The sequence below is a fragment of the Triplophysa dalaica genome, chromosome 20, assembly GCF_015846415.1.
Source record: "Triplophysa dalaica isolate WHDGS20190420 chromosome 20, ASM1584641v1, whole genome shotgun sequence".
NCBI lineage: Eukaryota > Metazoa > Chordata > Actinopteri > Cypriniformes > Nemacheilidae > Triplophysa > Triplophysa dalaica.
The window spans coordinates 1,334,091-1,600,000 of NC_079561.1; the positions used below are offsets into that span (position 1 = coordinate 1,334,091).

At 38.5% G+C, this 265,910-nt stretch overlaps 19 protein-coding genes and 1 long non-coding RNA gene across 29 annotated transcripts in view; 9 read left to right on the forward strand and 11 right to left on the reverse strand.

Moving 5' to 3' along the window:
* LOC130409116 (uncharacterized) overlaps positions 1 to 41,111 on the forward strand; it is a 45,605-nt gene extending 4,494 nt beyond the window's left edge. For both annotated transcript variants that reach the window (XR_008904820.1, XR_008904819.1), the window contains 2 exons: positions 8,021 to 8,169; positions 39,416 to 41,111. This is a non-coding gene — a long non-coding RNA (uncharacterized LOC130409116). The remainder of the gene's footprint in view (positions 1 to 8,020; positions 8,170 to 39,415) is intronic.
* A 2,728-nt stretch (positions 41,112 to 43,839) lies between these two features.
* Positions 43,840 to 90,086, reverse strand: chchd6a (coiled-coil-helix-coiled-coil-helix domain containing 6a). 3 transcript variants are annotated; one of them, XM_056733541.1, is made up of 10 exons: positions 90,032 to 90,086; positions 89,831 to 89,926; positions 89,219 to 89,303; positions 88,551 to 88,644; positions 87,578 to 87,722; positions 78,958 to 78,981; positions 76,487 to 76,570; positions 69,910 to 69,980; positions 60,171 to 60,306; positions 43,840 to 44,176 (listed from the first exon to the last, which is right to left on the reverse strand). In XM_056733541.1, exons 2-10 carry the CDS (start codon positions 89,912 to 89,914, stop codon positions 44,153 to 44,155), a joined length of 747 nt encoding a protein of 248 aa, XP_056589519.1. In that variant the 5' UTR covers positions 89,915 to 89,926; positions 90,032 to 90,086; the 3' UTR covers positions 43,840 to 44,152. The 3 variants fall into 3 exon arrangements, with proteins under 3 accessions (XP_056589519.1, XP_056589520.1, XP_056589521.1); XM_056733542.1 differs by having other exon boundaries at positions 89,831 to 89,943; positions 90,032 to 90,082; XM_056733543.1 differs by lacking the exons at positions 78,958 to 78,981; positions 90,032 to 90,086 and having other exon boundaries at positions 89,831 to 90,025.
* A 781-nt stretch (positions 90,087 to 90,867) lies between these two features.
* sars1 (seryl-tRNA synthetase 1) lies at positions 90,868 to 96,039 on the reverse strand. Its single transcript, XM_056732187.1, has 11 exons — positions 95,843 to 96,039; positions 94,928 to 94,998; positions 94,628 to 94,708; positions 94,320 to 94,478; positions 94,008 to 94,151; positions 93,624 to 93,779; positions 93,290 to 93,511; positions 92,550 to 92,679; positions 92,252 to 92,409; positions 92,043 to 92,172; positions 90,868 to 91,760 (listed from the first exon to the last, which is right to left on the reverse strand). The coding sequence occupies exons 1-11, from the start codon at positions 95,976 to 95,978 to the stop codon at positions 91,606 to 91,608; spliced, it is 1,542 nt and encodes a 513-aa protein (XP_056588165.1). The 5' UTR covers positions 95,979 to 96,039; the 3' UTR covers positions 90,868 to 91,605.
* Positions 96,040 to 97,637: 1,598 nt separating this feature from the next.
* On the reverse strand, positions 97,638 to 104,028 carry si:ch211-207e14.4 (interleukin-17 receptor D). The gene is made up of 12 exons (XM_056733826.1): positions 103,849 to 104,028; positions 103,222 to 103,306; positions 102,003 to 102,161; positions 101,341 to 101,459; positions 101,120 to 101,243; positions 100,976 to 101,014; positions 100,692 to 100,837; positions 100,522 to 100,596; positions 100,129 to 100,195; positions 99,841 to 99,987; positions 98,926 to 99,083; positions 97,638 to 98,786 (listed from the first exon to the last, which is right to left on the reverse strand). Exons 1-12 carry the CDS (start codon positions 103,966 to 103,968, stop codon positions 98,295 to 98,297), a joined length of 1,731 nt encoding a protein of 576 aa, XP_056589804.1. The 5' UTR covers positions 103,969 to 104,028; the 3' UTR covers positions 97,638 to 98,294.
* Positions 104,029 to 104,553: 525 nt separating this feature from the next.
* On the reverse strand, positions 104,554 to 111,859 carry fam50a (family with sequence similarity 50 member A). Its single transcript, XM_056733827.1, has 13 exons — positions 111,621 to 111,859; positions 110,576 to 110,660; positions 110,327 to 110,426; positions 110,034 to 110,185; positions 109,777 to 109,853; positions 109,424 to 109,490; positions 109,175 to 109,236; positions 109,013 to 109,089; positions 105,951 to 106,005; positions 105,803 to 105,851; positions 105,562 to 105,632; positions 105,320 to 105,430; positions 104,554 to 104,844 (listed from the first exon to the last, which is right to left on the reverse strand). Exons 1-13 carry the CDS (start codon positions 111,729 to 111,731, stop codon positions 104,836 to 104,838), a joined length of 1,026 nt encoding a protein of 341 aa, XP_056589805.1. The 5' UTR covers positions 111,732 to 111,859; the 3' UTR covers positions 104,554 to 104,835.
* Positions 111,860 to 112,128: 269 nt separating this feature from the next.
* tmed4 (transmembrane p24 trafficking protein 4) lies at positions 112,129 to 114,525 on the forward strand. Its single transcript, XM_056733640.1, has 5 exons — positions 112,129 to 112,308; positions 112,902 to 113,002; positions 113,220 to 113,345; positions 113,496 to 113,642; positions 113,718 to 114,525. The coding sequence occupies exons 1-5, from the start codon at positions 112,164 to 112,166 to the stop codon at positions 113,865 to 113,867; spliced, it is 669 nt and encodes a 222-aa protein (XP_056589618.1). The 5' UTR covers positions 112,129 to 112,163; the 3' UTR covers positions 113,868 to 114,525.
* Positions 114,526 to 114,914: 389 nt separating this feature from the next.
* Positions 114,915 to 119,715, reverse strand: plpbp (pyridoxal phosphate binding protein). The gene is made up of 8 exons (XM_056733639.1): positions 119,579 to 119,715; positions 118,976 to 119,083; positions 118,859 to 118,894; positions 118,700 to 118,775; positions 118,468 to 118,608; positions 117,752 to 117,894; positions 116,612 to 116,710; positions 114,915 to 116,377 (listed from the first exon to the last, which is right to left on the reverse strand). The coding sequence occupies exons 1-8, from the start codon at positions 119,666 to 119,668 to the stop codon at positions 116,222 to 116,224; spliced, it is 849 nt and encodes a 282-aa protein (XP_056589617.1). The 5' UTR covers positions 119,669 to 119,715; the 3' UTR covers positions 114,915 to 116,221.
* Positions 119,716 to 120,502: 787 nt separating this feature from the next.
* On the reverse strand, positions 120,503 to 121,952 carry snrpg (small nuclear ribonucleoprotein polypeptide G). Its single transcript, XM_056733524.1, has 4 exons — positions 121,820 to 121,952; positions 121,577 to 121,599; positions 121,199 to 121,323; positions 120,503 to 120,773 (listed from the first exon to the last, which is right to left on the reverse strand). The coding sequence occupies exons 1-4, from the start codon at positions 121,849 to 121,851 to the stop codon at positions 120,723 to 120,725; spliced, it is 231 nt and encodes a 76-aa protein (XP_056589502.1). The 5' UTR covers positions 121,852 to 121,952; the 3' UTR covers positions 120,503 to 120,722.
* A 331-nt stretch (positions 121,953 to 122,283) lies between these two features.
* si:ch211-148l7.4 (uncharacterized protein LOC563603 homolog) lies at positions 122,284 to 125,959 on the reverse strand. The gene is made up of 2 exons (XM_056732979.1): positions 125,805 to 125,959; positions 122,284 to 124,950 (listed from the first exon to the last, which is right to left on the reverse strand). The coding sequence occupies exons 1-2, from the start codon at positions 125,855 to 125,857 to the stop codon at positions 123,636 to 123,638; spliced, it is 1,368 nt and encodes a 455-aa protein (XP_056588957.1). The 5' UTR covers positions 125,858 to 125,959; the 3' UTR covers positions 122,284 to 123,635.
* A 533-nt stretch (positions 125,960 to 126,492) lies between these two features.
* Positions 126,493 to 129,842, forward strand: coq10a (coenzyme Q10A). Its single transcript, XM_056732980.1, has 5 exons — positions 126,493 to 127,125; positions 127,584 to 127,730; positions 128,650 to 128,842; positions 128,923 to 129,024; positions 129,139 to 129,842. The coding sequence occupies exons 1-5, from the start codon at positions 126,983 to 126,985 to the stop codon at positions 129,304 to 129,306; spliced, it is 753 nt and encodes a 250-aa protein (XP_056588958.1). The 5' UTR covers positions 126,493 to 126,982; the 3' UTR covers positions 129,307 to 129,842.
* Positions 129,843 to 130,930: 1,088 nt separating this feature from the next.
* cs (citrate synthase) lies at positions 130,931 to 140,952 on the reverse strand. The gene is made up of 11 exons (XM_056732978.1): positions 140,803 to 140,952; positions 136,510 to 136,557; positions 136,094 to 136,201; positions 135,408 to 135,473; positions 134,752 to 134,883; positions 134,439 to 134,627; positions 134,154 to 134,353; positions 133,625 to 133,754; positions 133,179 to 133,280; positions 132,872 to 133,081; positions 130,931 to 132,794 (listed from the first exon to the last, which is right to left on the reverse strand). Exons 1-11 carry the CDS (start codon positions 140,851 to 140,853, stop codon positions 132,624 to 132,626), a joined length of 1,407 nt encoding a protein of 468 aa, XP_056588956.1. The 5' UTR covers positions 140,854 to 140,952; the 3' UTR covers positions 130,931 to 132,623.
* A 773-nt stretch (positions 140,953 to 141,725) lies between these two features.
* Positions 141,726 to 180,387, reverse strand: LOC130409546 (inactive dipeptidyl peptidase 10). Of its 2 annotated transcripts, none has more exons than XM_056733581.1 (25): positions 180,254 to 180,387; positions 169,881 to 169,995; positions 169,341 to 169,436; positions 168,826 to 168,920; positions 166,853 to 166,924; positions 160,711 to 160,763; positions 160,112 to 160,193; positions 157,999 to 158,119; positions 157,595 to 157,749; positions 156,906 to 157,003; positions 154,104 to 154,227; positions 152,669 to 152,713; positions 152,390 to 152,494; positions 152,062 to 152,153; positions 150,512 to 150,559; positions 149,139 to 149,257; positions 148,999 to 149,046; positions 148,442 to 148,540; positions 147,992 to 148,058; positions 146,358 to 146,552; positions 146,046 to 146,100; positions 145,647 to 145,746; positions 144,608 to 144,666; positions 144,430 to 144,502; positions 141,726 to 143,580 (listed from the first exon to the last, which is right to left on the reverse strand). In XM_056733581.1, the coding sequence occupies exons 1-25, from the start codon at positions 180,290 to 180,292 to the stop codon at positions 143,363 to 143,365; spliced, it is 2,373 nt and encodes a 790-aa protein (XP_056589559.1). In that variant the 5' UTR covers positions 180,293 to 180,387; the 3' UTR covers positions 141,726 to 143,362. The 2 variants fall into 2 exon arrangements, with proteins under 2 accessions (XP_056589559.1, XP_056589557.1); XM_056733579.1 differs by having other exon boundaries at positions 169,881 to 169,998; positions 180,254 to 180,381.
* A 1,892-nt stretch (positions 180,388 to 182,279) lies between these two features.
* Positions 182,280 to 188,553, forward strand: racgap1 (Rac GTPase activating protein 1). Its single transcript, XM_056732591.1, has 17 exons — positions 182,280 to 182,438; positions 182,993 to 183,080; positions 183,181 to 183,383; positions 183,478 to 183,620; positions 183,867 to 183,936; positions 184,092 to 184,145; positions 184,226 to 184,303; positions 184,498 to 184,615; positions 184,988 to 185,130; positions 185,476 to 185,640; positions 185,773 to 185,868; positions 185,950 to 186,148; positions 186,226 to 186,331; positions 186,499 to 186,631; positions 187,233 to 187,362; positions 187,445 to 187,556; positions 187,642 to 188,553. Exons 2-17 carry the CDS (start codon positions 182,996 to 182,998, stop codon positions 187,715 to 187,717), a joined length of 1,911 nt encoding a protein of 636 aa, XP_056588569.1. The 5' UTR covers positions 182,280 to 182,438; positions 182,993 to 182,995; the 3' UTR covers positions 187,718 to 188,553.
* Positions 188,554 to 188,884: 331 nt separating this feature from the next.
* On the reverse strand, positions 188,885 to 191,505 carry si:ch211-210c8.6 (uncharacterized). Its single transcript, XM_056732593.1, has 5 exons — positions 191,274 to 191,505; positions 190,138 to 190,243; positions 189,927 to 190,033; positions 189,564 to 189,736; positions 188,885 to 189,265 (listed from the first exon to the last, which is right to left on the reverse strand). The coding sequence occupies exons 1-5, from the start codon at positions 191,428 to 191,430 to the stop codon at positions 188,978 to 188,980; spliced, it is 831 nt and encodes a 276-aa protein (XP_056588571.1). The 5' UTR covers positions 191,431 to 191,505; the 3' UTR covers positions 188,885 to 188,977.
* On the forward strand, positions 190,281 to 201,302 carry bin2a (bridging integrator 2a). The gene is made up of 17 exons (XM_056732592.1): positions 190,281 to 190,518; positions 192,441 to 192,590; positions 192,939 to 193,019; positions 193,124 to 193,178; positions 193,319 to 193,413; positions 193,695 to 193,790; positions 193,888 to 193,995; positions 194,209 to 194,294; positions 195,157 to 195,232; positions 195,318 to 195,400; positions 195,498 to 195,602; positions 195,949 to 196,441; positions 197,432 to 197,489; positions 197,595 to 198,247; positions 199,761 to 199,810; positions 200,195 to 200,254; positions 200,347 to 201,302. Exons 2-13 carry the CDS (start codon positions 192,498 to 192,500, stop codon positions 197,465 to 197,467), a joined length of 1,407 nt encoding a protein of 468 aa, XP_056588570.1. The 5' UTR covers positions 190,281 to 190,518; positions 192,441 to 192,497; the 3' UTR covers positions 197,468 to 197,489; positions 197,595 to 198,247; positions 199,761 to 199,810; positions 200,195 to 200,254; positions 200,347 to 201,302.
* A 436-nt stretch (positions 201,303 to 201,738) lies between these two features.
* On the reverse strand, positions 201,739 to 206,436 carry dazap2 (DAZ associated protein 2). Its single transcript, XM_056732594.1, has 4 exons — positions 206,261 to 206,436; positions 205,560 to 205,678; positions 204,614 to 204,862; positions 201,739 to 204,509 (listed from the first exon to the last, which is right to left on the reverse strand). Exons 1-4 carry the CDS (start codon positions 206,271 to 206,273, stop codon positions 204,384 to 204,386), a joined length of 507 nt encoding a protein of 168 aa, XP_056588572.1. The 5' UTR covers positions 206,274 to 206,436; the 3' UTR covers positions 201,739 to 204,383.
* Positions 206,437 to 207,504: 1,068 nt separating this feature from the next.
* pou6f1 (POU class 6 homeobox 1) lies at positions 207,505 to 216,917 on the forward strand. Of its 4 annotated transcripts, XM_056733745.1 has the most exons (12): positions 207,505 to 208,067; positions 209,644 to 209,760; positions 210,093 to 210,137; positions 211,496 to 211,670; positions 211,863 to 211,972; positions 212,091 to 212,316; positions 212,394 to 212,584; positions 212,680 to 212,808; positions 213,540 to 213,758; positions 213,836 to 213,971; positions 214,209 to 214,377; positions 215,207 to 216,917. In XM_056733745.1, the coding sequence occupies exons 2-12, from the start codon at positions 209,707 to 209,709 to the stop codon at positions 215,550 to 215,552; spliced, it is 1,800 nt and encodes a 599-aa protein (XP_056589723.1). In that variant the 5' UTR covers positions 207,505 to 208,067; positions 209,644 to 209,706; the 3' UTR covers positions 215,553 to 216,917. The 4 variants fall into 4 exon arrangements, with proteins under 4 accessions (XP_056589723.1, XP_056589721.1, XP_056589722.1 ...); XM_056733743.1 differs by having other exon boundaries at positions 209,644 to 210,137; XM_056733744.1 differs by having other exon boundaries at positions 209,644 to 210,137; positions 213,884 to 213,971.
* Positions 216,918 to 217,369: 452 nt separating this feature from the next.
* tfcp2 (transcription factor CP2) lies at positions 217,370 to 227,617 on the forward strand. Of its 3 annotated transcripts, XM_056733341.1 has the most exons (18): positions 217,370 to 217,459; positions 217,557 to 217,680; positions 218,041 to 218,247; positions 219,078 to 219,229; positions 219,575 to 219,651; positions 220,959 to 221,064; positions 221,147 to 221,253; positions 221,609 to 221,761; positions 221,909 to 222,019; positions 222,192 to 222,280; positions 222,401 to 222,449; positions 224,387 to 224,428; positions 224,684 to 224,777; positions 225,041 to 225,131; positions 225,216 to 225,316; positions 225,778 to 225,920; positions 226,292 to 226,343; positions 226,444 to 227,617. In XM_056733341.1, exons 3-18 carry the CDS (start codon positions 218,126 to 218,128, stop codon positions 226,479 to 226,481), a joined length of 1,527 nt encoding a protein of 508 aa, XP_056589319.1. In that variant the 5' UTR covers positions 217,370 to 217,459; positions 217,557 to 217,680; positions 218,041 to 218,125; the 3' UTR covers positions 226,482 to 227,617. The 3 variants fall into 3 exon arrangements, with proteins under 3 accessions (XP_056589319.1, XP_056589318.1, XP_056589320.1); XM_056733340.1 differs by having other exon boundaries at positions 217,405 to 217,680; XM_056733342.1 differs by lacking the exon at positions 224,387 to 224,428 and having other exon boundaries at positions 217,405 to 217,680.
* A 726-nt stretch (positions 227,618 to 228,343) lies between these two features.
* Positions 228,344 to 238,055, forward strand: csrnp2 (cysteine-serine-rich nuclear protein 2). Its single transcript, XM_056733582.1, has 5 exons — positions 228,344 to 229,016; positions 232,390 to 232,559; positions 233,551 to 233,813; positions 233,907 to 234,203; positions 234,278 to 238,055. Exons 2-5 carry the CDS (start codon positions 232,403 to 232,405, stop codon positions 235,130 to 235,132), a joined length of 1,572 nt encoding a protein of 523 aa, XP_056589560.1. The 5' UTR covers positions 228,344 to 229,016; positions 232,390 to 232,402; the 3' UTR covers positions 235,133 to 238,055.
* Positions 238,056 to 255,824: 17,769 nt separating this feature from the next.
* Positions 255,825 to 265,910, forward strand: part of itga5 (integrin, alpha 5 (fibronectin receptor, alpha polypeptide)) — a 55,505-nt gene continuing 45,419 nt past the window's right edge. The window contains exon 1 of the mRNA XM_056732997.1: positions 255,825 to 255,972. The gene's annotated coding sequence lies outside the window, so the exon portion shown is untranslated. The remainder of the gene's footprint in view (positions 255,973 to 265,910) is intronic.

Here is a 265,910-nt window from a genome sequence, read left to right on the forward strand (position 1 = left end):
AGTGAACACGGTGCACTTTAAAATTGGGTTTCAAATCTTTCATTTGTTATAGAATACATATACGTGTCTCCCTTTATAGTTCCAGGTGTGGCCAAATATTATAAAATAAGATTATAGCTGTATCTTTCTTTTTATTTGGACTTGAAATAGTAACGTGCATGGAATTATCAGTCTTGCTTTAAGACAACTGACAACAAAGTCTTCATACATTTTCTTCTTACTTCTCATATCCACGGTCATCTGTAAAGCCTTCCATACATCATTTGAATAATTCACCACATTTTTGCACATCAGTCGAGTGTGTAACTTTCAACTAGCCTACGTCACAAAAGTATAATTTTACATGCAAGTCAGACAGTGTCTGAATAGGTAGTTTATGGCCAGAATAAACTATAGCACGCACCAGACTTTTTACCGATAATAAAATGTCTGGTTTGAGAGAGTAATACGACGCAAAATAGATATCAAGCCGTGCCACTCAAAACTCTCTAGAAATCATCAACTCGTTCACGAGCACACTGAGAAAATGATTGAAAATGAAGGACTCCGACCGACAGCAGCTATCAACGCGTTCAACAAGCGATATGTAGTTTTATTTGCAATATCAGTGCGGAGAGTTCCAACAGGTGCTGGTCAGGTGTCAGGTGCTTCCATGGACAGGTGTTCTGGGATGACTCCGGTCGTTCAGAGTCTTGCATCGTAACAACAAAGTGCTCTGAATAAAAGTGTGCCACTCCTGCCTAGGGATGGTTGCAAGGTCATTGGTTGTCTGACTGAGATTGATTAGAATACGTTTCCCTGCACCTAATTTGGTGAAGCAGGTGGTAACTGCAGAGATATTAGTAATTTTTTCCTCCATGTCCCTCATAGGCTTCGACCACCGTCGGTACCTAAATCCATTCTTTTACTAATGAATGCAAAAACACTCCCACTTCCCAGAGAACATATTCATATATCTGTGCATGTCCAGAATGTGGTCTCTAACATTACTTCCCCGGACAAATATTCAAAACCTTTTAGAGGAACATGAACAGGAAAACATGGGTGCCCGCTGTGATGACTGTTGCTTTTACAAACCCCCAGCTGTATGTTGCCGCCCGCCTCCGGTATCACGTCCAACAGTTAAGGCCGCACATTTTCTCACAGGACACCGTTCCGCCAAGAAGCGAGGATTCCTCTCTGCTCACGGGGCTCACGGCGTATCTCTCCCGGCCAGCAGCGCCTTGATGTCAGCCGTGCATCTCTTCTGCATCCACCGCAACACCCAATCATAATTAAAATCTTGTGTGGAAGCGGGAGCAAGGGAAGCTAATTAGGGACAAACACTTTCTTTTTCTCTGGCACGAATCAAAAAGAGAAAAGAGCACTGACTGCTTCTGCACCCCTGTGATGTGTGGCTGGGGCATGGGGGGGTGCGGAGCAAGTAGGAGGAAGCGTCAGAAACAGAGTGCAGTTTTTCTCTTATATTCTGGAACGCTTTTTTTGATCATGTGCAGGATCACAGACACGGTTTGCTTCTGTGCACACGCTGCAGTTCTATGTGAATTATGTCTGTCTAACTCGCTAAATGATCGGAGTGTGGACGGTAAAGAGTAGCGAGCGAAGAACTGTGGGTGTGGGACGCTGTCTGCATCCAGAAATAAACTTCATTTTGTTCTTCCCTGACTGGGTAATTAGGCGTTGGACTACGTGTGTGTGTGTTGTGTATACTGTATATGTGGCTTTGATTTGTCTAGTGCACATCAGATTATGATAGACAGATTTTAAAAATGTTTCCTGATGAGTTTTATGTATTAGTAAAAAAAAAATGTAGTCATCGTTTACATTTATTTACATTTATGCATTTAGCAGATGCTTTTATCCAAAGGGACTTATAAGTTGGAGAGCATATAAACATTTTGTCAACACGCATAATTAAAAAAAATGATGTTGTCCATCTATACATATGCCAAACACAAACACAACACATAAACATCATTTAATATACAGGCACAGAAAAATAATGAAGAAATCACTCCATTTTTCCCTTTAATTTGAATTTATGTATATATTGTGGCAATTTCAGTCTAGTGTCTGTTGAATTTCAACAAAAACAAACCCAACAGCGATGTAAGAATACAAGTTAAACATTCTTAAATACACGTTAAACATTAGTAACTTGAATAAGAACTTGTTTTCTTGCGATATTCAGGCTCTTCAAACATTGCATCTCATTTGTTATTTTGACCAGTTTGTCCCCTTTGACATGTTCTGCAAATGATTGTAGTTAACAATATTTTCATTTAGAGATTTTGTCACCAGTCCAAAAAAAAAGTAACAAATATGATTATTTTACTCAAACACTTCACTATAAATAGGCATATTAATACGGGCCTTTTGGTCCAGGCTATATGTATAGGATCTTATTATCTAGTATCTTAGTATATGTTTGTATTTACGTACACACTAATATGTGTAAAAACACTAACATACTCGATCTTGATATCTATAAAGACAATTCTAATTCTATGTACTTCAAACTAATTTTTCAACATTTCTTGCTGTTCACGTAAAAGTCAATAATATTGATACTGACTCTGGGAATACAGCATGAAATGGAACTAGAAGACATATCGATGATGTTACAATAATATGTGATGATGTAAAGTATCAAATTTGGACGGTCAGCAAATACACCAAATTACCTCTCTTTGCAATAAGATCATGCAGGAACTCTTCACACGATTCAGCCCTTGTAACCTCAGCACTCATGCGCTAACACAGCCGACAGTCTCAGATAATACTTTGTAGCTTCTCATCTTTTTGTATAAACACCAGCAATTTCATAATTGTATTTAAACACAGAATAAGACTAGATACGCTTCTGCCTATCGTAATTGCTTGCCCATTCCTGCCCTTGGAATTGGACAGTGCATTATCCCAATGTCACATCCTTAGTTTTAATTGCCTTTCACGGTATGCGTTACGTGCATGGTCTTCTCAACTAAACATCGCACCCTACATCGGCTCGCCTGGCTGCCGATTATGTTACGTATTGTAGTCGAACATCCCTAGACACCAATTACTTTCTCATATCAGACCGATCATTAGTCTCGACCAAAGTCAAAGACCAAAGTCTGACACGGTTAGCTTAAAAGGGGTCTTTCTCTCTTTGTTTCATCGCTCCCTCCTCATTTCTCCCCCGTGCTCTTTCATGTGCCAGACCCTGATCATTTATTTGCGATTCATCACCGGAGCGTTCCTACTGTCTCCAGAAGCCGGCAAGCAAGAATGGCCAACGCTTCCTGTTTCCTTCAGCCATCTATCGCAGAAACGCATGCCATCTCACTGTCGCCACGGCAGCACTTCCCGACACCGGTCCCCTCGGCAACAGCCTTGTACTGGTTTCTGACGAACAGAAATGAATTATTGAGTTGTGACAGATACATTGTTATGCTATAATACAGAGAGAAAGAGCGCTGGATGCATGAAGAATAATAACGGTTTAAGACGCACATACATACCAACACATCATCTATCAAATTCGGCGTGCCGGCGGCTGTCAAACATTATAAGAACATCCTGAAAATGTATTTGCCGATATAAAATGGTAGAAAGTGACATTAGATCAAGATTATTGATTGACTAAGCGGGAAAAAATGCTGCGTTTCATATATTTTAGGGTAGATGTTTCTTTAAAAAAGGAGAACTGAACCTCATATATATTACGAAATCTTTTCCTAGCAAGCTGCCAGAACTTTCAACTTCCTGGCAGTGCATCCCATACCTGTGACATCCCTTTGCTCTCTGCCAGTCGGTGACAAAGGACTCCTTCTGAAAAGACTACTGTAAAACAAGATAAGAGGAGGTGTCCATGTTATCAATTCCAGCATGCATCAGTGCTGGTGTAAATGAGTGAGGAGAAAAGAGGGCTAGCAGAGCCCTCAGGGAGCACACATCCCTGAAAGCTAGAGAGAGAGAGGAGGAGACAGGAAGAGTAAGAAAGGCTAAGAGGAAGAGAGAGTGTGTGTGTCCCATTGCCTGTCACATCCCATGACTTTCTTTGTCCTTGCAGTGGTATGTTGTTATTTCTGGAACCATATCTAACGAGAATTATTGCCATGTGTTAGGAGGGGTGAAAGAGAAATTTGACATGGAGCCTGTGATAGGTGGCGGGAACCAATGAGAGAGCTGCTCATTCTCCAGTTGAGCTGCACATTGAAATATTGTTGATAAATGTAAACTGCTTAATTTCGAAGGTGTGTTATGTTTAGACAACAGTATAGGAATTTGATTTCCCATAGCTTACATTGTGAAGTACTCAAGTGCTTTCATCAAGGACAAGGTTGTGATAGTTACTCGATGACTCTTAGAGCCACAATATGGAATATTTGGACCGCTAGATGGTGCCCTTCCGAAACAACAACAAAAGGCGAAGCTAAATGACGTTATGTAGGAGAGTGGGACTATGTGACATGTCGTTTTCACCAGCCAGAGGCGTGTGGATATCGGCCATCTTGTTCACGGACGAGGTAATGAATGAATTTTAGTTTATGTCATCGTAATTAATTAGATGCAAAAAACGTGTAGTGTAATGCTACGATATCCTGCGATTGATATTGAGCTTTGTCAATTGATTTGGTAGCATAATGCTACAGAGATTTACCTGTTTAAAACAGTCATACAGTCGTCGTTTATAAAGTAAATTTGAACGAAACCAAAGTATTTACAAGTAACGTTTCCGGCTATATATTTTTGTGCGACATATACTGTATTTCATAGGGTAACTGCATTCATAACTATTCATAAATATTAATGCTTGTTTTATTTCTTCATTTGTCCATAAACCTGCCTGCCATATTTGGCCTATGTTACTTTTTTAGGTATAATAACAGAACAACAGATGCTGCGTCCCAGATGCTGTTTAACCACTTGCGCATTTGCGTGTTGCGATAGTTTCTACAACCGGAAACTGAGGGTCGTGCGGAGCAGCGGATATTAAGTTAATGATATGCGACAAATACAAGGCAGACAAGGGACGGCCATTATTTAAAATATAAATTTCTCTGGATTAGCACATTCTTGGGAACATTTGGGATAATGTATGTACACAACTGCATGAAATATAACACACTGTGCGCGTGATTTTTGGATATTTCATAACAAAGTTATTCCTTATTGTGGCTTTAATATCACAAACGGTTGTCATCTACAAAGACAACAAAGTGGAAAATCAGAAATTCAAACATTTCCTTCCAAGATTTTTAGAAAGAACATCTCAAAGTTAATACTCAAATGAAACAACTAAAATGTGTCTGAAATAGTGTAGTGAAAAAGAATCCATTTCTGTCAAGAAGTGTCAAGAAGACATTTGTTTACTCATCTTAAAGTGATAGTTCACTCAAAAATGATAACTCTGTCATCATTTGCTCACCCTCTTGTCGTTTCAAACCTGTATGACGTCTGAAGAACACAAAACAATATATTGTGAAGAATGTTGGTAGCGGAACAACAGCAGTACCCATTGACTTGCTTTGGTTTTGTGTCCACACAAAAGAAATCAATGGGTTCAGCCATTGTTCGGTCACCAACATTCTTCAAAATGTCTTCTTTTGTGTTCTGCAGAAAAAAGAAAGCCATACAGGTTTAAAATGATAAGATCGGGAATAAATGATGACATAATTTTCATTTTTGGGTGAATGATCCCTTTAAAGGCTACTTTACATGTACATGCAAAGCATCAAAGATTTTTACGATGAAATGAATATTTTTTATTTTTACACACATGACGGCAATATACAGCTGACTGGTCCACACGTACTATTTGCCAGCTTCATATATGTGTGTGCGTCTTAGAGATAAACTGGGGAGTGGATCAAGATGCTGATTTGATGGAAGGCTTCAGTCATGTGGAGCAGCCCCCTCTCTTCCCTCAGCACCATACAGCTCTGAAAACTGACGTGGATGTGCACGGTCGCACGATTTACTTGGTGCGCTGACGGTTATCTAAATGCAAAGCGATGGCGTAATGGCACTCGTAGCTTCATGTGAACGGTCAGAGAGGGCGTGCTCCTCTTAACCCTCACAGGAGACCCCACAGCAAGGCATTAGATCAACCAAATGTAGCAGAAATGATATGCTGGGACGAAATATGGGGATTATGGCCTGTCAAAGTTGAGAGGGGGGTGATAGACAGAATGGGATGAGGGGAGAAGAAACTGACAGTTCATCATGTATTCGATGATGAGAATAGGACAGGAGGAAAAAATCTGGTTCACCATCAACATGAATGCATGAAGATATGATTAAATATATTGCAATCCTAATAAATAATTGAACAATGTAGTGTTTAATAATACAATATAATGAGAAAATAGAAGACTTTTATTTGTTCAGCTGTATTCTAGTGATTTATTTTTAAATATGTTCATCATAATCACACACTTGTGTCATTCAAAACCCCGTATGACTTTCTTTAATAACACACAAGGCATTCATTAAATGAAAACAAGGCGGCGTAAAAATATGTCTTCTTATGTGTACCACGTCAGAAGGAAAGTCGTATGGTTTTGGAATGCAAAGAGGGTGAATACAACAGAATTGTAATTTTCGGCTGATCTAACCCCTCGGGTCTATTTCGACAGAGAAAAACTGCGAGAATAAGAGCGTTTCAACTCTGTGCGTCCTTAACAAGGCTGGGCTTCTCTGTGCGCATCTGATTTAAGAAATTGCATCACGCAAATTGATTTTGCATTAAGAAGTCTTGGTTAATTCATTGCTAGGAGCCGCAGAGCGTCCACAAAGTGAGCGCAGTTCGATTCGCCGCATGTGTGTGAAGTCAGAGATCTGGACACAGTGCTGCATAGCTTGAGGGTGTTTTTGAGATGTGCAACACCAGCTCCAGATCCTAAAATCAAACGATCGGCGAGCATTTCTGAAGTGAGAGAGGAAATTAAATCCGTCATTGTACTGTATGTCACTGTTTCCTAAGATCCACATACAGATGAACAAACAAGATGAAGCAAACAAGAACGCAACAGGCCGACTAGTCACAGAACAAAGATTCGCGATTTACCACCATTGTGTGGCGTATTTCAGAGCGTAGCAAATAAGAAATTAAATTAACTCGATATTGAATAAAAATGAAGGCTGTCAAACGATTAATCGCGATTAATCGCATCCAAAATAAAGGTTTGTGTTTCACAATATACAGTATATCTGTGTACTGTGCATTTTAATTTTGTATTTATAAACACAAAACATATACAGACTTGTCTTTATATTAAGGAAATATTTAAATGCGTTAATTTATATTTACCAATAATTGAAATTATAAGTAAATGTTTATTAATTGTTATATTTAATATTTTTCTTATTTAAGAGTTTGATAAATACAAAATTAATAAGCACAGTACACCGACATATATAACGTAAACACAAACTTTTATTCTGGATGCGTTTAATCACGATTAATCATTTGACAGCCCTAATAAAAATAGTAATTTTTAAGTATGCATGACTAACACACATGGCTGAATGGAAAGAGCTTTAATTTACAACTAAGTGTGTATTTATTGGCTGATGTGTGTTGTGTCTGTTGAAGTGCCATCTGTATGACTCGGCAAAGATCAGGCAGCATCTCTCTCTCTCGTTCTCGTTCTCCATGGCCTGTGAAGCATTTCAGTTTGCAGAAAGCCACATAAGGCCCCTTATTAACACCCATCTTCCGCTTCCCAACACATCAGCTCCCAAACGAGGTGTGCCACACCGTAGACGTTCCCGTAATTCATCTTCCCAAGTTCCTCTCTCACATGTTGTCTCTTGCTCTCCTTTTTCCTTGACACTCCGCCACTCCCCCATAACCCCTTCCCCATCCCAACTGACGTGTGCTTTCATTTTGTCTGGTCATTAACTACTTCCTCTTATCTTGTATTTTATCGGGTCACGGCACGCATGCCTCACTCCCACTTTCATTTCGCTCTCTCTGACTTGCGCCCACTCAACACCTTCCATTTTCTTCCTTTTTCTTGTTGTTTTATAGGGACAGAGAAAAGACAAGGTTACAGCCACAAAGGCTGTGCGGTTTGTGCACCTCGCTCCCAATGACTAATGCACGAGCGGCCGCCCACAGAGAATCGGCGTAGATGAGAGCGCCGCTCCACTTTAACAGCATGTCACGTGTTTGAAGAGGTAAGGTTGTGTAACGGATGCTTCGCTGGGATGTGATGGTGTCTGTCTAGGGTTTTAGAGCCGTAGTGCTCGAGGGGTGAGCAGTGGCTTGTGTCTGTTAGCATTTCGCTTCACTCTGCACGTTAGCCTCACTCGACTTCATGTCCAGAACCAATCAAAGCAGACCTGAAGTTGTGGGGAAAAAAACATTCATTATAGATGGCAATCAATCTTGTATTATGCATAGTGCGTTAAAAGAAAGATTTATGTATTCATTGAATTTTGTGTATTTTGAGGAGGAAGGCAAGAGGAAAGTTTTAATTGTGACGTAATTGAGTTCTCAGAAATGTTTCTGTGAAGTATTACTTGAAGTAATTGAGTTCTCAGTTATGTTTCTGTGTCAAATGTTACTTTTAAAAACTTTACCGTTCAAACGTATCAAATGATCTTAAAAATGGTTGAATCTGAAGGCGTGTGTTTCAATGTTTGAAATGACTTTTGTAGACATACCTGTATCATTTTCTTTTATCAGAATACTTAAATTATTTTTACAATGTGTTTTTGGAATGGATTACTTGGAGAAAATAATGAATAAAAACTTCATTTATTTTGGATGCCTTTAAGCCCGATTCACATTTTGCGTCTTTTCCACACGCATATTCGTTATTTCAAATGTAGACACAGGGCAGGCGTGCGCAAATAGAGGCCGACACGGTCACGACGCTCATGCGGTGTTGCATTGGCGCCGTATCAAGATGGAAATAGTTTCACTTTTCGGAGTGCTGCGCGCACACCATGGGTCATTTGAAGAGAGAAAGAACCGCGGCTCGTGTTTTCCGCTCGGTTTTAGACACGAAAAGTGAATCGGGCCTAAGTCGCAACATAATTCTCACAGTTACAATTGTGTTTTTTCATGGTTTTGATAAGTTTACTATTATTCTAAAATGTGGGAAAAATATAAACATGATCATAAACTTCTGACCAGTGTATATACAGTATAACATTAAATTAAATTAATTACACTTACTGGAAGGATAAAAAGGATGGAATTCTTATACAAAAAATGGTGTTGGATTGCTTACTGAAGGCAGGTTTTAAAGTTGCATGCCATCACAAGAAACCCGAGGTTCCTTATGCCTCAACACTGACTTCTCTGAGCCACAGGACGCCATATCTGGGGACATAAATGAATCATGATTGAATGAATGACATGTGGCACAGATTTAAAGATCTCAAGAGCAAAAAGTCTAGTTCGGTCGAGACTGGAACATTGACGAACATTGGAGGCTTCCTGGCTGGTGACTGACAGGGCAATCATATTCATTTCACATCCGCAAGCAATGCCTCGCTGGGTGCTATTAATTGAAACGCAATTGCTGGAGAGAAAATGAGTCGGAAAGAGAGAACTGCTCCTATCAAGTCCACATCACAGCAATTAAACCAAATCCTGCCAGCGTCTGCGCATGACTGATACGAACGGCGGCTCGTCTCGACAAGAAAAAGACACAAAGTATACTATAGGAATCTGAATGAATGAGCAAAAAGAAGCTATTCATTTGAGCTTTGATTTCACGGCTGCGCTCGGAAATGGCTCGCAGTTCCAAACCGTGCAATCACGAACGGCGTATGCACAATTGCTGGCTGTCAACTCAGTGCAGGTTTATATGCCCGCGCAGTTCCCCGAGAGACCATGAGCTAGAACAATACAGAAAGAGTTCATTAGCAACGTGATTGAAAGCCACCGTAGCGACGGACAAAACTCACTGTCCACTCCCTACATCAAGAGGCTCTCCGGATGGGCTGAGCATGGAGGCGACCCCTGCTAGAGAGCAAGTCTGCGCCTATCTCCTCACGGTTCATCTGAGACCAGAAAAATTTGCCAACAATCCACACATGCATAATGCATAGTGACTGCAGCACACACCCTCAGAGAACCCTCTGCTGCCATTCATGCAGGAGGACAGGTAATTCATGCTTACTGCGTCTACGGAAATACAGTATATTGCTGTTGTCGAGGCTATGTGTTTGTGAGTCTCTGGAGACGACATTTCTCAAATCCTAGTAAGTGTAGCTCGTGTCGGCCTCATTCAAGGTTTCGATTGCGTTTGTTCTGCATAAGATGAATTGAGCTCTGCGTGTTGCGATTTATTTTTTTAAAGGCTTATTCACACAGATCCAACATTGGATATTGGAATGAATAAAATATTGTTGTGCATTAAAGCACTCCGTTACCTTTCAAAGAGCAAAAACGAAATAATAGTGACGTCAACCGTTTACATGACAACGTTGTGAAATATAGGCTTGCTTCACATGTCTTCTTCAAACAGCAAATGCATAAATGTCATCAACATCATTAAAACGCAGCGGGAATAAAACACTACATGTAGACTACTTAAAGGTGGGGTGGATGATTTGGAAAGGTGCTAATTTTGGCCAGCTAGCATTGAAATTATAATCCCACCCTTTATGCGATTTGCCGTCCAAAGCGATGCCTCCTACAAACACATGAATGTATTTCGTAAATCCACATACAGAACGCCACCTTTTTAAAAAATGGGCTTCTGTTTTGTAGATTTACTTACTGTCGGTTCCCCAGGAAAGTTTGATTGTACACATGACCAGTCACATAGTTCGGCCAGAATGTTTTGATTGGGAAAACGTTTTTTGGTCCTATGCCTTTCACAGGTGATATGAAATTATTAAAATATTATTTGACCACTATATTTCTTGATTGCTATCAGGATGTAAAGAGATTTCCAACCAACATGGCAAAAACTAATTCTGTACAGGATCACCCACCCTGCCTTTAAAGAGGCGGTAATTGCAGTTAAAATATTAAAGGAATAGTTCACCCCAAAATTAAAATTCTGTTCTTCATTTCAAACCTGTATGACTTTCTTTCTTCTGCAGAACACAAGAAGGTATTTTGTAGAATGTTGGTACCAAACAACAGCGCAACCCATTCAGATCTATGGACACAAAACCAATGCAAGTGAATGTTCAGTTTTTCAGTTACCAAAATTCTTCAAAATATCCTATTTTGGTTCTTCAAAGGAAAGAAAGTCATACACGTTTGAAATGACAAGAGGGTGAGGGTAAAATGTTCATTTTTGGGTGAACTCAATTTCAAAATGTATATGTTTGTTGTTTTTCACAGTGTGCAAGTTTGTTGGCGCAGTGTGAACACGACAGTTCCCAACATTCTAAATCCAATATATAATCTCGCTGGCATTTGTCGGATCAGTGTGAATTAGCCTTTACGCAACAATACACAGATGGCTGTCTGTCTGCTAGAGAATAATGCCTTCTTTAAGATGTTACGTGACATAAGACAGTAAACCAGTTTGGTTGCCTGTCAGTAGAACCTTTAAAAACATATTTTGGTAGAAAGGAGTCAAATCATAAAGCAAGTATATTTTACATATCGTCGTCCTACCAAAACCTCAGATGTCCAAATTCGCGTTTTTCCAGAAAACTGAAAAAAAAAATGATACTGTGTTGTCGTACTTTTTATTGCATTGAAATTTGTAAAACCCAGCAACAAACATAAAGGTTGACTAATAAAGAATGATTTATGGCAAAAAACACAAAATATGGAGATGCAAGGTTTCAGAAGGACACCAGCTATATAAAACATGTCTATGAAATAAGCCCGAGGGTGGAATCTGCTGGATCGATGAAAATCTTTGCATGCAGGACTTCAGGTCTGTTTCTCAAACCAGCTCGACGACTGAACGATTCAGAGAAAGCCAGACTTGAGTGGCAGTGGCTGGACTTTTCTGAATAAGTGCTAGTTCTTTATTAAGAAGAAACATATGTAGTGTCGGTGCACCCATGTGTGAAATTCAATTCTTATCCTGAAATGGCGTTTTTAATAGAGCAGCACTATCACAGAGGAATCAGCTCGGCTTTGCTCTGCAGTGTAGCACAGAGCGCTCAGAGAGCCATTGGACTGTTCCTCACGCTCCTTTAAACCCTTCTAAGTCAAATCCTACTAATAAGTCTGCGGTTTTACCAGAAATTGTTGAATTCGGATTTGCAAAGGCACCTGTGCTGGCAGAATGAAATGTTTGCCAATGTATCTCTGTGAATTCATGTACAGCAAAAATAATGTTGAGCATGTAGGCGGATTTTATTTATCTTTTAACTGCCGCCTTGTTATTTTCAGAGTAATTGGATATCCTAATTTATATTTAACATGGCCTTATATATAATATATACAGCAGCAGTGCTTTAAGGCTGATGGGTTTAAAGATGTACAGCTGAATTTAAATTTAAAGATGTCTTACGGCTAAAACTAAATAAAGCACCACTACATAAATATATAATATATATATATATATGCATATAACTCTTATATCTATATATACACGTATATACCTGCATAAATATATACATACAATTAAGAAACGCTCTAGTTAACCTCACTAGTCGTCCAACAACTAGTCTACTACTGTCCATCCCTACCAAATAGCAAAAATGCATGTTTGAATGTAACATACGTGGCAATCTTTCAAAATGAATGCCAAGAATTTATCCTTTCACATTCTCCAGACTGACAATCCCATAGTGTTCACGTGAGGATGTGCTGCATCTTGCTGGACGGAGAAAAAGGAAGAAAATTCTGTCCTAGACTCCTGACAACTCTGCCCTTTTTCCACTGGAGGAGGAAGAGGAGTACGGCAAACAGGAGATGACAGGAATCTGAAAAGCCTGTATTTATTATTTATTCTCTGTATCTGCTGATGTGGGTCATGGCCGGCAGAGAAAAAGTGAGAAACAGAAAAACAAGAAAGACTGAAAAACACACTATAGATCCAGAAACAGGTTTGTCCCGTAGGCTAAGCAGGCAAACCGTGTTAGCTTTATCAAGTTCACCCTAAAACAAGGCGAATGGTAAAGTGACCCGGACTTTAAGGACACCATCTGTGTGTAGCACGCTCGTCTTTAATACACTCAAAGTGCTGATGGCGCAGTGTGAGAGGAAGAGAGTCTGATCAATAGGACAGATAGAGCCGGACAGCTAATAAACAGTAAAGCCCAGGAGAATGAGGGCATGAAGAAAAGATCATTTGATTTGGTTGAGGGAAACGTTTATTTAAATGAGACTGAACTCTGACCGGCTATGAACGGCATGTTATGGCTAAAGGTGATAGACAGTGTTGGGATAATTGGATTACGTCGCACCGTCTCCTAACCGGCCACGACAAAGTGTCCAAAGCTTTCTCTTCAATGTTAATCTGAGTGTCCGTCTCACGACAGGGACAAATGGCAGGACTTTTAGTCTGTCACTTAGTTTCGATTTAAGCAGCGTTACAGCGGGTAGCCCCACCCAGAAAAAACTCATTGGTCCAAAGTTCCACTTCCTGTGTACATTTAACACGACATACAGTATATATATTCTACCGACAGCAAAAAGTGATGTCATCCAAGAAAGTGTCAAGTTCAGTGGGGACAGACAAACACATTAGTGTGATGCACCTGTGAAGACACAAATATGTGCTGTCGTGATCATTCACTTACAACATTTTTGATGTAGGTGCAGTATATAGATAAATTATTTATGAATGTGTAAATATATAAGAACAAAAGCTTATTGTTTGAATCAAACTGTTGTCTGAATGCTTCTGATTTGAGACCTGTAATACATGAGGCTATAAAGACATTTTGGGGGGCTTGCTCTGGAAGAACATTTATAATTCGTTTATTTATGGTCGCGTCCGGTCACGTCCGGTGTAGACTCAATGTAAGACGAGGAAGAGCATTCAAAGACCAATGGAAGTCTTATGAAAATGCTGCAGATTTCTTTTGTTTTCATTTTTGATGGTTTGCGTAACTGATTGATTTCCACCATGTTCTCAGTTGTTGTAGTCCAAGCCTTGTTTTTATGATTATTTGCAGTGTAATCATAAAATTTGTCCATTTAAGTTCATTTGGCATGATCAGCAAAGAAAAGCTGGGTTTTAGCGTTTAGTGGTTCAGTTTATTACGTTTTCTACAATTTAGACTGTCTCACTAAATTATTTTATGCAACGGTCTTTCTTCACCGACTTTAGTTAGTCAACTAATTCATAGACGCTGTCTAAAAACTATGTCTATGTTTATGCAACCGGCCCCTGATCTCAAGGGAGTTCTTGAATATTTTACAAGGTGGACTTCCTACGATGTAAAAAATCTAAATTTTTTAGAAACAAGCTATACTGAAGCCTCTTACCGAACCATCGCTGGCATGAAAGCGCTACAAATCGTACAAATAAGATATAAATTGGACACTGCGTAAAATAGTTATGAATTCCTGTGAGATTGTGTTGACTATTACTGAGTTTATGTTTGGTGCCACAATGTCCATAAACATGAGAGAGCATAAAAAAATCTCAGTCCAGAGATGAGAGCAGACAAGCGCCGCTAAAAACTCCTGCCTTCAGACCTTGTCAAAACCCTTCAGAATGACAAAGATGGAAATGAACTTCCCGATGGAGACAGGCCTCACACCAGACGGCTCGGCTCTGCTGTGTTCCCCGCACAACCTGGTGTGAACTTGTTACAGATGAGGTGAAGGATTAAAGCCAGCGAGTTCCCTTCTGGAGGATTGAGACCCGGTAGCCTCAGTCTGCCTGATTTTGTGATTGGATGAGCCGGGGGTAATCTCAGCTGATTGGTTAAAGCCAGGGATTGGTGTCAAAATGGAGGGATGATTTAGAGTCTGGGTACAGACTCAGTGTGTAACCGGAATATGTCAGAGTGACATAAGACCGATAATGATGGACAATATGACCAGCGTTATACTGAGGAAGAGAGAATTGGTTTTCTAATACGAGCCAGACGGTAGTGACAGAGTCTCTCTCGTAGGATAGCCACACCCACAAGAAAATCTCATTGGTCTAAAATACTGTTTTGCATATCTGTCTGCTGTGCCAGTGATTGTGTGGCATCACAATAATATAACACATTATCATTTTATTTGGTTGTGTTTATAATGTTAAGATTTAATATATAAAATTACGATAAATTCCATAAATAAATTCTAAAGACAAAAGTATTCTAGATTTGGGAGTGAGCCCCTGCCATGGACCACAAAAAGTCATTACTAAGCAACCCATCAGAACATCCTAACAACCACCTGGCTACAAGTAAGCAACTACCCAGAACACCATAGCAACAGAATAAGCAATTACATGGCAACCATAAACACCTCGGTAGAATCGTCAGGGCAAACCGAAAGAAAGAAATAATAATAGTTAAATATTAATATTTATTCAAAATAAATGCTTAATATTTTTTATATTAATTCACAATGAGATTGATAAAAAGCAAATGGATACTTTGATATTTCTGCAAAGAAAAAGAACCAGAAATATCACACATCTCCATTAGAGGTTTAAGAATTATTTAAAATTTCAATATGAACTGAAAATAAATTCATTCTATTACCTACAGTCTACATTCATTTTTTCACTTTACATATTCAAACAATTGTCCTGTGTGTTTCTATTTTAATTCAGGAGAAACATCTGAGAATAAGTTGACACGTAAAACCACAACTGGGAATTCCATCAAATCTCCGAGCAACAAAATATTCCTGGGAAAAGCGTCCCTCACATTTACATTCGAAAAGAAAAAATTCTGGCCTAGTCTGCAATTTGCAAAGCTACTGCTGAACGGCACTTATTGAGCTAATGAGCTGCACCTTATCTGTCCGTCGCTTCATCTGGTACTAATGTAAAAAAAGATGAACAGGTTAACGGTTAACAGCTTGACAACAGTTTGTGCTTAAATACCAGGCCGCACAAACACACAAACGAATCGAGAAACTCGGCGTGCGGAAAAGAAAAAAACGAAAAGGCACGGGACACCAAGCCAATGAAATCATTGCTGTCGGCTGTTATGTCCTGGCAGTCATGTCAACCTGTCAAACTGATGATTTAACTCATCCACTTCCTGCGTGTGCGAACATACCCACAATTCCCTACAGTGGTGTCTGAAAACTCGCCGCCTGCCTGTCAAACCAAATCCAATCTCCTCATTCCAGAACGGTACAGTTGGGGTAGAAAAAAGCACTTAATCCATTTACTGCAGTGTAACAGCATCTCATCCATCAGGTCCTGGCTGCCAATGGGAAGACTGCACCAATCCCAAGCCAGATTGAGGAAAAAGAGCAAGAGAGAAACCGAGAGATCCATCTTGAGAAGCATGAGAACAGCCTGTGGTTCTGAGGACACACCTGTACACACACATGCGCGTCGATGTGATCGATGGATGCTGTGGTCCTGGCGAATGTTGCCGTTCATCATACATGGGACACGCTAAAACTAAAGCATTCGGGTTAAACTTCCGAAGGACGATAATGGACACGCTTAATTACCCAATTTAGCCACATCAGAGGGAATGCATATGTACTCATTTATGCCTCCGTCCAACATGGCTGACGTCTCCAATTCATTAAGAGTCGTCTTTAAAATATGCAACGTGTCAGAGAGAAGTACTCTTCTGCTACTGTGCATGTCATTAAAAGAGAATAATTATATATAATAGTGAACAAGTCGTACTGACAACTTCTAAAATAGTGTTCTGCAGTTACAGTTTGGTGTAGTTTTGTAAGCCAAAGCCTGGAAATGAGTTAGAATTTCAACTTCGTGCTGAAGTCAATGTTTTTAATGGGTTTTTGGTTAAATATCCAGAGTAAGGGCTGTAGTAAGCTCAAGATATTTTCATCATATATTATTCTACGACATAAAACACATCTGTAATACAGATTTTTCAAATTCTACAAATTAAGGTTTTTGTTCACAAGAAGGTGGGATAAGGAGCAAGTTTTTAATAATTTGGAAGCTTTGTTGTGGTTGTTGAGCGACTGTAGTGTAGTTTGTTAACAGTCAAAGGTTGGCTTAGATTGTACTAGCGACTTTATTAAGGCTTCAAATTTCATAATTGTTCCAGAAGCCTTAGAAAAAAGAGAACCGGTGAAGGTCTATACTACTCTAACTTCAGGTTGGCCTACAAAAATACATCATCCCTGCAGCGCTCCATACTTTTATGCATTCCCATCAACGTGGTCAAACAGTGTAGACACAAAAATGTGCTGTAACATCATCCTTTGTGTTTCAAAAAAGGTAGAAAGCTAAATAGTTTTATGTGGAAAACCAAAGTCTACCTGTGATAATTCAGCTGGTGAGTTGCAGCCATGCCTCTCTGCCAGAGGGGAATGCTAACAATTAGCCCCGGAGCTTGGCATGGACGTCTGGGGAGGGAGCCAGCAATTAGACCCAGGGAGAGGCATCCAAGCCAGAGGAGAGATCCAGCGATGAAGCCCTGAGTTTGGCAAACTGAAGAGTGCTACATTACTGCTTGATGTCACACACCGGCTCCAGCCAGAGAGGCGGATACTGGCGCATACTTCCCTGTGCTTTCCCGCTCATACACACCCAAACAACGCAGATTCCAAACACAAAATTGATTCACAGGACCGATGACTTCAGGGATCTGTGTGTGTGTGTTAGCGTGAAGGGGAAGGTTAATACAGAGAATATGAATGTGAATTTCAGACACCTTTCAGTTCACCTTTCCTGGGAAAAACACACAACAGACCTTTCAGCGTTTGTGCGTCTGATGCCATCAGTGTGAAGTCTTCTCTCTATCTCTCGCTCTCTCTGCATGGCCAAGCATCTGTGTAAGCATAAAAAACCAAGGAAGAGTTACTGAAAGTGACGTGTCTGTCATTAATGTAAATTTTTCTCATCTGCGCAACTAACGCAGACCACCGCACAAGGTCAGAATAAAGAGACGGCCCCTCTATTTGGCTGAAATATTGAAACAACAACGAACAAGACAGCACGAGACATCCGTCCTCAATCCCAAACCATTTTTATATTTGAATCGATTGTCATTACGTGACATTCCTCCCAAAACGTCCGAAAGCTTTTGGAGCAGCTGCGCAATATTCGTGGTTCTTAAACATCCCAACTGGAATGAGAGACGTTTTGAGGGCCTGCCAATTGGTTGAACCGCAAGCGCTTCGCACACCCATCAACTCGTGCGTGAAAACTCGCACGGGGTACACACTGGTGGTGTATCTATTTTGCCCGAGGAGACATCCTAGTCGAGTATGACTCATTTGTCTCTGTCAAAAAGACCCCAAACTATGCAAAACATTCCTAACATATTGCTGAAACCAAGCGATTCTTAGCGAGCGGTTCCAAAACGTTGGTGTTTAAACCATGACTTAGTATATAAATCATCTCGCTGAATTCCGGTTTATAAGCTTATGACCCAAGCATGTCGCACGCTGACCAGCTCAAGCTACTTTCTAACTGTAAGCCTTTTAATGCCACTTCACCACAATGGCTTCCTTTAGCGCTCAGGATGAAAGCCAGCGCGCTGTGTGAATGCGTAAACAGCTGAATATATCAAGATACGGACAGGCCTGCTGTGGTATGCGTCTTTGTGCTGTTAGCAGCGGGGGAGAGGAGGGATAGATGTTTGGCTAACATGAGCTGAGACAAATGCATAACAAATGGGTGATGGGACGAGAGACAAAGAAAGAGAGACGGAGAGAAACTAAACTGCCTTCTTTGTTTTCTGTACTGCGCCCTTGGGTATAACGAAAGCTTCACGCTGCGATCCGACGAATGTAAATGCCCTTTCACACAACTTGGACACACTTGTACGACGCTACATCACAAGAGTCTTGCATCACTTTACCCTCCACTTGAAAAGCATTGCAGATAACGTCACGGAAGGCCGAGTTTACAAGGGTGCGAGGAAGCAGAAAGTGGAATGTGCATGCAATACTCAACAAGAGAGAAACGAAACGAAACGAAAGAAATAGCGTTCTGGAGCTTAGAATAGATTAGTTTGGATTTACATCGAGGCTGCACATGGTTTGGCAAAGGTCTGCGATTTTGTGCGCTGCTTGTCAGTGAAGTATGGTTAAATGCATCTAAAAGCTAGAGGGCGCTCTCATGCAGAAACTCCAAACATGTGCCGCAGAAGAAGTAGTATAACACCTGTAGTTCCAGAGAATGCCTGCGGGCAGCTTACTATCGCTGTTCTTCAAGATCAAGCAGCATTTCCTGCGATCACAGTGCCGTGCTTCATGTTTTGGGATGTCATAATCGCTCTAGACACATCGATTTACGCAATATTTAGTGTATTTTCAGTTATTTATTTATTGGGATAAACCCCTTGAGATGAAACGTCTTGTTTTCGAAGGGGGCCCACAATACATAATGCACAATTACAACAAAACAAACAAAATAACTAATGATAATAATAACCGATAATAACAAATAATGGATTCAAGTATAGTAAACAAGAAACAAAACAATATTTGAACGATGACAAATTCAATAATAATGTTTACAGTCCAATACAAAATGTTCTTATCAAATTTGTTTGATTTACTTAACCTCACATCCTTCCAGACCTGTTTGACTTTCTTTCCTGCGTGGAACACAAACAAAGACATTCTATGAAATGTCTCAAGTTTAGGCAAAGACAGATTCAAACATCAGTATGAGAGCGAATAACTCCCAGATGCCAGAATCCAAGTGCGGTTCTGCCCTCCTGGTAACCCCACGGCCCTGCCAAGAGCAGCCAGTCCAGAGCGTTCCAGGCAGAGACCTTGACTCAGGGGGAGAGAGACACTGCAGTCAGCCATCTAGTGCCCTGGTCACCCGTTTAACCACCTGCCAACTCCAACACAGCTGCTGCATGACCAACACAACAAGTTGCATTATTAGCCTTTATGAAAAAAAAAGCATCAGGGCTGGAAGGCAGTAACACATATGTATGCCCATTTTGGTTTGGATAAAGAGTTCTCAACTTTTCCCCCCTGTACTCTGCCTTTGAGGATCAAACCCAATGATGTGTGACTGCCGATGCTACGAGACTGCCTCTTCACAGTCTGACAGTTTTGTCTGCTGTACCTCGCAATTTGATTTGTAAAATGTTATTGTTTTATCAAGGTTGCATTTCGTATAGCTTAGAAGACTTATTGGATATCTCAGATGTTTTATTTACAGTTGAGTCGAGTTATTGTTAAAGGCTTTTATCCAAAGTGACTTAAAGTACAGTGCGTTTAGGGGTTTGCAGAGACGGGTATTACCTTGAATCCTTCGCCATGGCGCCCTAGATAAGCTACGGTGTTTAAGGATGAATGTTGGTTCAGATGTAAAAAAAATCATTTTAGATTCTTTATAGAAATAAAATGAAAGCAAATAAAGCAAATCTTGACGAGTTAAACGGGAATTCTGAGCATACCCAGAGGAGCAATGTGCTCACATGTTGCTCTTTGATGGAGATTTGAAGGTGTACTCAGTTGTATCTCATTCTTGTTTCTCCTCAAATGAAAGGAAACAAATGTGACAATTGTTCAAAAACATGATTAGCATGAAAATGAATCATCTGGGTTTGGGTGCATTTGATGAGAGATGTTTTGTATTGAGATAATGTTGACCTTTGACTGCATACTTGACAAATCCGAGCTCACTTTGAGACATTATTGAAATCTCTTTTGAAACTCTAATTGAGACATTTGTTAGATATCTAGATCTAAGATGCAGGAGACTTAAGAAAACATTTCAATTTGTTCTCCATTTATTCTCATTGATGAACAGAAGAATAAATTGAGAAAGTGATTTGTTCCTATCTGTAAAGTCTACAAACAAAAACCAATACATTATGATTCAGCAAATAAATATGTTTAGTTTGTCTTTCCTACGAGTGCATTTCTTCTGTTGGAGCAAAATGTGTAAAAAACATATCAGAGATGTTTGTTGTTTCATACAATACAACTTTTGGTTCAAGTTGGAAAGAAGAATGTTTGATATTCAAATCTCAAAGATTGTAGACTTTGGTATCTTGTCAAACCCGAGCTATTTGTAAAATGAATAAGATCTCGTTTAATACTCTGGAGAAGACACATGAGATCAGACATATTCTGTAATGGGACATTTTTATTATCATCGATGTCTAGAAGCAACTAAGATAAATCGTTGGAGATTTTACTTCCATTTGAGTAATTGTGATCCCAAATCTTTTCAGCCGGACGCACACAGACCTCACCATGTAACTCACAGATGGCTTACGCATGGTAATGTAGTCAAAACGCACGTACTGTACATCCCATTGTTCTTGAAGAACAGAGCTAACCTGTCCACCGTGTGAAGAATAATGAGGCGAACCTGAATCATGTGATCACCCCGGCGTGTTGAGCACCCCCAGAGCCTTTGATTACAGCACATGGAAAGACAGACAGGACTAATTGCTGCATTTTTAACCCCCTGCGCCGCTACCGTGCTGAGCGGTTCAATGCCACCCTGCACTAGTGCATTCTGGGATATCATTTCGGCTGACTCCCTCCCTAATCCCATGACCAGGGGTGATTTTAATAATACAACACAGCCTGGTCAAAAAGATCAAGAATCAGAATGAATGAGGACAGATGCCGTACCACACATCCTAGTATATGTTCCAGACCCTCCTCGTTGCCCCGCCCATTCTAGCGCAACACGATTGTCATGGAAATCATCCAGATGCGACCCGCACGGTCTCGGCCACAGCCATTAGCCGGCTGTGGGGCCTTGGAGAAGGAACCCTGGTGATTTGAGAGCCATTAAACTTGAACCAAAGCCATTGAACTTTGGCCACCCATCGTCGTGCTCCCTTCAGAGGTCATTTGTGTGTAATTAGCAGCCAAAGATGGTTGTGTATCTCCAGGCTGGTTTACACCGCTAATTGTTGGGTTCATGTTTAAAGGGACAGGTCACCCGAAAATTCTGACGTCCTTTGTTGGCCTTCACGTTGTTCCAGACTTATTTGTCTTTATTTGTTCTGCCAGACTGTTTTTATACGAATGTCATTTTAATAAGAAAATTATTTACATATCAGATTTTCACGCAATGACTTTTAATGATTTTTCATTCACACTGATTCTATACTTTTCTTTTGGTGTTACCCAGGTAAAAAAAGTCGTACAGGTTTAGAACAAAGAGACGCTGAATGAATGATTGATTTCTTTATTGTTTCAACCGCACCGTCTTTCTTACAGCGAGGGCTCTAAACGTGAGAGATCTGAAAAGCAGAACTTTTGTCTGGCTATAGATTTTTTCTTAGCTCTTTGGCTTGTTGGCCAATAACGACGCACCTGATTAGCCGAATGAGAGCTGGTGGCATTTGCGAAACCAAAGGCACTTCGCAGTGCGTCTCTGGGTGTAATACTGTGTTCTTTCTTTCTCAGATGATTAATGTACTGACTTGTTTAGCCCGGCCGCGGTCTCATGCCGAAAGGAACATCAATAAACATTTCCAGCGATCGATTGGCAGTATTTTCATGCAGATTACACAGTCAAATGTTAATCCATGTGAGTTGTGTATGATTGATCTCAAAGGCTGGCATGACATATTCATCTTTCAAAGCCTACGGTTGCCTTGGACGTTTGGTGATTTGATGGCTCTAAATACAGATCTGATGACTCACATGACAACATTTCCATGCGTTTTCAAGACTCGTCCTTCAAAAGAGGATATTTGGAGAAATGTGTCAGTGGTTTTGCATCCATACAACTAAATCAATGATTGCCGACGTTCTTCAAAATATCTTCATTTGTGTTCTGAAGAGACAATCAAACAGATTTGAAACGACATGAGGATGAACGAATTTTGTTTTTGGGTGGACTATCCCTTTAACAATCAGCCCCTGATGTACTGAATGAGGTTTACAGTCTTGAAATCAGAGTCCCTCAAGAGACACATTTGAGACACATGTTACTAGCAGGTGTAAACTGCTGTGTTTCTCGCTTAGTTACTTGTGATCAGACCACCCGGATATCCCTACGTGGAAACCAGCATCCAAAACCAACTGGTGACCAGAAATGCTGGTCTGTCCGCCAAGGTCTCTTCATGTATCTTTCATTTTCTCGCCTCAATCTTTCTTTCACACTCCCCTCTCGTCTCCCCCCCCCCTGCTATTCTCCTGTTGAGTGAGCCACTGTGAAGCAGTTGTGCTCGGTCACAGGCGAGCGCTTGCATTGTCTCTCCCTCCATTACCATTCATCTCACTGCAATCCTCTCCGCTCTGCCCCCAAAAAACACACTGAGCCGAGCGCTGTCCCCTCCGCCACGGTAGGGAGCCCACGCAAAGTGAGTTTCATCCCCTTGAGCCGCGCAAGGCTTGAATAAGCATGCAGACAGTGGACCACCTGGAGAAACGACCAAACTTGGCGTGTGGGTCACATGACAGCTTCCGACCGAACTCATTCTGTATGTACCTTGACTGTGGACGTTGCTCGGAGGACGACCGGCCTTTCACAAGGGCCAGATGGGCACTTTCATCAGTCAGGCCTGATTGGGTATCTTCAGCGCGAATTGAAATCGAATATTTCTGGTTCTGCTTTTTTAGAAGCAGTGTGGCGAAACGACGACAGCTTTGCTTGCTTTGATGTCAACATGAAGTATGAATTATCATCTGAAACAAAAATATGAATTAGGTTTATATTAGATTCAATTTTTGCTTTCATTTGTGAGAATGCCGAGTTACGGGGAAATGAATCGAAAGTACACAATCTTGTCTGTTATGCACATGTGCACTCCTAGCATGAGGTGCCGTTACAGATTAGACACTTACAGTAACAAGCTGAAAAAAAAGAAGCTACGTGGCAAAAGCATAAATATAAATCCAGCACGACATTTTTAAGTTTTGAATTTTAGACGTACTCCTCTTCGTGTGGACTTCAATTTCACCATCTTTGACAAAAAGACCACCAGATCCCACAATCCACCTCTCTCTACTCCTTCTGCAACATGCATTACAGGTTATGAACATCATGAAATGGTGTAGCACAAAGTACACCAGGTCGGCATGAAAATAGATAAACAGTGTATTCAGATCAGCGACCAGTAGCTTCAGTACCCCATAAATCCAGAGTGAGTCTTGCCGGGCAAATGCATTGGGAGTGATGAACAGGATGATTTAGTAGCGCCCGCTCGGCTCGCTCTGTCTGTCTGAGTCGCACGCACAGACGCAGAGCTCTTTCATAAGCCCGGACGGATGACATGATTCATGGCTCTGGTCACAGCTGTTCCAGGAGCATCACAGGCCGGTCACTGCTGGCTTTGCTGGTTTATTCATGCTGTCTGTCGTTGAAATGACAACCTGCGAACTGAGAAACAGTAGATCAACGTCTTTTATGGTCAAATGTCCAGAATTTACCAATTTCACATGAAATTGAATTATGTATCTGTTTGGGAAGGCCCTGCGTGACTACATCTATGGGGTTTCTAATATCCTTCTGTCAGAAAGTCTGACTGTTTGAAAAAAACTGACATCGCTCTTCAATAAATCGGATCTTTCTTTATGTGGATTACAATAACTGGTGCTTCAGTACTGATTCTGTGTTATTAGAACCATAACCGCTTTCATGACAAAAGATCTTTTCTAAGGATCTATACCACCGTATCAGATTAATAATTCCTCCTGAGTGATTCTGTTGATGTTAAGACTCTCAGTGAGTGGCGTCTTTCCTTCATAATTCACTGTTTAATCGGGTGCCGGCTGCAAGTACAAAACTCTGTCAACTGTGTCAAGACTCACGAAACAAGGCAAAGTTTTTTTCATGAGCCTATAAGAGTTCCTGACCTCATTTAAAGTTCCCATGAGACACACGAGTGCACCCCTTCAAATATCTCTGGAATTTGAGGACAATTTTTAAAAGATCATCTATATTACAAATAGGGCTGTCAATGAATTTAAAGTATTTGCTGGTAAATTGATCATATTAAATGCAAGTGGTTACGTGCGTCAATGTTTTCTTACAAAAATTACCAAACAAAAAGAATTGTTTACATTGTTGAATAAATAGACGTCCGTCATTGTCTTATTATCAGATCTCATGACCGTCACATATTTACTGTACCCGTTTTATTTAAAAAACAATACTAAGCATGACATCATTTGTTCACTATCATGAGGTTTAAAATCTGTATATGAAGATATTCTGAGAAATGTCTCGGAGGTTTTGTGTCCATACAATTGAAGTCAATGGCGCCCAATATTTTCTGTTACACACATTCTTCAAAATATCTTCTTTTGTGTCTAAATTGTACAGGTTTTAAATTAGATTATGGTGAATAAACAATGAAAGAATTTTAATTTTGGGGTGAACTATCCCTTTAATCCATTAAGTCAGAGCGTCATTCTTTATCGATTGATGTTCATAATTACAGAAGCACATTTCCTAGTCTGTATTTCAACAACTTCAGCCTTCCAAATACTGTATATTCTAATGTCACACACCTGTTGCATTTTGCTGAGTCACAGTCAGACGGTGTCTCAGGAAAACTTCAAGACACTCCGACGTGCATCATTAAAGACAAACATTGATTGGCTGCTTGACTCTCACCGCTCTGGCGTTTTAATAAAACCTTCACGTCCGGTTCCTGTGAAGTTGAAGTAACACAGAGGTCATAATCATGGCGAGATATCCGCAGTGATGCTTCTCATAAAAATATTCATATTCCAAGCTTTGTGTTACTCATTAGCTCCTGTCAGCAGTCAAGGGTAACCACTCAATGCTATATAAAAACCTGCCTTGGCCAATCTTGGCATGCTCTTAACAAACAAACAATGGAGAAAAGTCAATTAGATCGCAACCGTTGCTCACAGCCATTGGAAAAATGGAAGCGTCTCATAAATGTAAACCTCAGTTATTCTCAAGCCTGCTGGGATGTAAAGGAGCCGGTGACACACCCGTTGGCAATGTCGCATTAGTGATGTCTATTAAAACAGCACAAAATAGTTGCATGGTAACTATAATACTTTTTTTTTTTTTTTTAATCGAGAGATCGTTCTTGAACATCCCTGAAACTAAACGCTTCATAGTTGAGAAGGTATTCTGATTTCACAGCGTCACAGTGTTAGTGTTTAAAATCCGATATAGAGTAAACGAACACGCATGTAAAACTCAAATGGGTAGATCGTAATCCAGTTCTCTAAAATGGAAGTTTTAATGGATCCCGCGGATGAGCTACCTACGGTGAGGTAGACACCGGCCCCTTCCATTCAAACATGCCAAATGGACTCTATAGCATAAAAGAACAAAAATTTTCATTCAGAATGCTATAAAATAAGTGTCTCTTATGCTTGAATAGAATTCTGCGGTGTGAAAAAACCACAGGGGCTGCATTTACACAACCCGTTCTTTCCAATGCGGTGACCTCTCAGTTTTGTCTGTGAGAACAAACAAAAGCCCTCAGGTCCCCCGCACACACTACCCATAAATCACAGAGAGAAACACTGAACCCAGAACAGGCTGAGACCCAGCCAGAGCCAAAAAACTATGGATACAAGACTGCCATCTATTGTTAGAGAGGAGAACCCAAGCTGGAACAAGGTATGAAGGTTACTTTCCCTTGCTATGATTGAATACGTGAAAAAGTTGGCACTTCTACATTCATCCTTTATTCTCTGGATTTCTAAAAGCTAAAGAAGTATAAAAGACACAGCCAGACTAAAACCACAGCCAAAACTCACAGCAAATGATGTAACTCCAATAAAAAAAAGAGTAGAGGAATATGCACATTCATAAAAGCTGCTTTCAACACTTAGATTTAAACACACATTAGAATGACTGATGTGTTGTACTATTTGGTTGTCATATTTTACCTCTAAAGAAAGAAATTATAATTAAGCCTATTTTATGACCATTCTTTTGCAATGTGACATTTTAATGAGCACACGTCTCCTTAAAAATCTCAAAACTATGAAGTATTCTTATTGCGGATTAAATTCACATTTTTATAAATGTGACAATTTACTGCACTGAATGTTTTCTTGTCTATAATAAGCACGATTTTGTATATATACCTTTCTACAAATATATATTATATATATGTTTGATGCCAACTATACGTATTTGCATCTTGGGTTAAATATGAACCAGACCAGTTCCCATCATACTTTGTCAACGAAACTAGACTTAGTGCAGAATGCTGTAAAACATGTCAAACTAAACAAACTTTGCAAGATAGAAAAGAATGAAAAGAGAAAAAAGAAAGATAAACAGAAAAAACAGAGCAAGTAAATAAAAACGGTTAAAAACAGACCCCAACCACCTTTTAAAACCTCAAAAAATAAACAAACATGAAAGGGCTGAAAGTACATTGACAAGTCGAACCAAGATTATTGTTTTTATGTAAATATTTCCCATTTGTAAGAGAGCTCTAATTCAAGTTGTTTGGAGCATGACATAATAAAACAAAACAAACCATGAATTATTTGCGATTGTGCGCCTGTGTGGGCGAAAAGAAGAAATGATGTAACGAACAATAGAGCGTCTGAAAGCTTTGATTTGGAATGGGATGAATCCCTGTCAGCTGTGACAGCATGGAGGAGTGAATCTGTCATTCACCTCAATGACAGCGTCCCCCAGATGGTGGCTTTCATCCATGATGGCGCCAGAGTTCGAGTTTTTACCTTTAGTTGCGCCAAACAAGTAAACAAAGCGACTAGCGAGCGCACGGCGGCGGCCGCTGGGAAGGATCTGGAAGGATGGGTTGCACGATGAGCAAATAAAAACGGAATTATGGGTAGAGGCAAATACGGAATGAGAGTAGGCTTTGTGAAAGCTCATTGTGAGAAGCAGATCCAAGACGGTCTGGCCCCCCATTGGTCGTACAGGAAGTGGTATGATAAAAATAATGAGTCTGGAAGCTGCTAGCAGGGATAATTACGCAGCAAAGAAAAGGGAGATGACAATGCAGCTCGCCACATTAAAGCGGCGATAAGAGGACGCTCTAATCCACGGGACTATAGAGGGATTAAGGTTGTGAGCTGGTCTTGAGATGAGAAGGTTAACCGGCCGCTCCTCTCCACAGTCTTCTGTCTCTCACTGCTCTCCAGCTCTGTAATTCCATTAGAACGAGGGCAATCTCTTTATCCCGGGGCGCAGCGGAGAAGAGGAATGCCGAAGAGCCTCGCTGACGTATCCACGGACATCAGTTTTGCTGAGTAATCTGATGAAGAAGGTGATAAAACACATTTGGACGGGCGATTGATTTTTCCCAGTGCACTGTGGGCTAATGTGTGTCAGCACTGGCTGTTCGTATATTATAATTCGATATAAAAGTAGACAAATATGCTGTGGATGATTTTAGCAGTTGTACAATAGCCAATGAGAAGTATTTGGACGCTAATGATACATCGAGTGTTGTATGTACCTATTTGATTTCCAACCACGATGGCGTGCTATTCACCAGTGCTTCTAGGATTACAACAAAGGAAACAAAATATCAATGCCACCATTAAATTTGCAGTTGTTGAATAGTCAACGAAGAAGTGGCCTCACTAGTTTTGTATATTACGAAGCATCAATGGTACAGCACGCAACGCTACCATTTGTTTTGATGGTCTACGATTACCAACAGAACCAATTAACTGTGATATTTTTAATGTAAAAGTTTCCCAGCGTCCCTTGGTTTCCGCCATGTTTGCATGATGTCATACAGATGCATCAATTGTAAAAAAAAAATTGCTGTTGTTTATTTTTATTATGTTTATTACATTAACAGAGGTGTAAAGAGTACCTGAAAACCATTCTTGAGTAACAGTACAGATACCTTGCAGTGAGAATTGCTACATTACAAGTTACAAGTCACAAATTGAGTAAAAGTCCTCAAATATCTGATTTAACAGTGCTTGAGCATTTTACTCATACTGAATGTAGGCTCAAAGCAGCACTAGTCCTCAACACTTAAGAGACATGTCAATGAAAAACTAGAAACACTTCATTCAAACTGAACATGTCAAAATTGCAACAAATTAAGGTGGACATCATAGCCTACGCTATTACAGACACCCAAGTCTCAGTTAAACTCAAGCGCTCATAAGGAAACCAATATCCTTTGACCAGGTCTCTTCAGTAAAATGGATAAATAAAATAATGTGAAGTAGACAATTACAAAAGTCAAAGCCTTGTTGCACTGGACATGCTGGTTTTGGCCTTACAGCCGGCTGCAGTCATGTCCTCTTCCCACATAAAACACCAGCGATGTCAACTACCTGATAATGCACCCGCATTCACATGAAAAAGACATGTTGACAAGTTTCAGTAGTTTAGGGCACATGAACAAGATATAGTAGCTTCAATGCCCTGCAAATGGCAATATTGCTTCTTATGTATTAGAAATAAACTGCTGCAGATAAAGAAAGGTTATGTGTAATTGCATTAGTCATTACAAATGGAATAAAGAGTACATAACGTATTCAAAAATGTAGTCAAGTAGAGAGTAAACGTTGCTCATGTCTTCAATACTCAGTACAACTAGGTAGCCAAAAAGATACTTATGTAAAGTTACTATTTACATTTTCTCCAATACTTTATACCACTGCATTCATGCGTTTGTAAGTGTGGCCCAAGTGTCCAAATAGTATTTTGTGCCATTGATATGTCTTTCCCTTTTATACACAACACAGTTTCACAAGGGCTGTAAACAACCATGTTATGTTTACAATACATCAAGTAGCTCAACCCCTTGAGTTCTCAGATCATTTCTAAAATCTGAGTCATATTTCAGCACATCTTGCTTCAATGTTTAGACATGAGCAAGCAAACTCAGAGTTTCGTGTCGAATGTGTTTCAAGTGGAGAGGAGAGGTTGCTATCACACATGGACACAATCTCTTGCTTACCAAATCTGAAATGGCTCTTCGTACGAAATCCTCTTTGCAATGTTTTCCATTAGCTAATTTAATAAAGTCTCTTTTTAGAGCGCACTCGACAGAGCACTACAAGCTGTGGCCCTGCTTGAAACTGCTTGAATAATCAGAGCAATGTTTTTAGAAATATTAAGCACTCATAATCACACACAAAGTCCTGTTAATGTTTTTGAGTATATGTAAACAGGATTCCTTATAGGTGAATGACACACAGTTAGAGCTCGACCTGAACATCCCCACATCTATAAAGTTAAAATTCTCATTTAATTTACTCACTCTCATTTTGTTTTAAATCCATGTTTTCTTTATTCAGTGAAACAAGAAGTCCATATAGTACATACAGTAAAAGGGGACAGTGCTTTAAACATCAGCAACAAACAGCAATCAACAAACAGCAATTCCATAAACATGAGTGACATAAAAATGCTCAGAGAATGAAATTGTTACGATTATATTGAACCATCTGTTTATATTTCACAGAACCCTTGTTGATAGAGTCTAGACATCAAAAACATTCAGTCTATGAAAAAATATATATTAAAAAAATGGATATAAACATGCGTTATGGATGTGACAAATAAAGGATGCGGTTTTTGGGAGGATTTCTGTAAAATAAAACACACAATCCTGAAGCAATAACACCCAATGAATTGAGAAGTGATGCCTCTTTATAGAACATCAACTAGTTACTTTATATTTATTTTCATGTGTCCATTTATGAGGAATATGCAGCGTTATGGATGTGACAATCCTGAAAATGGCTCTTACCTGACTATGAAAAATCATGAGCTCAAAATAACACAAATGCTTTACAAATGTGAAGAGAGATCTCACATGAGTATTTGAGCCACCAGATGATCAAATCTGTACCCATAGTAAAAACCGCTGGAAAAAAATACTTTTTTCGTGGTAAGGTTGGCATTTTCATGGATTTGCCCAACTCTCTTTGTGTTAAACTAAAGAAAAATAATATGAAGGGGAGTAAATGACAACTGTCTCTTTAAGGAACGAGGTGTCCGAGATTGAAGTACTTGATCACTGGGCAGCTTCTTGGTTTGGATGACAGGCTTTTAATTTGAAGCGCATGAAATCATAACTGGCTTGAGTTTATCGTAAAAGTAATGACCTACACGATGGCCTTGATAGATAATGTGATTCATTCACTATCTGCCACTCTCCCCTAGAACAGCTTACAACCGAGTACAAGCTCAGAGGAGATGAGACCGTGATGAATAGATGAAATGAGAAAGACAGAATTTGATGCGGCCGTCAGTCCACAGAGAGTAGGTGCGACTGGGCATGTGCAGACAGAACTCATGCACACATGGGCACACACACACACACAGAAATGATGGAGGTACTTCACATGAGAGTCTACTGATGTTGAAGTGCCAGGTGAAGTATTTGTAACTGAGCTGTACGCCGGCACAGAGTTATAGACGAAAAAAGAAACGAGATATGGGAAGAGGATATGAAACTCTGTCTATGAGAATCCATGTAAACCACCTCTGGCTGAATAAGGTAAGACAAAATGAAGGAATTCAGGAATGACTCGCTTCATATTTCTGAGCTGAATTGAAAGGAATTCAACTGAAAGACATTCGATATGCACAAAACAGATTCATTACATCACTTTCTGATACACTGAAAAAGAAATGTTGGATTAGAAAAATATATATGTACAGTGGTTGTACATATTAATGTCGTTTACACACCATATATCTTTGTTCGAGCTGCCCAATTTCTATTTGATACACAAACATGATTTCGATGTGAAAGTTTTATGTTTTAAGTTCACAAATCAATACGTTAATATGACACAAAATGTCTATTTAACAAAAAGATAAAATTAACAGAATTTCAAAAGTTAATCTCAAAGATAAATGAACATTACACACCAATAAGTGTTTCTCTTTACTGAAAAACATGTGAAACGAATACTTGTAATGCAGAATTACGCGAGGCATGCTGGACACTAAATATCAATTTCAACAATTCTATTTCAAAACAAATCGTTAATTTAGTCCTTGAATACATGAAATTACACAATTTAATTAACGTTTAATTAACTTAGCAATGTTTTTTGTGGTACTTTTACTGTACTGATTATGTACCGATTATTATAGTCCTCATCATGAGATTAATTTAATTTAAAATACTCCCATGAATGATGTGTTTATATTCATATTCATCCTTAAACATACACTTTCAACTATAGTAAAGATTTCTTAAAATTTCATCACATTAGTCATTTTAATCGTATAGTCATTTTATTACGTAAAGCAGCGTGCAGTTTTATCATTCAAACATTTTGCATAGCATCCCTATGTAAATTAAAACTGCAATTAAAAAGGCATTCTTCATTCTGTATTGTGTTCGCCCCGCTACAGCTTGAATGGACACAGAGCAGGATGTTAGGTCACTCTCCATCTTCTTGGTGCTGTTGTCCTCTCTCTGTTGCATCTGTTTGTCTGCTGATGTCAGGAGAATGTTGGGGTGGTGGTGAACACAACCGAGCGAGACGCTAACGAGTGTGTGTTTAGTTGCAGCAGGCTGTGTTTGTGTGTGCATTTCTTTAAATGATGTCACAGTATGTTGTATATATCTAATCTGCATCGTGTCACCACGTGCTGTGTGTGCATATGAGCACGCGTGATTAGCACTCATGAAAGATTACGCACTTTGTTTCTTGGGAAACAAAGTGCAATGACGAATTGTGTGCGTTATAGTATTACGTTATAATTCATTTGTTATACTTTCGTGTCGACTTTAAGGCAGAAGTACAGACAAATGTGATAATAACAGATGTGGTTAACCAATCAAACATCAGCTGGCTGGAAACTGATCACCCGTAACGCATCCCCTCACAGCGGCGAGTGACCTGTCAGAACACGCTAATCATTCTGCTCCATTTAACAGGAATATTCTGCCCTGAACTAACAGTCCTCCGATTATGGAGACGAATGTCATTAAGGAATGCGAGGGAAATGGAATCGTTCAGCCGAACGCGTCGGATCAATAGGTCATATGTTGTCGCAAGAGAAGTGTTTCGGCCTCTTGCGAAATTGCAACATTATGCAGAGAATTCGTTAAGAAAGAAGTACGGCAGATAAAGCTACGCTTACATGTTTTCAGCGCTGGTTTAGTGCCTGATTCACTGAGACAATTTTCCAAATTAGGTCTTGGTAGAAACATGTGCAACTTTTTAATATGTTCATACCGTAGTCCACTTTAAACGCAAGAGAGGTCGCAGCTGTGGCCGGGTGTTTAATGTATGCGCTCAGACACGCTTCGAGTGTGGTGCTGATGCGACAGTCGTTAGCTCGAGTTGCATCTCGTTCGCCCATCTCTTTCTCTCATTTCCTACTTAAAAATAAAATAAAACACTTAGTAAGCTATTTGCGGTCAACTGCCAACGTAGACCGCAGTCTTTGAAGGCAGCATCCTAACTTAAATGCAGTGCCCTATATAGGTACTTCTTTCCATAGCATGCCAGCCTCATACAAGCCATTTCTCTATCGTTCAGCTTTGCGTCAAGTGCTTGAATTTTGGATGTAAGCTTATAAGTACTTTACAAGAGCTCTGTCCATCAACTCTCCTTTAGAATACTCGGTGAATAGAGTCTTCAAAGATATCAAACGAGAGTTGCTGTAAGATCTACGTTTATACGTATTCATTACTCCAGCAATCTTTTGAACGCCTTCTGAACAGGCTACATCTGTGGAACAGCATGTTAATGTTGGTTGTGTGAATCTCAAGCCTCAAGGCCAGTAGGAAAACCCTTTAGGCGATTTTCAGTCTCCACGCTGCAAAAAAAAAGCTGACAGATGTTTTCGATCATGTGTAGAGTTACCAGGGGGTGCTGGGTCATTTTCCAGCCAAAGCTGCCACTCAGAGTGTTTGAAATGAGCTTTAGCAGTGCATGGATACACAGCCTCAAGCTGTTCTAATACCAGTGTAAGGGACACTGGATTTCTAGTTTCCCTGAAGTGAGGTTTCACACAAACAAATGTCCTCTGAGAACCGAAGGTCTCGCTTTTGTTGTTGTTTGGTAGTAAATAGTGCTTTATTTAAAGTCCTACTAAAACACTAGTTTAAACCAGCGTGAACCTACATGAGGGGCCAAGCTAGTTTATGGTGCTTGCTGTTGGTTTGGTGACGGTCTGTATACAAGGTATCAGTCACACGGTTATTAAAGTTCACTAAAACTAAAACTATTGAAATGTTTCTGTGTTGAAGTCAAATAAAATATGGGCCTCAATATTATAAACAGAATTCAAAATGTTGCCATGGCAATAAAATTAAATAAGTGCAAGTCGAGCTACTAAAATAAAATAATAACAAAAGGAAAACAAAAAAAACTTGTAAAGCTACATAAAAAATAAAGAAATTGACAAAAGCACATCACAAATTTGCTAAAGATCAAACTAAAACATAAAAAATATAGGCTAATTCAAAATGTAATTAAAACTACAAAAAATACAATCAGTTCAAAATGCAGCGACAAATTATTCATAAAACAACAGGAACAAAAAAATCTAGCACCAAAGAACAATCTTCCAATAAATCTAATTGGATTCTATTTTTTCTCTGAGCTTTGACAGTTTTATAAAGTTTTTCCAGCTATAAAGACTGGAGCAGAGTCCTGTGATTTATGTTTTATTTATTTTTTATATATTATGTATTTTGTTTTTGTTACACGGCAACATAGACTCCGTGGCGTGTTTGTTTGTTATATATATATATATATATATTTTGTTCCAAATATAAAGAAATAAAATAGAAAAGACTCAAGCATATCCATCAGAAACAGGATGCATTTTTTGAGACTTTTATTTTGTACAGATTGTATGGTTGAAATCAACTGGACTTAATAATGATCTAATTTTAGTCTATTCTAATTTAAAAAATAATTAAATCAAATACGCCTATGAGACAAAGTTGATATAAACAAAATAGATCTCAAATCAAGTACGGTGGAATCTGACCACCAGTGCTTCCGGGCCCCTGAAGGACCTCCGTTTGACACATAAAGCACGAGCTGACCACCATTCTGTATCACAAAAAAACAAAATTCAAACGTGAAAAGGTCAAAAAGGTACAAGCTAACACAGCACAAAACAGCACACAGTGGACAAAAGCACAAAAGAAACGATCTGAGAGACTCACTGTCATCCCGAATCTTCCATTAAGTCTCGCCGGTTACACTTGAAATTAACTGAGATGAGGTGGGTGTGGATGCCACAGGAAGGGAGGCCCAGTTAAAACAGGACACGGCGGAGAAGAATGGGCTCTGTCAGCCCACAGCACGCTTTAATTAGGGCCTATTGTCGACCGTGTTCCCCCGGTGAGGCGACTTGGGAACGAAACAAGCATAAAATGGATTCAGGCAGTCGAAAGAGGCTGAGCAGAAGAGGATCTGACTGTGTGGTATACTCAAACACATCTCCACGTCGTACACGGGTAAGCGCGCATTTCAGGCCAAATCAAGCACCTGCCTGAGATTTCATGGGATGTTTCCGTCAGGATAAATTCTATACGAGTTTCTAATACATCGAGAAGGTGAGAATGTCATGGATGTTGTGTAGAGCGCCTCAGCGTCTGCTGCTCCAACACAAGCACAAGCTAGGATGAGATGCTCAATGTAGGAATGAAAGATCGCACAAGAACCTCAAGGGAACTTCTGATATATAGCTAACTCTCTGGAAGAAAAGAAAATATTGATTTGCCCCAACAGATTATGAATCAGGCATGCAAGATGAAACATAACCCTCACATGTGTTCATCCGGGATAAAGGATCGCGTGTGAGGATGTATTGATTATTTTTCTGTCAGGATGATAGATAAAGTGGATATTTAAAGATCGGTTAGAAAGTCTGCAGTATACCTCACTTGACAGCCATATTTGTTGCTTTTTCACTCATACCAGACCAAACCCTTCCTAGTTGAATGGGTGAAGACAGATATCTCTAACGTTTTGCTTGCTAATGTCACAACAACGTCATACTAACCTGACATGAATTGTACCACAAATGTTGTTTTGTGAGCTCAAATTGCGCTAGAAACGCTCTTCCAGGTTGCTCGAGCTACTACGTGTGCAAAATGTTGGCCAGTAGCCTCACACACTCGGTACAGAGCCCCTTCCCTCAAAGAACCGAACCTTCTTAGTATTTATAGTTTTTGGTATTCCACACCGTCAATCACAGCATCTCCACTTAATAATTCTGAATTTACCCGGAAGTATTGGTGTAGTTGCGGTAAACATGAGAAGTTTTTGTAAAAGCCACTTCCCGCGAGAGACGTTTGAGAGGCTGTAATTGGGTATGACACGGGATCAATGCAAACGCGTCAGCACGCGAACATGTCATTTTCTAACCTGATGCCTTCAAGCTCCTCTCCGCGGTTACTCAGGTGTCAGTTGCTGTGGAAACCCGCTTCTTTTAGGCTATTTATTAAGATGCGGTAGAGAGCACTGCAGCTTCAGCGTCGGGTTTCCTATTAAAAGATACAAGACGTGCAGTCACGCTAATTGAAACCTGCCTGTCAAACATCCTATTACACGGCACGCCAAAGGATGTAAATGTGGGACTGAATTCATTGCTTTTATAAAGTTCAGTCTCCATGTCGACAAGTTTATTTCTGCCAAGGGGGAAGTTTATAGATGTAGTAACAAGCCACAGAAAATTGCAAAGATTTTGATCGCCACGTGGTGTTCATAACCAGTTTATATCAGAGTGTGATTTGTCATTTACTAATAACTAGTTTAGCTGAGCTTCAGTTCAAAGCAACTTGAACTCCACTTATTACAAGATCAGTCTCTCATGTGTGATCCTGTTAACATTTACTACACACCCTGACATATGCCTGCTCATATACACAGTTCATCAGGACTCAATATTCTCTCCATCCATCCATCAATCCATCTATCTATCCATCTATCTATCTATCTACCTACCTATCCATCCATCCAGCCATATCCTTCCCTCCATCCATACATCCATACATCCAACTATCTATCTATCTATCTATCTATCTATCTATCTATCTATCTATCTATCAATCTATCTATCTATCTATCTATCTATCTATCTATCTATCTATCCATCTATCTACCCATCCATGCATCCATCTATCTACCTACCACAGTACAGGAGGAAAACATTTGAGTAAATGCACGTTGCAGGATTCAAACCAACACTTTCAAATCCCAGTGAAGACATATATATATATAAAGCCCAGAATGCTTAAAATCCTAACAAAGCCACCATGGTATATGACACAATTCAGCACTTATCATTGAAACCATAATCTACAGTTCAGAGCTGAAACTCTCACACCTGAGGATTGCATGTCGAATGTTCACAGCGGTTAATAATCAATTCAGTTATCATTAAAAGCACATGAGGAAGTTTCGCAGAGCAAATAAAGGCACTGTAGCATGATGATGACAGCAATAAGAGGAACATTAGGAGGAAAAAGGCTTTAAAGGCCCATCTCTGGACCACTCTGATATTATTGCAGCAGACAGACCCTGAAACTATCAACGTGTGACTTATTGCTCTGGGAGCTGAAATGAGGCTCTTAAAGGTGTAATCAAAACAGACCGGTATCTAAAATGCTAAGTTAATGTGCTACAATCCAACGTGTTGATGCCAGTTAAGAACAGTAACTGCTCTTGATATACAACCACAAAGTAACATTTAAACAACCAGCACTACATACCAAATGTGACACTCGTAGTGTCTTAAAGTTGCTTTAAGGAAAGCATGTGCCGCATGATTTTTTTGTATGTAAAGTGACCAGATTTAGGCACACTGCTGAGATTTAAATGCAGCACTGTTGCTTGCTATAGGCACTCTAACCAATTGCCTAAAGCCTCAAATGTATATGCAGTTAGCCATACCGGTCTGCAATTTTCAGAAACGTAGCATGTCAAGGGAAGGCTCATGCATATTCATGAAGTCAGCGTTACCTGACAAGTAAAACCAGCTTTGACGTTGCTTGTTGATATGTCCAAACCTAAGCGTAACCAATCACGTAGCACTTTCTATGAATATGAATGAAGCAAGCCTTCCCCTATGCAAGGCCTTCAACATAAATTTATCTGCGTCAATTGGCTCTGCATACTTGAAGAAGTTGGAAAGGATTTCAGTTATAGGTCAAAAAATATACTGAATTGTTAGAATAGTAAAGCACTGCTTTGTATACTTTAAATCAAATGTAGAATAAATACTATATCATGAGTCACTTAAATCATGCTACTTTAAATATTGTAGTATATTATAAAACACATTTGTGATTCACTGTTACAGGTTTCTTTTTACTCTTTTTAATGAACATTCACACAAAAATATATGAATCATAAAATCTGTCTGTTCATATATACAATTACTGTAAGTCAGGGATAATGTACAGGCAGCCGTTGTTATCACGAAGCCGAGGGTCTTGTATCACACTGAAGGTGATTATTTTGCGATAACAGCCGGCTGATTGTACATTATCCTACTTATTACACGGCAACTTGCCACATGAGAAAAAAACTGGACATAAATGTGAATTTAAAATATTTGATTAGCTCCTTTTTACTGAATGCAGACCATCCGCGAGGAAAGACGTTTAGTTTCGGTTTTAAAGTAAGTTAATTATAATGTCATATATGTTATTAAAAGACATATTTATAATGAAATTATGTGTAATATTAAACTGCCCCTCTCAAAATGATGTGCAGCATCCGGGTTACAGGGTGTTATTAGTTTTGAGCGTTAGACTGGCCAATCAGAATCAAGCATTCAAATGAGCCGTGTAATAATTGTAAATATATAAGAAATAATTGACGTGCATGGTGCTGCACCTGCATAACAGAAAACAAAATATACAGATAAGTCCAAAAGTCTGAGAGCACTAGAGAACTTTTTAGATTTATTGCCTATTTCTTTCATTATAAATTGCACTCAAATTGGTGCAAAATCTACATCTTCCAAAGCGTCAAAAGCAACATTATTTGAGTTTAAAACTCATGCAAAAATGGTCAATGCAACAAATTTGCTTATTTGATTAGAATCCTAGAAACAACATAGAAATCTTAACCATTTATGTTTCAGTTTGCATCTTTTTAAAGTCCCACAATCCATGTCAATATCCCAATAAAACACAAGATTTTCATTGCGGACAAGACTTCCAGATTCAAACGTCTACAAATCTCACACTATTATTAAAAAGGAGTCCATAAAACGGCAACTTTAAGAAACATAAAACTGAGCAACCGAGTAGCGGTCTCTGGCTTTTCACATCACGCCATCATATGCCACTAGATCTCTAACTCTCCAAGAAAAGAGACGAGTGAAAAGCAATAAAAAGGGACGGAAGAGAGCGGGGGCCATTCCACTCTAATTACTCTCATCTTTGCACAGCGAGAGGATCTAATAAAAGAAGAAGAGTGTCATGGTATTTGAAGATAAATGTCAGTGTGCGCGCGTGTGTGTGCGCAGGCGTCAGAGACAGACCGCATGTGTATGCTAATGTAATGTCATCTGTGTGTTTATATATATCTGTCAAGCAGTGTTGTGCTGTGGCTCAAATGCAGAAGAGTCCGTGTGTACCGGTGCCGGTCGGCCTCTGGAGGAGGGTGATGATGGTACACACAACATGATGGTAATAACAGCACGCTCCACAACCGCAGCCAGCCCGTGTTTGCCCAAAGGGACTGGACGTAAGCACTATCCAAATGTCAGGGTCACATGCTCGGGATGGACCGAGATTGAGCTGGCAGCAAGCCTGGGGAGAGAGAAAAAGAGAGAGAGTGGATCAACAGAGGTGGTTACTGGAGGGATCAGCTGGTAGAAATATGATCATTTTATTTGTTATGTTCAAAGCCTGCTTAATTCAACTGTCAAGGAAGTATGATGTTTACATTCAAGACACAGTTCACCCAAGTATGAAAATGTATTCGCCCACTATTCACAAAGACGCATTATACATGTGAATGCATGTTATGTAGTGGAAGTGTAAACTAAAGCTCAGCTTTGAGAATTATTAAAGGAGGACTTTCAGAAAATAACACATTCAACAAATCTTATTTAGTGAAGGGCTATAAAATATTTCGACAAGACTGGATCAATAGATATTAATAACAGATTGTAGTGTTCATTAACTTTATTTTAGTTTTAGATTTATTTTCTATGCGCTTCATTTTTATATATCGGCATGATATTGCTCTTTTTTATTTCCTCTAAATAATTTCTATAAGTTTAGTGATTTATTCATTTAATCTAATGTGATATTGTGATATTTTATACACTACCAGTCAAAGGGTAAAACATTTTTAAACTTTTGCTTAAATGACTGAAATGTAATATCATTTTCCTGATATTCATGTTTTTTTTTCACGACAAAAATTATATTTTATTTAATAAAAAATGTTTTAGATATGGATAACTTTGACCGAATGATGAAGACAGTGCAGCCAATAATAACACAAAAAAGAGGGGAACTCTTTATGTAAAAAAACATCTCAGGGCGAAACCTCAAGAAGGTGCTTGAGAAAATGACAAGAAAACATTTCTGCAAATTCTAGTCAAAAGGTGATCAAATATAATGTGTTTTAATATTTTTGTTACAACATAATTCCCATAGTTCCCTATGTTTTAATTCACAAATAAAACATTATTTTTCATCAAGTTCATTATTATTCTAGAATATGAACACATAAGTGAGTAAGTGTCCAAAAACGTTTGACCGGTGGTGTATATATTACACATGAATGTATTGTTACTCAAAAATTTCACTTGAAGGAACAGTTCCCCAAAAATTCTGTCTTCATTTACTCACCCTCAAGTTCCAAATCTGTATCCATTTCTTTTTTCTGTTAAACACAATGAAAGATATTTGGAAGAATGTTTATAACCAAACAGTTCTCAGCCACCACAGACTACCAGCAGAAAAAATGCTTTATCTATTTCTTTGTTTGGTTGAACAAAAATACATTTTGAAGAATGTAGGAAAGCAAACTTTTGACTACCATTGTCATTTTTCCTTCTATGACAGTCAATGGTGGCCAAGAACAATATAACGGGTTTCATATTGTTTTGGTAACAATATAAAATGCATTTGGAGTGGAGTAAAAAGATTCTTTAGACGTAACATTTTTCCAAAGTTAAAACATGCTTAGAAAGTACAGAGACTTCAAAAAAGTACTTTAAAAAGAATCTTCTGGGTTTGCTAAATAGTCCGTTTAGATTCTCTAGGAGTCTCTGCTTGCATATGATCCAGTGCTTGTATTTATAAGGATGTTGGGGTGTGTATCACACAGTAGAAGTGATTAGCAGGCCTGTGTCAGAGGTGTGCGGTGAAGTCCAGCTGCTCTCTCTCTCTCTCTCTCTCTATCTCTCATGTGTGCTGTGTATGGCAGAGCTGTCACCTCATTGCCGTATGATGGAGCACTTCTTGTGTTAACCTTTGGCCTCCTGCTATCGCCTGCCATCTTGTCCTCACGGCACAGAACAGGACACTTCTGCTGACTGTATTAAAGTTGTCCCACGGGTTCTCGCTCATAAGCACCCTGTATTATTGCCTTCTGATTATTTCACATCATGTCAAAGCTTTCGGGATATCTCAGTGGTGCGTGAAAAACATTCCCGTCCATCAAACAAACACAATTAGAATTTAACGTAATATGTACATTTCTTAAAATGAAAATGCTGTCATCATTCACTCATCCTCTCTGGTCATTTTAAACCAGCTAAGATATTTTGAAGAAGACGCAGGCACACTTTCACTTGTAGTGTATGGACACAAAACCAATGCAAGTTAATGCCGGTTAACAACATTCTTCAAAACATTTTCTTTTGTTTTCTGCAGAAGAAAGAACGTCATTCAGGTTTGAAATGACAAGAGAATGAGTCAATGATGACAGAATTACATTTTTTAGGTGAGTTATCACTTTAATACATTTTGAGTCTTTGGGTCTCTCTGCATTTACCTTATTTCATTAAAAGAAAAATGTTAAGTCAAAAAAACTCAACCTCATGCCATTCCAGATGTATAGGACTTCCTGTCTTCATTTGAACAAAAACAAATAATATATAAATAAAATAATTATACAATAGGTAATACGAATCACTCTAGTGGGATATGTAAGTGTTAATGTACAGGCAGGTGGTTGTTATCACAGAAATAAGCCGCGAGTAAAAGTCATTTATTTCGGTTCAAAGTTAAGAAACGACGTTTAAATTCACACACAAAAAAATTGGTTTAATCATTTATAAATATAATGTCATATATGTTATTAAAAGACATGTTCTTATTTAATTTGCCAAAAAAACTGTCAAAATGATTTGCTGCATCCGGGTTACCGTGAGATATTCGTTGTTATCTGGGTATACCGAAGGGATGTTATCTTTTGGTTAAATCAGGATCAGTTTCGTGCTACCGTGCTAGCTGGACAAGTAATATTATTAAATATAAATGTAACATAATTGTAAGAAACCTTTGGAAGAGTTGTGGAGATGCTCTCAAGGGTAACTGGACCTAAAGGACTCACGTTCTGGTAAATTCTTGCTGGATAAACTCAAACATTGCCCCTCGTTTTTCTGTAGAACTATATTGTATTTCTCTCTCATTGCATCAGTAAAACAGCTTGCCAACACCATTTCATGTTAACGCTGAAGGTTTACGTGTGAATTTAAACATAAATAGATGTGAATCAGTTACCCCAAAACAAAGCTCTCCACAGTGTATTATGAAAGACCGCCCACACGTACACACATTCGGCAAAGAAAACCTGCCTCAGCTCGGCTGTATCCTTAACAAGGTAATTCCCAAGTCAATCCTGCGAGCATGGATTGAGAACCTTATTAGGTCTGACAGAGAGGTGTGTGTATTCTGACACCGTCTGAACCGAGCGGTGTGTGTCAGCCGAATAATTGGGGGTTGTGTGTGTGATGCCATCTCACCATAATTGCCAGAGCTCACATGGGAGACCCGACCATGTCAAAAGCAACAAATTGAAGTCGCGTGTGTTTGTGTGTATGACACCAAAAGCGTGTCGTCGCTTGCAGATCAATCACGTCTGTAACTCTCTTCTCGCTGCAAACGATATCATCTATGTGAAAATGGGTTACAGGCAGTGCGATCGCTATGTTTTGTTCTTGTTCAAAAACATTAATGTGGCTTGATTTGAGAAATAATTCAGTGGAAAATGAACATCGATGTTCTTGAGAATCCATATGGCGCGAATAAGTGTTTTTCTGTGTATTTGGTGTGTTATAAGTTGCCCATGCAAACGCGAATGAAGTGTTAAGCACGAGTGATTTACATGTTGTGTCAATGCAAAGATGCGATAGGATATCCGACGGCGCGAATTGAGTGTTTTGGGCATTTGGCAAATGTTGAAAAATCTGAACTTTGGCGAAAATTCGGGCTGAGTTAATCAATCATCGGGCTTGCTCTAGTAGTGATGTGATTATGACGCAGCTAATAGAGAATCGCGATTGGTGGGAACGCACTATAAGACCAAACTGTATACGCAAGTAAGGTGGACGTACCTGTCAGTACAATTGAAGAGGAACCTGATGTTCCAAATATGGTAAGAGGTGTTACATTTCCGTCACACGCTTGCAGTATTCAACCAATCACTACACACTGGTTAACTGGCCAATCATAACACATCTCGCTTTTCAGAGCCATGAACTTTGTTAAAAATCAGTGCGTTTCAGATAGGAGATACAAACATGCACGGTATGTAGAAAATACAGGCCTGTTTGAACCTTAAACCGTGTTGACACATCGCTTTACATCTAAAAAAAATATTTGTTTTAGCCGTGTCATATGACCCCTTTAATTCTCCCATTACAATAGTAACGTCTGAAACAATGACACCTTATTTCATACACTGGACCTTTAAAAAATGCATACAAAATATAAAGCATGCAAGTTAGGAACAAGATGTGGTTGAGGAAAGGAAAAATAAAGACGCATCGCTTACAGTTCTCCATTTCTGAAGATATGCTTTAATGAAATACAATGCATAAATAATATCCTGACAAATAAAAGCATCAGGATTTCCTGAGTACACTCTTATAAAAAATCAAGCCTTGCATGTCTTCAGTCTCATTCTCAGTGCTGTTGAAGATAATGAATTACTCGTTGCATCCTGTAACATAAAGCCTGTTCAGTACACTGTAGTGCGACCGGGAGCCACAGGATCAGATGGTAATTGGGTAGAAAAGCTGAAGATGAAGCGATCCGTAAAACCAGACGCACAGATGAATGAGAGCGACAGGTAAGACGGCGCCGTTCCTTAACCGTGATTCACCAACACATTCTGTTCAGAAAGAGAGAGATTGAAAGAGAGAGATGTGATATACTGAAAAACATTCTGGAGGAATCAAATATGAAATATCAACATATGATGGTCGAGGCTCATACGTTTCCATAGGGGCTGTTGATGATTAATCACGATTAATCGCATCCAGAATAAAAGTTTTGTGTTACAAAAATATGTCTGTGTACATTAATCTTGTATTTATAAAAACACACATACATGCATACGTTTAAGAAAAATATAAAAATTAATAAATGTTTAATATATATATATATTTAAATAATTTAAGTCAATAATTAATGAATAATTTGTAAATAAAAACATCTAGATCTTTCCTAAATATACAGTATATACAGTATATGTTTTCTCATTTATAAATACAAAATTAATATGCACATTACAAAACATATATGACGTAAACAAAAACTTTTATTCTGGATGCGATGAATCGCAATAAATAGTTTGACAGCTCTAGTTTACATACTTGCAGAATTTGCAGAAAATGTAAAAAATGGAGCCGTCAAGCGATTCAAATCTTTTATCTAATTGATCACATGATGTGATGATTAATATAATTAATCGCAAATTAACCACACATCTAATTTGGCTGAGAAGTTGTTGAAAATATCACAGATGTTCACAAATAGTCAACCACACAGAATATTGAACAACATCACATCAGGTGCTGAAAGAAAACGCTGCTAAAAAAACATTCCAGTAAAGATGTGCAGTCATCAGGGGCGGTTACGTCGTATGGCTAATAATCACCCAGAAAAGGTCAGAACCCTTAATTCCAGTGATACGAGGTTCTCCACTCACTACAGAGGGTGTGTGCCAGAGAGGAGATGGAGGGAGGACAGGGAAAGACAAGAGAACACAGAAACAAAGAGAATCCGGTGAAAGGGAGGACATACGATGACATCACTCACATTCATAGCGATCCACAGAACTATTACTTCAGAACTCTATGTCTGACCTCTGAGGTTCCTTGGCATAAACGCAGGCGAAACGAAGACGGAGACTTAATTGATGGCAACCAGTCAGACGCACCAAGGGCCGGTTTAACCTCACCGTCTTTCACCCAGTAGTCACAAATGGCCCGGGTCACAACTCTCAGCATTGATACCAATTACCGCCCCCACGCCTCCCAGAACTCTCTAAACAAATATAAAATTGGTTTTCTTTACAGTTCAGAGGTTATTTCTTAGCTCACGGTGTAGTCCATGAATGCAGGCTATATAAAGAGAGATTTTTAATACCACTCATACCAACGTAGCAAGACCCACAAAGAACCTGCGCAGCGGTCGCCTCCTACGGTTTTTGTCGCGGCCCATTGTCGGCTCAGCGGGCTTGAATAAGTCTCAGTCCCTTATCGATCGGACTGTCTTTCCCTGTGGTCGAAAGCAGACTAAGCTAGTGTTTGAGCAGAGAATCCGATTCTGATAACCCCCCGAGGACCTCCGGATCACAGCGGGGAGCAAACCACCAGTGCCGGGGAGGCAGAACTAAGAGTGGGGATATAGAGATAATTACAATGGACCCGACAGTAGGATCCACTGTGCCAGTGCGGTGTATTGACCTGCGGTTGATGGCGGCGGGGCGGGGCGAGAGGTTTGGGTGTCGTCAGAAGGTACGGGGGAGAGAAACATAAGACATGAATAAGAAAGCAGAGGGATCGATGTCCCAGTCGTAACGGATTCCTCGAAACGCATGCAGGAAGAAAAAGGCAGTGTTAATGAAAGAGTTAATGAGCTAAGAGAGATTTTTCAGGTGAGAATATAACATTTGATGTGAAGTTAAAAAGTATGATGTCACCAAAAGAGGCATAAAGGGTACTTAATACTGTAAATAGGTATAAAATACCAATAAAATAAAATTGATATCACAATGTTTTTTGATAACTGAATGCGTTTAATACTTCAAAAAGTTATTAAGTCAGACTTTTAGGTTGATGCAAATAACACAAACAATGTATGCGGACGACTATCAGCGATAGGAAAGAATATGAAAAATGTATGAAATATTGCAGCATTTATTGTAAGATGCTGCAATCCGCCCTCTAGTGGTTATCCATCTCAAATGATGTTAGTGGTGTGGGCGGGGCATCCATTAACTCCTCCCCTCCACTTGTCAGGGCTGTTTTAAACATACAATCAATTTGCAAAAAAACACAAGCCACGGCAATTTTTTGCCCATTTGAAATTACATTTCACTCGGAAATATGTCAAAATACAGAAGAAAAAAGATCTTAACTTCCGGTTCGCAGGGCCTTTAATAACATAAAAAATGATCAAATTTGAAATGTTGACTCAACAATATACAAAAAAAGTAAAGGTTAATGGACTAAAATTGTTAACCAAAAACATATATAAAAAAATACTATAAATTTATAAAGCAAATTTTTTCTTTAAATTAACATTAACATTTAAATTAAAATTTTCATACAAATATATTTTTTTTTTAGAAAACTACAATTAAACTAGTTTATAAGGGCACATGCATTTTAAAAAGAGAATGACCCGCACTGATAAGCTATTTACAATAAATGCTGCAATATTTCATTTCAATTAACAGAATTGTTTTAGTTTTAGCACTTTAATAATCTTATGTACAATATATGATAATACTTAAGATTTGTAAAATCTATTTGAAGTATATTAAAATGCATTTTATATTTGTTGCCTCAACAAGTTGAGGGACTAAAAATATTGACCAAAAACACATAAAAAATTAACCTAAAATTGTAATAAAAATACTACATATTATACAGCAAATAAAAAATTAAAATTAAAATTAACATGAAAAATAATTACTAAAAAACATGGCTAATTTCAACTGAAAACTAAGATTGAATGTAACATACTGTAATTCAGCAAGTTATCACACTTTAAATGTTCTTCAAAATACAGTTTATCCATACTAATGTATCCGCAGTCTTTGGATTTGAAATGCCAATGTTTAGGATTCACAACCATATTTCCATATACGCCAGCTGAATAAAATATTACTCCTCCAAAGTCAATTCTCTTCTTTAACTCTGGATATCTGTAACATTAAAGCCAGATAACAACCACTGCTATTGTAAATACAATCCTTTCATTACTATTCATACAGCACATTACAACAAATCTTCTAGTAAAAATCAGTTGTGACTCTGTATAAATCTTGATCTAAAGATTTTGTATAAATCACGTTTGATATAGAACGGGTCTGTCATTATGTTTCATAAATGAACTGTGTACGAGCATAACCATATTCAGCTCTCCAAACTGAAATGACAAACGTGTTCAAATACAACCTCACAAACATAAACGAAGCCAAATTGGATGTCCACCAGAAAAGTGGCGAAACATTTGCGCTTTGTAAACTGCTCGCTTTCCTCTCCGCTGTGTCGTCTAAACTTTCTCATTGTTAAAAGCGAGGGAGAGACGCCACGCTGGCAAACAGGAGAGAAGCAGATGAAGAAGAACGATCAAACGAGACAAACAAACAAGGCCGAGAGGGAGCTCGTCTCTGAACTCCTCGCATGAAAAATAGCCAGCGGCGACAGCGAGCAGCTTCTATCTGAGAGCCAGATCTGCTGATTTTACTTCACCCACTTCTGATGCGCTGTCTGATCTGTTAAATCACACAGACGCCGGTGATCAAAAATGCGGGGGGGGGGGGGGAAGCGCTCGCAAACACATCTGGCGAGTGGCGCATCCTGAATAAAGCATTTAATGGGATTGATAGGAAGTGATTATGGGTTAGATCTAAATGTTTTTTCAAACACCTTTCATTTAGCAGGAAGTTTCATTGGGGTATGGAAATCGATCTCAAAGAGAGTCTACCTTGGTTAGACTTCATACTGGTTGCTAGGGGTAGGCGGTATGAGCAAATATATCACAGCGTGTGTCCATTTATACCGCGGTGACATTACAGTACATTCTTAAATAAAAACGCTATTCAAAGCGATGGCATAGAAGACATTTTTGGATGCTTAAAGAACCAAAGTGTCATTGAAATACATTCAAATTAATAACTCCCTTACTAGCCTCTTGATATATGTCATTTATATAGAAAAATCAGCTGATGATTTTGTAGCAGGTACGCTAACATACACTAGCAAAATGGATTTCTCTCCTGAGAACGTGACAACATGTGTGAGTCGAAACGTGTGCATTCTTTCCAGCCTTTTCAAACACAAGAAGAACTTTCTCAAAGGTCAGACGGGTTTCGCGACCCCAAGCTCTGCAGCCACTACATCATGTCCGGTGTGACAGGAGATTGCGGGGAGGCCTGAATATATGCACGACCTTTACCCTCTTCATCTCTGGACATCAAGCTTGAAATGCCCTTTGCTCTAGTGACATCATCACTATTATCTAAAAAAGTCATTTATGAATATTGTAATTAGATAAAAGTAAGTTTAAAAAAAGCATATTCATCTTGCTCAAGCATAAAATCCACATCATCTTATTCAATTAATGTATAAGAAATAGGAAAACACTTAAAGCTGTAAAGTGTTTATCTCAGAGGGAAATACATGTATAGGCTCAAGAAGACATAATAATACATATTATTTTGTAAACTACATTAAGTCTCGTTTTTATTCGTCAACAATATGGATTATACATTTAATTCTACTCATCGTCACATGACCAGCATAAACGTTGCGTCTCATCTCGTTTTCGTCACGTGATAAAGGTTAGTTGATGAGGATATTTAGTCACAATATTCGTTAAGGAAAGCAACACTACTGCAAAGAAAACCATACAAAAAGCCTATTTGCTTTGGGTAAAGAAACCCACAATTTGGTTGCTCTTCTTATGATGTCTGATGACAACCGTGAAAAAAAAATCACAGGCTTTGAAGCCGGTCCGCAGAGGTACTTCAAACCAGCCTTTGTGGATGGAGTGATGGGCAGCCTGAGCAATATTTGCCGCTCTTCCTAACAGCTTCAATAGAATAAAACAGAGGAGAGAGCTTTTTGGAGACCAGACAGACAAAGTGAACCGCCTTGTTTCAGCGCCAAATGGGAAACGGCACAAAGATCCATTCGGCGTAACAAAGCAAGAAAGCCATTCCTAATGCACTTTTATTACACCTGGAGAGCGGGACGTAGGGGGGGGAAATGGGGCAAATCTATCATAGTTAATCTACGGAAGCAAAAACTGAAAAATTCTTGAGTTTAAATCCAAAGCGCTTTTTGTCAGAACACTGTCTGTCCACATGGACACATGATTCTCGGGTTATCAGAGGGAAGGCGCAGGGGCACGACTGCTGCACGGCTACAGAAAGGTCATACCGGCCATTGTGTTTCAGGTTCCCGGCCTCTTGATTCCCTGCTGACTGCAGCTTCAGGGCTTTGTATGGATGGTCGTAGGCCATGTGGCACGTCTGAGCCAAAATGAAGCCTTCAGAATGGGCTTGATATACCGTTTGATAGCACAAAGTGCAGACAATAGCGGTGGAGCGATTGAAAGAGCCGAGAAGAGAAAGAGAAGTACAGATCGAAGAATGAATGGAGAATTACGGCTGTAAAGAGTCGTGTATCGAGCCTTTTCTGATTCTATCTTTTTGTGTTGCGCCAATTGTGTAGTCACTTTTGCTTCCAGTATCCTTTCAATGTAAAGGCAGATAGATAGACGCAAACTGAATCTATTTTCACAACAATGCCCCCTTTATAAAAAAAGCAAACTAGCGTGAAGATTTACCACCAAGATGAAATCCCTTCACACAAAAACAGCATTTTCAACAAATTAGATTATTTGATAAAAGTGACTTTCTGAGAGAAACAAAATTAATTGTTTAAAACTTAAGCAAACTTTGTGACATGATAATCAAAATAAAAACATTATTTGTAATACATTTAGATAAAAACTGCAAAGATTTTTTTTTCAAGCATAGAAACTACATTTGCGTTTTGTTTAATGAACTAATTTGTATGTTGAGTCATAAGCGATTGAAATGATATTTCCTTTGAAAAACTCAACAGCTGAAATCATTCTTAAAAAATATATATTTTAAGGTAAGGAACAATATTTTTTTTACGTACTTTTCATAAACCCGTTTCTGTTTATTTGTAACCAGGGCTGTAAGCGATTAATCACGACTAATATGATGCAAAATAAAAGTTTTCAGTAGCATAATATTTGTGTGTGAACGGTGTATAAAAATTATGTATCTTTAAATACACGCATGTATTTTTAAGAAATATTATGTATATTAATATATAAAATATTTGTAATATCAAATTAATTATATGAAGAGTTTGGTTTCAAAATGAGAGAACATCAAAAATCATGTTTTTTAATTGTCCATTCCAATTAACATCAATCAAACTGCAGTTTGTTTTGATTTAAGCCATAATAACAAAAAAATACAGCTAACCAACACAATAAAAAGTTGATAACATAATCAAAAAAACAAACTCTTCATATATAAATATAAAAATGTATGTACACATAATTATTATACACAATACAAACACGTTTATATAATGTAAACAAATCCTTTTATTTTGCATTCGATTAGTCATGATTAATCGTTTGACTGCCCTATTTTCAACCACAAAAATTTACCGGCTACATCTTCAAAGTACACCGGTTCGATTTCAACTTTACCATTTTGGAGATTATAGCAATTCAAAGGGTTAACACACAGAGAACTTTCACACCAGATTTTTTATGACAGAAAGAACATGTTGGACAAACAGACGTGAAAATGAACTTCTTTGCTTTCATGCATGGTTGATCAAAGTTGATCACGAGGGGCAGGAAGCGGGAATGTTGTGGTAATCCCTTCAGCCAACAGACAAGCAGTCAGCCAAGCACAACAGCTTCTAAAACTCATTTAATGTGTTTCTTCAGCCCGCTCCCACATGTTCAGATAATCAACAACACAGACACTTAAAGATATCTTACTTAGTTTTCCCACAAGACCAGAAAGATTACAATGAATGTTAATGCACTCTTTCTTGCGGCTTTGATAAAGTCAATGCGTGTTGTAAGCGTCATGCTCTCACGGTTAACGCATGTTGTTGTCTCCCTACATGTATCTTTCGATGTAAAGGTTGTAAGAGACTACGCCATACATTTCAATAAAGTGTTAATCAGTGTTTGCCTTCCACACGTTCTCACAGAAATTAAATCAAGAAAAAGCTCTTGGTCTTTCTCTGCGCAAAAATGCACGTCCACGTGAAGCTTTCTGAGCCATTATCACAAACAAGATAATTCCCGCCATCTATTATATTGTGTAAATGTGCCGCTGGAACAATACGTTTGCTATGAATTCAAACCACTTAAGCGCGGCACGTTCAAGAAACTTTTCAAATCCGCGCCGCCAACAAACTCGCCATTATACTTGATGTTGTTTGCCAATGCGAGCGCTATTATTTCAGGACACAAAAGAAAGAGAGAGAGGGGACGAGCAGCGCCTCGGAAAAAGAAAGATAATGGTGTGCGCTTTGATTGGTTTCTTCTAACACAGGCAGACCGAGGATCAATTCACTTTTTGAAAAGAGGGGACGGTTGTTTACAACAAGGGACCCGCAGCAATATGAAAATGAAATCAATAATCCCGCTGTGTGGAATGGATGGATCTGCACCTACAACAGAAAGAACGAGAGAGGTGGAAAGGAAAAGGCAGAGTTTGGGAGAGATTTAAAGGAATCAGCTAGAAATGATGGCAAATGATGAGCTTTGTGACAGCTGGTCCATTCAAGTCTGTTGTTGTGAGCAATAATGGGAATATCAAAGGTTCTTGTTATTAATTTAGAAATTTTCCAATCAGAATTGTAGTTTTGTGGCTTTGAATCTATGCTTTAAAGTTATATGTAGTGAAGTGTAATATTAAATTAACGCTTAAAAAAACTAAATATTATTTGAAAAACGTAAACTTTATCACATAAAACAAAAAATCAAGTCGCTAATATTATTAACTGAAAATAAACAACTACAGTAAAAACTAAAACTGAAATAAAAATAAATTCAAACTATATAGCCACACAAAAATTGTAAAAATTAAACTAGAAATGAACATAAACACTAAATATTCTATTACAAAAGCTAAGACTAAAATAAAACAGAAAACAAAACTAAAATAACTTGAAACGGAGACGTTTCAGCGGCAACAACATAAACCTTACGTGGACCAAACTTAACTTCCGGTACCTCCGCAAAGAATCAATTTATGTTGAATATTTTAAATTGTATTTATTACAATTAATATACAATTAAATATTTATAAAAATGAATATTAATATAAATGAAATGAAATGAAATGCAATACAAATTGTTGTATTATATCCAAACAGAGATCGGAAGTTAACTTTGAGCCGGGTGCATGTGTCCGAAATACAGCAAAAATACTGATGACTCATCTTGCACCACAGACACTTTTGTCCAATCAAATGCTTTTGAGAATGTGTAATGCCCAGTGCAACCAACTAGCTAGAAGCAAATCAAGATTCATTGGAAGTCTTTTGTCCAACAGTACATCCAAAAACTGAATTACACTGTTCTTTGTGCCAAAACATGAAAACAAATCATTAGCATAGTGGTTCTATTTACTTATTTTCTATGTTCTATTGACAATCTCTCACTTCATATTGCATCTTTAACATTGATTTGGCATTTAATACATTATCATAAAATAGAAGCACATCTGATGCATCTTTATACGCACATCATAAGACGATAAAATGATAAGGCTTTCATTTATTTATTGCAAAAAATGTTAAAAGCTCTCTCAATTTTGCTCTCTCAAAGGAGTCTGCTAAATGAATAAATGTAAATGTAATCTATTGTGCCAATGTCAACTCTGCACTTTAAGCTTTCCATCAATCTCCTTCTATGTTCTCTTTCCTCTCATTGAAAAGCCAGACAGATATTGTGCTAGCTCAGACCCAGCGATCGCACACAACAGAAACATTTTATTTGATGCCTAATGCAGGATAATTTATTCCAGAATGACCCATTTATTTTAACAGGCTGTCGATGCCCTCTTGGGCCACGCTGGTATTGACTATTTGTTAGTGGGTGCTGCAGTTGTTGCCAGTCATTGCATTTGTGTCCCGTTTTACGTCCAAATAAATAACAAGCTGTCACGCAATAATCCAGCAACACTGGATCGAACACACGCTCACACATGGCTCGGAGTCGCCACAGTGGGGGATCATGGGAAGGCCCTGGAGCACCAGTCTGTTCCTCAGACTCAATCTAATGAAGAAAGATAGCATCTCTCCATCTTACAGGAGTAAAGCAGCTCTGGTCAGAAATGAACTCTGTTTGATCAGAGTGACATGTATCATGATCGCAGTGCCGGATAGGATGTAGGAGTGAAGTAAGGGGCGTCGCTAAGGCACGTTCCCCAGTATAAAACTGAACTGCATTGCCCCAGTATACATTTTATAAGTTTGAAAAAAAATATTTGTCTGTGTAATCATTAATATTGATAATAGCGGCAAAAAACAGATCTATATCCAACGTAGTAACCTAATTCACGCTCCATCTTTTAACTCAATCATTAAAAGCCCTTGAAGATGAAAACCTTTGTAAAGTCTGTAAAATTGCATTATTGCTTAGAAAAACATTTGTGTTCTGCACTTTCAGAAATTAAATTAATATTTAATTTACTAGCTCTAGTTAAGGACATTACATAAGTTGGCAGAACCTATGGCTGAGATAACTATGTGCTAAAAATATGAACCAACTTTTTTTGGACTTTGCTGTGAAACCAGATTTTTTTTATAATATTAGTTGGAGCCATAAAACAACAGTTGTTTTATATTGTAACTGTGGATTCGTGAAAAGATGTACTGTGATTATTGATTGTTATCATTGTGTAATGAAATTTCTATCCGCTTTCATTATTTCCATACAGTGCATACAAACATGTTAAGTAAGTTTATATTTAGTAATGTTGAAGATATCCTTCGTCGATATTTTTAAATACATAAACATTTACCTTCCCATGTACTAATGCACTGTAGGAATAGTGGTTTAAGCAAAGGGATGTTTGTATAGTGCATTGTGTTGATCTTTTAAGCGTTTAATAAACTTTCCAATAGAACCAACCACCTGTTTGAAAGAGATATCTATAATATTTAGTTATATTGACATTTTAAATTAGTGTTTATTTAAATATATATGTAATAATTATTATTTCATTTTATAATAATGTATATTTATGTATTTAATAATACAAAATTATAATTTGTACTCGTAATTTTGCTTTTGTCATGTAATTATTTCTTTCTTCTTTTTTAAAATGCTGTATAGGTAAATTTATTTGTATTTCATTTACTAGGGATGTAACCATATCAACATCTCACTGTACGATAATACATCGGTATAACGTCCACGGTTTGATATTCGTTCAGTATATAAATTGACAAATGACTTGGAAAGTTTCTTCATCCTTTAATCATAACTGTTGATCAGAGGTATGAATTATAGTATGTTATTGGTCAAATGACCTAAAATCCCTTTTACAAAATAATTGCACCAGATGGACCTTCCAAAGCTATTATCTCTATTATTTTTTCTAACATTCTCCATGTTAGTCCCAGATGATCTATCGTTTCATACAGTCATGTGACCACCATAATATTAAGACAATTTTCCTATTGCGATAACACGGGATCGATAATATTGTTACATCCCTAAAATATTTAAGCCTTTATTTTGTATGATTGAAAGACATGTTGTAATGGTTTAAGTAAACTACAATAACCTTGATTCTTAACCAATAGACGGCCATAATAGAAGTCTACGACTAAGACATCTTACAGAACATTCAAAAGCTTTGCGACAAAAAACAGTTTCCGATGAAAATAATTTAAACGACATTATTGACTAAAGCACATTAAACCGTCTCATGCTGACCATGCGGCCTCATTATAACAGAATCTTACTGTTCATCTGAGCTCTGCTGCCTTTTCATTATGTGGACAGAAGCTTTGAAACATCTGGTTACAGGAGCCTGGTCTGAACCTGGTCTGAACTGACACGGAGAGAGACACACACACACACACAGATAGACACACTTGCCAACACACACACACACAAGCACACACACACACACGTGGGGCATTAAGCCCTCGAGCCAGCAGTGATGCTGATTACAGGGCTGGAGCTTTGGGGGCAAATTTAGTTCTGAAGAAACAGCATTAAAAGTTTGGGGCGGCCTCTCAAAAAGTTCAGTCTTGACACAACAGCCCCTGCCGCCCCGCAGCATCAATCCAGCACTAACTAGCCTATCCCCTTCTCTGCCTCTCTCTCTTTGTTTTCATCTTCTCTGTATCCCAAGATTCAACTGGAATTTGTTAAACAGATTTTACATTGCCAAAGCACAGAAATATGAAATATAAACATTCTACATAAACCTTCTTCTCTCTCTTTCTTTCTCTCTCTCTCTCTCTCTCTCTCTCATAAGTTGCCTACAAACACGACTGAATTTACTAGACAGTCAAATGCACTCAAGATTCAAGATTCAAGATTCAAAGGAGCTTTATTGGCATGATAAAAGAAAATGTACATTGCCAAAGCACAAGATTAAATATAAACATGCACAAATACAGATTAAGATAAAAAATTAAATAGAATAAAATGAAAAGTCTATAAGTAAAAAAAAAAAAATATATATATATATATATATATATATATATACACATCTCAATATAAACAGAAAAAGAGAAAAAGAGACAGAGAGAGACAGAGCACTCTCTCTCTCCATCTCTCTGTCTCTCCGTCTCTCTCTCTATCCGTCTCTCTCTCTATCCGTCTCTCTCTCAGTCTCTCTCTCTCAGTCTCTCTCTCTCCGTCTCTCTCTCTCCGTCTCTCTCCGTCTCTCTCTCTCTCTCTCTCTCTCTCTCTCTCTCTCTCTCTCTCTCTCTCTCTCTCTCTCTCTCTCCGTCTCTCTCTCTCTCCGTCTCTCTCTCTCTCTCCGTCTCTCTCTCTCTCTCCGTCTCTCTCCGTCTCTCTCTCTCCGTCTCTCTCCGTCTCTCTCTCTCTCCGTCTCTCAGTTTCTGTGCTTACTGCAAGGAAGCTCAAACCATCAATCCCCATCAAAGTCGCTGCATCTGGCCCTGGCCCTAAATGACTGGAGAATCCCGGTGCAGGGTGGAGGAATCAGCCAATTTCGGAGTCATTATCCCAGACAATGCCCAAAGAAGCATCCCCTCAAATGGAGAACGTAGGGTTTGCTCCAGGCCTTTCTCTCCACTTCTCTCCCTCAGTCTTCTTTCATTCCCGGGTATGCGGTTTTCCCAAAGTGAAGTATGTCAAGCGCAAGAGAGAGTTTCTCTAATAAGGGCTTCTGAATCCTCTAACTGCTGTCAAAGAGCTGCTATAATGAGAAGCGCTGTCTTTGATCTGTGTTTTAAAAAGGAACACGCAAGACTAAATATTTTCGATATTGAATAAATGGTGTAAGAAATTGTTGACTTAAAGGACTTTCAACACACACACATAACCATAAACACACCAAACAATCCAAACGTTAGGTTTTACAGATTTTTAATTTCAGTTGAAATATGCTAAAAAAAAACTATCGAAAAGACTGCAAAGTCAAAAGAAAAACATACGTAATGTTACTTTACAGTATTTAAAAATGTATGTTTTTTTACAGGATTTTTTTTTAAAGTGCAGATCAAAAGTTTAGGGTCACTTGACTGATATAATATAAAAATTATTTTACAAATGAATTAAGAAATTTTAAGTTATAGATGCTATATTTTAAATTAATTTAGTAATTATTTATATTTAATATATTCTATTTACTATAATACTATATTACGAAACTTTCAAACAGTAGTGTGTAAATGAAATAAATTCATGTCAATGCACCTAACTCATCAACAATTTGGGTTGCCAGTACCGTCATAATCCATCTTTAAACCAGAATCAATCAGACAGAGCATACGGTCCTGATTATTGTCAATATGCAAAGACCACAACCCCCCGATTTCACGTCATTCAACTGATATGTAAATATATAACATGCGTTTCCTCATATAAAACCAAAATGTGGCTAAATCATTGCAGCAAATGTCACTGCTTATCGTACGTTTTATGGCTGGATTCTAATTAGATGAAGTCAGATTATAACAAGGTTGACTGCATTTTATTTCACCCTTCCAAGCGGAGACGTCTGTTCTAAAATATTGGCAGGTAACACAAATGCTTGGCAAAAAATATATGATCCACAGCTGACCAACCTCCTTTTGAAAAGCTGATACATCTATATTTTAAACTGATAATTAACCCAAAGATCAAACGTATGTCATTATTTAATCGCCCTTGATTCAATTAAACCTCGTGTGGAACGCAAAAAGAGATGTTAGGCAAAACTTATGTGTCACGCTTTTCCCTACAAAAAACTCGAGAAAGGACAACAAAGCACCATAAAGGTGAAGACATCACCTCTGATTTCCACCCTGCAGCGGTGCATCTCAAATAAGACACGAGAGATAGTCTTTTCATCACACAGTAGTTTGGATTTTAATGAAACTGTAATGGTGCTTTTTTGTCATTTTTTGTGGAGCCTAGGAGTGGGTTCTTATTTACTTACATTGCGTGCAAAAAGAGCAGATATTCTGTTTACTTCTCAGTTAGTCTTGCTTTGAGGAAAGAAAGACATACAGGCTTTATTTTTCCGAAGAAATACGTCATATTAATATCGAGTCTTTCTATTCAGCAGGTATGAGCGCTGGGGAATTTCACTGAATGAGCAAAAAAAAAAAAAAATAGAGTCTGTGCATGCAGAATAAGGATCGATTGCAAACCAACACAATTGATCGGGATTTTGTGCTTTTGTTGCAATAGCTATTCTCTGCTTTTGTGAAAGTTGAGCGTACAAAGACGCAGCGTGCGACTCCACGTATGCATTCGGACGCGCTTGATCAAACAAAACCTCTTGATCAAACAACCTTTATTATTAATAAGCATCCTCTAGGCAAAAACCAGAGAAGAAAACAAAATTGGCCAAACAAAAATAATATTTACTGTTGAGTAGCTGGGCTAAATAATCACAATTAAAGCGAGTACAAATCAACTGACGACACCTGCGTTCAACAGTTATATAGCACAGAAAGAAGAGAGAGGATTTATAGACCAACACAGAGAAGAAATTGGGGAGGGGGGAGGATGCGAGAGGGATAAACCTCCACCAACACACCAGATCCACATCCTGGTACTGAGAGCCGTTGCCATAGCAGTGATTATCACACACTCCCTGAGTGCAATGTGCACAAGTGAGCCAGCAACCCCGTCCACACACACACACACACACACACACACGGTCCCTGCAACTGGGGGGTGTGATGGAGTGAAGCCATTTTTCTACGGTTGCCTGGCTACAACCGAACATCAAAACGAGAAACTTCAGAAGAATTAATACCTTCAAAAGTATCCATTTAGCAACAGTGTATCAGAGAGGACGCCACGCACCGACACGTGATTGTGGACTGAAAGAAAAAGCGTTTTGTTGACTGTCTGAAGTCAACTAGTCAACAAAAGCACTGTCGTGGGGTCAGGTTCAGTTCTGTAGGACGGTTGTACACTTTGTGTTAAAAATGCTTGGGATGGAACACTTGAAAATTATTCAAAACGTGATTTTTAAAAGCATCTATAGCGCCATCTCTGTTTGAAACAAAATCGCAGGGTCCATTATATACTCATCTATACAGAGGTTTAATTTAAATGATGTAAATTCCAGCAAAATCATACACGACAGGTCAAAGATACAATTCAGCCATAACTGAAACTCTTCACTTGCCCTCGCGTTGTTTCAAATCTGTATATGTGACCCTGCAGCACAAAACCAGTCTTAAAGGAAGATTCCACTTTTTGGGGGAAATATGCTCATTCTACAACTCCCCAAGAGTTATAAGATGAGTTTTACCGTTTGGAATGTATTCCAAAGTTATTTTGTACATTTCCTAGCGTCAATATATTCAAACTTTATTTTTGTGAGCAATATGCTAAGGGCTTTATTTGGACAACTTTAAAGGCAACTTTCTCCATATCTAGATTCTTTGCACCCTCAGATTCCAGATTTTCAAATAGTTGTATCTCGGCCAAATATCGTCCTATCCTAACAGAACACACATGAATGGAAACGTATTCATTCTACTTGCGGATGATGTAAAAATTTAATTTTTGAAAAATTGACCCTTAAGACTGGTTTTGTTGTCCAGGGACACATAAATGTCTTTGTTTTGATAGACACAAAATAAGATATTTTGAAGAATGTAGGAAAGCAAACAGTTCTGGGGCACTTTTGACTGCCATTGTCATTTTTCCTACTATGGTAGTCAATAGTGGACAAGAACTGTTTGGTTACAAGCATTCTTCCAAATATCTTTCTCTGTGTTCATCAGAACAAAGACATGTATACAGAAACCACTCAAGGGCGAGTGAAGATAACAAAAATATTTTTGGGTGAACTGTCCCTTTAAATGAGGAATCGTTATTATAAGCTTGGTGTTGTGAAACAGGGTATGTATGATAAGGAGACCTTTTTAAGTAAAACTATTTAAAAGAAGTGAACGCAGCATCTTCAAAATGCAATTCTCATACAACAAGATAAAGAAAAACACTGAGATGAAAACAAGTTGTCGATCATCTTGACTCAGTACTAATCTATAATGTTTTCTACCTTAAATTATTATTACATTTATATTTCTTATAATTACACAGTCAATGGCTTTGCAAGTCAAATTTTGATCGATTACGTTGCAAGTTAAAAAGTTGAAATTAGTTGACTTGACTTATTGAAACTTATTTGGATGAGTTTGAATAAAGTAAAAATGCAAAATGTAGAATAGTAAACTGACAGTAGAGTGTATTGTATTTTTAATGGTGTAATGCGTATAGTGCAAAGTCAACTCAATAAAATGTATCTGTATACAGTACCACAACAATTACCTAAATCCTTCTTATATGGACATTATAAACACTACAAATTCAGGAGTGGGGTTTTATTATTTCATACATTTATTATTTCATACCTTCTTGGCAGTATTGATGCACTGCATGTACTCTTTGGCCAGGTCTGAACACTGAAGTGTCTGCGCGCGGTTCTCTCTGTAACAGTTCAGGATCTGAGCCTGCAGGATCGTGCACACGGGCTCCATGTTACGTGGCCTGCAAAAGAGGTCAAAGGTCAGTGAGCGTGAAGCCAGGAGGATTTTTCTCCAATGCAAAAGAATTCTGCACACAGTGGCAGTGAACGCTTATATAAAAACACAAGCACAAGATTCAGTATAAAGTAAATCGCATGACTCACTCACACCCCCCAGCCTCAATTCAACTCGTCCTGTGGATGCTTTAGTAGAATGAATGAATGCAGGGAGACAGGTTAAACTGAATTACCGGCAGAGTGGATATTCATTAATAACAGCGGTGTCGAGAGTGGCACTGACTAGACGAACTATGATAAATAACTCTGCGAGCGGGAAGGAGGTGTGGGGGGGTGAACAGACCCGGCAAACCCCACGGTACATCTGTACAGTAGACCCTGAAGAAATAAAGGGTGCGGCAAATAACCTGTCCATCATCATTACATCAGACAAATGCATTCGCTCCAACTAATAATGCGCAACCGAGCGCCCTTTGTTCCTATGATTGTATAAATGACAGTTATTGATTCAGATCATTTATTCGGAGATCTTTGGATGAAACTGATCATCTAAAGCGATCAAACGAAACGAGAGTATAAAACAAATACACGGATTCAAAAGAACGATTTGTTAAATAGAGCAAATCACTTTGGCTGCAAGGTACAAAAGAAATCAGCTTTCGAGATTTCAAGTAAAACTCGCAATTTATTTATTACGTTATTGTTGAACTTTTGGCTAAATTTGTGGTAGGGTCTGATCATGACTTGCTTCAAAAGAAGAACAAAGGGAAACTAAACGTTTAAAAACACGAAAATGTAAGGCCATGAACACACTTGACGTCTTTTTTGATTAGAAAAAGTTGACAAAAGCGTTTTTTTAGTAAATTAAAAACGCTGGCCGGGTCTTGTTACAAATAGCAACCGAACGCCATGACTTCAGAGGCTGTGTCCATGCAAAAAGGGAGCCCAGAGAAACAGATAGGCAGTGTAACGGAAGTCTATTTGAATTATAAACAGAAACGTATTTGCAATAACTAATCACATATTTAAAAACTATAATACAAATTTCCCGATAGAAATGTATTCAAAACATATTGAAAGTGAAAGTTCAGCTTTTATTTATACAAAACTATGGTCCAACCAGCGTTTCGGCCGCCATTTTTTTTTCGAGCTTGTTTTTGCTCGACCAATCACCTCCCTCGCATGTTTTTAAGGAGACGACACACTATTCACTTGTCAATGGTTAGCTGTGAAAAGGAGCTTGATGTAGGGTGTTTTTTCCAGAAAAGTTGAACTTTTCTCAACATAAAAGACGCACAGGACATTTTTTCAAAACACTGTTTACTCAATAGGATTATAATGTAAAACAGACTCTAGCAGCTTCGTCAAGTCTGAACACGGCCTTACTGTGTAAAAAAATTATCTGATATTTAGAAAGAATATTTTAATTATTAATTTAATAAATAATTTATTTATTCATTAAAGTAAACAATAGACTAGGTTAAACAAATGATGTACAATGATATCCTATTATCGGAAAGGGTGGTTAAGCATCTGTAGTTGTAGAAAAGTTGATCATAAACTGCAAACAAATTAAATATAAAAATGTATAATTATAATAATAATTTGTTACATTTATAAAGCACTTTTATGGACACTGAAAGGTGCTTAACATGGAAGGGGGAATCTCTTCAACCACCAGATAACTCTGTTTTCATAGATTTTCAAATTAATATCAATCATACTGCAATTGGGTTGTTTTTATTAAGTAATAATAACTCCAAAAATTGAGCTAATTAACACAATAAAAACATTATAACATTATAAAAAACATGGGATTTATAGAGCAACCTGTTCAATCAAAATAACTACTCTTGCAGCATAATTGACAAAAGCTAGCAAGATGTCACACCAGATATCACTGAACTGATTAAGCAAAGTGAATCTAGGAAACCCGGCCCTCCTTCTGTTTAACCGCAACGCAACATCTCCTTTGAGAAGTTCGACTGACACCCCACCTAATTGAAAGGCAATTTAAAGCCTCGGCCTGGCTTAGGTTTCGGCGGATTCAATTAAAACCCATCAATGACCACGCCATCGCCAAAGATACGACATCCGCCGATCTCCTTTCAAGCAGAGTCACACGTCTTATCGCTGTTTGTGAAAGCAGATGTGGGAGAAGGATGTTGAAAACAAACTTTCGTCAATAGCACATCTATGGACGTTAGCAGGACGCTGTGTATCAGATTCTTTATTTTTATCAGCCTCAGAAAGCGCTTTTTATTTTAATTACCATGTGAGAGGAAGAATGACTACAGTAGTCACATTCTATGCTCTGGTAGATAAGAAACTCTAATTTAAAATAAACTCCCTTCATCAGGAAACGGAGAAGGTGTCTGATAGAGCAGAGGCTTTATTAAAGCAGTCTGAAGCAGAAAATTGGCTCGCTCAAACCCGGACTGAACTAAATTGAACCAAATTAAAGGTGAGGTCCTTAATAAAAATATTAGCCGACCGCTTTGAAGAGCGAAATTCCCGCGTGTTTAACGCTGGTCTCACATCTGTAAATAAATAACACCGCGCTTGAAGATTAAATGTTAATTACGACAATTTCAACTATTATTTGTAATCTCTTTAACGGAGCGCAGAGCTACAGAACAAAGCGCAAAGACTTCAGAAAAGCTTTGCGAGGCGGTTACCCACAAAGCGCAACTCAAAAATATGGAAATGAAATGCAAAGAAAAAGGCGACGACAAAAGATTAAATTAGTCTAAAACACATTCGGTGCGTGTAGGAGCACACGCTCGTAACTTGGAGAGACAAGCTCATTATTTTGATGCTAAGGAGCGGTACGCCGGCTGAAAACTGCTAGATACCAAAGGCCGCGCGGAGGTTTAGTTGCCGCCCGCTCATTAATAATTTTCAATCAGCTCTTGTTGATAAGAGGACAAACAAGAACGCGGAATTAGGGGTGACAAAAATCTCTCCGAACTGGGATTACGCTCCAGAAACGGAGATAAACAAATAACGGCGAGGTGGGGGAAACACAAAAACACCAAATCAAACTTGATACAAAGCGTAAGCCGCGAGCCTTTATCAGCTCGGAGTTCGGCTCGACATGTTTTTCGAATCGAGGGTCTGAAATTAACGAGATTAGAGACGCCGTTGCCTTGACCTCGCTCCAGCTCATCTGGCAGATGAGAACCTCGCCTTATCTCCACCACTCTCCTTCCAGGCCTCGCTCGCGCTCTGACAGCTTTTCAATTGACTGAGCACGAGCTCACTCCCCTCTCCACCTCTGCCGCGTCCCTCGCTCCAATCCTCCCGTCCAATCTCACCTGTAGGGGCCGGCGTCTTGGCGGCGATGGGCCCCACTTAAACCTGACAGGATGAAGAGAGGACGGGGGAGAAGCGACGGAGGAGGAGAGGGAGAGGAAGAACTCGGAGGGATCCGACAAAGCTGGTAATTACTGGGTCTGGGTTTGCTCGAGCGGCAGGTCAGGGTTGCACACCTCTCTACAGGGTAACTGTGTCTGAAGTGCTGAGAAGACACTTCACCTCTTCCCGGTCAATCATCAGGTGGAGCTCAATAGTCACGCACACTTCCGTGAACCTCGGCCCTCCGCGAAGGGACAGATGCGGAGAGGAGATGTTACTCTGCTGTGACCAAGTGCGGGAACATTTCCTCAGATCATGCCGTAAAGATCTTGCTTTCTTAAATGTTCAGTTCAGTTCGTCAGTAATCTCTCCATGTATCTTAAAGGTTAACCAAAAATCAGTTGTGATTTATTCTCGGTCACGTCACTTTAAAACCTGTTTATGGAGGGTTTTTTCTGTGAATCACACAAGACAATATTTTGAGAAATGTCTCCATACATTGGGAGTCAATGGGGGCAGGTGTTGTTTGGTTTCCGACATTCTTTAAAATATCTTCTTTCGTGTTCGGCAGAAGAAAGAAAGTCATGCAGGTTAGGAGTGACATGAGGATGAGTAAAGGATGTATTATTTTTTATTTTTGGGTGAACTATCCATTTAAAGCTCAACCTTTTTGATTCCAATTGTATTCAACAATATTAAAAGGCCCCCCCCCTCCCACTCACATAACCTCAAAATTTCCTCCTAATAAAACATTTAAGAGCTTAATATTAACTGGAAAAACATTTATGAACGAAAAAATGGCCAAATAATAAGACATATCTTTTTTTGTTTGTTTTTAATACATTACAGTGCTAATTTTGACTAATTTTAAAATAGTGTTCATCTTGAGGTCCCCTTGGAAGTCAGCTGGGCCCCCTTGTGGGCCCCCTGTTGAGAACCACTGATTTGAAGGGTGTCTGTAGGGTGTGAACAGGTGGGAAATGGTATACAGACAAAATAAGTATTGAAATGTGCTTACACAAATGTTGGGATTAAAAATAACCTTGTAAACATGTGCATACCCTTCGGACATTCTTGACTGTGCGTGTGAACATTTTAAAGGTCCAGTGTACGAAATTTAGCGCCATCTAGCGGTGATGTTGCAAACGACCACCCACCCCACCCCTCCCTTTGGAAGCACTACGGTGGCTAACACAGAACAAAGATGTAGTCACGTTTTCACTTCTTTGCCGAAGCAGATAACGTATTTACGGAACACATTCTGAAGCAGTTTGTCCGTTTAGGGCCACTGTAGAAACAACATTCCATGCAAGAGGAGGTAGATAGAAATAGCTCATTTTAAGGTTATAAAATCATAACGTTGAAAACATATTTATGTATATTATACTGCATTTCTGTCAATAGATCTTCAAAAAAGTGACACATTAGACCTTTAAGGATAAAACTATTTCAAAGTTTATACAGTACATCAGGCCCCAGATCTGTACACCACTTTCCAAAAAAAAAGTCCTTATAATAAGTGAGAGCGATGACTCACTGTCAGATAAAGCTTCACCGCTAGTTTGAATAATTAAAGTGCATGCAGAAATGTGAGAGGAGACTGCTAAACAATAATTATTGTCAAAATTCGACGCCCCAAATCCTCCCGCATGTGTGAAAAAGGCGGCATGCAAAAAGCCTTATTTCTCACGAAAAACACACAGATACTTTTATTTGGATTGCGCAAGATGTCAGAACATGTGCTGTAATGTGACTGGGTTAAATCAAAGACCGGTGACCCACGGTCTAGTCGCAGCGCTCTCCCACCCACCCTCACAGCCAACCGCTCCTCTAATGAGAATCTTTCCTCTGACAGACCACAAACAACATCCGTCGCAAAATAACAACAAATGCCTGGCTAAGGCAATTTAATTGGCTGCCACGGAACGGGGAATTTTGCAAGGAAGGGAAACCAAGCGTGACGATGACCAGACGCGTTACTCGATCTTTTTAGCTTTTTTCAAAAGTGCAAAACGCTTCTAAAGAGTTAGCATCACTATGAAGTGCAAAGATCGACAGGAAGTAAACACATCTGTTTTCTCAATGTTTCTTTATACTATTCATTCTCACAACATCCGGCATAAAAATGACCAGATCATTTTAACAATACGTCATACTTCATTACAAAACTAAAAAGGTAAAGGTCAAATGAATTGAAAAAACTAAATCAAGCCTGTTTGAGGACATTTTACGGTAAAGATCTTGGATCATTTGGACAGGATGGTTTTTGTTACTGTATTACTTCAATGAGCATCAGATTTTTGTACTTGTTGAGTTTTTGATTGTCATAAAAAATCATGTAAAAAATTCTTTATGCCGTCTAACATAACTTGCATTTTATCAACTTAAGTTATATATATAAATATAAATATATATATTTAAAACAATCTAGACAATTCTTCATAAGATTCTCCCACCCAAAAAGATTCAAAGCACTTGCGGGACACCCAATCCATGCCCGACAAACAGGTCCAGCTGAGTTCGGTTAAGTTATTGGCCTCGGCTAGACCGCAGTTCCTCAGCAGGCGGTTGTTAATTTAAGTTATCAGATCTACCACAGTTCTCGCCTCAGGATAGGGCAGGACGGCCCCGGGCCATCTCACGGCTCTACGTGTCGGGTGAAGCGGGCAAGAGAGGGATTCTGAGCGGCTCAAGGCTGGTGAGGATTAAACTGCGGCCCCGTCATGCTCCAGGAGTCAGAGGTCTGGAGCCTGCCGTACACTCGGGGATTAAAACCAGGATTAAAACATCGGCTCCACGCAGGTAGACGAGCAAAACCGCCAGCTAAAGCTGCCAGACATACCGCTGCCAACAAGTGGATTGAATCGATAGAACAAACTGTACCTAAGCCAGTGCAGAAATGACGGAAAAGAATGGCTTGGCGACTCGAATTTAAACTCGACATGAAATCAACATGTGATTTACAACACTGATCCGACTCTGATTGCGTACTTGGATTCCGCCAATTGATGGATAAAACAAAGCACCACCTCACAGAACCAAAACAACAGCAGGTTATCCTTTTTTTTAAAAAAAAAGCGGTTTCTCATGCAAGCGGTTTTAACCAAAGAAGGTCATTCGCCTCCATCAAAGACAAACATAGCACAAAAGCTACGAGGTAGGCTGGTACAGATGTTCATCTACGCTCTGATTGGCAGACGGGTCATCCCAAGAGAGAGCTCATTACCCAGACGCCAACATCGTTTGTGTAACCTCATCGAAGTCTCCTCATCTAAATGATCTTGCACCTATGACTGTCGCTCAACGACAGATGGCAGGAAACCTGCGAGATTCAAGAAAGACGAGGGGAAACAAGCCATCACGAACGCTTACACACGTAAAAATCACACGCGCTCCGCCATACCAGAACACCCTTGTGCGATTATCGTTCCAAATCCCTGTTTAAATCTAGCACAAAGCATGCTGGGAGAGATGAGTCACAAGCCATCTGCAGCTTTAGCGGTCAAAAGTGTTATTTTTGCATTGTCACAAGAATTAAGAAATGTCTGAATGATTGAGAACGTTTTCACAGATGCACAGAAAACTCAGAATGCTTTGTTCCGTGAGAGGTTAGGAGGACCCGGCACACTCAATAACAGGACTCCGGATATAAAACTGGCATTTCAAATATCCACAGAAGTAAATATTTTTCGCAATAACATACAAACCTTCTGAGACGGACTAGAGGCTTTGAGAAATAGCTTTTAGCATTTATTCAAATGAACAATTATTAGACTTTCCTATAAGGTTGTATTTGTGAACCTGAACAACAAAACCAGCCTTATGGGTAAATTTTTGATTTCGAAATTGAGATTTAGACATAATCTGAAAGCGGAATAAATAGGATTTATATTGATGTATGAGTTGTTAGAATGAGATACGACCGTTTAAACTCTGAGTCTGAGAGTGCCAAATAAATCCAAATATTGAGAAAATCTCCTTTATTTTTAGTTGATGGCCTGTCACAGGGCCTCAGATTAACAACTTCAAAGTTTTTATATATTTACGATAGGAAATTTACAAAATATCTTCATGGAACATGATCTTTACTTAATATCCTAATGATTTTGGCATAAAAGAAAAATTGATTATTTTGACCAATACAATATGTATTTTGGTCTTTTATTAAAAATGTCATCCAGGGTTACATTTGTCAACATTAGTTTATACATTAGCTAACATGACCAAACAATCAATTCCTTTTTTCTGATGAACGCAGAAAAGATATTTGGAAGACAACCAAACAGTTCTTGTTTGATTTGCTACATTCTTCAAAATATCTTCTTTTGTGGTTAACGAAACAAAGAAACTTGTAAAGCAATCTCTCCTACTATAGACGTCAATGAAGAACTGTTTAGTTACAGGCATACCAAAGATATTTCTCTGCGTTCATCAGAACAAAGAAAAATTACATTTTTGGGTGAACTGTTAATTTAACATCAAGTCCTGCTTACTGAAATGAAGACCGTCAGAAATTCCTGAAAAGAAAACCTTGTAATACACCAGAACCCAACAAATAAAAGAGTTTAGTTTTAGAGACAGAGGGACTGTCCGGAAAGTGCAGGAGACAGAGTACCAGGAGGAGAAGACGGATAAATGAGGGGAAGAGGAAAGATGTGATGAAGGAAAGATCCTCCAGCCGTAGTGAACAACGAGCGGCTCGGGGCGGCTGAAGGGTCGTGAGGAGCTACAAACAATCTGCATTAATTAAAGCAGTCAAGAGATTTCATTCCAACCCGGTGAAAACGTGTCTGATTATCCTACACAGAAGAAAAGGAATTGGCTATTATATCTCAACAATTCTACAACCCGCTTCAGAGAGGATTTTTGGACTACACTGCAAAAAATGACAATCAAGATGTATTTTCTTCATGAGAAAAATGACCTAAGAATAAAAATAAGACATTTCTGTGAATTAAAATGAGCCAAAAAATCTGCCAATGGGGTAAGAAAAATAATCTTGAATTCAGCGAGGTAAACCTTAATTCAAGATGATTTTTCTCATCACATTGGCAGATTTTTTTATGCTTGTTTAACGCACAAATTCATTGAAATTTCATATTTTTATTCTTATTTTCTTAAGTCATTTTGCTCATCCTGAAAATGCATCTTGGTTCTAGATTTTTTTTGTTCTGTTCTGGAAAACAAGACAAATATACGAAGTAAGAAAGTAATTTTTACAGTGTAGGCGTGTTTACGAATTAAACCGGTTTTCCATACAATATTTCAGCGTTCCAAAAACACAAGTTCTCTTTACCAATACTCCCACAATCTGATTTAATCAGGTGTAAAATGCGCTGAAACGCAGCAATGCTTGCATCTTAAATAAAGTCTTTCTTTTTTAACGCTATTAAGGATATTTTTTACATAAAATAGCATATTTTCAAAACTCGCTACAAATACATAGACTATGCATTCATTCAAATAATGGTGTTAAAGCGTTGAATATGAAAGAAAAGTTCAAGAACATGAAAGCAAAGAATAGTAATCGATGTTTGTGGCAGAGCCTTGGATGTTATATTAGAGTTAATGAGAATCTGGCTGTCCTTCCTAGCATGTTCTACTCTCCCTAGATGCACTTTCTTTCATTTCACCATTTGCCGAGAAAGGACAGAGATGACCCATCTCCATAGAAACCAGGCCATTTTTCTTTGAAAGCAACGGAGCAAGGCTACGGCAGTGCCACGCTTTTGACCTTATCATCAATTATGGAGTATTTCAGAGAGTAAACTAGCAGTGCAAGGAAGGGCTTACCTTGCAGCTCACATGATCATTAATTTAATGAAATACGAGGCACTAAAAAGTCTCAAAAAAGAGGTTATTATAGGGTTGTTTTCAGGCAGAACAAAATAACTGCTTTTATTATCTGTCTTGTTTGTTTAGTAATGTCTACATCAACTATTCAAAATTGGCACCTCCACCTCCGAAGCCCTTTGGTGAAATTGCTCAGACTTTTGCACCCACTTGACTAAAGTATTCGCTTTCATGTCTTCAGATTCTAATGACAAATCTTTTATAGCAAGGCAATTAAAAATACATCAATAAAAATGTTCAGTTTCCAGAAACTTTTGAGTTGAATCCCGCCTTGAACCCAAAACATCATGAGGACTTTTTTCTTTTTATAACTTTGTATTCTATTCTTTACGAATTACTTTTTTACTGGGTATCAAAGCATCACAGTGTTTTTGTTGAGGTGTATCATTTGTACTTACTTTATATTGGCTTCACTTCGGGCCGCAGCGGTGTGGAACTGTTCGGCAGACATCTTGAATCGTTCTTCATTCTGAAACACGGGCAAAGAAAATTAATTATCAGTTAAATAAAAATATAAGATACAGGATTCTCTACAAGATACAGCACTTTCAAAGCAGTCAAGCCTTAAGCTACAAACAGAAAGAAGGTAACTTCTTTAAAGCTATTCTAAAGACCAAAATTTTTGTAAATATGTGAGATCATGTCTTATTTACAGTCCACAGTTAAAAAACACTAGAAAACACTTAATAAAATTTGGAAATGCTAGAGAATGCTAATGAAAATATGTTTTTTATTAATTATTTTATGCATTTTGTTGTCTTACAAATTCCTATATTTAGTATAAAAGGGGCAAGAAGAGAGAAAGTCTTTTTTAAAAGATGCCAGTTTTTGTTTTTGGGACTCAATATTTAAACTCATTAAGAACACAACGACCATCATTAGACAACTGATTATACACAAGAAGATTCTGTTAATGTGATTTATGCTAAGACATCGGACACTTGCATCTATTTCTAAAATAAAACATGAAAAATATCTGATTGCTGAATTAGTGGTGCACCTTAAACAACGTTTTTGCGCACACCAAAATCTGCTCGCGCCAAATGAAATGAGTAAAATAAAGAGCAAAAACCACAAGGATGATAAAAGAGAGGAAGATGCTGTTTTGCAGGATTTATCCCACACACTGACCTAAAAATAATTCCTGTATCAGTATCCTTTTAATTCCTAACAGATCTTTAATTCACCCAAAAATGAAACTTCTGTCACCGTTTACTCAAATTCTTGTCATTTCAATTCCAATTTGACTTTCTTTCTTCCGCGGAAAACAAAAAAAGATATTTAAAATTCTCCATTAAAGCATCACTTTAATGCTATGGAAGAAAACCAGACCTCCATAATAAAATTGAGGCTCCACACCCAAGACTAAACCAAAACACTGTGCCGTGCAGATTAAATGCAACTATTAAGATATACATGGTGTCTCGGGATACCTAAAAAGCCTCCATGACATTTTTCCATGTCTTTTTTACCACATAATACTATTTGACCTTCATCACCGCGGCTATTCATCAATGCTCACTGGATAAATGGATATATGGTGGAAATGAACAAGTGATTCTAAATGAGAACAGTCGAAGAAAAGATACGAGTTATCCATATGAAAAAGGCCTTTTGGTTCTCTGCATACATTAGAAGTGGGCAGCACTTCCTATAGCAGAACAGCAGGAAGGCATTTGTTAGTTATAATCACGCAGCTGGCACCTGCTTTGTCATTCCCTTCGCCTGGCACTGACCACCAGCGGCACCCCTGCCTATTTAAACAGCCAATTCACTCAATGTTTTGCTTCATCACAAGAGTATTTTCAGTGATTCTTCTTCCTAAAGACGAGAACTTCCTGTGACGGAAAGCAATGCTGGAGAATCTATGCAGCCAAGTTTGCAATAAGCAAAACATTAACTATTATTTTTGACACTACAAACCAGTTAATCCCACTAGTAAAAAGCATGAAAAACCTGATTGGTTGACACAATTGGAGCAGGACAAATAATGATGCTATTTAAGGGATTTGCCAAATTACAGTCATGAAAACAAACAAGCTTGCACCTGCAATCCCAACTACCTCCTGTACATTTAGTGTACACTATGTGATTTCTGATTACATTTATCTTCTGTTAAAGAGAAAATAACAGTTTTAAAAGTCCAGTTGAGGAAATGTGGCGGCATCTAGTGGTGAGGTTGCAAATTGCAACAAACGGCTGACTCCACCCTTCCCTTTCAAAGCACTATAGCGGCTGACAGAGGTCTAAGATGTTGTCACATTGTTCCTTCTTTTCCGAAGTAGATAACATATCTTCAAAACGAACCATAGAGCAGTTTGTCCCTTAAGGGCTACTGTAGAAACATGGCAAATTCCACGTAAGGGAACCTGTGGTGTATGTATATAGAAAAGCTCATTCAAAGGTAATAAACACAAAACACTTCATTATGTACGGTCTTTATTGCATTTCTATGTCTTCAGAGGTGTATATAGTATACAAAACTGTCAATGGATCCTCCGTAAAATACACATTGGACCTTTTAAACCTGTAATGTTTCTTCAACGATCTTTTACACATTTAAAGAGACAAGTCACTCAGCCTCATGTCATTTTAAACTTGTACGATTTTGTTTTTTCTGGGGAACACAAAAGAAGATATTTGAAGAACGTTAGTGACCAAACAACATTAGACTTTCATTCAAAAAACAAACACCAAAACATTTCTCAAACTATCTTCTGTTGTGTTTCATGGAGATCAAAAGTGTCACATACATGTTTTGAACAACATTAGGGTAAACAAATGACAGGTTTAATATTTAAGGTTTGGGACAATTTAATTCAGTGCGATTAAACAACCGTATCAAACCAACCCAACATAATCATCCTCTTTTTGATGCATCCGCATTACCGCGCCGAGAAGCAAGACAGCAAAAACGCACGCAAAACCCCAAATCCTCTTCTCTGGCATTTTGATTGTAATGCTGCTCCCGCTCGCTGTCATTACAGAGTCAACGAGCTATTACACCCCTGGAGCCCCTGACACCGACATGTACCCAACACAGCGCGCCGGACTGAAAAATTAAACTGAAATTTTAAATGAATCATTCTGCCAGCTTTGAAGTAAGTTCATTTTAGATACCGCGCCCCGGGCCAGAGATCGTGAGCCTGTCCAGGTGAAGTGTACAGCAGATGGTTAGGGAGTTTTCAAGAGCGAGGTGTCCCGTTGACAACGTGTCAGCACGGCTGCGAGGATTTCAGGCGGATTATTATCTCGTACCCACGCCTCAAGTACTTCAAAGTGCTTCGCAACTAGCGACAGGGGAGAAAGCACGGTAGGCTAAAACGGCAGGGCGCGAGGCGGCTGAGAGCAGGACGCAGACATGACTGAGGACGCTTGAGCGGGATTAGGAAACGCTAGCGCTAATTCAAGACAGTGGCGGGATGCTGCTGTTTACAGCCTTTGCTTTCAGCGGCGCCAACACGCCGTCTTTGGCAGAATTCATGGATGTCAAGCGATTATGCGTGCCACCTTCAAAAAGACGAGAGAAACGCCACATCCGCCACGATAAAAGGCATTTACGGCGAGGAGAACCACCCTGCAGTAGCAAGATTAGCAGCGACTTCAAGCGCACCTGCCATCGACGGCCGGCGACTGAGTGAAGCAGGATGGATACGCCGTTCCCATCCCGGGGACTGCCGTGAATATACCCCCCACCCCATAACAACCTCCTCATCCCCTGCTGGGGTAACAGCAGTCTGAACAGACATGCCAACCGTCTGCATTATCCTTCTCCTGTCGCTCTAACTCTGTCAAACAGCAACTAAAGCCCGACTGTAAACACTCTGCGCGCCTTTCATTGCCAGGCTGTGATCCCTTTGGCAAACGATGCTTTCTTGTAATGAGGTAAATATAAATACTGGGGCATCTGACACACTAGGTTGATCCCATTTGCTATTAGACAGAAGAGAGTTCATCTGTAACCTCAGTGTGTGAGACTGCGAGCGTGTGTGTACGGGAGGAAGACGAGGACTTCCAATGAAGAATGTTTGTTTATGATGATCGCACAGTAATTAGCACCGGGTCGCCATCAATCCTCACAGTCTGTGTCTGCTCTGAGCCAGCGATGGAGATTGACACGATGCAGACCACCCCCTTATGCCCTGATGGAACACGTGGGGCGTAAATGTAGTTAACCGCTTCCATATCGGCAGTAAAATAACAGAATGTTTGAATGTGTCCCTCTGAAATCAAGTTAAGGTTTGACTTTTTTTCATAAGATTGTAAAGTTTTGGGGGTGTTATATAATTGGAAACATTAAGGATCTCTACATAAGGTTTCAGTGGCAACAACATATACAGATGTTATGTGGGACAACTCAACTTCCTGTGGAACTCCGTAAAGAATCAATAACTGTTGAGCAAAAATATACAATAAAATATAAATGAAAGATAAAATAAATTGTTATATTATAACCAAACACAAGACCAGAAGTTTCAATTTCGGACATTCAGACGACTCACCAGATTGTGCGCTATGAAGTAAACCAAAAAGGGGAGGGGCCACTTAATATGTCCCGCCCTAAAATCCTGTTTTAGAGTAATTTTAGAGTATTGCCTTGTTATAATGTATTTTTTATCATTTATATTTATTTTATAATATAAAATAGCATAAAAAAACTTTTTTTTTAATATATTTTTTTACATATTTATTTGTCAAGTACCGACAAACACATCAATCAAAGATACACATTTCACGGCACCTCAGTTGGTCATCAAAAAAAATGAAGATTTACCCCGTTTAGATTTTTGAGCATTCACTACTTATTTTTAAATCATAAAAATAAAAATCATCACTTTTTTTTCCTGTGAATGAAACAATAATGATCATTTACAGAAATGTATTTCTATATAACTTCTTGAACATATAACTAGAAAAGAGCTCGAGTGGTCTCTTAAATTTTCCTTTTCACCATCAATGTCTTTACAAAAGAAAAGGGGTTGCGATTGACTTTTCACATTGACTTTAGCCTATAGTGCAGTATAGATTGTTTATTCAAATACTGTAGATCCATGTTGCTTGCATCAGCATCACAGATATAATCCACAGCCTTCCATTCATTCAAAACAAACAGAACACATTGTATGATTTACCATTCGATAACTTTCTCCCAGTAAATGTCCGCTGAAATATTAGCAGCATAGATTCAATACAGGCAGGCAGACAAAGTGGCAATGACATTTGAAACTGCATTATAAACCTGTCTCAGACTTGAAACGAAACACGAATTAAGTCTCAAAGACGGCGGAGCGTAAATCTGCAGCGTGCAAACAACGTTAACTGTACACCACGGAACAAATCCCCTCTTTCGAGAGACACAAGCGTTAAATTATCAGCCCGGCAAAGCCACCATGGAAGCCATCCCAGTGTTAATATTTCCCTTTGCAATCCTTTGTTTTCTCATCACAATGAAGCATGTACCCAAAACATTCATCTCCATCTCCTTCCCCTGAATCACTGGGCCCAAAGTGAATAAACAAAAAGGCAATTCTTCAAGCCAGTGAGTGAGCAACTCTCTTAGTAAAGCTTATATGAACAAAGCAAGAGCGCCTGAACACAGCGCGAGAGTCAAATAAAGAAGAATTATCTCTCTAAAGCCGTCAAGGTGGCTGGGACCATTCTGAACAAGACGTTTAACGGGGGTACAAAAATTGCCTCTAATGAGTTTCTTTAGTCGGTGAATAAAAAATGGACGCCATAAATAAACATAAAAGGAGAAGCGGCCTTGCGGTGCATTCTGTTCCAACCGTATTCAACTAATTTGTCAGTGGTCCTTCAAATATTGCTTTGAATACAGTGGGTTTCTTCCTTTTCAACATCTCATGTAAAAGACAAACAACTATTATAACCTAGTTGCATAGTCACATCAAACGGAAATTTGGTTCAATACAGCGGCGGAGTTACCCAGAATGCAATGCACAAAAACCTGATTCATTCGTTACTATGCAACTAGGTTATAATATTTCTTTGTTGGTAGTTCTGCATTGTGGGAAATATGGTAACTCGACCAAGCAAAAAACTGCCTTTTTTTATGGACGCCCACTTCCTTACAGCACGGCCGCAGTTACACGCTGGACCACTTTCCTACGGCATGTTGGGAAAGGGGGGGCAGACGCAAATCTGCCTTTTCGCCTGCTGCATGCAGACGATAAGACCTCGGAGAGAGAGAGAGAGTGTAGGAAAAGGGCGAGAGAGGGCAAATAGAGAAAACGAATAAGATGGGGACTGAGGAAAATCACAAATCTTGGAGAGCGACTCTGACTTCATTTGCCAAACGCTGAATAGTTTGGAGTCTCCAGCTATAGCACTTTCTGCACCGTTGCCCCTCAACCCGTCGAGCAAGCCCTTTCCATTTAACGTAACTTTATTCATTTCTGCATCTTATACACCAATGGGGGTTGATCAAGGTGTGAACCCGGCGGATAAAGGCAGCTGCCATTGCCGCCCGGAGCGCGTGCACTTCAGATTCCCACTTTGGTGGCATACAGACCATTGTGATCTTTGTCAAGGGGCTGGTTGAAGGTCGGGCCGTGGAAAATGGTCCCGTTTGGGCTTTATCTCTTGACTAAACACAAAATCGTGGCAATGTAGTACAAAAAGGCATCTCACATCGGCCACAAACTGGAAAACACGACAGCGTGGAAGCAGGTTTTTAACACCCACTGATCCTGGGTGATGCTTTAATGCTCGCAAACATTTTCCCAAAGCTCCCCGTTTTTTCTCTCCAAAATGTCAGGAACCGGCTGTGAAAATCATATAGGACGGAGAACTTAAAGAGAAGATTTTTCTTGAGATCCTTAAAGTAATAAAGTAACTGCACGGCGGCACGATATTTGCGAATTTACACACCACATGCACCACCCGATGATAGTCAAAACATTTAAATCCTCTGAAATCCAAATATCTGAACTTCTTGTTTGACAGGATATCACCAACCTTCTTCTCTAGCTGTGCAATCTGCTCCCTGTAGAATGCATTCAGGGCCTTAAGCTCCGCCTCCTTCTTGTCCAGCTGTTTCCCCTGTTAAGAAAGACAAATGTTTTGTGTCATTCAGATGTACAAATGTTGTTTGTCTTGTCTAGTTTGTTACTAAACTTGGTTTAAATGAAGACAGCAGTAACAAAAGGTGAAATACTACTTTAAAGAGATAATTCACCTAAAAATGATATTGCGTTTTCTTGACTTTATGTCATTCCAAATCTGTATGACTTTATACTTTACACGGAAGAAGATATTTTGAAGAATGTTGGTAATGAACGACATTGACACCCATTAAATTCCACTTTACTGAGTATGGACACAAAACCACTGGGACATCTCTCAAAATATCTTCTTTTGAATTCCACAGAACAATGATTTGTGGGTTTTGATGGACATGGGGGTGAAAAAATACATTTCATTTTATATTTATTTTTGGTGAACTAAGAATGAAATTATAGTTTTTTTCTTGCACAAACAAAAATACGCTGATAAATATAAAATGTATCGTTTTGTGATGAGGCCAATAAAAATATTGCAATTTGACGCAGCACAAACCTAAACTAGTGACCAAAATGCAAAGACAAAAACATTGTTGCGACGTGCTTTTATCTAAAAAAAATATTTGCGTGAAAAATTGAAACGCACAGGCCAGTGATACACTTGGCAATATTTTTTAAAACATTTTCATATCATAAGGCTTATAAGCTTAGGACATTCGAAGTCCAACTGTCGTCTCTAAAATGTCTGTATTCGTTGGCATTTCTTTGGGATTCGTCAAGGTTTAAGTTTTTGGTTGTTGAATAAGCAAATTCCTTCAGAAGCATATGTCCAAACTGGCCCAAAACAGCTGACCATATTCAAGAGTAGCTGGACTGAGGAGGCTTCGCTCGCAATTAACGTCGCATTTTCACTTCGACAGCATGGTCGAAAGCTTTTAAAACCATTCATGACGACTCTGCCAGAAATTTTGGGAAAGGACAGCTGGTGTACGATTTTCAGCCATTGAAAAAACACAAATCACCAAAGAGGATTAATAAGATGGAGGGAATCCAACAAAGAAACAGAGAGACGTGAGAGAAGAAAGATAATGACGAACGCAAGTTTGAAGGTGATTTCTTATGACAGCCAAACAGGTGTGTGAAAATTGACGGCGACCACCACAGTTGGAACAAATTTTTGATTCCCAAAACCCAAGTCTAAGGTGATAAAACAGACTATCTATGAGCAGGCACATCTGCGCAACCGAGAAACAACAGTGCCATTTAACATTTAGGCACATGCAACACTAATAGAGCGTTCTTATTAGCGTGGAATTGGACGCTTGAACATTTTGAGTTTACTCGCTTCATTCGCGTGTGAAATTCACTTCACAACAGACACAAATTTGCGTTATGGGAGGGGCTTCTGCCACCAGTCTCGTGTAAACATATCTCTCAAATTGAGTAAAGACCGTTTTTTACAATTTACCAGATTGTCCGACCTCCTGACTCAATTTCTTCCAAGCAAGATCCTTTTTATTCCTGTTTCGATAAAAGTAAGATGTATCATACAGCTCAAGGTATCCACATACAGCGACTGTGATTTTGTCCTCCATTGTTGTTTCGGACATAATCACGTCACTACTAGAGCAAGCTCCTGATTGGTTAATGAGTCAAAAAAATTCGCCAAAGTTCAGAATTTTCAAATCCCTCGAACGCTCAATTTGCGCAGTATCATTCACACAAATCACACCGCAGGATGTCCTATCACATCTTTGTGTTGACTTAATATGTAAATCTCTCACGCTTAACGCTTAATTGCCATTTGGTGGAAACACAATATAAGGGACGCACATGCGCTCCAACTTTAAAAGCTACAAAACGATATTCAACAGGAAAAGGAGCAAGGGAACGCAGAAACCGGCATGCTAACATGCACGCCCATGCACACGCCTCCCTGTAATTAGCTTCCCTCATTCCGCAACTGTGTACGAGGCATGGATACATTAAGCCCAGCGGGATACGGCATTCACACAATCACGCTCACACACACACCTGCAAAGAACACAAACGCATGCTGTGGTGGAGAGACACCCCGTGGCGCTGACCGGGAGAGAGGCGCATGTACTGTAGCAGCCCGACAACAGTACACAACAAAGCACAACCCCAAATTACGGGCATACATAATCACCCCCTTCCTCTGCCTCCTGTCTAAAGCGAGCAGTAAATCACCTCCATCAGCACTCGCATCATATGCAATTTTCTAGCTGGGTAGCTCCGAAAGCGCCACGACGGCCGACACGCTTTGCATGCTCGCAATCGGGGCTTAATGCATGAAAAACGAAACACCATGTTTAAATGAGGAGGGAACAAGAAGCGAGAGAGATACGTATAACGAACAAATGAATGGAAGGACGTAACAATGGGTGTGGAATAGGCCATGCTTACCCAGGCGTCCAGTTCAGAGGCAGGCTTGAGAGAAAACAGAAAAACACAGATCACTCAACGCATGACTACGGAAAAATGAGACAGGATTGAGATTACGCAGCAGTGCGGGACACAGGATCAACAGACCCAGACGGAATTGGTGTACATCCATCTCATGTTTGTCATGATTTACATCCACAGGTCTATAAAAACAAGGTTTCAAAGAAATGCATAGTGTATTTAGCTGGGCAACACATTAGGCTATACATTTTTAAGTGAAGTTTACTATTACTAATGGTAATAAAATTCTGCTATGATAATATGCTATGTATTTCTATAATCATATTTCCCCAAACACAGAGGATGTCTAACCGACGAACCCATGGAAACCTCGGACATCTTTTGCTCTATTCATATTCTTAACTGCTCCCCTGTCATACATAAAGCGTGGGAAATGTCCTATTGGGCAATTCAACAGTGATGAAATAGTGAGATTATAACACCTAGTCCTATTAAGCGAATCTAATGGTAATAAAATTCGTAAGAAATCTCCCGGATTTTGGTACTCAAATGTTGACATGCGATTATTATGTGAAAACAAAACTTTTTCTGGATGCGATTAATTGTGATTATTTGTTGAACAGGCCTACTACACAGGACACCTTAGCAAGTACCAAACATACCATATCAAACTCGAAAGCAAAAAAAAACGATCTAGTTATTTACCAGCTGCATCACCACACACATAACCCAGCAAAAAATTAAAAAAAATTAACCACAATCAAACTAGATGCGATTCGATTCTTATAAAAAAATCTTGATTTCATGTTGTCGCTATGTAGCGTTTCACTCAAAACTTCAAAAACATTTGAATAAAAATGGCAGAAAACACTCTACCCGATACTGTCTACATTTAAATTCAACTTTCTGTGTTTGACCAGTTAAATACAAAATGAGAAATGGCAGCTGTAAAAGGCAGAGCATAAATCTCCAACGGCTTTTAAAATTCAACTGTAAATTGGGTGTTAACAAACGTATTATGTAGTATGGAATCGCTGCTCATTACGGGAGTCACAGCAGGGCATTTCACACGTATTTAATGAACAGGAAGGAGAGGGTAATCTGGTCTGCTTCTGAAGCCAAGCGCTCGCACTGCCAGAGCTCACATGGATCTACAGAGATAAGCGAAGAAAAGGTTGAGTTAAAACCAAAAAGCAGAGCACGAGAGGAAATATGGTTCATATTGCACATTTGAGTATAAAACATCAGCTCGAAATTAGAAAAATAATTAATTCGGTTTCAATTATTATTTTTGTTTATTAGAATTGATTTACTTTTTGATTTAATCAAAGGTCTAGCTCTAACTCTTTCATTTAAGGTCATTAAGCTATTTGGGGTTTATTACAACAGCAAGATTTTTAAAGGGATAGTTCGCCCAAAAATAAAAACCTGTCATTTAGAAGAAATAAAGTCATATAGGTTTGGAGTAAATAATTAGTGAACTCCATTAAATATATGCGTTTTAATCAGGAATGCATAAGTAAAACATGCAATTGTAATAAATGGTTTAATTTTTGCTGTCAGTGAATGGAAACCTGTCGCACTGCAGCATATGCATCATTTCTTTCCGATGACTTCACACGCAGGCCTCCAATCAGATTTCCGAGCTCAAACTATTGTCTTATAATTAAACTGATCTTTCAATGATTTAGAGGTGTTTATTTATCAAAGTGACATTTACAAAACTTAAGAGGATTGTTACCATGCCAGCAGAACTCTACCCAAAATATCCCTTGAGGAACTAAATGCGACTCGACGACAAACTCAAGAGTCTGCTCCCCGCCGGTCTGATGACGCCAGACTCATCACTCCGTCTGAAAGAACCCTCAAAGCCTGTCGAGCACCACATACACACTCGCTCGCGTCTGCTCAATCCGTCTGCTGACTACACACAAGCCTCGTCATTTCTTTATTTATCCTCTTTAAATTCTCAGCGGTGACAAAGCCGATCTGATGGGCGTGCTGCACTCGTGTAACGCTCTGTTTGGGATCTGGAGCAGCCTGATAATACCCAGGCAAGCATGAATTACACTGATAAGTCTAGAAATGAGCCCCGCTCGGAGTCTAGCTCGCCGTAAACACAGCGCATGAGTGCGCATGCTAGGTTGCAACTTAGAACATAGGGCTCGATGGATGCAAAGTGACAAGCCGTGTGCCACGGGAACAACCGGGCGACAAGTACGGCAACTTCACATTTCTCAACATCTTAAAAAAAAACTGTGATGCTGGGGTGGTTGCCAAGGCGTTGGCATGAGGTTGCTAGGGTCTCTGAAATTCTGGTGAATTTATTTTGTCATCATTTATTCACCCTCACGTTGTTCGAAACTTGTGTAGGACTCTTTGATCTGTGGAACACAAAAGAAGATATTTCGAGAAATGTCCCAGTGGTTTTGCGTCCATACAATGGAAGTCAACGAGGCGCGGTGAGTTCGGTTGCCAAAACACCTCCTTTTATCTTCTGCGGTAGGAAAAAAGTCACACAGGTTTTAAATTACACGAGACTAAATGAGAAAGATCTAGTTAAGTTACAGCAAAAAATTTCAGAGGATTTTAACTACAACGTTAAATAGACTTTGCTCAAACAAGAACAGTGTCGAGAAATAAAATTAGATTTAGACGTTACAATCACGAACCACGTCATAAAACATAATTAAAAAAGCTCATTTCTATTAATTTCATCCTCAGGTAATGATAATCCACAGTTAAATGCTCCTCCCCTACGAAACGTCCAGATAACGCTACCACTGGACGCCTCTTGATTAACCCGTGTCATCAGGAAAATTAATTCAAGTTAATTGAATTGAATTTTAACTTTGGAAGGCTACGACGGTCCTCGTTCATTCTCCGCTTTTTGTAAAAACGTGCACGATACATCTGTCGTGTCCTGCGGTGTGTGTTTATAATCCGTCGTCCCCTCTAGGTTGGATGCGCTGCGTTGCCATCTGATATCCCTCCCGCGTTCCTCGTCTATTTACTCGTCTGCGTTTATTTAACACGTTGCTCCCGGCTACGCAATAAATTAGCACTTAATATTCAAACTGACTACCCGGAGTGCACGCCGCTTAGGTCGTCTGGGGAGGAGAGGAAGGGCCACTTGCATCTCGTGCTGGTGCTATGAATAATTTCTCTGCGATCCGCGGTCCTTATCTGATCCCGATCCGGCCACCGTGCCAGTGAGTGCCGAGGGCTCGAACACGGATGGCATTTCTGAGCGGGGTCTTGAACGTGATATTAATGACATGAGGGAAAACAGATTAGAGTAACAAGACAAAACTAGAGGAACTATTTGACGGAGGGTCGGGATTGGTTTGGCACCAGAGGGAGAGACACGGGAAACAGCCCGGAACGGTCAAACGCTCACACAGTATAAAACTTTTATGTGCTCATCTTCTTTTATTGAAGGACGGGTAAAGCGTGTAGCTAGCGCTCATAATCCTGACCGCTTCGGAGGTCGCCTGGCCCCGAACGACACTCTTTGCTGTTATCTTGAGCATCAGACCGTCACCGTCAGAGCTGCAGCGGTGAACACATATTCCTTAAAGAAATAGCAAATCAACCTGTTTGTGTTCACATGTTTATTTAAAATTTGGCCTTTGACCTTCCCCTTAAAGGCCTAATTCAGCCAAAGAGAGTCAAATTCTTTCATCATTTACACACGACTCGTGTCATTTCAAAGCTCATTTCTTTCTTCCGCAGAACACAAAAGATGATATTTCGAAGAACATTCTTACGCCATTCCATTGTGCAAACACAAAACCACTGACATTTCTCCAAATATCTTTTGTGTTTCAACGGGTTATATCAATAAATAACAACTGATTTTTTTATTTGTGGGTGAACTATCGCCATCTCCACCGTCAAAAAGTGACCAAAACATCCATAAACAAAGAAACTCTGCACGATTTCATCACAACCATATCAAAACACCACACAAATCACTCTCAACTGACACGAAGACGCTTAACTGAGAAAGCCGTGACAATAAAACACACAAGTAAACACTTACAAACACAAGACCTAATCCCGCACCTAATTCCCTTTTATCCCAGACTCCCGCTCGAAAAGAAGAGCCGGGGAGCACGGGATAACATCTATCCACTCCACCTGCCGCCGCGGCTCCTCTGGCAATTACCTGAGCCGTGGTCTGCAGTGTGCTCGGGGAACGCGGGAGTCTTAATGGCTTTGCATGCAGGAAGATGTCAGGCCCGAGATTACAATTACTGATAGGACTCTGCTACCAGACCAGCTCTCTTCTCTAACGCTAGAGCGGATTACTCACGCTGAGCTCCTCTGATAAACTGCTCGCTGAGGAGGGATGAGAGAAGGCAAATAAGCAAACGAAGGAATTGGTAACGGGGTGCTTACTGCCATACTTCTGTGAGGGCAAATAATGGTGTCCGTGATGAGGTGAAGTTTCACGCTCTTGATGAGAAGATAAAGCTTGCGTTTGCGCGGGAGATCATGTGAATTTAGAGTACACACATTGGCGAGAGGGAAATTTGTTGAGCAGAAAATTTGAAGTTGAGCAGAAACGCAGATACAGAGTTTTTAAATTACAATGAAAAAGAGGGTTTTGAGAAAATGGTGGAAGAGTTTTTTCTTTTGGAAAAGGATGCTATAGCTGCAATGAGCCATTGACAAGCCCAGACAGAATCTCCAAACGATTTTCTCAGGTAATTTTGCACAAGCAAAAAACGTTACAGAGATGTGGAGACATTTGTTGTTTCCAGCAATATAAGACATTCTTAACTATTTCAGGTTTAACCAAACTGGTGTTGAATTTGTGTAAATTTGTATGATCTTGCACCCCATTGACGGACATATTAGAAGTGGACAGTAGGACTTTTGTACGATACTGTTCGTAGACTTTTAAAACAAAGCCATAAAACGCCTGTGCACAAGCAGACCAAATGACTTATCGCGTGACAGCTGGACGCCATTTACACTTACATTTGCGTGTCAGAACAGCATCATACTTTCCAGAAATTTTGTATTTATCACAAAAACAATGAATACTATTCTCGGTCATATCCATTTAAATATATTTATAATCATGCAGACTGACACATTATACGATATGAATTAGCACATGAAGTTGAATCACAGAGACCTCAGGCTGTTGCATTGAGACTCAAGGAGATGCAACAACACCAGACATTGTATTAAAGAGTTATTCTGCCATCTAGTGTTTAAAAGTGGTACATACACTGCGTCTCTTAATGGGTTGTTGACAAATAAACCGTAAATGGTAGCAAAAAAAAGAGAAAAACTGTGAATAATATATTTATAATAGAAAACCGCATAAAAAAAGATTTATTTTGATTTGTTATGCATAGGCCAACTACTCAAATGCACTATAAAATCATCTAAGAAAAGAAAGAAAATAAAAATAATATGCAAAAGTCAGAGGTTTTACGATTATTATGCATTCAGCTGCATAATAAAGACATATTTGTGATATATTTGTCATTTCTAGGCCCACTTTCACATTACAGAAGGGCAAAAACCTTACCACGAAAAAAAATGTTTTTCCTATGGTAACATCACAGATGTTAACATTTGGTGGTTTAAATACTCATGCGAGATCTCTCTTCAAATTTGTAAAGCATTTGATTTATTTTTATATTTTTCATAGTCATTTTTCAAGAGCCATTTTCAGGATTGTCACATTCATAACGCTATATATTCCTCAAAAATGCCCACATGAAAATGTATATAAAGTAACTATTTTATGATCCATAAAGAGGCATCACACCTCCATTCATTGGATGTTATACATTTATTTTACAGAAAGCCTTCAAAGTTAATCGCTTCCTCAAATTAAATTTAAATTGACAAAAAAGTCAATGCAAACCATATTATGCATCAACTACTGGCAAACTAAAATGCCAAAATGTCAGTGTAAAACCATCCTCATTACGACGAAACACGCCATCAGGAAGTATCCACGTGCAGATGCAAAGATTTGTGCTGCGACGTCACATCATCAGCAGGTACACATAAAAATCAGATGTGTGAATAACATCATTCATCTGACACACAATCTGATGCGAGAGGCTGGAAAAACATCAGTGCCCTTATCATACAGAGATAAGGCAGGCATGGGAGCACTCTGATTATTTTAGCATCTCTCATGCATAAGTAACGTGTTCTACAGGAGCGGGCGGCGGGCGTACGGCTCGACAGAAAGTGCGAAGCGATGTTAATGAGACGAGCATTTCAAATGGAACTGTGGCAGTAAAGTGCCAAATGCAAATGCAAATAAGCACCTCGGCCCGTCAACAGCCCAGAGAACGGCGTTAATGCGTTCAAGAGCAAAGAAATGACCCACAATCCCTCCCTGTCTGTTATTTTGTATTAATCTTGCGAGGGTTGGTCGTGTACGATGAGTGCTCGTGGAGGGCACCCGCACGGACCCCGACAGATGGATCGAGGCAGCAAGGGGGAAGACGATTGGTGCGTTTCACAAGAAGAGTATTACTGTAGTCTGAAAGAGCGGAGGCGGAGGTGACACATTACTGCATTTTAAAGGCTTTGTACAGTGTTCTTTCTCTCAGACAGTGACTGAAGATCACAGCAACTCTTTGTGTGAACCATCAAATAATACATGTGCATGTAGAAAAGTCAAGTTGCAAAGGTCATGGGTTTGACTCGATTTGTGATGACGACCATTTGCTCTCCATGTTAGTTTCGATTCAAAGAACAAATTCGTAGGCTACACGAGCTCAAAATAACCAGGACAGCCAAACATGGTTCTGCCAAGATCCACGTGATCGGAAAAAGCCTTGGCCAGGTCATCCATCATATGCATGCCCATCCAAAACACATCTGACACTCCATTCATTTACACTTTGAAACAAACTGAAATACAACAAAGAGTATAAAATACATTATTTATTCATCTGAACACTGTTTATATATACTATGGTAACAGATACGCAAGAACGCTGTTCATTTAGCAAGATATCCACGACCCCCTATGTCTCTAATCATCCATGTTAGGTGTCTGTTTGATTCCTATGGATGACATTTCCTTTTACATTAACATCACATCACCACTGCATCTGTACACTTGACAAATAAATGAAGAAAAATCGATCTTATGCTATTCTATATTATAAATATTAATAATCAAAACCAAAAAAACTTAAGCTCTTTTCTTTCTATATTTTCTATCGTTTTCTGGTGATCTCAAACACACATTGGTTGATATTGTTGAAGCGGGTTTCCAACACTCTGGTTGTATTCGCATTTTGAAGTTTCGTATCAGAAACGAGTGATGGAAACGGCAAATTTAAAATTAAAAACCCTTAATTTGCAAAAGTTTTTACGCTCGCTTCAGGTGGTTTTTCAATTTTTGCGTAAAAGGGTTCATGCGAATAATGGGAGATGGAAACGCATTTGCTGAATAAATTCCTCCAAATAGTCATGTAAGTACGCTATGAGACGGCGTAACCTGACTAACCAGAGTACTGATCTTATTACACAGCATCAGAATTGTTGTTACGATCATTCTTAAATGCCGGAGCAAAGTCGTCATGTAATTGCCTCTCAGAACTGTCACAACTGACAGCAGGCATCCACAAAAGCACCGCATTTATTGTGTTTCGTAATCGTATGCTTGCAGTGGCTTCTCTTACTTTTCTTACTGATATTTAGTTGCAGTTTACGAGGAAGTGACGGTTGACTAGTTGGATGGAAACGGTGCTTATTCTAAAATGTTTTATGCCATATTCCAATTTTGCGCATAAGCTAAATTCGCAACTTTGGTTGGAAACTAGGCTTATGACACTCATGGCGAGATGAATAAATAGAAATAATTTTACAATTTTAAACAAATTTTTGAATTGTATTAGATTTCCGTTTAATGCAAAACCTGCAGTGCATCAAAACAAAAGGTCACAGATGAAGATCTCCGGGCATGTTCGCACATCTACTAATAAGACTGAGGTTGGAGGAGAATCATGTTCGAAGACGAATAAACAGCTTGAACCTTCAAACGCACACGTTTCACACTTTTCAAATCTTCATCCCCAGGGAAACCTTTCTGTTAAATGTCCACATCATGTCAGAGCTCAGATAAGACGCAACTAAATTAGGCGACATGTCCCTTTCCAGGCCTCAGGCATCGACTGTCATACAACATCACACACTCACGCAAGCGTCCAGTCCCACGCCTCCAACTGAGCGACACGTAACTCTCATAGACTAGATAAGGTGCCCCCTCCAGGGACCCAATATTCAAGGACACAATCCCTAAAGGACTTCAGTTAGTGGATGAGGGGAAGTGGGATTCAAAGAGGCAATTTCACCCGTGTCAAAAGAGGCCTGACCAGACCAACATGTAATTTAACTAAACCATTCAACCTGGGAAATTCAGAGAGATAAGAATACAAGCTATTGGTTTTTTTTCCCTATGCTGTTTTATTTGTTGCCAAATTGTGGGCTAGCATTCCTATTATAATTCTGAGCTTTTTTTACACCGTTGAATTACGCATTCATGTCTGAAAGTGCAGTAGAGTCAAAGCGCATTTGCATGCATCGTTCTACTTCTGTACTGAAGTATGGTGAAGTGTCTCACCAGCTGTTTGGCTTTCTCTGACTCCTGCCGCGTCTGTGCTCTCTCTCTCTTCACCGCTCGAGTGATGTCCTGACGCGCTGCCTCTCTCTCGTTGTGAGCAACGCGAGCCAACTCCTCTTGTATAATGGCCTGCTGCCGTTCATACCTGCACAAACACACACACTTCTTTATTTTCTCGCCTGTTGCCAAGTCAAGATTCAGAAACTGCATTTCTTGATCTGAACACTGGGCGGAAGCGTTCTGTCCTTGTCCAAATCTTTCTTTTGTGACTCAACCTTGAACACCATCCAGGAAAATATGAGTGCTCCTTCTATTGATTCACTCTCTCTTGGGAGCTACAGTGTTTGCTGCTCATGTCATATTTACGAGTTTTGTAACCACAAATAACTAGTATTACGGGTTCATATTACTGGGATTACTTGGAAAATGCACAAGAAGTTGTATGAAATATTATTATTATTTGAATGGAATAAACGCAGCATCGAATGAAGTCATCGGGGAATGATTTAAAAAATACTATCAGGAATTAAGGGGTGAGTCATGTGGAATAATGACGGGGAAGTTTATGATCCGCCTGAAAGTTATGGAGGGCCAGAGCCATTGAAAGAGAGAGTGGCGTCAACTTTGTTGACTCCAATGGAACGTTTCATGGAGGCTCTCAATCGTTCCCGGTAGTTAATTGTAACGCATGAAGCTTTAACTAAACAGACCAACTGAGGTGAAATTTTAACCCATTTAAAGGCGAAAAAATTGAAAGAAATAAAGCATTTAAAGAGAAAACATAACTTCCTTGAACTATCTGAAGGCTCCATGAATCACATGACGCGCCAGCGTTTTGGACTTCCATTGGCAGAACTCTCTCTCTCTATGGCTCTGTGGAAGGCTTTGTGAGCTGAGATTTGGATATATCGGTGACATGCGTTTTTCAGCGTTTAACCGTCTGCTTAATGTTACGGTTGCTGATCAGACATACCTCTTTCTGAGCTCCTCTTTACTGTCAGCAAAAGTCCTCGGCTGAGATTCTGGTGGTGGAACGTCAGACGCACTGGAAGTCCGAGTCTCCTGGCCTGAAAGTTGATAGAAGCAAATTATTATCATCTTTAATAATTCATTACAAATCTAAACATCCGTTTCTTGGAAAACTTCATAAAGCGCAACTTTTTAAGTTACATTTCTCTTAAAGGTCTGAGTTACATGTGAAATTATGCATTTGGCAAGTTGCTTTCATCTAAATTATCGTATGCATTAGGAAAGTCTACGCATTAGAAACATTAACCATGGCTTTGTTTATATCGATATTAGGAGTATTTATTGTAGTAATGCAAGTAAGACAGTACACCAAGTAGTAAGCCAGGTCATGCTTTTGGCAGATAAATTACTCCTACCACAAATACCTGGTTTAACAATAGTTATTATAGTGAGACCATATTGAATTTGTGGAGGCTGTGGTTTATTGGCAAAGAAACCAACTCTAGTAAAACTACACTTATTTCTGAAAGGATTGGGAAATAATGTTTTGATCCAACAGAGAGCAACACTGGCACCCAATAAAAAAGAAAAACGATCTACCAACAACACATCAACAGGTAAAAGCAATGAAATCATTTTTGTGGATTCACATTTAAACACCATAAACACTACCCAAGTTTTCTTTAGTCTGGGCAGATGGTCTTGGATCAGGAGCTTGACTTTGATTCCTCATGCGCTGCAAAACATCTTCAGAAAGCTAAAAACAAAAGATGTAAAGTTACAAGGGTTTCTCAACATCTATATCTATCTTTGAATAAATATATAGTATTCTACAATGAAGCCATAGGTTCTGTTTCTGTTGAACTAACAAGCTGGTTTAAAGCAACATAGTGTCAAACTGAAAATTTCGTATAACACACATTTCAAATCAAGAAACCGTTTCAGGGCACGATTACCGTAAACTAATGTGCACCTGTCAATCATGTTGCTCCTCCTCAATGAAGTTAATAAAATTGAAGATTAGCCATAATAATTAACCAGTCATGGGGAAATTCAGTCTTATCAAATAGCAAACTGCGTCCTGTCAATTCCAAAGAGCTCTAATGTTTGGCCAAAACACCTCGCCCGGTTCATTCAAGGACAGTGGTTAACTGTCACATTCACGCAATAACATAAGATCTATATTATATATATATATCGCACATGACGAACACGATAAATCCTCCTCCAATTTCTCTACATCATGTTAGAAACACACACAGCGTGTCATAATGAAAGCTTTACTTTGACTCCACGCAGAATCCTGACTCTGTCATCCTCATCTAGGCCGAAAGAAACTCTCCTTGACGTGCTCTCTCCGGACCCCATCGCGTTCAATTCCTGCCAACGTAACGAGTCTGTTATAAAACGTGCACAGAGTTGCTGTTTAATTAAAATGATTACGAAGCGAAATGGGTAAATCCAAATGTGTGATTTATATCTTACAGTTTGGAAGTGACAGTCTGTGGTGGGGCTGTATCCTGTAGTGTCATTGGTCGATCTTCGATGACACTTGCGTGAGCCAATAGGATTTTAGGATACACAGCTAGGGCACGGGCTGATGGAAGTTGTAGTCCATAATGCGTAGTTTGCGTTTTTATGTATGCTGACGTTTCTGTATATTTTAAATATTTACGTGGTTATTTTGATAAATAATTAGTGAGCTTTATTTGTAATTTGCAATATGATTTAAAGGATATATGAACTGTTTTATTCGTTAGTTTTTACTCAAATTTGGATCAGAAATACAGACATCGCTTCTAACATTTATTTATGGGGGAAATAACTTTTGGAACTAGCTAGCATGTCAAAACCACCGCAATCTATGTTGGGTCAAATGTTTTTAGAGGTTCAGCAATAAAATGATGGAACAGTCTTTTATTTTTATAACACCCTTTTTATGTGATAATTTCATTATGTCAAGCAGTAATAATAACACAAAACAGAAAGTTTGTGTAATTGGTGTTGGCATGTAACTCCCCCCCCCCCAAAAAAAGAATGCTCTGCTGGAACTAAATAACTTTACAGAAACTCTATAAGGTCAAAATAACTAAGACACAATAGAAATCTTTACCATTGAGGACCCTTGTTGGCATTTGTTTAACACCCAATGCTGCTACACCTGATGCAAATGTGCAATAAACGCATAAATAAAAGCATATCATTTTGTAATCATTTGACCTTCACCACTTACGTTCATATTTCCTATTTAAAAAAATATTGTATGAACTGAATAACCTAGGTTGGCTGAATGAAAATTGAGGCAATGTGAATGCATTCAATTAATGTAAAGCAAATTTTATCTCAGTGACCAGACAATTTACTCTTTTCTTAGGTGTGTCTTTATTCGCAAATGCAGTCCTACTGACAACTCGCACCAGGCATGTCAAGCAAGTACTGTACATATGATCACAATCCCCGTTTTACAGACAAATCACATAGAGAAAACAGTAAGTTCAATCATAATTACTCGCTCCATCACTTTAAGGTTTGTAGCAATGTGGATAGTGAGTGCTTTTAGATCAATAAGTACCCTTCCTTCAAATATTATTTGAAAGACTAGATGTTGGAGAATTAAGTGTTTTTATTGTACAGAACCAAACACCCTCCTGATGCAGTGTATCTCAGTACGAACTGTTCATACTCATGCATGTTCTCTTTGAACTTTGGTTACATGTTTGAAATAAACTGCACTTAACAATGCCTCATAAAATTACAGTGTCAGCATTCTGATTGAAAGGCTAATTGTCTGTCAACACCATGCATTCTAATGAAAGAATTCAACAACCCCAACCACAGGAAGCAGATTTGGAAATGACTCCAGATGTAATCCTAAACGTGAAATTATAATCACTGATAGACTGCCATCACCGCAACAGAACCCTGAAGTGTCTGAGAGGATAAAATGGATAAAATGAAGCGACAGCTTTATTGGCCAATGACAGTGAATAGGAGGGTGGAACACAAAATGTAGGGTTTGTGAAGAGCCGTTACGATTGGCCGGGACCGCCAGGGATGGTCTAAGAGTCGTTGACTGACATGCTCTCCACTTTGTTCTGTAGATCAGCATCTCCGCCTTTTTTCTTCTTTCCTCCTTCCTGCTGTTTCTTAAGCTTCTTGGTTGCCTCCTGGTCGATAGGAGCTGGCTTTACAAACTTGATCATTTCTGTTAAACCTAATAGATTGAGCAAAATGATAAGACGCATCAGCTGAGCAAGGACATGAAAAGCCAGTTGCAAAATGCCCTTACATAGTTAAAAAGCCTTAATAATATTCAAAATATTGCATTATTATTCCATAACATATCATTATCATTATATTTCAAAAGCACAATAGAAATATTGGCTACAACTTGAAATCAATCTAGATCAAACAAACTCTGCTAAACAAAGACAAAATACAAAGTGGCAGTTGTGCTTGTTCTGACATTATAATCTTTATCCTCAAGTGTACTCACCAGGAGGCATGAACGCCTTGAGTGGTTCTGGAACAATAACACCTTCCTCCGTCTGGAAGTTCTCCAAGATGGCACACATGACACGCGTAGTCGCGCACATGGTTGCGTTTAGCATGTGCACAAACTCAGCCTGTATTAGAACAGACCCATCAGTTAACCGAGCAACCCTGAGACAATGAATGCGTATGGAACATAGATGGTCACTGTACCTTGTCCATCATCTTTTTGGTCTGACCGTAGCGAATACGCAGGCGGCGAGCCTGGTAATCCGTGCAGTTTGAGCAGGACACAAGCTCTCTAAAGGCCTGGGAGGCTGGGAACCAAGCTTCTAAATCCAGTTTTTTACTAGCTGCATGGTTCAAGGCACCTGTGGGATGAAAAGGAAACGGCTTCATTGTAAGAAAAGCTGTCGGTGTTTCGCAACAGAAAGCGACCGAACAACCTCAATGCAATGTAGACCAGATATACTTGCGCATTTAATGGAAAAACCTGGTCGAATAAACAAACCTGACACAATGTTCACGATGCGGTAGGGAATTCCCAACGACTGATAAAAACTTTCAGCTGTTCCAATCATCTCATCAAACATCTCCCAGGACTTATCATCATGAGGAGAGGAGTACACAAACTGCTCGATCTGTTAGGTCATGGAAACAGAGATTGTGTTCAGATCCGTTGAATTCAAAGATGATAAATTAATATATTTAGAAAAACATTCCCGGCTCTTCTAATTAAAGCCAGGAACCATTTGAAGCGCATGTTTTGGATTATGCAGTAAAATATCCAGTTCAGGTCTGGAATCAAACTTCTAGGAAATTTGCTATGGGTACTTTTATGAACCTGTTAGCAGATTTTTCGAGGAACATGATTTTGATCAACTTTTTTTTGTCACATATAAATGAAGACATTACTCCAAAGTTGATTTAAATGGAATTTCCAATAACTGTCACTCTCAAACAAAAAATGTAACACTTATATACAACACTGTTGGACATTATTAGACACATTATATAAATGAATGGGAATAAAAACATGTTTTAAGAGTTTATGTGACAAGTTCAGCACCCCGTATGATTTCCTGTCATCTCTCTTCACTATATACCAACTTCGCTATCACTATTCTAACTGAAAATGACCAAAGGGTGTCATGAATATAGAAGAGACCCTTTTTCTTCAAATGCTATTAGATTGACCTTAATATAATGAAAAACACCAAAACTGGATTTTCATTCTTTAACCCCACAGACCTTCTCAAACTGATGGACCCTGAAGATCCCCCTCGTGTCTCTACCGTGAGAGCCCACTTCCTGTCTGAAGCAGGTGGAGAGGCCGGCATAGCGCATAGGGAGGTCCTCTGGCTTCAGCCACTCATCTCTCAGGAAGGCTGCGATTGGCTGCTCGGATGTGGCAATCAAGTACTTCTCATCCACGGTGTTGTCATCGGACTTCTCGCTCCCCTTTCCAATCACCTGAGCAATTAAATTACAGTTAAAGGCTTTGTTTCTGTAGACTTGCTTGATGAACTTGATAGATCTATTTTTAAGATCTACGCACTTAATAAACAGGAGATATGGGACAAACCTTGTAGAGTTCATCGTCAAACTGGCTCAGTTGAGCAACCTCCTGCATAACTTCTTTCCTCATGAAGAAGGGTGTGTAGAGAAGGTTGTAGTTCTTGCTGTACAGGATTCGCAGTGCGTAGTTGATTAAAGCCTGCTCCAAGAAAACTAAAGGCCCCTGAAACAGGGAAAGTGAAGAGTGACATTTCGTGATGTAAGAACTAGCATTAGAGGGCTTGTGAATATGGCTACTGCACTTGGAAACCGTTCCTAAAATGGGACGGTCAATGCACCGGGTGTTTTTGTAGCTCAACAGGTTCAATGTGTTACCACCGTTTCCAGAAATACACAGGCTACTGATAAAATGTACGCCTAAAAGAATCAAAATATACAGAAGTCAACGAACCTTGAGGAAATATCCTCTGCTTCCCGCTACAATGGCTCCTTTTTCCCCGTCGTAACCGTCCACCATGACAACCAGGTCCACGTGGGAGTACTTCTTCTGCACCGTGCAGTCGCCCCAAGTGCGTTCCACCTTGTTATCAGCATCCTAAGAAAAGAAGACCACCATTAACACTACAGAATTAGTTGGAATTGTAAATGCACTAGAAGTATACTAAAGTACTCGAGTTTAACATTCAACATATTCTCAGAGATAAGATTCCTTGGTAGAACATTTCATCAATTATGACCATGATGTCTAATGGCAGGAGCTCACCTCATCGTTGCTGATGGGCACAGAGGGGTGAAGGACGTTACCGATCTCTCTCAGGTACTCAAAGCGCTCCGCCTCCAGCTTTAGCCGATCGTTGTCTGTCTTCTGTACAGCCTCATCTATCGATAACCGTACCTTCTTAATCTGAGTCACCGTGAGGGGCTGTGAGGGTCAAAAGGGACAGTCTGAATTTACAATTAGTTATTTTTATTTATTGCTTTAAAGAAAGGACATTTAAGGAAATAGAAAGTACATATGTAAGTGTAAATTTGATAATGGAGTAAAAATGTGTAAATAGCAGCCTCGCTTACTGATAGCGTGTCTGCAGTGAGGGCTTCCAGGTTCTGTGCTTCTTCTGGGAGAGTTTCGTCGTCACCAACTGGTTCTTTTTTCTAAAAACAAGAAAGGGATCGTAAGAACAAAGACTTATCAGTAACAACAAGAGCTGAACAGAGGATCTGAATCTTATCAATTAAACAACCCGTCCCGCTTGCACTCTAAAGAACATGGAGGATCCATGGAAGTTCCGCAGAACCAATTAAGACATTTTGTCGATCTTTGCTTTCACAGCACCAAACAAAACGTTTCTAAACTTGTGATGTCATACATACCTTCATTTTTTCACCAATGGCTTTGCTGCACAGATTCTTGGCTTTGTTTAGGTGATCTGCAGTAAAGCGACCTGGAAACATCAATGCATGACATTGTCATATGGTCAAGTTGTCTAAGAACCAACTTCAAAAATTAACTTATGTTACTGGATCATTTATTATAATGTCATGGATTATTTGCATTTCTCATAAGCGGAAAACATGAAAATTACATCGCCCACCAAAACCCAAATATTAAAGATTAAAACAAAAATGATGCTTTGTTGTGCATTCAAAGTGTACAGAACATGCCAAACATCCTAACAACATTACCAGCATAGGTCATTATGGTTTCCATTAAATCCAGGGTATATACGTAATTAGTTTCGAGTGTGAACACATTTCTTGCTATTTAAATATGCATGTATGCAAAGGTCTGGGTAATGACATAATTTTAAGATTTTCAATGTACTTTTAAAACCTTTATAAAGTGTTGCCAATGGCAGTGACAGAGTAAGAGCACTGACAGCTCCACCTCTGAGATTGCATCAGATCCAGCCCGGTGATGCTGCGACATCTGTTAAATCGATACACACAGTCCATCTATATCTGATCCCTGGATGACACCCGACCAGAATTAATTATAGGCTCAAAAAACACAAATTTGTGTTAACAGATGTTGTGAATAAGGTTGAGCGCACTGTCAAAGGCATTTGTTAACTGTTAGCTTCGATGCTAACTTCCATGCTACTCCAGTGCTCAAGCCGGCGATGTTGAGTTGCAACGTTATTGACACAGTTAATACGAATAGTAATATACAATGCACTACAATTAAAGTGCACTTTCTAATATCCAACATGTATGTTTACGAACAGATGTGGTCCAAATCTTCATTTACAAGTGCCATGTGTTACGTTAGCATTAGCGGCTACTCACATTTTCTCCACTCCGTGTCCGCCTGAACAAGTTTATCCACCAGAGACACATCTTTGAACCGTTTCCTCTGTATTTCCTTCACGATTTCGGGATCGCCGCCTTTATCGGTGCGAAACAGGTCTAAATCGAGCACCATGGTGGGTAAGGATGAGTTGAGCACTGCAGTCTAGCGTAACGAAAGAAGGAAATGAGAGAAATGAGGAGGAGCTTGAGACCGGCTCATTGCGCGTATTCATCACTGCGACTGCGAAACCACCAATCAAATGAGGAGAAAAGCACAGTTGATAAATATTCATGACTTTAAATCTACGTCGCTCGGTAACCTCCCTTGTGTCACACGTACTGTAAAGTGTTCTATTATATTTTACTGCTGAATGAAAGTATATTTTTAATCTACAACTATTTATCCTAATTCTCACATTTTGTTAAATTTAATCAATGTTTTGCCTGATTTAGCTGATAGAGTATTTTAAATATATTAAGAGAGAGCTTGAGTATTTACCTAAAATATTTTCCTGTAATAAAAGTAATTTCGCCAATGTCTGTGTTTTCCGTGTCTAAAATATTTTTCACATTTTATATGACTATTTAAAAGATAAATTGACGATGTCTTTAGGCCTACCTGTCTTGTAAAGCATTGAATAATGAGTTTAATAACTAATTCTACAATAAAAATAGGCATTAATCCATTTAATTCAATATTAATAGGCGAAATGATAGAGGCATTTATTATTAATTGTTTTAATGGGCAATAACTAGCCAATCAGAGAGCTTGTAGCATGTCTCTCTCCATAGCTAGTTTGCATTGTTTAACCTTGTTTGAGCAACGCAAGGCCCCAGAGTGTCAGGGAAATGCTAACTAGAGAGAATAAAATGAAAAGATAAATGATAAATGACTAAGTTAATCGAATAGCAAATCGGAAAGGAAAGGCAGCGGGAAATAAAATGCAAATGGTTAAAGAAATAGTCCTTTAAATGACGGATTAAAACTTGTATTTTTAGTTTAATTTGTAAATACAATTATTTATTCATCTTTTAAAATGAAATTCCACTGTTTATAAAGGAATTCATTAATGCGCATTAAAAATTATGTATTTATTTCGTGTTTTATATTGCAAAATTTTAAGTATTTATTGATGGATTAATATTTAATTTATCACTGCCCATTAAAACAATAAATAATAAATGACTTTATCATTTTGCCTATTTCTATTTGAATTAAAAAAAAGAAGTTAAAAACAAATGGATTAATGCCTATTTTTATTGTAGAATTAGTTATAAAACAATGAAATGATTTATTACTTTACACCAGACTCTTGTGCTCCTCCATAGTCTTGGAGCTTCTAGCAACCAATTTAAATACAGGAGACCCTGTAACTCCTAAAGAACATATGCATGCTGTTAATAATAGTTTGTAAAATATCTTTTCACTTTATTATATAACTTTCTAGTACTGATGTCCATCATCTTACCCACAACGGGTGACAGGTTGCTATACGAATTCTTGCTATAGATAAATATTTTATCCTGTGGGGATATTACGTCAGTACTCCTGTGACTGTTTTAATAAATAACATTTGCTACAGAAGAGATTTCGTCAAGTGTTTACCCACAAGACAATTTATGATTTAAATACATTGACATTTAGTCATTTAGCAGACTCATTCTTCCAAAGCGACTTACAAATGAAGTGAACATAGAAGCAACACAAGGACAAGATAGCATAAGTGCAATAAGGACAGAAAAAGAAGTGAAAAAGAAATAATAAATAAATAAATACTCATTTATCAATCAATAAAATTTATGTTTGATTTACTTTGTTTTGAACTCAAAATTTCATACAAATGAATACAAATATTCTGCTATAAAATTTTGTTTCTTTGTTTCTTTTTGAGGAACATCATTAGTTTACACATCTGGAGCTCAAATACTGGAAACAAGACACTGGCTTCCTTTGTTATACTTGTGTATCATAAAAATTATGAATTACTTTTAGAGATATTTTGTAATACTAAGTAAGTTCCCTTCAAAAAACACAAAGGCAAAGATAATTTCAGGCCAGGTCTAAGCAGATGTAAAATGTTAAACATTACTCTTAAAATTGCAAAATATAACCAGTCTTGTAAAATCGTTTTACATTAAGAAAACATTCCAATGCTGTACCTGTACATGCGCATGCAAATACTATAAAAATGCACATGATTTTGTTTACATTCATGCACATAAGAAACTACAGATATATGCATTAATGAATACACGTACAATTGTAACATACTGAAATACACAGCATTTAGATGCCTCAATACTTTCCAAATTACTTCAGTATCCTTCCCATTTGGTTTCCACAAGTGGCCAAAGATTTTGTTGCCACAGACTATAAAACCTTGTCCTTGGACATTGAAGCTTGAACATGGCTCAGGTTCCTCCTTTAACACAAGTCTATAAGGTTTGTCTACTCATTCAAGATTTGTTCTTTTGCCTCCTGGATGGCCTGCTGTAGCGCAGCTCCGCCCGGAAGTTTGAAATATCCACTTTCTGAAATGTTTTCCACCTGTAGGTAAACTCCGGGCTTTTGCAATGGCACCCCATGAAGATGAGAAAAAAGCAAAGGTAAGTCCTCAGTCAGGGTGTATCTCGAAGCAAGGCCCAGTACAGCTGGTATATCAGACTCCTCCGAGTACTCGAAAATGGCAGCCATGTATTTGGAGAGGTCTTGACCCAGAGCTTTGGCACGGCACATCTCCTGTCCGATTATGGCGATCATGGTTAAAGCGGTGTTCTCATCAGTGTTCTGGTCCTCATCCTCATTCTGGTTTTGGCGGTTCTGAAGGAGACCTCTGGAGCATATAACCATCACAAAGTCACACTCATTTAATCTTCTGCTGTGCCAACCTAGAATGCCATCCTCCATGATTCTTAAGGAGTCCCACATGTCCAAATGTACCTAAAAGAATAAATCATGAAATTAATATCTATTACTGTAAAAAAAATAAGAAATAACCAAAAACCAGCTGCGGCTTAAAAAAGCCTTCAGTCATCCGTTCTGTGATTAGAATGTGTATTTTGCTTATGATATAACTTACCTGTGTGGCCATGTGCTTTTGCAAAAAAGCAGCGAATTGTAGTACGACGTTCACGTGGGCGGAGCCATCATTTCTTGAGTAGCAAATCAGGAGGCGAGGGGGGCGGTTATTACGCTCCAGTAAAACACACTTCCCTTCATCCACTTCTTCAATAATATCTGACAAATAGAAAATAACAATTGCTCTTTTATACAAATCTTTAAGCCTACAGAGATAACTGAATTTATGAAAGAATAAAAAATCTTGAATGAAAAAAATTTGACATTACGAGGAGTGTGCCAATAGATTATGGTTACAAATAATTTTCAATTGCACGTAGAATCTCATAGTTGTTTTGTAACACAAGCGTACGTAAAATCGGCATGAAACGGAATTAACGATTGTTTTAATTTCCATATCGTGATGCATATGAGTGAATGGCTTCTGAAATGAGATAAAATATAGGGCGGGACTTGATTTCCCGCATTGGGAACCGATTGGATCGTCGAAAGATTTGGCGTCGCTAACAAGATTTAGGCAGATTTGAATGCAAGTTTTAGTCAGTCGTGAAGGCTTATTCCCCACAGGGTTTCAATGTTATTGATTAAAGATTATGAGAGCACATGAATTATAAGAACACATGAAAAACTTTGATTTTCTCTTTTGTGTCAGGCCATCTTTAACAGATGTCAGAGAAAGCAGACGCAAAAGACCCTTCTGAAAAAAGTAGAGAAATACCATTATGAATCATAAGCTGTTTACCATTAAACCATGTCAAAATCATTTTATGTTTCATACTAATAGAAGACACTAGTTTCCATTTTCAATTGGGCGTCACAAGGAACTCATTTTATAACAATAATAACTCAAACACTGAGTGTGAATTATAAAAACAATAAAATACAGACACATATAGATTGGTTTTAAAACTTCAACCTGGTCTCATTTTGGTCTTGACCGCTTTCTTTAATCTTTTCTTGTAGAGAACAGCGAAGATGACCGTTGCAGTCGCAGCGAGCAGAATTCCCAAAGACAAGAGGACTACGAGTAAAGATCTCTCTGTGAAGTGTGAGGTCAACGGGTCTGATCACAAGAGAAGAAAAAGCACATCAATAAAACAGCTTTAAAGGGATGCTTGCTGGCATGTCGACATGATAAATGCTAAAGCCAAGAGTCATTGAAGGTCAAATCATTTTGTTGTTTTGAATGGTCATTGATAAATACCTGCATTTTTCTGTTGAACTACAAAAACAAAAGATTTCCTTACAGCATCCACGACATTGGCCGCAATCTGAAAGAAACAAAATAACATTAAATATATATTTTAATAGACCATGGATCAGATGGAAATAACACAGAACCTTGAAATGCTGTATAGCATGATACTAAATGATACCCATTAATGATTCATTCATATGTATAAGAGTGTGAAACTAGGGAGAATTTTTGAGTACTGTATGCTTATAATGACTATAATAAAAAAATATGATTCCAACCAAAATAACGACTGCACATCTAACTTTGACTTGGTTGACAGCTTAACACAGTTGAACTGTGTTTTCCGGCTGTCAATTTCATTTTATGGTATGTTATCCAAAACGGAAGAAAGAGACTCACCTCACAGGTGTAGTTTGTACCGGCTCTGAGATTCTGTAAGCGATATGTGTGATGGGTTTTGTTTCGAGCGAAATCCTGGGACAGTAAACACATTTGAACCATATTTTGTGATGTTCATAAACTACAATTCATTTTGATCTCATTCTTTTTAAAAGGTGTATCAAACACACCGGTTCAATGTTTGTGTAGTTCCGTAGCCCGCCTCCAAAACAAGATGAGAAATAGTGACGGATTTTAAAGTTCTCAGGGGCGAGGTTAAAGGTCACAAAAATGTCTTGGTTCTCCTGGTGGACTTCAACATATCTAGGATACCAGTCTGCATGATTTTAAGAACAGAAATAAACATAGGTGGACTGGATTGTACTCTGGTTACAAAGCGTGACAACAAGCCCCGGACTACCCATGTCATAAATAATACATTTGCAGACAGATAAGCTAACAAATACAAGCTCACCTTTTTCACATTCTTCTAAGCTATTTTTTTCTGGACAAGCTGAAAAGAAACAGAAGCGTTTTCAGGTTTTCTCAGATGAAAGAGAGCATCGTGAATTGCATGTTTGTATATTACGGAGTTGAAAGAGGAATTGTGGCATCTTACTGCGAGTAAAAAACTCTTTCTTCTGATAAAACTGGTGCCATTGTTCAGGGACGGGCAGTGCCATGATCGTCACAACATATCTGGTATCCAACGACAGACGTGTAAAAGGATCTGAATAATAAACCTACAAAACCATCAAGAACATGTTTTACAGATTGTCATATCAATGATGAACTAAATCAGATTTATGCAACGCGTCAGTAGATTTTTTGGGAATGTACCCTTTGGGCGTGTGCATGGGTGAGCGATAAGTTATTACGTAGGAGAAACAGTTGACATGAAATTTTAGATCCACCAAGAGCCTGCAGGGTGACTTGGAACCCGCGCAAGAATGCGATACCTGCAGAAAATAATAATCAATCAATTTTTATGGCTTTATCTGAAATGGCTTAACGTGGCTCATGAGTCTGGACCTGTAAGGTTGAATCTACAATCACTCAGTTCAAAGGTTCTTTAAATCAATGCCGTAGGAGAATAATTTTTGGTTCCACAAAGAACCATTCAGTCAAAGTTTCTTTAAAGAAAATAAGCCTATCCTAGCTTTCCTGTAGCTCAGTGGTAAGAGCATTGCGTTAACAACTGGGTTCGATTCCAGGGGATTGCAAATACCTATGTAAAATGTATAGGATAAAGCAATATAAGTCGCTTTGGATAAAAGCTTCTGCCAAATGCCTAAATGTTAAATGTTAATGCTTTGTCGCCACAAAGAGCCTTTTGTGAAACATTTCGTGTAAAGGTTCTTCAGATCTTTAAGGTTCTTTAAGGAACCACAAATCTTCTATGGCTTTGAGAAGCCCCTTTGTTATAAAGAACTGTTTGAGCTTCCAGCCTCCATTTTTATAGCAATAAATACAGAACTGACTTGGTGTGAATCTTTCTTTACCGTATTGGCTTGGATTCCATGACACCGTAATGGCATCAAATGAAGGATCTTGATCGTTTTCAAACTCAATCTGAATATTGCGCGGGGCTTCAACATAATGCAGACAGACTTCAGGGGTGTCCTGGCCTAGAAAAGATTGACAGGGCCAAGGAACACAACCTGGCCAAGAAGAGAAATTACCAAACAATGTGCAAATAACTATTGGCTGATCTCATTAGGTGTGAATTGTGTATGAAGGAGAAAAGTAAACAGTGGTGAAAACAGTTTAAGCAATAAAAAAAGGACACCTGCAGTTTCTTCCCTCAAGGCCGTTTCTATTATTGGAGTTATCTATGGTGTGTAAAGCGTAAAAAGGTTCTTTTCTTGAACAGAAACAATAGTTTTTTGTTAAACGATCTAACGTAAATCATGTGCCACATCCTCTTCAACAGACAAACAGACAAACTTGAAGAAAACAACCAGTGACCGTTATCAAAAGACCCATCTGTAATTTGGCCCAAGATAAATAAAGCGTTTGCTGGAAAGGCTGCAATCAATTAAATAGTGGAACATCTTGTTTTGATCGAGCTACATTAGAGGAAGTTCAACTGAGGCGAGTATTCATCTTACATCATGTGTCAGACATTCTCCCCATAAATCTGTTATTATAACACATTTTTGAGTAAACTAGTAGTAACTCAACTTTATGACAGGTCCATGCCGATCACTCTAATGTGATTCTTTAAATGCTTTATCTTTTAGTAATACAGAGGACGGTTTACAAAATAAAAGTTCATAGGTTGGTTTTGCTCGTGCAAACAAAGTAATAAAGACTATGGGAAATAAATAAAGATGACAAAAAAAAATCCCGTAGGTTAAAACCTGTAAATTCAAGTTCGTCAATTGTATATAAAATTTTGATGAAAACAGTTTCATTAATTAAAAAAGCCGTTGAATCATCTAAACAGGGCTGGCAAGTAGTTTCGTGCAGCCCAGGCAATTTATGAAGGCGGGACTCACCCCTGCAATATTCTCATAACAATAAAACATCCATGATATCTGTAAACATACTAAGTTTTTAAAGAAAAAAAACACTAAACATAGTTCTTGAGATACAAAGAAACATGGTGTTCAGAAGTGGTTTTGTTGGGAAAGTAAATACACACCATGACACTGCTACACATGTAGACTGTAAAATATAATGTGATAGCTTAATTTCACCATCTGGACTTTTACTTACTTCCAAATATGCTGGTGAATGGAATGCTGGTAGATAACTGAACATCATTTGCTGTAATTCTGCAGTATTCACATTCTGGGTTTCCCTGAAAATACACAACCACACAAAGAAACTGTCACTTACTTATGTAACTTAATGGAATATTTAGAATTCTACTTTTTTACAGTTTCCTAAACTGTTTTGACACATTAGGGATTTGGGCGGTCGCAAAATACCATGTTATCGACATCATGGTAATAATACAAATAAGGTCCATTATTCAGCAGCTATTTAAATGTATGGTTAACTCTTTCTCTCTGCTTTGCTACAGATATTTTGAGTCAAAAAATATTGACTTACATTTTATGTTAATAATACAGATATCATACGGCCACATTAATTGTGTAATAAAAATCTGTTTAGAGACAAAACCGGTGTATGCCGTTATGAAAGGAAAAGTATAGACATACCAAGTATAAAAGTAAACTGTGTGAACAACATTAAGATTTCCTGTGATCTCTGTACCAATTCTAGTAAAACTACACTTTATGAACTATACTGTACTTACTGTGGAATAGCAAAAATATCAGAAACGCATGTAGAAACGGTGATATGAGTTTCCTAAGTCTAGATGTGTTGTTGTCTTACCTGTCGGATACATTCAAGCGTGCAGCTCTGAGGTCTATAAGACATTTGTTCGACACTTGCACCAAAACACAAAGTGACCAACGCAAGCAGGTCCGCTGTCAGTGTGGGCCACATTTCCATTTACTTGCCTGAAAAACCTGCTTCAAACCTTCTTACAGCTAAGTCCATAAAGCACGTATGCTTTCTCTGGTCTCTTTAGGAACAATATAAAGCAAGAGGGTGGAAACAAGCGAGTAGGAGGTGGAGAAACCACCAACAAGGGTGTGGTGGCCTGAGGGAAACCCATCAAACTGACGCTGTCAAAAACCATCAGTTTGGGAGCAAGGTATGCTAACCCAGATTTATTTGCTGACAGGACACTGCAATTTTGGCTTAAAAAATAACTGTGTGAAGGGAAAAGTGATCATGATCCATTTATACCACTGCGTATTTTTACAGATGGTCAAAAACACCACCCCACACCTGTAAAAACATGAGTTGTGTACATACAATTATTCAGAATTATTTATGTCCATTGTTGATTTATTAACATTCTAATGGCACGTTTTCCCCAAACACTACAGATCTGTCCAAAAATAAACAAACACCAATGATCTTCACATGCAGTTGTAGTTGAGGTTGAGCAATCCTGGAAGAATGTTGAAGTACTCTCATCATGTGCCAAAAAGGGTTCAACAGGAAATTATGACAAGTTTTTAACAAGCATCAATGAAATTACATTTATTGTGATAGTAGGAATGTTGTACTTGACTTTCAAACATTTCTTACAGATTTCATGCTGCTAATACAAAGACCGTTGTTTTTTCTTTCAATAAATGTGACTATAAATCATGATGAAGAATAAACACAAATCTTGAAATTGGCTCTAACATCTTTATACTTGTATAAAATAAAAATCCACAAGAGGACAGACCCTCGAGGTACACGCTGCCTGATGTGAAAAGGAACAAAATACAAACAGTGCTTCTCCAGACATCTTGTAGAGTCTCATCGAATCTAAGAAGAAACACAACAGATACAAAATATGAATGAAAAACAAACTGCAAGCATGCCGTGAATATGACTTTAAAGCCCATAAATTAAAACTAAACAAAACATATACTGATTTTCAATGCGTACATCTTGTTTTCATCTAAGAGAGAGAAAAAATGAGTTCCTGGTTTCACTTTGGGTAGTTACAGACCATGTCCCTTCAATTCCTCACATCTAGGTCAAAGAGTATGTTTCATGTTGCCTTCCACTGAACATGATGCTTGGGGCAAAGTTTCTTACACTTTCATCTCCATATTTATCCCGGTTCACCATACAGGGTCATGCAAAGACAATTACAGTCAAGATGTCTGACATAAAACTAGAAGATTTTCAAAGGCACGGTTGTCGATTTGACGAATCTGCTTGTCACCATTCATGAATTTATTGTGAAGAACACTGATTTTATTTGCATTTCAGTTCTTAGCCTGCAGTCTCTCACCGTGTATTTGTCCCATTTCTTCTCAGGGTCATAAGGCTCCCAGCGGCTGGCGGGGAAGATGTGTTTGTTTTTCTCGTACCAGCTCCTCAGCACGACTTTTCCCGCGTGAGACTGAAAGAACAGACGCAGAGTTTTGCGTTTACTTTTTCTTCACATCGTGTTTAAAAAACAAATCGTTATACGCTGGACTTTTCCGGTGGCTCAAAATGATGGGGATGTCTCAATCGCCTTCAGCATCTTACCTCGTCCTTCTCAACGGTAGCATCGTTCACCAGTCGAATATCTTCATGCACGTCAAAATTAAACAGTGGTCCTGAAAAAACAGTGAGAGTTTATTTCAGCCACGTACAGATAAACAAAACAGGAAATCACTATGTGTTTTAACTATGTTGAGAGTAATGCAGCAGAATCTTGTATCACGCTACACACATGGAGCTTATCAAAGTAAATGTTTTACAGTTCTGTGCCAGAAGAAAAACTCACCACTTTTGCCTCGTGCCTTTGTCACGATGAAGTCATAAAAACTGTGGTGCTGGAGGAACAAAAGATAGTTAATAGCTTCAATATTAGATGAGCTCCAAACTTTACTTTTAGTCTGGTGAAACATTTATTCACTGTTAAATCTACTTACATGTGGGATAATCAAATCTTCTTTAATGTACATTAAATGTTCCACTCCTGCCGATCTAAGGAACACAAACAGAGCTTTGACATTATTAAAGAGTTGAAATAGATGGCGGTTGACAGGTTTAACTGTACATCACCAGGCTTGGAAAGCCAGCTTGCTTGAATATAAGGCAGAAATTGTGTCAGCTAGATCTGCCTATTTTTCACAAATAATTGTTAGTAATCTTAAACAGCTGTATAACTCTATAAACAAACTACTTAACATTAATAATATATTTAAATAAAGCACATAAAGCACTAATTTTCTGATGTCTATCTCACAAATTCTCCCACACCAGATTCTCAGTCTTTTTGTGATGTGGTTGTAAAAATGAAAACGACCACTTCTATAGTTGATCCCTTTACCAACTAGTCTATTTCAGACGTGTTTTGTATCTTTATGTCCTGGGGATTATTAATGAATTGCATAGCACTGAAACAGCTTTGGTTCACGTCACAAATGACTTGTTAATTGCTTCTGATTCTGGGGATCTATCGATATTGATTCTTGATCTTTCCACACTATCGATCATTGTATTTACCTCTCCCGCTTGGAGACTGATTTTGGAGTTTCTGACTCTGCTCTAGACTGGTTTAAGTCTAACCTTACAGGACGCAAGCAATTTGTTGTATTGGGCAGTTGTAGATCTGAGGTTGGGTGGTGAAATCTGGAGTGCCCCAGGGTTCAATATTGGGCCCTATACTTTTTAGCATGTAACTTGGGGAAACTTATGAGATCACTTGGACTTAACTTTTATTTTCATGCTGATGACACCCACATATACATACATCTGGTGTTAACACAACGGTTTCTTTTCTTTCTCAATGTCTCTCTGAGATCAAAAAATGGATGTCTGATAATTTTCTCTGTTTGAACAGTGACTTGTATGAAGTGATGCTCATTGGTTCACCACACCAGATACAGTACTTAAAACTGAGCCCTTTAGCCTTTAATGTGGATTGCTCTGTTTTACAGTTTCAAACTAAATAAAAAAAATTAGGAGTGACATTTGTTGCGAAATTTAACATTTGGTCTACATGTTCAGAATATAGTTAAAGTATCTTTTTTTCATCTCAGAAATATTGCCAGATTGTGTCCCATGCTGTCATTTTCTGTAGCTGAAAAGTTAATTAACACATTTCATTTCTCTCGGATTGATTATTGCAATCAGTGTTTGAATTGTGTCCAAGCTCTTGGGGGGTCGCATGTGCTATCGATCTTACTATTATTTTTATATTTTGCATAATACGTTTTTTATTTTAAAAAAAAATACAAATTTCTTATAAGATTTAGCCTGTTTGATCTCTGTCTTGTTGAGGTTTCGCTCTTTGCAAAATCTCTTGAATTTATTGATAACAGTAAGATTTTTTTTTTTTCTAAATGTATGATAACATATTCCTTCCGATTATCTTTTCTTTATTTATTTCTTTTCTTGTCCTTTGATTATTGTTGTTTATATTGCTGTAATGGAGTGCTGTTCCTTTTTTGGAATATTAATACAACAATTAAGTTGTAGTGGGGGGGGGGGGAATTTGAAAGGAAGAAAAAAGATTCTTTGGGAAACGCAAACGTTTTGCAAAGGATCGCGATGATCTTGGGGAGAGCAAAATATTTATAATATTTTTTCCACCACCCATATGTCCCATTTGTCGCTTAGAAATCAATCGCAATTGTTTTGACAATTTGAGATAACATCGTACAAAAAGAAAGATTTACATTATCAAAATTATAGTAACTGTTGAGTTTTAGAAAAACACTTTCAATATAAGTGGATCAGCACACGCCATTGTCTCACTGTGACATCTCTGTACATGTCTTCATCGAACACTGTGTGGCGCACTTAAGCATGCATGAATTTTTCAGATAAAAATATCTTTTTAATTTGCGTCTTATGAAATTTGGACAAATAACAGACAAAAGTGTTTTGTTTTAGCGCGATAATTTGACAAAAATAATTTGGGGTTTTTAGTAGTGTAGTTTTAATGGAAAACCGGGGAACCCCCCAAATTCATTATTTTAGACCTTATGAGGGGTCCCTTAAGGCTTATGAGGGGTGCGGGACAGCCCCAGCCCCCCCCACCTCAATTCGAACCCTGCTGACAGCCGGTCTTGTCACAATTAATCTTCATTTAATCAAGTCTTTTGGAACAAACACATCACAAAGTGTTGATCATAGTTGTTTTTAGGGAAAATAGTAATATAATGCTTTATTTATTCTGTTGGACGTACACTACTGTTCAAAAGTAATTTCTGTTCACCAAGCCTGCATTGATTTGATCCAAAGTACAGTAAAAGCCTGTTCTTTTATGTAAGCCTGTTTTAATAAATACTATATAGTTATACAATATGTCAATCATAGCTATTTCAAGAGTGAATCCCACATGTATATGCCCAAGTAATTCCCGAAAATTTGCAATTTGCAGTATGTGGCCGTTAGTCCTAGCAGCATGAAAAACAAGTTTTATACAATTCTGAATGGATTATATATACCACAGAAACCGCACGACGAGCACTTCCTTTATAATTACTAAAAAGCTGTCACTCATCTTTATAGAGATTTATAGCACCATGGAACCAGGCCTAATATTAATTTGCGCAAGAAATACAAAAGCCCTGACATGGAGTTGATAAATATTGTGGAAAGATATATAGAGAGAAAATTACCCCTCAAAAAGTAGAAGATACCTATTCCAGAATGCGAGTGGAGGTTTATTCTTGCCAATCAAGTAGTCAAGTCAATTATGTCCTGTGGTTAAGGGGTCTTTAGACGTACAGCGGGGCGTTTAAAATTTAAAGACATTTGTGAATAATTCACAAAATTTACCAAGTGTTCACATTACACCTTTTTTGGAAACCTTACAATGGCTTTCTGTCAAATTACGAATTGCCTTTAAACCTAAAACATCATTTCACTGCTTTCTATTTTCAAACACGTGCATAAAAGCATCTTTTTCCAAAAATATATGAATTTTTATTATTATTATTTTTCACTCTGTGTAATATGCGGGACCACTAAAGGGATTTACCTCAACTCACTGAAGTCTTTCCTCAAAACTTCCAGAGCCCTCTGGAGAAACTGCTGCATTGTATTGCCTTTCTTCATCTACACAAACATTATTGAGCAAATATTTTAGAAACAATGCATACATAAAGAATGAACAATGCCAGTGTCTGTAGGTGTGGTGTACCTTGACGGTTTTTCGATGACCTGAACCATCCCAGTAGCTGAAAGTGATTTCAATTTCTTCACCTAAATAAAAAGACCAGAAAAACAGGTTTGTATCAACACACGGCTCAAAATAAACAAATGCTTAATTTTAAAAAGTGGTTCAAATCCATTAAACTGACACCAAATATGACTGAACGTTTGGCCAGATTCAAATATCACACATAAGATATTCAGCATAACAGCTCTCTCTTATAACATAACATCTTACTTTTGATCTTCTCCTGTTTTCTCTCCCATTCTTGTCTGAATTCCTCTCTTAGACGATTCTCATCTTCCTAAAACACAAATTTTTAAAAGTTAAAAAATATCTGAGTTTGATTCATGTGTTGAAATATTTCTAACAATGTTAGTGACGGGACATACCAAGGGTGTCATTATATAAAAAGTTGCTATTTTTAGTTTGCTGTAGGTGGAATTTAAGTGGAGGAAACATTCTCATTTTTGGAGAGAAATCAAAAACTGATGCCAAAATATATATCAATGAATGGAAAGCTAAAATATCAGATTTTTCGCTTGCTGTTGGATATGAGTAAACATGTGCATGTCAAGCAGGTTTTTTACCTCTCTGTCCCTGTCTGGCAGGAAACTGGTATCAACATCTGGGTTCTTTCCAAGTTTTTTCTTCTTTACAGGTAAGCCTGGCAAACACAACGTCACACAATATTTTACCCCAATTCACAATCTGCACCATATGACTCATTTCATCCAAATATCAAAAATCTGTCATCATCGACTCATTCCCTTTTAAATAATTATGGCTAAACTGTAGCGTCTGCTCAATTCTTTTTGTTAGGATCTTATATTCACAGTGCCCATACATATCTCCTCCTCAGCATCCTCTTCAATTTCCTCTTCTTCCTCTTCCTCCTCCTCCTCCTCCTCCTCTCCTTCATCTGGATTAAAGGATAAACTGGCAATCTTCCTTTTCTGCTCTTCCTTTCTTTTCTTCTCCTTCTGTTTTTCTAGTTTCCTACATGAGCAGACAAAACAAAACGTTTTAAAATCAAAACTTATTTGACATGACAACTGAGTGTGAAAGAAGTCATAAACGTCTCAATGAAAACTGTGAAAAAGACATCCAGGCAAGGATAAAAAAACTGAAATGGTTTACAGCTGGAGCTCTTTTGACTGCTCTTTCTTGGCCAGCTGCTTCTCGCGCTCTTTGACTAGAGCTTCCTGCTTAGCTTTCATGTCATTCAGAGTCACCAAACCTGCAGACAGAAAAACATCCATCAATCAAAAAATGTTTTCCAAGAGTCAAGGAGACACATTCACTGAACCCGAATATAAGCTGAACGTTAAACTAAATCCAAGGGGGGTTCAGAGATATAAACAGTCATCACTTCTCATGTTTACTTGCCTACAGTGCTGGACTTGAGCTCTTGCTCCACAGCATCATAGTGAGCTGAAAACTTCTTATCAATGTTGGACTTCACCATGTTGTCCTGAAATGTTAAATAAAAAGAGTTAAATCTGCAACGAACATCAGAATCGAATTTCCAGAGTTTTGGGCTGCATGTTGAGATTGTTGTAAAGAAACTAAACATAAGGTTCAATATTATCAAACATTACATACAAATATGATCATAAATGCAATATGAAATATAATGCAGAGATACAACCTATCTGTTAGAACTGGGCAATTCCAACATTATGGACGAGACATTTTGCATTATGGACGTGACATAAAAATGCTCAGAGAATGAATTTGTTACAAATTTGTATATATTTTACTAAACCCTTGTTGATCAGTCTAAACATAAAAAAATCTATTTAAAAAAATGGGAAATAAACATGTGTTATGGATGTTACAAAAGAAGAACGCGTGTTGTGTGAGACGACAAACTTTGTAGAATTACTGTGAAATAAAATGCACAATCCTGAAGAAAATTAATTTTCATGTGTCCATTTATGAGGAATATGAAGCGTTATAGATGTGACAATCCTGAAAATGGCTCTTACCTGACTATGAAAAATCATGAGCTCAAAATAAAAAGAGAGATCTCAGATGGGTATTTAAACCACCAAATGTTCAAATCTGTGATGTAACCAGAGTAAAAACCGATGGTAAAACTTATTCATGGTAATGTTGACATTTTCACGGAATTGCCCAACTATAAAATACACCAAATATGCTTTATTTTCAATTTACTACGTCAGAAATATAATATAGTAGTTTTTAATATAGTTTAATGAAACCTTTACACATTTTAATATGACTATGCTGTCTAGATATGAGACACAGCAATAATAATAATATGGGTTGAATATATTGTTTAATGCAGACACATATAACTTATGTAGACACTCACTAAAAAAATAAAGGAAACATTTATGGCCGATTGTGTTTATATATGTTTGCACGTGTTATTCTCAGTAAGTTGTGTTGTGTCTGTATGTCTTGCCTCTGCTATCTTCTGCTTCAGCTGCACGAGCTGCTCTCGCTCTCTTTCACGCTTTTTCATGAGCTGCATCGCTCGTCCCCCTTCACTCGCCGCTCCTTTATACTGCGCCATTGCTGCTCTTTAAACAGATACTTGGAAATAAATATATATAAACAACACGAAGTTAAATAAAGGCCGAAGACTCTACGTAAACAAACGAGAAACTTCTTGACTCAAGCAGGCGGTTGTGGGTAATTAACTGTGTAGTACTGTTTCCGCTAAATGCGCGAAATACTAATTTCACAGCAAAAGCCAAGGTGAATATTTAAAATTTTAGGAAAAGTTGGTGAGTGAATACGATTAATAATAACGTTCATATAATTTGTGACTTTATAAGTCTACTTTGTAAAAAATGTGAAATGTAATGTTACAAACTTTTGCGTCGCATTAAACAGATGGAGACTTTTAGTTTGAAAGGCCATGGAGAGAGAGAGAACGCTTGAGAATCAATCGACTCGATCTGCTATCGACTCTCAGCACTGAACCGAGTGAGGGGAGATCTGGATGGAAATGAAGGCGGCGGTGTCTTGTGCCGGGGTTTTGCTACTATGTGTGTGGCTTTCTCCAAGCAAAGCTCTTTATTTCCACATCGGAGAGACGGAGAAGCAATGTTTTATTGAAGAGATACCTGATGAAACCATGGTGATCGGTATGTTCATTGTGAAATGCTCTCTCTGCGATCGGCTAAGGTTACCTATGTCGGGTAGCTGAATCAGCCAGATGGCGTTATCACTTAGTAGCCTATTGTTTGTTGCAGTAAATGCAGTTAGTATGACAAATCACGATGTTAATTTAAATGTGAGGGAACTATGTGCAGATTCGTACACTGTCTAAATAAAATGGAGCTGTCGTTACAGTTATTATGATCACGGATGTGGTAGGTGCAGCATCCTGGTTGGGTACCTGAGGTGCAGGTGCAACCGGTTCCGCCCTGTCAGCACAGTCTGATGTTACTTACAGCTTGGATTTATGCTTTGTTTTAGGTAATAATAAATAAATACTAGACATGGTGGCAAGTATACATACTCAAATTCTCAAAGGCTTATATTTGTCTGTAATGTGTAATGAGTCACATATTTTATATTTCCATATGTGACGTGAATTTTCTTCACATCAAAAATAAAAACAACTGAGAAAGTTGACTGTACTTATTCTTGTACAAATAGTTTTTTTATAGCCGATCCCACAATTTTGTCATGATGTCCCGTTGTAAACGCTGATAGACTGAACATGTCTTTTTAGGAAAATACAGAACACAGTTGTGGGATAAACAAGCTGGTTCTTTTCTGCCATCCACCCCTGGCTTGGGCATGCACGTGGAAATCAAAGATCCAGATTCTAAGGTATGCTTATATGAAATGTTTTTTTATATTCTGAACTCGGTGACATGCTATGTGATGCATTTCAAGATTGTCGAGATTGTCATCCGCCATAATCTTAACTTTAAAAAATATATTTTTAATCATCTCGCTGGTGGTTTCACTGGAATGCTGAAATTCTGCTTTTTGTTGTATTTATTTCAAAAAGCGTAACGTATTTTCATTCCTTTCTGTCCATCAGATCATACTGTCTCGTCAGTATGGTTCAGAGGGCCGTTTCACCTTCACGTCCCACACACCAGGCGAGCATCAAATCTGCCTCCACTCCAACTCCACCAAGATGCCACTGTTTGCCGGTGGAAAGCTGGTATGTTTTTTTTAATACAGTATAGTGCCTTGTATGTTTAACTCGATGAAGTAAAATACAGAAGGCACAGGCATAAAATATATTAAAAAAAAAAAAAATAATAGCATAAAATAGAATAATATTTAGGATGCTGGTATTTCTGTCCTGTAGAGAGTGCACCTGGACATTCAGGTCGGTGAGCACGCCAATAACTACCCAGAGATTGCAGCCAAAGACAAACTGACCGAGCTGCAGCTAAGAGCCAGACAACTTTTAGACCAGGTGGAACAAATTCAAAAGGAGCAGAACTACCAGCGGGTGAGTCTATATAGAGTGAATCTGTGTTTGATCTGAGTTTCAAGATGCATCTTACAGTAAGGTTTCATTCTGCAGTACCGCGAGGAACGCTTCCGCATGACAAGTGAGAGCACAAACCAGCGGGTTCTCTGGTGGTCCATCGCTCAGACCATCATCCTCATCATCACCGGCATCTGGCAAATGAGACATCTCAAGAGCTTCTTTGAAGCCAAAAAGCTGGTCTAAACAGCAGACAGACTTACAGAGACACCAGCTCAAGTCACATTCATCACCAGTTTGTTTCTCAAGCATGAATATGCTCAACACTTCATTCCGTTATTTCCATTGAAATGCATTATAGTCCAGAATCACTCTGTGGACTTACATGAATGAGTCTCTAAAAGAAAATTTATCCGAATGATGTTGAATAAGTCTTTAACATGCCTTATTTAGTATTAACACACTTAAAATCATAATCATAATGTGATTAGAAAGAAGAAAATGTTATGACTTTCATTATGGGTGCATGGTCATTACTGTTGATTTTATTACTGATAAATGTGAAGAAATATGCTCATTATTGCACCATTTCTTTTCTTTTTAAAAGTGTATATATTGAGGTTCATAGAAGTTTTTGAAATATCTGTGTGGTTTTATATCTGTGATGTTTTGGGAAACCTCTCTAGTGTGTTAAACTCTTCGTTTTGCTGTTTAGAACATATATAAACCGACATTTTAGGGACTTTCTTTGGGTTTACAAAACGATTTGTTTCTTCTAATTGTTCTATTTCTGTGTCATATTGTGATTTATTTATTTTGTTACTGAATTGTCCATTTAATTTCAGAGAACGACAGGAATTTCTGTCATTTGATGGAAAAATAAACTAGGTTTTTAGGGTTCTGATTCAGTCTCCATATTGTATGTTCATATTGTATTGTATTTCTGGTTAAGAGAGTGCACACAGAATAACACAAATCCATGTGGTCTTGTAATTTTTGTAAAAAATAATATGCGCACAAAATGTGCATACATATGTATTTAAACGGCATTACATTTCAAGATCAAACGCTACAAAGCAAAAACATGACTTCAATATTCTTTGCTCGATTGAGGATTTTGAAGTTACTCTAAATTTTACAGTTTCAAATCAGAATCTGCATATTTACGCCAATGTATCGGTCACAGAACAGATTATATATTCTAAAAAAAACATATCTGTCATAACTGAATTTAGACAATGTAAATTGCTTAAATACACACTATCATAAACCTTGTCTTTAAACCTCTACAAATCACACAGAAGTATTTCATTTATTACCCACCTTACCCAACTCAAATATTTATGTACAACCACCTATTGACAAGATACAACAATATTCATCTTTGACACTACACACATAATTGAAAAATGTATGGATGTTAGTTTCCATTTTGCTTTCACAATCAACCACAAACAATAACATATCATTAGTTTGACATCACCATTCAAAATGATGAAAAAATATGTGATTGCCTCTAAACAAACATTTCAAATGCAGCACAATCTCTCTCCTTGCATAGTAAAATACCAAAGACCTTCAGCTTTCCTTAAACTCTAGAAACACTCAAGTCTTTAATCTTGCACTTCAACCTTTTTTTTCCACTCCACTGCACGCTTATTTCTGTTGTATTGAGCTAAAAATCAATGTTGACCAGCGCTTATTTTTTTATTTTTTAGTATGACATGGAGCTATAGGTACTAAATTAATTACACCAAAGTACCACACATACACGCACACGTCAGTCCTGAAACAAGTCACTGACACCATTCACAGCAAAACGAGGATACAGAATACTATACATGTTATTTATATCATTTACAAATAGTACTTCACTAGTAACACTTTACCGTAATGCTCAATTCTTTAATATCGGTTCATGATCATTTATAAACGCACTATTGTTAATTTGTGCTTGATCATAATACATAACGTGACAGGTGAAAATCAGATTAGGTAGAAAGTAATTTAGTTATTATTCATTGCTATTTAACCTCATAAAGTAATGTTGATAACTGAACCTTAGCGTAAAGTGTTGTCATTTTACTGACACTTTCTGCTCAGCCATTGTACACAAATGAAACAATATACAAACACTAAAATATACCTACACAACAAAATGAAAACCTGTTGTTTTACTCAGATGTTACGCGATTTTATCTATTTTTTCTACTCAACTGATATGACAGAAAGTACGCCTCACATGATTAGGTGATAACCTCTAAACAATGAATTCGGCTACAAATTTGCACAACAAAACCAAACACGTGCTGACCCTGTATCTGTTCGAAACGAAATGTTAAGCAAAGTAGAGAACTTTGCAAAGGTGGGTGAATATTTCTAGAGATCTTTTGCTAATAAAACACCTTCAGGAAGTTAATTTCGGGTTGAATCGGTCAAATGACACTTTTCATTAATCTCTCTAGTTGTTTCACCTCAGAAGACCAGGTCAGTAGCGATAGTTAAGACACATTAATGGCTTTTGACTGGTAAATGGTGAGCCCAGTCATTGGGAAAGAGTTCCCAGATTCAGTTCAGTAATCTTTTTTTTCTTCCAATTTTCATTGCTCTGTAACGGTCAGTCGGTCCATTTTTCTGGCTGCTTCCTCACACACAACCTTTGGCTTTTTCTCTGGACTGGGGGTTGGGGTGTTGGGATATTCCCGAGTGCCAAATATAGTGCTTCCGACGCGGACATTGGTGGATCCAACCTCAATCTAAATAAAGAAACATTGTAAATTCATCGCAAGCAATAATTCAATAAATGCGAGAAAATCTACATCGGAAAAATGGTGCATGCAATACTAATCCATAATACAACTTTTAAACTATAGCCATCTCTAAAAACTAAAATAAATACCGTTCTATAATATGCTGTTTCACTCAAGAGTAAAAGGGTCGTGAAAGGTTTTCATGTTGACTTTATAAAGCAGAAATAAAGAGGCACCTACCGCATGTTCAAAGTCAGTAGACATGCCCATACTGAGCTCAACTTTATCCACTGGCATCTTAAGACTCTCACAAACTTCTTCACGATGTTTCAACAGCATCTACAAGCAAACGACACATTTAATTACAGTTCACAAACTGTCTCTTAAAGGGGTCATATGGCACGAATAAGAATATGTGATATAACCGTGTATTAGACACATAAAATTGCAAAAATGTGGGAACAAAAGATGCCTTCTATCTTAAAACGTATGTGAACCCAGACCTGCCAGACATGCCTCGTGTAACCACACCCCTGCGATGGTACGTCACTTCGTAACATGATTTGATTAAGACCACCCCAAATCTAAACGCAAGTGAGGTGGGCGTACTTTTAAATCTCATTGTATCTTAGCAGTCGCAGCCATGTCGCGGAGACGCGGTGTGTTTCGTAGCGAAAAGAAAGACTTTTTGTGCCCTGCCAAAAGATGAGACAGTTAAAATCCAACGGTTACATTTTATTTACAACACTGTTCCAGAAATTACAATCCTAATGTTCAAGTTTGTGCTAATAATCTGTAAGTCCTAATAATCAGTAATAATGTTCCAACTAGAGGCAACAAATGGGGTGTTTATAATATCATGTATTAATCTTTTTATTTAGTATTTATTTTGATCAAGAAGGACAAAAGGGCTTGCGTTATTTATTACTTTACCATTCCCTGCTGTAATGCGAGCTTGTTTCTATCTCACACAAACTACGTATGATGCATATGGTTGTTTGTTTATAGTCTTTATTACGTTGTATATAAAAGTAAAACAGTCAGCTATAGTTTTTAACTATTTAACATCATTTTTTTTAATAAAACCTTACCAATCCTTTACATCCTGCTCAAGTCGCGCTGGCAAAGTTGATGTATCGGCTTGATCATCTTCATTTTCCGTATTAGATTTGTGCTCGAATTGATATAAGGAAGTACCGATGGCATTTTGATGATTGACAAACATGCACGGTATGTAAAAAATACAGCGTTTTTTAACCTTAAATCCTGTATACACATATGATTACATATAAAACAATCAAATATATTTGTTTTAACTGAGTCATTTGACCCCTTTAAATATATGATGCTAGCTGATGCGACGGTGTTCTTCTCATGTACCTGGAAGTCAGGGTTGGGTCCGTCACTGAGGTCATAACCATACCGGCCAATCGTCATGAGTCCGGCGAAGTCGAGAGCAGGACACTGAGATACAATGTGTTTGACTGTGTTTACGGTCTCATCAGGGGACAGGCCGTGTTTACCTGATGAAACACGTCATGGTCAGAGAGTCATGCTGAGGTTTGTTGAAAACTGGTTATGTGATACACTAGGAAAATATCTAACCCAGAAACTTAAGTGAGACACAAAGAACATCCATACTGTGAGATTGCGACAATGAAAGCTGACCAAACAATATCTGAGCCTTTGATATGACCTTATTCTATTAGAACATTGCGTCCAACTGCGATTCTCCACTTTTTGTTAAACAAAGAACATTTTGATGATCTAAATACAGAGCATCTGTAACAGGGTTCATATCTTTTTCCAGATGTGTGTTGAGAAATTCACAATCATAAAATCTCTACTTGACGTTATCCATCCATTCCATTCCATTTTCTACCGCTTATCCGAACTACCTCGGGTCACGGGGAGCCTGCGCCTATCTCAGGAGTCATCGGGCATCAAGGCAGGATACACCCTGGATGGAGTGCCAACCCATCGCAGGGCACACACACTCACTCATTCATTCACTCACGCACTCACACCCTACGGACAATTTTTCCAGAGATGCCAACTTGACGTTATATGACGTAGATATTGACGTTAACACGTACTTCCCTCTCCACTGGTGTTTATCTGGACCATAATCTTTAACCAGTGTGTGTTGGCAGCTCTCAGCTTTTGCCACGAGCTGTTGACTCTTTCAGCCAGCTTAATAGAGTCGACCGTCTCCACCATATACAGGTTTGGAACACCTGCCATTTAACACAACCAACAAGTCACATCGACAGAATTTGCTCATAAAACATTTATTCCCATTTACTTTTGTTATTCGGCTTCGCTTACCCAGGAGCTTGTTGACATTATTCTTTTGTAAATGACCAATGAAATGCCATTTAATTTCAGGACACGATGACAAAATCTAAAGAAAAAGATGACGGCATTATTTCAGTCAAGCGGTCCGATCATACAAAAACAATCATACAGTTTGACTGACTGTTATACCTGCGGATGGGAAGCTTTCTCCACCAGTTCATTTACCTGTCACAAAAATCACAATGAGTCAATATGATTTTTATTCCTTTCAGGTCGATACACTAGATTGTTAGGAGTTATTCTTACATAATTCTCTCCAAAGTTTCGTTGTCCGTGCTTGTAAGCCTCCACCACCATCTCTGCAGGTTTGGTCTTGCTGACCGCCACCAGTCGAGGGGCAACACATGGTAACGTCTGAAAGAGATAAAGACATAATAAAAGTCAACTTTGTTTACACAAGCGTCATAAATACTCTTTTTCTAAAAACTGTAAAACAGAATTAAGAAATGTAAAGTATACACATTGCATGGAAAATAACACATTCTAACGTTAGTCGTGTAAATCTGACATATCCAATAAATGCTCAACTAAACTAAATTTTCACACTTGACAATTTGATGGGTCGTGACTACAGCAAACCCCGTGATTTCAAGCCACATGCATTCATTTACAGATCAATGTTTATAAGCAGACATAACGAGTCCTTAAACGGACACTTTTTGGCGAACGTCATATAATCAAGTGTCAACAGCTCGTGTGCTTTATTAAGCCTGTCTGTAAAGGTTGAGAAGATTACATAACCCACCCGTAAAAACGCGGCGTTCATGGAGACGCGAGTTTGTTTTAGGCCATTTTAAAAGCGCATAGTTTCCTCAAACACAACCTGTGAGAAAGAGATGAGAAACTGACCTTCGGGCGACGGGAGACCGCTTGGTTTACCCGGTCCACCACAGCCTGCACTTTCTGTCCAACCTCCTCCGACATTACTACTCTCCACATACCCTCAATGCGGGAGGACGCCAACACAGCCGATCAGCGTCACTGACTTTTCCGGACAAAATAAAAGTCCTAATAACCAGCGTTAAAATTAAAACAAGTAATCGTAAAAATAAACAAAAGTCCCAATAACCAGTGTTAAAAAAAAATGAATCGTAAAAATAAACGTATTAGTCACCTTTAAAATAAATGATTTGAATAAAACCTCAATAAGTGAAATCACACCCTTTTCCCTACGAAATTAACCATCACAAGGGAGTAGAAAATAATACATGAACACATTTTGTATAAAACATTTGAAATATTGGCTGGTTGTTGTCTTCATAAAAGTAAACTGATATAACAGCTCCCGACTTTGCATGTAATAAACCCATAAAACATCAGATGAAAAAGGGGATGTCAACTAGTTGTTCATATTTAACCCCACTTTGGAAATACAAAAAGTAATTTTAGCTTTCCTGTAGCTCAGTGATAAGAGCATGGGGGTAACAACACAAAGGTTGTGGGTTCGACCCCATGGGATTTCACATAGAAACAAAATGTATAATAATGCAATGCAAGTCGCTTTTGGAAATGCGTCTGCCAAATACATAAATGTATGACTCTAGCTGGGTCTACATTAAAAGTGCTGCTTCTATTAGTCTTAAAAGATGTAATGTAACGGTTGACCAGAGCCAAATTTGAATAATATATCATCACAAAAATCTGTCAAGATTCTATGTCAGGCTTTACCCCCGGCAATTGTCATTAAATTGTCAATCACAGAGTTTCTGTAAGTGAATGTTAACAGCTTCTTAAAACAAAGCCACGTGAAGGAAGAAAAACACATTAAAATCATCACATTACTGTCACTTTATTCACAAAAAATTATGATTTGTGCACAACATTCTAGAGACATAGGAAAATATATAAAAACAAACAAAACAGGCAAGTATTAAACACAAAAATGGATGTTGCGTTAATATCCACTCTTTTTGTAAAAAGACGTCGTGGAAATCTAGAAAAATTTGCTGGCTGGAGACAAAAAAAAAAATCAGGAAAAGAAAGTTCTCTCTCTTCACACTCGTTCTAGAGCCTCCAACATGATTATACTGTTTCCTCGGATCACCTGAAAAAACAAAACGGAACACAATTCAGACACTCAAACAAGACATTGCACACAGGTCTGTTAAAATGAACACGCCTTTCACATAGTAAAAAACTGCAACAAGATTAACTAAAACCTAGTCTAAGACGTCAAGCCCACGGGCCGTTGTATGAAGGTCTGGCTTTGTTATTAACCAAAACCCAACAAAATAATTTGAATTACTTCATTCAATTTACTGGTTACCTTAATGCACTAAACAAATTAAATAATCCATTCATGGCAAAAAATGTATGCGATTATTTTGTCTATAACAACAGTTAATAAAGTATAATATAATGCAATATATAACAGCTCATAGTCATGTAACACCGGGCATGGTATGAGAATTGTGTCTCGGGAACAAGACATTGGGTTTGTGTTTGGTAACAGTCTGTTGTTATACTGACCACCATGCCAATGGTGTTCATCTGTCCTCCAGGAGCCATTTCAATAGAATCATCCACTACCAGATTCATGAAGGGGTCAAACCCTCGCAAGATGCCCTGAACATGACGACCACCGTTTAGCTTCACTAAAAACAAACATAAAAACACAATTAAAATCTTGCTCGAGTTATTGAAGATGGACAAAACAGTCTATTATACACAGTTACCTGGACAAATATTTTAAAGGTCTAATTCAACATTACTACACCGAACAGTACAGTTGTTCTTAAATCCATGTAATTAACATCATGCAATAACATGCAGTTAAAGGATATGGAATAACTTATTGGAAATTAAAATACAAATAGTCTTATAATAAGATTAGTGCATTATACTTACGTGAAAGCTTCTTGTCCATAAACCTAAAACGCAAGAATGAAACATTATATTGTGTATTGACTTGTGAAGTTTCACTATAAACGTAACCGTGTTGTAATTATATCTTAACAGTTCCTACGCAACAAATAAGAAATATACAGCAGATAAGCTTACACTTTCACCGGCCACAGCAATAAATTACTTCTAATGTTCAAATAAAGCACTTTTCTAAAGGTATTATACCAAACGTTTGAAAATACTTACTTTTTCAGCTCGGGTGGATGTGCTTTGCTCATGTTTATTTAGTTGGATCGAAAGATTTTGTAGAACAAAAACGTCCGAAACACGTTTCAAACAATGTATGAGAAGAGTGCGTAAAGAACAGGAAGTGGCGTAAGTCGCGGGTTTATTTTGTCGTCACGAAACGCAACATCGCCCCCTGCTGTATTGAAGTATGAACTTCAACCACGTTAAGTAATCGAGTTCATGCGGATAGTAATCTATTATTAGAAATATTACAATAAATTAAATAAAGTCGATGTCATAAGAATACGGAGTACATATAAAAAGGAGAAAGAGGCTGTTGAATGTTTATGGAATAAAGCCCAGTTGATACTTTTATGTTTTATTATTAAAAAAAAACACCATCTACAGACACCAACATGACCTTGACCACATTTATTTAAAAACAGTATTTATGCACAAACGTGTAAGTAACACGAGCTACATATGACAAGAAATAACACACAGGAGGTAGCTGCAGGCAAACACATAATATAAGCCATGAAGTACAGTGTTAAAAGACAACGGGGCAATTCACACAAGTTTCTTAAGAAGAAAATTCTTATTACACATTTTTTCTTAAACTGTAATTTGATAAAAAAGTTAGGAATGTTTTGTATTCCCGAAAAAATGGCAGTTCTTAATTTTAAGACTTTGACTCAAGATTGACTTACAAAGCATATTCTATGTCAATTCATTCTTGTGCAAAAAATGAAGATGTTCTAAAGAAAGTATTTGAGAACTTCTTAATAAGGAAAATTCTTACAAGCTGCCTATGATTTATTTTAAGAACAATCTTACATTTTGTCTCAAGAACAGTTATGTGAATCCAGCCCAATGTTTACTCCAAAAAAGATTAGTGCAATTACATATTTTGACAAACGTTGGATCCTGAAGTCTATTTGCTGCTGGTTAAATGTTAGTACAGCAGAAGCGTTACATACAAACTTAGTGACAAGTTATTTGGTTGAGCAAATAAAAAATATACAATCGTAGCAGAAATTATTACGTATTTGTCCTTTGTGACAGATTCTTTTAACAGCACACATTCCAATATTTCAGCAGTATACGGAGTCATTTATATTTCAAACAAGTCATATCAGGATATCAGAGGTTAAATCTAATTTTCTAAATGATAAAATCACAAAAATATCAAAACCACAAAAGACGCTAAATCGGAATAATATCTGTAATATTTGGTCTTGCAGGCTGAAATATATATTTATGTAGAAAACACGTGCATAAATTGTTTACACTTAAATCACAGAATGTGTTACGAGTGTATGCATAACATGACGAATGGAATGCAAACACCGCATGGAATCATCTGACAATGAGAAATTACACAAATTATTGAAACAAGCGTAGTTTAATAAACAATATATCAGTAGCCATGTACAGAACCAGAGATATGCAATCCAACTTGCAATAAATCATTTTCCTGGTTTCAGGTTTTAGTAAAAAAACTGACATTGTTTGACAAAAGAATGTGTCTGAAAGAAAATGTCTTCACAGTAATACAATAGACAACATTATTATGATAAACATTAATCCTGATCACGTGGCAAGTAAAAGTGGCATAACCAGGTACCCGTATCAGAAAAAAATCAACTGGCTATTATGGACTATTTTTGTAGAAATCATCGATTTCTCTGGCACTTGGGTGAAGTGTTTTTGCATATGACATGTATTGACAGAGCTGTTATTCAGGAAGCCCAGGACAAATCTGTAGGTCCGGCCACATAAGGAAGGACATCACAGTATATCAAAGTATAATGTGCAGTAGATGGACCTTTTATCAATCGCTGAGGAGATCTTCATCTTCCTCACGTTCACGAATCAGATGCTTCTGGCAGTGCTCTAAGAAGGTCTCTAGGGCCATGAAAGCCTCCGCACAGGGCACACAGTGATAGACATTCTTATCACAAACTTCTGGTATCTCAGAGAGCGTTATCCCATCTGTACACACACTACAGCACCTACACGTGTCTGCTGGTTGAGGAACCTTCTCATGGGCTTTCAGCACAGCTTGGGACCGATCTCCTGTTTCGACCTCTTCTTCCGTCAAAGCCGGCTCAATTTTCCTGGGCCTGCCTCTCTTTCGTTTAACCTCCTTGAGTAACTTGGACCCATTAACTGCCTTCGGCTTCAACCCAGGTTTGGGGGTTTTGCTGCTGAGGGCGAGGTGGGCCTCGTGGTGAGCACTGTAGTGCTTGAAATGCGCCCTGCGTGTCAAATGGTGCAGGAAGACTTTTCCGCAGTGAAGGCAGGGATACGTCTCGCCCCTCTGCCTTCGCCTGGTGGTTTCTCGCCTGGAGTTTCTCTGCGGTTTCGCGATAATTTTCTCGCGTCGATGTTCCTCCTCCCTATGCCGGTAAAGCAAGGACGTCAGGGGGAAAACCTTGTCACAGGAACGGCACTGAAACGTCGTCTTGTGAAAATTCCGCGTGTGGCTGGCGAGTCCCGCAGCCGAGCGGAACGTTCGGGGACACAAAGTGCATGAGGAAGGAGAAACCCTGGTACAGGTGGGAGACGGAGGCGAGGAGGTGTAGGAGGCGGTCGGTCTAGCCGCTGGAGAGGATGGGTTGAGGGGAGCGGGCTGACATTCTCCAGCCTGCTGGTGGTACAGCAACTCCTGCTTGAGGCTGAAGGCTAGTCCACACGGGGCACACACATAAGGGCTGTTGTCATTATCAAAAATAGGCTCTTTGGAGAAAAAGGCACTTAGAGGTTCAGCGCCGCAGGCAGGGCAAGGACATCCCCATTGAGGTTCGCCCCTGCACGCCTGGCATGTGGAAGACGAATCAGGGCAGTTGTGTAGCTGTAAACTGGAGAGCAAAGCAAACTTTTGGCCACATCGCTGACAGCAGTGGAGCTTTTGCAGGGAGTGCTCGCTTTCCTGGTGAGCCACCAGACTGTCCAGGTTAGGGAACGTCTGGCCGCAGTCTTTGCAGATGGAGGAGGAAGGCTGTTGCTGTTTGGGTTTGTACTGAAAGTGACTGATCAGTTCAGCCAGTCTGGATAAGCTGCTTGCTACAGGCCTAGGCTGAGCAAACAACTGGTCATCTTGTGTTTCATACCGCTTGAAAGGCAACGAATCCATAATAATCCCACTAGAAAGACCAAAAAAGAAACAAACAAAGAAATAAATCAATCGAAATTATTCCAATGTTTAGGTGTTAGTCACCTCATCTTGCATTATATTTTCCACATTTCATCTAGAAAAAAGGGGGAAACTTCTTTGTAACACATTTGTACAAGAGTAATTTTTAGATTATCATTTTGCATGATCTAATTCTTTTTGTGGAAATAAAAAAGAAAAATACATGATCTGTTCCATAGACGAGATCGAACAATTTTGTGTGAGCTGTCTTTGTAAGTTAACCAAAGCTAAGAAATAAGGAATTTAAGTTAAGAATCCGAAATTTATTCGGACACTATCAAATGTATAAAACATAATATAATACATGAATTATATGAAAAGTTTGGTTCCAAAATGAGATAACTGTTCAAATATCATGATTTTAATTATGTTGTCATGTTTTTTTTGGTGTTTTTTGTGTTATTTAGTTGAATTTTTTAGTTATTGTGGCTTAAATCAAAACAAACCAACCGAGTTTGATGATTTGAATTGGAATGCACAATAAACACATGATTTTTGTTTGTTTTTAAAACGTAGTTATCTCATTTTGGAACCATTTCATCATATATTCATTTTATAAAATACTTTGCACCCCCCGCTGCTCCCCCCCTTCTTCCACCAAAAAAGTATTTAAACTGCATTGCAAGAATTATTGCAATCTTAGCAATTGTTTAAAACACTAAACATATGTATTAAGATATATTAAGAAATTGAGGCAATGGAACGTACGGGCAAGATCTTCTATAATGTCCACACACACAGAACTACAAACACTGACACCGGAAGATTTAGCTGATGTGTTATGTTACTGATATGCAAACTCACCCACACGAGGTCTTTGTATCGCATTCTTGTTTCTCGCCAGTTGATGTGGACATTACCGCCAACGTTTAAGGATGCATGGACGCGAAACTGCATTAAATTGTAAAGCAAGACGCGGAAGACTTTCAGTCACATGCGCTCCTACTAAACTTAGTTCGGGACAGGTGGTCTGAAAACTACAAATCCCAGCATCCCCCCACGGCAATCCGTGTCACGTGTTCGGTGAGGATGATTTTCTTGCCTCGTGTAAAAATAGACATCTGAAGTCCGGATTGAAGTAAAAACGCTCATACACTTTTACACGTCAAATTTAATAAATATATGTATTATTAAAAAATATATATATATGTTTATGCATTATGTGAGCTTTTAAAAAGGGTGAAATAAAGTAATAAGACCAGCAGTCGTGTACGACTTTTATTACGAAAACACAGATGACGTCTTCCATGTAACGTTAAAGAACTGATTATCGCCTCCTAGTTAGTAGGTGGAGACATTACATCAGTATTATCTATTATAAAATATCTATTATTCAAAAAATGTATAAATATGTTTATGCATTATGTGAGCTTCTAAAAAACGTGAAATAAAGTATTAAGACCAGCAGTCGTGTAGGACTTTTATTATGAAAACACAGATGACGTCTTCCATGTAACTGATTATCGCCTCCTAGTTATTAGGGGGAGACATTACATCAGTATTATCTATTATAATAATCTCTGTACATCACTGTCATGGCTCTTTACTCACACAGATCTGCCGGCTATGCCTATTAAGACCACATTATATCGTTCAATTATACTATTTGTAAATGTTATGTCATGTGTGTCCTCCTCCGGTCCAGTTGGCGGCAGCTGCACCTGCCCGTGCGTAGGCAGAGTTCAGCGGTGTCCCGCACTGACACACACCGGCAGCTTATCTGAGCTTCACCGGTTTAACCTCGATAGATTTAAAAGACATCGCAAGAGAAACGAGAAGAGATTTGACGTTTGCGGTGCTGAATGTGCATATACAGCTGGCATCTGTTCGTGAACCCCTCGCGGGAAATGACCGTCCTCGCCGGTTTATTATTGTGATTGTTCGAGGCTAGTCGAGCCGTTTTACCCACATTCATTGGGGACAGATATATACATTCATTGGGGACAGATATATACATTCATTAGGGACATATATATACATTGATGGCAGTGTCAGGAGGAGCCCGGCGGATCCCGATGGGTGTGCGAACGTTCAGCGAATTTCTGGAAATAGCGACCGGCGGACCGTGTCGCCCCGGCGGCAGCCCGTTTAAACAGAGAGAGAGAATCCAGCGGTGGTCCATCCGGTAACAGCGCATTTACATCTTATTCATTAACAAATAAACCAACACAATGATGTGTGGTGCTTTCCACTTCGCACAGGCTTGTATGTGTGTCTGTGTAAGGTGTAAAATGATTAGTTTGACATGTACTATGGTAACCATTGACCCACAAAACGTACATCATCCATCAAAGTGGGTATATGAGGTGTATTCGTTTGTGCAATACCACCGTTTTAATATAAATATGTCAATTACATTATTTTGATTAGACATATTTTAATTCATATACGTGACATCACTAGTATTGGCTACAACTGTCATAAATGAAAAATGATTTAATATCATTAAAACATTTAGTTTAATACAGTGTTTATCTTATCGATATCCAAGACTGTTGTTGTATCTGGCAACATGAAGATTTTCCAAACATCTCTCCTGACACAATTTTGTATTTTGGTTATTTGTCCTGTGCCGTATGATAGACATTTGTCCTCCTGTGGGATTCTAATGACACGTTCTCCTCGAGTTCTCTGTCTGTCTAAAGTGGATCAGACTCCCTCTCATCACAGAAGATCATTTATCAGCCTCACCAATAAGAGAAAGGAGTATTCAGAGAGGAGAATACTAGGGTAAGTATAGTTCTGACACATCTTGTGTGTGTTTTCTGTTTGTCCGAGAGCATAACAAGTCCGACCGCTCTTCATCTCTACGGCTCTTTCTGGTGCAGCCTGTGTAATTCTAGGCTATCTTAAAATCACAAAAGCCTCCAGGCCCAGATCCTGAACAGTACCCTCTTCTTTATCTTTATAGCAGAACAAATGTTTGCGTTCATCCCCCATTAAAGACAGAGTGTAAGAGGTTACAAATCGGGTACAGAAGAACATAAAAACAAGACCCGTAGAAAGGCAATATGAGAAACGAATACATAGCAGTTGTAATAAAAATGAAGTACAATAAAATAAAATGGTAAGAAAAAGACTGGGACATACTGTCAAATGAATAAATAAAAGAGAGACACAATTTTGTAACGGGCATTGCTTTATTTTGCAAAATCCGGTAGCGTGTAAAAGGGAAGTCTGGGGACAGAAAAACTTTTAATTTAATTGTTGGAAAAAATATTTGCACATACGGGAATACGGGTTTTGGTTGAATATACAAAAAAGACACAAGAAAACAAAAATCTCACAGAAAATAAAGCATATTAATATTTGTTGATCTTCTCTTTTAGTAATATTTTATAGTCATTCTTCTAGGCTAATTTATTACAAAAACAAATTCTCAAAGCTGAGCTTCAGTTTGTATCCCAATTCAACATTCATCCAAAATTGTTATGCATCTTAAATAACATGTATTTGAAAATTAAGTGCAGTTCTACTTCACATTGCTCTTTCTATACTCTGTTTTTTCTTAGTGCATTACAACATCTGCATTACATAGCTCAACGTACAATATAGCTTGTATTTATATTTGTTATATATTTGCAAGTGTATTTTATAGCTTATTGTGCTTTATGCTGAAATGTGCATCATTCCTGTTCTTTGGTCTTAGGCATTCGATGCAGGAGATGTATGATGTGGTAGCCAATGTGGATGAGTACAAACACTTTGTACCGTGGTGCAAAAAGTCCCAAATAATAATGAAGAGGGCCGGTCATGCCAAAGCCCAGCTGGAAGTGGGCTTCCCTCCGGTTGTTGAGCGATACACGTCTATGATAAGCCATGTGCGTCCACATCTTGTTAAAGTAAGTTTAAAGCCATATATGTAACAATTCACGTTACTTTGTAATGGAACCCTTGACATTATTTTGTTTTCCCACATCAGGCCGTGTGTTCTGACGGAAAGCTTTTCAATCACTTGGAGACAATATGGCGGTTCAGTCCCGGTATTCCTGGTTATCCTCGCACATGCACGGTGGACTTCTCCGTAAGTGCAGTTTACAAAGCATTTCTTCAGCAGCGCTTTAGGATCAATAAACTGATTGTGTCTGTTATCTCTGCTCATCTCTCTTCCTCATGTTTGCCACTGACGTCTTCAAAGATCTCATTCGAGTTCCGTTCCTTGATACACTCGCAGTTATCAACTGTGTTTTTCGATGAGGTGGTGAAGCAGATGGTGGCCGCGTTTGAGCGGAGAGCGTGCAAACTGTACGGACCTGAAACGAGAATACCCAGAGAGCTGATGTTTCACGAGATCCATCAGACGTGAGGTTCACCATCACACATGGACTCAACTGAAACTCGCAATTATAGAGCTTAATCTGTAGACTAGTATCACAAACAACACCTGTCCGGTTCACTAGTGTATATTTTATTTTTAAAATGATATTTCAGCGCATCTGCAGTGTTACCCCTTAACCACACAAATGAAGGAGAGACTTTGGACACGTTTGTCTTTGTTACCTCAAGTATTCCTCTGTCAAGTATTTTTTTATTTTACAATATTTCTCGAGACAGGTACAGTGTCCAACTGTAAAAAAGTGATAAAACTGTCTATACAGAAATAATATATATTGTGTTTCATTATAGTAACATACTGCTTACTCGTTTTTGTCCTGCTGTGGGTTCATTGGGGTCATATTTGTTCAATTTATTGTTGAATTTCATTTCAGCTATTTGACTACTGCTGCACTGAATTTATAACATGCAACTCAAAGGTTTGTGACTACAAACACTACTGTAAATATAAATGTGAAATGCTGTTAGTTGGCGTCATCAAATTTCCCCCCACAGCAATCTTTATCGCTTGCGTTCTAATGAAAGTATACTGTAGAGTTATATTGCATGCTATTGCTTACTTGAATACATGCAAACTCAGGGCTTAAGAGAAATTATGACAAATAATATTAAGCTTGCTGACTCCTGTAATCACAGATCGTGCCTGTTTGTGTAGAAAGAGCCATTTCTGTTATGTCTGGTTATTGCCATCGCATTCATGTCATCAGATTTCTAAAAAAGGCACTAGTTGGAGAAACATCGGACACAAGCAACTTTTGTGTTAGACGTTTCTTTTATAAAATTTCATTTTTATCTACTTTTCAATGACTGATCTCATTTTCATGGCATTTCTAATTGACATTTAGTTGAACGTTCTGATTATAGATGATTATTTATTTGTGCTGTAAACACATCTGTCTAGGAGTCTTCCACAGGAACCATTTCAACATTAGATCTGTAATAACATTTCAAGCTTGCCTGTTGTGAATGAGAACCAAAGAGGTGACCAATGCTTGGGAAAAGCACTTTTTTTTGGCACAATTTCATTGCATGTTATGTGTCAGGTATCTATAACATCTCTGTTCACAGGCCAGTGTTAAATTATCATGGAAGCTTTTCTTTTTTTATTTGAAAATCTATAAATGTTTTTCAAATGAAGTGTCTGTTTTACTTGAACTGCTGATATCTGATTTTGTGATTCTGTGGACATGCATCGATTTCATTTTCATAGTTTCCACGCAATATCAGAACAAACAACACAAAGTAAAACTAGTGATGGAGATTGAAGAAATCGGAGCAAGGTTGTGGTATCTAGGTCATGTATTTATAACAGTCAGAGGAACTTTGGTAGAGCTTCTTAAACTCTTTTTCCTTTGGTGATACAATTTTACTGGTTAACAGCCTTTAAAACTGAATCAGTTTACCCATGTTCAGTTAAAGAACAATAAAATACATTTGGATTATTCACCCCCCGACCACTTCAATTCATAATGTTCACATGCACATAGTTTTCAAGTTTGTGTTCTGGTTCCAGAAAGAAGTCTGTATGTTGCAATCCTATTGAAACATTTCTTCAATTGCTCATGCTATGTAGAAATACAAAGGACGCAAGAAAATTTTGTTAAAAACATTTATTGGTTTTACTTTTTTGTCAAGTTTTCCCGATTTTTTTCTTTGTTCACTTAAGCTTCTTCTCCCAAGTCAATTTACTGATTTAAGCCCAATATCTCATTCCCCTCCCATTTCCCTGGTTACATCTGACTTTAACCAATCATCTTCATATTCATATTGTTCATTATTTTAAAGATCCTCACGTGACACAAAACATGCACACACACCATGAAGATAACCGACATACTGGAAAGGGCGTGGCCAACTGGACAAGTATATTTTGTTATGACCTGTGACACGGGTGCCATTGTTAGCTAATGGAGTGCTTATGGAGGCAACAAGAGCTTTCGGATTTCAAAAAAAATAAAACACCCCTGAGAGCAAGCATGAAAACCCAAGGTCAGATCATTCAACTTCATTTAAAAGATATTGCCCTGTTTTCATTTAAAGGTATAGCTTTATTTAGAATAAAGGTTGAGGTGTGTGATTAAAGTTGGTTATGCTTGTTGGAAATCAGTTTTGATCCGTTTAAACAGTTCATACATTCAAGCACTATTTACATGAATAAATAAAACCACAAATTATGTATACCTGCACAAGATGATTGACGCTTTACACAAAACATGGTTGTACAAAACACCCAAAGTAAAAAGAACTCCAAACAGCTAAAAGAAAATGTCTTTCCAATTATTAAGGGTTTTAAGTAGAGGTTTTTAAAAACGCTCAATGAACATTAACGGAATAAGCACGGACAGGACATTGACTTAAGATTGTTCAGCTTGCTCTCAAGTTGATACACAAATCGCCTACAACTACAATTACTTGTGTAAATAACTCCGATCCAAGTTCTACAGATTCAACTTGAACAGTAAAGCTATTAGTGCCAGCCATTAGTACCTGTGTGTCTAACTAATATGTTCTTTAGCCTTAATGTAACGGAACAGACCGATATTTCAAATGAGAGGGTGCACCAAAACAAGTGTGTCGACACACAACAACCGCAAGAAGACGAAGATGATGGGTTGAAGTCAGACAGCAATATGAGAGATAACTTAAAGGGGCAGTACCCTTTTCAACAAATGTACAAGCTTCTCAAATTGAACTGAAGTCACAGAATCAATTCGATTGAGAGAGGACCTGTTTGCCATAATGGAGTGCTCATATGAGGAGAGACATGTTGATGTTATCTAGAGGGACGCGCTGTCGAATTGCATAGAGTTTTCTGACAGGCTCGGAGCAGGACTTTTGTCAAGGCTCGCGTGAACATCTGATTTCAGGAAAATAAATATATCAAGACTAAAACCGAGTTTGTATGACTGCTTGGGATAAAGCATCTGTTTGTTCTAATAAGGGGTTTATTTACATACTAAGTGAAGCGCCAACTCTTCTATTGAATAACAGATACATAGATTTGATTTCTCAGCTGTATTCTTGCAAGCCTTCAAACCTGTACACTGAAGGAAGAATTGTTCATAAGACCTGAAAAATCGTCAAGTGCGAGAGTGAAAAAGAAGCTAGTGTGTGAGTTGTCGGGCAAGAAAGAATATTATCCTGATGCAATTAATAACAAAGGCCCTTTTAAGATGACATTTAAAAGTGTACTGTCTCTTTAAATCCCTTAGCCCGTAGGCTTGTTTCTACTATAGTTTAAGCTCCTCCCCTTCCTTTTCCCACTCCGCTGGCACGGTCTCTCCCTCTCTAGCCTGACTTGGTCCCAACCAGACCGATGAGTCCGTCTGTGCTCATGGACTTGGGACGCTCCAGAGGGAAGCCGAGTGCTCTGCTCCACACCAGCTGAGCCAAGACACCCAGGGCCCGGGACACGCCGAACAGCACAGTGTAGTAGTTCATCTCAGTCATGCCGTAATACTGAAAAACAGGACGCGTTTAAGAAATGATGCTAATATAGAATGAATCTGTTTCTACACCACTTCATATCTGGTTACCTGCAGCAAGACTCCGCTGTGAGCGTCTACATTTGGCCAGGGGTTCTTGGCTTTGCCCTGCTCCAACAGCACATTGGGTACGATCTTGTAGAGCTGAGCGACCAGCTTGAACATTGGGTCGTTGGGAAGTTGCTTAAGGGCAAACTCGCGCTGGCAGGTGTAGCGAGGATCTGTCTTTCTCAGCACAGCGTGGCCATAACCTGGCACCACCTGAGTAATGACACGGTAGATTAGAGACAACGAGCCGTCAGAGTTTAGTCCGTTTGAATTTTGTAGTTTGACTGTTGAGAAGTGTAAGATCACTTACTCTGCCTGATTTAAGTGTGTTCCAAATGTAATCCCTCATCTTTTCATCAGAAACCTCACCGCCAAGCTCCTTCTGCAGGGCTGTGAGCCATACCAGCACCTCCTGCAGGACAGACGTGGAACATCATGATTAAAAGAAAAACAGAATTTCAAATATTTATATGATAAAAAATTAGGGCTAGGCAACGTATCTAGAAAATATCCAATGTTCGATAATTCTGTTAAAGATATAACATAACAAAACAGAATATCAGTAATATTGAATTTTGTTGAAATTTAAGATTGATGTGAAAGACAAGATCAAGATAATGCATTTAATATTATTTATCACGCTAGGGATGTTGAACGAATATTAATTTTGTATTTATAAACACATTCAGACGTATATTTAAGAAAAAATATATATATTATTTAGGTGACCTATAGTTAAATTTTAGTGTCTCAAACCTGATTGGCCAGTCCGTGCAGAGGTCCTGCCAGGCCGTTCATCGCAGCACTGAAGGAGAGGTAGGGGTCGGACAGAGCGCTGCCTACCAGATGGCTGGTGTGTGCGCTGACGTTTCCACCCTCATGGTCACTGGACAGAAAATAAATATATGCATGTTACACATCTTAAAGACAGAAGATACTGACCAAAACTAGATTAGACTGCCTTGTTGTGTTCTGTTTGTATTCATAACTAAACCAATAGAGGGCAATATCGATTCACTGAATTGAGTTTCCAGGATTTGCTTACGCTCTTCAGACTCACAATGAATGATAACAAGATTTTCCAAGCAGGATTTCGTAAAAGAAATAAAGAAGCTAGCTAAATTCCTTCACAAATGTAGTTTCCCCCTGAAGGGAAATGCAAAGCATTCTTTAGCCTTCATAAAACACACGGAGGTTCAAATTCCACCCTGCCATGTCTAGAACCTATTCACAAGCTTGACAGAAGGGTTTATGACAAATGTGTCATTGAGAAAGAGATCAACACCTGTGAATGGTGAGGTACAGCCTCATCAGTTCTGTGAACTGTGTATCGGTGTAGCCCAGCATGTTGGTGAAGTTATGTGACCAGTCCAGGTTGGAGTCGATGGCGCCGATGCTGCTGCCCTCGCGGTACAGGTTACGGTAGATCTTAGCCGCCACGCAGGGAAGCTTAGCGATCAAGTCCATGGAATCCTCATACACAAACTGCACAGAACCATAATTGTTTGTCATAGTAATAATAACCATGAAATCCTACACTCCCGTTCCCTGAAAACCGAACCTGACTTACCTCCCAGTACTTGGCCTTGTTGACACCCTCAGAGTAAGCCCGAGCGAAACTGCTCTCGCTGTTCAGAGCTGTGATGGCGGCGCTGAACTGGGACATGGGGTGCAGGTTGGTGGGGAAATTGTCCAGCATGGTGACCACGTGAGATGGAAGAGCCGCACGTTTGGCCCACTCCTTAGACAACCAATTCACCTGAGGACACGAATGACGAAGACGAAGGAATTAAGAGATGTAAAAGCTGACGACTGCAGCAGGTTGATAATTTATATTATGATCCACATGGAAAAAATTGATATTTGCGAGGATTTTTCTTCACCTGCTCCACGTTGGGCACCTGTCCTGTGATCAACAGCCAGAATAGACCCTCTGGCAGCGGCTCCTCTCCACCAGGAGCCTTGGGCAACAGCTCCTGACATTCTGGAATGCTGTAACCACGGAAACGGATGCCCTAAAGATGCCATCAACAAACAAAATGAGTATATCTGCCCGTTTGTTTCAATAAAGTTAACATTTAGACTTAAAGGTCAGCTGGATAACCATTGACTAATTATATTTATCTAAGGTGCTGTGTGTCATCCAAGGCCCTTTTCTATTTTTAGCTTTAGACAACAACGTTGTCCGTTGTGCAAATAAAGAGCTTTTTTTATCATCGATGATACAGTTTCACAATCAAGATTCACATTTACGTGGACAAGGATTAATTCATTTTATGGTTTTTGATGATGGCCATGTTTTTTTGTTGAAAAACACTGTACTTTTTACATGATTAAACACACTTTAATACTTTTCATTGGTTAGACACTTGGCAAACATAAATGGTGACCAATAATAATGATTTATGCCAAAAATACAAATATGGAGATACTAGGTTTCCCAGGACGGCAGTGATATATAAAAATCTTATGCAACTTTGTTAAAGGGTGAGGTACCTGTCAGAAAGTGTTCATGTGGTTGCTCGCGATGTGTACTCACCTCATCAGGGTCAAGCACTGAGGTCTCGTACACTAAACCCTTCATGCCTCTCATTCCTCCGTAAACCTGTTCAACACAGGAAACAAACATTATTCACATACCTCTACAAACACACTTCTAAACCTCTAATCATCCCTTCATCTTATTTCTCTTGCATCATGTGTCATAAAAGTCAGGTGTGTTTCATCTGCAGTATAGTACTATTGGCAGTGAGACAGAAGCTCAATGACTCAGCTGAAAGAAACTGAAGTGTTCTACATTTATGCATTTGGCAGAAGCTTTTATCCAAAGCGACTTACATTGCTTTATCCTATACATTTTACATAGGTATTTGCAATCCCCTGGGATCGAACCCACAACCTTGCGTTGTTAACGCAATCCTCTTACCACTGAGCTACAGGAAAGCTACTATCAGAAAACACACCACAATCTGATGGTGTTTGAAAAGACAGGCTGTCGAATCAGTGAGCAAAACAACTGCTGTGTGTGTGGTGGGTTGCGAGTCTTGGTTAGGCATGTTGGGCAACACTCACTGAACTAATGTCATAACTCACATAAATAAAGTAATGTCCATATACGTTGAAAAGTCTGCTGTGCAATTGATACACATTGTTCTGTACAGTGTTACTAATAGTCATTGCTAATTGGACTGATTGTAATATAGTGATGACAGATGTTTCGCTCACCATGTCAACAGTGATCTGACCGATATTGGTTTTGCCATGTTGCTGTCTGAAGCTCTTGATCCTGCTCTGTTCTTTGGGAATGAGGTCTGCCAGGACGTCTTTCAAATTCTGTAAAAGATCAAAAACAGCATGGTCAGGTTTCAGAGACAACAGCTTCAGTGGATATGGCACGAGCACAGCTAACAGTTCCCTTTGAATAAAAACACAAAGCGCTTTTCGGCGGCTGAATGTGAATTCTGTATGATACACTGAAACAGGCAAAGCGAGTCATAAAATATGATGTTAACCAAAGCCAGGGCTGTGATCTAAACGCCATCTTAATTCATTTAAAATCTAACGACTGCTTCTGGCTGTCATCAATGGTAAATAAAAGGTAAACGTGGTTTTGTGACATGTGAGCAGATGCAGACACATACCGTGGATCCGCTGACATTTCTGGCCGCAACAAGGACGCATGCTGCATTCTGGAAAAGAGAACAAGACTTATGAACAATGCTGTACAGAGGAAGTTATCATTATTATAATAGCCTGGGCTAACAATAATACAGCAGATCGTTTGCGGCCTGCTGACATCTGCAAGGCAGGCGACTTCAGTTACACATGCAATATGCAAACAACACTTTCACTCGGTTTGAATTACAAGCAAAGGTTTCAGTATGTTAATGACAACATTTCTATGAGCTTTTGAGTAACAGGTCTAGACAGCAACTTTTTGTCCCTTAAACAAAGGATCAACGTTCGGACAACACCCAATTCATTCCATACATTGGAATAATAATGAACCCTTGATGACCAATAATATAACAAGGAAAGAGAACACCATACAGGATGGGCTGGGTTCTCTAGGACCAACGTCTAACATCCTAGCAAAGTTGTCATTGCAACCTTTCACAACTGACAAGAATTGTGCTGCCAATAGTCACTAATAAAAGTCACAAAAATGTAACAAATCTAGTTTATTTGTGTGTTCCTTAATCTTCACAAATGCTTCCTTTCTGATCCAAAGTAATCTGGTGTTGTATCACTACAAGCCGTTATAATTTGCAAACATATGCCTCTTATCTTTTTTTAAATGAAACATGAGGACGGAAAATACATCATGGCTGCTTTTCAACAGAAGAAACCATAAATCTGAGAGACTGAGTGGAATTACGCAGGAATGAATTTCAGGTTTTGGCACCTTCTGAAACAAGACGGGGCTCCAACACTCGCACATGTCACTCTTATATTATTATATACATTATTGATCCTTCGCAGGAAATTAAATTTTTTACATAATCAGCAGCCACATTTATTCTTAACACATAAACATCTATCCAGTACATAAAATACATTATCTATAAAAATAGATACACTATTAGATAAAGATGACACTGTGCCCTTACAACATACAGTAGCTACATGACCTAGCCAAAAGACCCTAAGAAAAACTCATAAAAACTATACCATGGGTTCATTTACAGATAAGCCGTTATCGTTGTTAAGGAACTGTAAGTGGCTGCCCTTTATTCCTTGCCCACGACCGTGTAATCTGTGACAAAGGTGAGGCCACGTGCACCTGTTAGCTTGACCCTCGTGAGCGCGTAGACGAGAGCCATTACATAACAGGCTTTTTTTACGTGACCCTAGCCATTTTTGTGATTTAGGGTAAAGAACATTCGGATAACCCTGATATCTTTAACATTAAATGAGTAAGGCCATGTCAAAGATTAAAATCATAGTGAAATTAATAGTTAAAAATAAACTATCCCCATGTCTCGATCAGCTGCCTTGCTCCAGAGATCGTGAATCAGTATATCGTGTACACGGGTCCGGGCACTGGTAAGCACCCTGGCTCACTTCACAATGGGACACCGTTCACTTATTTTCCTGTGACGTGACTGCTAAATGCATTGTCATACTAACGATAATCTTCATTTTTGAAATACTGGTTGAAGTACATATGCGAAACACTTTCTTTATTCCGTTACATTTCAGTGCACAAATTTGGTCGATTATTAAATCTAACTGTTACGTAGATTGTGTTGCCTGCCTGTCTAGCAATGGTTGTTTATACATGGGTCAATGAAAAATAAGAAAATGTCAGGTGGTGCGACCATATATTAATTTAAAATAATATACATTTAATGTATTTAGCACTGAGTATTTTTCCCCTCATATATAAGAAATTTAACATAAAATCATGCCAAAATATTTTATTAAGAATTTTATTGAGAAAATTAACATTTATTTCTCAGTTTTGTTCTCTGTTTGTATGTTCGGACGGTCGCACCACCTGACATTTTTGGTCTTTCAAACACCAAAACTCAAAAAATCTATTGAATTTCAATAAAATGAAAAGGGTTTCTTATAAAGGACATATTGTAGATCCATTTGATATATGACATGTATTTATTCAAATTCTTTTTAGGAAAATAATGAATTTGGACACAAAACACGTCATTGACCCACATAATACAGGTTTGTCTGTACGAAAGTTCTATTGCATTTCACGAAGTTCATCGAGTTGGCTTCTGCGCTTTCGGTTAAACGACTTCAAAACTTGTCGAGGGATTTCCGGTCAGGGAACATCGGGAGCATCATTTTTGCGGAGATTTCCCATATTACTTTGGATTTTAAAAACGTTGAAACTGGTAAAAATCCACAGTCTGATTGCTTTTCAAAGTAATATAGTTCCCCATAAAGTCACACAAAGTATCATTCCTATCTGGATTACGAATAGATAAAAAGACCACATTTTAATACTCATGTTCTATTGTTTTAGGATATTGTTTAATCCAAACCCAAACCTAAATTTGAGTAGTAAGTATGTATTAAGGACTAATAAGGTTTCCAACTCTTGACCAACCTCAACCCGACCACTAATAGATTGCATAGAATGCAAGCCATTTCCAATCCATACGACATTAAGTTCTACGACCTTGTCTAGAGCATCAAGGTGACAAAAATGGTCTCCTATTCTATGTAGTTGAGACACAAGGGGTCACCGTGTTAACAGGGGTCACTAGAAAAAGCATGCAGATGGATTCTTAGGCAGGCACGTGAGACAAAATAGTCCTTTGTGTTCGATATTTTTTAAGAAAAGTCATAATGGAAAAGCTGTTCGCAATTTCTAAATCTCCTTGAGAAACATGTTTTTCAACACTCTTTAAACAGATGACAGGTAGACAGCTGTGTCAGACAGGTCTGCATGCTCGAGGTGTTTTCTAACATTGACTTGCTGCTCTGAATGCTTTAACAAAATACAAGAAGGGTAGATTATTTGCATTAAAAAAGATTTATGCAGCATTGGAGACGCAGACTGCCTTGCAATCCGCATTAAGTTCTAAGCCAAGCTCCATGTTCACCTCTGCAGTGTCATTTCGGTGTATCTACTTAGTACCCTAAAGTGTTTACCAAAGCTGGTGCCAACAGTCCAAGTCTGAACAGCGTCAAATTATCTAGAAGATAAATGTAATTAAGGACGTACAAAATGCGTATCGCATGAACTCAAACAGCAGATTTCATAACTTCAAAAATGCCAATCGTGAAACTAGTAAGACATTTTTCATTGTGTACAAAGGTCATGTAGGGATGTGAATGAAGTGTTAACTAGGGATCACAAGAGCACAGTAACCTAAATTACAATACTACAGTCATTCTCACAGTGTGGCAATAAGAAGTGGGTCATGGGTGCCCCATTGATACCCTTAAATAGCCTGCGATTCCTTATCACATTGAAGTCAGATGTTAACACCACATGACACACATTTTAACGCAAGAAAGCAACTTTGTTTAAGAACAATATTTGTAGGACATGTAACTATGGAAATCACATAATACAGTACTCTCTTCCTGATTCCTGTTAAAGGGTTCAGCATCATCCAGGAAACAATATTCAAGTGTACTTCCAAAAGGATGTGTCATGTCTTAAATGTTAATTGTCATATTATAGTGCATGTATAAGGTTTGACTATTAGCAGGACGATTTTTTTTAATCATGATCTTTTTAAACAGGATCTGAACCTCGGCAAAGCAAATTGATCTGTCTGATTATTAAAACAATGAATGATGATGAAGGTCTAATAAGCAACAAACACCAACAGATCTCTGATCTGTCAAACTACAGCTGACCTTTACAGAGATCACAGATGTCAAACTGGATTTCTTTCTTTTGGTAGATTGTAACGACTGATACATGCTATTGCTTACTGTTATCAAGACTAGTTTAACTGGTCTCAGTCATTAAATTGCATTATTACAAGTTCAAGAACATATAAAAAACAACTCAATGACAGACACAATTCTCATACATTAAATCATTCTCATTCAACGAAGCTAAAGCTAACCATACAAAAGAGTTGCTAAGTGTCTATGACTAAAAACTTGCCTATCTAGTGAGCAACTTATGTGCTGGCTAGTATTTTGTACGTTTTTTGACGTAACAAGCGCGTTTAAACGTAAAGAAACGCGCTAATGCTCACTGTTCGGACAGTCAACTCACTAGGTTTTGTGACATATCTGTTGATTTAAAAAACGTTTTCAACGACAAGGCAAAGAAACATAACACCCACATCTCCCAAAATCGCTTTAAAATATGATGTATGATGTTTATTTTTTTATTTAAAGCCAGACTTTCTGTCTGTCAGTCAGATAAACGATGCTAAGCTAAGCTAACCGGCGAGCAACTTGTCTCTTCAGTCCGTGTAACGAAAATAAAACTTTCCTACCTTTGAACTGAGGAGCCTCGGGGCTATTCTGCTGACAGAGAGGAAGGACATGATTTCTGTATGTGTGTATATATATCAGAAGTGGTTTTTAATCGACCCCTGCTTGAAGGTGCCCCTCTCGGTACCGTGCTCGTAGTGAAGGTTGAAAAGGGAGTCAGGCCCTGTTGTAGGCGCGGTTTGTATCGTATAGGGCCTGGTGAGGACGGAACGGAAATGCGCAATTTGATTGGCTGAAACTCGAATGGGGAATTTTTATTGGTGAGTGCAGTCATCGCGTTTATGTTTGATTGGCGCATTGAAAGGCAGCGTAAACTATATTCAGACGTAGACGTCCTGCCGTAGGTGTTTTTTAACTGCCTGTTTAAAACCAGGATGCGGTGACTTGACTTTTGGTTGAAAATCGTTTATTTTCGCCCGGTGATTCAATTGACTTTTCTTTTTAATTTTATTTCTTTGGTAATTAGTTTAATTTTAATGTTAGGAAATTATATTTAATATACTATTAATACCGTAGTTAAACTATCCCTGTAATGGATGTATTTTAGTTAAATGACATTGCACAGAGCACAATAAATGTTTGAATTTAAATAATTATTTACAAAAAAATGAACATGATTTAATATTTATTCACTATAATGTCATTTCAAACCTGTATGGCTTTTTCTTTCTTCTGCAGAACATAAAAGAAGACGTTTTGAAGAATGTTAACCAAACAACACTGGTCCCCATTGACTTCCATTGTGTGGGCACAAAACAACCTGCACATTTCTCAAAATATCTGTTTCCACAGAAATAGTGTCAATGTTTTTATTTTTAAGTGAACGATTCTCCTGAAGCCTTATATGCCAGTACCCATTTCGGTTAGACAGGCATTTAAATCGCCCTGAATTGAACTATAATATGAAAATAATATACACAAAGATTTAAGACTTTATTGGAAAAAGGGAATCAAAAACAAATACATGGATACAGGATGTTCAATTCAAACAGACATCATGCTGCCTATGACATTGGCATGGCTCTGTAGTTTCTTGGAGCAACAGTACAATATAACATTCTGAAATATGTAACTTGCATCAAAAGGTTTGCACGGAACTTACAAGGTTTTTACATACATACATACAATTCAGCAACACATGAAGGTCACAAAAAGTTTCCCAAGTAAATATTTGATTGGCGAATGAGAAGGTTCAAGTCAGGTGACAACACTGTGATATGCATTTCATCACAATAATAAGCAATATAACCTACTTCAAAGTATCAATACTGCTTTTTATTGCTATTTTGTCCAATCTGTTATCATTTATGTTATGAGTTTATGATATCTTTTGATTAACAGGGTTCACTGTGTTATGAGCTGGTGAACTTCTGGTTTCTCAAACCTGCATTTATCAATTATTAATTAACAATTAACCAGAAAAGTGCCACTTTCCTAGTTCCATTTTTTGCACATTTTTACATTGCGTTAGCTTTATTAACATGGTCCATGGTAGTATTATGCTACTCTTTAAAATATTGTTGCGATGGCATGTCAATACCACACAAAAAAACAGGTTTGGCAATATGGTTATAAGAATACAATATGATTCTCAAAACACCCGAGTATTACCACCGTACCATGCTACCGTCACAGTACTTATTTAACAGGGATATCAATTGCAATGAAATAAAAATGTAGTAAATGCACAACCTGCCACATTCAGAACATCACTTAATATCGAAAGGTTTGGTCACAAAGTGTTTGGCACAGTTCTTATGTAAACATGATGTCTGCATATGCATGACAATGACAAAACAACACTTGTTTGTCTGCCGGTGAAAATACAGTGTGAAAATACAGACAGCATGCCTCAACGTAGAGATTTGATGTAAGGGCTTCTGTAAACAGCAGCATGCAGTGTGATGTTGAGATTGTGCCATTGATTTTATACCCTTATAGGGAGGACAGCCTGTCCATACTGCAATGCTTTAAAGATGCTCTCCGGGTTTTAAACAGGCCGTCCGGGCACACTACGTGCTGACATCTAATGTGCGATTTCAACAGTGTTAGGAGAGGATCCTATAGGGTTTGGCACAGAGATTTTGAAACGTTAAACAGCACCATGCAGCCGGTTTGTCATGCATATCAAGAGACAGGTTCCAAGAATATTTTGCAATTTAAATTCAATCAAATCTTTCACAGTATAGGCTACTTCAAAGCCTACCACCCATGGTGCATCTCACAAACAGTTTATTGAAGAAGTTTCGTTCACCACAAGGTGGCACATTAAGGCTATCGAACATGCCTGTGCAGCATCTTTTACCCATTTACCCACAACCTGATCAAAGATGTATATTGAATGACTTTATATGTCTTCATTTGTAGACCGTATGCTTCATCTCCCTTCTGTCATCTTCCGACATTTATGCTCATTGGTATGATATTTGAAAATTGTATTGGCTGTAAATAGCTGGTGGATTTGATCCTCCTGAGCCCAGATTTGCTCTTTGTTCTCTTGGTGGCATAACACAAGTCAGACATTGGTGCTTGGAGGCTCTTCAGAAGACACAGCGAAAGAGATTATTCTTCCTCCTCCTCTTCTTCCTCCTCTGCTTCGAGGAAGGGGTCGTGTTTGAGGCAGTTTTGGAGGTAGTGTAGGAGGGTGCGGTGTAGGTGCTGGATGCTCTGGTCGAGTCTTAAGTTGTGGCTTTCGTCTGGGTACAGCTGAAGGGTGTAGTTGGCCTCCACTTTCACCAGACGACTCAGTAATTCAGCGCTGTGCTGGAAGTGAACACGAGCTAGATGCAAACACACAACCAAAACAACGTCACAGGTAATAGATCAAATAGACAACAGATAATAGATCAACATTAGATATAGAAAATCAACGAATAGATTAGAAAACAACAGTAGAAACATCTCTCATGACTCAAAACATGAAAATAAATCAAAATGACCACAATTTAATTTCATATTTTTAGAATGTAGTTTTTCGATACGGTATCAGTTTTAAAATTGTGACGTTTTGTTGTATGTTTTGTTTGGGTTTTTCCTCCCGTTGTCAATCTCGTTATTAGTTCATTAGTTTCCACTTGTGTTTCATCTTTGTTAATTAGTCCCACACCTGATTCTGTTTTCCCTGAGTGTCTTCCTTTGTATTTAAGCCCTGTGTCTCCCTCTGTTCTTGGTCGAGTATTGTTAATGTTACGTGTTATTGTTTCCCGAGTTCCTGTTGCCCTGTTTGCCTTTTTGTTTTATATTAAAATACCTATTTTGGATTATCCTTTGCTTGGACTCTATATTCTGCCAGCATCATCCGTCATCAACCGTGACAAAAATGTTACACTTTATATCACGCCTTCATAAAACATAAGATCTCACCAGATAGCAATATCTTGGCGGTCCTCTGAAATTCAACACCGTTAAGCATATTTATAAATGCATTATGTGATTTAACACTCAACCTTGGGTGCGCTAAAATATTTAAATTAAAATAAAAGATTTATACACAGAGACTTAAAACTTAACTTAAAACACTGAAAACAAAATAATAAAGAAAAAAGCCAAAAAAATGTTAAACCATAAAACCTGACAGGAGACACAAATTATTTATATTAGAGGGATTTCTGTAGCTATGAAACACTGACCATCTGCAGTCCCGTGTATGAGGAGAAAACTTTCATCTTTAAGCTTGTGGATGTCGTCCAGCAAAGATGCAGTCTGCAAAAACAACAGAATAATTACTTCAGTGAATACAGTATATTCGGATCAAAGCCACATAACGCTTGACAATAAAAGAAAGAGCCAAGAAGAAGAATGTTATACCACGTAGGAATGTTCTTCTTTTGCAGGGAGACCCAGATATCTCTCTGAGAAAGTGGCACCTAAAAAACAGAGATGATTCAGTTATTTACACACATAAAGTGTCTGTGTGATGTATACTACATATTAAATCAATGATATACAGATGAGGGGGGGCCTTGGTTTCAAACACCTGTCACTGTTTGAAACCAAACAGGAAAACAGCCCTTGAAGATCGGGACTCAGTACTGATCATGTCAGACATAGACGTGATTACACAAAAGTTCTGTGGCATCGTTCCCACCATATAAAAAGAGAAATCACAAAAGAACGTAAAACTTGTCTTAAAGGAGTAGTTCACTTTCAAAATAAATGTTTATGATAATTTACTCACCTCCATGTCATCCAAGATTTTTATGTTTTTGTTTCTTTAGTCGAAAATAAATAAAGGTTTTTGATGAAAACATTCCAGGATTTTTCTCCATATAGTCGACTTCAATGGACTCCAAAAGGTTGAAGGTCAAATAACAGTTTCAGTGCAGCTTTAAATGATACCAGACGATGAATAAATGTCTTATCTAGCGAAACGATCGAAACGTTTCGCTAGATAAGACCTTTATTCATCGTCTGGTATCATTTAAAGCTGCAATGAAACTGTCATTATGACCTTCAACCTTTTGGAGTCCATTGAAGTCACTATATGGAGAAAAATCCTGGAATGTTTTCATCAAAAACCTTCATTTCTTTCCCACTAAAGAAACAAAAACATAAACATCTTGGATGACATGGGGTGAGTTAATTATTATAAACATTTATTTTGAAAGTGAACTACTCCATTTATCTGTTTTTAAATCACATTTGCCAAATTCTTGCAAGACATTTCTGAAATCTAGTTTTGAAAGCGCTACCTATGAGCAATAAATTCATCGTCTGGGATTGTAAAGAGATATGTACCATGGAGCTATTATCTTCATATTCATATACTCCGGGACTTTCTTCACAGTTCAAAGCGATCTAAGAATAATCGCTCTACTTCTGTTTAATGTAGAAAAGCGTCACTTACTGTAGAGCTTGAAGTCTGTAACAGGAGCCATAACAGCAGCACATTTAAACATCCGATCAGTTGTTGTCAACATCTTCAAACTTAAATATCCACCGAAGCCCTGTGAAGACAAATAATGTCAGATCGCTGCTTCTTATTCAGCACATATTCAAAAACAGAACAATTATTTGCTACTCAGTGTCAGTCTGTCTTCAATAATGTGTTCAAGTATTAAAACAAAAGGTCACACGAGGCAGTGTGTTTAACACTATTTATCATCTTATAGAGATTTTCCTTGCCAGTCGACTATGACTCAACGCTACAATTCAAATATTTTTTGTTGCTTATTGGGCAAAAATGGTAAAACAGCTTTAGACGCATTTCATCCAATCAGATTCCAAAGCAAGACTCATACTTCACCTTTCCATACAAAGCTATTCTTCTCCCATCGATGTACGGCAGCTGCTTCAACCACCTGTGATGCAAGACTCCTCTTTATTTTAAATGGCATTTTTAGGTCATGATAAATGGTGAGCGTTTCATATGCAACGGCTGAATTAACTCTCAGCTGAAATATAAAGATCGCTTCTTGCCCTCGAGTAGGATTCAATTCAATTAGAAAACCAATATTTCATGCAGATATGGAAGAAAAACTAACATCACGACATCAGGCATTCATAATCAGATGTAATAGGTATCATTCTTAATAAGTGAATACGGAGGACGACTCACTCAATGACACCGAGCTGATCTTTGATCCGTAGGGATCCTAGTTTACGAGGGTCTACAGTGCTGCTTTTCTGCCCCTGTGACAATCGGCTCCGGATGTCGATCCACGCAAGCGCCACACCGTGCAGACTGGACAAAACCTCCGGCCAGCCCAGGGAGAACTCCTCCGTTACGGACGGCATACCAGGAACAGCATCACTAAAGGTGTGGGTAGAAAGGAGGATTCGATGGATGGAGGCAAAAGTAAGTTGTGGAGATCTGCAAACAAGCTGATCATTCAATTGCATCGGAGCTCTTTGAAAACATTTATGACCGGGTTTTTAAAAACGTTAAACTATAGTGAGTAATTTCAACGTTTCATGTTACATTAAGTATCCGTATTTACCTCTTCTTTCTTGCAACATGCATACCTTATCGAATTGCTTATTATTATTACTTTCATTTGTTTATATTCTCACAACAGTTTTATTAATAAACATTTACGTTTATGCATTTGGCAGACGCCTTTTCCAAAGCGATCTACATTGCATTATATTATACATTTATTTCTATATGCAAACCCCTGGGATCAAACCCATGACCTTGGCATTGCTAGTGCCATGCTCTTATCACTAAGCCACATGGAAAGCTTCATGTCAGACTGGGGTTTATAAGCTGGTATTCTTTGAAAAGTCATGATTTAGATTCATTGTGACAGCTGCAACAGTACAAATAAAATATATATGCTATCTCTATAAATTGTTGATAGATAGATAGATAGATAGATAGATAGATAGATAGATAGATAGATAGATAGATAGATAGATAGATAGATAGATAGAGGCAGACTGCTGTTACCCGTTTTCTGAAAGTTCCAGAAACAAGAACTCTATATTCTTTTATCTTATATTTTGTATGTTTCTATAAGCATTGAAAAAAATGTTATCATGGCCATTAAAGTTTTGTGAAAATAATAACAAATGATGGCATGGCCGGGAACTTAAAAAGAAATGGTAACAGAGAAAGAGTTAATTAACTTACTTACTGCTTATTATTAATACAGAAGCATTCATAAAACATGTTGCTCAATGAAAGAGAGAGAAGAGTCATAATGTAATTTACTTGTAGTGCAGCAAGAGTTAAAGTTTTAGGTAAACTTTGGATGCTGCGTTGTAATGACGCTCCACACAGTCTTACGGTCCACAGTGCACTAAAGCTGCGTGAAAACCCTTAAAGGGACAGTTCATCAAAAAATATAAATTCTGTTGTTCCAAATCTGCATAAATTTCTTTGTTCTGATGAACGCAGAGAAAGATATTTGGAGGAATGTCTCCCACAGTAGGAAAAATAACAATGGCAGTCAAAAGTGCCCGAGAACTTTCCTACATTCTTCCAAATATCTTCTTTTGTGTTCAACAGAACAAGGCCATTTATAAATAAAATTGTCCAACTATGGTAGTCAATGGTGGCCAAGAACTGTTTGGTTACAAGCATTCTTCCAAATATCTTTCTCTGTGTTCATCAGAACAAAGAAATTTGAACAGATTTAGAACAACTTGATGGTGGGCAAATAAAAAAACAGAATTTTCATGTTCTGTTCCTTGAACCATAATGCTGCTGCCTTTTAAGAAATAATACAGGTGTGGGAAAACACTTACATGATAATAAGAAGAGGGTGGAGGTTTCCATCGTATCCAGGGGGCAAAGACATCTTCAGATCTAGGTCTGTAATTATTCATAAAAACAGTTACAACCTAACTAAAGGACGCCGTTGCTGTACCGTACTGCAAAGAAGTCTGGGTACCGGCTCATCAATATTCTAACCATTGGCAAATGAGCTCCCACGAGCCTGTTGGGTTCTAACAAGCTCTCATGCGCATTACGCACACACAAACCATCATACCGGGGCTGGATGTACAATGCATGTCAATGTATACACACGTGTTGACAGGTGCAAACCCCCCCAGAGTCTGTGTGCAGCTGTGAAGATCCAATTAACAAAACTGAAACAATTATCTGATTGATTTTTAAATGTAGTTGGCTTTTAAAAGGTTAAGATCAATTCGCGGTGAAGGAGAAATGCAATTTGTTATTTAAAGAATCTTTACCGTTGTTTTCGGTGGAAAATGTGCGGTAAAGCATCTCGGGAAGCCTTTTGGTGTCGAGAGATGTTGAAAGGAGGCTGTTGTCTTCCACCACTTTGTATTCTGCAAGAGCCGTACACAAACTTCAGTAGGTTTTGGCATAAACTCAACTCAGGATGATCTAGCATTTACAGAGTTTTTAACTATAAAATAAGACAGCAAAATTCAGGTTTGATGAAACAGTAGTGCATATTACTAAAATGTATGTCTTAAATATTGAGAATGATCGACAATTATTGAAAAATGTGCTGCCCAAAGTCTGAATGATATTATGATCCCTATGGCTTAGGTCCTCCGACACTGTAACCAATGGGATTTTTTCATCCATTTTATCTTCCAAAAGATGAAAGTTACAGACCTAATGCATTACAAACACCTTTTGCATACAACACAAAATTTTGCAAACACTAAACGCTGACATCTAATATACAACTATTTGACAAAATCGATGTTTTTCTGAAGGCAAATAATGGTTGACATCATAACAAGTCTTAACGAGAAAAATACAGCATCCCACTCACTGGATGGGTCACTTGTGCTGTGAATAGTCACTCTTGGGACACCCGGCCCTGTAAACATATGACAGATATGTAAAAGAATAACATGAGATATGTTTGTCTTTCATCTGCTTAAGTGTGTTGGTGAAATAAAGACATCTTACCCAAGCAGTGGAGAGTAAGATATGTCTTGTTAGGACTGAAGTCTGCTTTGTAGAAGTTACATTGTTCGAACAGGTTGCATGTAAGACACTGGCGATGAAACACTCCTCCCAGCTCCACACTAGGTGACAGGTACATATTTCATGAAAGCCCGTCATTGATTTGATCAAAATCACACTAAAGTCATTCTAAAACAGCTGTTTTTCATATGAGAAAAACATACAGTAAACAAGGATTCATTTTTTGTAAAAATTGAACAAATATTCAAATAAAAAAAATATTTTTGTGCATTTGTTACTATTTTGCACCATTGTAAAGCAGCGTTTACGGTAAATGCATATTAGTGCAAACAATAGAAACATAAGAAAGATATTGTATCCGGAACATGATATTCATAATGCTATAAAGCAAATGTGTTCCTCAAACTTTTCCGCCCATCTCGGCAACTCGGCTATCAAAACGCTACATCACAGGGAGTTCATGTGCAATTATTACTCTGTAAACTCATGTTTCTGATAATTCTGAGAGCACGTGAATGCAGCATAATATTAACATGGGTGCTCCTGCCTGACTTTTATGCTCCTGCCTGATTTTTATCCTTCTTTTCACCCTGAAAATCCACAGACCATATACTTCTATGTAATAAATAAGACATCTCTCTTTCTTCAGTCAATCTGGAGACACAGACTTACTGCCGGTACTCGGCCCAAGTTTTTTAAGTGTATTTGAAAAAATGCTAACCCCGCCTTTAAGTTTGTAATGCCATTCGTATTCCATCATCCTTTAAGCCTAACGCTGTACCTCTGCACTCTCTCCATATTGCTCGGAGGATTGCAATAAAAATCTATGAGAGCTTGTGGCCCTGGCAGAGCAAGTGAGAGGCTTAAAGCATTAATCAAAGGTTAGGGAACACACTTTAAATCCTCCCTCCCCTGCCCATCTCTCTTTCAAGCCCCCTTTCTCTCTCTCTAAGCCTGTTAAATGAATTAGCTGGGCTTCTTGCCTTGAGCTCACCAGAGGGGAAAAAACGTCATTGCTTTTCACAAATGTCCCCAATAAACACCTCCGTTCATTTAGACATACACTGGTAGACTTTAATGAATAATAACAAGTCGTCAATGAACAAGGGCTGGAGAATTGGAATTGTCTGTATGTATATAAGGAACACGGCGCATCGGTAATGAGGACACGGATGTCGAAAATCCAGACACATTATTGAGAATATGAAATATCTCACAACAGGGTGTGCAAATGCTGTCAGCCTGATTTAGATGCAAATATGCATCACAGCGTGAGAGGCACAGAATACAAAGACGGCGATGATAAAAAACTCAATTAGGACTGAAAAGACGTATTGGTTTGAGACAGGACTCACCTGTATAAGTGTCTGCTCTGCTGCGACTCCTCCGTACTCATGAAATATCTGCGGCAGAAAATTCACATTACGAAAAATCTTTCAGGAGTTGGCTACAGATGTTTGAGGTAGTATTTGTAGTCAAGTCATTTATCTTCTGTTAATAGTGCCCACAACCTTTATACTGACGAATAACAAGTAGGTTTGTTGTCAAGAATGTATGGAAATGGGTGACATGCAATCCTTTCTCTCAGTCCTGCCCTTGTGAAAGCTATTTGGATAAATGTGCAAATGAATATGTTGTAAATTGTGGCAAACAAAATAGTTTTGTTTAGGGGAAACATGGGAAAGTGTGTCACCACTGGTAAACAATTCGGTGGCAGATGTGTCAGCACTGAACAAGACCATGAAACGATTGTGATTATTCAAATAAAATGCTGATTGCTTGAAATATGTAAAAATGTATGTGGCCACAAAACCAACACCAAATTCTTTGAAGTTTCTAAATGGCATTCACATTTTTGAGAAAATGTGCATTGTTGTGTGTTTTTTATTAACATACAAAAACATGTTTTATTATTATTTATGGCTTTTCTTTATTAAAAGCATTATTTACATTACACATGCACATAATAGCATATCACTCACATCTCAAATTGTGTTATAATATCGTTCCAAATGTTTATCTGACAAAACCTTTAGGTTCACCCCAAAATGAAAATTATGTCATCATTTATTTACCCTCTTGAAATTTCAAACGTGTACGACTTTCTTTCTTCTGCCAAACACAAAATAATATATTTTTAAGAATGTTGGTAACCAAACTACACTGGTCCCCATTGACTTGCATTGAGTTTGTGTCCATACAAAAGAAGTCTATGTGTACCGCTGTTGTTTGGTTACTTGGCTATAATCTTCAAAATATAATATTTTGTGTTCTGCAGAAGAAGTTTGAAATAACAAGAGGGTGAGTAAATGATGTCAGATTTTTTTTTGGGTGAACTATCACTTTAATTGGCGTTTTCTCATTGACTTCTAATTTTTAACTGATGGACAAATAAATATTTAAAGATAAAAATTGCATCGTCACAGATTTCTTTTGCTTGTTCTTGTACTTATATTTGAGCTTGCGACCAATTTTCACCAGTATCCGCCAAAGTTTTTAGTACGAGAACTTGATTAAAAACAAAGTCGTTAATTTATGGTGCTCCTTGATAGCGATATAGATCACCATATTTTAAGACCGGGCTGGACATATCAGCACTGAAAAGAGAGAAGATGCAATTGCCTCTGAGATAATTATTTAACATGGACAGTTTTATGAAGTCATAATTAGAGAATAATAGAGAAACGTAAATGACACCGTCATTAGGACCAGCTCGACAATAAATGATCTTATAAATTTTAATGAAGTGCCCTCTTGAGTGATTCAATAGGCTTAATGTGATCACAAGGCATAAATAATATCATAATTGCTCATATTAAGTAGTTAGTGTGGATGATGAGAGGCTTTACAATACAGTCTTGAGGTTTTTCCATCAGAGGGGTTTGCTCGTATAAAGCTCACGTACATTTTATCGTTCTCCTCATCAAGGGCACATAGTGAGGTCACGTCCCAGTTCCCTGACGTCAGGAAGCGAGGAGAAGCCGAAGGAGTTAAAGTCTGATAGGGAGAGAGGAAAGATTATACTGTTAATTTGTAAATGTCCAAAAAAAAGACATCATTTAAGAGATAGTAAAAAGATGCAAATCCATACAACTACATTTTTTTTTTCCAATTTTAAAATAAGCAAAATCCAAAATGATACACAAACTTCTTCAATTGCATACACTTTCACAAGTTTATGTGTGCATCCGATTTAATTATCCACAGTGAGAGAATGAAATCCATCCACAGACCTGAGCGGGGAGACTGGCGATGTGAAGAAACTCCCCACGGGCACCTTGCTTGGCAGGCAGGATGAGATAAAACAGGGAACCATCTGCTGTGAACATCGGCTCGTCCTGTAGGACAAGCCGCCATCAATACACCAACCAACAACAGATCAATGAGAAATGACACCATTTTGATGCAATTCATTTCTGTCTTCAGCTTTTATGAGGCGTACAACATGGCCAGAAAATTGATTAAATGTCTCCCTTGAGAGAGAGAGAGAGAGAGAGAGAGGCTAAACTTACCTGTTGTTGATTGTTGTGCCAAAAATCCAACGTCATTTGGTGCCTCTGAAGATTAAAGACATTTAAAAAAGATTAGACATGTCATATTTTATGCGTAATATATGTGCCTTAATGTTTGATTCTCTTCAGCCTGCCAGCGAGAGGTGTACTCCATAATAAACTTATCGGCTGACTCAGAGACAGTCCATCCATCATTCTAACAGGAATCATATTAAGGATGTTTCATGTTTATCTGGAGTTTAGACGTGTTGTCTCACTGCTGTCTGAAACAACTACGGTTCAAAATTCACTCCATTAGGAACCTCGAAGACATCTCTAACTTCTTTAGACAGGGTGCGCTTTTAAATATAGTCACAATGAATCTTACAATTGTTTTAAAGGGACCCTTCACGCAAAAATGAAAATTCTGTCATCATTTACTCACCCTCAAGTTGTTCCAAATCGGTATAAATGTCTTATTTTCTGATGAACACAGAGAAAGATATTTGGATGAATGCTTGTAACCAAACAGTTCTTGGCCACCATTGACTCCCATAGTTGAAAAAATGACAATGGTAGTTAAAGTGTCCCAGAGCCAGGAGCGGACTGGCTAGCAAATTTGGCCCTGGATTCTTCCGGCCACATCGGTCCTCTATCAATTTTGTAGACATGGGGGGGGGATTGGTGTTCATTGCGCTACATGCAAACGTGTCCGACTGGCTTATGACTTCGGGTTGCGTGCATTCGAATTTATAATACGTCCGCCAGTCCGCCCCTGGTGTGACGGCCTTTCTTTTACAGAATTTTCTACTGGTCAGTCTGCCCCTGCCCAGAACGGTTTGCTTTCCTACATTCTTCAAAATATCTTCTTTTGTGTTCAACAGAACAAAGACATTTATAAACAATTTTTCCCTACTATATTAGTCAATGATGGCCAATAACTGTTTGGTTACAGGCATTCTTCCAAATATATTTCTCTGTCTTCATTAGAACAAAGACATGTATACAGATTTGGAACAACTTGAGGACAGGTAAATAAAAAACAGAATTATAATTTGTACTAGCTTAACTACGTCATGTATTTTACCACTGTATTGACCCATCAGCATCCAGAACAGAAAGCATCCAGTCGGTTTTATAACTGGAGGTATCGGTTGCCCACAGCAGATTTAAAAATCAAACAAGATTGTCACATCGCTGTAAAACGCAAGCACCCCGGCGCACATCCGATCCATCACCTACAGGCGCATACACAAATAGGGGGTGACCTTTAAAAGTTGTGGCAGGCTGCAAATAGAAATTGAGGCTTAAAAGTAAAGCTGAGCGAGTCTATCACGCTTCGGAAAGGAAAATGGGCTGAGCTGGCAGAAGAGGAGCTGGAGATTCATAGAGGAGGGCCAAATCAATAGATAAAGACACTCAGTGTGCTGCAGTGGATGAAGTGATGACCTCTGACCTCTGAGCAGGCTCCTGTCGTGGCCTCGCACACACACAGCACAGAATGATTCTGGACCCGGTTCAACCATCGCAGGGCTAGACGAGTACTGCTGATCCAACTCACCATGGAGATGTAGCTCTCTCTGCAGAAAAAAGAGAGAAGGATTTAATTTCTCACTGAATCGAAAAGGAAATCTGGGATTTTTCCCTGCACAAAACGTCACTGTGATGTTCAAATAAATGATATTTAGTATTTTAATATGAATGAGATCTATGGAAAAATACTGAAGAGTAGACATGAAGAAAATGTGGACGGTGCTCGCCTGTGCACTTTCTCCACCCCGATGCTATTATGGTGTTATGGGTAATTCTGTCTTGCTGTGTGGTTTCTAAGGTGCTCAGAGTAGTTTTAGATTTGCTGTGTTTGTTGCTGGGGCATTACCGATGGCAAGATGTTTTTTCACTCGACCAAGACCAAGAAAAGCCCAGCCCTGATGCCATCTGCTCCCAGGATATAACCCCAAGATAACTTTCTCCCAAGATGAAAACTTAAAGTCTGATAAGTTTGATATACATTACATGCTGTATACAAGTATACAATGCTATTTTTTTAGCATTTTCTCTTTTTTAGGGCCATTTTCATTTAAACTGCATGTCTTGTTTAATACACCTGGCATAGATTATATTCCTTGACCAAATGTCTAGTATAGACCATTTTAGTAGATTACAATCTTCGTTCACATTTCAGTATAGGGGCTTTTCTGGCTTTTTAACAAACGCTTAACTACGACTTTCCCTCCAATAAACACTTTATTTGTTGCTTATTAATCGTAAGTAAGGTAGTTAGGTTTTGGGTAGGATCAGGGATGTAGAGTATGGTCATGCAGAATATGTGCTTTATAAGTGCTTATAAACAGCCAATATGCCAATAATAGGCATGCTGATAGCAACTAGTTAATAGTGAGAATTGTCCCCGATACTGAAGTGTTACGCAATCTTTTTATGAGGATGTAAAAATGTGCAATAATACCATGTCTTGTATTCTTTTCTGTATGTGTGGTATTCTGTATATGTATTTTAATATTATATATAGGCATTATATGTATTCTATAAATGTATCTATTTTATTTTATTTATCTAATTAAGCTGCTTTGACACAATTCAACCATATTAATAATTTATTAGAATTGAAGTGAACTTTTTTTATGAAACCGTAATTGATTTGTTGCCTTCATAACATACAACATATTTATACTGTATAATACACATTAGATGCAATAATATTCCATTAAACTTAAGCACAGCACACTGATGATATATTATTAGGTGCATCAGCCCTCAAAAATGTAATTTGGAAAGAACACTTTCATAGCTGCCGCCACTACTTTGGTACACCTAAAAACACTCAAGAGCCTTGAAATGGCTTCAGAGCACAAGCAAAACCCTTTTCAATTTTAAAGGACAGCCAGCGCCGGTGTTTTATAGTATATTAGTTATTTTTCCCGGCTAAATTGCATCATTTCTAAACCACGCTGTTGTTGTCACATTCATCCCTTGTGTTAATTTGATGTTTTTATTGTAATGTTTAATGCTGCTATCTTAGCTTGATCTTTCTGGAAAAAGAGATATTTTATCTCAAGGGTGGAACCTGGTAAAATAAGGGTTTAATTAAATCACGCTCTGGGGATTATTTTCAGCAGGAGGAGTTGCTGTCAAGGGCAAAATTGTTTCGGTCGGCTCGAGATCTATGTTAAGATTTCATTTTCCAGCAGGGCGCAGAAACAAAGCAAACAGCGAAAACAAAAGCTATGAAGAATGGCTTAAATATGGAAGGCTGGTATGCTGGAGAGGTAAGCAAAAAGCCAGAACTCAGAACTAAATTCAATTCTTATCCTGCAGCAGGACCTGAAAATTGCTGTCCGGCCGCATACTCACTTTAATTCAGCAAAGTTGTAGCATATTTGCACTGAAGAATGGCCGAACCTTGCACACACATAGACTTAAAGATTCTGGGTTATATATGTGCAAAGCATTGTGGTAGCTTTAGTATGGACGTCACGTTTTACTATAGTGTTTCGACAATTGACAATTAACAAGTTAACAATTTAGGTTATACTTTGAATAAACCAATAAAATATTTGGTAACACTTTCCTTGAAGCATGTATGTATAATGCATTATAAAGAGTTATTAAAGGGTAAAATGCATTATAACTCTTCATAATGTGTGTTGTAATGCATTATATGTAGCTGTTAAGAATTATAACCAATCTAAAATGTGTAGTGTAACAATGAATAAGTGTTATAAGGTATTAACTGCAATACTTATTATTTATAAGACATTACAATGTTTTAAAACTACTTTTATAATGCTTTACAGATACATGCTTCAAGGAAAGTGTTACCAAATATTTTAGTCTTTTTCTGGCATCATGCACAGCGAGGAGGATTTCCTCTACTCTGTAAGAGGTATATTTCTTGTTTTTTTACCATCCGAATATATGATTCACATTTGTTCGGGAGAAAACTTGATTTTAAAACATTTTGAGTCTTATAAATAATTTGAATATTATGAGGAATTGCTTTCATTTGTTTGTTGCCTAGAAACAACATTTTGCAGTGACATCATCCCTCTTACCACCTCAAAGGAAATTGCAATTGTCATATCGTATGTTGTTTGTAATAAATAAAAATAAAAATCTAATAAATAAAGATGTTTTCTATTATTGCACGGGTTTAAAGAACATTTCATTTTTTTTGTCCATATTGATTTGTTGGCATAAGCGTGACTGCGGACACAATGTAATGAAAGATAAACTTCACCTGTTGTTTAGGGAGTCGGGTGGAATCATTTCTAATGTGTGAGCTGGACCGTATAAATTCACCACAAACAGGCTGGCTGATGGGATTCTGGAACCTGCCTTTACAAAACAAACACATTCAACATCGTCACATCACAAACAGACATTTCAAGTCGTCATATGGAACAATTCCGTCATTATTTCTTCGATATGCATTTTTCAATCCATATGATTTTCTTTCCTCCATAAATAATCAAGCACATACAAGTCAGTGTGAATTATTTGTACAAAATATGGATTGATCAGGCTTTTGAATTCACAGAATTAATGATCCGGTCACAGTAATTAACAGCTTGCAGCATGAAGACTTAAAGTCTTATAAATCACTTTAATGTTGCATTTATGGAGCATCAATGTCCTTTTTAACATAAAAGATTTACAACGTGTCTACATCGGACGCAACTGGTGGTATTGTTGTGCCGTGCCGCATCCAGAATGTACTAAAAAAGAAAGGAATGACAAACACAATTCTTCAAATTGTGATGCAAAAAGCACTCTGTGATGCAAGGAAACAACGGAAGTTAAACAAGTCTGGAAAAAAGTTTTCAAGTTTGAGCGAACTGCGTAGTTCTGAACTCTTGTCTTCTCTATGATGACAGGATATTTATCTTCGAGTAAAATATAAGAACAATAAAAATGTTGTGCTTGTACCTTTGGGTAAGGGTAGACCACATTAGATGGATAGATCCCGCCCAGGAAGTGAGGTATCTCCATAAAAGGCGTGGCTGAGTTGTTGATGGAAAGATACGCCAGCCGTGCACCGTCTTTGGCCCACCAGAACGCAGGATATTTCAGAAGTATTTCCTCTAAAACATCACACATTTCAATAAGGTAAGGCACAGAAATTCAAGTTTGATGAAGTGTATCAATCTATAACGGAGAGCGCCGATGACCTGGGCTGATTACCATAAATCTAATTTATCCATCTCATGGCATATTTATGAGATCATGATCTTCACGTAACTACCGCGCTGTCTTCAAGCGGGTTGTCTCAGAGCAACAGATAATATTGAGTCATTACAGTTTTTTTGGAAGACACATTGGAGATCACTGACCCTCATAGGTCCAATCAGACAGTCCATTAAGCACCAGCCCACTTCTGCCCGTGGTTGTCAAACGCATCGCCTTGCTGGAAACATCGGGCTTGTAGTAGATGTCATTCTCGAAAACAAAGACCTGGCATTAACGGAGACACCAAAACAACATTAATTTGAATAGATGGAGCTATATTCTGAGATGCTTGCAGGGATGTTAGAAAACGAGGAGGGCTGGATGCACGACAACAGCTCGAGCATCTTTAGTTTAAGAGATGTGCACTAAAACGTACAGCTGCTCTCATGAATATGAAACACTAATTAAACGAAGGGATCGACGACATATTCATCAGTCACACACTGCTGCGTAATTAAGGGTACGACTTCAATAGCATACTACAATACTACTCTCACTACTGTTTAACACAATGTTTAAACACAATTCCCAGGATCAAATGAGCAGTGTACCATACCAAAGAGGTTAAGGACAGTTCACACATCACTATAAAGATACAAGCATACACACCAATAACTTATAACTTACACTTATTCTTAGTTTGCACGATGTTGCAGATTTAATAAAAGGGATTCATCCCAAAATGAAAATTCTTTCAGCATTTATACTCATGTCATTTCAAACCTGTATGACTTTCTTTCTTTTAAGGAACACAAAAGAAGATATTTTGAAGAATGTTGGTAACGAAATAACATCGGTCCCCATTGACATCATTGTATGGGCACGAAACCACAGAGACATTTCTCAAAATATCTTCTTTTGTGTTCTGCAGAACAAAGAGTCATATACTACGACGGCGTATTAGTGCCACGAAAAAAAAAAAAAAGATTTCGAGAATAAAGTCGAAATGTTACGAGATTAAAGTCGAAATGCCACGTAAAAAAAAAAAATCGAGAATAAAGTCGAAATGTTACGAGAATAAACTCGTAATATTTTGAGAAAATTTACAGAATTGCTAGAAACAATGGCTGTGGAGGATTTGGAAGTACTTCAGCGGGGGTCACAACGCGTTGTGGCATATGGATTTATATGATAAACCGAAGCAAACACTGAAATAGAATACAAACATTGAAATATTAAAACAATTTTTGATTACCTAATGTACAAAAAGCTGGTTGCATCAAGTTTATAAAAGCCACAATCCTTAAGGATTTATAAAAAAATGTACAAATGTGAACTAAAGAGGTTTTAAAAATGACTGCTGGTGTTTGCAAGGCCTTCCGAACTCACTGGTTCAGATGACGTGCTTAAACATAATTTAAACTCTTAAAATACAACATTCACATAAACAAAATACGTTTAACGACGAGTCTATTCTCGTAACATTTCGATTTTAATCTCGAAATCTTTTTTTTTTTTTTTTTTTTCGTGGCATTTCGACTTTAATCTCATAACATTTCGTAACATTTCGTAACATTTCGACTTTATTCTCGAAATCTTTTTTTTTTTTTTTTTTGTGGCACTAATACGCCGTCGTAATATACAGGTTTTGAATGACGCGAAGGTGAATAAAAGACGACAGAATTGATATTCGTGGTTGAACTGTCACTTTAAATTTGAGTGGATTTTGAATCAGCTCGACAAAAGAAACATGCTCTGAAAGTGATCCCAATAAACGGTTAATTTTCTTTTATTTGATATGATTAAAAAAAATGTTTTTACTATAGTAAACACCGTCATAGTTTTCATTAAAACCAACACAATTCCCATTATAACTATTAAATCCATTACATTTCCTATTTGTGACTTTGTTTTTTTTCAGCAGGGCTATCAGAAAAAAAGGTAAAAAAATGTACACTGGCGCTGTACTCTTTCAAAAATTTTACATATTGGGACCTCCTTTAAAGGATACACAGCTTGGGTACATTTATTAATACCATTGTGTCTTTCTTGACTTGATTCATTAAGTTTCAAATGTTACTCAAAACTCTATTAACCGCTTTCATTTCCAACATGTTTGAAATCACAAGAAACAGCAGTATATACAGTGCAGTAATGAGCTATTCTAGCTATTATTCCATTCTGAACATACCCTCATACTTCATTCTAAGCGTGTTGGCTATGCGTACTAGCTGTAATACAGTTAGAGACAAAGACAAATGAAGGGTGCATTCTCACCAGCTGGTTCCCTTGAGGCCCCCACGCCGCATACTGAAGTACAGACACATCCTCATCTGGTGGTGTGAGGTCCTCAATTTCCCTACAGACACGCAGACAAAAACACACAAACACACACAAATATTGACACTCTTACATCTTAAAGATGTACGGCACAAAACGTGCTCGGTTGAGCTCATCGAAGCAGCACGATGCAGAGATCACACACGACAAAAGTAAAATACACAAAGAGTCAAGGCCGGGGGTCTATTCATGCGATGGAACCTCAGCTAAGGCTAAATGATGGGTGAGCTCAGAATAAAACAAGCAAATGGGCTTGCAGACATTTGTTTAGTCTTACTGCCGTTTCATAACCACAGGCACAATACAGCAAATCCCTGTCGGAGCATTCAGTACATTGCGGGTTAGTGAAACAAGATTTCGTCCGCTGGAGATCCGCCAACTTTAGGGCAAACAGGACCTTCCAGAACTGTTAAAGAATCGATGCCTAATGGATAACTTTGGATGGAAGTACAAACAGGAGGGGACCGTTGGACTGTTTTTTAGGTTGTGCACATGCCCGATAAAGGCCATGCAGAACGGGACCTCTGTCTACCTACCCGCTGGTCACAGTGTAGATTGCAAAAGATGCAGTGAAGGACTTTGAGAATACCTGGAAAGGGGCAGAGGACATGGTAGATCCCTAAATTGTACACATGCATGCACACACAAACACACAGGCTATGTTTGGAATAGCGTACAACCACACAACATTATCTTGGCATGTGTATAATGTGCAATTCATTCAGACTTCTTCTGTGTTCCGTTCTGCACACTACTTGAAATATCTTGTGTATACTTCACGATATGTAGTATGCAGAATACCCGTATTCCATAAACACCAGCACAACAACTGTATGGATTCTGCTTAATTCATCTTTTCATTTTTTAAGTTTTAAAATCATCACCAAAAAGCAAAGCTCTGCATCTACTTAATGTGAACATCAATAGCAAGATTAGGAGTCCAGCCTCCAAGCCGTCTGACTCTTACAGTACATCAAGTGGATGGGGGTCACGTGACCGAATGATACCGGTTAACCGTCTCTATCAGCACGATCATTAGGGTCGATGTTCCTTTTAAAGTAAAAGATCCACCTTTTAACACACGCACATTTCCTTGAAACCCACTTCACTTCACTGAATTGCAATGTAAGAGATGTCTTAAATCAATACCGTGTCCTTTTGGTCTTGAAAGGGCGACTGTACATTCCGCCAATAAAGCACACAGTATATTACAGCGCATATGACTATATGAAGATATATACCTTTTGCATTGATCAGAGACTGCTAATGGTAACATGAGACCTTTTAATTTTTGCAGTCTTTGCAACATCAGTTCAGAGTTCAGCGTGGTGACAAGATCTGAATGAGAGCCGCTTCCCAAAAGCGTAATAGGATTGAGAGTCATTCCCTACACCGAACAACAAAAACAGAACGGCAGGGTGTCGACTGTCTGACAGAGATAATTATTCATCTAAAAAATAAACTTTTCTACTCAATCTCATGTCATTGCAAACCTGTACGACTTTTGTTCCTACACAGAACACAAAAGAAGATATTTTAAAGAACATTGGTAACCAAACAACTAAGGTTCCCATTGACTTCCTTTATATGGACACAAAACTCCCCACACATTTTTAAAAATATCTTATTTTATGTTCCGCAGCAAAGTCAGGCTTTGAATGACATAAGGGTGAATAAATGGTTTATTTCTGGGTGAACTGGAAGTGTACCGAAAGGTTTGGATCCTCTGTGAAGAAAGATATTTCTGTATCATTGCTGCGTAAATTGCAATCTCAAAGATGAGTTCAGACGCACAATTTCTCAAGTGAAGGAGTGTGTGAGTGTTTGTAGAAAAATACATCAATTCTTTTGTGCATTCTGGGTGTGTGAGTCATAAATCCTCTGCTCGCAAAATGAATATCTATAGAGCAAACAGAGGGAGCAATATTGTGGTACTGATGTAGTAATTCTCCTCATTTGCTGAATAATACAGAGAGGAGAACACACAGTCGTCACTGCCAAAAGTGTGCAGTCTGTTGCCTATGTTGTGTTGATTCTGTCTAAAATCACTTGATTCATGCTTCACCTTTCATGTTTTCAATCTCTGTTCTTCCGTATAGCTCATTTCATTGTTTCTGAACCTTTTTCTACATTTGGTCTCTTTGACTATCCATTCAGCTTTGAGCCTTAAAGGAACGGTTCACCCACAAAATAAAAATTATTTCATCATTTTCTCACTCAAAGATCAGTCTGATTTGTGCGCAAATCTTTCAAAGCTCGAGGCTTATGTCAGGATTAACTTTCAGTCATCTCCTCACACAACTGTACGGTTGCGGAGAACTTTGAATACAGTGCACATACGCATTAAAGTAGTTAAGAACATTTTTTGAATCATTTTTATACATTTTTACAGACGCAGCCTTTTTGAAGCTTGAAGGCTCCAGTCTCATTTCATAGGAACTGCAGACCTCAAAATTCAAGACCAAGACATTTCTCAGATGTCCTTGTTTTGTGTTCCACAGAAAAAAAAGATCTTATAAAGCCTTTGTACAACATAGGAGTGAATAAACAATGACCATCCCTCTCTCTCTCTCTCTCTCTCTATCCATCCATCCATCCATCCCTCTCTCTCTCTCTCTCTCTCTCTCTCTCTCTATCCATCCATCCCTCTCTCTCTCTCCTTCTCTCTCTCTCTCTATCCAGCCATCCATCCCTCTCTCTCTCTCCTTCTCTCTCTCTCTATCCATCCATCCCTCTCTCTCTCTCTCTATCCATCCATCCATCCCTCTCTCTCTCTCCTTCTCTCTCTCTATCCATCCATCCCTCTCTCTCTCTCCTTCTCTCTCTCTATCCATCCATCCATCCATCCCTCTCTCTCCTCTCTCTCTCTCTCTATCCATCCATCCATCCATCCCTCTCTCTCTCTCCTTCTCTCTCTCTCTATCCATCCATCCCTCTCTCTCTCTCTCTCTCTCTCTCTCTCTATCCATCCATCCCTCTCTCTCTCTCTCTCTCTCTCTCTCTATCCATCCATCCATCCATCCCTCTCTCTCTCTCCTTCTCTCTCTCTCTCTCTCTCTCTCTCTTTCTATCCATCCATCCATCCATCCATCCCTCTCTCTCTCTCCTTCTCTCTCTCTCTCTATCGATCCATCCCTCTCTCTCTCTCCTTCTCTCTCTCTATCCATCCATCCCTCTCTCTCTCTCTCTCTCTCTCTCTCTATCCATCCATCCATCCCTCTCTCTCTCTCCTTCTCTCTCTCTCTATCCATCCATCCCTCTCTCTCTCTCTCTCTCTCTCTCTCACTCACTCACTCACTCACTCTCCATCATATATACATGCATCATCATCATGCAGCAGCATTTCCTTTCCCTTTTCTCCTTTTCATTTTTCTCCTTACTTCGCATTTTCTGTCTCCAGCTCTTTCTTTTCTATTTCCCATCTGCCTCTCTCTTTCTCTTCCTGTTGCTGTTATAATCTCACACACACACACAGGCACACACACACACACACACATATTCACACCCCAGACTTCTCATCCCCATGATTGATTTTTATTGGACGGGGTGATCTGATCTAAGGGCGGCTGCAGATCACATCGTTTTCATCCCCGGCTTCTTCAGTCACCACCCCCCCCACCCGGCACCCCCTCAACTTTATCTTTGTGTCTTCAGTGTAGTGCTGCTGCTCTCAGTTTAGTATTTTGAACTGCAAACTGCCTCAGTCAGCATATAATATCTAAACATGGAGGGAAAGAGATCCCTGCAGACGTGACCACACATGTCAATGGAGGCATATAAGGCCTATAAGCCTCATATGTTTTGTGCGGGATAAGATCCAAAACACCCTACTTCTTGAAAAATACTGCTCGACTAAATTTTGGTGTTTCTATTTTGGGTAAAATATTGATGACTCATCCTGCATAGATTATTTGAACACCTAGCTGTCTAGTATGACATTGACCACGTTTACATGGACATCAGTAATCAAATGATCTGTCTTATTCTGAGTAAGTTTACAATTAAGGTGTTTACATGAGTTGCTTTAAGAATACACCTTTCATGTTCCCGTTTTACATGTTACACTTCATGGTTGGATTAATGGCAAATATCATTACGTCACTAAGCGATGCCGTTCAACGTTCCCTCCGTAATTTCATGTGTCAACAAACAGTTTGTCTTCGCCATGGTACCACATACAGTTTTTGGGGTTCAATTATTGTCTAGAATTACTGGCATCTTTCTTGGTTCCCATTCGGACAAAAAATGTGCTTTCTAGCTTGAAGCCATGTTGTTTGCCGTAAAACGAAACGGCTGTCCACATGAACATGCTCAATTCTTAATCAGGTGATTGTCTTAATCCTGTTCATATCAAATCATTATTGTCCATTGTGGAACGATTCAGACATGGAAGGAAGGAGGCGGGAACCGGCAAACATTTAACAAAGATTTAATAGAGTAATATAACAGCCGGCGGCCCCTCACGGACGACCGCCGGCGAACAAAACATAAACATAAATACAAATACAAACGTAACACAAGTTCGGACCCTGTCCTCTCTCTTCGACGGTCTGGTCGCTCGTTCTCTTATATGTTCCGAATCTCCTACGTGATTCGAGCCCGGTGTGGGCACATTCACAATTACTCACCGGACTCGAACCACGATCTCGCCCCGCCTACTCTACTACATCCATGTCTTCAATTCATGTAAATAATTTTTTAACCTGTTTTAATGGCTACTACTTTTTACTTTCAGATTTTTTGTATTGAAATGTACTTTACCTTAAGTTATTGTTTATTTTTACAGGGACAATGCACAATTAAAAGTAATTGCAAAGAGAGTTAGCCAATAGCGAATTACAACCAAACAAAGTAATATTCATGCAAAAAAAGCATTTTATTCTGTTCCATTCTATTCTATAAACCACTTTGGAAAACGCAAACAACCCTGACCCAAAGCTGGACCAACGCTGGTCAAGTAGTACTCAACACTAACACTGCACTAATGTTTGACCAAAATACAATCAAAATGGTAAACAAATGTCTTAAAGATTAAAAAGAAGTGCTTTAAGACCAGTGTTTACATCTTACGGAGTGCTTAATTCTATTCTATTCTATGAAAACAAATCCATCATGTTTCACAAACTCAAGTGGAGTGTAAAAAAATATTCACAAGAAGAGCCAAAGGTGAAATTGCAATAGAGGAAAATGGCTGTCTGGATTCCAATATTTCATTGTTTTCATTTATTTTCATTGCTTTCCTCTTTGCTTCTCTATAACTCATGTTTACGGCCTGCTTTGGTATACTCCTTGGACGGGAGAGAACACGGCACTCTAGAGATGATTGTTTTCTGAAGTGGAGGGTCGACAGGGGGATGAGAATTGCGGATTGTTGTGCTAAACCAAACAAATCGACAACAAGTTGTTTATTTTCAGCCAGTTACTAAAACCGCTGTAATCACAATGTCTCGGAGTGTGTGTCTCATTGCAATTCATTCCAGAAACAGCTCTGCTCCTCTCTTTCTCTCTCCTCCTGTCTTCACTGCATTTAAATGTCCTATTCCCTTCACGTTTGCTTTTGGGAGGAGTAGCTTTCATCGTTGAACACACTGCAGGAATGACAGTCTATGCATCTCTCCTGCTGGTTTCGGAGATGTTTAATTTTTGTCAGGTCAGACATTAATAGATTAAAGACCTTGATGGGTTCAACCTTCTCATACAGGACCACTGATATACAGTTGAACTGAAATAAGATAGGTTTGACTAAACTCAGAAAGCCCAAATATGTAAAGGCGCAGTTCACCCAAAAATACCATTCTTTCAACGTTAGGTTGTTATTCCAAACCTTTATGGCTTTCTTTCATCTGCAGAACACAAAAGAAGATATTTTGCATTGACTTCCATTGTGTGGACACACAACCGCTGAGACATTTCTGAAAAAGTCTTCTTTTGTGTTCTTTATTAGGTCCAATGACAAGAGTCCAATACAGGTTTGGATGAATAAATGATGACAGAATTCTTAGGGGAACTATCCCTTTAATGCCAAATGTCAAACAGATTTTTTGGGCATCTGAAGTGGTCCTTACTCCTTAACAGGCGTATAAAATGGATCCTTCTGCCTACGGTAATGTCTAACATTATTTTACATGTTTTATAGTCCGTCAGGGTGAAAGCATAAATTTAAGCACTTCTGAGAGTAACAGCCCATCACTCCTCGACAAAGCCTCACAGTTTGAGATATCATTCCTGTCTGTGACTTAAGATAACTTGCCTTAGCAAACACCACTAATTAACTTAATGAGAGTAATGATCAATAAAACTCTCAATAAAAGTCAGTGGGAGGCCCTCACTACCGCATTAAAAAATGAATGCGTGTGTGTGTGTTTGAGTATTAATTGCACATAAAATTCTCCATGTTTCTTCACTTTCAGACAGGTAATGACAGCAACATGTGGAGATGAGAGAACTGTGTGTGTGTGTGTGTGAAGGGTAAACCCTACGGTATGGGGACAAATTTACTGTTTTGAAAATCTAAAAGAGCAGAAAGTTTTGTGTGATTGTTAAGTTTAGGGGGTGGGTTAGGTGTATGGAATATGATATACAGTTTGTTCAGTATAAAAACCATTGCGTCTATAGAATGTCCCCCAAAAAAATGGGAACCCAACATGTGTGTGAGTGTTTGTGTGTGGTAATGCTCACAGGGCGTATATCGTAAGCCATTAGGATGAACCTCTTATCAGCAGAAACCTGGAACCTCATGGATTTCAGATCCTACAAGAGAACCAAAAGCAAGAACATGAGCTTTCATCTTACATATTATAGCTGGAATGTTGTAATTTATCACAGACAATAATTTTGACTGTCCTTTACAAACATCTTTTAGAATGTAGTTTGGACATCTACACTTAGGGGTGTACTCACTTTTGCTGTTAACAGTTTAGACAAGTGTGTTGAGTTATTTTGAGGGGACATCAAATTAACACAATTACACAAACTGTACACTCACTGCTTTACATTGTAGCAAAGGTTCATTTCTTCAGCGTTGTCAAGTGAAATATATGATCAAATATTTACAAAAATGTGAGGGGTGTACTCACTTCTCTGAGATACTGTATATATTTATGTAAATATTTTGTAATATAAACGCATGCACAAGCAGAGTTGGGCAAGTTACTTAAAAAAAGTAATGAATTACTAGTTACTAATTACATATTCAATAGTGTAATTAGATTACTGCACAAAATTTCACTCTCCAAAAAGTATATAATTACTTATAACTAATTACTCTCTACATCTTATATCAACCTTGGTTAGTAAACTGATTCAAGGATAGACATGAAACGGATATTAATTTGTACAAATAAATAATATAAAACTGCATAAAGTATTAATATTAAGTATTACAATAAATTACAAAAAAAGTGAGAATTATGCAGTAAAGCAGTGGTTCTCAACTCTGGCACGCGAGATCCATTTTCCTGCTGAGTTTAGCCCCAACTCTGATATAAAACACCCGAAGAGGCTAATCAGTGTCTTTAGGAATAGATGCGTTCAACAGTGCAGCACTGCGCAAATCTATCAGCGTATGAGATTTAAGTACCGCGATAGCGATACGCATTTGAATACGCATTTGAATCGCTCTCGCAGTACTTTAATGCGATATGCCAAACAATATGCGCAGCCCAACATTAAATTGACCGCGTCTGTTCCTGAAGTCACTGATCTCTTCAGTTGTTTTATAAGAGTTGGGGCTAAACTTGGTAGGAATGTGGATCTCGCAGGCCAGAGTTGAGAACCACTGCATTAAAGCGTTCATTTTAAAGATAGACTTTGTATGTTGATTTCAATGTTGCACACGGATATATTACACAAAGTATTTAGTTTAATTACATCATTAGTAACTTTACTGAAATTACTGGGAAAAATTACTTTACTCTACTTTTTCAAGGGAAAAGTAATTCAATTACAGTAACTAGTTACAACCAACACTAAACACCTGTATTAATAAACAAAAACCTTTATTTTGTCATCGAAAAATCACAATTAATTGATTTGACGACATGCATTTCTGATGGAAGTCTATCTCTTAGAAGACTTCATAAAAGGACCACTTCTAAAAGAACCCTTGTTTGTTGTTAGGGAACTCTGAGCAATGAAACGACTTCAGAAGAGAAGTCTGTGACATCTTTACAACAATCCACCCAGCGGCTGAGGGAATCATGACCCATATATGTCACACAGCTGCAGCGTTCAAAGTCTCTTTGAAGGCTTATGATAACAGATCAACTGGGCAGAAGTGCTGAAAAAGAGTTTGAAGCTTTAACGGTCAGAACCTCAGAACCCTATTCGCTTTGGTTCTTTGATCATTTTTGCTCATTTTAATACAGGCAGCCACCGTGCGTCTCTCTCTCTCTTCCTGCACGTCCTGCTCTCGATGGATTGACCCATTTGTGGGCTCCTATGAACGGAGTTAATGGAGTTGTACGTCTTGTCCCGCTCACACGCCTCAGGGGCTGTCAGTCTCTAGAGTGCTGCTTTACGCTGGTGGTCGGAGTGGTGAGTACAAAAGTGTAAGTGAGTTTGCATAGGCTCCGTTCACTTAAGGCGCTCGGTGCATGAGGCAGATGTTATGCCATCTGAAGGCGTGCGAGGGGATGTCAAAACACACTCACCAGGGTGCTGTTGTCTAACAGCGTGGTTGTGACATTGGTGCTCAGATTGTGGATTAGAACGTGACCTTCCTGGGTGCATACCGACACCTCGTTCTCTGGAGAAAAAAAAACACATGTCAAAGTATAGATCAGTGACAAAGTTCCTTTTATAAAAACACAGCATTTGTCAAATTTGATTCAGTCAGAGATTTATACAATTGACATTTAAAGGGATAGTTCACAGAAACATTAAAAACAACCAAAAAAATGCTATCATGGTTTATTCAATTTCACGTCCTTAAAAACCTGTATATGACTCTTTCTTCCGTGGAACACAAAAGAAGATATTTTGTGAAATGTCTCTGTTGTTTTGTGTCCATACAGTGGAAGTCAATGGGGGGCTGTGTTGCCGACGTTCTTCAAAATGTCTTCAAAGCAGATGAAAGAAAGTCGTGCTTGGTGAGTAATGATGAAAGAATTTTCATTTTGCTTGAACTATCCCTTTAACTTTTTTGTGCAATATGCAAATGTTTCACCGTTTAGCCACGTCGCACAAGGATTGTGAACTTTGAAATCTTCGTTTTCAAGGCTCTCCACAGTAAGACGAGAGAGCAACAGGAGACGAGATTCATCTGCAATACAAGATCACACATTTAGAGAGTGACAAAAACAAATTTTGTGCACATAACATTCTGGGTGGTTTCAACACAACCGTTGGTTAACTCAAACTAAAATGTCCCAGCATTGTTATTATGTGTGCACACATAAATATATTCCAAACAAAATGCACAATTTGTGGCTCAGAAAAGGACAAAGTAACAGAATTATAGTACTGGCTGTCAGGCCATCTTTGTCATTTTGCTCCTCCTCGTCTCCATGCGTTTGTGAATGGATGTCTTATATGAGCTCTCCGCCTCTCACACAAGCCCTCTCTTATCTTCAGCTTTTCCCCCTTCAATCATCCTTTAACTCTTAATTCTTCTTGATCTCCTCTTCTCTTTCCCCTCTTATTTTTGTCCGTTCCTAGTTCAGGTTCAGCACCAATTCATTTCCTTCCATGTTCTTGGCCTACTTACCAGGGGTGAGAAGAAAAATGGAGAGGAAGACCAGGGACATGACCCCCAGGATGACCACCATGGCGATCCCGATGCCCTTCCAGTTTCGGGGAGGTCCGCCCGTGCTGCCCAAATCCTGCTCCAAAAATGAGACAAAGAAGCCGCATAAACGCACACGTGAATGTTTTTTCTTAGGGTGAATGTATTAGCGCCGGCTCATTTACGCCGCCTCAGAGCGAGGATTTTGTGTGAGGCGTCTGTATCGCTATAGCGACCCTCTGGGGGGGCAACGAAAGAACTTCACACTGACAGAAATCTGTGTAATTTAAGATGATCCTTCATAAAACAAGCGAGAACAGATTTTTTCAAATGAAAGATAAGATGCTAATTGCGTCCTGTTTTTCCGCCGTTGCTTACTTTCCCCCAGACGGTTTTGTATTCCACCTGTAATGGTTTAAGCGGGGCTCATGTCCTCTAATGGGGGAAGAGATTTTTCCTGACACGGTGGGCGAGGTTCGTGTTTCAGTGCTTGAAAGCTTGCAAAAGAACATGCAAGACTTTTTGGTTTTTTTGAAGAAATAAGTTGTGTATAGTATTAAACGTTTTAGCTCCCAGAATGCATCTCTGAAAGGGCCGACGGGAAAAAGCGGTAACACTGCGTCACAAAGACAGGTAGGGATGGTACAAGACCATCCGTCTTAATCAAGGACAATAAACAGCCAATCCAAGGCTAGAAGAAAATCACTGCAGCTTTGAGCAAGAGTTTACTCATCTGCTGTCCGTGGAACCTATTTATTACAGCTTTGAGGACGTTTGTATGTATGGGCTGTAGATCTTCTCACATTCCCTCAGGGTTACACGAGGAACAAGATCTGTGTTGGTAAACTGGTCAAATGATTAAAAACTAAAATCAACACAATAGCCTCCGAGCGAATCTGAATTTTAATGCTGTCAAATGATTAATCGTGATTAATCGCATCCAGAATAAATGTTTGTGCTTACGTAATATATGTCGTGTACGGTGCATATTCATTTTGTATTTATGAACATTTGCACACAAATCCATTGCAACGGATGCGAAAAACACAGAAAAACGAACTCTGAGCCATTTTTTCTATGACGGACGAAAATATCGGAGGCAGTGTATAAATGTGAATGACACAACGTGAGGTCCTATTTATTTCTTAACGTGTGGAAATTTCAGACGCAAATTTCAGACTCAATGTGCAATGGGCTTAACGTAACTGGCCCTATAAAAGGCACACAATAGGTCCTTAGGACCCAAAAAGGTACAACATGCCGCTTAATATATCTGCAAAAGTACAATGATGAACCTTTTAGGCTTTTTTGACAATGTACTAGCAAAGGACTGTTTCTATAGACACAAACACCACCACACATGACATGAGCCATACTTAATTTCTTGAGAAAGTCCCCTTTTTAGTATCATAAATATTTTCACAATTTCACAAAAGAAAATGAGCAGTTCCGTGTCCTAATTTCAAAGCAGAAGCTCTAATTTCAGTCTATATGGACGACGTACATTGTTCGGGGAACAAAAAGATCACTTCAAACGCTTCGGATGTTGCCAGCATCCATTGTTGCCAAAGGCTCATTATTAATACATGACATCGGTCGCTTCACACGATTAAAACATCTGCCGATTGCGTCTGATAAATCTAATTCCAATAAAACACCACAACAGAAAATTCACAGCCTAGTATCGACTCTTCAAGAATCAGCTCGATCTACAAAGTCTGAACCTCCTCCTCATGAGGAGATACAACACCACAGTGATCTCAGATCAGCAGGAAAGAAATGTGGCGGCTACATTTTTGTTATCGTCTTATAATATCCACTACAGTGGATACAGTGGCAGCAACAACACACAATAATTGTAATTTGTTCAAGCTGTGGAGTACAATAGTGACATTGTTTGGATTTCAAAGGTGTAGCTCTCATTAAAAGCTGTGAGCGGAGAGATCTCTCTGATCAAGACTCATCAGCTTGGCTTCCGTGTTTCCCACAGGCCCCAAAATAATACTACACTCGCAATAAAGATACGCTTTTGGAAATAGGTTAAAACCCAGCATGAGGAATGAAGAAATATCATCAAACTTATATGTTTTACACATATTGGAAGAGAAGAATTCCCATCTGAGAGACGCTACTTACATATACTGTACTCAAACATTTGCAAGCTATGTAGTTTTGTTGTTTTCTGGCAATATCCAAATAAATAAATTAAATTAAAAAAATTATAAAGTTTGTTAAACAAAAATGAAGATAGTTTGAGGAATGTTTTGATTCCAATGAAAGTCAATGGGGGCCCATGTTGTTTGGTGTAGAAAAGCTCAATAAAAGGAAGGAAGGAGGCGGGAACCGGAAGACATTTAAACAAAGTTTTAATATAAATAATAACAGCCGGCGGCCCCTCACGGCCGACCGCCAGCGAAGAAAACAAATCACAACAAAAGATACTACAAACATAAAACATGTTCGGGCCCAGTCCTCTCTCATCGATGGTCCGGTCACTCGTTCTCTTATATGCTCCCGATCTCCTACATGATACGAGACCGGTGGGCACACAGCTGCCGCTCATCAACAATTACTCACCACGGTCCCACCCCGCCTACTCCACTACATTTGGTTACCGACGTTCTTGAGAGAAAGTCAAACAGATTTGAAATGACATAAGCGCAACTTTCAAACATTAGAAAAAGTTAATGCTTTTTCAAAATAATAAAATGACTAATAGTTTGTCAATTGTATGTTTAAAAAAACACTTTCGCTGGACACCCGCTCCGGACCGGGAGCTTTAAAAATTTCAAGCGCTCTGATAAAGAGGTGACAAACAGAGCCATAGAGAAAAACTGACAGAGGCCGGCCTTCAAAACCTGAGCACAGGTGTTGAAGTGACACATTTTTGGCCTAGCAGAATCCCAAGCAGACAGATTTCTCATTGTATTCTGCTCAAGCGCTCGCTTCACAGAGCAGCTCCTCTACAAAGCTGTCAGTCACGTATATCGCACCACTCCTGCAATGCAGAAAGCAAAGCTTTGTGTGGGCGACAGTCTCATCAAACCGTGCTATAGGAGGGAGAGAAACATCACTGGTGTTTAAACTGCCCATAATGTATATCACATTAGGGAAATCCTTAGAGCTACGAGATGAGATCAATACTAAGGGAAGCGCGAGCAATTCCAAAGGGTGATAATTCATCTGGGAAGTGGAGAGCTAATATGATTCTGCCGAGATGACCTGTTGTGTTTCTTGTGAACATCTCCTTGTAGGACCCGAGAGGAACAGGGAGATGTGATCTTTGGGATTTTAAGAGCTTAGTAGCTGTGCTCGCTAAAGCAAATATATATAGAGGAATATTTTAATAACTCATAGCTCGTGAGATTTGATGGAGTTCTCAGTCGTGTTTCATTTCAGTAGGGTATCAACTTAGTCTAAGATGTTTCGCTGCTAAAAAATAAAAAGTAACAAATGAGACAATTGGGAAGGCAAATAGAGCCGTACAATAGATTATCTAGATTGTAGAGGTTGATAAAAAAATTAAGATCTTCAATAACATTGACTTCTGTTTGCAGACTTGCCAGCAGTGAGCCAAGTTTGTGACCTCGGTGTGACACATTAGTGAGATTTCATTCATCTTTTCTCTCAGACTTCATAAAACATTTCAATTTCTCTAATTTTATCACATTGATACATAATAGAAATAACTGAAATACTAAAGAGATCTTGTCTGTGATTTTTGTGGGTTCTACTGTTCAGACGAGCATCTTTACTTCTGCTTGCAAATGCTGGAAACTTCGTCCGAGTGGAAAACAGTAAAAGAATAAGCGACAACCAAATTATTCACTTTGCTCTCCGGGGAGCTTTCCAGCCGCTTCGAGCATCTTCCATGATGCGTAAGTAATTCATATATAAATCTGATGAGACCTTCTTCAATTCATAGCGCTTGGCGATGATGAAAAACTAGAATGAATCTTTGAGCGAATCACGGAGCTAATGAGAAATACAGGAGCCGCATAATTCTGGAACATCTGCTGGATCTCTGTTAAGCAAACCTGAGGGAGGATTTTTCAAACCCTGGTGGCATAACCTGCACAATCCTCTAAACATCAGCCGTCACTGGCTTCACATCAAATGAATATTGACAAATTCATCATGTCTAATTGACATGATTGATGTGAACTGCCTACATGATGATATTTCTGATTTGTCTTGAACGCGTTATTCTTTCAATAAACCCTAAAAGAGAAGCGATAGGTTTTATTACCAAAGTGAATGACGTTGACAAGTTATTGAAGGTTTAAATGCTAATGGTTTGTTTTGGCTCAACCAGGCTGTTTCAATTAGAAAACATCTCCGGGGGTAAAAGATAAAAACAGCATCCATCCGCATTACTGACAGCATTTCTTATTCTTTTTTAGAAGACTTTGCACATCGAGACAGAAACAATTTCATCAACTTAAGAACCGCACTAATTGCTGCCAGGAAGTAATTGCTTTCTGTTGTTTTGCACATCATCACACAATGAATAATATCTCTCTCTATATATCTATATATATAGTGTTGAAAGTCTCAGTAAATCAGTGCTAGCAATTTCCTGAAATTAATTATTTTGATGGTTTTGCCAACCAAGATGAGCATGGTACACACTAATGTAAGTAGACTGTTTCAGCCAATCACAAGACTCAAACTCATTAAAAATAAGACCACCATAAACAAATCATTTTGAAGAGAACCAACCTCTTAATGGCTTTACAGTTGTCTCTGAATTTAAAACTTGTATAGAAAATATTAAAAAGTAAGGCACATGCTGTTTTAAAACACTACAGTATTATATGGCGTATCCTATTTCACCTACTTATATTATGCACTACAAGTATGTACTATTTTGTGTAGGAAGTTATTTTAGAGGCTATTTTGTGTTTACTGAGACAGGACAGTGGAGAGAAGACAGGAAAGTGTTGGGCTTGGGAATCAAACTTGGGTCGCCGTGAGCGCACCGGCGCCATATGTCAGCGTTTTAAGGATGCTTATTTCAGAACACCATGATTTAGGACACACTAATCGTAATTATAAATACTATTTAGGGCAAACATTAAGCCATTTGGGAAGTGGTGACCATTTATTCTAACCACTAAAACTGACCAGCTGCATCAAGCCCTGAGCATCCCTTGGTTTCAACACACTGGTGCCAAACATATGGTGATCTACATATGTTCTACTTCCGTGATACCATCCCAACCTAAAGCAAGACACTTGACGTCCACCTACAAAATTTCATCAGCAAGTGCTGTGATACACAGTCTATTCTGCATATTACATTCTCTGAAAAACGAATTTCCATCCCTGCTATTGGTATTGAGTTGAGTTGTATAGCTCTCTGTTTTAGACGGCACCTGCAGAGGCTGCCTCAGGCTGGATTGAAAGAATGTCAGAGGATGAAGAGGAGGCACCTGCAGACCTTTCGTTACACTACGGCAGCACGACTCTGGATTCGGAGTCATGATAGTTCTGGCATTGCTGCCTCTGTGTGCTCCCTTAGTAGTCAGAAAGTCTTGCCGCCTTCCCTTTTAATACAGCCTACATGTCCTCTGCCTCACAAAAGACCCCGCTGGAGCACGACAGCCCCCACGAACCTGTTTCCTTCAAATATGAGCAAACAACAGAGATGGATTTATGAACAAATTTGACTTGCTGTAACGCTCTTTTTACTTTTCTCATTTATGCAAGAAATCTATTTTTTTTTCTAAACATAGCGCTACAACATATATTGGACATACAAGATTTCAAAAGGACAGTGAAGATATGGAAAACATATTAACATTAAGGGCAAGATTTATTAACAGCTTGCGGCAGCGCAAACACCTCTTTTGACGTTAAAAACTACTGTCTCGACACCCAGTGAAAATGAGTGTTGAAAAGGTGTAGACATGTCTGTTTTTGCGACTGACCTTGTTGCATATGCATTGTTCCCTCTTCAGACCCAAACTATGCCACAACCTCTATGCCAATATTCCATGCCACTAATGTAATCTTTCCAGAAAAAATCCCAGTCTGTCATTGGCTAACCACAGAGATATCATCCCCCTTTCTTCACACCATTGGTCGAGTTGATATTGCTGTTTGCCGTTGTTTTGATAGCTTCTTATAGTCACAGTGTTCAACAGAATAAACCTACTGTGCAAATTTCTTAATTACAGTATAACTGTCTCTCCATATTAAGCTGATATATGATGACGCCTTTTATCATTGGGAAAATTACACACTTCACCTTGTAAGTAAATGTGGTCCATTAGCATTACTCATTCGTAACTTCATTGCTGTAATGCAACTGTGTGAAGTGACTGAAGTCTCCTTAGACAATTAAATGAATTCGAGGACTCGTCGCAAACTATACGTGAGCTCTATGCAAGATGACAAGCCCTTTTGTTTTGTCTTCACTGTGGTGATAAGAGCTGGCAAACTCCCACAATGCATTTAGAAAAATGTCACCACTTACAAATTGTCTGACTAATCACTCCAAGTCGAGCACAAACCACCGAATATAAATATTAATGGCCTTGAGATCTTTTGAGGTTAGATGCATTTGCGGCTGAAGATATACAGCAGCTTGCAAACATTGCATTTGTTGAGTTCTTTCCATACTGCGCTCTCTCTATCTAATCTTGCTTTTCTCAGTCGCTTCATCTCTCCGTCCCTTTTCTTCATCTCTACCAGGTAGACGCTATGTGGAAATTACAAGTTCAGCCTGGGAAAAAATTACATTTGTACTCATTAAGCTGCAACTTATAATTAAGGGTTTGTTCGAATTGCTAATAGATGACTACAAGAAAACAGCACTTATAAAAAGCAAATATTCGAGGTTGATTTGCTTAATGCACAGATTGGCATTCCTCACCTTTAGGACCTTTAGGCTGCAGGTAATCTGTTGAAATACAAGTGCACAGCGTACATGGATGTACATTGAAAGCCTCATAAACAAGCTTTGATGAATACTTAGTGCAACCATCAGCTCAACATACCGCCTCTTGGTATAAATCATTAACAGCTGTCAGGTGAGACGTCCTAAGAAATATGACTCGCATTTCATTGCCATTTGGCTAGATTTATGACCAAGAGAAAACACTAAGCTTTTGGAGTTTCGCTAGAATACTCGCAAGATATTAGACGTAGCATGCTTTATTAAGAATCGTTCAGGCAAACAGTAAGCCCACTCAATCATGATCGGATCAGGGGTAATTGTCAGAATCTAAAGCGGATAGCACAAAGTCAGCTTAAAACACGGCATTCTGTGATGAGATGCGTTACTTTTAACTTGGGTTTAGGCTATTAAAACATTAACATCTCGAAATTAATCTGCATTTTAAATGAATAACAGGGATGTGCGGTCACATCCCTTCATAGATATACACAGTCACGCACAGTTATCTGAAATTTGGCAAACGCCTACTCGATAGGGTTATGAACGGGGTGCATAGATTAAGGGTACTTAACAAAATCTCTATTCGCACGGGATAAGTATTATCTGTGATTTATAAATGACCTCCCACATCTGTATTTATTGTTTACGCACGGGAGAAGTCAAGCCTGTGATTTTACTAAAATTCACTGACTAATCTCCCGGATGTGATGACAAGGCTTTGCGTATAGTTTGTATAGGCTATTGTTGTATGGTGTTTAATGATATATGACCGTACCTGTCAGCATTTGAGACCCGCGATCGAGGTGATCTTCTGTCCGGTTCGCGATCACGGGTCTGAAATGATGACAATGTTACAAGCGTTTCCATGATAAATAAATAAACGGGAGACTGCCATCCAAAACAACAGATGTGTATGGAAATGACCCAGCAACTAAATTAATATCAAAACACTTCTAAACACCCTCCATTATTCGCAAACGGGGATAAAACCTTGAAAAATGATTTATGAGAAGGCCAAATCACAGAGATGCCGATTCGCACGGGACTAATTTTTTCACAGGACCTCGGTCTTCGTCAAAATATGCTAGCGAATTTGTGGGGAATTTTTACTTTACAAACGACAGACATGGCCCATTCGCACGGGATTAAGATCACAGACAATCTCTGCATTATTACAAATGACCAGAGGTCCCCAGGTAATACTAATCCCGTGCGAATAGGGTTTAAGACTGTGAAGTGTAGCTGCATATGTAACTGTAAAATAAGACCGCATTACCTAACTGTGTTTCATCCAGATCCTCCTGAACGCATAATGTGAAATAGCTCCTCGCGAAGAGAGCAAATGCAAAGGAAAGCTTGTTTTTAAGGTCTAATCGAAGACACAAAGTAGTGTTACATAATTGATGAGCTTCCTGCAGAGGCTCAATCTCTTTAGCATTTCTTGTAGGTGACAAAGCGATAGGTTTCTTGGGGACTTTCCACCTGTAGATAATCTAGAGAACAAGCAAAACAATCTTTCGCAAAATACTTTCTCATATGTAGATTTAAAAGTGATTTATGGGAATTTTTGAATGAAGAACACTTGGAGCACTGAATATTGCTCAAGAGAACTGTGAACTTTTCGACATCAATTTTGCCTTCTTATGAGACTGCATGTGTGCACGTGTTCTGCGGCTTTGGCTTGGATCAATATGTTGGTAACAACTTTATCGCGGTAAACTTTCCTCCGTTCTTATCTCATCTAGGATTATTCCAATCCACTGGATGTGACGGCCCTGTAGACCTCTGATGAGGTTGTCAAGTGACTGTGATCTGACATTTAGTGATTCAATAAAATAAAATACAACTGCGAATGCATTCCTTCCTATTCTTCAACTTTCCGATGGGAAACTGTCAGCTTTGCGGAAAACACTAAGGAAGCAAAACAAACCATATAAATTTTATAACCCAGAGAAAGCCTTTAATAAATAAAATGCCTGTCAGAATGGCTTAAAAAACCCTGTCAGCACATTGTTTTAGAGTTCAACGATATCGGTGCCCTCTGAGAGCAAAGTGAATTTCATCAGCGAAGTACTGGCTTGAAAACAAATCACAGGAATGGCGCAGAATAGTACTTTTCATGCGTTAGAGGGGCATACAATACAAAAAGAAACTAATTTCTCTGGTATTTTCTATCTGCCTGAAACAGAGCTGTGGGCACAGTCACTTCCCTCTATAGACCATCCTGACACCCACTGTTACAATAAAGACATTGATTGGGCTACTATTTGTCTTTGAGTTTTTCCTTTCCATCTTATTCTCTATGAGGTTGCCATCATGTACACCACTGTGCATCAAGACTGATCGTGCTTTTTTTACACAAATGCACGAACAACAACATTATGTGACATTTGTGAGCAGTCAGCAGTTCTCGCGGTGAGAGTCGTTCGTCGGCATCAGTAAGCGCGTGTAGTTTGTTCTCATGCACGAGGCACAACGTATGCAAATGAGGCAGGCTATAAAGCGAACGCGGCGATTTGATTATGGTTCTTTAAAGACGCATCAAACATGAGTCACTGTATAAAGAACCGGCGCTCATTTACACACCACAGACTTCTTCATTGTCAAAATGCGTTATTGTGACGCTTCAATTTTTCGAAATGTCATGCGCTCAACGCACGCGCTGGTGCCACTGTAGTGAGATACAGTCAATGGAGTGATGTCAAACGGTTCAAGTCATAATCAGAAAGACCGATAAGTTCACAATTCAGTATCTCAAACAGCGGGAAAATAACTGAATTCTTCTAATGAGCTCTTTCATTGACAAGGATGAGTAATGAGCTCGTGTTGGTGCAGATTTCTGCAGAAGGATGACAAGACGTGTGCGGGGGTTTGTTTTATTGCGGTTCTTCGCCCCACATCATCATTACTGAGGGAAAAGGTTCAACAGCTCTTCGTGGCGAATTTACGTCAGTTGAACTCAGCGCTCGCGATACGCGAAAACCGGACGAAAATTTTGAAAGAAAGAAATCGATGAGAAGTTACTAACGACGGTACTCTCAGTCGGAAACCCCTTCATGTGTCGCTAAATGCATTGCAGCACACGGAGAGTAAACCGGTGTAACGAAACGGACTCACGGACGAGTGTTCGGAAAGTATGAATGAAAACCATTCAGAATCAAATTGAACAACACCTGTTATGAACACGTGCAAGCATTAAGACACGTATACGGCGATGTTGATAGAAGCATCATAGTAAACACTTACACAACATGAAAAGAAATGGAATAGTGGACGCGTGCGCGAATTTATATTCCCCGCGCATGCACGCGCCCTTCGCTGCGGCTCTAGTTCACACAGATGTGTCAAGAGATTCATCTAAACATGATTTTCGTTTCGTCGCCAGTCTGACTACATTCATTTCTTAAGCAAAATGAAAGAAGAAAGAAAACGTGCTGTTTCTTCCGTTTACCAGCTCAGTTGTCATGTTCTGTTGCGTGGTGGCAATCATGTTTGCGACCGTCCAGAAATGACGTCCAATGTCATTTGCTGTTTGCTGCTCCTATAGTACTTGAAAGCGTTGTTTTAGTTGGTGCTGCAAGTTGCTCTACACACCCCACCGGCAGATCGCTTTAAGAGGATGCTGTGAAGTTGGCCAGCCCTCCCTCCCTATCTTTCTCTCTGTCTCAACCACAGTTACAAGGATGCTTATTGACCAAGAAAATTAATCAAGACAACGAGCTGCTGCTTCTGGCTTGAAGCCCTTTTGTAGCCAAAATGTATTTAAATATTTAACAGTGAAATGAAAAGAGAGAGAGATGCATGCAGATTGTGTTATGCTTCTACAGAAAGGAAATATGCATTTACTTAATTAAGGGATAGTTCATCCAAACGTGAAAATTCTGTCATTTATTCACAATATCAAAACCTGTGTATGGAATAACATATATTTTGGTAGCCTATATATACTGTAGAATATACTTTCTGCAGAACACATAAGATATCTTGGAGAAAGTTGGCAACACATCTGTTAGTCATGTAGTTTTGAAATGAAATTAGGGTGCGTAAATTATGACATCATTTTCATTTTTGAGTAAATTATCCCTTTTAATTATTGATGTTAAAAGCAGACTAAGGCCTTGCCATACGTGTTGAAGTAATTCATTTACATTGCATTCATGAATTGACATTTGAGTATACAGTTTTTATTCAAAATGACATGGTGACAAATGTTGAATCATCTATACGTCGCTTTGAAACAAGTATCTGCTAAATGAACATGTAAATGAAAAAGTGAAAACTACAACAGATCGCACCTGACATAAACCAGGGAGATGTGCCACAATATACGATACACATTTGGTTAGAACTGTACAAAATTATGAGCTGCTGCTGAGAAAAAGCGAATAGAAATAGAATTTGAAGTACAGGCATTAATGGAGTCAATGGAGTGGGAAGGTAATTCCGCCATCGAGGTACACTGAATGTGAAGGTTCAGGAGAGTGATTTTATGTCTATTCGTGTGTATTCCAAGGGCTTGCTCGCTCACTGAAGGCGGTGGGAGCGTAGGTTTGGAGTGGAGGTAGAAGGGTGCAGATCTGTACACGAGCATCAGTGCCTTGAACTTGATGCAGGCAGCAACTGGCAACCAGTGGAGTGATTCAAAGCTCCGCCACATGATGGATCATTTGCAGAGGCATGACTGCACACACATAAAGGATTGCTAGAGAACACTGCTGGTGCTAGCAAAACCAACCCCATGGGTTCAGGTCCCTAGTTAACTATAACTACATGCAATATACATTGCTTGAGATAAAAGGCACATTATGGCACATGCATGTCAACGTTATTTGAAAAATGACTAATCCTTCATAACCATAATGCATTGTATATTTAGCCGGGTTTAGATTGCTTTGACTCCCACTGGGCACACCTCTTAAGCAGTACTAACATACACGTGATCTTACAGAGCTATACAGAGTAGAACAGAATAGAAACCGTGCCGTTTGAAAGCTAAAACGCTCGTGGCGTGACGTTCAAAACAGCATGATACGTGACTCAATGCGCAAGACTTTTAAAAGTACAAACTGTCGAACAGCTGCTGCACAGCACGATAAATAAATCACACCGTGTCTACACCGCACGCGACGCGACAACGTGCTTGTTGTGTAAAATTATGATAATGCCGCGTCGCGTCGCTCCCGTGTAGACACGGTGTCACTGCCACCAAATATAAGGGGGGAAACGTATATAAACAAGTCTAGAGCTCAGAAACTGATGTAAAATATATTAACATTGTTATATTTAAAGCGAAACACGATGCTGGCCGTTTAATACACTCAAGGCCGCTTCAATTGTGCTCACAAATTTGTCCCATTTACTCGGGAAAACGATTGTACGGTAATTCAAGTACCACAACGTGAAACAGCATAAGCCCCGCCTTTACGTTCTGCGTCGAGATCAACGCCATCACGTCTGGGTGTTGATGATTGGCTGGCGGGTAAATTTGAAACGCAACTCTTCCAGACGCTAACGTTGGCAACACATCCGGTAAACCTGATCGGACAAACCGGTGCGGAGCTTTTGTTCCCCGTGAAAATCTTTTATCGAGCTTTTATCAGGCGGTTCCACACAAGGCTGGACAACTACATATATACGTAAGTGTTGTAACACGGCGACGTGTTTTTAGTAAACACTGTTGTGTAGTTGGTAGCTATGCGGAATAAACAGTGAAGCTAACTAGCGCAATGCGTTGTTAACTTTGTCGTTGTTCTGTCGAGTTTGTTGCGATAAATTGTTAATGGCAGTAATCTCTTTCTCAAACAAAAACATTTTGAGCACAGATTTTTGCTGATCTTTTCATAATTAGTGTTTTGCACAATAAGCTATTTTAAATGTGGTTTAGATATATCCATGTATATTACTTAAAATGTTATTTTATTATAGTCTTGTATATTAGCAATTTACAATACTCTTAGCTTCTGTTATCATTCTCATATGTATTGTCGTTTTGGTCACACCCCCAGACATTTGGAATGACAGGACAGTGTCTAATGTATTCACAGAAACCTTGTGTTCACTACATTGGCATGACATGAACTGCAGGGTTTCAGCAGTTTTAAACGAATCTATGATGTAATGTGTAAATCTACTGAACGTATTCAGTTAGTTTGGTACACAAGTATTGTATTATTTCATGTTTTCTACGCAGGACATGGAGATTGCTGTGATGAGTCTTCACAGCGTTTTTGAACATCTTCGAGCACAAGCTGAAGTGCTCAATGAGAGTATTGAACCCCGTGAGTACTTGATAGTATTATGCACACTTTCATTGAGTAAATAGCTGCTGTGTCTTCTAATAGGACCTTCACACTGCCGTGTTGTTGTTTTTATTGCCAGAGTTCATTCAGATGGCCATGAACTTTGAAGACTCCCGTCGAAGATGGTTGCGACTCGAGCAGGAACTGATCGGTTGTAAAGAGGTGGTCGCCAAGGCTGAGACGGAGAAAGGTGCGCTGGAGGTCAAGCTCAAACACGCTCGCAACCAAGTGGATGTGGAGATCCGTCGGAGACAGAAAGCTGAGGCTGACTGTGCCAAACTGGTTTGTAGGAGTGTTGCTGTTTTAAAGATTATCATGTTTCTCATAATATGTAACCTTTGATTAAACAACCTACGGTTGTTTTTCTGCTCCGCAGGATCGTCAGATCCAGCTTATTCGAGAGCTGCTGGTGTCAGAAGGTTCTAGCAGCAGCATTCAGTTAAATGAGGAACAGCGCTCAGCTTTGGCATTTTTAAATGCCCGTTCCCAGAATCCCCCAAACCTCAACACTAGCAGACGGTAAGAAGGTCCCCATACATGTGTGATGCTTTCTCTCTTAGATAGATTTCCAAGTTTACTAGTGTTGACTGAGGTCATCTTCACTAAATGTTTAACTGATTGTAATCATATATATATATTATTAGAATTAGTCTTCTGAATAAGGTATACTGAATGTGCTTAATGGGTTAGATTAAAAAAAAGATTATTTCCTATTTCTACAAACTGCAATTGTCTTGATGTAATTAATTTCATAATCTCTTCTAGATTGACCACCATTGATGAATCCGCCTCCATTCTGTCAGACATCAGCTATGATAAAACCGATGATTCTTTGGTATGTCCTTTTTTTCAACAGGAAGACATTCATTTAATGTATATTCCATTGTAAAACTGGGGTGATGTGAGCTGAAAATGTCGAACTTGAAAGATATTTGAAAAATGTTCCCAGTTATAATGGCTTATTGTTTCTTATTCTTTTTTTTATTAAAGGACTGGGACTCATCTGCAATTAGAACCGTTCGTCTCAAGAAGCGGCAAAAGAGAGTAAGTTTACCAGCTTAAGTGCATTCGAGCAAATTAATTCTGAATTTTAATCAATATGTGTGATTCATGTCTCGATGCAGCGTTCCTCCCGGAATCTCACAGATGGTCCCCCTGCCGTTGCCAAGAGGTCCCGTTCCACAGGCCGGACCTCTGAGAAAGTAAGAGCTGGTTATATATACTGTGATTGTTTTATATTGCCCGAAGAGTTTGTGTCTCCTTGCTGGGGATTTCTATGGTTATTATAAAAACATATCTATGGTAACTAGTAGAGGTGTATATAAATGTATATTTAAAAAATAATTCATTGTAAGTTTTAGAATTGTAACAAAGCAATTAATGTCACTTTTCTTAGGGTAACGAGTCTGTTGTTGCCAAGACCACTGTGACGGTGCCCTCAGATGGAGGTCCCATTGAGGCTGTCACCACTGTGGAAGCGGTTCCCTACTGGACCAGGAGCAGACGAAAGACCGGTGAGCTTCCTTCAGCATTCTTAAATTCTTGTGGCGGTAGCTTTTGCAATTAAATACGCAACGCTGTGATGCGAGATTGGAATATAATAAAAAGTGCTTTGTGTCAAACAAGGTCAAATATTCATCCGAAGCGATTTAAAAAGATGGTTTTCAAGGCTGCAGGGTGTTTCAAATTAATCCCTTGTTGGCTTGCTAAATAGATAAAAACACAGATTAAATGTTTCTTTTTAAAGGCTGATTTGTGTTTTGGCTGGGCTGTTTTTTTGTTATTTCTTAACTAAACACCTCGAGCCTTTGCATTTCTACTTATCTTCTGAAAGTGTTGTGCTGTAGTTTTGGCCTGGTTTCAATGCTTTTCTCTGTCTTTTATAGCTGCTATGGAGTGGGACACTGCTGATACCGATTCTGTTCAGTCTATGGATGTGTTCAAGCAGCCGAACGGACAGCACAAAGCCGAACCCAGCACTCCCCAGGGCAACGGAGGCATGCGTCTACATGAGTTTGTCTCCAAAACGGTATGAAGCGAAAACTGGTCCTCAGCCCTCATAATTCATTTCTTTGATTTGCCTTGTGTTTCTTCAAGTCCGACATCTACAATGTGCCTTGTACGGTCAGAAACGTACGGTCTAAGCTTGAAATGAACGTTTATGATCTGCACGTGATGACAATATGAACCACGAGGATAGCAAGACAGCAAAAGAGGATGACAATTTATGATTTTTTAATAGGCCACCTAAAGAGCACGTCATTCGATTAGATTCATGATCTATTCCAGTATGAGAGCGTTAAATGTTAAGCTTGACAAATAGCATAATCATCAGATCTCATAATCAATGTCTCTTTCTGTGTCTGTGCTTAAGGTGATCAAGCCAGAGTCTTGTGTGCCATGTGGCAAGAGAATCAAATTCGGGAAGATCTCTCTAAAGTGCAGGGACTGTCGCGTGGTCGCCCACCCCGAGTGTCGGGAACGCTGCCCCTTGCCCTGCATTCCAAATATGGCTGGGACTCCAGTCAAAAGTGAAGAGGTGATTAAAAAGCCATTATTAGTTTTAAAGACAACTTTAAGTTAAATGAGAAAGTAAATTTGCAAAAATGCTGCAGACTGCAAACAAGCAATGTCGTCAATTCCAAAAATCTGTTGGTTCTTATGTTGATAGGGTACCCTGGCAAACTTCGTGTCCAACACATCTCCCATGATTCCCTCACTAGTGGTGCACTGCGTGAATGAGATCGAGCAGAGAGGCCTGCATGAGGTAAACCACTTAATTCAACATGTTTTTGTTCGTGTGGAAAATAAGACTTCAATTCTGAACACGTGTGTTTTCCTTCCACAGACCGGTCTGTACAGAGTGTCCGGCTCCGATCGAGTGGTCAAGGAACTTAAAGAGAAGTTCCTGCGTGGGAAGAACGTTCCTCTGCTCAGCAAGGTGGAAGACATACACGCCATCACAGGGCTCCTCAAGGACTTCTTGCGGAACCTCAAAGAGCCTCTGCTGACCTTCCGCCTCAACCGTGCCTTCATGGATGCTGCTGGTTAGTGCTGGTTCATGATATCAAGACACCAAGTCTTCAAGTCCAGGTGACCGTAACTAGTTACTGTGTTCTTGTAGAGGTGCCCGATGATGACAATAGCATTGCGTTGATGTATCAGCGCATCAGCGATTTGCCACAGCCTAACCGAGACACTCTGGCTTTCCTCATCATCCACCTGCAAAGGTAAACCCCCAACCTGGCATACATCATAATCTGGAGAATAACTATTAAAACATACAGCCATTTTCTGCCTGATTATGATCTAAAATTTGGACTTACAGTGCAAGGGCTGTGACCTTGGGAACGTTAATATAAATATCATTTTATTTATTAACTCATTTTATTTTCAGAGTGGCACAGAGCCACGACACAAAGATGGACGGCTACAATTTGGCTCGTGTGTTCGGGCCCACAATTGTAGGTCATGCTGTGCCAGATCCGGAACCCATGACCATCTTGCAGGACACAAAACGGCAGCCAAAAGTAATTGGACATGATTAAAAGTTTTCAGTTGGATAATTTTTTTCCTTTGGGAGTTATGACCATAAAAAGTTTTATGTTAACTGTAATATTTTAAATATCGGTGCTGTCCTTCTCAAAAACCTTTCATCTCTATATTTTGTGATTTTTTTTTTTTTTTTTTTTTTTTTTTGTATTTTATTGCCATAAATCATTATTAGTCGCCCTTGATGTTTGGCACTGGGTTTTGAAAATATCTTACCATTAAAAATGTATTGTCACCACAGTACATTATTTAATTATTTAGAGTACAGTGGCAAATTTGAGGTTTTGGAAGAACAGCAACGATATGTTAAGCAAAATATTTTAATTTTACATAAGTCTGTTTTAGTAAACATGATATCAAAGCTAATTTGCTTTAATAACTGCACTGATCTAGTTCATATTAAATATGTCTCCTATAATCTTCAAAATTCTGTAACACATAGATAAACATTCTGATTTCATAGTTCAGTTTGAACAATGCAAACCTGTTATTTGAAGGGTTACAACCACATGCCATGTTTACTTCGAGGTCACGTTGTGCTTAAATGCTGTAGTGTAAGAACTGACTTTTTGTCATCAGGTGGTTGAGCGTCTTTTGGGTCTGCCTGTGGAATACTGGAGTCAGTTCATGATCAGTGAGAACGAGCGAGGTCACAATAACCACATGGTTTTCGAGAACGCCAACGTTCATGCAACACCTGACCACAAAAGTATGAATATTACATAAAAAGCCTTGAACTTTACCTGATCTTTATCAATCGTACAGCTATAAATGTTTCCTCTGTGCTGTAGTGAGTATGTTTGGGCCCGTTACGACCCCTGACCAGCAGATGAGCAAGACTCCATCAACCAGCTCGCTCTCCCAGCGCATGAAGAACGCAACTCTCAACGCAATCACTCCCAAGTACGTATACCTCACAGATCTACCTACACACACACAGTGGTTTTCACGTGATGGTAAGATAACTTATGAAAACGTACCGTTTCAGATTCGGCAGCAGAAGCAGAGCTGCCGCCAGCGTTCCTCGCCAGGGAAACTTCTTCGCCTCGCCCCTGCTGAAGTAGCACGGGAGCGCATTAGCTCTCAAGTTTTCTTTTCATTGGGAAACAGTTGCAATATATATTATATAACGTTGTCCAAGCATGTTTTGTATTTGATTTGTTCTTACGCTACTGGTTTTATCTGTATATGCTACATTGTTTTTTAGTCGGTTTTAAATGTCCTGTTAACATACAAAAAACCAAAGGGATGGGCTGAGCGATCCACAAAACTTTATGAAAAGTTATTCATTCCGTCAGTTTGGGAGTTCTTTATCAAGAAACCCAAATCTGATGAGTTAATGGTATACTAACTACGAAGTTGTGTTTAGTGTAATCCGCAACTGTATGTTCATGCTTTACATGAAACGGCAAGACAAATCTCTTAAATGGATCAAGATTTGATCAAATTTGACATTTAGTTTGTTTTTAACCAGGTCAAACTTTTTTTGATTCTGGGAAGTAAGATAAAAAATTGAAAGGATTATCTAGTTCAGCATGCAGAAACACTACTGATTGTTGCGACTGTCTTTAAGTTTCATGATCGTCTATAAATGTTAATGTTTTACAAGATTCTTCTGTTCATAGATCTTAGAAACCAATACTGATTGGACAGTTTTCATGTATGTTCATGTCGTTTATTCGCAGCATTGGTACTCCAGAATTAGTAAGAGTTTGGGGAGATTCTGCTTGTGTGCAGCACAGATCTGTCAGGACTTTTATTGATTCAAAAGGGCAACCTTTAACCAAGTGGAACATCGAGTGAGGTTGATTTATCACTTCCAATTTCTTTTCAGTTTGAGTGGTGTGATACTTTGTAAGACTTGTGCTTTTATGGTATAATACAGTCATCTATTCCAAGTGCTTTGTGTCGGTGTGGTCTTTTCGGGTTCGGAGATGCAATGAAACGGAACATTGTTTACTTTTAAATGAGAATATTTTTTTAGCATAACGTATGGTACAATATAGGACTTAAATCTGTAGAGAAATTGGTATAAGGAAATTGGGTCCATTTCTTTGACTTGAGCCATAAACAGAATCTGTTTTTTGTCAATAGAGTCTTTGGGGAGATGGAATGATACAGAACAGTATTGACTTTTCAATGATGTTTTTTTAAGCATAAAGTGTGACAAACTATAAGATAGGGAAGTTTACTTAATTCTGAAAAGAAACTGATGTAATTAAAGAAATTGGTCCGTTTCTTTGTCTGTATCCGGCCATGTACAGAATCCATTTTATTTGTCAAAAGTAATGTCCAGAAACAAGGCAGGTAAACTATGCAGTGCTTTAGTTTCCTTTAAACTTGGGAAAGGGCCAAAGCATTGGAGTGTTTCTGGTGTAATCCTGAAAAGCAGGATCTGATCCCCACTTCTTCGTAGCTAGTTTCTCCAAGATGGGGATGCCGCTAACATGCCTCAGTAAGAACCAGACAAAGACAGGTGACATCACGCTGAGATACTGTGGTCCACGCATGACGGAGGAAGCTGACAGAAATAATCCAGACCACTGCAGGATTTCCCCTAGGTAGTTTGGGTGTCTGCTGTATGCCCACAGTCCATGATGAATAAATTTTCCCTGTGAACACATGGAGGCAAATGTGATTATTGTCTTTGCTCTAGGATGTTTATTAAATCCTTACACGCAAATGAATAAAATGACATTTCTTCACCTTTTGTCACCAGATAGAACTACAATATTTTTCCTACAATCTTATTTTCAATAATAATTCAATATACATATATTTTTATAAATTTTATTTTATATGAAGCTTTACTTCGATGTTTACATTTTATTAGACAAAAAGAGATTTTTTTTCAAACTTTTATATAATGTTACTTTCATCAAACTGCTTTTATCAGTAAAAGTTACTCACAGCGTTATCTGGATCATTCTTAAAACTCCACTTTTGCTGATCGGCGATAGCTTCCGTAGCGAAGCCCAGCCCCCAAATTCCCCATCCAATATAGTCACGAGCACCCAAGGGTTCATCTCTTTTTTCACTGTTTAGCATTAGGGTGGGCAGAAGGGTGACATATACCCACAAAGCTAGAAAGACAAAGATTTCATTCAAGAAATGTTTTGTTGTAGCGTAAGCTTTATCATTTACATCTATGTTTATAGTATGTACATAATATGTAAATGAATAAACAACTATGACCTTAAAAAACTCTCCGATCATTAATTAAGTGCAAAACAGTAACCACGGAAATAATCAATAGCAGTGTAGTTAAAATACCTTGCATGGTCCAATACACAAAGAATGTCCCTGGGCTGTCTCTGACATTGTTAAACCGCCGGTCTTGTCCGTCTTTGAGGATTCTTAGAAAGAGAAAAGTCCCAAGCCTGCAAGACAAGGCCTCATCTTTCACTTATTAACCTTATTAACTTATAACTTTAAAGACGTACATTAATACATTAGGTTGACTTCAATTCTGTTGTCTTCTTACCGCAGTCCCCACGCAGTAACACATCCAGTTTGTATGTTTTGTCTAAGGTGACCCTTTCCACCCCAAACACGACTCAGATGAGCCAACAGTACGAATGTACCGGATCCTACAGAGCAGACACATTAATGTTTAGTTCAACTGATATCCTTCAAGAGATGGGCAGAAACGTCATTCACCTGTGTCCGGCCATTTTAAAAGTGAGGCGTGTCCACTGAATATTTTACCAATGGACTTGGTGGCAATTGGTACCAAAGTTCAAGGATCCTCAAGAGCACATTCCTCACAGAGAGACAGAAGAGAGCTCTAGGAGCAGAGTCTGACGGACTGAAATGACCGGATAATATTTTTTAATGCAAGGAAATGCAAATTGAATGTTGACTTGTGAGTACAATCCAAATTTCTTTCTATATCGGGATCTCCATTAAATAAATAAAGTAAATGCACGATAGTTATTTATGATCACTTTTTTAAAACGCTGAAATTGTATATATTCTATATAAATACTACTACATAGAGAGTTATAAACTCTATATATTTTATTTTTATAAGTGTTGTGATACAAAAATTTATTCAGAAATCTTTATATAAAATATAAAAATCTATACATTTATTTTGATTGGTTTTGTTCTATTTACACGTTTTGATTCACGGTGTGTTATTTCATTTTTTTTACTTGCATTTATGTACAGATACACATTTGAGTTAAAAGCGTTCAATTTTTCACTCCTTCTCTGATGGGTCCCGCCTCGTAGGACGGGATTGACAGTAGCCGCACCCAATAATACGAGGAATACATGTGGAGGCACGGACGTGATTGGTCAAGAGGCGGGGCTTGTCTCGAAATTCGGTTGAGGAAGCCGCAGTAAAGCTGCTTTGTGTGCAGAGACGCGTTTATGACTGTTTCACAACACAATCATAATAGCTTAGATAACTGCAGTCTCGTAATATATTTGATAACATTACATGTAGCGGTTTCTATCGGCAAGCTTGTAAAAACAACACAAATACGCGCAGGTCGCAACAAAGCCACTTTAAATAGAAATATGATGTTTTGCGACGACAGCAACAAAGACAGTTTTCATAAAACTTAGCGGTGAATGAAACACGGATGACCGCGTCTTGGAATAAATCATTACCTGCCAAGTCGTAAAACTTCTCCGTTTTGAACGCAGACGCAAGTGCCCATCCGAGCCACTGAATGGTTAGGTCGGTGGCTGCACACTTGGCCAACACGCTTCCCATGATCATGTCTAGCAGGTCGTGAAGCATCAAAGTTACAAACTTATGAACCATCGACAAAACAATAGTGCAAAGTTCAAAACGTTGGGCGTGGTCTACTTCATGTGGCGCTGCGCATACCGATGGGCGTGTGATATCAAATACCGCGAGAATAGACTAATCCGTATGCTTTTGATTCGCTCTCGCGGTACGTTGATGACAAACGCGGCCGTAGAAAACACAACACGTTTGGTGTGTGGGCGTGGCCAAGGGTCGATTTGTGTAATGTATGGCTAATGGGAATTGCGGTTGGTTTGGTTTTAAAACAAAACGACATTCAAAATGTGTGATCTTTTTAATGTCGCACTTCTCATGGTGAAGAGAATACAATACAACACTATTTCAGACACTTTTATCCAACATTATACTTTTGTTTGGAGTATGTGCACAATCCCTGGGGTCAAACCCATGACCTTGGTGTTGCTAGCGCTAAAGTCTAACCACTGAGCTACAGGAAAGTTTTAATGGAAACTACAATGGTGTCTGTGGGTCTCTTGTGGTTATGTGTGGTGGAATATATATGAAGAGTTTGGTTCCAAAATGAGATTCTTAAAAAAATCTAAAATCATATTTTTTGTTATGTTATCATGTTTTTATTGAACTAGTTCGCTGGATTAATTATGGCTCAAATTAAAACACACCAACTACAGTTTGATTGATTTTCATTGGAATGCACAATGTAAAAACATAATTTTTGAGTTATCTAATTTTGGGACCAAACTCTTCATATGTTATCTGACAGACAGGAACTGATAGAACAGCAGCGAAATGAGATCTTTCCAGAAGAATTCAAATTAGTTTCCAACGTGGTCTTCGTTTATTCTTTGACAAGTGAACCCCTATTAGTGAGCACTGCATAGCAGATAACCATTGAAAATGAAATATGACTCAGGGGCTGCAATGCACAAACCCATGTCCTGGAAAGATAAGACATTTATGGTTTATGACTGCAGAAGAAGCTCAGCTAAAAGGTGTGTCTTGAATAGAACGTGTACCCAGTAACTATTCTTTTGATTCTTCATCAGAATTGACCAAATACTTGAAAGGTCTATCAAATCTTTGCTCAAAGAGCTGTGGTGGAGATGGCAGAAAGCAAAACCAGCATCAGCTCAAAAGGAGGGGCCAATGTGCTGGCTAAAAGGGTCCAGAAGAAATTCAGCAGAGCGCAGGAGAAGGTGCGTATCAGGAACCATAAAACACATTAATGTCAAGAATGGCCATGCAATTTCCAATACGGCCTTGCTTAAATTTACTGTGTTGTTTTAGTCTGATAGTCAATCACTACGACGGTCACATGACTATGAGAAGGGAGTAGCTGAAAGCTATAAATGTTGTTTTATCTGCTTCATTGGGTGGGGTTAAAGCTCCATTGACAAGAGCCAATGTTGACATGTAGCTTTTTTCTGGTTAACATTCTCCTTAATTGGCCCAATGTGTCTACTGGGGCTCTCCAAAGTCACTATTTACTTTTTAATTTCTCTTACTTACTTAAGTGTAATTGAGCATATCTGATATCTTGACAGGTGTTGCAGAAGCTCGGCAAATCTGATGAGACCAAAGATGAGCACTTTGAGCAGTGTGTGATAAACCTCCAAGACCAGCAGGTAATAAAATGTACTATTGTAAACAAAGAGGCGACTATAAATATGCTAATACTTTAAAGAGATTGGCTGCACCCACATGACCTTGATTCACGATTCCTCTACAGAACGATGCGTACAGAATACACAAGGATCTTAAAGCATACCTGAACGCTGTCAGAGGTGAGAATTTTTACAGTTATGAAACAGCCAAAGAAATACCGGCATGTTTTATTGACCTTGTTTAAGCACGCTTGAAATTTACAATGTGTGTCAGCTCTCAAAGTTAAATAAAGAAGACTCAAAGGTTTTATGTGTCACAGTAATGAGGGATGTTTCAAGTCGACTGTTTCAGTCCCTGTTTGATGCATATGACCCTGAGTGGGATGGCGCAGAGGATCTCGGGGTCATTGTGGAGGTGGGTCTTATGAAGAAAACATCTGTCATCACAAAGTAATTGGACATTAAACATGTGAAAATGGGCATCATCTGCAAACAAATGTTGTATATTCTTAGTGGATAGTTGGGGTCAATTTTCTATTAAGTTGTGCACATATGCAGCCAAATGTCAGCTAATCTGTAATGACGCTCTTTGTTAGTCTTATTTCTCAATGCAACAATGTTAATAATTTAGGAACTTAATATATGTCGATTTTGATTTTTAACAACAATTGTTGAATACAAATGTGTGTCTACAAGGGGGAAGATCTTCTGTGGAGTGACTATGAGGGTAAACTGAGAGATCAGGCATTGCTCACCATGGATTCCTACATGAGCCAGTTTCCAGATGTCAGGGTATCGGCCGCTGCCTCACACACACACGAATCACAAATATTTCCAATGACATTTTAAAATAGAATTTCTGAAATCTCTTTCTTTTTTGATGATGCAGGAACGAGTGGCCAAGAGAGGCCGGAAGCTTGTAGACTATGACTCCGCCCGACATCACCTGACAGTGCTGAAGAATGCAAAAAAGAAAGACGACATCAAAATTGGGAAGGTATTACGACATATTTGAAATATTTACAGCTACTTTGTCTAATACATCACAGATAGCATGAGACATCGTACTGACTTTATAATAATGACACGCTTGAATAGCTTTATTGTTATTTAAAGCGATTTATTTCATTTGTTTGACAAACCAAGTAAAAAAGAGAATCAGATGTTACATATTTATAGAGATCTTTCCTCTGTTCTGTTGTTTTAATAGGCTGACGATGAGATGAAGGCAGCCAAGACGACATTTGAGGACATAAACAGAGAACTGAAGGAGGAACTGCCTATTCTATTTGACAGGTGAGTAGTTTTATCGTTCGCACGCATACTTAAAACCTAATGACGGTTTTAGAGCACTTTTTATAGGTTTGTTTTTGGCTTCTGTTGAAGATTCCCTATTCTTGACAGCCAATCGACCCAACAATACATGGCCTTTTGTTCTCCGAGAAAAGATAAACTGGGACTGCTTGATTGTTTCTCCTAGATTATAAGTATAAGGAAGCAAGTTAACTTAATTCCACTTCCAAATTAAAACGTTCCTGTTTATAACTTACACTTAACAAATTCATCAGCAAAGTGTTTTAATCTATTATAAACTTAATAGGCTCTATACTTTAAATAGCAAACGTTAGAGAATCCTCAACAAGCATGTTTTTACAAATTTGGTTTGTAGTTTTTATCATTTTAAAACCCTAATTTAACAGACGATGAAAAAACATAATAAAAACAAAAATATAATAATAATTAGTGCTGTCAAACGTGATTAATCGCACCAGAAATATAAGGTTGCGTTCACACAATATATGCATGTGTGCTGTGTGTATTTTAATTTTGTAAATTATAAACACACAAACATGCTCCTCGTGACCCGAGGTAGTTCGGATAAGCGGTAGAAAATGGATGGATGGATAAACACACAAACATGTATACAGATTTAGGAAATATTTATGTATCAATATTTACAAATAATATCTTTTTATATTTTTCTATGTATGTATGTGTGTTTATAAATACAAAATAATATGTACAGTACACAGACATTTTAAGTAAACACAAACTTTTATTTTGGATGCAATTAATCATGATTAATCGTTTACAGCCCTAATAATAAGATAAGACCACTGAGAATGTAAAGCTGCTCAACTTCTCTTATATTCTACAGTCGCATCGGATGCTATGTTACAGCCTTCCAAGCTGTTTCCAACCTTAGAGATATCTTCTACAAGGAAATGACCAAGGTAAACCAAGCATTGAAACATTTCAGCTGTTCCTCGTCCTCTAATACTCCCAAAATCATCTACAAATATTCATTTTATATTCAAGAACAATCTGGATCTACAGACTGTGATGAAAGAGCTGAGGGAGCAGCATCCAGATAAGACCTTCCTTGTGAAGAACTTCAACCGGTATATGGCTTCATAGTCTGGTCTCTGTGGTTTTATAATCTTTGAAAATTGTGAAACTGTTGCAGATAGTAACAAAAGGCTTCTTTTCCCTTTAAAGCTCAGGTTCCCTGAAGAGAAGGTCGTTCAGAGACACTTTGTCTCCCAGATCACTTAAAACCTTTTATGATTTACACACGACGTACAGCCCCAGAAGCTCTCTCAGGTAAAATCATCTTCAGGTTATTTGGGGACTCACGCCATCTGCTGGTAAAAGTGGATATTATTTTAGAATAGACGATTTACTGCATTAAATGGTGTATTTCTCATTAGTTTAACTAAAGATATTTTGTCTACCTATGTTGTACCTTCATAGAAAATGCATGATCTTAAGTTATAGCAGCTTATGGAGTTTAAGGAGCTTTCAAAAAGACTGGTCCCATGCTTTAGGGGCATGTTGTCACAAAAAAGAATCCGTTGCAATAGTGATTTTTAAGTTTTTAAGGCGACTTTACTGAAACATGTTCATTGGAGCAACATAACATTCTTTTCTGTATGTATTTGCTACACAGAAGAGAGAACTCATCCAGTTTCAGGTCTGACAAACCAAAATATGAACCATACAGCCCTACACAGATCAGTCCAACAAGGCCCAAACCCCATTACATCAACGTGCCTCATCTCAGAGACACAGAAACCACTTCCATACACTATCCCAAAGAAGAAGATGTTCCCTCCCATGAGCACCAGGTGAACGACACCACTGAGGATGAACCAGTGGAGGATGAGAAGAAAGAGAACGAGTCCTCAACAGCCACAAATCAAGATAGACCGGAAGACAGCCTTGTGTCTCAAGATGACTCATCATCTTCTGAGAATGAGAGTGAACTTCAAGCAAACTCAAGTCCTACTAAAGGCACAGAGATCAAAACCACAGCTGCCTCAGATGTATGTGAGGAGCATAAGAAGATGGAGGAGCCTTCTGGGATGGAGAACGGAATAGCTCCTGACAAACATTCAGATGTGGAACAAATCGAGACTTCACAAACAGTGAGTTCAGAGGAGGTGAGCGTGCTTTGAGTGATCCAAGAAATTCACATAAGACTTTTTGTATAAAACATTGATATATTATAGCAATTTTACATTACTGGCTATATTTGGAATGGGTTACTGAGATGTTATTCTTACATTTTTTACTGTAGTATGTAAAGAAACCCTAAATGACATACTACAAATATAAACACACAGTACTGTGGAGACAGTCTCCCACAATGCAATGTACATGAAACCAAAAGTTTCTCTATTTTAACTCGCGTGATAAGGTTAGGATTTGTTTTTACTAAAAAACTGAATTAAAAATGCAAAATAAACATATTTGTCAAGATCATAACAGGACAACCCTCGCATCTAACAAGAGGTCATGGTATAAGGTCACAGTTTTACATACTATTTTTAAAGTATGTACTGTCCACTGTAAACAATTTCCTGTAAAATTTCCTAATGTAAATTTTAACAGCCATACAAATTAAATTTACAGGCATTTACTGTAATCGCAGAATGCAGGGAAAAACTGTACTGTAATGCTGTGTTTTAGCAAATTGCTAGATTTTAATTTACTGTATTTAGAAGAAATAAATAAATTACTGTATATCCAGTATGTTTTACATATATTACTGTTAGCTAAAATTTGTAGAGTTGTATATATGCATATAATTTACTTCATGAAATGCATTAAAATATTTGTTTGCCAAATCTTTGTATCAATTTAAATCGCTTAAATTGATACAACTTTAAAAATACATTACAGACAAATTTTGTGCCTTTGTTGTACATTAAGTATTTTTATTCAGTTACCACTTCATAGTAGCCGACATGGCTCTTTAAACAATGTATGTTTAAACAACTCGTCAACCAACATATCCATGTATCAACAACACAAAACAAGTATTTACCAACAAGTAATGTAGTGCTCCATTCAGGCATTACAGATCTAAGAATTGCTCAAATATGAAAGAAGTAACTCAACATGCAATGTCATCTGTTTTTTTGTTCAAGAGTGACCATTCATCAGGAAAGGGGAAGGAGAACTAACGCCTATAGATACAAGACAAGGGTCAGCATAATTTAAGAACATTTATACAGCTCATCATCATGTGTTTCATTTGATCCACAGTGAGCAGACGCATGAATCTGTTTTTTACTTTTAATGTGTTTACAGGAACATACGTTGGGTTTATTGCCATCTCTCAGAGACCTGCGATCTTCCAGCAAACAGAGAATTTCCAAATGTTGTGCACACTTTGATTTCTTAAATCTTTCTTTCCGTCACTCCTGATGTATTCGTAGAAGAATTATGATTAAATAAATCTTATTCAACATTCAGTTTATCTGAGAAAAATGATAATTTCTTTAAACTTCACTTGATCTTAGCCCTCACATATGGTGGTCTTCCTTGTGTCTGGATGTTTTTAATATAGGCTACACAGCCATTTATGTTCAAATAATAATTGTCGCTCGAATGGAAACACTTGTGATGTATTTGACATTCAACAATCAATAAATAACTTTTAATAGCAGCTGCCTGCTCAGGCGGTATTGTTTTGTCTGGTGTGGTTGTTGGTTAATATGAGTCATTTCGTGGAATGCGACCATTGTTTGATCCCGAGTGAGCGCGCAGGAGCCGGGAGGAAACGCTCATGAACGCGCTCACTCTTCAGCGTGCGGCGCGCGGTTGCTTCACGCTGTCTCGCGTGCGTCAGATTTCAGCTCGAGCGCTTTCGACATTTTATGATCCTTTGTGAGTTTAAGGAAGAAGGATCGACGTCGGTTTGATCCGAGACTCGTTTATACGCCACTTCAAGACTTCGGGAGGTTAGTTTGTTTTTTGTTTATGTAGACGTGGAAGTAGTTTAGTCGGTTTTACTACCCGAACATCTGGTTATGACAAAGTCTAAATACATTTCTTTCAATTGATCGATTGCAGGGAGAGTTTTTAGAGTTTGTCGACGACATCAAATGAAATCGAGAGGGATCATCTGCGTTTCCTTTTTAAGGTTGCGTCCGCAAACAAAATCCGGTGTTTCTTTGTCTAAGTTTTGTCTAAGTGAACTGTTTATTTGTCCACCCAACACCTTCATGTTCGTGTAGATTCGCTCTTTTGTGTGACGTTTATATGCGTTCACGAGATTTGTAACTATAAGAGTGGCTTACAAATATGAAGTGAGACCTATGACCCCTTTATTGCATTAACAGTAATTTTACTATATGACTGGTACGGTAGCTCGTAGGAGTGCATGAACAAAATCAAAACTAAGTAGACACGATAATAGACCAGTCAAAGAACTCAGATCCTCATTTACCTTCATAAAGAGGCACATAACTCACAGTCCAGTGATGTTTGTTAGGTCTGTATTACATTCACGATATATTGCAATACTTGAAATAGAAAATGTAACAAATTAAAGTGTGAAATACAACATGCTGTGCACCAACTGTGGTTTTCTGTAAGGAAAAGTGTTAAAACATCCATTAACTCTGAAAAAGGCCATACATGGACCTTTAGATCAGAGGTTTGGGTTCCCTCACGCAGGTGGGTCAGCAAGTCACTTGGGTCTTGTGGTGCATCACATTTAAAACAATGAACATGCTGTATATGCGCAGGTGTCATCCATGAAAGCAACATAAAGGTCTTTTTTACTTTTTGTAATAATCGTATTGTGTAATGCACTGCAGTAGCCAAGTGACTAGGTGGGTCATAACATGCGAGGCTTACAAACAGCATTTATTTTATATATCTCGTTACTCTATCACTTATTTTTAAAAGCAAAGCACACCCACACATCAGCTCAGAGAGCTCGAAGGGTTCTTATATATTTTTGGGCCATGCTCACTTCCACTTACTTTTGGCCGTATGTATATGATATATCTACTATCGAAGTATTTAAAAAATATATAGATAGTAGAGGTTTGGATATGCTATCAGAAAACATATTGATATAGTTACTTGTATCAATATTTTTGCTCCGCACCTATGTTTGTCCACATGTAATAGTCTATACTTAATCAGAAGTTTACACGATATTAAAAGTTTTTGGTTTTGAAGCAATGTCACACATGAAGAGGCTTATTTATATAAAAAGAGGAAATATTCACTTCATTGTATAAATAGGTTTGGGGTGAAAGACTAATATGACTCAATATTCAGCTTTGTTGTATTGAAAAGTAAAAAAGCTTCAGAAATTCTACATTTCGTTCAATTTTTAAAGTGAAGGATAACAGATACATAGTTACTGTAGAAGTACTATAGCCGTTTTCAATGAAACTATTTGACTACAAAATTGATCGCAATTGCTTTTCAGTAACTTTCGCTAAATTCTTTATGCAGGTCTGTCCATAACATTATGAATCTCACAATGACTACTTTTGGTCCCAGGGGTAAGTAGTGTTTTTTATGTAAGAAGATACCTTATCTTAGTTCCCACAGACTTGGGTGTGACGTTTTTTTAACAATGAATCGGAACATCATAATAGGTTAGTGTAACGTAATCTGTCTTGGTTTGGCTTTCTATCATTTAAAATCTATAACCTAGGCCTACATGACCAAGAAATCTTTTATGCCGGTATTATGAAATCCGTGCCTTAAAATTGGCCTAACATTGAATGGCATGTTGCAGTATTCCTAATCCGATTACTCTCAACAAGGCTGCACAGTTTTCTCCACCGCAAATAGTTGTAATTCCAAATGGCTGTTGTTGTGCATGCAATGAATGTTGACACACAGGTTTTATGTGTCTGCATTCATGTTTCTCTTCTGCGCAGCGATAGACGTTGTACCAACAACTGGAGCTCCACAGCAAACAGACTCTGCTGTCATAGGAGGTAAATGATATTGGTAATGTATTAGGTATATTTACTAGGGGTGTCACTTTGTATATTGGCCGCTGTTTATAACTGACATCATTTTCTTCTAGTGGTGATCGCTGTTGTCCTGGTGACGCTTGCTGTCTGTGGATTCCTTCTGTACCGATACCTGTGCCACAACAAGGGTGTTTATAGGACTGCAGGTGAGCCTGCTCCAGGAGTTGACCCAGACCAGGTCTACAATGATACCGTCACTCCAGGCAAAAAGGAGTACTTCATCTGACCTGCTCGGAGGTATCCAGCAATCAACTATGGACTAGACCTCTGAATACAGTCCATACGGTGTCTCAAGTGCGGAAGGTCGATATGTAGTGTGCGCTCGATGGAAGGAACGCATTTCAAGGGATACAGATGGAGTTATATGGAAGGATAAAGGACTATTACTGGCTGTATTAATGGAAGGATATAGAGAAGTGAAAAATATCGGTTTATTTGTAGCATAAACAAGCTTGCCGTTACAACGATTTGATTTTCATATGATAAAGTCACAGAGACAGTCATTTATTTTGTGCTGTCATTTTAAGGCTAAATATAATAAGTAGTCCAAAAAAATAGTATAATCTCAGTTTCAGCAGTATCCCAGGAAAGTCTGATGAGATTCTTCAATACAGTGAATCATTTATCTGAGCTATTATTTATTATAACCATGCATGAGTTTAGCAAGTGGGAGGCAGTGTACAGATTTTTTTTAAAGATGCATGACTCTATAGTGCTAATAAGTGTTCTCCTTTGCCTTTGGTAGCCCCATTCTTTTCTTTTAATTTATTTTAAACCAAACTGTTGTTGGAGAATCCACTGTTACAGTGCCTTGCAAACCATTTAAATGTATTTGTTTTTGCACACTTTACAACTGACGATTGTTTTTTGTTACAAAGTCATGGCGTGACAGTGCCAAATATAAATAATACCTCTGTCAGGATTTGTAAATCAGACATGTGCTGATCAAATTCACGTTTCGTGCAGGGTTTCAATATCTTTGTCGTCATAAAAATGAATGTAATTGTCAGTTTCAAAGTGTGTTTTTTTCCTTTTGCCTGTTTATTTAGTTTTAAATGCAAAATCTGATTTGCACCTCTACACTCCAAAAAAAAAGGTGCTTATAGCACCTCAGTCATCCCAAAGAACCGCTGAAGAACCACTAAAGCACCAAAATATGTTTCATTTTAGCACTAAGAGGGATTCCACTGTGATTACAAGCCAAGAAACACTTTTAGTGCTACAGTATACACTTTTTTTTTTAGAGAGAGAATTTGTGAAGCTGTTATTTCTTTGTCTTCAGGGCTGTCAAAGTTAAACTCTTTTTTTTTTTTTAATACCTTTGTAATGTTTCTAAAAGGACAGGACTGTGTTTCACTGTTACCCGATTGATCAAATATCTGTCATCATTATAGTCAAAGAAACATGAAACATGGCCACTGAATAACAAATTAGAGCACAGAATGTCAAAATTCAAAATAGCTTTTATTCTAAATTTTGTTTTATTCTTAAGGTTTAGTATAAAATGTTAAGTGCACCACAATATTCATTGGAGTTCATTTTCCCATGTAGCAAACTGGACGTTGAATCCACAATGCTGCAGTATGCAACCATTACAACCCATCACAACCTTTGTTTTTATGTATAGGGAAAACAAAACAAAATGGTTCCCTGAACTGTAGTACCCACATAAACTAAAACCATCCGTGGCTGTCATGGTATTGAGGCTCAAGAAAGCAATTTATCTGCTACATAGCAAATACACAAACCAAACCGTGGCATAAGCCATGATAAAATGCTGCCCTAAGACTGAAACAGATCTTGAGTTCTGAAAGCTTTGCCCTCTTATGTATTTGCCTCATTTTTTAAATGACATATATGGGAAAACATCAATGAAATTGTATTTGTTTAAGGAATGGCTTTAAAGTCAAGTGAGCTAAATTCATAACTATTTTTAAATTGAATAAAAACCTACATAAACACACAGAAAATAATCACAGAAAATGGTATTAATGGTGGTAAGGCAACCATTTTTTGTTTAATAATCATCACAATTGCATTGACTGATGAAGAAAGGATTTCTTCCTTATTTACAAAGACACAAACAACCTAAATGATGCCTATGTTGCTTTGTTTGTTTCCATAAGGGCAAAACCTTTAGAACTGATGTCGGATACCCAGTGATGCACCTGATACACATAGAAATCCTAAAAATGTGCCGTATTGAGCAGGCAGGCATAAAATGACATTTTTTAGTTCAATCATAAAATGTATATGGGTTAATAACAAACATAACATCATGCTAGTGGCCATTAAGAAAAAAGCATTTCTAAGCATTTCACTGTTATCTAGTAAAATAAGCAGGATTGAAGTCACATCTAGCACAAGGTAACTGCTACAGAAGTCACATGTTTTAATGTCAAACAAAAAACAGCGGTTATGAAGATCATAAAACAGTAAGAGGAGAAATAAAGATTTCTTAGATTATGAGACTTAACTGTTTTAAAAATAGCTAGTGGAATTTAAAGCATTTTTCAGGCAAGTTTTATTTTTCCTCTAGTCATTTTCAGTACAACTGAGGTAAGATTATAAAGGGAGGCAAACTTTGTACACAGAAATCGAGAAAGAAATAGCCGGATTTATTAGCCATCATTTACCCTCTGAACGCCAGCTGTTGTATGAATACGCTACTTCCCACGCTGCTTTTGAAAAATCACCAATGCAGCGAACTGCATCACTTACTTTGCATTTGTACAAAAAATTCAGCAAAAACAAAATCAGAATCGACAGTGCACGTAAATTATTTTTAATACTTCTCAAAACCGTAATCCTTTATTAGGAACAAAACTAAAAAGTGCATGCAGAAACATCAAGATACAACTAGGCAACATTTGATTTTTTTCGGTTTTAAATACACACCCCTACAAAATGCAGTCACAGCTGGAATTTGCTTTGCCAGGTGTACAATACCTGCAAAGTAATCACCTTCACCTACATATGATATGTTTATGAATAAACCTGTGGGCCAATGCTGTAAGTGAAGCAAAAAAGCATCTAGTGCATTCTAGTCGAGATCTTTGGTACAAGCAGCTCCCCGAAACAAAACTAGCAGAAAATGCTTGATGTGCCAAAATGTGAGATACTGAAAATAAACGGTGACCTCTTGACCTCTGTAAACAACGTTACCTGTATTGACAAAGCTAAAGTTTGTGTAAGAACAACACGCATACCAGTGAAGAAGGAAGCTGTGTGACACAAAAGATAACTAAATGAAACGGCTATATATGTACAGCTCTGGGCATCCGACTTGAAGGGGTAAATATTGACTAAAAAAAGCAACTCATCTGAACCACGTGTTTAGTTTGTCTTGTTCACTCTCTCTGTTGTTTTACTGCATTTAGATTCATTCATATGTAAATTTCTTTGCTTTTAAATAATGGTGCGCAATTCAATTTTGGCACCTGATAACATATATATGAGCTCGCCCGAAGGTACAATACTCCGCCATTGTTAAAGTTTGTAAACACATCTTTCTCCTTGATTTGCAGTGCTTAGTCCTTTATTTTATATATCTGACTATTCCTCAGTTAAGATACGATAATCTGATTGTAGACATTCAGGTTATGATATCTTAATGATATGAATAAAATGCAGCGTGCTACGTTTCAAGTGCATAGCTACGTCAGATAGATGATTTAGCAATTCTTGGCATCAGAAAAACTGGCTCAAGAAGAAAAAGTGAACATAAAAAACTCCAGTAGCTAAAAAAAGCTGTAAAATGGTACATTAATGCCAATAAAGCTAAAAATGAGTTGTCTCCCCCCAAAAAGTCACGAAAAATGTGCACCAACAACTATCGTGTATTTTAAAAACGGGTTTAATTGTGAATACAAAATAATTGTGTTTTACATTATATAATTGTGCAAATACACAATTATATAAATGGCGGAGTACTGTACCTTGAGTAAGGGGTTCTAACATATTACATTCCATTAGGTTTAATCAGTATTGTGGCTTAGCCAAGCTGCCTCAGGGGAGGCAGGGTAAGGGAGGTAAAGGATTGGGAACTTAGAAGGAGGGCTTCGGTTCATGCCCATGGTGATGCTCACTGTTACCAGATAGTGTAACCCCCACCGGAGCCCATGAAGAAGTTGCCCTTGCGTTGCGTCATCACCACATTTGCACCTTGCATGGCTGCCATTTGAGCTGCATTAGGCATGTGTCCAGGTGGTGCAGGCTTGAATATAAACACAAACGTGTCAACAAAACGGTTACATTTTAAACAAATAACAAACATCTGGATTACATTCCGAACACAAAAGACATCATTGGAATACTCACAGGAATGGAATTAGTGGTGCCAGGCCCGAAGCGAGCTCCAGCATCATATCCGCTTTCCACCATCACAGTGGAACCATGAGGGTACATGGGTCCCATGGGATAGTATGCCATTGGGACGCTGGATGCCATTGCCCCCATTGGAACAGACTGAGCCATGGGCATGTACATCTGAGTACCTGGGTATGCTGAGGTCATTTGGGGGAGGTGTCCAGGGGCTTGGGGAGGAGCCATATATCTGGGCTGATAAACCTGCGAGAAGGGAAAAATTTGTCAAAGTAAGTTGCACATTTGTAAATTTAACATTATGAATTGGATAATCTGCACCCAAAGCAGTCAATCATAAAATAAAATAAATGCATGTATCTGCACATTCTGTATTAATAACCAATGTCTCGTTTTTAAAACTGTACATAGGCCGAAGTTACACTAATAGCATTTATTACAGTATAAGATTTGCTTTTTCCTATTAATATTATTAAAAACGTTTATTACTTTACATATATATACATATACATATATATATATATATATATATATATATGTTTATTTACGTTTATTATACTTTACAATCTTTATCTTGATAGATATCTTGATATAGATAAAGCAACATTCTTTTTTTTTCTTTTAAGAACACAAACCTGTTGTAAAATCACAGTGATGGGCCCTTTACAGACTTTAGTGCTTTTCTTTAAGAGACATTGCACCTCAGCATATGGTTCAGATTATGTTGTTTATGACAGCATCATATTAGCTACTATATCTTTGGACCATTTTACGGCTAGAAAGGCATTTTCAGTTCGAGGCGATGTACTCCTAATACAACAGATGATCCATCAATATAAAAACTGCTGCAGTTTTCCTCCTCTACTTAATTGTAAATATACTGCGGTTAAAATAAGAGGACAAAATGTCCTATATACAGAACATATTCACTATTTGTAGTCACCTCAGAGTATGGAGGAGGGGCATCTGGATATGGGGACACCTGAGGCTGGACTTGCATAGCAGGTGGGTAAACAGGTGCTGAGTTCTGCTGAGGGTAAACAGCTTGTTGTGGGTATGAACCTAAATCAATACAAAGGGAAAAAAAACAGAGTCAAAATATACTCAAATGAGAATATTACACTGATTTTCTGTAAAGTCATATACTCTATATAGAGAAGAAAGGTTGGTAGGAACGATATCGAGAAAGCGCAACCAGAAGACAAAGACCGGGGTTAGCGTTAATTGACAGCTAACAGGGCAAATAGCAAATGCAACAGAATGTATTGACAAAATAATAAAAAAACGTAAAATGTAATTATTAATCAGATGCTGTGCGCGATTTAACATGTCCCGCTTGCCAAATGCCTAATGAGGTCACCTCTACGATCACGTCATCGCGCTGTAGCGACCAAAGCTAGCCCCCCTTACCTGCATCCCCTTAGAAAACATCGCCCAGCGGTGTAAAATAACACATTTTGCCGTCAAAAATTAACGTTTTCCATAAAGACGTAGTCGATGGCAGATGTCTGGCACAAAATGAATACGTGTTCGGTATGGAAACTCGTTTGTTATGTAAGTCAGTTATGCTAGCTAAGTCCTTTGGTAGTTGCTAGGAAATGGCTAACCAGAAAAGCAGAACAGCGGAGCTGACCGCAAATTTACCTTTGTTGTTCATTTTTCTTGACTAAAGATAAAACAGCCCACGGGACGAGAATTCCAACAGGTCGATTCCTTCGTTTATTCGACAATAAATTAAAGATTTACACAGAGTTCCTCGTCCTTTTTTACTCGTAACTTCCTTGTTTTCGTCTATCCTTTGAGTATTTGTGCTGGGTGGAGCTACGTCATTAGCCGTCACGTTGACGCCACGCCTCGTTAAAGGAAACTCATGACTAGCACCGAAACGAAAGTGAACTTTAGTCCCGTTTTACAAAACCGTACAAACATTTGAAGTTATCTGGCTTTACTTGTGTATACTGGAATGTGCTGTTTAAGGCCACATCATGTTTTTTATACAACTACGTTAATTGTATGTAAAGCACTTTTAGAGAAATGTCATTTGTTGCTCCCGTGTAAACATGATTTAGGGACAAAGGGACGGACACAAACATTGACACAGTGAATGATATTGATGAATTAGGCTTGATTAGACTACACAATAATTAATGACTGCATGTTAATTATACATACATACATATTTATATATACACATATTCCTTACTTCTAAAATCCCTGTAATAATTATTGGTTTTGCATAGTTGGTGATTACATTTAATAGTATTTATATTAAAATGAACACGTAAAATAAATCCTTTATATGCTCCTAAATCTTAGTCTGCACTCTTGACAAAACATAAGCAGCATTGAATAAACAGACCCACCAATTTCATTTATTATGCAAGTTGTGAAAATCACAGTTTGCAGGTTGGATGCTTTTCAGCTCTGTCAAAGACAACAAAAGGAAGACAACTTTTACGTGCCTTTATTCCTGTACAGCTTGTGTGTTTCAAATCTACATGTCAAATAAAAACTGTTCTCTAATGTTAGGTCTCGGTACTGGATGTGAAGAACCTAATCACAGATTCGTCTGTATTCTGCCATCCCTGTTCCCCCTGAGCTCCATGGCAATATGCTGCTAATGCATGCAAATGGAGGTGTTTGCCAGCTGGCTTGGCAACAGAGAGGAAAGACAGAGACTGTGTGCTGAGACATGACATCTCATTCAAAAGCCTGTTCATTACAAAAAAGGAAATATGTCTTGCGAATCACATATAAGACTTGATGACTCTACCATTGATGAAGGAAAACATATCAATGTATATGCATGAAGTACATATATCTTTGTAGTGTCCTAGACCTACCTTTTAAAAATGAGCCAACACAACAGGATTATTTTTGGAGGAAAAACTTTTATTTGACATGACATATTACATACACAAAGCATGTCTATGCTACGTATAGAATAACGTCTGATGTCAACTACAAAACGACTATAAATATTATTTCGGCACAGTTTACACTATAATAATATTAGAATGTGAATGATGAACCGCAGCGCTCATGTCACTGTCTCTTTAAGACGGCCGCCATCGCTTGTGTTCTGTCGAGCCAGCGCCATTTTTTCAACGCAAGACTCGGCCTGCATAAATTATGTTCATGACGTAGTGCAAAAGAGCAAATTTGTGTTAATTTTGGGGGACTTTTCTGTAGATACACGTTCTCTTTAGATAATAAGGTGCACTTACCTTACTGGCACAACAGTTAACGCAAATACGTCACTAAGCGTTTAGGAAAAGAGCAGCAGCGCTCTCCCGAGCCTCCTTATCAATGCAAATAGCTCTTTTGTGTGTGCATCCGTATCGCGCGCCTGGAAGCTGTGAGATGAATTTTTAATTATGCATGTTTAAAACAAACTGTGGCAAAGCTCGCGAAGGAGAAGAAATCAAGAAAGCAGCCCACCTTTCACCGGGTAAGTCGTCAATGGGATCACAGTTTGAACGCGTTTGTGCACGCACGCAGTACGAACTGGAAGAGATCGGAATGAGTTTTTGGTTAATATGCAATGGTCTTAATTAGCATAATTTATATATTTATGATAAAGAGAAAGGAAATACATCAAATACCGTCCCCGAGGCAATGCATGGCATATTGCATGCGACGAGTGATATGAGCAGATGAACTATGTGTCCCGCGGGGAGAGTTTTATTCGTGCATCTAAGATTCGGGGGGTGTTGCGCTGCGCCGGAACCTGCGGAAGTTTTGATCAGATCGAGGATATTATAAGCCGTGCTCGTCTCCAATGACATTTTGTGGTCAGAACACGTGCGAGAACTTATGCTCGTGTTCCCTTGATGTCACGAAAGCGACACGACTCGTTTATAAAGAGTCGGGGCCCATAAAGGCCTGATGTGGAAATGTCCTTACGTACCCCTAAAGGATTGCGTAATGCGCTATTGTTTTAGGATCATATGCAGCGATGCAGCTTGTTTTGTACTTGCACAATCTTGAAAATTGGGTCTGATTTGTGGAATCATGTACCAGAATGATAAGAACCGGATTCACGAGCTTACCAGGGGTCTGAGTTTTGAGTTGACAGTTGTGTAAACGTCATATATGTGTCTACGTCATATGTAATCAATTTGTCAGACGTAGAAAAACACTGAGTGGTTTTCGGTGGTAATAGTAAATTCACAGGCAGTTTATGAAAAGTGCAAACATGTGTTTTCATTCTTACATTTTTTATTTTGGTCTCATGTAAAAGAATAAAGATATAGTTCAACATTATTTGTCCTTCAGAGATTCATTTTAAATGCAATAAGTGTTGCATGTAATTGGCCCACATTTGGTCTCCAACCATTGAAAATGGGAAAACGTATATGGTTTGCTCATGAAGCCCCATATTTCTTACAAGTTTATTAGTAACCAGAATCTAAAATTATATTACGATGTAGACGATACGTCTTGAGGCACACAAACTTTGGAAAAACAACACAACAAATATGTGTCTCCTGCCATGTAATGCAACAGATTTTGACTGTAAAAATAAAACGATTCTCAATGTACAATGGATTAGTATGGGTTATTATTCATCCATTCAATATGATATCTTGCCTTTTTCATTTCTTTCATTCTTTTACTAGAGAAACAAAAAAATGTAGTCAAGGACTTTCCCCAAATTTGGTTGATTTGACAAGATATTGTTTAAACACATTAAACAATCGACACATATTAAAATGTAATGAGCAAAATATCACATTTAGGTGGACTTAATTTGATAAATCTATATCTTATATATTTTTAGGCTTTAATGGCTCAATTTTAAGCTTTAACAGCGTGTCTACGCCAGACGTGACCGGCGCGATGCGCAACGACAGAAGACACTCATTAGAACCCATTATAATAAAAAATTGTCCACAAACGTGCTGGGACGCGTCCAATCTAGACACTATGTAACAGTGACCCAATTTGATACACTGCTTTCCATTCACGGAATAAACTGTTTAGGTCTCTAAGACTCTTTCGTATGACCTGCGTGTTTCTTTCAGGTGATACCGTGGCGCTGTATCACTATGCAGAATCATTGATCATTGTGGAACAAAGACATCACCATGGACACGGAGGATCTCCCAGCAAACAATGCTCCTCTTACTGTCAATGAACAGGTATTCATAACCAATACAAACATCTATCATCTCTTTTCATACATAAAGATAACACACGTGACTGTTTCATCACATCATGTCCAGCCATCCCACCTCTGAGTGAGCCTCATTCCCCCTGTGCGTGGTTTGCGTTCACTCGTGAGCACAAGCAATTCCCTTCTGGTAGCGAGGGGTTTGTTGAAAGCATTGCTTATGCTATTGGCTCTTGTTTGTTGGCTGAACTCATGTTACCCGTGTGTCTTTGTTTGGTTGATTCTTTGTGTCCTAATGTGTGCTTGGCATCTCTGTTCTCTTTAGCCATTCAATGTCTGACAGCAGAAGTATTTTCTCAGATTTTAGGTTCCTGCACTTTGAAATTCCCATCACAAGACGACCAGGTACGCACCTTCTCTTGCATCTGTAGGCCTAACGCTCTCTGTGGCGAGCCTTAATCTCTGCCTGTGCCTCTCTCTTTCCTTTTCTCCTGTGATGTTTCTCTGATCTCAACTGAAATGCGAGCTAGAAACATTATCGAAAGAAGGACTTTGACATCTATTTTAGGTTGAGCAAACACTTTGGTTGTGTTGTGCCATACACGGTACACAGCCGAATTCAGATGGACCTGTATGGGAACCGTCTGTGCTGCTTGTTTATGCCTAACTGGCTTTTTTCCAACTGCAGCTGTCTTTCGCATATATAACAACCAGGGCTGGGTGATATTGCTGTTAATATTTTGCAGTATTTTTGAGACGTTTGTGTAAAATACACTGCACAAAATGAAACGCTTAAATCACATTATCAGATCTCTGAACAAATCATTCACGTAAAATTTTCAATTGATACATTATATAGACTAACAACAACATTATGTGACTATGGTCAATGAAAGCCGAAATGAGTAACACATTTATTAATGGAGTAGTTCACTTTCAAAATAATTTTTTATGATAATTTGCTCATCCCCATGTTATCCAAGATATTTATGTATTTGTTTCTTTAGTCGAAAAGAAATGAAGGTTTTGATGAAAACATTGCAGGATTTTTCTCCATATAGTGGACATCACTGGACTCCAAACGGTTGAAGGTCAAAATAACAGTTTGATAAAATGATAGATGATTCCAGACGATGAATAAAGGTCTTATCTAGCGGACGGTCAGTCATAAAAAAAAAAATGTATATGCTTTAAAACCAGAAATGCTCGCCTAACTTTGTTCTGGGATGCGCGTTCATGACTTCAGAAAATACGTAATTATGTTGAAAACCTTCAATTCTTTTCGACTTAAGAAAAACAAAACATGAACATCTTGGATAACATGGATCTTGGATGACATTAACATGGCTGCAACAGATTTAAACGGTGTAATTTAATAAGCAAAATACAGAAAATACCTTGTATACAAATGTCATGTGGGGGCATGTCATGAACATTTCAGAGTGATGTCACAAAAAACTCTAAAACGTTTGAATCCAACATAATGCCTTTTTGACACGAAGCCCATTTTAGTTAAAACAAAAGGGTGGGAAGAACATAACTGGTCTATTACCTTCTTATATTCATAAGATATATTGCGTAGCCCTGTCAATTTTAATAAGCGTTCGCTCGCTAAACGTCGTCAATGCTAGAATCCTATGAGAGATCAGAATACACACACACTTGTGTAAACTCATCCATACCAGATCATGGCCCATGTTCATCTCAATACTGTTCCCCATCACCCTACACAACAGACCCTGACACACTGTTATACCCTTCAGGTCATCGTCATGTCAGGTCAGGAGACCATCCGTGTGTTGGAGGTGGAGGTGGATGCAGTCTTGTCCTCTTCGGGGGTTGATGGAAAGGCGGGTGAGGAAGGGTGCGCTCAGACCCTGGAGGCAGTTGAGGATGCTCCATTGGAAAGTCCAGAAACCACAAGCACAACCGCAGCTGGTGAGAGCATCCCGAGACTGATAAAATGAATGATAAAAATAGCAGCATCAGTTCGGTATCATAGCAACCTGCAATCATCAAAGAGATTTTTTGAATGAGTCATAATTGGAATAAAAGCATAACTTGTCTTTGCAAAAAGAATCGCGGCTAAAGACAACATTAATAGTGAGGGTTTGCTTTTTATTGTTGCAGTAACTGTGGACGTCTTGGCACCTGCGGCCCAGACTGTGACCCCCAAAGTCTCCATCAGTGTGTCCCAGCCACAGACCAACGTGCCCATCACTGTTCAGGCCTGCCCACAGGTGAACTCGGGTTTTAATGTCTTAAAATATGTATCAGTTGGGTACAGTTCACTTGCTTATCTAGTTAAATATACAAAGGTTACACATGAATGAACCGTATGCGCCGTGACCCTGTCAGGTTCTGACTCAGGATAGTTTGGCCTCTCTGATGACTGGCATGCTAGCACAACAGAGTTCTCTTGGTCAGCCGCTGCTCATTCCTCTGAGCATGGCCGGATCTGTTGGGGGTCAGGGTGGTCTTGCGGTGTTCACGTTACCGACTGCTACCTTGGCCACCCTCCCTGGCCTTACTGCTGCCAGCCCTGCCGGAGGACTTCTGAAGCTCCCGTTCGCTGGGCTGCAAGGTATGATGCCTGCATTTTAGTTTCATTTCTATAGCCTGACTGGTGTTTCAAACTCACCTTTGTGTTTCTCCTTCAAGCTGCAACCGTGTTGAACCCTGCGCAGGCTGTCCTGCAGCCTCAGATGTCTGCTCTGCAGTCAGTGCAGGGGGCCATGCAGCCATCGCAGACCGTGTCAACCACTGCTGCATCTGCTGTGCAGAAAGTGTCAGAACCCAGCATCTCGATTGCAGCACTTCAGGCTGCAGGCCTGTCCATCAATCCAGCTTTTGTGAGTAGAAATCGGGAAGCTTCAGAACATGCTCAACTTATTGCTGTGCCCTCAATGTAATTGGTAATTCATTATTTTATTTTGCTTGTTTTCAGATAAGCGCTGCATCGCTGGGCGGGCAGCCTCAGTTCATCAGTTCTCTTACTACAACTCCCATCATCACCAATGCCATGTCTAACATGGCTGGACTCACAAGTCAGATCATTACCAACGCACAGGGCCAGGTCAGTACTGCAGCATCATCTGTCAACTACACCCAGAATTACACTCTTACAACTGCTTTTTACAGCGATTTCTGAGGGGTGATTCACATTTCGCGTCTAAAACCGTGTGGACAACACGAGCCGCGCAGCTTTCTCTAATCAAATGACCCGCACGACGGCACTCTGAAAGGTTGAACTAAGACTCCCTTTTTTCGCGCTTCCCGCGTGTTTACATTTAAAATAACAAACTTGCGAGCTAAAGAGACGAAATGTGAATCGCCCCTAATGTTGCTTGTTAAGATGCTAATTTTACATAAACCGCAGGGGGCAAAAATGTTTGTACTTTCACATTACATAAACACGCATGAAAACGCTGTTAAAGGAACAGTTCACCAAAAAAAGAAAAAAAATTCTACCATTGTCATTTTTCCTACTATTGTGGTCAATGGTGGCCAAGAACTGTTTGGTTACAACCATTCTTCTACATTTACATTTAGTCATTTAGCGGACGCTTTTATACAAAGCGACTTGCAAGCTTCTAAAATTATCTCTCTGTGATCATCAGAACAAATAAATGTATCTAGATTTGGAACAAATTGGAGCAAATGTTGACAAGTTTTTTTCTCTTGGGGTTAACCGTCCCTTAAAGGATTGCTTAAATATTTGGATGAACTGAGAATTTAACCATCACACATGAATTTAAGGTGTATGACTGGTCACATGAGACTCAAAAGTTTCATACCCATCTGTAGGTGATCGGAACGCTACCTCTTCTGGTTAATCCAGCTTCACTGGCCGGAGGTCAGGCTCAAGGTCTGCAGCTCCAAACTGTATCCCCACAGCTGCTCCTCAACCACCAGGGTCAGATCATCGCTACTATAGGGAACGGCCTAACAGCCGCTGCCCCGTCCGCTGCTTCTGTCCTCCCCAAAGCCACTGTGCCCCTGACACTCACCAAGACCACCACACAGGTAAGCGTCACCCATTTCGGCACAACACCATAGGAAAGTTCTAGTTTCTGTAATGTTTGCTGTGATTGGTTCTTTAGGGTCCTGTTGGGAAAGTAACTCAGTCTAAAGTGATCATTGCTCCTCAGCCCACAGCGGGGAAAGCAGTCACGGCTCTCTCCTCTCCTGGTGCCATCGCATGCGTGGACATGCCAACCGTGGGCCAACTTGTCAGCAGTATGTGTTATTGTTCTTGTTGTCCAATTGGTAGAGCACTGCTCGATAAAAGTATACCTTGAATTGCTTTGGATAAAAGCATCATTGGATAAATATTTAATGTTCACACCATTCCATTTATAGTCTCTGTTTAGTCTGCCAGAGGAAAATGAGATGAAGTTGACCACAACTATGAAAACTGTCCTCATTTGTTGACCTTGTTGTTTGTAGCCTTACAATCATTTTTCTTTCCATTAGAGCCGCAGTCTGGTGTAAATGAAGAAGAGGCCATTAATCTGGAGGAGATCCGCGAATTTGCCAAAAATTTTAAGATTCGACGGCTGTCTCTGGGTCTGACACAGACTCAAGTGGGTCAGGCTCTAACTGCTACGGAGGGACCCGCCTACAGTCAGTCAGCCATCTGCAGGTGGTTATAATATCCATCTCAGAATTTCTTTTCAGGTCTTTCGTCTCATTTAGGTCTGCATGGGACTGATTTTTCCATTTCGCTCCCTCCAAGTTTTATTCAGTTTCCCGTCCGCAGAATTTGACTTGGGTCTACTCCCGACTGTTTTCCTCCCTCTGTGTCTCATGAATTTAAAGGAACGCTCCACTTTATTTGGTAAATATGCTCATCCTCCAGAGTTAATAAATTGAGTTTTACCATTTTGGAATCTATTCAGCCGATCTCCGGGTCTGGCGATAGCACTTCTTGCATAGCTTAGCATAGATCCTTGAATACAATTAGACCAGAAGCATTGCGTTAAAAAATGACCAGTTTCAATATTTTTTCCTATTTAAAACTTGACTCTTCTGTATTTATATTGTGTGCTAAGACCGGAGGAAAATGAAAAGTTGCGACATGGCGGCAGCAGGCGCAGTAATGAATACATTCTAAAACGGTAAACTCAATTTATTATCTCCTGGGGAGATGGAGAATGAGCCTCTCTCCAAAAAATGTGGAGTGTTCCTTTAAGACACATCCTCTTCTTTTGTTTGTAAATGCTGAATGCTGTCTTGTACGTGGTCTTATGTAAACATTTTGACAGACATTTTACATTTTCAAGCTCGTGTTTAAAAGAAGTTTTAAGATGTTTAAATAAAATAACCAAAAATGACAATATAGTAGACTTCAACCACCTACGGGACTAAAATGTAATTTAGTTCTGCATTAAAACCAACTGAACAGTCCTGTGCTGTCTCGCATAAACATCTTCACATTCACTTTCGATGACTCTCTTTCCTCTTATATGAAGGTTTGAGAAGCTTGACATCACTCCAAAAAGTGCACAGAAGCTGAAACCCGTCCTGGAGCGCTGGCTGAATGAAGCTGAGCTCTGGAATCAGAAGGGTCAGCAGAACCTGATGGAGTTTGTGGGCGGCGAACCATCCAAGAAGCGTAAACGGAGAACCAGTTTCACGCCACAGGCCATCGAGGTCCTCAACACGTACTTTGATAAAAACTCTCTTCCCACCGGACAGGAAATCACAGAGATCGCCAAAGAGCTGAATTACGATCGAGAGGTGGTCCGTGTCTGGTTTTGTAACCGACGGCAGACTCTAAAAAACACAAGCAAGATCAATGCGTTTCAGGCCCACTAGGATGATGAAGCATCTGAACGAACTTTCTGTAGGTTTGGTGTACGATAACTGGTTGGAATTTTGGTGCTTGTTACAAAATGACTGAATTGACTGATTTTGAGATGAACCGACGGCTCCTACGTTGGAATAATATCTAACATACATTATTTTTGTTGTTCTTTTTTCCTTTTGTTGTGCTGCATGCAGAGTGACTTTTTGGTGTGCCGCCACCATTTCTGATGCTAAAGTGACCATTTAAGAAATCGAAGAAGCTGAAAATTGCTATTGTTGCTGTTTTACTTATCATACATGAACGAGTGAAACAAATTTTTGCTTTTAATATTTAATACGTTATTCTTGGCAGCAGTAATTTGCTTTCGCTGTAGCAATCGCTTTGGGTTTTGACTAATATGTACACATACAACGTAAATGAAAAATTTCCAGAATTTTCCATTTCATGTGATCATGTAGTTTTGCTGTAAAGAAATGTGGTTGTACATTCACCCGAGAGGAACTACTGGTATTTTGTCATTTTTAACCTCCAGATATCTCCATCTGTATTTTGATCTTTTATTCAATTCCTTCAAGATCAGTGCAGTACTTGTATATTTTAAATGTGGTTCGGTTGAACGTCATACTGGACAAACATACTACTCTGAATCAGACAGCATGACCCGCTATGTGGTTAAATCTGTATTAAGTTTGGACTGCCATCGTCATCTATTAATTTTCATCTTTGTGTGATTTTCCTTGTGGTATGTCTGTCTATTGATTTGAATAGAAAGTGTAAAGTGTGTTGAAGATTACGGTTACTGATATTGTAGATGTCTTATGGGTTTAATGGATGCGTTTTTTGGTTTTGCCAAAAGGAGTCTAGTTAAATACACAATTTAATATCAAGCGGCGCTATTCAAGAGAGAACTACATGAATTCCTATATGAGGCACTTAAAAAAATGACTTGAAATGTATTATTGATCAAAGAGTTTTATAACACGACAAGTGTTAAAGAATATTGTCAAATAATGCGAATTGTAGTTCATGCAATTGTACTCTCATTTATAACAGAACTTTGAAAGATTGCGACATTAGCAACTGTGCAGCAATATTCAGTTTATATGAACATTTTCAAAATTTGTGACGGAATACAGTCCAGCGTGTTTTCCCACGTTTTTATGTTTAAACATAAAGCTATATTGTTCTTATGGACCTTTAGTATTTATCTAATGGATTTGTAATTGGTATAATACCAGAAATGTACGGTAGACGTGAGAAAGGGATTGTGTTAACCTAAGGCTATGAACATGGACGTAATATGCTGAACATGAACAAAACGAGGCCTAACAATTGTACTTACAGATTAAAATCATGGTACTCAGTTAACCATATTTATTTTGTATCAATTGTAATGTTTGGTATTAACTTGTTATTTGAATAAATTAACACTAAACACACACAAAGTTTTTTTTTTCACAATTTGAATGGACACTATTGTGGCAAGCATCTTCACAAACAAAAAATATAGCGTTCTGCTTCAACCCAGGTTATTTAATTCTCAAGACAGATGTTTGAACAATTTCTAAGTGCTAAATTCATTTTTAAACATAAATTGTTTTTAAAACTCCTTAAATCGTTATAAGATTCAAATCTTACATTGATGTCTGGTGCAAACAGTCAAATAAGGATTTAACACAAAAGAACATAAATTGTGTAATTTTCGCAGTTTAATTAAATAAATGAAGGCACGTAAATAATAGATATCTAAAAATAAAATAACCATGAAGATAGAAATGTTTTGGAGAAAGAACTGCGGTTGCCATGGTAACTGAGGCCCGCGCCAGGGCGATAGGGGTCGCTGATGAGTTCGCGCGCTGTCTGCTCCAGTTGTTAGTGAAGAACACCGCTGCGGATAGAAGAGATAAACAAACATGTAATATTACGCTTATTATTTCATTTACTCCTTTTTTCACCACATCTTCATCTAAGTCATTTTTTCACGAAATTTTCGCTGCATTGACATATTTCAGCCGCGAGCCGTTACAGAAATCAGTCTTTTTCCGATCAAAACGAAGTTGTTTGCCATGGAGGACGACGTAAAAATGGCGTGAAACGATGAGCTTTACCACATTCTCATTCTGACTGCTGTCAGGGGTAATTTCTACTCTTTTTATACATTTCAGTACAAAAGCTCGTTTAGTTGTATGTCTTTGTTAACAAATAACCATACTCTTTAAGATTATTCAAGTTTCCTGGCTGCTTTACTTGTATAATGTGACCAGTGTATAAATTATAATGTTGTGTCTATAAGTCACACGTTCTAGATGTAAAGCCAATTGGGTCATTTGTTATGCAGTGTTTTGTATATATATATATCTGTGTTAATATCTGTATTTGTTTTTATGATTCTAATTTAAGTTAATAAATATTGGCAAAACTAAGATACAACATGTTTATATAGAAAATACCTTATCATAATGGTGTACAAAATAAATACGCATATTTTGTCTTTAGACAGGTGTCTATGATCGCTCATATACCCAAAGGGACACTGTGAATTAGTCTTTCTTCAGTTCACTTGGATAAGGGGTGAAAAGCAATGGCTTGGGCACTGAAACTACCTTTGTCCGACGAGGTGATCGAGTCTGGTCTGGTCCAGGATTTCGATGCCAGTCTGTCAGGAATCGGGCAAGAGCTTGGAGCTGGTGCTTACAGCATGAGGTTAGTCTGGCTAGGAATTTTTAGCGTGGTTTTATTGTTTTGTATTTTCAAGTGATGTCAAATTATTAGACGATCGAGAAGCTAGTGGAACTTCCTAAATGCTGGCTGTTGAATTTAAACTTCATTATTTGCACGATTGATGTGGTGATCTGTGTTTGTATCTTGTTCAAAAAGCATGCGCTTTAAATGTTTATATTTGATGTACTTGTGGGGTCTGACTGTTGATTTCTGCTGGTGTCCACATGTCAGTCTGTGGCATTTGAAATGTCAGGAGTCTGTTTTGGCACAGTCTGACCTTCCACTGAACCTTAAATTCTATTGCATGATTGTTTTGCATTAAATAAAGCAACTATTTTGAAAAGTAGATGTCTGTGTTTGCATGGGTTATCATCTGCTATACTGTGCTGTAATATCAGATCACACTATTATAACATACTGGCATGTTTCTGTAAATGGGAGAAAAAAAATGTCAATGTCTTTTAATATTTGGTTTTAATATTTAAAGTAAAAGAAATTCTCATGTTGAGAGGCAGACAGATTCACTTTTCAATATGCACCTTTAGTTGGTCTCCAGGTAACGAAATAGTTGCCTGTTATAAACCACATGTTCCTGCCATCTGTGTGATGAGCTGTTAGATGTTTGAGTAGTGGTAGAAATGTACTCTGTGAACCCCAAAGCTTTTCTGTAATATATATGTGGCCGTTTCATTGCTGCATGATAACTCTTCTTAACCAAAATATGCATGTGTAGATTCATAAAGTAAAACAGAAATCCAACACCAATGATCAGATCACGTATTTATTTGTTTTTTCTCCCTTTTGTTTTTCAGTGATGTGCTGGCTCTACCCATCTTCAAGCAGGAGGAGTCTAATTTACCTCCAGAAACAGACAATAAGATCCTTCCCTTTCAGTATGTACTTTGTGCTGCCACATCTCCTGCTGTTAAACTGCACGATGAGACGCTCACCTACCTCAATCAAGGTCTGTTCACGCTAATTTAAGGATGTTCTCAACTTCAGTCGGATTATAAAGTGCGGCATCCTCATCCATTATGTTACTGAGCTCAGCCTAGATCTGGTTCATGCTTTTTTGTCTTCATCGCCTAATACTCATTATTTAAGGAAAATTAATTATCCTATTAATTATTTAAAGAATGTTTATTTGTAAAATCTGGCCCGCCCTCAATATATTGTTTCACTAGGAAATAGATATCATTTTGAAAGCACAATTTTTAACGTGTGTAAGACTGCCATTATAGTCAAAGTATTGAAAGCTTCTGTTTGACTGAACTGAAGCTTAACAAGTGAAAAACTGTTTTGGCTGCAGGACAGTCTTATGAGATTCGAATGCTGGACAATCGGAAAATCGGAGAACTTCCTGAGATCAGTGGTAATATGGTGAAGGTGAGGCTTTGTTTTAGTTTTTCGTTGCTTCCTTTTATAGGCCCCCTATTCCAGAAAATGCACTTTTAAATGTTGTGTGAACTAGGGCTGCAACGCAATTCAAATACTGATTAATTCGCCTTTTCAATGAATTGTGCAGCCCTAGTTTGAACATATCTGTGTGCCTGGAGTGTGTGTGCAGAACCACCCTAGAATGATAAAAATCCACCCATCCATTTTAAAAAAAAACCCAATAAGCCTCAACTGTCCTCTTGAACGAGCTGTTGGCATTCTCTCAGTTATCTAATGTCACGCATTGGTTGAGCCCTGCCTATGACTGCTGAAGGACCGCTGTCTCGGCCCTCATGGAGTTGTACACTGTCGCCATTGTTTTCATGCTGGACAACTTAGAGTGAGCTACAAGAATGTTTTGTTAACAAACAAGGTGTTTTGTTGTTGGACGCAAGACTGAACATAAGTCTTCATTTACTCCCGACATCGAGCCTCTGAAGACGCTGTGGATTAGTTTTATTTTCTCAACGGAATATGCAGAAGACATCAGGTGAAGTCACTTTACACTGGGATGTCAGTAAAATGCTGGATTTACAGTGATTTAACATATGACAAGTTTGTCCTGTGTATTTTCACTTATAAAAACAATGTGCACGTTGTAAGGACATGTGTGCATTCACTCATACAGAGCATGTTTTTTATAGATATGATGCGTTTATCATGTTAACTTTGACTTATAAGATCAGTATGGATTTAAATACGTTTCGTAACGCGTTTGTGCATTCACTCAGAAAACAGCGTGCTCATTTTTTAAACAAATAACACGTTTGTCTTATGTACTCTCACTTATACAAAACAATGTTTTTGGTTATTAAGGATTTTTTTCTTATTCGTTTAGTGACCATTTAAGCTTAAGCACCAACTCACACAGCCCTGCACTTTCACCTGGAAAGGGGGCGGAGACCAGCATCTCATTTGCATTTAAAGAGACACACACCAAAACAGCCTGCTTTTCCTCAAAGGCAAAAATTGACATGTTGGGCACAGTATAAGAAAAGATCTGTGGTGTATTTTGGGCGGAAACTTCACAGACACATTCTGTGGACTCCTACGATTTATAGTACATTTTGTAAATGGGCTTCATTAGGGCGCCTTTAATTCATACTTCCCACACAGGATTATTGTAGTATCAAGTTTAAATCACTTTAGCTGTTGAAAATCTTTTAAATGTTCCTCTAAAGCCATGTTTGCTTAACCTGCCTGTCATTGTAATGAGTGATGAGTTCTGTGTGTTTTTCTGTGGTCAATGCCTGCAGAGCATCATCCGTGTCGTGTTTCATGACCGCCGTCTGCAGTACACTGAACATCAGCAGCTGGAGGGCTGGCGCTGGAACAGACCCGGAGACCGAATCCTTGATTTAGGTGAATACGGTAACCCTAGATTGATGGAAAAATTGAGATTAAGTTCAGATTAATAACACTTTTGCTTGGAAATACTCTCCAGATATCCCGATGTCGGTGGGAGTGGTTGATCCCAGGGCAAACCCTACACAGCTGAACACAGTGGAATTCCTCTGGGACCCCTCAAAGAGGACCTCTGTGTTTATTCAGGTATCTTAAACCAACTTTCCCAGGCACTGATGCTTGTCTTGTCCTAAATCACACTTTGGAAATCTCAAGATAAGGTATCTTCATCTCTGTTGTAGTGCTGTTTTTAAACCAACAAGTAATATAGTATACTTTCTCTTCTAAGGATACATTTGAACTTTAATCTTTAACCACATTATTATTATAACATAACAGTCCCCGATAAAGTATCAAACATGTACTTTACATTATCCAAGTAGTGTACACTTCTACACCATCCTGAAGCCCACCCTGACCTGAAGTACTGCCCTATACCCAAATGTGCCCAACTTGAACATCAGTCAAATGATTGTCGTCATAATTTTAATGCTTGTTTCAGGTTCACTGTATCAGCACAGAGTTCACTATGCGCAAGCATGGAGGAGAGAAGGGAGTCCCGTTCCGTATTCAAATCGACACTTTTAAGGAGAACGAAGCCGGAGAATACACCGAGCACCTCCACTCCGCCAGTTGCCAATTCAAAGTCTTTAAGGTGGGCCTGGATCTCCACTGAGACTCGCATGATGGCTGTATTGCATGTTTATGCAAGCCATGTTTCGCCAGTTCATCATTTGTCTGCAGTCTTGCAAATAAAACATTTTTTTGGAACTATGATGGTGATGCTTGGGTTGCGTTTTAGCCTAAAGGAGCAGACCGAAAACAAAAGACAGATCGAGAAAAAATGGAGAAACGCGCACCGCAGGAAAAGGAGAAATACCAGCCTTCATATGAGACGACCATTCTCACTGAGGTGAGTTTGTGTCTAGGGTCTCAAAGTTGGGTTTGAATTGTGAATATATATGAAATTATGCGCTGAACTTGTCATAAATCATTGATAAATCCTTAAGATTATTGTGCGTTTCTGTGATGTTATTTATCACCATATTTTGATATGTGATGATATTTGATATGTGTTTATAAAGTGCTCCCCATGGCCTGAGGCTACATACGTCAACAATTCCCCATCGCCGGGTTTCAACAGTTCCCACAACAGCTTTCCTGTGTCTGAAGGGTAGGAAAAGTTGATCACTTTGGCCGTATTTACAAGCAGAGAAATTGCAACACATGCACTTGAATTAATCACAAATATGACTTGTAATTTTGTGCTATTTTTTTGCCCCGCCTTTTTTAGAAATGGTTCACCCAATCACCAGCCAGAGCCTGTTGCACAATTAGTAGATGTAAGTGTTCTCCCCACCCCTTTAAATATCTCTCTTGTTTATAGAAGAAAGAAAATGTTATAACATTGTTTTATAATCGTTTTAAATTATATTTAGCATCATTACCACATAACCATAACAACATATTTACATTGAAACTGATCTCAAATCAGCAGTATTCATTCCCATGTCTTTGTGTGTGGCTTATACATTTCATATTCTCCTATTCAAATAACATATATTTGATGTTTGCTGCAAATGAGTGAAACTTTGTTTCTTTCTGATCTTTATTTGGATTAAGTTTGACCTACAGTGGTGTATAAAAGTCTGTGTCCACTAGTAAAAGTGCTTAAATTTTTTAAGCAATTTATCACAAATTGTTCATTATTTACGAATAAATTGAAGTGACTATGAAAGTGTTATAAGCATAACAATCTGAATATGATGAATTATAACATTATAAGAGACCAGTTTTTTGTTAGATAAGTGAAAGAATAGTGCACAATTTGTAAATGTGTTACAGTCTCTGTAACATTTTGGTTACATGGTCATTGTGGGCTCAGATTGTTGGACACTACTGAATCTCATAACTGTTTTGTGACAGAAGAGCAGATGGATGCTCTTTTGCTGTGTGAGCGCGTGTATGTAATGTATTATTCAGACTCTCTTTGCGTCCATCAACAACATGCATAATATTAGAAAAGTATTTTCTTACCATGTATATCAGTGCAGTTGTGCGATGCTTTTGTTTGAGATTGTAACCGTTGCATGTCCATTCATTATTGAAACATATTTCCCTTATTATGTAGTTTTTACTTTAAAGGGGTCATATGGTGCGAACACATGTTTTTCTGTGTCTTTGCTGTGTTATAAGTTGCTCAAATGTATTAGACACGTAAAATTGCAAACATTCAAGTGTGGGAACAAAAGATGCATTCTATCTAAAAGAGAATGCTCACCCAGACCTGCCTGAAACGCCTCATGTAACCACACCCCAAAAATCTACGTCAGTTCGTGGTATGATTTGACTAAGACCGTCCAAATATGAACGCAAGTGAGGTGGGTCAACCTGTCAGTACAATTGCTCTGGAACCTGATGTTCCAAATATGGTCAGAGGCGTTACATTTCCCTCACACGCTTGCAGTAGTCAACCAATCACTACGCACTGGTTAAATGGCCAATCATAGCACACCTGGCTTTTCATAGCAATGAGCTTCGTAGGAAATCTGCGCGTTTCAGAGAGGCGGAGCAAAGAGGAGATACAAACATTATAAGAAAAAACAGCGTTTCTTAACCTTAAAACATGCATAATATTCGTTTTAGCCATGTCATATGACCCCTTTAATTGTGTGTTTATACACAGTACCAGTCAAGAGTTTGGACACACATACTTTGTATTAGTATTTCTACATTGTACAAGAGCAATGGCATCATCAAAACATAAAAAAACACTTAAGTATGGAAAATGTGCAACTAAAACAAATTAGATTTCATTTGTTGAGTAATTACATTTCTACATGTGGCAACAAATAATTTAAACTAACAACTAATTTCACTCTTTTAAGTTCAAGCTTGTAGATCAAAACGTGTTAAGATGGATACATGGAGTTAGATGTATACAAATGTTTGAATGGAAGTATTTTTGTATATAAATGTAAAATACATTGTTACAAAACTTTACTAGGCCAGATTTCTAAATAAGGTTTTAGCAATTTTGTTTGTACTGATAAATGGTTTAACATTTTTTAAAAGAATATTGCTTTATTATGTAGTGTTAGTTAAGAATTGTTTTGTAAACACATTCTGATTGTCAATAATGACTTTTCATGCTAATGTTATTTGAATAGGTTTTTGCTTATATAAGCCCCCTTGTCGCCACATGCTTCCTCATCATGAAGGTTTTTTGAGGTTTTGGTAAATCTGAGATTTTAAAATTGAGAGACGTTCTGCCTTACAGTTGTCGTTCCATCTACTTAGAAGAGACAGTGAAACCAACCAGGTACATGCATTTATTTGCTCATATGATTATGTTGAAATGTGTTTTCGCCAAGAGCGAACCTTGGTTGGTATGAAAGGGATTTTTGTGGTAATAAAAGATACCAAACTTAAAGGGAAAGTCATGTTTTGAAGTGGGTTCAGCTTAGGTCAAACAGTTTAAGGGGTGTGTCTGTGTGGAAAGAGACAATTCGTAATCAGTTTATGGTCAGTTTGCTAAGGCCTATTTTGTCCTTTCTCTTTGCCTCTGAACAAACAGAATCTGTTGCCCACGGCAACGCCACAGGAAGCACAGCAGTGGCTCCATAGAAACCGCTATTCACCATTCTGCCGTCTCTTCTCAAACTTCTCGGGTAAAGGGACGATCGGCCTCGCATAAGTGTGCATCGCATCCCATAAAGCTTCTGCCATCCAGCAATCATACAGTGCCACTTCACCTTTCCATCAATCTAATCAAGACGACACATACCCTTTTATCTCAAAGTCTTTTGTCATTAGACAAATGTATTGTACTGTTATCTGTAATGCTCTTAGTTTTATAGTTTGTATAGCCTGAAATAACATTGCAGGAAAGATGGTAATGTGAGCATATCGATGGTTCTTTGGCTGGTTTCAGGGGCCGACATGCTCAAACTTACACGAGAGGACGTCATTCAGATCTGTGGACCCGCTGACGGCATTCGGCTTTTTAATGCACTGAAAGGACGGTACGGGTCCCTCTATGTATACGTGTGTGTTCAAATGCGTTATTCTAAGTCACAATTACTATGGATGTGTATTTTTCTTTATAGGGTGGTCCGTCCCCGACTCACTATTTACGTGTGCCAGGAATCCCAGCAGGCTCGTGAGCAGAAACATGAGAACGGAGATGGAAGCAGCAGCACCTTCTTTGGTGAGTGATGGAGCCCAAAACTGTGTTTTATACATTGAACACAGCAAAACAAGAGTAATCCACAGGAATCATATCAATCAGGGTTTGATTGTTGAGCTAATAGCATCACACGGTCTGATAAAAAATGACGGTACTATACAGCTTTGGTTATGTCAGCAAAAAGATAAAAAAATTTGGATGTTCAGAAGGGTTGATAAAAGATTATGAAAGCAAACCCTTTTTCTTAAAAATACAGTGCATCAATGCATAATGCACAATAAAAGGAGGGACATCTGTAAGAAAGCAAACCGTGTCAATATTGATTTAAGCAGTTTAAATTTCCTAAAAGTGTTTTTATGATCCTTGATAGCTTGTATGATTTGCTTAATTATTTGGGTGATTTTTTTCTACTCTTTTATCTGTTGTCCAGCGTCTCATACAGTTAAGCTATAAATGTTTTTTGACTTTGCCCTCTTGTTTAGTGTATCACGCCATCTATCTGGAAGAGTTAACAGCAGTGGAGCTGACAGAGAAGTTGGCTCAGCTATTCAGCATTTCTCCACGCCAGATCATTCAGATCTTCAAGCAGGGGCCCACTGGTATCCATGTGCTAGTCAGTGATGAGGTGAGCGTGTTTGTGCTATTTTGACTGATCCGTTTGTTTTATTTGTGGAGCTTTCTTTAAACTGTTATATGATCATACATATAAACGTAATTATTCAAAAAAATATAAACAAATGGCTGGTTGCAGTAACCAGTTCACTATACAGATAGTTCTGGTCGTGAATGCTGATTGGTCATTACAGCTTCCCAGTTATTATAAATGACACAATAAAGTAATAGCTGTAAAGCACAACTTTGTCTCTTTGTTTATTATTTTGTAAGCTGTGTAAAATCCTTAATTAAATGGTACCTTAGTGAAACATAGACTCTTGCAATATATTGGTTAAATATGTAGCTTAATGTGACCTAACATTTATGTTTTTGCTCATATAGATGATTCAGAATTTTCAAGATGAGATGTGTTTTGTCCTGGATACAATGAAAGGTACGATCAAGCCAGTTTTGTTTGGGAGAACTATCCCAGATATCTTTATTTTTAGTACCCTGTGTTGCATAACTTGGTCTCTTTTGATTTCTATTTTCAGCTGAAACAAATGATGGCTATCACATCATTTTAAAGTGAAAACAAAGGATATGTGGGGAATGAACAGACCCCGATGTTTCAATAGATTCAACCCAAAGCCCCGACGCTCCACACTTCCTGGACTGCGCTGAAGCTCGCTTTGCTTGGAATAGTAGTGGAGGGGATTTGTGGAAAGGAAACAGACATCTGACTTTTTTTCGCCCCCCCAAATCATAAAATTCCTGTTTGCTTCAATTTGCTTCAGGTTTGCTTTTGTAGCTAAACATTTGTCTTATGTTTATAACGTGCTAAGGCCGTAATGCCTTAAAAAGAGCGATTTAGCTGGTATTAGATACAGTATTATTGTATACATTGAATACAGCTCTGGATATCATTCCTCAATATTTTAGCCTCTGTGTTAGGTCCCATGTGACGTGCAGTTCATCTTCACCTCAATGAACACGCTCTTTATAAACAACACGGAGGTTTAGTCACAAACTAGGGACTTCCCAAGAGCTCATCTATTCAGAATAACCAGTGTCATTTTCACTTCAAGATCTTGTTGTTAAACGTTATGTTGGGCAGTGCCTTTCTCAAATGCGAAAGAAACTGTTTAATAGCCTCAACATAATATTGTTAGGGGCAGATTCTTTAATCCTGATACTTCTATCAATGTATTGTTTGGTTACTTTGGGCGTTTTCACAGCAGGAATTGTTAATTTCCCAAAGTTTATGTGCTTATGTGACTCTTCATGATATGACGTTATAGTCTTGGTTCTTCAGACGCTGCCACAAATGCACATTAAGTCACAAGCAGGAGATAAAGCTGGCAGCAGTGGGCATTATGTATGTTTTTTCTAAACTGTACTGAACTCCCCCAACTAGTTTTTCATGGTTGCGTATTTTAGAATAGTTTTTACAGATGACAGAATAACCAAGAGCATCATTTTATGGTATGAAAGAGAGAAATCATGTTATATTCTGTTTTGTTTGTTTCTTTTTGGATATGACCACTGATGTACTAATCCTTAAGACGAGGTAAAGGGAAGAGAGATGTTGCACGGCATGAGGAGAGATAGCTGTGGTTAGTGCTAGATGCAAACCAGACCGAGATGGTAAAGATGTGAGCCGGTATTGTCTGTTGTGACCCTTCACCTTGTCATTGCAATGATTAAAATGACTTACTCTGAAAGATACATCTTTTGGTGTGTTTTTTGTTTGTTACACAATCTGATTTAAACCCTTCAAACAAGCAATTTAAGTGCATTAGTGTTTCTCACTTTGCAGCATTTAGAATATATCAAATATTTTAAAAGTGTTTAATTGTAGGAACTATTTGTGGGGCCATTGATATTTCCATATAACTTGATTTAATTTAATACAATACTTTAACTATTCATATCATTTATGTTATTCATTTAATACTTTAACTTGTAATGCAACGTATGTCCATTCTTACATTACAAATACATTTTATTACAGTTTTTTTGCATAGAAATGCCAACTGGATGTGAAAATTTTGGTTTCTTCTCTTAGCGACTTTGGTCTTCATTTCAGGACAAAGTGTCTTGAGATATGTTATTGTCAGGTTACATTTTTGTATGTATTTTATCTTCACTGTCAATCTCTTTCCTGACTACAGTTTGAAGACCTCCTCTCGTAGTTTCCATGGAAACCGAGCTGTCAAATTAGAAGCGAAGGCAGCCGTGTGCCTTCAAAGATCCCAGAAGATTTATACTTCCGTTCGACACTGTATATCTGTTCAAAAACCTGTTCCCAAAACTAATATGTCAAACAAAACAAGATCCGTTTCCTGCCAAAGATAAGCGCGAGTTTACACCCAAACAATAGGTCCCGTAAAACTTCATTTCCCAGCTGCCCCGCCGCGACACGGCTGTGACGTCACAGCGGGTATATATGGATCCCGTGCAGCATTCCTTACTCTATTGTTACATTGTAACAAACCGGGGCAGAGGAGAGGCCCGCGGGGTCCTCGGGCCGAAAGATACTACACCTAATTTTTCTTTTTTTCTTTCATTCGGCGTGGAAATATAACGTTGCGATTTGTCTAAACATAGCGCAGATCACGGCCACATACCCAAACGGAAAATATACCTCGAAGGCTCGACTCAATTTGGTCTTTTTTCAATGCCGGCACTTTAAAGGATCACCTTGTTTTATCTGCACGTATCCGATGCATCCACGCCAGGATTTGTCATGTTTTAGTGAATGAGCTCCTTGTCTGCCTTCGTCTGCCCCGTTTTTTTTCTTTAAAGAGCTTGAACGCAACGTTGAACGCTCGCGCTGGCTTTTTGAGCCACAAGCCCCCTTTTATAGTGAAGTCAAGAGCATTATCCGTTGTTTGCGATGCTTAAATGTCGTGTCATATCGAGCATCGCTATATCTTCGTGATTAAACTGCCGGTTCCTCATTGATCTGACCATTTCCATGGGCTGAAGGCGCTTTTTGTCTGTCATCTTGTAACCTTGTGGATCTCCGCTGAATAGAAGCCGAATCTTCAAAGAAAATAATATAACCGAGAGAACAAAAGAACGAATAAAGCGAAGATTTAAAGGCTCTCGGTTTATTCACAAGGTAAGCCTATGACAAAGGTTTATGTTTCCCTTTTGATTTGGCTTTCCATATAGCCTAGCCTACACGGAAAAACGAGAAAAAGTGTTTGTTCGTTGGGCTGCTTGCAACACAGCAATGACATTTTCTGCTCTGTCACAAGCCATTCTCTGTATTTTTTTCCATCTTATTAGAATATAAAGTCACGAGACAAATTCTCTATAATGTCTCATTTTTCTGAGACTTTCCAAAACCGCCTTCATGTGTTGTGTTTATACAGGAACTGTGTATGCAAACGTACATGTGATTTAATTGTGATTACACGTCACTATAATTCATTGTGATATGTATAGCATGGGCACTGTGACGTCATACTGTGGTTATTCATCCACTTCCTGCATTGCTAGACCCTTTTAAATCCTCAGCTGCAGGGTGGGCATGGGGAGTGCACAATGGATGCACCCATTGGAAAGGTGTTTTGGATGATAAGAAATCGCAGCGTCACCAATGCATGGTTTGTCAAAAAAGCAGGAACCAAAAGAAGACCTGACAATTGTGTCATATGTCCTACCCTGAGCTATTTCAGTGCAGACCAGCCAAAGTGGCTGATGACTTGTCAGTATTTAAGGCGGTTGTTCACGCTTGCTTTCCATGTATATAGGCCACAGGATGTATGTCACGAGCTGTTTTCAAGCGTATTGCAGCATTGCAATTGAGTCCCTGCTTTTCCGTTACCTGCAATGGATTCATTTAAGGTTAACCTTGCTTTTCCTCCAGTTTTCGGAATCGTGCATTGCTTTACTGCAAATTTTACTGCAAGTGTGGCGCCTTCAAGAATACGGGGAAGCGGTTGCTGAACACTGCCTGCGAATTTGTCTGGGATGTGTAAATGATATCATGCATTTATCCATGACATTACAATGTAGAGACATAGGGCTGTGCAGACGTGGGTTTTTTGATTTGCGTTAGATTACGTTTCCCGTAGATCCGTAAATATTGGCTAAACATTTGGGTGTACCATCTTAACTAGTAATGCATTTTAATAGTGAAGTCTAAGTAGATTTGAGGTCCATATATGTGCTTTCACATGTCACAGAATATGACTCGACGATAGTTACGTGTTTCTAACATCTGTCTTTTCATCTGTAATAGTAACATTTAAATTACACAAAAACATGAGTTTGTTTTGATTTCTCGAGATGATTGGGGCATGTGTCATCGTAATGAATGAACTGCAATCCTTCTCGGACAGGGTCGATGGCATTAAAAAAATTCATCTGTTGTCGCTTGTTGTGTATAATTATGATGTTTTACTACATAGACTGTATGTGATATGTGGTAACATATGTGCTTTTAAGACACCGAGAGTATACATGGCGCTGTCCGATGTTTGTAATCTACTCACAATTTGGCTAAGAGACATCTTGGCATGCATCACTAGGTTCACATTAACTGAAGGACGACCTACGGCATGATTCGCTGGCAGCTCACATGTGTGCGAAGCACCATAAAACCATTTCAGAACTGAAGTTATGTTGCATCATCAGGTTAGCATTCATTATAAAAAGCAATGCATTGCTCCTTGACCAAAAAACTGGACTGCCTTGTTTCTTAGCATCTCCTGTTTCTATGGATACGGTTCATTCAAAGGCAGCACACTCTGTCAGACATTGTAATGCAGAAAGGCATAGCTCTCCTTTCGACACGTTGTTTTAATATAACAGTGTTTGTAGCAGCTGCATTTGATCGCTGCTTTTGATGTTTCAAGGTCGATAAGTGATATTACACATGCAGGTGTAGCCGTTTTATGCAGACTCATACCTGAATTAAAGGAATAGATCAGCCAAATATGAAAATCATAAGTTTACTCTCATGGCATCCAAGATCTAGATGACTTCCTACATTAAAGATAACAATTATAAGCACAAATGTGATCCTGGATCACAAATCCAGACCTAAGTAGCACGGGAACATGTTAGCTGGGAACAATTTTGGTAAAAGACAAAAATACATTGTATGGGTCAAAATGATCTATTTTTCTTTTAAGCCCAAAATCATTAGAATATTAAGTAAAGATCATGTTCCAAGAAGATTTAGTTAATTACCTACCTTAAATATATAGAAACTTTATTTTTGTACCTCAGATTAACAATTTCACAGGCAATTTTCTCAATATTTGGATTTTTTTGCAATCTCAGATTCCAGAGTTTTAAACGGTCGTATCTCACCCAGATATGGTCCTATTCTCATACATCAATATGAAATCTTATTTATTCAGCTTTCAGATTGTCAAAATCTCAATTTCGAAAAATTGTCTCAAGACTGGTTTTGTTGTCCAGTGTCACAAATACCTATTGATACATCTTGGACCCATGTAAACAAGCTGTTCCATGTGCTAAATTTGAATATAGTGGCACTTGAATAACTTTGAATCTCATTGGTTCTCGTATGTCTTGTGACAAATTGTCATATGTGTGTGTATTTTGTCATTAGACAGTCATGAACCAATTACTATTTAGAATTATATCAACGTTTGAAGTTTTTCATATTTGGTTGAACTACTCATTTACCCAACTCTTTTATTAAATATCTTATGAAAATGACTTCATGCATGTAATGCCAGATATAACCGAATATTATCTCTTTTGTGGTCATCATTAGAATTAAGCAGACTGGTCTTATGTTTGATCTCACAAATATAATTCATAACTCTATTTTATAGAAAAAGTTGGTCCTTCCTTAAAGCTAATACTAGGCTATTCTTTTAACCCACTAAAAAGCCACAGACCGTTTAAAAATAGTGTTTAATCATGAAGAAAATCAGGCATAGAGCAGCTCAAAGCAGCTGTATTACACAGTTCCCTCAGGCTAAGGTGGAGGCCTGATCAAACGTCCCGACTCGGGCTTGTGAGACCTCTCTGGTTTGACTTAACTGTTCTTGTCACAGGCTTGCAAAGGCCTGTTGTTTATAAGATTTAATGGAGTAAGAAGATGCAGTTTTTCTGAGCCTCTTGGGCTTTCCCAGTTGCCATGGTGATATTTTCAGTCTGTGATTTGTTTTTTTTTAAGCGGGACTGGGAGATGGATGGAGAAAGTAAATGTTTATGTAGAAAAGGTTGCATGTGACCTTTTTTGTTGTAAATCGGTAGCGTTTGGTGACTGTGGCATCAGTTCACCGTTGATTTTTATGTCTAAACATTTCATAAGTTATATTTTGTTTATTTATAACTTAGCATTTTTAAAGAGCTTATCTTTGAATGATTTTGCAGGAGTGATGTATCAAATACAATTTTTATACCTAATTTTCAGTATGCACATCTAAAAATCTAAATCTAAGATAGGCACATACTCTGTCAGTATGCCGGACAAAACATACACCTGTCTGTAATCCACCCAGACGCTGTGTTTCCATGGAGACATTGCTATCTCGTGGCCTGAAGCGCAAATTCGAGGATGTGGACAGCGGTTCGCCGTGTTCCACACCCAAAGATTCGGATGATGACATCTCCAGCAGTGACAGTGCAGATAGCTGCGACAGTCTCAACGCTCCCTCCAGCTCTCTCGCACGTAAGACACCATAATATACGTTTTGTTGAGGTTCATGTTTTTAACAGCATACTGGTTATAAGTAGTAAAGTAGTTCAGTTTTCCCATGTGCGACTATAACCCCATTCACACAGACTCCTGATCCCAGAAAATTGCCAAAGTGCCTTCTGTGTGAACGCAAAGGCATCCAGGATTGATCTTGAAAGGAAACCTAGTAACATAAATGGGATCAGTCCCAGAAAGCCTGAACAAAAGGCAGAAACAATGCCGTAAAAAAGGCATGTAGTGATGACACATATCTATAAAAAAATCTTAAATAATTTAGCTATTAAAACAAATTTAGTTAAGCAAGTAATTTTTGTTCGTTAGTAAATCGGAAAAAAAATTTGGTCTAGCTAAATCATGGATGAAATCAAAAGTCCTAATCGACAAACTTAAGGTCAGATGCGAGAATAGCGCTGTCTACTTCTAGACGCAGTTAAACTTCAAATTACTTTTATCCAAACTATTAACACGAAAATTGGAGGAGCCTTCGAGTTTCTGTTTTGTTTTAAAAAAACAATAAACTTATTTGTAAACTCACATTTTTGTACATAATATTACAGAAAAATTATATGGTTAGGATATATTGCAAAAATACTGATCAACCATATTTTCGCGGCAAAAAAATACACATAACATTACATTGCGCTATGTTTTGTCAGGTCTTCATGGGATCTTCCCGGGATTTGTTTTTTGATTCCAGAAAATCACTGGCAGTGTGAATGAACAAAATCTAATGATCCCGGGACAAATTCCTGGACACATTTTCCGTGTATTTTCCAGGATATCTGTGTGAAAAGGGCTTGTGTTAGCTCACCACTTAAGTGACCGGAAGTAAAGTTTTCCAAACATAACTGAGTCTAAATCTGCTTTGTTGTGGAGTATTTCTCCATTTTTTTCTCTCGTGAGGAAAACATGACTTGAAATTGCGTTGATACTTGATAAACCAGCTATACATGTTTTTTTGTAGCTCCCTCCATTCTTAGAAGACACAAAGCGTCTTTGGGTCGTAAACAGGTTCGCTTCGATGCAGTGACGGTCTACTACTTCTCCAGAAAACAAGGCTTTACCAGCGTGCCCAGCCAAGGTGGCAGCTCTCTGGGCATGTCACGGCATCACTGCGCCATTCGCCATTACACCCTTGGCGAGTTTGCACGAGAACAAGAAAGCAGCCACAAGCTCGTACTACATCAGCATCTACGTCAAGAAAAGCTCAACGCTCGCAAGTTAAAGGTTAGCTGGGTTTAATGTTTTTTTTAATCTTAATTGTACGTTTCCTGCCATTTTTTTTTCAACTGGGTTTCTCTTTAACCTGACTGTTCCCAGCTGACAAGGAATGGAACTGTAGATAGTCCAGAAGCGGAGCTTCTTACGCTGGATGACATATCGGATGAGGATCTGGATGTAGAAAGCGTAGAGGTGGACGACTGCTTCTTTCTTCAGCCTCTACCTACCAAGCGGCGCAGGGCGCTTCTGAGGGCCTCGGGCATTGCCCGGATAGACACCAGGGAGAAGGCTGAGCTGCGCACCATACGTCTGTCCCGTGAGGAGTGCGGCTGCGACTGCCGCTTCTACTGCGACCCTCGACACTGCAGCTGCAGCCAGGCTGGAATCAAATGCCAGGTAGTTTCACAAGGCCAACAAGTCTGTCCAAAATTTGTTCATTTTAGCCAAATAAAGCTTGTTTCTTTCCATAGGTGGATCGGATGTCCTTCCCATGCGGTTGCACCCGTGACGGTTGTGGTAACGCCGCTGGACGAATTGAGTTCAACCCTCTCCGTGTACGTACACACTATCTCCACACCATCATGAAGCTCGACCTAGAAAAGAGAAGCATGCTGGGTGTTCGGTCAGGAGAGGATTGCGTAGAAGAGGCAAAGCTGGTTTCCTCGCCATCCCTGTCCCTCTCGCCCTTGGCAGCAGATGTGGAAGTTGAAACCCAGAGTATTCAGGAACTGCAAGAGGAACAGTGTGACAGTCTCGAACGAGAGAACGAAACAGCCGTGCTCCACCTGCAGAGCGCAGAGGAACTGGAAAGGAGGCGTGAACAGGAGGAGCAGCAGGTTGAGGAGGCACAGACCGCCGATCCGACCCTGTGCCTTCTGCAAGGGGCCTTGACCGATCAGACTGGCATTGAGGACATGGAAGGTGTTGAGGGAGTTCTTCTAGAAGGTCCTTTTCCCGAAGGTGCTACCTTGGTGTGTATTACAGAGAACCATGCGGATGACCAGAGGCTGCTCAAAGACCCTGCTTCTGTCCTCTACTATCAGGTGGGGCACGTGGAGACGGCTGCTTTTGAGACGCTTCCTGCTCAAGTAGAAGTGGTGAGCGACGCCGGGGATTCAGAGGTGGAGAGCGGTCGGCAAAAACAAGAAACCTGCGGGCAGGACTCAGCCGAAAGTTCGTCTGCTGAAGTACCTCCGCCTTCGGAGAGTAACCCGAACGGTGGCGAAGAACAGCTTTGTCCAGAACAGGCCTCAAATGGCGAGGAATGCCTCGAGACGTGCCTGGCGCTGGAAGAAAAGGCAGTACAGCTTCCTCCAGAAGTGTAGAGCCTATCACCTCTGCAGATGTTTTGCACAAGTTAGTCATTATATTGAAAGAGAGCCTACTACACACAGTGCGGTATGTTAACAGACTACAACGTTGATTAATTGTTAAAAAATACAAGTTAGCTACATGAGTTTGTATCAAATTTAGTTGGCGATAAGCATGTACTGTGTTTGAAATAGGTTGTCAGTGGTGAAATAAGTTATTAAAAATAAAAAAATGGAATAATTTATTCGAAAATTAAAAAAATAGGGGAGATTCGTATCTCTTCATTATTTGATACTGGTGGACATAGTGGCCTTCATGACGAGGAACAAGCATTTTCAGGAATAACCAGTGGCTTCCTAAGGCATTTCAAGTAGAGTTTCTGGTAGAGCACCCCAATAAATAATTGAGACCATAAAAAAAAGATGCTAATGCTGCATTCATGTCTTATCTAAATTAGCTCAGTTTATTCTCATTAAATTCATATCTTGTAATGCCAAAATGTGCTAATTTGTTTTGATGACTGAAAAAAAGTGACTTTAAAAACATTGGCGGAATAATAAACTAGTTTCAAATTTTGACAAAGATTTCTACACTCGTAATTACAGTTATTCTGACATGTCATGAATCCACCATTAGTAATCTGCATATAGCTATTGCCAATTCATTGCTAACGCTAAGTGAGGGGTTGCTAAAAGTGGATGTTTGTAGCATCCTTTCCTGTGAAAAGACTCAAATGATCCTGGAAATACTTGGTTTTCATGTACTGTATAAGCGTTTAGCCAAGAGCTAGCATGAAGATGAGTGAAAAGCTGCTTGTTCTCCATATGCACGTTGAAAACTTGATTGGTTTGAAATTGGACGGGGATCAATGAATGTGCAAGCCAATTGCACAGCAGACAACGTTCGAAGCTGTAGCCTACCGTCCAAGTCCGCGGACGTTTATTTATTTACAACCGCTTTGTATTGTGAGGGCGAGGACAATGCGCGATTGTGTTTGAAGATTAGTGTCATCTACAATCATCTAAGTTTGAGTTTATTTTATTTTTTTAAACATCGTATTAGTTGTTTAGGGGTGAACGAGATCCTATACGTTTTAATGCACATCAAGCCTTTAAAGAGAACAGAAGAGCATCTAGCTGTACTTACGGTTGAATGTGAAAATTTAGTCCTGTGTATGGATGAATCTTATGGAAACATTTTACCCCAAAATGTGAAGAATTTTTTGATTAAGAAGAAAATATAAAGACGTTTTGATATTGGTCTATTTGTTATATGCTTGTCGTCAAAACGTCATAATGCAGAAACACATAATGGGTTTTTAAATAATGTAAAATATAATTTCTTCAATTTTGGGGTAAATATGACAGTTTGAACGTTTTCATGAGATTCGCCTATGTGTTAACTATTAAGTGTACCTAAAATCATTTTATTGTTTATTGTTGACTTCTATGTATAACGTGGCAAGAGAAATTTTGGGGAGAGGCTTAATGTCATGATGTTGACTTGACGTCACATGATCCCTTAATTTGTCACACTGGACTACATTTTTACCAGGACCGGGTATTTATGGTGGGTTGATTTTACTTGCCTATAAACAGTACACCTTGTTTTAAACGTCCAAACTCTGTGAAAACCATCCCCTCCTATCTTCTGTTGTGTACACCTGTTGTTTTAGAATATAAATAATGTTGTTCATTTTTTGTTAAAAGTCTTTTAGACTGTTAACTTTTGTTTAATGTCAATTAAAGACATCATTGAAATGGTTATATACATTTAAAAAATGCGGTCTACAAATAGTATAACAAATTCTGTGATGTTGCTAAATTATTTAAACATAAGAAACACAAGAAAACAGTCTTTTGCTATGTGCGTGTGTGTGTCAGAAAGGTTTGTGAAATGAAACAGATCTGTGAGTGCAGTATGACATCTTGATATTTCAAAAGGTGCTCTTGTTTTAGTTTTTTTTAATATTCATATTAACAGTGTTTGAAGAAAATAATGTACTTCATTTAAAAAGCGCAGATCATCTTCTCTCTCTCTAAAGTTACATTTTAACATTGAAAACAACTAAAATTGCAGTTTTCTGTCTGAATTGGGTTTACTCACAATACCCTCTAATCACAGGTTAAATGTATTGTTAGATTAGCTCAAACAAAGTATAATACGGCTAATCACAAATTATTTAGCATGATTGTTCCTATGTATATCTTACCATTGTAAAGCCCCAAGCGTTACGCTGGATATTCATACCTAAATCTGCAATAATTTAGTGCTTTTCAAATGACCAATAAAACTAGAAGGATTTTTGTTGTTTTATATATTTACTGTGATATGTTTTTTTTACTTTGAGTATGCCTCATTGTTTGTTAGCATGTCTCTATGTATTGGTTTACTAATTGGTGTTAATGCTCATTGCTCCATGTGTGCGGTTTCTGTCTGTTCTTTGTATCAAACATGTGGAAAGAAAATACCACCTGATGGATCCCATAAATGGGTGGTCTTCAATGGACCAAAACATGTTATACAGAGTGGGACATCTTTCTTCACTGCTTTAATGTAATCATGCTACAGTCCAGTAGTTCTAAAACCTTTAAAGCGGAGGTTTCAGTGTCGCTCATGCTTCAAGCACCCATTGCTGACATTTTGCTCATTCTTTTTGTCAGATGTGATCTTTTTCCGATACCACCTCCTTCTTGATGTACACCGATGTGAGACCACTACACTAACTGAAGTCCAACTTGCATTATGATTGTATGTGCTTATGTTTGCGTGTGTGTGTGTGCGTGTGTATTAGAGGTGCTTTATTAATAGGGCTGAATGGAGATTAATTCTAGTGTAAGAGTGAGTTATGCTATCTGTTGCCTACAGACAAAACATACAAAGTTTTATATGAATGTGAGTGACATAAAATCTCAAATAAAACAAATTGAAAATGTCTTGAACTGTGGTTTGTCTTGATATTGTCTGTATTAAACAAATTTATATGTCAATAAAAGAAATTCCACTGTATTTTCTTGTAGAAAATGTAACCAGAACTGTACTACGGTCTCCACACAATAACCACAGTTTAACCTTATTTTAAACTATAACTAAGCAATACAAATGGTGTCCTGTCTACCACGAACTGTTTATTAGACTAGGTCAGTGGTTTTCAAACTGGGGTCCGGGGACCCCCATAAGGTTGCAAGGGGTCCCCCAGAAAAAATGTCCATAGTGTTAATCTGCATTTTTGCTGTTGATGGTGTCCAGAATTGTTTATATTTGAATCTTTCTAGTGTGTTTTCTCCCTATAGTTTCTTTTTTGGGACTCAAAGTGAAATTGTTGCCGACTATCCTATTTACTATTTATCTAACACATTTTACACGTTTCTTTACACAGAACAAATATAGATTGATATATTAGAAAAGGGGGTCTCTCACAAAAGGTTACTCATATTTGGGGGTCCTTGGCATCATAAGACTCGTACCTTGGATTTAGGATTTACCCATCTCAAACCGGAAATAATTTAATAAATCTTTTATTGTTTTAATGTTAGTAAACCAGTAAGAACATTCATGTTTTTATGGGACAAAAAGCTTTTATTGAACTATACCCAGTCGAAATGTCCTAAATCCGAGTTGTTGAATTATTCCTTAACAAAAATCAAATTTACATTAATATATTTAAGATGCATTGCACTAAAAAGAACAATAATAATCAAACATTATGCAATAGCATGATGTGGGAATAAAATGATCTCAGTTTATAGAAAAATGTTAGACCTAAAATGTCGACAACAATGTCACAAAGTCATGTTGTTTTGAACTTTGAGCTTTTCTTTCAAAGAGCAATTTGTTGGCATAAGAGATGTCATTTTTATTACTGAGATAATCAAACAGTACTATTACAAAACTACACGTGTCAAAATCAACGAAGAATAGAAGCTCGACTTTCATGCAGAGCTGCGCAGACTGACAGGCGCATGGCATCAAAATCCCGCAAATCTCTCGCGTTGCTCTGATGTCATACAGCGGTCAGTCTGCGCAGCGCCGCATGAAGTCGAGTTAAAGCAAATGACCAGTAGAGGGCGAAAGACTCTCACAGACTGAGCGGTCTCTAACAAAACCTTAACAGATGTTTAAAGCCTCGGGCATTCATCCAGACAAAATCTGCTTTTCTTCCTCAGACACAAACCGTATGCAACGTGAGTAATTCATATTTTAGTCTTGTTCACTGTGTTTGTTCTTGAACCAAAAATACTCCGTCATAGATCTGATAAACAAATTCATTCAGAAATTAAGAGCACTGTACGTGTCACGTGACACACATCTTAAAACTTCACATCACGCTGTTTATCATTCAAATCAACACAAATCCTTTATGTAGTGTGTTTTAGGTCTTAATCCAGTAGGATTTAATGGTCTGCTATGGTTCCCATCCTCCAGATAAAGTCCCACTTAAACTAACACATTACCAGTAGAGACCCTCAGAGACCAGTAGAGACCCAGAGACCAGTATAGTCTCTGTTCAGTTATGGGCAAACCATTTATTCCATTAGACTCTATTTCTTTTAAAATCATCTAAAATGTGCTGCTTTTATTTTATTCGAAAGAAAATGTTTATTTAAATGACTAAAGTTACTTGAAACCAATTTTTTGTAGTGGGGACGGTGTAAGTCTGATGGACTGGCCTGATTCTGCAAAAGCCAGCGTCCATTAAACATTATACAAAATCAATCAGCGTCGATTAAGTCTGTGTTGTATCTGTTTTGACTACCACTAATAATATTATTTCTACCATCTATTCAACCTCACTTAATTCTTTGCATGGAAAACAATACAACTTTCCTGCATCCCTTGAATTGGAGGAAACTGCTTGGTGGGTACAGTTACCAAATGCCAAATATCTCAGGGGTCTCGTCTGTCCACATTGTCTTCCTGTTTATCAGGCAAAAGTGGTGAAAAAAATGAGCAATAAGTCTTTTAGCTAAGATATCTTGATGTTTTACTCCAAATTTAAAGAGTGAACATTCAGTATAGCTGACACCTTTAGTACTGTACATATGATGCTAACGTCCAATATTCCGTACATATTGCGTCCCTGTATTGATACAACCCCTGTTAGTAGCAAGTATCTGAGACATAAGTTGGCAGATGTGTCAGTCATTCAACGCTTCCTGTCTCGGCTTCACTATTGTGTTGGGTTTCCAAAGGCCGGAAGAGCCGAAGGAATTCAGATAGCGTAAGAAACCAATGACTGTGCTATACAAGGCAACAATAGGAAATGCCTCAGTTTTAACATGTATTTTAGCGTTTATCTAAGTATTGTGAATAAGAACACTTAGTAATAGGTTTTTGTAGATAAGTTGAAGAATGTGTCTGGAAGACAATAGCTCAAGTACTTTTAGTGTGACAAAAGCAAGAGACTGAGTGAAATATGAATCCGAATGCATCCCTGAATCTACACACGATCTTAAAACACTTCAGCGGAGAATGAGTTCTGTTATTTCACAATGCAATGTGGGTAATTCCCTGTCTGGACTCAACCTTCATTCTGTCATGCCAGAAACGCATTCTATGTATTACAAATGTTAACCTCCTTTGAAAATCGCTTTGAATAAAAGCTAAATGACTAAAAGTGAGTGTGTTATATAAATACAGACGAAAGCTCTTTCCGGCACTTAACGTGCAGCACATCACCACGACTTTAGAATTTCCCAGATGATTTGAAGGAAATTGTTTTGAGGATCTCTCAAAAGAACTCAGCATCACATTTAAAACAGTCATGCCTGCTTGGTGATGCCCGTTCGTTGCCAGCTCACCGTCATTAGAGCTGACGGGCTACAAAGATTTCCTTCATAACCCCAGCCTGAAGGAATTCTGTGGTGCTTACAAAGGTTGCGACACACAATCTCCCATTGACAGCAGTGTGCTAAGTTCCAATAGATCAACTCAGAACAGATTTAACACCTCCCTCTGGAACACAATGAATGGAGAAAAGCTCCAAATGTGAGGAGAAATGCAGAACTGTTAAATGTGACTCAAGAATGAAGAGTAGCAGTTTTATGCAGTTGTAAAACGAATGAGCAAGTTAGGAACTTGGCAAATAGATGATGGTTTGCAGATGGAAAATAGTTGATCACAGAAAAAGAAATTCAGCATTGGTGAATTATGTGTTTAGTTCTTAACGTCTATAGTATAACATTTAGGAGTGTAGCCGACTCAAAATTGTTTGTGCTATGAATGATTCAATTTACGCCGCTTGTTCGAGAAAGTTCTGCTATTACTTTTCTAAGCAAATGGGCCTCAGATCATGAAATGCACAAACAACTTCCTGAGACGCACTTTAAGGGACATAAGCCATATGTAAGGATCAAAACTAATGTATGGACAAGTTAAAGCTCTTTTAACTTGCGCCAGTAAATAAATAACCAGCCTCATGGCAACGGTCACAACAGCCGGGCATCATGGTGGCATGGTTTCGCACAGCCAGCTCCATTTGGCACATGTGTTTCCTTTCATAACATAAATCTAAATGTAATTTTCCTTTCAGTGTTTTCCTGCGAGGCCAAACATGTTTCCTATAGTAGCGGAAACAGATTTGTGTTCTTATTCAAGTTACAAACATGTGAGTAAAAAACACAAAGGGTGCCATGCCAGCTGAAAAAATAGCAGTGAGTGGAGACATCTCTGTTTTTTATGTAATGTGCCCTGAGTATGCGGGTGACTCATTTTGTAAACAGCACCTAACAACTACTTGTTGCGTCGCTGTTAGTTGTGGTCAAGGCAACATGTTCAATGGCAGATTATGCCCTTTTAAAAATTGCTGATTGAGTTAAATCCTTCGTTCCTCTTTTATGCCTTATATTTGTCTAGAAATATCCACCTTAGCAACCACAGGCAGCGGTTTAAGGAAACTGTGGTTTGGGACAACCCTTTTTAAGTAGATATTAATGCTGTGTACTGTATTTTGTAAAGAGGAAGCTATGAATCAAACAACACCCAGATGTTGAAATCATATGATGTAACACTAACATTAAATAAACAGTGAACTGTAGCTCTAAAAATTGTATTGGTACAACATGTTACATGTCTGTAACTTATTGACAGAAATGTCAATCATTTTTTTAATCATAAAATACAAACAAATTGCAGTATCACCTCAAAATTATTTTTCATGTGACAAATAGCATAGCTAAAGTCTTAAAAATCAATTGCGTCATACAAATGTGAGCCAGTCGTTCAAAGCCAATACCGTTGTTATATTTTCACATAATGTTCTTTAAATTATGATTTTTTGTTTATTTTATGTTGTTTTTCCATCTTTTACGGGGACATTCCATAGATGTAAAGGGTTCATATTGTACAAACTGTAAATTCAATCACCTAAACCTCAAAGCTATTTTTGATTTTCTAAAAGAATCATTTATATGATTTATAAGCTGCTTTCCTCATGGGGATCAAAAATGTTTCATCTTTGTGGGGACATTTTGTTTACCAGGTCCACATGCACGCACACACACACACACGCTTGCACGCACACCTACACACACACACACACACACACACACACACTATATCTTCCCCTTCTTTTTCTCAATGTAAGTCTTACATTTTCTCAGGGCTTTGCCTGCTATGCACCAAATTGTAAATTCTTGTGTAAATGATCGTGCTGGGACGGGATCTTCCCTTCTAACCATTTCTCACTGGTTGAGAAAAACGTTGCCTCACATATCCATTCTCATCTTTATTCCCTGCCATCTTTCTCTTTGTAGTTTTTCGCCACTCTCAGTGCCTCCCATCGTTCTGACAACACAGATATGTAAACGCTTGTGGTGCCGGAGCGTCTTTTGAAAGCAATACCGCTGAAATCTCTACCAAATAGTTTTTACATGACCTAATAAATGACATCTTCACTTACAGAAGAAAACAAAGATGATCACAACGCTTAAATTAAACTTTGTGTTGTAGAAAAAGCTTACTTGTCCACTCACGTGAACAAATGAAAAAGGTCATTAAGACATTATTCCTCATTTCAAAGTGGCTCCCAGGAGACATATCGTTGACAGCTCACTCTGCTGTTGGTCGCCCTACACGGGGGACTTGATGACATCATTTAGATGAAAGATGAGAGAGGTATGTAATTAGTTGCAGTAGCGTGGATCTTGTGCCCCTTGCCTTTTATGGTCTTCTAGAGGCAGACCTCATAAAACACTGCTCTAATCCGTGGAAGATTTTAAGACACTCCCAAGCTGTAAAAACATGGCTTTAAAGGTCCAGTGTATGACATTTCAATTCAATTCAATTCAAGTTTATTTATATAGCGCTTTTCACAATGTGTATTGTTTCAAAGCAGCTTTACACGGGCAAACAGGAAAAAAGAAAAGTTAAAACACAGCACAGTGCATGGTATTTATACAACGAGTAAGTTCATTCTAATAAATAACATCTAATTTCTAAATAAATAAATAAATGAATGAATGCAGTCTCCCGGTGAGCAGGCCAACACTGCCCTGCTGTGGCGAGGAACCCGAACTCCAATGATTTATTAATGGAGAAAAAAACCTTGGGAGAAACCAGGCTCAACCGGGAGGGCCAGATCCCCTCTGACGTGTCATAGCTGCACTCAGACCGCTGACGTGTGGTTTAGGTTTAGCATTTAATACCAAATATTGTAACTTCAGCATTAATAAGACAAATAGTCCGTCTTTGCTCTTGGTTGGGGATGTAGTGGTCTGAGCTGGGATGGTCCGATGGTCATATTTCTCTTGGCAGCTGGTGGAATTGCCTTAGATGGAGCTGGGATGGTCAGTCAGTCTGCAGCTGTATCTTGTGTAATCTCAAATTGGGGATGGGCATCTGTCGGTCGCCTGGACATGGTGGAACTTCTTCCTACCTCGGGATGGGCATCCCGAGGCAGAGGCGGAAAGAGAATAAAGAGAATAATTAGCGTAGCTGCTGTTCATTAACTATGCATTAAGTGAAAGCTTGGCTGAAAAGATGACATTTAGCGGCATTAAGTGGTGATGTTACGAATTGCAACCAATGGCTCATCATTCGCTTCTCCCTAAGATGCCGTTATGTTTACACTTCTTTGGCGAAGGAGATAACGTATTTACGAGTAGTTTGTCGTGTTATGGTCTATTAATGCATAATCTTTTATGCAAAAGTTGCTTTGATTTAAGTGCGACAGGGATAATGACATTACAGGAATAAATCATTCAATGTTTATTAACAATTTTTTAGCACTTTTCATAAGTGACCACTATAACAAGCCACGGCAGACTTTTATTTTGTAAGTAACAATTTTGGTCATGGGTAAACTATTCCATCTGAATGCCAGTCTTTGTTGACTTCAAAAAATGAATGAGAGACTTTATTTTGTAAGACACATTTTTGGAAATGGGTAAACTAAACAATCTGAATGACATTCTATGTTGACTTCAAAAAGGTTTTACCAGCATGTTATGCTTCATTACCTAAGAAAATAAAGCATTATTATTAATGAGATTCAATAGATATTTATTGGAAAACTTGTCAGAAAGTCGTTTCCTTCTTTCAATGGGTTAGTATCCCACCATTCCTTGAGCTCTGTCACAGGTATGACCCTGTTTTCAGCAAAAACACCCTGCCTTACGTTCATGACTAATACATCTGTTCCCTCTTCAGTGTGCACTTTAAATTAGCTCAACACTCTCCTATTTACAGGGCCATAGTGGATGTGGGAACTCGGGGGCCTTGCCTGACACGAATTGTGCATGGTGATGTCAGCGGAAAACTCAAGTAACTGATTTCATGGGGAGGGGAACTGAGAGATGACATCATCTCATTAATGCTTTGGCCATGAAATCATTTCAGTGCATAAAGAGCATTGCATTGTGGTCAGGGACGAAGTGACCACGTGAGCACGTCCCTCTTTTTTATTTTGATAGATTTGCTCATCAAAAGATTTAAATCATTAATTTAATCACTCTATGTCGCTGCAATTTTGTAAGACTTTTTTCGGTGAAACAAAATGTTAATGCATGAAGATTTTATACAAACCATACTTTTTCATTTAATGAAAGTGAATGAGAAACAGGGCTGTCGAGCTTCAAAAAGAACACAACCACGAAATGTGAAATTGTTCCATGTGACTCATGCAGAATATTCCAAGTCATCTGTGTCCACATAATACAGTATCTTTGGTGAAAAACTGATTCAAAATTAATGATGACTTGAATATCTTTTCCTCAAAAAGAAACAATGGGAATATATTGCAAGTCGTACTGACCATTGAAATGAAACCTTCATGTTTTAAAAGGGTTGTGGGGTCACGCAGATAGAGTGCAGAGAGATGCTTTCTAAAACTTAGGCATGAAGAATGCTGGGATTTTGGGATAGAAATGGATAAGGAGAAGAGCAGGATGGATGTAGCGGTGCCTGTTTCTCTGTTGCACTTGTTCTAAAGGTTTATCATCATTTTGACAGCGGCCTATCATGTCTTGATCATCTGGTGAGGGAGTAGAAGAAGCAAGGAGTCGATGTAAGTTGTGGCAGGACGGTGATTCTCATGAGAAGATCTGATCGTGAGAAAGTGTAGAGGGAGGTTTTTATTTCACAGAGTTGCCAAAGGGCCTTTACACCATCAGCGTGGTCAGTTTGGGTGTAAGGATAGCTGTGGTATGTATCTTCTTTCATCGTGAATTTGTTTATCTATCGTGTTTTACAAACTTTAGAGAAAGATGCTCAGCATGTGAAGGGCTGCTAGACGCTGTCATTGACTGATTCAGGATGTTAATGGTTCACATCAGGAACTAAAGGTGGTAAAGCTGGATAGATACACGCTACAAGCAGGTCAAGAGTTCAGGACATTTTCTGCGATCCATAATATCGGGTAAATGATGAAAGAGGGAACATTCTGCTGTGATAAAATATCACCTGATCCATACTCAAATTCCAAATGATTCCTTTATACCAGATTGCAGGTTACAAAAGTGCTTGCTTGTCCAGACAGATAAAACACGAGAGCACTTTGAAAAATAGGGAGAGAGAGACAGAAAATAACTTTTTACCAAAATATCCGACAAGAGAACTATTCACAATGGTTTACTGAAATCTTTGAGAACATTGCAGAGGACCCTGCTGAGGAAAGGGATATATAAAGAGGTGACTCAGGGTAGGGATCGTTTCCGTTGGGCCTTAGAGAGAGAAATCAAGCCTTTGGGGTCAAGAGAAACACGCTTTAGCTTTTTTAGGGTTGCTGTAGATGTTTTAGTCTGGGAAACAGTTTTTAATCTGAATATATTCTACATAAATTGAGGTGTGACTAGTCAGTGATTATTCAGATGAAAGATTTCCGTATGGCTTCATGTTCCTGGAATGAAATCTTTGAAGTCTTTATTCCAAATTGTCACTGGTAAGAAAGTAGATCGTAGAAAAATGAATGAACGAGTAAATTCATAGCCAGCACATATAGTTACAAATTGAAACTAATTGAAATGATGTTGTTTTTTCATTCATATGAAGAAATGAACCGAAAACTTTACACAAAACAAAGTTTGTTTACTTGCCATTTTATTGGAATGAAGGTAATATTTATTATTATTTCATATTAAGGCTGTCAAACAATTTAACGTGAAAATCGCATCCAGAATTAAAGTTTGTGTTTACATATGTCTGTGTACTCTGTTTATTTACTCTATATAATACATGTATATTGTAACAGAACCACTAAGACGGCAAGAGGTAAGAGCTTCAACAATGTTTATTAAACACACAGGAGAAAAACAGGTAAGTACAGAGCATAAGATGAAGGGAATTTTTTATTGTACTGTACTTGTGTTGCAGAAGATCGTGGATGTTGAGGTGGTGAATCCGGGGGAGTGCAGTTGTGGAAGTAAAGTGTAGTGAAGACGTGGAGAACTTGGAATACTTGGAAGACGTGGAGAACAAGGAAGGCTTGAGAATCCAATCGGGATAACAGGTAATTTAAAAAGGTAGGTATGAGCATTTGAGTCCGTTTCAACTATTCAACAAATATTTTAATGTATTTATTCATATTTACCAATATTTTAAAATATTTATGAACTTTGATATATTTTTTAATTGTATATATTTTATATTTAAATATACGCATGTGTTTATTTATACAAAATTAAAATGCACAGTAGACTGTATTATGTAAACATAAACTTTTAATCTGGATGCGACTATTCACGATTAATCGTTTGACAGCTCTATTCATACAATGTTTATACAAGGTCATAATTTAGCAATATTTTCTTACAGTGTTTCTCACATCTTTTTGCTTGTCTTTACTGAGGCCTTTTTGATGTTTGACCTCTTTGGTGAATTCAGTGCTATTGTGTTCTTGAGTACACACACTTACATTCTAAATAGATGCTCGTAAATTTGCCACCCCGGGTGGACGTAACAGGCATTCGTTGTTTTTCCCACAAGCCCACCTGTTGTGTTTGGTTGGGCAGTGGTATCCAGTGGTGTTTAGTCTCCTGTGGGCTTCCTGTTTTCAGTGAATGTTTGGGAGGGGTGGTGCTTTACTGGCCGTGGGGGACTAAATTATTTTCAAATATATGGTTAGCAGCATAGCTAACAGTTGGAAGTTCAATATAGCCAAATGAGTGCAGTTGAAATATCTTCATGAAAAACAAGACAAAATAAAAAAATATATTAAATCATCTTAATAAAATCATCAATAAAAGGGTATTCCTTTTCAAAGAATATATGAAGTGTTTATATGCCAAAACAGATAAAACTGTTGTTATATTATATTATCATGTTTTATTGTCTTTTTAGTTAACTGTATTTTCTTTTGAGTCATAATTATGTTATCGAAAAAAAACTAACTGCAGTTTGATTGATCCTGCACAATAAAATAACATGATTTTTAAAAAGGTATCTGTTTTTGCAAATGAACTCTTCCTATCTTTAATCAAGTTAAGTTTTCATAATAAATCTTAATTAAAATACTTTTCTTATTTTAACCATAAATCCTTTCAAACTTTGGTACAATAATCATTCGAACAAAAAGAAAAGCATTTCCAAAACGTTCAAAACAATTCAAAATATTTGACGTTTTATACTTGTTTTTAATCTCCAATTTTCCTTGTTTTAAGGATGACTTATTTCTATTTGAAAGAAACATAAAAATAGTTAAATCATCTTCCAGATGCATACATATAATGTAAAGTGAAAATGATTATCAATAACATCAATTATTATGAATACATCTCTAATGGAGGAAACACAATTTTATCACAATATTTCATATTTCACACCTAAAAGTATTATCTAAAAAATGATACGCTCATTCCAAGCACTTTAAAATGATCACAGTAAAAACAGGGCAGAAACATGTACGCTACCGTAAGACCGGCGTGTTTTCATAGTATGTGTCTTTAATTGAATTTAGTGTACGAGGAAATGTCGTGTTAAGCACATTCAGCTGTGAACAGATTTACTGTTAAAATCTGTACAACAGCCAGAGCACACAGAGGAAAAGTCATACAGCACAGACACCAGCATGACAGCCACTGTTTCCGTTCTCTAATGTGTTGATGTGTCCAGCACCTATCCGGTTCCACAGTGGCCATTACACACCACTGAGAGAAACTAACCTGGTTACCAATGGGAAAACAATCCAGCATGGGTCCAGCAGGTGATGCTGGGTGCTGGGGGCAGTCGGTGTGTCATAATACCCCACAGCTTCTCCTGCAGGGATCCCCCGCCTGTAATTAATTACAGCTTACGATGAGTTCATTATGTTATTTATAGTTTCTCTCCAAATACAGGGGTCGTGGAGAGGGATCATGTTATCCTCTCTGAGAATAAAGGACATCTGGGCTCTGGGCCTGACCATGTGCTGCTGAGCATACTTTAACCTGAACTATGATGAATGTTTGTTGTCATGGGAATAGAAACGACTTCTATCACAAGCTGAAGCATGTATGGATTGTTTGTGTGAGTGCACGCAAATGTTCTTGGTTAACAATTATAAACCAATGAGACCCTCCATCCGTCCCAGTACTGTAAATAACATTCCTCCAATCCACTGGAATTAGATTTTGAAAAAAAAATTACTTCACTGTATATCAGCGAATGATCGGTGTGAGTGTGAACTCATGAGGAGTGTCTTGGTAAAGTCATAAACCATAGCGGGGTACAAAGTAGGGGATTCCAACAGGCACAGATGGAATTTAGGGTCAATGCACGCAACGATAATTTACAACCATCTTGAAAGGGGAGATTTGGGATGTCGTGCCACCAGCCGTCCAAACTCAAACTTTCTCTCTTTCGCATTGGTTTTCACCTGTGCCCGTCTGGTAGGGTGGCAGGACGAGCCTCAGCTGTTTTCCGTAAAATTCCATAAGAGTATTAAAAACAGTAATAAAATGTAATAGTACTGTGGTTAGCGTAGCTCAGATAATTCAGTCAATTTGAAGAATTTATGAGAAATGTTGTGTTTATATTGAAATCTCATTTGACCTTGAAGAGATCTGTTGTAAAGCACTACAAGAGACACATAAAATGCTGGGTTATTTCAACCGATGTTTGGGTCCAGTACACACAATTTGTTGGTTTATGTTTACACCCTGATGGGTTTATGCATATATTACCTAACCATGAGTTGAAAAACCCCAGCAACGTGCACATAATGTGAACATAATCTTAACAAAAGTCTAAATTTCTCTCCATTTAATTATATATTTGTCTATGAGAAACAATCAAGAGATCTCATTTGTGATCGTATATTCCTATTGGTGTCTCTTTCCAGGAGACATTTCTCTCCCTTCACCTTCTCTCAGACTTAGCTGAAGAGATTTCATGGTGAAAGGTTGCCCAGGCTTCTCATTTATCTAACTTTCCCAATCCAGGCCTGACAAAACGTATTCCCTCAGACAGACTTCACAGGGAAGACTCAAACGGCTGCCGATTTACGTTACTTCCACATTGGTTGGCTTCCAGAGGAACTGATAAAACCATTTATATTGCAACCCAATCTCGCCTACGCAGGGTTCAGCGCGGAGGGAGGGAACGGCTTTTAGCCTTCATAAATTCTCAAGCGGTAATTTGAGATGTTAGTGTTTGTTCATGATTTGTCAGTGATCTTACACAGGTACGGTGAATATCCAGGTCATGTCCTTAATAAAGAAAAATGAGCTTCAGTAGACAAGAGTGGAATCTTGAGTCCACTGGAATTTTCAGAGATAGTTAGGTGTATGTGGTTGATAAACTTAAAAGATACAAATGCCCTAAAGTATATTTCGAGCTGTTTGTGGTGCTTGATTGTGCAAAAGTGGCCACCACAGTGCCTAGGTGTTGTGTGGTTGTCAGGGTGTTGCTAAGCAGTTGCAAATGTGTATTTCATTAAAACTAGACAACTAAAAACACAAAATTATTTTGTGCTAAAACCAAAGCAGTATTTGTCCAGTATTTGTACAAATTGAATAAAACCAAAATGTAATTTTTATCTGAAAAATCCATGCATTCTCAAGCGCGCCACACAGTGTTCAATGAAGACATGTAAGGGGTGTAGCAGCAAGACACTGGTTGAGTGCGGATTCTCTCATATTGAAAGCGTTTATCTTAAAACTTTACAGTTAGCCTAGTATCATTTTGATATGCATTGTTAAAACAAATGCGACTGGGGTGAAAATATTTTAAATATTTTGCTCTCCCCAACATAATGTACCTTCAGCAAAACGTTTTGTTCAACAAGAATATTCTTCTTTTCATCAGAAAACTTTCGCATTCATCAGGGATTATTTGGCACTCCCTTCTGCAAATATGAGCTCCTACTTTGACGAGAAGGCTGCCCAACTGCTTTTGCCCAAAGGAATGACATTCGTTTTTCTTATTCTGCATTAGTTCATATGGATTATTTTCATATGCTTGATCTACATTATCAGGAGATGAATCACCTTTAAAACACTTACGCTTCTGCATGAGGTGACGCATCCTCTCCCTCACTGGCTCCAATGAATTTGATTAATATTCCAAAAAAGGGAACAGCACACTATTACAATAATATAAAGAACAAGAAAAAAAGGAAAAATGTTGTGATACATTTTGAAAAAAAAACATTCTTAGTGCTATAAATAAATTTAAGAGATTTTACAATGCGCGAAATCTCAGCAAGACATCAAACCTATGCAAATTTTTATTTAAAAAAATCTAGGCTACAATGCAAAATAAAAAGATTAACAGAAAGATCGATAGCATGGTCACTGCAAAAAAACAAAGAAATATGTATTGACATCTCTCCCTCATATGGATCTCTTTTAATGGATTATCAACATGTTAAGGACGTGTAATTTGGTCAAATTACTAAAATGATACAAAATATCATGTGATTGTTGCTTGTACTGGCAGCTCCATCGTTTTTTTTAGGACTGGTTAGGGGACCCCCCAAGAGCCTTGACACAATTCGAAGACTGGTACAGAGGTAATGTTTAGTCTACACAAAGGATCCCATCACATGATACTTGCCGTGGTCTAAATAGTTTAACATGATTGGTTATGGATATTATAGAGGAAGCTGTGATTCACCTAAAATGTAAACAAATCAATTTTTCTATGTAATTTGAATGTCTGTCTGTATGAGTAGTTACCATTTGTGTTGACAAAAATGTTTCATTTCTCAAGTGTTCTCAAGCATGTCATAAAACATGAGTTAATAAATAATTAATTATTAAAAAATGTTGTAAATAATCATAAAGTCATTTCATGGATAGTTTGAAGAGGTTTTAAGAACAACATAAGTCTTGTAATTGATAAGTACCACACAACAGTGACCAAAATATATGCATCCTCATTTAGACTTTCTTAAAGCTTGAATGAAGGCATGTAGTGGGTGATTAAACTCATCTTTCCCTAGGGCTACCTTTACACGCATGCACGCACGTACAAGTCTTGTGTGTGATGATAGGTTTCATAGGGAGTGAGGTCATAGGTTTCTCTTTAATGTCACACACTTCCCTGTTATCAGGTAAATCAAAGGTCAGCATTTTATAACAAATCTGTGGACACATTTCAAATGATATCTATTTTTCTTGTTTTAGGCTATACTGTAGGTCAACTGGGCACTTGGGTTTGCTTATCACAAACAGTGTATTTTGATTAAAACTAGTTTACACATTTACTAGAACTACTCACTGATTTTCAGTCACTTATTCGCTGAGATGATCTGTCACGTGTCAGTTGACCCAGGCTTTGTCATTCAGTCTTTTCCACTGACCACTCCTGCTCTTGTGTTTGTAAAATTAGAGGGCTAAAGGCTGGCGATTGAATTGAGAAAGAGCCATTATTATACAGACATAGCATGTGAGGGAACTTAACCATCATGAGGGCAATGAGTCTTAACGGCTCCAGAAACTCATGCTGGGATAATGAGGGGGGACCGTCGCAATGTCTCTGCCCAGCATGAATGCTCTTTGACCGGGCTGGATGTCTGCTAATCACTGCTGTGGGAGGAATCCATGCCCAAAACAATGGACTGTGGAATTCCAACAATGAAACGTAATTAATCGTTCATTTTAAACAGCCACAAAATGGCTTTCAAGTTCAGAGCGGCATCTGAAGAATGCTGATTTAAATATAAACAGAATTGAATTGTTTTTGACACCGTGTTTACACCGGGCGTGACGCGACAAAAGATTTTAGGAAGGCATTAGAACCCATTATAATTAAAAATTTGTCCAAATTGGATGCGGAAAACCCATTAAGAAAAAGCAGGTTGTCATGTGGCGCCGCGCCTGTTGCGTCCGGTGTAATTCCAATTTTGTTTGGTCACCAATGTTCGTTCATATATCTTATTTTGTGTTATTCAGACAAAATAAAGGTTTGAAAAGAAACGGTAAACTACTTAAGGTTTTTTGTATTTGGTTTAACATAGAAATGGAAGCCAAACTTCCCTTTTGCGCTTCAATGATCTGTGAAGCCTCCTTTGTGTATCCTTGGTCACCCAGACGTGTTGAATGACCCTTCAGGATAAGATAAGGCCACAACGCTTGTGTTTGACCATTTATCTTTGGCAAGTGTCAGCTACGTTGACTACGTGTCCACTTCGCTTAATCTAGATGGCATTCTTTGAGGTACGGTCAAACTGTGATATGGTCCTCTGGAGGTCAACAGTTTCATCAACTCTTAACTTAGGTCAAAATAGGTCACAATGCTAAAGTTTAAATGAACCAATCTGCTCTATAGACATTTGAAGACGTATTCTCTTAAAGGTCCAGTGGATGAAATGTAGCAGCATCTAGCGGTGAGGTTGTGAATTACAAGCAACAGCTCACTCCATTTCGAAGCACTACGGTGGCTGACACTGGACTAAAATGTAGTCACATTTTCGCTTCTTTGCTGAAAGAGATTTGCGAAATGCGCTCTGTAGAGCAGTTTTTCCATTTAGGGCTACTGTAGAAACAACATGGCGAATTCCATGCAAGGGGACCCGCGGTGTATGTAGATAGAAATAGCTCATTCAAAGGTAATAAAAACATAACGCTTCATTATGTAAGGTCTTTATACACCTGTGAAGACGCAGCTATGTATATTACATTGCATTTCTGTCAATAGATCCTCGAAAAATGTACTCATTGAACCTTTAAAGGAGCAATGTGGGATTTTTAGGAGGATCTAACAAAGCAATCTCTTCGGGTGTGATTTTTAGACGATCTTTCTCTCCAAGGTCTCTCTGCTGGAAAGTATCTCCATACATACAGTATCTATGAGTATCTCCGCTAAAAGCTTCAGTACCGCGGGTCCTAAGGGGTCTCTGCTGGAAATTATTTATAATATTAACGCAGGTCCTGACTTTTAAACTTCTTTTTATATTTAAAATGCCCAGACCCTTTATTTTATGTAATAAATAACACAATCTTTCTACAGTCTTTCTAATGCTCGCATGATCTCTTCCCTGCGTCAACATGAGAATACACACTGTCTCAGCCGACGACATCTATCTGTACTGTGGGGGCCACCATCGTGTTTCGAAAGGGAGCGGCGAGCAATGAAAGGAGAGATTGGTTCTCAAACTCACCGCTAGTGGCCGCTATAAATGAATATAGTAATGATATACGACACAGTGTCATTCTGAGTTTTCATACTGGAAGTACCTTTTTGTTAATTTACTCTACAGATCTTACACATGCATAAAGTTCCGACTTGGTAATGGAAATTTTGTTTGAAAAAGTGTTCAAGACAAGAAAAGATGCAAAGCAAACCTTCTAAGAGGAAGCACCTATGTTATGATTTTTCCCAAAACATTCCAAAATGACTCCAGACAGAAAACAGAAATAAAAGGCAGAGGGAGTTATTGAAAGACACAGACGCAGAGCGAGAGACTGTCTCTCAACATATTCCCTCTGCCCTTTTCTGCACTCTTTCATAAGAGTCTGGCACATGTCACATCGTGTGTTACCAGAGCACAGATGCTGACAACATCTAGGGCTTTAATTCCCACTGTAGCACTCTGACCTCTCGCTGTCTTCATCACACAAACAAGAGGTGATGCTGCTGCATCACGACCCTCCAAACACACAAACTTACCATGACTATTACACTAATTAGTTTCCATTACACAACAAGTTAATTTGTGTAAACAATGAAAGTTATTTCAGTTGTAAATGCGCACATAGAGGCAGGGGATTGGAGGAGAGGGATACTCATCTGAAAAAGAAAATACATTTCAGACAAACATTATTCAGAGTGATGTGCACTCATAAATCTTATGAAATGAAACCAGGTCCGTGAATTAAATAATATGGCCAATTTTAATTTAATGTTGACTTCAATCTTTTACTAACTTAAAGGAGAAATTTGTCTTACCATTCCTTTAAAAACAACTTTGAAAAATGATACAAACTATGCCAAGACATCTTGTCACTTTAGATCGTATTTATCTTTATGGGAGGAAAATCGTATTGTTTAATATTATGGACAGCAAATTCATCAGAACCTCTATTTTCACTACCATTGCTACATGAATTCTCCCAGGGTTTAGTCTCATTCCAGAGTAATGCAAGTTATGCTTCATTAAACTGGACCTGGAAAACCTCCAAACGATGTTAACATTTAAGTTGACGTTCCCACCCTCCTTAAGTTGTGAAGTGGACTTATGCACACATCTCTGCACTGGACATTCACATAAACAAAAACACACTCTTTGTCCTGCTTCATTCACATGAACATTTCCCAGACTGAATTGGATTCCTTGCTAAATGCTTCCTTATTATCATGTGACTTTACGGGACATTTTCGGACCGATCGGGCAGATACTACCTCTCACAAATACACATGCACATATGCTTCAAAAGTTGAGGGTCCCTTGTATATTTTATTACTAGTAAACGCATCAAGACTGTGGAATAAAATAAATTTACCCAAGCTGTAAAATGTGAAAAAATATATAATTTGTTATGATTACATATGAAGATGTTTTGAAGAATTTATGAAAGCGAACAATTGAGGGGCACCTACTGAAATTTTTTCTTTCTACTTTCACATTAGTAGTCAATGACATCCCATGAATAACTTTAGTAATTCATGACAGAATTTTATTTTTTGGGTGAACTATCCCTTTAACCCTGAGATGATTTTTTTTTTCATTTGGTTGAAATCATCTAGTTTGTTTTGTAATAAAACATTTCAGTCAAGTAACACTCAACTTTTTGAATTGCATGTGTATGTGTGCACGTGATAAAGCTGTTTTCTCCATCAACAGGCATCTGTTTTGGGTCCAGGAGGAGAGGTGATGATAGGTCGAGCAGTGAGGTTGTAGCTGGAAGACTGCGTCACTCACCGCGATGACTGTGGGAACTCTTTATGCTGTTCTGCCATTGTAAGGCGGGCGGAGCCAGGTCTCGTGCCGACACCCCGGGTAAAGCTCTCATTAGCTCAGCTGGAGTTCCTTTGAGATTTGAGAAACAATATGCCTGGGCTCAAGCGTACACAATGGGAAAGAAATACACCCACCCTTGACCAGAGACGGGTCGGGGTCACATTGGTGAAACAGTGGTTTTGCTTACAACACACTCTTGTTTATATAAATGTCTTTGTTCTGATGAGCACAGAGAAAGATATTTGTAAGAATGCTTGTAACCAAACAGTTCTCGGCCTCCATTGACTACGATAGTAGGAAAAATGGTCAAAAGCATTGTTCCAAATATCTTTCTCTGTATTTATCGGAACAAAGAAATGTATACAGATTTTGAACAACTTTAGGGTGAGTAAATGATGAAAGAAGTTTCAATTTGGGTGAACTGTTGCTTTAATGACACACAGTGACCTCTGATGGGGTGATTTAGGGATGAAGTAGTAATGAAACAGTTTTCAAACTGAGAGCCATGCAGACCTTGTTCTCCCTCTCTTCTAATCCTCGTGTCACACCTCCCTAATACATATCAAACAGACACGTGTTCAGGGTACACCTGGAGTCTGCCTGTGCTTAGATAAAGCACACCTGTGGAATTCAACATCCTCATCCGCTGGGAGAGACCCATGCCACGTTTCAGCCAGAGGCTGAATGCCTATACCTAAAAGCATACAAAACCCTTATTTGAAAATCTATCTATCTTTTTCACTTAAAAAAAGTGTTATTTATTTAGCCTCATGTCATTTAAAACATCTAAGACTTGAAGATATCTTGAAAAATTTCTCAGTGGTTTTCTCTCCGAAGTCAATGGGGGCCCATGATGTTTGGTTACCAACATTCACAATAATATCTTCTTTTGTGTTCTGCAGAAAAAATAAAGTCAAACAGGTTTGGAAGGGCAAGAGCGTGAATGATGACAGAATTTACATCTTTGGGCGAATTATTCCTTTAAGATACAATAATCACAAGCTGTGGTTTCTCTACATGCATGTTTATATGAGAAAACAGGAAATCTGGGTGGAAATCATCTGGGTTTAAGGTGTTGTTATTTAAGCTTTCTTCACGAGGGTCCTTGTTCCACAGAAATTTTGGGACTCAAGAGAATCCCATGTGAAGTTCAATGTGACTCAACATTAAGGTTCTTATCAAGAAGCAGAACATCTCGGTATCTGACAGCATGCTTTCGCAAACCCATTTGCAATGTGTTTTCAATCAAAAGTACATATTTCCCTCTCTCACTTTTATTCAGCCAGTTTCGATGTCCAACTACGAATCTATCCTCTCCTCGAATGGCTTTGGTTTACGTTATCATATTTGTGCTTGTGTACATCACAATTTGCCGAAGGATTTTCATCAGTTTGGGGTTTCCAAGTTGAGGGACTTTACCCACCTTTGATCTCGGGCCACAAACATGGCTATGAGTCCTGTTTTCACTCTTTGAGCTCCCCATCTAAAAAAATGGCGTGACCTAATATTGCCCACCCATTCCTTTCTCACGGCGTTAATTCTGCAGAAGTCAGCGTTGACTGCCCCACAACTGAGAGATATGGAAGCAATTAGGGCCGTAGGAAAGCACGGGAACATTTAAAAAGCCTGAATGCTCTACAGTGGGATCAAAGCGGCTCTGTCTCCCCGCCAGCCAAACCATTGATCAACCGTTTGAGACTCGTGTGACACATGCGAGATGGGAGGTGAACTTGAGCGTGGATGAGAAGATACTTGGCTTTACTGTGGTGTGATCTTCTGTCTGGGTGGGGAACTATAAATGCCAGATGATGTTACATATGTTAGTTTGGTGGACAAACTACACTAAGGACAAAGTCATCTCCTGAAAATTGAGTCTGGTTGCCTGGAGTGACATCAGTAAAGTTGGCTGTCCACCTGGTTTGTAAACTCTGTCAATCCCTCACTCTCAGAGGCAGATTTCCCAACGTCCCCGAGCTCTTGTTTCAATAAGCTTCCCATCATGCATCATCTCTCTCTCCCTTTCTAAATTCCTCTCCTGGTTGGCCACATCTTTCATAGTCTCCTTCATCTGTACAGATCTGCTGACGTCAGAAAAGAGTTTCCAGCTGTAGTTAAGCGTACACAGACAGAACATGACAGGGCGGGCTCGCCATGAGAGCATGTGCTCTCCTCTATGATTTCAGCTTAGCAACCAGTTTGCTTACACACCAAACTTCCAGCTCACTCACACGTTCCATTCTCCAGCCAGCGATCTAAATAGTCTGTTGGGAAAAGGAAATGCCGCGAGTGTGACTGAAGGGGGCGGGGCGATATGAACGGCGGAGGGAATGAAGAGAGGCGGGGGTCCGAGCAACGACGGTCCCCCGCGGCCGTGTGAACCGCCCCGAGGGGCACTACGCCATATTGTTAATGCAAGCCAGACCTTAGGCGAAAAAGAAAGACAAGGAGAAAGAAATGAAGGATTTGCATAGAGGAAGAGCGTGAACTGGTTTATGGGTTCCCTTTGCGTGCTCTGCTGGCATGACTATGTAAAAATCACATGCTCCAAAGGTCACGTGTCATGGTATCGCTATCCTAAAGTTTATTTCTTTACCTCATCCAGAGTTCTCCAGACACTCTCCAGGCCTACTCGTTGCCCATAAGTGACATCTGGAAGGACCTCTTGGAGGGAAAATGAGGTCGATGGGATGTCACCGATAGGACAGCAGCCAAGTCTCATGAAGTGAGATGTTACATGATGCACCGTTGTCAGACTCCGATGTTTGATACGGCATTCTGGATCTCTAGTTTGAGAGTTATTTATATCTATGCGTGCACGAGGAGGTGGATGAATCTGTATTGACAAGGTCAGATGCACAGGTTTAGTATGTTTGTCTGGTTTCCCTGTAACTTAAGAAATTCGGAAAAACAAGAAAAAAGGACTATTCGCCAAATGGGTGAAACAAATCAACTTAAAGGGATAGCTCACCCAAAAATGAAACGTTAATTATTGTTTATTAGCCCTCACGTCATTTAAAACCTGTAAAATACTCTTTCTTGTTTAAAACTCAAAAGAAGATATTTTGAGAAAAGTCTCTGTGGTTTTGTGTCCAGATAATGGAAGTCTATAGGGACCCATGTTTTTTGGTTACCAACATTCTTCAAAAGATCTCCTTTTGTTTTCTTCAGAATAAAGAAAGTCGTACAGGTTTGAAATGATATTTTTGTGTGAACTATTCCTTCGATTCATGAAAAAAATATTATTTTTCATGTATATTCATAGTTTTATGGTGTTTCAAAAAAAGTCAATTGTTCTAATGAATTATTTTTAGCTCAGGTCTTTTGTTCCTGAGAAGCAGACTTCAGCAGTAGTCCCTGGTAAGAAAAAAGAGCTGAGATATTAAAGAGAGTTGTGGGTGAGCTTTAACAGGACAAAATGATTCATACTCAATGACAGGCCAAGAAACTGAAAGAAATAAGAAAGCCTGAAAGAAACAAGAAGTGGGTGTGTGAATGTTTGAAGCAGTAAATCACATGATTCACATGAGTTACTGAGTCATATTTACCGAGAGGTCTTTATTTCTTGCCCTATTCACTGGTAGAACTTGTGAACTATTATGTTCTCATCTGTCCAAAAAAGAAAGCAGAACATTCAACTTTAACACACTCAACAACGTTCATGTGATCTGTCGAAATGGCTCCACTTACCCTGGCCTCTTATCAACAGATCTGGGACCATGTTCCCTTTCTGTATTGAGATCATGCCAGAACAGACTCCACATCACCTCCTTTTGGAACCTTTGTATTAGGTCATTTTGGGAAGTATGACTGGACCCCAGGAACGATTTTTTACTGGTGGTCATGAAGGATACATATAAGCTGTGTCTGTGTTCTGTATCAATCAACACACTCACTGTAGACACCTTTAAGCGCGCTTGAATCAGCAGGATACCGATAAGGCCTCGGGGTAATATTCAGCCGTGTCTTTTTATGGGAGCACAGATGGCCATACAAGGTGGTAACAGTCAGTTGCAGTAAACAGTCAGACATTATAATGTTTGTCTGATAAAAGAGGATGAGCTGATTCACTCGGAAGAACCCATGCCTCACATCCTGTGTACACAGAGGATACAGACCGTATGTCTGTTTGCACGGGTTGTTCTGCATAAAGGTTATATTTAACAATGAAATTATCATGTGTGCCGTCCAATAAGACGGTAATTTATCTTACTGAATATGAACAGAGTTTAGTCACGCTAAAACAGACACTCACAGAATGGCAAATATAAACAGTTGTATTGGATTAAAAGCGTTTCAATTCCTGGTGGTTTACATGTTGAGGAATGCAGAACCTGATCCAAAAAGAGCTCTGACTTAACCAAATCTGAAGATGTTTCGTACCACCTCTTGTTCTTTGAAAGCCTATCTAAGTTTATTTAGGTGATAATGTCAACCCTGTTACGCTCATGTCAGCCCTGTGGACTGATACAACAGCATCCTGCCTCTGTTAGGCTCAGACTAAAAATACAGCTGTGGAATTTTTTTGAAATTTTAGAAAAAAATAAGAGCATTCCAAAATTATTTACAGTTTGTAATTGAATTGACTATTTATAGGCTAAATATAAGTTTGTAAACATTCGGGATGCGTGCGCATCTCGGTTGCAAAAAACTCGGAAAAGATAGCCTTTATAACAACTAGAGAATTCCACGGATACGGTATACAAAATAGTTAGACATAGAAAACCTCACCTGAAATAAAATAAACACAGATTCGGATGATTTCGTCAGTCCACCCTGTTCGTTTAATGACTTGTATAGCTTAAAATGGCATATTCAACAACGGTATTCCATAGGAAATTGTCAGGAATGTTCACGGGAGAGAACCCAAATGCTAGGCAGCAGTGCGTGAAAAACGTAACTTTATTAGAAAACAAACCAAAACCCACGATGGGGAGTAAACAAGAACACAACTAATGTAAAACAAGAAAACAGAAGACTTCCCATGAGGGGGCAAAAACGAGAAAACAGCATAACAAAAACGTACTCTATAAGGAGTATGGTGACCCATACCCGAAATTTGACCACTGCATTTAACCCATCCAGAGAGTAGTGAACACACGCACATCAAGTCGTGAACACACGTACACCCGGAGCAGTGGGCAGCTACTGCAGCTGCCCAGGGAGCAAGTAGGGGTAAGGTGTCTTGCTCAAGGGCACTTCGTTCATTACCCACCGGCCCTGAGAATCGAACCGGCAACCTTCTGGTCAGGAGTTCTACCCTTTAACCATTAGGCCACAACTGTCCCCGATAAAATGGAATAAGCCAGATTTTTCATCTTTTACACTGTTGTTGGGTGACTTTGTCATTCATGAAGTTTGTTTCTGTTGGAATTCAGAAGACACTGGAATTATCACAATACATGTAGAAATGCTGATTAAAGGCAAAATCATAGTGCTATTTTTTCCACAACCATATGTTGTGAGGAACTGTCCTTAGTTAATATTTGTTGTACAGAAGTAACAGGGATGAATTATGGCACTGATTTAGAAGGCCATCATCTTTTCTGCCTCTTGTGCTTCTGTCACACTTCAGATTGTATATTGGTGGATGTCATCAGGTTTATTTATTTCATAGCGAGGTTGTGGTATCTCTAAATTTATCAGGGGCAGACTCTCACCCGCTAACAGATAGTTTTGTTTACTTTCACTGACTAATGTCGAACAGAGTCAAAGAGGGCGTTGGGTGTAAACCGGGCGCTCAGTGAGAGCACTGGTAATGTCGGAAGGTTGTGATAGATGACTCTTGATTTATGGGCTAACTTCACCAGAATGATAAACACCTGAAACTTTTTCTGATGATGGTGTTATTTTCTCCTTAGATGCTGTATATTTGTCACACAGAGACCACTTCTGAACACGTAAACAATGCTGCTCCAACGATGGTCCAGAAGAACTTGTTACAGTTTTTTACACTACACAAACTTTTGAAATGAAAACAACCAACAGAACATTTATAAATGAACCAAAATGTTAAAGGTCCTGTGTAGGATAGACTTGTGTATTGAACCGACACTTGCATAAATTCACTAGTTCTCGCCATGAATATAGCCTTAGATGCTTGAATGGTTTTAGGAATGGATCAATAAATAGGTAAAGGTCCAGTGTATGGAATTTAGCAGCATCTAGTGGTGAGGTTTCGAATTGCAACCACCCACTCACTCCACCCATCCATTTCAAAGCACTATGGTGGATGACACAGGTCTACGATGTCGTCGCGTTTTCGCTTCTTTGCCGAAGGAGATAACATTTACAAAACGCAATCTGTAGAGCAGTTTGTCCGTTTAGGGCTACTGTAGAAACAAAATGGCGAATGTCATGTAAGGGGACCCGCTGTGTATGTAGATAGAAATAGCTCATTCTAAGATGCTTCATTATGTAAGGTCTATACACCTCTGAAGACATAGTTATGTATATTATATTGCATTTCTGTCAATAGATCCTCAAAAAAAATACACCTTTCAACAAATATATTTATGATTTATTCATACATTATGTCAAATAAAATTAAAAAGTCCCCATGAACTGGAAGTTGAGATCGTTTTTACTTCCGTATTTTGACGCATGGAACTGGCAGCAGACTGATAGTTGAAGGAGAGGAGTTCTTTACAGGAAGGAAGGGGATTTTCAGATTTGAACAAAAGATTATGAGGCCACACGAATGTTAATAAGAGAAATACCCACATCGATAAACTATTTTCAATAAAACGCTGCAATATTTCATGAAAAAGCAGACATTGTCGATTTTTATTTCACTGGAACTTTAACATCTGCGAAATGGTCTATACACCTCATCAGCCTGTGAATGTATCTGAACCTTTTCACTAAACAGCGGCACATTCCTGTTGGAAAATCAAACCCTGCTTTTTCTTGTAAGGGCATTTGGATACGATTCATGCCAACATAGTATACTCCAAGAGCAAAAGCAATACAGGTCACCTCTTTGTTTATCTCTGCGTTAATTCATTGGCGGGCCACATTCTACATGGGTGTTCCAGTAAGCTCTTGTTAAAAGACAGAACTGATAGGTTTAAAAGCACATGCCACAATGTTAAAGCAACAACACTTTGGAACCACCAGAGTCTGTCTGTCAGCAGGAAAGCAACTGTCTCATCATTCTTCATCTGCCTGTCAGTGGCCAAACGCATTTATCAGAATGTTTGTTGTGCTCTCATGTGACATACCGTGCATTTGTGTCGGGACGGCTATAGACAGGCAGGCCTGAATTTCAGTCATCTCTCTCTGGGAAACTCAAAGTAACAAGGCTCTTAAAGAGGAGATCATCTCCTGGAGTCCTACGTGATATTAAGCTGCTTTTTCAATCCGATGAGATGTAAACCAAGTCAAGAGAAATTGTCAGCAAACTTTGTATGTTTATGAAGATATATACAATGATTTTTTTTACTAGCATTAAAGTAAATTCCTATCGCAAACTTACACATTAGTGTATAGCTTGTGGAGAGGCAGTCAAAACGGCGTATCTCATCGTAGATCTCTTTGAGAACTGTTGGCTCATGTCCTGGGTCTCACACCTGCTTTCATGTGTGCACTTTACTGTAAAAAAATGTCCTTTTATTGTAAGAGACGGGAATGCAACAGAGTCTCCGCACAAAACATAACAACATTCCTTCGTACAATAGCAGGAAGTGATGAATTGTTCCTGTAACGACACGTAAAGTCTGGACCAGATGCCTTAAATGATGCCCATGCGAAACGATTGAAAAGAGAACGGTCTATGTCCAGTCTTGGTCAATCATAGATGGTGGAGGATTATACATACACATGAAGATTTAGACTCTGTGAACTTGGGTCATCCCGACAGGTGGGCATGCCGTCTGGATTTCACAAATGGAAAATGAACTGGCATTATTAAGGGTCAGAATATCTCAGGTTACCGGCTCAGCTTAAGCGGTCAGCATGCCTTAGACTTCTCCATGAAAAGAAACATCTCGGCCCCGCCACAAGTTTGTTTGTGAAGACAACTGTGGTTTATTTTCATAGCAACTCAAGCCCGTCAAAGGAAAAGAGAAGTTTAAAACCATTCCCCTCTCAGCCCTTCCCAAACAGTCACTTCAGTAGTACGCTCAAACCGTTTCTTTGGGATACACAAAGGTACCCGCTAAACGCTAATCCAAAAACCCTCAGGGGAGATATGTTATTTTCTCCCCCAACGGACCCAACAGAGTTTAACGTCCGTCAGTAACGGTCCCCTTAACCGTACGGATGCCAATGTTATCACACCCATTGCTGCCATCTATATTAGGTTCTTTCTCAAAGTCTCCCCCTTTTTGCACTGTGAACATAGTCTTATAAGGAAGATCCTGTCAGATCCTGACAGGGCAGAAAGTGTTCCAGAACAATTCGGAAACGTGGTGAGTCACCAGTGGAACACAGTGTTGAATACGGTGTGTTAAGGTGATGGTGACCTTTTTTGGAGAAACGACAATCTCCAAACATGGCAGAGCTGTGCTGCAAAGGATACAGCAAACGATAACAGAATGTGTGATTTGATGCAGAGTATTTAATACAATAGACCGTGGTTTAGAGCCAAACCAAACGCACGGAGGATGTGACCGGTCAGAGGGTTTCTTAATGTTCTCTTTACAACAAAAATATAACCAGTTTTATTGCTCGGAGGTTGTTCTTTTATAGCTTAGGACACTAAATTGAGTTCTTGGTCATGTTTTATTGGTGTATTAAGTTGAGGTCATGGACAGTCCTTAAATAGCTCAAGAATGGAAATAAAAAGAAAAATTAAAAAGAAAAAATGGGATGATAATTTATATGAAGTATGTACATCGTTGTGAGGTTATTAAAGTTTGCTAAAACAAATGTTACTTGAAATAAAATAAAATATAATAAAGATACTATAAAGAAAATAATAAAGAAGTAAGAATAAAGAATAATATACAATGATATAGAAATATATTTCAGAAATTATTTAATTATTATACAAAATATTTTAAAATAATAAAAAAGGTTATGTTCTCTTAGCGATTAACTGAAATAAGTTTTAGCCACTAAAATTATTCACTAAAAATAAATACAACTGAAATAAAAATATATTAAACTTATATGGCAAAATAAAAAAGTTAATTAATACAATGACAAATGCACAACAAAATTGCTTAAATGTAAAATAGAACTATTAATATGTAAATGAAAGCAATTTCTTTTAATATTTAAAAATAAAAAATATGTTAATTTAAATAAAATATAATTGAATACACATTATTATACAAAACTATTAGATATTTTTTTAAGTTGATGCACTAAAATTATAAATTTAAAATCAACAAAAAATTTAATGCAAATAAATTATATTAAACGTATACAGCAAAATAACATATATAATAATACAATGACAGACAGCACACAATCAAATAACTAAAGATTTAATTAAAACTAATATAATAAATGTAAATAAAAACAAATTATTATTTTTTTATAAAAAATAACAATAAAACTGAAAACAAAACAATATTAATTCTGCAGAGTGGAAAGTTATGAGTCAAACATATCTAAGATAATCTTTAATGTGATAAAAGCCAATAAATTCTATGTTTAATTAAAGTTGATGTGAAGATGGCTTTGCAGTTTGGAGTACGAGAATTATTATGAGAATAATTTTTTCATTAGACAACAGTGTTCCTGTATGCTTGCTCTGAAGGATTTTTCAAGCTCATGAATGTAGAAAGACTTCAACTGTGATCCATGTGTGTTTATTTGGGTGTACGTGTGCTCAGGGTTCAAGATGGACAAAGCGGTGTTCCCCTGTGGCACCCCCCAAAAAATCTGATTTACTGCCTGTCTGTTCTATGCTCAGGATTCCAAGACACACACACACACACACACACACAGCTCCAAACACTCTTACCCATACGTTATATTTTTCCCCATCGGGCCTTACACTTACTCCAAAACTTGGATTTACCCAATGA

Coding starts and splice junctions, on each gene's coding strand:
- chchd6a (XM_056733541.1), bottom strand. CDS start 89,914: ATGGGGTCCGGAGAGAGCACGTCAAGGAGAGTTTCTTTCGGCCTAGAT. Junction 89,304..89,830: donor GGATTCTGCGTGGAGTCAAA/GTAAAGCTTTCA, acceptor TTTTGTTTTTAG/CTTTCTGAAGATGTTTTGCA. Junction 76,571..78,957: donor CCTCTGAACTGGACGCCTGG/GTAAGCATGGCC, acceptor CTTTCTTAACAG/GGGAAACAGCTGGACAAGAA.
- sars1 (XM_056732187.1), bottom strand. CDS start 95,978: ATGGTGCTCGATTTAGACCTGTTTCGCACCGATAAAGGCGGCGATCCC. Junction 94,709..94,927: donor CCATTGGTGAAAAAATGAAG/GTATGTATGACA, acceptor TCTTGTTTTTAG/AAAAAAGAACCAGTTGGTGA. Junction 92,173..92,251: donor CCAAAAAGATGATGGACAAG/GTACAGTGACCA, acceptor GTTCTAATACAG/GCTGAGTTTGTGCACATGCT.
- si:ch211-207e14.4 (XM_056733826.1), bottom strand. CDS start 103,968: ATGGAAATGTGGCCCACACTGACAGCGGACCTGCTTGCGTTGGTCACT. Junction 103,307..103,848: donor CGCTTGAATGTATCCGACAG/GTAAGACAACAA, acceptor GTGTATTTTCAG/GGAAACCCAGAATGTGAATA. Junction 100,597..100,691: donor ACTACACAAACATTGAACCG/GTGTGTTTGATA, acceptor TTACTGTCCCAG/GATTTCGCTCGAAACAAAAC.
- fam50a (XM_056733827.1), bottom strand. CDS start 111,731: ATGGCGCAGTATAAAGGAGCGGCGAGTGAAGGGGGACGAGCGATGCAG. Junction 110,661..111,620: donor TGAAGCAGAAGATAGCAGAG/GCAAGACATACA, acceptor TTAACATTTCAG/GACAACATGGTGAAGTCCAA. Junction 110,427..110,575: donor GCTCAAGTCCAGCACTGTAG/GCAAGTAAACAT, acceptor TTCTGTCTGCAG/GTTTGGTGACTCTGAATGAC.
- tmed4 (XM_056733640.1), top strand. CDS start 112,164: ATGGAAATGAAGGCGGCGGTGTCTTGTGCCGGGGTTTTGCTACTATGT. Junction 113,003..113,219: donor TCAAAGATCCAGATTCTAAG/GTATGCTTATAT, acceptor TCTGTCCATCAG/ATCATACTGTCTCGTCAGTA. Junction 113,643..113,717: donor AGGAGCAGAACTACCAGCGG/GTGAGTCTATAT, acceptor TTCATTCTGCAG/TACCGCGAGGAACGCTTCCG.
- plpbp (XM_056733639.1), bottom strand. CDS start 119,668: ATGTGGAGAGTAGTAATGTCGGAGGAGGTTGGACAGAAAGTGCAGGCT. Junction 118,609..118,699: donor TAATGTCAACAAGCTCCTGG/GTAAGCGAAGCC, acceptor GTTAAATGGCAG/GTGTTCCAAACCTGTATATG. Junction 116,378..116,611: donor CTACTGACTTTGAACATGCG/GTAGGTGCCTCT, acceptor TTCTTTATTTAG/ATTGAGGTTGGATCCACCAA.
- snrpg (XM_056733524.1), bottom strand. CDS start 121,851: ATGAGCAAAGCACATCCACCCGAGCTGAAAAA. Junction 121,600..121,819: donor CATCCACCCGAGCTGAAAAA/GTAAGTATTTTC, acceptor CTTGCGTTTTAG/GTTTATGGACAAGAAGCTTT. Junction 120,774..121,198: donor TGAACACCATTGGCATGGTG/GTCAGTATAACA, acceptor TTGTTTTTTCAG/GTGATCCGAGGAAACAGTAT.
- si:ch211-148l7.4 (XM_056732979.1), bottom strand. CDS start 125,857: ATGTCCACATCAACTGGCGAGAAACAAGAATGCGATACAAAGACCTCG. Junction 124,951..125,804: donor GATACAAAGACCTCGTGTGG/GTGAGTTTGCAT, acceptor TGGTCTTTCTAG/TGGGATTATTATGGATTCGT.
- coq10a (XM_056732980.1), top strand. CDS start 126,983: ATGGCAGTGTCAGGAGGAGCCCGGCGGATCCCGATGGGTGTGCGAACG. Junction 127,731..128,649: donor TCAGAGAGGAGAATACTAGG/GTAAGTATAGTT, acceptor CTTTGGTCTTAG/GCATTCGATGCAGGAGATGT. Junction 128,843..128,922: donor TGCGTCCACATCTTGTTAAA/GTAAGTTTAAAG, acceptor TTCCCACATCAG/GCCGTGTGTTCTGACGGAAA.
- cs (XM_056732978.1), bottom strand. CDS start 140,853: ATGTCCTTCCTCTCTGTCAGCAGAATAGCCCCGAGGCTCCTCAGTTCA. Junction 135,474..136,093: donor GTCAGATCACTGTTGACATG/GTGAGCGAAACA, acceptor TGTGTTGAACAG/GTTTACGGAGGAATGAGAGG. Junction 133,281..133,624: donor TGCACGGACTGGCCAATCAG/GTTTGAGACACT, acceptor TCTGTCCTGCAG/GAGGTGCTGGTATGGCTCAC.
- LOC130409546 (XM_056733579.1), bottom strand. CDS start 180,292: ATGATTGCCACCACGCAACAGAACATGACAACTGAGCTG. Junction 148,541..148,998: donor CAGCACAAGTGACCCATCCA/GTGAGTGGGATG, acceptor CGGCTCTTGCAG/AATACAAAGTGGTGGAAGAC. Junction 144,667..145,646: donor TACAGACTTCAAGCTCTACA/GTAAGTGACGCT, acceptor TCTGTTTTTTAG/GTGCCACTTTCTCAGAGAGA.
- racgap1 (XM_056732591.1), top strand. CDS start 182,996: ATGGAGATTGCTGTGATGAGTCTTCACAGCGTTTTTGAACATCTTCGA. Junction 186,332..186,498: donor CTCATCATCCACCTGCAAAG/GTAAACCCCCAA, acceptor TTTTATTTTCAG/AGTGGCACAGAGCCACGACA. Junction 187,363..187,444: donor TGCAACACCTGACCACAAAA/GTATGAATATTA, acceptor TCTGTGCTGTAG/TGAGTATGTTTGGGCCCGTT.
- si:ch211-210c8.6 (XM_056732593.1), bottom strand. CDS start 191,430: ATGGTTCATAAGTTTGTAACTTTGATGCTTCACGACCTGCTAGACATG. Junction 190,034..190,137: donor GTTACTGCGTGGGGACTGCG/GTAAGAAGACAA, acceptor CTTGTCTTGCAG/GCTTGGGACTTTTCTCTTTC. Junction 189,737..189,926: donor TGTGTATTGGACCATGCAAG/GTATTTTAACTA, acceptor TTGTCTTTCTAG/CTTTGTGGGTATATGTCACC.
- bin2a (XM_056732592.1), top strand. CDS start 192,498: ATGGCAGAAAGCAAAACCAGCATCAGCTCAAAAGGAGGGGCCAATGTG. Junction 193,020..193,123: donor TAAACCTCCAAGACCAGCAG/GTAATAAAATGT, acceptor ATTCCTCTACAG/AACGATGCGTACAGAATACA. Junction 195,603..195,948: donor AGCCCCAGAAGCTCTCTCAG/GTAAAATCATCT, acceptor TTTGCTACACAG/AAGAGAGAACTCATCCAGTT.
- dazap2 (XM_056732594.1), bottom strand. Junction 204,863..205,559: donor CCCCTCCTCCATACTCTGAG/GTGACTACAAAT, acceptor CCCTTCTCGCAG/GTTTATCAGCCCAGATATAT. Junction 204,510..204,613: donor GCACCACTAATTCCATTCCT/GTGAGTATTCCA, acceptor TTTATATTCAAG/CCTGCACCACCTGGACACAT.
- pou6f1 (XM_056733743.1), top strand. CDS start 209,985: ATGTTACCCGTGTGTCTTTGTTTGGTTGATTCTTTGTGTCCTAATGTG. Junction 213,759..213,835: donor TCACCAAGACCACCACACAG/GTAAGCGTCACC, acceptor TTGGTTCTTTAG/GGTCCTGTTGGGAAAGTAAC. Junction 214,378..215,206: donor AGTCAGTCAGCCATCTGCAG/GTGGTTATAATA, acceptor TCTTATATGAAG/GTTTGAGAAGCTTGACATCA.
- tfcp2 (XM_056733341.1), top strand. CDS start 218,126: ATGGCTTGGGCACTGAAACTACCTTTGTCCGACGAGGTGATCGAGTCT. Junction 219,230..219,574: donor GCTCACCTACCTCAATCAAG/GTCTGTTCACGC, acceptor TTTTGGCTGCAG/GACAGTCTTATGAGATTCGA. Junction 222,450..224,386: donor CTGTTGCACAATTAGTAGAT/GTAAGTGTTCTC, acceptor TCTGCCTTACAG/TTGTCGTTCCATCTACTTAG.
- csrnp2 (XM_056733582.1), top strand. CDS start 232,403: ATGGAGACATTGCTATCTCGTGGCCTGAAGCGCAAATTCGAGGATGTG. Junction 233,814..233,906: donor TCAACGCTCGCAAGTTAAAG/GTTAGCTGGGTT, acceptor GACTGTTCCCAG/CTGACAAGGAATGGAACTGT. Junction 234,204..234,277: donor AGGCTGGAATCAAATGCCAG/GTAGTTTCACAA, acceptor TTCTTTCCATAG/GTGGATCGGATGTCCTTCCC.